The 261,757-nt window shown below is 43.0% G+C and overlaps 2 protein-coding genes across 12 annotated transcripts; both read left to right on the top strand.

Moving 5' to 3' along the window:
* The first annotated feature begins 35,594 nt into the window (after positions 1 to 35,594).
* LOC145359264 (transformer-2 protein homolog alpha-like) lies at positions 35,595 to 62,405 on the top strand. Of its 10 annotated transcripts, XM_080213789.1 has the most exons (10): positions 35,595 to 35,789; positions 40,117 to 40,244; positions 42,784 to 43,007; positions 43,337 to 43,488; positions 47,659 to 47,824; positions 49,293 to 49,481; positions 60,098 to 60,213; positions 60,318 to 60,386; positions 61,785 to 61,846; positions 61,937 to 62,405. In XM_080213789.1, exons 3-10 carry the CDS (start codon positions 42,984 to 42,986, stop codon positions 61,945 to 61,947), a joined length of 789 nt encoding a protein of 262 aa, XP_080069915.1. In that variant the 5' UTR covers positions 35,595 to 35,789; positions 40,117 to 40,244; positions 42,784 to 42,983; the 3' UTR covers positions 61,948 to 62,405. The 10 variants fall into 10 exon arrangements, with proteins under 10 accessions (XP_080069915.1, XP_080069914.1, XP_080069909.1 ...); XM_080213788.1 differs by lacking the exon at positions 40,117 to 40,244; XM_080213790.1 differs by lacking the exons at positions 35,595 to 35,789; positions 40,117 to 40,244 and adding an exon at positions 38,535 to 38,556.
* A 16,573-nt stretch (positions 62,406 to 78,978) lies between these two features.
* On the top strand, positions 78,979 to 253,502 carry igf2bp1 (insulin-like growth factor 2 mRNA binding protein 1). Of its 2 annotated transcripts, XM_080213461.1 has the most exons (15): positions 78,979 to 79,153; positions 80,349 to 80,409; positions 195,274 to 195,322; positions 196,906 to 196,957; positions 214,478 to 214,541; positions 218,421 to 218,687; positions 222,213 to 222,347; positions 231,750 to 231,872; positions 235,343 to 235,478; positions 236,831 to 236,953; positions 237,507 to 237,626; positions 240,378 to 240,452; positions 241,392 to 241,523; positions 244,882 to 244,995; positions 250,112 to 253,502. In XM_080213461.1, the coding sequence occupies exons 1-15, from the start codon at positions 78,979 to 78,981 to the stop codon at positions 250,202 to 250,204; spliced, it is 1,719 nt and encodes a 572-aa protein (XP_080069587.1). In that variant the 3' UTR covers positions 250,205 to 253,502. The 2 variants fall into 2 exon arrangements, with proteins under 2 accessions (XP_080069587.1, XP_080069588.1); XM_080213462.1 differs by lacking the exons at positions 78,979 to 79,153; positions 80,349 to 80,409 and adding an exon at positions 171,707 to 171,830.
* The last annotated feature ends 8,255 nt before the right edge of the window (positions 253,503 to 261,757 follow it).

Raw genomic sequence — 261,757 nt, 5'->3', positions numbered from 1 at the left:
TTTAAAAAATTCTCAGGATATGCATTTATTGCCCATCCCTAATTGCCCTTGAGAAGGTGGTGGTGAGTCCCTTTCTTGAACTGCTGCAGTGCATGTGGTGTAGGTATACCCACAGCGCTGTTAGAGAGGGAGTTCCTGGATTTTGACCCAGCTATAATGAAGGAGTAGCGTCATAGAGGTTTACAGCATGGAAACAGGTCCTTCAGCCTAACTTATCAATGCCGCCCTTTTTTTTAAACCCCTAATCTAGTCCCAATTGCCCGCATTTGACCCACATCCCTCTATATGGTGATATATTTCCAAGGTATTGTGGGGTGTGTGACCTGGAGATGAACTTGCAGGTGGTGGCATTCAGGTGTAGAGCTTTCAGACTAGATGGCAGATGCTAATAAAGAAACCTTGGCAAGTTGTTGCAGTGCATTTTATTGAGACTACTCACTGAATCTACAGTACACTATTCACAGAGGGAGTGAATAATTGGATGGTGAAGAGAGACTCGTAAAAGCTAAGAAAGTGAAAGAAGGTGAGTGTTTGCAAAGTGAGTAGATCTTTCTTGTTTTACTGATCACATTTACATTTTTTTAAATGTTTACAAATTTGCTAAGAAAAGTATGAACTTGTATCTGTGAAGCTGTTCTTGTGATTGACGTGTTTTAAGTTGGCGATCACATCACTGGTGTCTCTGGACCTGAAAGGAACCACACATTGGATGAGAGTAGGAACCAACAATATTGTCTGTAAAACAATTCCTCGATGCATCTTTTCCCATTTCAATTCCTCCACAATTCAACTGCAGAGGAAGCCACTGAGCACAAGGAACTAATAAAGAACTTTAAGATTATGAAAGATTTTGGTAGAGCAGACATATGATATGTGAATTAGGAGCAGGAGTAGCCCCTCGAGCCAGCTCCACCATTCAATAAGATCCTGGCCAATCTGAGACTTGTGGGTAAGAGTCTATCAATACAAGACAGTCACCAATAATTCAAATAGGGAACTCAGTGGAATTGTCTTTACCCAGAGATTGGTGAGAATGTGGAACTAACTGTCACAGGGAGCAGTTTAAGGTGAAACCAGAAATGAAGGAGATGGGAATAGACAACATTTCGGGAGGACGGGAAGGATGAAAGGACTGATGGCCTGTTTCTGTGCTGTATGTTACTTGTCATTCTATTTACAACCCATAAGTAAGCAACAATAACAAACTAGGATGAGTATCATCTGGTTGGCCTTGTGGAGCTTCTCACAGCTGTTTTCAGAGCAGTTTCAGCTCAGGCCCATTGAATGATGCTCACTTGGCTTCCACAAGGGTAATTCTCATCTCTTGGTCTGTAAGAGATGAGTTCAAGTCCCACACAAGTAATTGAGCACAATATCATAGCTGACAAGCAAGTTAACCCTTCATTAATCACCTGTTAGATCCTAGTGGGAACATTGAGTTCAATTCTGGGCATCACATAAGAGAGGGTGCGTGGGAAATTTACTAGAATGATACTATTAAATATAATATAATTTATTATTAAAAGGGAATTGGATATAACTAATTCAATAATTGAAGGGCTGTAGGGAAAGGGACTAATTAGATAATTCTTTCAAGAATTATGCACAGGCATAATGACCCGAATGGCCTCATTCTGTGCTTTTTTAACACTTATACGGGACATGAGTGTCACTGGCAAGGCCCACAGTTATTAGCCATTCTAAATTGCCATTGAGAAGACAGCGGTGAGCCACCTGCTCCAACTGCTGCAGTCCATGTGGTGTAGGTACACCCACAGTGCTGTTAGGGAGGGAGTTCCAGCATTTTAACCAAGTGACAGTGAAGGGATTGTGCTGTGTGATTCTATGACACTCCCAGTGCAGTAGTGAGTGAGACCTTAGACTGAGTTACTGCTCTGTGAAACACTCTGATCAGTCCGCGAGCTTGACCCCATCCTTCCGTTCACCACTTTGCTCTCATTCTCACATTTCTATCCTCAGCCTACTACCACGTTCCAGAGAAGCCTAACGCAAACTTGAGCAACAGTACCTCATCTTCCAATTCAGCACCTTAGACTCAATGCTGAGTTCAGACCATAAACTCTGCCCTCTATTTTGTATTCTTTTCCCATTGCGCCAGTCAGTATCTTGTTCTCATGTTTTTGTTTTCAGACAGTACTGACCTTTATTCAGCTATTCACACCCACTCTGAATCAGTACTTTATTTCTTTACCATTCTCTTTGTCTTTTTGACCCATGACATCTTTATCATTTAATCTCCCCACCCTCTAACCAATCTCTCGACTTCCTTATCGCTCCCCTCAGCCTCCCACTTTTCAACAATATTAAGCACATTAATTCCTAGCTCTCTACATTTCCAAACTTTAGCTTTGTTTATCTCTGTACAGATACTACCAGCTCTGCTGAGTGTTCCCAGGACTTTGTGTTTTTATTTCAGTACTGTGCAGGTGGCACAGTGGTTAGCACTGCTGCCTCACTACGCCAGGGTCCCGGGTTCGATTCCTGGCGTGGGTCACTCTGTGCAGAGTCTGCATGTTTTTGCTATTCCTCCAGGTGCTACAAAGGATATACCGGCATTGGAAAGGGGTGCAGAGGAGATTTACTAGGTTGATTCTGGAGTTGAGAGGGTTGGCTTACGAGGAGAGACTGAGTAGACTGGGGCTATACTCATTGCAATTCAGAAGAATGAGGGGAGATCTTATAGAAACGTTTAAGATTCTGAAGGGAATAGATAAGATAGAAGCAGGGAAGTTGTTTCCACTGGCGGGTGAAACTAGAACTAGGGGGCATAGCCTCAAAATAAGGGGAAGCAGATTTAGGATTGAGTTGAAGAGGAACTTCTTCACACAAAAGATTGTGAATCTGTGGAATTCCCTGCCCAGTGGAGCAGTTGAGACTACCTCAATAATGTTTTTAAGGCAAGGATAGATAAATTTTTGAACAGTAAAGGAATTAAGGGTTATGGTGAGCGGGCGGGTAAGTGGAGCTGAGTCCACAAAAAGATCAGTCATGATCTTATTGAATGACGGAGCAGGCTCGAGGGACCAGATGGCCTACTCCTGCACCTAGTTCTTGTGCTCCAGTTTCCTCCCACAGTCCGAAAGACATGCTGATTTGGTATATTGGCCATGCCAAATTCTCCCTCGGTGTACCCAAACAGGTGCTGGAGTGTGGTGAGTTGAACTTCATGTTAGAAAATGTCCATCAAATGGGACTCGCCCCAGCCCCCTCAGAGCAGATATTTGAGCAGCTTTTAGATAGTGATTCTAAGCCTGCCCAGCAACTCCTGGATAAGCTGGTCACTCTGGAGAAAATCAGCAGGATCCACAGAATAAACGGAAACGTAAAACAGAGTGGAAATCTCTGAATGGGAGAACTCAGTGAAAATAGAAGAAATATTTTTAGGCGTGATTTTATCATTGCCACATTAAACGGCGGTGTGATTGAGCAGAGAGAAGAATCAGTCTTATTCCCTTTATTTAACATCAGAATTCAGTTCTGTACAGTCAAAGCTGCCATTTCTCAGATGGGATCTTAAATCAAGATCCTGTTTCTAACTTCTGGTGTGTAAAATTTCCCTTAGTTCTCCCTGGAGTCCTGAGCTAATATCTATCCCTTAATCAACAGCATAAAAAGGGCTTATCTGGTCACTTTCACATTGCTGTTAGTAATGTTCCTTATGCTGTCTGTATGCGTTTCCTACATTGTAACAATAATTACTCTCCAAACCAGCTTTGAGACATCCCAAGTGCAAGAACATGACACAAGAATTAGCAGCAGGGGTGGGACATTTGGCCCATCGAGCATTTGGTAAGACCATGAGTGGTCTGACTGTGATCTCAACTTTACCTTCCTGTCTACCTGACTGAGAGAAAAGTGCTGCATAAATCCCAGTTCCTTCATTATAGTGGTAGTGCACAAAGGCAAATCAATAATGTTATATTGTTCAGATAATTGCAATAAAAAGATTTAGTCAAATACTCTATATAAAAAGTGTACTTTTAAAGGATTTAGATTTTACATTCTATTCATACATTATTATAATGTGTTTTGTGGCATCCCAAGTCTTGACAGGTGCTATATAAATGAAAGTTCTATCTTTCTATCTGTTGGCCCTAATCAGAATCTCCTCTTTTCTGGTTCCTGACCAGTAAGTGACACCTGACCCCTGGTGTTGAAATGTAGTGGTGCACTTATTCAGAAATTCAATACAACACTGCCTCCAACTCACCGAGAATGAGGTTTCTTCCCTGTTTTCTTTCCACATTGAAAGGAATTATTCGAATTTTGTTGGCTTTTTGATAATCTTAACTTTCTCCAGAATTTCCAGCCTCTGAATTTTAGATCATTTTCATAGGCGAACCTCAACTCCCTTACGCCCTTTAAGACTGTCTGCACTTTCCAGGGTTGCCAACTCTAGTTGGACACATTCCTGAGTTTTCATCATGTGTCTGTAATGCCTCTAACTGCCCCACCCTGGGAAAAACAGCCTACTTTCCCAGCTCCAATATTTTTATAACTAATGGGGCGGCGTGGTGGCACAGTGGTTAACACTGCTGCCTCACAGCGCCAGGGACCCGGGTTCGATTCCTGGCTTGGGTCACGGTCTGTGTGGAGTTTGCACATTCTCCCCGTGAAACCCATTCATGGGGAGAATGTGTGGGTTTAGGTTGATTGGCCAAGCTAAATTGCCCTGGGATCAGAGGGACTAGCTAGGGTAAATGCATGGGGTTATGGGGATAGGGCCTGGGTAGGATTGTGGTCATTTCAGATGGGCCGAACAGTCTCCTTTTGCACGGTAGGGATATTATGATTCTAATAAACAAAAGGATTTAAAGAAAATTAATAGAATGCATCTCTTTCTATGATTTGTCTCTAAACAGTTTGTCAGAGTAGAGTCCAGGTGATTAATAACAAGAACTGCTTAGACTTATGTAAACCTTTACATAATAAAACATCCTAATGTTATGGACCAATATTATCTTTAATTCCTGAAGACTCTAGAACAATACTGAAGGATTGGAAACCTCTAGCACAACCATTGTCATCTAGACATGATTTTGGTAACACCCTGCACAATACAAGCAAGTCGACCTTTCTGTTCCTTGGCTCTTACACATGTCAGTCTTGGTTCACTGGGTAGCACTCTTGTCTCAAGTTAGAAAGTTGTGAGTTCAAGTCCCGCTGCAGAGAATACATATTCCAGGATAACACTGCCAGTGCAGCACTGAGGTACTGCTGCACTCAGAGATATCACTTATTGGATCAACTGTTAGATCCAGATCTCCTCTGTACTCAGAGAGATAACATTTCCCATGACACTATCTAAAGATCAGAGCTGTTCTTTTTGGTGTCCTGGATAATATTCATCCCCCAACCAACACACAAAAAAAACAGAAAATGCTGGAAAATCTCAAAGAATCTGATAGCATCCGTGGAGACAGAACAAAGCTAATGTTTTGAGTGTGGAGAACTCTTCTTCAGAGCCAGACTCAAAACATTGGCTCTATTCTCTCTCCACAGAGGCTGTCAGACCCACTGAGATTTTCCAGCATTTTCTGTCTTTGTTTCAGATTCCAGCATCCACAGTATTTTGCTTTTACCATTTGTACAAATTATTATTGCTCTGCTACTTGTTGGAGATTGCTGTGTGTAAATTGACTGTCATTTTTCCTACCCTACAACAGTGACTCAGATGCATCTGAGATGATGGAGACTGCTATGTAAATGCAAGCCTTTCTTTTCAAAGATAAAAACGGAAAACAAGATGATTAGGTATTTACTCTTGTCTCTCTGAGTCGTTATTGCCAGACTGTTGAATTTATTCTCTGTCACTTCCTTCATTTTACAGGGTCCCAGAAAGAATAACTCACCTCTTCTTGTTTTAAGCTGTTACGTGACTGAGGCACCGAGCGCAGAGGGTGAACTGCATTCATAGCTACATTTAGCTCTCTCTTTGCACCCCTGTGAGTTATTCTGAAAAGCAAACAAACCCAAGAACAGCAAGTTAAATACAAGGATAATTAATAGATGCTGGTTTTGGGCAGGTATCCTCTGAAATCTCTGGCCAACTCCCAAAGGTAAGTGTTTAACCTGGGGATTTTAACTAGGCAAGCAACTGCTGGGCCATTGAGGTGTAAATCAACCCCAGTGTCTTCACTGACCACACGGGTCTAATTAGCAACTTCCACGTTAACCTTCAATGGCTCCATCTCAAGCTATTAACATTCTTGGTCTCAGCACCCCTTCTGATCACAAATCAAAGTCACACATCACTGAAGCTGCTGAAGAAGCTGGGTCTCTCCAATCTGTGTCAAAACTGCTCCCCCTTCAAAGAACCTCAACACTCCAAAACATTCAGTATTTGAATATCAGTTATATATGGGTGGCACAGTGATTAGCACCAGGGGCCTGGGTTCGATTCTGGGCTTGGGTCGCCGTCTGAGTGGAGTTTGCAAGTTCTCCCCATGTCTGTGTGGGTTTTCTCCAGATGCTCTGCTTTCCCCTCTCAGTCTGAAATACGTGCTGATTAGGTGCATTGACCTGAACAGGCTAGGGAGTGTGGCGACTAGGGGAATTTCACAGTAACTTAATTGCAGTGTTAATGTAAGCCTCACTTGTGGCTAAAAAATAATTTTTTCTATCTGGGGACCTCTTCCAGAACTTCTCTCCAAGATTCTGTCTGCACTGACACGGTTGGGATAATTCAAAATCCAATTACAAGTCAGCTGAAGTCCCATTGAAGATACTACTATTACCCTCACTAGGCAGCACGTTAGAGGCAAGGATTCAGAAGTATTTCCTACTCACTACACAGTGACCTCTTGCTGGAAAATGCATCTTCAAGAACACCTAAGAGGGGCAGCACTGTGCTCTGTTGTGATGTCACTGCCTACAGCAGCTCAAAATGTGTCAGTATTTGTTAGAAAAGTGAAGACTAATCTGCTTTGTATTTTCACACACACACCTTTTCTCTTTGGGGAGAAGTGGGGAATTATTGGCTGACTCATTATGACTTGTTTGAACCATATCATGGACAACTCTTTTTGTAGCCAACAAGTCTGAGAGTGGGACATGAACCCAGAGCTTCTGGCTCAGAGGCAGGCCTGCTAACCAGGAAACCTCTGGAAGCAAAGACTTAGAAGAGACCCAAAGAGGTCTTTAAACTACTGATGTTTTGAACAGGGTAGGTATCAGAGAGAATGTACGTACTTGTGGGAGAATCCAAAACCGTGGAGGCCATAAATACTGGATAGTTGCTGCAGCCTCAGTTCAGTTGACTAGGAATGTAATCTGGGATCATTGTCATCCACATGGGTGAAGGCCCAGGGAAAGGGCTGGAAGAGCCGCCCAGATATTGGACTGATAGATCCAAGTGTTGGATAGGTTTGGAGCATAAGATTCTTTGTGGGGAGAACAGGTTTTGACCCAGAATGGTTAGAATGTGCCACTCACTACCACAAGGTGAGGCAAAAACTTAAAGATTTTCAAAAGGAGACAAGATGAGAGAAAAGAGAATTGAAAGTCATCTTGAAAGGTAGATAGACTGGGAGGCAACTTGTTTGGAATACCAACACCAGGCCAGATAGCCTGTTCCTGTATATTCTATGTAATTCCATACATCTTCTTCATATCAGTTAAGCCTGCCAGTATATTACTTTATTTCAATGGTCTCACCGCAGGTCCCAGCAACAATTCCATGCCTGAAATGGTTACTCAGTCCTTACATGATCCTGCAGCCATTGTATTTTTGATTAACAGGAGGTGCAAAATCTCCCAGTTCTGCACAAACCATTGGTGCAAAGGGGAGACAGAGAGAGACACACATGGGCATTGCTAATGTCAATTAAATATTTTATTATGTTGAATGCACTTGTATAAAGTTTATGACTAAATTCTCAAGCTTTAAATTTACAAAGATAGAAAGCCTTTTCAGAATCACTTACCCGTAATCGCTGTTTGCTGCAATCAGTTGATCAACAAATTTCTTGCTCAATATCGCTGTAGCAATTTTACTGAAGTCACTGGCTATCATACCCTCTGAATATCGTTTCTCCAGAGGCTCATTCTGGATTGAAAGGCTGCAGTTCAAAAGGGAAACATTAACAATTTTGTTGTGGTTATCAATAGAATTTTATTTTCTTCCCAGCAATTTTCTCCTCTCTTGAGTTGTTAACTCTAAGTGGGGGCCTGGAATGCACTGCCAAATAGGGTGGTGGAGGTGGACACACTGGGATCATTTAAGACTTATCTGGATAATCACATGAGCAGACTGGGAATGGAGGGATACAAACGAATGGTCTAGTTGGACCAATGAGTGGCGCAGGCTTGGAGGGCTGAAGGGTCTGTTTCCTGTGCTGTACTGTTCTTTGTTCTTTGTTCTCTTTTCTGGGATACAGTCATCAGTCCCTCTGTACCTCATTACCAAAGCATTAATTGCTCATATGTGAGCCTTAACAGTGAGTATCTCCAGTCTATTTGACTGTGGTGGCATCACAACCGAGCCCAACTCTCTTCACTCAATGTCAAAAAGTGCAAATTTCCAAATGAAGCCTTTGTGATCAGGAGTAGGAACTGAGGCTAGATTTCACTCCCCTAACTGCTGTCACAGTTGATCACTGGTGCAGTCCTAAGAGAATGCTGCTTTGCCAGAGGTGCCATCTTTCAACAAACATTAATCCCTCCTAGTGGGTATAAAGATCTCTTGGCACTGTTTTGAGGAAGAACAGTGGAGTCCTCCCTAGTGTTCTGGTCTGTATTTATCTTTCAATCATTGTAACTGGTTACCTGGCCATTTGTCCCATTGCTGTCTCTGGAACCTTGCCTTTTTCATTCATTGGATACAGGCATCCCTAGCCTGACAACATTTGTTGCACATTTTGTCCTTGAAATGAGTGGGTTGCTAGGCAATTTCAGAGGACATTTAAGAGTTAGCCACGTTGCTGTGGATCTGGAGTCACAGCAGATTTCCTTCTCTAAAAGAACCAGGATGTTTCACAGTCATCTTTAGATTTTTAATTCCAGATATTTACTGAATTCAAATTTCATCTGCTGTGGTGGGATTGAATCCCGGGTTTCCACAGCCTTACCCTGGGGCTCTGGATTAAAGATCCAGTGACAATGCCTCTACACCACTGCCTTCTGTGTGTAGATTAGCTGCTGTATTTCTGACACAATTGTAACTGTAATAAGAAAGACTTGTATTTATACAGAGCTTTTCATGATCACCTGACGTCTCAAAGCCGATTCTGTATTTTTTTTGAAGTGTAGTCACTGTTCCAATATTGGTTTGCAAAACATTATTGGCTGCAAATTGCTTTGGGATGCTCTGAGTTCATGAAAGAGGCTATATAAATGCAAGTTCTTTCTTTCTCTGAAGGCCATTGCAATGCCCACAAGGATTGAACTGGGGTACCCGGTGGAACAGTGGTTAGCACTGCTACTTAACAGCCCCAGTGACCTGGATTCAATTCCTGGCTTGGGTCACTGTCTGTATAGATTTTAAATATTCTCCCCGTGTCTGCGTGCATTTCCTCCGGGTGCTCCAGTTTCCTCTCCTGCTCCAAAAGATGTGCTGGTTAGGTGCATTGGCCACGCTGAATTCTCCCTCAGTGTACCCGAATATGTGCTTGAGTGCGGTGACTAGGGGAATTTCACAATAACTTGCAGTGTGAGCCTACGTATGACTAATAAATTAAACTTTAAACCTCAGCAGCACACTAACTAACCAATTGGATCTGAACATATAAACCGCTCCTTTCTATTTGTGTGAAACCTTTTGCCCCTCCGTGGGAGCTCAGTGTCTTCTTTACCTGCTTTCATCTTCCATTGCCAAAATTGATCCCATAACGGAGAACAGAATTACGAGGAACTTTGGACTGAGCATCTTTCCCGCTTTCTGGAAAAAACAAAAGCAAGAGTTTCAGACAGACTCACAATACATTCCCTGTCATCTTGCCATTCACAGAATCCCTACAGTGAAAAAGGAGGCCATTCAGCCCATCGAATCTGCACCAACACTCCAACATAGCTTTCTACCCAGGCCTTATCCCCATATATTTACCCTGTTAATCCTCCTAATCCACACATCCTGGAACACTATGGGACAATTTTGCATGGCCAATCCACCTAAATTGCACATCTTTGGACTGTGGGAGGAAACTGCAGCTCCCAGAGGAAACCCATGCAGACATGGGGAGCACGTGCAAACTCCACACAGAGAGTTACCAAAGGCCAGAATTGAACCCAGGTCCTGGCACTGTAAGGCAGAGTGCTAAACACTGTGCAAACCCCACACTCATTCCCACTCCTTGTCACTCTCCATCAGACTGTGTAACTCTCCCCTACCCCAAGTCATGCTGCACAAATTAATACCCAAAGAATCTCCAACAACATTAAAAGGAATAAAATCTGAAATTATGACATTCCATTTCATTGGAGTCATGTTGTGTCAATTTGGAGCAACTCCAGTGAAACATTATTGATCTGTGTTTTACAACAAAGAGAAGACATATTTATAGTCAATATCAGCTGTTTATGTCTTTCTCACTCCTAATTATATTGCCATCCTCTGGTGCTGATTGTGGTTTATGTTACCACAGGCGCCAGTCACTCAATGGTGCCTTATCCATGTGATATTACAGGCTATTCAAGCATGTTGATCAGACACAATCACAATATTGTCAGCGCTCATAGGTCAGTGGAGAGCTAGTTACAGGAACCCTCTCTGACTTACCTTTCACACCCTAACCCAGATAGAGAGTCAAATTGTAACACAATCCCTAACTAACTTTGTACAGACCACATACTACTCTTTAAATCACATAATAAGGTGACTTTATATAATTTTATACAAGAAGCCATTTTGGATCTCCTATTTTTCGGTCTACCTTGTAAGTTTTTAAAGTTTAAAGCGCAAGTGGGTTTATATTGACACTGCAATGAAGTTACAGTGAAAATCCCCTAATCGCCACACTCTGGCGCCTGTTCGAGTACACTGGGGGAGAATTTAGCACAGCCAATGCAGCTTAACCTGTACAGTTTGGGACTGTGGAAGGAAACCAGAGCACCCGGAAAAAATCCATGCAGACACGGGGAGAATGTGCAAACTCTGCACAGACAGTGACCCAACCTGGGAATTGAACCCAGATCCCTGGTGCTGTGAGACAGCAGTGCTAACCACTGTGTCGCTATGCTGAAGTTTACAAATGATCAAATACAATTTGACAATTCCAATATTAGTGGATTTGCTGACACCTGGTCAATCCTGTCCAATAATGAAATGCTATAGTTAACATACATGAACAAAAGCCCAAAGGACCAATAACGTGAGAAATAAAATCTGGTACAATCGTTATTCCCCACTAGAGGACACTAGCGTACCTAGTTTAAATTACAACACAAAATTGCTGAAGAATGAAATATCATTAAAATATATTTAGTCCTTGACACCAACGCTGGATCCTTAAATGTTGGATTAATACATTCAGAATCTTAGATTTAATATCATCAAAATGTATACTCAGATACTAAATCGAAAACATTCTTATATGACAAGACTCTCCCTACGTCACTCCCCAACACTGATTTAATTTAAAACTATATCCACAACCTGACACAGCGCGAATCCAGAAGGTAACTGGTTCATTTTCTAGTCTATTTTCACACTAGTTACACAAGGTTGGCCACTTGTCTGATTTTAAATCATCCAACCACAGAAATCCTAAAGACCCCATTATTGCATCTCTTTGTTTTGAAGTGGCCCCATGTCTCTGTCTCCACCACCCTATTGTGTGATATACTGATCAGTCTTTGTGTGACTTGTTTTCAGATATCAATCTTTAAACGACCTAGAAAGACTACCGTGCAGAAAGAGGCCATTTAGCCCATCGAGTCTACACCAACAACAATCCCACTGAGGGCCTCTCCCTGTCACCCCACATATTTACCCCACTAATTCCTCTAACCTATGGGGCATTTTAGCATGGCCAAACAACCTAACCCACACATCTTTAGTGTGTGGGAGGAAACTGGAGCATCTTGAGGAAACCCGCAGAGACACAGGGGGAATGAGCAAACTCTGCACAGATAGTCACCCAAGCTGGGAATCGAATCCAGGTCCCTGGAGCTGTGAGGCAGCAGTGCTAACCACTGTGGTGCCCTATTACTTTTGCTATCACTATTATTATTACGACTTATTACCATTTTCAGATTGTCTCCTTTGTTCTATTCATACATTTTAAATTTAAGTTTAAACTGAGCTACCTGCGCTCTTACTGTCAACAGCAAAACAATTGCCTCCGGTGTTCCTGGACTACAGAAGGGACAAATCAGCTGGAGTTCACAATCCGTCAGAGTTTTGAATGGACCTACCTTGCATTAAGTTGATCTTTCTCTACACCCTAGCTATCACCGTAACACTACATTCTGCACTCTCTCCTTCTCTATAAACAGTATGCACTGTCTGCAATAATAAATCAAATCAAAAATCCTGATTGTACCCAGGTGCTGATTACCCATCACGATCTATATTGACCAAACTCGCTGACTACAGTAATTACGAAGAACGGTCACATGGGCAAGATATCTGACATCTGTGGAATGACCAATCAGCGTCTTGAACTACCATCTTCAGCACAGAAACAGGTCGTTAAGTCTGGTGTATATACTTCACATCTCACTCTGCCAATACATCCTCCCATTCCTTTCTCCCTTCACACATTCTTACAGCTTCCCCTTAAAGACATTGGTGTTATTCACCTGAACCACTCCATGTATCAGCGGGTTTCACATTCTCATCATTTTCTGGATAAAGAAATATCTCCTGGTTCTCCTATCTGATTGATTAGTGACTATCTTATAGTTATAGCCCCTAGTTTTGGCAGCATGCTGGCACAATGGTTAGCATCACCGCCTCACATCTCCAGGGACCTGAGTTCAATTCCCAACTCGGGTCACTGTCTATGCAGAGTCTGCACATTCTCCCCGTGTCTGCATGGGTTTCCTCTGGGTGCTCTGGTTTCCTTCCAAGGTCTGAAAGACGTGCTGGTTAGGTGCATTGGTCAGGCTAAATTCTCCCTCAGTGTACCTGAACAGTCACTGGAGTGTGGCGACTAAGGGATTTTCATAGTAACTTCATTGCAGTATTAATGTAAGCTTACTTGTGACCCTAATAAATAAATGTACATAAATATGTAGTTTTGAGTTTCCTACAAGTGAAACTATCTTCTACATTATTGCCCTATTGCATCCCTTTACAATATAAAAGATCCATAGGACCATTAAAACATAGGAACAGAATTTAGGCCACTCAGCCCATCATGTCTGTTCCGCCATTCAATCATGACTTTTTTACCTCTCATCCCCATTCTCCTGCCTTTTCCCCATAGCCCCTGATCCCCTTATCAATCAAGAACCTATCTCTTTCTTAAAGACACTTAATGACCTGGTCTCCACAACCTTCTGCAGCAAAGAGTTCCACAGATTCACCACTCTCTGGCTGAAGAAATTCCTCCTCATCTCTGTTTTAAAGGATCGTCCCTTTAGCCCGATGTCCTAGTTTTTCCTACTAGCGGAAACATCCTCTCCACGCCCACTCTGTCCAGGCCTCACAGTATCTTGTAAATCCCAATAAGATTCCCTCCTCATCCTTCTAAACTCCAACGAGTACAGACCCAGAGTCCTCAACTGTTCCAAGTAAATCACCCTTCGGATGGACTAAATTTAATCTCGGAATATAGACATAGAAGCAGAAAAATGGAACTCTGTTACCTTTGCTAATTCTTCACTTGACACTCACAATTCTTTGGAGTGAATCCTGCCCCTTCTCTGTGTTCAGTGATTAAAAACCAACTCCCTTTATATAGTCAGAGTGTGTAACTGACCCTGCCTTGCGAGGAAGTAATCCACCCTCTTAGAAACCAATTACAGATAAGCAACTGTGTAATTTAAGACACATTAGATTTAACATTCACCTAATGAGCACCATGAACTTGTAAACTTGTTTTATGTATTAGCAATTAACATCCAAATTTCTATATTAAATGTAACAATTAATGGTCCACGCAGCCTTGTGGTATTTACAGCAGTTGTCTTTGAATGTTATCTCTGTATTAGCTGTGTTTCAAATTAATTTTTATTTTGCCATATATATCAAAAGGACATGTTACATGGCCATAAAGTAATTTTAAGCCATTTGGTACAAAGATGGAAAATAAAATCTATAGAAATAGAAGATAATAAATAGCGATCACACTAATAGGTGGAGTCTACAGACCACTAACTAGTAGAGGAGAGGTGGAGGAAGAAATATGCAAGCAAATTAAGAAATTGAATAAAGGATATAGAATAATAACCACGGGGGATTTCAACTAGCTTTTAATTGAACCAAAGAGCTCGGTAAAGGGGATAAAAGAATGAATAAATACATCATGGATGAATTGAGGGTAAGGGAATGGGCAAGCATTAATACACAGACAGTAGTAGAGAGCAGAATAATAGAGAATAGAACGAGATTAGGAGAGAAGTGAAATAAGAAACAATTAGGAAGGCAAAGGGGAAATATGAAATTATGTTTTCAAGGTGCATATAAAAATAGGAAACTAAAATATTTTATAAGCACATAAACTAACATAGGAACTCTGGATAGGAAGAAAATAGGGTGGACTGATTCGTGGAAAGTAACATTTCCTGCCAAACAAATGCCATCTCCAACAAGAGAGAATCTAACAATCTCCCCTTCAGATTCAATGACATTGACATCATTGAATCCCCCATCGTCAGCATCTTGGAGGTTACCATTGACCAGAATCTGAAGTAGATCAGCCACGTAAATATTGTGGCTACAAGAGGCTGGGAATTCTGCAGAGAGTAACTCACCTCCTGATCCCTCAGAGTATTTCCACCATCTACAAGACACAAGTCAGGGGTGTGATGGAATATTCTTCACTTGCTTGGATTAGTAGCGCTCCAAAAACACTCAGGAAGCTCAGCACCACCCAGGATAAAGTAGCTTATTTGATTGGCACCCTATCCATTATCTTCAACAGCATTCCCTTCATCGTGGACACAGAGTGGCAGCTGTGTGTACTATCTACAAGATGCACTGCAGAAACTCACCAAGGTTCTTTGACAGCAATTTCCAAACCTGTGACCTCTACCACTTAGAAGTTCAAGGGCAGGAGATGCTTGGGAATATCACCACCTGCAAATTTCTTCCAAGTTATACATCATTCTGACTTGGAACCATACCACCGTTACTTCACTGTCACTGTATCAAAATCCTCAAACTCCTTTTCCAACAGCACTGCGGGTGTACTTCACCCAAACGGACTGCAGCGATTCAAGAAGGTGCCCCATCACCACCTTCGTAAAGGCAATTCAGGATGAGGAATAAATGCTGAACCAGCCAGCAATGTCCACATCCCATGAAAGAATTAAGAGATAGACAGAATAATATCATGAGTTATGAGAGAGAGATAGCAAAAATAAAAGTCTTGCTTCGCTAATTAGCAGGGTGATCAGGATGAAGAGGTGAGGAAGGGAATAGTGCATTTAAGATTAAAAAGCTGAAGTGTTAAATAAACTATTCTTAACTATAATTGAAGTAATTAATTATTATAAAGTATTAACCAAATCAAACTCAAAGAGGATAAAACCTTGGTCCAGATAGATTGCAATCGTGTGTTTTTAAAAACTCTAGGGAAGAGATAGTAGAGGCATTACTCCATATTTTAATAACTACTTAGAGATGATGTAGTGCCAGAGGACTGGCAGATAGCTAACGTGATCCCTATATGTGAGAATGGGGATAGAATATGCCCAGGGAATGATATATCAGTCAGCTTAACGTCAATGGTAGGAAGAATGATCAAATCCTTACTTAAGGGCAGAAGGTCTAGAAATTAAGATTACAATGAATCAGTACACATTTCAAAAGGGAAAACTTTGCTTGGTCAACTTTTGTCAATCTTTTGTGGAGTCACAGAGACAGTAAACAATGGTGTATTTTTAAATACATTTGTGGGTTGTGGGCATTACTGGCTAAGCCAAACATTTATTGCCCATCCCTAATATTCATTCAGAAGGTGGTGGTGACCAGCTGTCTTGAAGCGCTGCAGTCTGTATGGTGTAGATGCACCAACAGTGCCATTAGGGAGACACTTCCAGGATTTTGACCCAACAGCAGTGAAGGAATGGCAGTGATATAATCCCAGGTCAGGATAGTGAGTGGTTTCAAGGGGAAATTGCAGGTGGTGATGTTCCCATGCACTTATCCTTCTATATGGTTGAGGTCATGGGGTTTGGAAGGTACTGTTGAAATGGCCTTGGTGAGTTGCTGCAGTCCTTGTAGACGGTCCGGCCTGTCATCACAGTATGGTGGAGGGAGTGAATATTTAACCTGATTGATGGGCTGCTTTGTAATGGATAGTGTAAAGCTCCTTGAGTGTAGTTGGAGCTGTACCCAGCCATGCAAGTGGAGAGTATTCCATCACACTCCTGACTTGTGCTTTGTAGATGACGGCTAGGCATTGAGAAGTCAGGAGGTGAGTTATTTGCCGCTGGATTCCTAGCTTCTGACTGCTTTTGTAATAACATATTTATACAGTCAGTATGTACATGGCTGATCCAGTTCAGTTTCTGGTCAATGATAAGCCCCAGGGTGTGGATAATGGGGGATTCAGTGATGCTAATTTCATAGGGAGATGGTTAGGTTCTGTCTTGTTAGAGATTGTCATTGTCTGATACTGGTAAGGCATAAAAATTACTTTCCACTTATCAGCCCAGGCCTGAACGTTGTTTAAGTTTATTTATTAGTGTCACAAGTAGGCTTACATTAACACTGCAGTGAAGTTAGTGTGATAGTCTCCTAGTCATCTCTTCAGTACACTGAGGGAGGATTTAGCATGGCCAATACACTTAACCAGCATGTGGGAGGAAACCGGAGCACGCGGAGGAAACCCCCGCAGATACGGGGAGAAAGTGCAGACTCTGCACAGACAGTGGCCCAAGCCAGGAATTGAACCCAGGTCCCTACTGCTGTGTGACAGCAGTGCTAACCACTGTGCTGCCCAATGTCAAGGTCTTGCTGCATATAGACACAGAGGAGTCACAAATGGTGATGAACATTGTGTAGTTATCAGTAAAAATCCCCACTTTGACTTATGATGGCAGATAGTCATTGATGAAGCAGAAGACGTGACCCTGAGGAGCTCCTGCAGTGGTGTCCTGAGATAGAGATGAGTACCCAACAGCCAAAATCATCTTCCTTTCTGCCAGATTTGAGTCAAAGGTTCCACAAGGATCAGTGCCAGAGATGCTGCTGTTCACAATTTACATTTAAAAATTGAATTTAAAAGATCTAAAATTGCAGATTAAACCCACTTAGAGAAAATAGCCAACAGCCTAGAGACTGAAATGAATTACAAGATGTTAATAAACTGCAGAGTGGGAAAGTAGTTCGCTAATGAAGTTCAACACAAATAAATATGAGATAGTACAATTTACCAGGAAGAATAGAATAGAATATTACTTGGAAGGTCTGATTCCAGGTGGAGGAGAGGAACACTGGGATCTTGGAGTATAATTCACCAAAGACTGAAAGTTATGTGACAGCTGAGATAGGCAGTAATTTAAAAAAAAACAAGCATGAGACTTAATTTCTAGAGGGATAATATTGAAAAGTAGTGAAGGCATGGTTGCTAATGCTATTAGTGAGGTAAGACATCACTTAAAGTACTAAGTACAGTTATACTCTCCATAATTATAGAAAGGATCTTGAGACACTGGAGATATGCAGAGGAGATTTACAAGGATGATCCAAGAAATGCAAAGATATATGTATCAGGAGAGAATGAACAGGCTGGATCTTTGTGAAAGAAGTCTGAGGAATGATCTAATTGAGACATTTTGATACTTCTTTAAACTTTTAAACAGTCCTTTCAAATGATAAAAGTTTTGATAGAATAGATAGAGTGAGAATGTTTCCCCTTGTGGGAAAAGGGATAACTAGGGACTATCGATACAAAATCCAAGAGTCCAGTAGGGAACTCTAAAGAATCTTCTTTACTCAAAGAATTGTGAAATTATGAAATTCATTCCCACAGGAAATGTTTCAATCGATCAGTTTAAGGGAAAGCTGAACAAACATATGAGGGAGCAGGGATTAGATGTTGAAGATGGTAGGTTTGGATGAGGAAAGAAATGAAGAGGCTTGAGTAGGGCATAAACATCATGGATTTACTGGGCTGAATGGCCTGTTTTGGTTCCAGATATTCTCTTTAAAAGTGGAGATGTGTGCAGGGATCTCCCAGTTATTATTATCTGCATTTAGCTGATTTAATTTGATTTATTATTGTCACATGTATTGGGATACAGTGAAAAGTATTAAAAGCAAATTACTGCACATGCTGGAATCTGAACCAAAAGAGAAAATGCTGGAAAATCTCAGCAGGTCTGGCAGCATCTGATGGGAGAGAAAAGAGCTGATGCTTTGAGTCCAGACAACCCTTTGTCATTTGCCAGTGAAAAGTATTGTTTCTTGTGCACTAAACAGACAAAACATACCGTATATAGAGTATAAAGGGGATAAGGAGAGGGTGGAGAATTTAGTGTTATAGTTACAGATAGGATGAAGAAAAAGATCAGCTTAATATAAGGTAAGTCCATTCACAAGTGTGATGGCAACAGGGAAAAAGCTGTTCTTGAATTGGTTGGTACGTGTTCTCAGACTTTTGAATCTTTGTCCCAATGGAAGAGAGAATGTCTGGGGTGTGTGAGGCCCTTGATTATGCTGGATGCTTTCCCAAGGCAGCAGGAAGTGTAGACGGAGTCAACGGATGGGAGGCTGGTTTGCATGATGGTCTGGGCTACATTCACGATGCTTTGTAGTTTCTTGTGGTCTTGGTCAGAGCAGGAGCCGAACCAAGCTGTGATACATGCGGAAAAGATGCATTCTATGGTGCATCTGTAAAAATTGATGAGACTCGTAATGGACATACAAAATTTCCTTCGCCTTCTAAGAAAGTAGAGGCATTGCTGGGCTTTCTTAACATCGGCATGGAGTGATCACCACAGATTGTCGGTGATCTGGACACCTAGAAACATGAAGCTCTTGACCATTTCCACTTCATCACCATTGATATAGACAGGGGCGTGTCTTCCATTACGATCTTTTCCATTTTACTGACATCGAGGGAGGGATTATTGTCATCACACCATTTCACCAGATTCTCTCTCTCTTTCCTGTACTCATGTAGCCTGGTACTTCATCAGGATTTGGTCTGACTGGGATATAGTCCATGTGCATGTTGAATCTGAGGCTAAATCTTCATATTGTGAGCAAAATCCATTCCCAATGCTCACTGGTTTACATTTATTGCCTGTCCACTAACAGTATGATTTAAAACTCTAATTCCTATGCTTACCGTGCTTTTCCCTAACTCTATAACCTACACCAACCCTACAACCATTATTCCTGCATTCCCCCAAGTCTGATCACTTGCGCATTTATCACCATTGCATTAGCGACCTTACCTTCAGCTAAACCTTAGCTATCGATGTTTGTAGTATGTGCTCCTGTGAAATGTTTTACACTGTTGTAACTATTTGTTCTAATATCAGATAGTTTCACCTAGATTGTGAATTCAACCTATCGCCTTCCTGTTGTATATTTTTAAGTGTTATATGTAGAAGCATCAAACAAATTTGACGAATGTCAATTGCCTTTATATGACTTAAACAACATAATCACACTGTAATTACAACACTGGTTGCTCAGTAAGAATAGGCAGGAGCCTGTTCCTGGATGGTGAACCCACTAAATAAATTGTTCTGCATGACTTCCTGTAACTGACTGAGTGATGTTTCCCCGGCTGTAATAACAATGTCCTTGTGGACTGTGGTTTTATACCTCGTTCTGACGCTGCTCCCTTGACATGTCAGGTAATACCTCAAATTGGCATCCAGTTGGGTTCCGGGGTAATATCAATAGCACCATATATGCAAAATGCACATGGCAGGAGTGGGGGGGTTGTCCAGTTGCAGACCAACATTTTTCTAAGACTTGGGGCTACCACCTTAATGACATTTCCTGATCTTTGTGTAGATGTGCGCATGTCTGTATCTGCTTCTCTGCCCAGTTAATCTGTCTAAATGTTTTAAAATTCCAGCTTGAGCCCTGGCAATGATGTCTTTGGTCAGAATTCCTCTCCCTTCATCTGGATGTCTTCTTCAGTCCCTGTTCCTACCACACAGCTAGGTCCAGATCACAACCGAGTTACATTGTATTTACAAATAGAAATACGAGGAATGGCAGAATGTCTTCTAGCCCGTGAGGCCACTCCAGAAGCCGGATGAGTGCAGGAAGAGGACAAATTATTTTCTATGTTCGGACAGGGTAAGTGGCACCAATAGCCATCTGCAGAGTGGCACTCAGAAAAGCAGTGTGAATGAATGAGCTCAGAGTGATACTAGACAAGAGTTTGGGTTGCAAGTCTCAGCAGGAGATGGGATAAACGTGCACTGAATGCGTGGGAGTCACTTGATGCTGTGAATATTGTACCTTTGGAGGACAGGGTGAGTGGCAAACACTGGGAAGGGGTCAGGAGATGTCATGGGCATGCATGACTGTAGGAGGAAAAAATGCGAGTTATAGCCGTCAGCAATCAAAGATTGGAGAAGGTGGACATCCTGACCTCTTCTGCTGAAGAGGCTGGTGAATGTGCCAGAGAAGACAGGACAAGTCTGTGTGGGGGCATATGTGTTCCTGTTGCCCTAGTGTTCTCACTCCATGGGTGAGATTCTCTAGCCTCCCTTCAGTGATGGGGGGTGGTTTGCTGTTCATTGGCAACCGGATCTTCTGCTCCCATCACTGTCAGTAGAATTCCCATCGAAACCACACTATGATGCTGGGAAACCCGCAGCAGGGGATGCATTGCCGGCAGGACTAGAGAATCCCTTTGGCATGAGTGGCCGGAGAATTCCAACCCATGTTTCTAGCAGCCAATGAGTTCTCCATGCTGGTCCGCACGCACCATAATTAGATTTCATTTTACTTACTAACAGAAACGCAAAGGAAAATAAAAATGCTGTACAACATGACAGAAATATAAGACATGTCAAAATATCTTTACAGTTGTGTGCTTCAAACAAATAACAGACATTTCAAAATTGTCAATCGATTTTTTAATTTTAATTTTTACTCCATCCTTAAAGTTACAAAGCCAATGTTTCTGACTTAATCGGGCCCACATTGGCCCCAGCATGGTGATCTTGACTATAGCAATTCCCAAAGGTGTAACATCACACTGCTTCTTAAATCCAAAATCAAACCCAACAATGTTGCCTTTGATCAGAATTCTTCTCCTTTTGTCTCAATGGTTATCACTCTCCATTTTACCACAATTGGGGTACATTTTGCTTACAAATAGAAATGCAGGGAATATTAATAATGTCTTACACAGAACAGAAATACAAGACATATCAAAATAGCTTCCAATACTGTCCCAATCACCAATTATTACTATCTGCATTTGGCTCATTCATGCTGCAGCCATTAGCTTCATCATACCGGATGCACAAACCTCGAACCTGTTGGACAATTGAAAAGGCTGAGATTCCACCTCGCAGTCATACCCTCCTGTCCCTGTCCAAATCAAAATACCCTATCCTTGAAATTCATTTACAGAATGTGGGGATCATTGGCTGGGCCAGCATTTATTGCCCATCCCTAACTGGCCTCCATTTCAGAGGGCATTTAAGAGTAGACCACAATGCTTTGGATCTGGAGTCACATGTGGGCCAGACCAGATAAGGACAGCAGATTTCCTTCCTGAAAGGGCATTTGTGAACTAGATGGGTTTTTACAACAATCAACAATTGTTTTGTGGGTCATCATCTGACAATAAATCCCAGATTTTTATTCATTTCAGATTTCACAATTTGCCGGGGTAGGATTTGAACCCAATTTCCCAGAGCATTATCCTGGGTCTCTTGATCATTTTTCCTAAGGGGTGTGACTACCTCCTGTTACAAAGTGTCATTCCCTTTCCTGTTACATCACTGTCTGCAGCTCAGCCTCCAGTTCAATGACTGAACCAAATCTCCTCAAGCAACAGACACAACCTGAAGGTGAGTTTGTCCAAGAATTCCCACATTCCACAGTCACAACACATCATCATCATCATCATCATCATCAGACAAATGAGGGGGGGATCTCATAGAGATTTACAAAATTCTAACTGGACAAGACAGGGTAGACGCAGAGAGGATGTTTCTGATGCGGGGGGGAGAAGAGAATCAGTGGTCTCAGTCTGAGGATTTAGGGTAGACCATTTAAGACGGAGATGAGGAGACATTTCTTCACCCAAAGAGTGATGAGCCTGTGGAATTCATTACTGCAGGAAGTTGATGCCAAAACATTGAATGTGTTCAAAAGGCGGCTGGATGTAGCACTCAGGGCAAATGGGATCAAAGGTTCTGGGAGAAAGCAGGATTAGACTATTGAGTCGGACAATCAGCCATGATTGTGATGAATGGTGGAGCAGGCTCGAAGGGCCAAATGGCCTCCTCCTGCTCCGATCTTCTATGTTTCTATGTGCCCTGCCATTTTATTGTGTGTTAAAATTACAATTTATAGCTAATCCTACTGCAACTCCCAATAACCTTTACTACTGCTAATAATTTTTACTAAAACTAATAAAAGCTTACAAATACTAATGAATTCCATGAGTTTTGAAGATAAAGAATCACTAACCAATTATTTATCTGTTTTCTGACGTTGTTACTCTGAGTTCTGTCAACACAGCCGCTCCATTCTGGAGCCATAGATTGGATGGGATTGGGTCATCTCTAGGTCTTCTTTTTCCATAGCTTTAGGTGGTTACTGCCTCTTCATCCTCTTTTCATCAGCTCATAGACTGCATTCTGAGCCAGCGATAGACAAAGGCAGATACACCACCTCCTTCTACCCATCATCCACTAACTCCCACTACCCTTGACCTCATTACCTTAAGCATCCACGTGGCTACTACCCTCCCCCCCCCACCCCCCAACCAAGTCTATCTATCAGGGTCACTACGCCCACACTTACCCTTCCCATTATCAAGGCCACCTTCTCCATTAGCCTGAGAATTCCCACAACCTCCCCCGCCATAAGGCCCTTCACTTCCCATTTATGCTCCTAAAACTGCCACATGACCATGTCCCATTCCCATCGCTGACAATGGCCCATCTGCTTCCCAGTAACCTCCATTTAATCCCCAGGACCCCACTACCCAAACCTCGTCTGTACCCTTTTCCCCACACGTTTCCCCTTTTGGCCAGCTTCTTTGACCATTGCCCTCCTTCCCTCAGCCAGCCTCCGCGTGGTGAACTTCTTCCAACTAACCACAGAAGGCAGAGAGAGGTTACAATCATTGATTTACAAATCAAGCAAAGAGGGAACTACTCAAGAGATACCTCTGAAGCAGCACTCTCCTCTAGTACAGCTCTCACAGGGAGAGCATTCTAACACAGATCTTTCTCCACCAAGTCATAGTTACGCCCTGCTTATACAGTTAGCCAGTACGCAAAACATTGTTCAATTTCCAATCTTGTATTATTAAACCCTTCATCAAAAAGCTTGGCGAGAGATTGTCTGTTCTTCTGATACATAAATAGCTTTGCTGGTGAGTTTTGCTGCTCTTAGGTCCTTGAGTAGAGTATTTGACTAGCATGCGCTCTTTATGCTAATGCAGGGCTGTTAGCACTAGCGCTATCCCTCCTATTACTAAATTTATTAATTTACCCTTACACCCAATGCAGCTTACACCACTGCCACCTGATCTCAGTCATGACCTGGCATGGAGGAAAGGAGATGAAGCAGTAACTACTCAAGTCAAAGTCCATTATACCTCACCTGGTGTACACCACTGATACACGGTTAAGTATCTAAAGCCATCTGTTGCTCGTTCATGGATAATTAAACTGGGAAAGTGAGCTTAATTTTGGCAAATCAGCCTTTTAATGAGTGCGCATGAGAAAAAGATTCCTGACCTGTGACTTGCCTATAAATTTCTCAGAACTTAATCCCATTGTCAGGATTCTGATATATTTTATTTATTAATGTCACAAGTAAGGCTTACATTAACACTGCAATGAAGTTACTGTGAAAATCCCCTAGTCCCAACACTCTGGCACCTGTTCGGCCTGTGTTTCCTGTACAGCTGAGTTCCCCACCTGCCTTTCTCCCCATGTCAGGCGGCATTTTTAGAAAATGCAGCAGCCAGTTTGAGCACAGTGAACAGCACGGTGGTAATGATTAGACAGTCTGCTTTTGGGATAAACAAAAATACTGCGGATGCTGGAATCTGAAACAAAAACAGAAAAATGCTTGGAAAATCTCAGCAGGTCTGACAGCATCTGTGGGGAGAGAATAGGGCCAACGTTTCGAGTCTTCATCTGCTCTGATGCTGTTCATCTTTGCCTGCTGAGGTTTTCCAACATTTTCTGTCTTTGAATCTGCTTTCGGGATGTTGATTGAGGGAGATTTCAGCCAGAACACCCAGGAGAGCTCCCCTGCTCTTTGAAAGAGCCAAGCGATCTTTCACTTCTACCCAAGGAAGCAGATGGGGCCTGGTTAGTGATATATCTGAAATAGGGCACTTACAATGTACACAAAGACTCAGCGACAACAACCCAAGAGAAGGAGCTGAAGGTTGTGTCCTATACTGCAGCTTCAAAATCCAGTTGTGTTTGTAGGACGCCACCACTCATTCTTCTAACCTCCAGAAAACATAGGCTCAATTCATTCAGCTCCTCATCATAGGACAACTTCTCACCACAGAGACCAAACTAGCAAGGCACCAATGCAAGTATATTCTTCCTTATATATGTAGACCAAAATCATTTACAACATTCAAGGTACGGTCTGGCCAGAATCTGTACAATTGTATCAAGACATCATAGAATCCCAACAGTGCAAAAAGAGGCCATTCGGCCCATCGAGTCTGCACCGACAACGATCCCATTCAGGCCCTATCCCTGCAACTCACGTTTATCCCACTAATCCCTCTAACCTACGCATCCTAGGACGCTAAGGGGCAATTTAATATGGCCAATCAACCTAACCCACACATCTATGGATTGTGGGAGGAAACCGGAGCACCCGGAGGAAAGCCACACAGACATGGGGAGAATATGCAAACGCCATAGAGACAGTGACCCAAGCTGGGAATCGAATCCAGGTTCCTGCAGCTGTGAGGCAACAGTGCTAAACACCGTGCCACTGTGCTGCCCATACATTGCTCTTGCAATAAAGACCAAAATGCCATCTGCCTTACTAAAACCCACAGTCTCTCTGAACATCAACATTTACAAGCTTCAAGCCTTTGAAATGTTATTCTGCTTTTTTAATTCTTATGACCGAAATGAATAATCTCACACTTCCCCATATTCTATTTCATCTGCCCAGTCTTCAATATTTGTGTCTTCCTCATTGCTTCAGTAATGGGTAACCTAGGCCACAGTCAGCTGCATGAGTGGCTCTCCTTCATCTCAGTGGACCGCAAGATCGAAATCAGGCTTGTTCACTAAGCATAACCTGATGAATAAGATTAAATACATTTAATACACGCCAAATATTTTACAATTAATCATAAAACATGCGTAATCATTTATATATTAATCGAACTGTCATCAGCTTCAAATGGAAAGACAAAACAAACATTTATACTTTACTCTCCGAGGGAGCACACAGCCCTCAGTCAGTGGTGTGTGCAACCAGCATGTACCTCAGTTCACTTGCTCTTGCATTATATGTATCATTTCATTCATTCCACTGGGAAAAAAAAACAATGCAGACAGAAATCAGCAAAAAATGGCAACACGGCGTGTGGGCAATGATCAACAAAATGTCATGTGGGTCACACTCAGATGAGTCTCATGTGGACCCCAAGCTATAGGTTGCCTCCCACTGATCTAGCTTCATCAAATTTAGATTCTTTCTCTCTCTCTCTGCAATGTAATTAACACAAATTGTGAATAACTGAGGGTCCTGCCCTGATCCTTGTGGCATATCACTTACCACTGCCAACTGGAAAGTGCCTCTGTAACTTCTGCAATAGTTTACCCGGGGAACCTTATCAAACGCTTTACTGAAATCCATATACACCACATCAACTACTTTACCCTCATCCATCTCTTTGGTCACCTTCTCAAAGAACTCAGTAAGGTTTATGAGTCACGACCTACCCTTCACAAAACTATGTTGTCTATCCCTAATCAAATTATTCCTTTCTAGATGATTATACATTCTACCTCTTATAATCCTTTCCAAAACTTTGCCCACATCAGAAGTAAGGCTCACTGGTGTATATAATTACCAGGGTTGTCTCTAGTCCCCCTCTTGAACAGGGGGACAACATTTGTTATCCTCCACGGATAAGAAATGGATAAAAACAAGAATTTACAGATGATACAAAGTTGGGTGGGAGGGTGAGCTGTGAAGAGGAATCAGAGATGCTTCAGTGTGATTTGGACAAGCTGAGTGAGTGGGTATATGTATAGCTGATGCAGTATATTGTGGATAAATGTGAGGTTATCCACTTCAATAGCAAAAATAGGAAGGCAGATGGGCATAAATTGAAAGGGGTGGATACTCAGCAAGACCTTGGTGTCCTCACGCATCAGGCACTGAAAGTACATGCGTAGGTATAGCAGACAGTAAAGAAGGCAAATGGTATGTTGGCCTTCATAGCAAGAGGATTTGAGTATAGGGATAGGGATGTTTTACTGCAATTCTGTAGGATGTCAGGAAGGACACACCTAGAGTGTTGCATACAGTTTTGGTGTCTTTATCTGAGGAAGGATGTCCTCGCTATAGAGGGAGTGCAGCAAAGGTTTACCAGACTGATTCCTGAGATGGTAGGTCTGACATATGAGGAGAGACTAAGTTGGTTAGGATTATATTCACTGGAGTTTAGGGGAGTGAGAGGGGATCTCATAGAAACTTATAAAATTCGAACAGGATTAGACAGGGTAATGTTCCCGATGGTGGGAGAATGGTGAACATGGGGAGTCTGGAACTAGATGTCATAGTTTGAGAATAAAGGGTAAACCTTTCAGAACTGAGGTCAGGAGACATTTCTTCACCCAGAGAGTGGTGAATCTATGCAACTTACTACCAGAGTTGAAGTGAAAACCTTGTGTGATTTCAAGAAGGAATTAGATCTTGAGGCTAAAGGAATTAAGGGATATGGAGGGAAGGGGGGATCAGGATATTGAATTTGATGATCAGTTCTCCAACTGGGAGAACTACATAAATTCATAATTGACAATGGGAGTGGGAGTGGGGAATTTGCCAATGATGAATTGAAAAGCATATGTGAAAATAAGAACATTGTTCTCATGAATACAGCAGTGGAAACTCCCTTTAGTATTTGGGTTTGTGAGATAAATCATGCAATAATTGATGAGATGCTTCACAAAATCTTAGCTGACCAACTGACATGTAAACTGACATCTGTCCTGGCTTGGGCAGATCATGTGAAGAATTCACTTCAAATGGTTGGAGGCTACAGTCTCTTCGATATTTGGAAAAATCCAAAAATACTTTAGGTGATGTGTGATTATCCCCCAGTGTCTGAAGGGACTATTTTGTGTTTTTTTTCTAAGCACTTGAAAAGCATTTATTAAGGCTGAGATTTCAGAGAAAATTCAGGAAGCGTTATGACACTGCATAAGGCCATCAGAAATGAACTTTTACCTGAGACATTGTATATTACAAAACAGAAGGACAAGAGGAATGGAAAGGCCTGGGTAATGTAATAGGCAGTGATGAAGCAATTTTACAACATGGCAATCAAACTGTTAGGGTACATTCCTCAAGGCTAATTGGCACTGATTATACATTAACAGAAACTGAACAGGTAATAAAGTGAAGAGGTACTTCACATGAACATACGTTGGACAATTGAGAAGCAGATTGTGGCAGATAAAGGCTAACTGAATGTGAACAAAATGATACTGAAGTGCAGGATAAGGCTATTTATCCCAAAGGACAACTACCAAAAGTTGGCATTATCTATCTCTGTCTCAAAGGTATCTTTAAGACAGAGATAGATAGGTTCTTGATTAATAAGAGGATCAGGGGTTATGGGAAAAAGGTAGGAGAATGGGGATGAGAAAACTATCGGCCATGATTGAATAGTGGAGCAGACTCGATGGGCTGAGTGGCCTAATTAGAGTGGGAAAAGCCATTGGCAGATATAAACATTGGCTTAATGTGCAACATGAGGGACAGATAAAATATATGGATTGACAAAATGAGGTTTTTGGTTTGATTTGATTTATTATTGTCACATGTATTGGGTTATAGTGAAAAGTATTGTTTCTTACATGCTATACAGACAAAACATACCATTCATAGAGTACATAGGGAGCAGAAAAGAATAAAGTGCAGAATATGGTATTGCAGTCACAGATAACATGTAGAGAAAATTAGCTTAATATATGGTAAGTCCGTTCAAATGTCTGATGGCAGCAGGGAAGAAGCTGTTCTTGAGTCAGCTGGTACATGTCCTCAGACAGTGAGTTTTAAGAGGCGTCTGGACAAATGCATGAATAGGATGGAAATAGAGGGCTTTGGCCCCTGGAAGGGTAGGGGGTTTTAGTTCAGTTGGGCAGCATGGTCAGTGCAGACTTGGAGGGCCGAAGGGCCTGTTCCTGTGCTGTAATTTTCTTTGTTCTTTGTTTTGTATCTTTTTCCCGATGGAAGAAGGGGGAAGAGAGAATGTCTGGGCTGCGTGGGGTCCTTAATTATGCTGGTTGCTTTTCCGAGGCATCAGGAAGTGTAGATGGACTCAATGGAAGGAAAGCTGATTTGTGTGATCGACTGGGCTAAATAATTTCTTATGGTCTTGGTCAGAGCAGGAGCCATACCAAGCTGTGATACTGCTTTTGATGATGCATCTATACAAGTTAGTGAGAGTTGTAGTGGACATGCTAAATTTCCTTAGCCTCCTGAGAAAGTAGAGACATTGATGGACTTCCTTAGCTATAGCATCAGGGACCAGGACAGGTTATTGGTAATCTGGAGAAGTAGAAATTTGAAGCTCTTGATGATTTCCACTTCATCCCCATTGATGTAGACAGGGGCACGCCCTCCAGTATGCTTCCTGAAGTCAATGACCATCTCCTTTGTTTTACTGACATCCAGGGACAGAAAGATGCGGAAGGCCAGAAGACACAATGTGAGTTCTAAAAATAGATCAAGAAGTGATCATGGTCCAAGGGAAAGATCACAGGCTTGTGAAAGGGACCCAGATTGTAGGAGGAATAGATTGTGTAATAGTAGTCCAGAAAGAGATAGGACACCAAGTTGTCACAGTTTGACAAGAATAAGGACCGTAATACAGGCTAGGAATGCCACGAGAAATAGAAGTCTTTATGATCGAGAAGGTTTAGTGGCTGCTGATAAATAACTGAGAAGATAAGTTGATAAAGGAGGTTAAGCAAAAAGAGTTGGAGAGATTTTGGCGTATACACTGAAACAGCCAACCATATCTCTTGGATATGCATGGAAAAGGTACTTCCTGATAGCAAGTGTAAGGCAGAGTAGTGATTTTGATTAAGAACTTTGATCACATTTAATAGGGGACGCTGGGACACTGGGTGTGTGACAAGAGGTATGAGACCGAACAAAGTCAATGAATGATCTTTTATTTATTATTGTCTCATGTACTAGCATACAGTGAAAAGTATTATTTCTTGTACACTATAGAAAGCATACAGTACGTAGAGAAGGAGAGAGTGCAGAATGTAGTGTTACAGTCATAGCTAGGATTAACTTAAGAGGAAGGTCCATTCAAAAGTCTGGTGGCAGCAGAGAAGAAACTGTTCTTGAATCAATGGTATGTGACCTCGCAACTTTTGTTCCTTTTTCCTGATGGTAGAAGGCAGAAGAGAGTATGTCCAGGGTGCATGGGGTCCTTGATTATGCTGGCCGCTTTTCAGAGGCAGTGGGAAGTGTAGACAGAGTCAATGGATGGGATGCTGGTTTGCATGATAGACTGGGCTTTGTTCATAACCCTTTGTTGTTTCCTATGGTCTTGGACAGAGCGAGAGCCAGACCAAGCTGTGATATGATCGGAAAGAATGTTTTCTATGATCTTAGTAAAGAAAAGCTCAGTGTCTTGGTTTTGAGTTCATCAACGAACCTGGAGTCTTTTAAGGCAAGTGAGTTAGAGAGAGAACCCTGCAACTGGGAGAGGCACACACCAACACATATTGCCCTCTCCCTCCACAAAAGCCTATCCATAAAGCTAGCCAGGAGAGAAGGAAAATCCAGGCAGAAAGGCAATCTGCTCCTGACCCATTTTCTATGAATCCACAGAGCCAGCATTCACATTACCTAATGTGAATGCAAGGTCAGTATTATTTAAACCCAACTCCTTAGCTTGACTTTTTATTCATTCATTCGTGGGACTTGTGCATTGCTACCTGGCCAGCATTTATTGCCCATTCCTAGTTGTCCTTATTCAAGGGCAGTTGAGAGTCAACCACATTGCTGAGCCTCTGGAGTCACATGTAGACCAGACCAGGTAAGGACAGTAAATTTCCTTCTCTAAAGGACATTAGTGAACCAGATGGGTTTTTCCAACAATTGACAATGTTTTCATGGTAATGGGTAGATTTTTAATTGCAGATATTTTTTATTGAGTTTCCTTCTCTGTTCACCAGGACTTGGGATCCAGTCTGTCTCTTTAACTCTGCTTTCTGAGTAAAAAGGCAACAAAGCTTTTATTGGTTACTTCTACTGCTTGATAATGTTTAATGGTCATTCTTATTAGTTACTTTTTTTTAATCCATTATTTTGTTTTGACAGTTTTTTGAAATTCATTTTTAATGTTCATTTCTAATGTTGTGCCAAAACTTGTCTGGCCAAAATCTGCTCATCAACCCCTTGAGTGAGAAAAAAAATAATGTGTCCCCTCTCACCATCACCCCCCAGCTCTGCCCTGATGCAAAAGGTCAAACCTGCTTTAGTATCTTGTTCCACATAAAGGTTATTGACAAAATGAATGGTTAGTCATTATTCCATGAGTAAATCAATGTTTACTGATATCACTCATAAACGCTAGAATTGAGAACATTATACAAAATATAAACAAATTAATGTTGTTAAATGTGGCACTCAATGCATTTAAATATTTAAAGAACAATATTTCAAAAGAACTTGGCAATCTTGAGTTAAGCATTTAAAATAATTAACAGTTCACCCAGATGGCTCATTGGAAAAGTGAATTGCCCCATTTGATATTTACTCAATTTGATATTTACTCATTTCCAAGTTGATTTCTTGGTCTGTGCGATATTAACTAATCTCAGTTCAGGCTGCAGTTGCTACAATCAGAACGCACAGACTAGGAAGGACTCCATTGCCACTCTATTTTATTTAATTATTAAGGAGCTGCATGCAAACCATACTGGAGTCTGGAATATCTGCATGCTGGATGAAGACTAGACTGGAGTACAGTTGTCAGCTCTAACATTTAAGTTATGAAGAGAGGTTGGATTGGCTTGGATTGTTTTTGTTGGAGCAGGAAAGACTGAGGGGTGACCTGATCGAGGTGAACAAGTTTTGCCTCTTTGGAAATCTTTAGCCCAAAAATTGTAGATTTTAGATGTAGGAGAGAATGGGTAAGGAGCAGCTGTTTCCCTTAGTTGAAGGGTCAGCCTTCAACTAAGTGAGAGGTGGGAGGTTTAGGGGGATGTGAGGAAAAACTTTTTTACCCAGAAGGTGGTAATGGTCTGGAATGTGTGCCTCACAGCCTTTAAAATGTATCTGGATGAATACTTGGCACATCATAGCACTCAAGTTCTGGCCAATGGGATTAGATGGGAGTTCAGATTTTTCAAATGTGTTGGTGCGGACACAATGGGCTGAAGGACCTCTTCTGCGTTGTATGATTTTATGACTCTCCAGGATTGTTCTGGATTTGAAGATTAAATTTCAAGGCACAGCTGTGAGCAAGCCCAAGAGAAAATTCATAAGGACAATAAAGAAATATTTTTAAATATTCTTTGAACATTTTAATTAAGAAATCAGGAAATAATGGCTGTTTGAGCAACAGGTAAGATATTCAATTTGGTTGACATAGTGTCTTTCCAAATGGAGTTGGAAGAACAATGCTCCCGCAGGATGGGACAATGGTGGATTTGTGGGGGAGCTGGGTATTTCACAGCAAGAGATCATGTGATAAAACTTCCAGGAATACACCCAACCAGCATTGGCAACCCTAGGCTGGGTTCAGTTGTTCCAGCCTCCATGAAAGAAAAGCCTGGCCAAATTGCCTAGACTTACACTTACAGAATGGGAACTGGGTGACATACTAGAGGGTCGTTAAACCTCTTCAAACCCTGCAAACTAAATTCAGCAGGAGAGACAAATTGAACACAAATGAATTAATGCTGTGTGTTAAAACAACAGATAGAGCAATATCATATGAAGGTGTTAAACATCCAACTGCTTATGCAACCCAGAGTACAGAGACTTTATTAACCCTTTATTCCCTTTTCCCAAACTTTGAAATGATAATCCTTACTGGTAACAGTGTTTATATTTTATTCTGTGTGACTAAGACCCGACATGTCTGCGCAGTAGAATCAAAGTGCCACAGCGTTAGTTACACTCTGGGGAGAAGTGCAATCTTCAGGTAAATGCTCCCTGTTGTGGTCCAGATGCTATGGCACCAGTCATTGCAGTATGTAAAATGTAAGCAAATCTCTAAACTTGGTGAATCCCTACCATATGAACTCTATGAAAACTGATCCCAGCTATTATCTGAATGGACATAACAAGGAATAGCATTGAATTATCTGCCCACCCAATTCATGTCAAACTCTCAATCACTTGGCTTCCTAAAGTCCATTCCAGGTTTGGGATCTGCATTCCCATATCAAGCAGTGAAAATATGGTAGCCTTGACACCGAGGTGTCTTGTCCAGCATTCGAGGCAGAATTCTATCTCTCTACACTATGGGAGCTGTTTATCTTCCAATTATCACATTGCAAGTTATCTGATTTCAGCTCTGCTAGATTTATGCTGAATTCTGCCTTTGGTCCCTTTTACACCTTTAAGGTACCAACCCACTATTCTCATTGTACCTCTCAACTGCTATTACCAGGGTGCATTAAATAGCTTTCATAATATAGTTCAGTATGACGACGAAAGAAACGTACAGTATGAGTTATTTCCTGTTAGCAAGAAAAGTCGATGTAGGGATTTGACAGCAGTGATTTCTTTGGTACAAATTTTTTATTCAACAAATGCAATTTCCTGGTAACATTTCAGAGGGTCCCTGTGGGCCCAGAACTGATAGCAGTGCAGTTAATTTCATTTCAGAGCTTTTCTAATTTTTCCCAATTTTTACTTCCTAAAAGGACATGAGCAGCATACACATTGGGGCAGCACGGTGGCGTATTAGTTAGCACTGCTGCCTTATAGTACCAGAGACCAATCTCTTCTTAAAAATGTCCCCATCACATACACACATACAAACAAAGAACAAACTGATAGGGCCTCTGTGCAGAGATGGGTTTTAGAGGATACACATTATAAAATAAATGACAAGTTTGCAGTGTTTCCACATTGTCAATCTGGAATTCCTTCTTGTGAAGACAGGCCAATGGTCCTGCTGGACATCCAGAAGTTCTCACCAATAGAACTTCAGTGTAGAAGAGAATATAGGACTGGATCAATTCTTCTTGTCTCAGGTTTGCAGGTCCAAATGCGGACAAGTTACACTCAGATGAAGATTCCCTGGCAGCAGATTGAGAACTACATACAATTTCAGGCAAAATAAAGAGAGAGAGAGCCCAGAAGGTTAGCCTTCCTTTCTCAGCTTATTCCCTAACAAGACTGACTTCAAAACCAGCAAGTTCAAAACATAAATCTTGGCTCTGTCATATTATTTCCAGTAGGTCACTAACCTTTGCCTTTCAAAGTAACTGCAGTTCAAAGCAAAAAACAGATCTTTCTGAAGTACCACCCAGGTCAGGTGATTTATTGGAAGAAGAGAAGCTTGCTCCCAATCCAAGGTGAATTTATGACCTTTTTAAAAAACCCTAGGTCAGCTTCCAAATGTCCAGATAATTCAATGTCTTTCTATATTTAAAACAAACAATATAGTTCTGAAAAATCAAATTTTCCCAACACCATATCCCTTGATTCCCTTAGTATCCAAAAATCTATCAACCTCTATCTTGAATACTCAATGACTGAGCATCTACAATTTTTGGGCTAAAGATTTCCAGAGGCAAAACTTTTTGAATGAAGAAATGTCTCCTCATCTCAATCCTGAATGCTCCAACTCTTACTCTGTAACTGTGATCTTGGATCAAGAATATGTAGCCAGAGGAAAAGTGTTCTCAGCATCTGCCTTATCAAGTCCTTTAAGAACCTTATATATTACAGTGAGATCACTTCCCATTCTTCCACATGCCAAGGAATATACATTGGTGTACATTGAGTCTAGTCTACTCAATTCAAATCCATTCAATTTGGTCCAAAAAAAAGAGGCCCACTCTTCTTCATCTCATCTGAAGATGAAATATAATGTGAGAACGTGCAAAGTTTTCCACATTTGATGAAAGGAGCAGCACTCGGAAAGCTCATGATACCAAATAAAGCTGTTAGACTTTAACCTGGTGTTGGAAGGCTTCTTACAAATAGTAGAAAACTGAATATAATTTGAATCAAAAGAGCCTACGGATTGCTGCACTATCAAAGGATAAGGGAGTCCTTAGACATGAGTAAGTTAGCTTTCAGGAACAGCAAGTAATTAGGAGGGAAGATGGAGTATTGGTCTTTATTGCAAGGAATGTGGAGTAGAAAAGTAGGGACATCTTGCCACAATAATACACAGAATTGGCAATATCACAGCTAGAGTACTGTCTCTTTACTTAAAGAAAGATATGTTGGACGCAGGTCAGAGAAGATTCACTTGGTTGATTCCTGGGATGAAGGGGTGGCCTTATCAGGAATAGTTGAACATTTAGGAGAATGAGAGGTGGATCTTATTGAAACACTTAAGACTCTGAGGGGACTTGTCAAGATAGATCTAGGTGGGAGGCTGGAAGATGGAGTTAGGACACAACTAGATCGGCCATGATCTTCCAGAGCGGCAGTGCAGATTTGAGGAACCAAATAGTCTTATTCCTATTTATTATTTTCTTATTCAAAACGACTCAATCAGGAATGGCTTCACATCACATCCTAGTAGAATAGCCTTCTTCCTTTCTGTGTTTACCTAGCATTCTCCTTCTCATACATAAGGAGAAATCCTCTTATTACTCCAATAGACTTCCTCTGTCTCCAAACTCATTTGAAACCAACACCAGCTCCTACTCAGTGACATTCGAACATTCTGGGGTCCCTCCGTCTCTACCTAATTTGATGGCACATCAAGTCCCACCCCTTGCCAAAACGGGCGGGGTTATGTCTGAGATCTAAGTGCTTATTGGTCATTGGGCACATCAATCAGCGTTACTCGCACCATCACATCCGCTAGCAGGGTCGGTTGAGGCGCACTATATAAGGGAGCTCGGTTGTCAGGGCGCCATTTTGTCAGCTGTCGGTTGTTTGGTTTAGTTGAGGGCTGTGTGGTAAAAGTTTGCCTTTAATTCCGTTGGGTTGTTTAAAAAAGATTTTTTTTATTGGTTTATTTCCTCCTCCGTGTGTTGTGTGTGTGTTTATTTTGTTTACTTTTGTTAAAATGAGTGACACGGAAGACTTGACTGATGAGGAAAGGGTGAGTAGAAATGGTGCAATGAAGAGTCTGGCTTTGCAGCGCAGCCTCTGAGGGTGACATTCCAGGGTTTATATTTTATCTTGTGCATAAATAATTCCTCTTTACCCCAAACAGGACCCTGCTGAGCTGTAGGCTTATTGACATCTTATTGCCTCACTTGCGTGATCAAGGAGGTAGCTATGTAATTTTAAAAATTCCTACATGTTCCCTTCATTTTGTTTAAAAAAAACTTCAATTTTCTAAAAATTAAGCTTAAACTTATCTCTTCCTCCGCCCCCTCCTTCCCCTCGCTTCAATGTTTTGCATCCAGCCTCAAATGAAAGCGGACGGTAGGTTTATTATTGTCAGCCATTTTTATAAGATGTCTCAAATCGCATTTTTCAAGAATTCAACCTTTGGTCCATTTCCTTCGCGAGAAGTTTTTCCCCAATTTTTTTAACCAATTGCCAATCCAGGGGAGTAATCTATTTTGAAACCAGACTTTTGATTTGTAAAACACTGCTTTACAAGTCAATGGATTGCAGTGCAAGCAGGTCAAAGCAGGTTTCGTATCAGTAGATGCAAATAGAAATGTTTATACATGACAGATCAACTCAAAATTGTAATTGTTTTTATGTAGTGACACTTTTAGGTGATATGTTGCACAAAATAGATAAGACATGTTTGTAGCAGGGCAACAAAAAAAATGCTTTGAGATTAGATAGTTCCCTCTTAAGGGGTTGAACCTGGTCAGTGCCATTGCTGTTTTACTGATGGTCAGCTCGATAGATTGGTACTCGTTCAGACAAGAGGACTTGATTTTGATTTAGGTTGGCATTGAGTTAGTTAATCTCATTTAGGTATGGCATTGCCAAAATTGGCCTCAGTATTTGAGCAGGATTGTACTTGTTGGGTGAACCTCTAGATAAAGTAAGTGTTCACATAGCCAGAAGGTAAGATACTGGAGGATTGTTAGTGTATGAGGAACTGGACCCCAAGTGCCTCTTAAAAGAGAAAATACAGTAGGATCTTAAAGCTGCAAGCTCTGCCTTAGCTGACATTTTCACACACTTTGTTTATAATGCTGTTGTTTACTGTTTCCTTTTAGTTGTGTTACTGTTTAGTGACGTGTGCGATAGTGAATTTAAATTTCAATTCACATTAAAATTGTCCTGAAGCTAAATCCTTGTTTAATTGTTTGTAATTACAATTCAGTTGTGACAATTTGAGTAGGTTATCAACCTCCATGTGTTGTATTTTGCAGCTCCTACTTTAACAAAAGTAGTATATTTTCTGTTTTTTCTTGGAAGATGTACTGAGTCTGACATTGAAATGGAACCAAATCATAAGTCATAGGTCCAGGTTATTGAAAATTATTTTATTAACATCAGTCTTCACCCTCAATTGGACCTGACACGGTGGGTGCAATAAGGTAGCTAGAGGAGACATTTATTTTCACATGTGAGATGTCAGTAATGAGCTGTGTGTGGAATTGTGCAGTTAAGCATGTGTCCTAACATTTGTAGCATAATTAGTTGAAACTTTGCCCTGCTATTCTTTTAAAGAACATTAAATTGGAACTTTAAATATATTGAGTCACAATATTAATTCATAGAAATATTATAGCTCCTTTGCACATGTTAGTTCCACATACCACCATGTTCTGGACAGTTGATGATAGATGTTTTACCTGATAACCATGTTTGCCGCTTTAAAAAGAAAATAATGAAGATAAATCTACTGCTTTGAGCGATATTGAACTGTATAGACCTGAAATATCCTAAGACTAATACCCAGTTCTGATGAGGTAGGTTAGCTTAGCTGGGCAGTAATGGGGTAATTGCAATTTGTCTGTGAGCTTTTTGGGTTGAGAAAAAAGTCAACTTCCTGCTCCTGACTGCCACCCAGTAACTGCTGCTAGAAATTGCATGCTTCCACTTAATGTGAAACTAACAACTACTGAGATCCCTAACCGAGAAACTAATTGTATGATTAAATCTGAGATTGGCTAACATGACAACACTACACAGATGTTGTGTTAAGCTTGTTGTTCTCTTGGCCTCTGTTGCTTGGGTACTAACTGACCCATCTCGGACAACTAGAAAAGTTATATTTAAAAAGCTGTAGTTAAAACATTTACAATTAAACCATAAATTAGCAAAGGAAACTAGAGAAACTCCTGGCATTCTGATTATGAAACAAATTTGAAAATTAGTTCAATCATACACCTTTACATAATGTTCTTGTGTTTGAAGATATTCTGTAGGATTAACGCTATTTTTATTCTTCTTTGGCTTAAGTTCGCACTTCCAATACTTAAGGTTTAGTTCATACTTTCTTGTCTATGTGCTCAATCTTATGATAGTTATTTAAATGTAAGGAAGGTCACATCTGATTCCAGCCTGGGTTCCGATGAAAAGTCATGACGTGAAATGTTAATTAATTTCCCTTATCCACTGATACTGCCGTAGCATTTCCTGTTTCCATTCTTTTCTTCTCTCGTATGGCACCCATCCATACATATGCACTTTACAGAAAGGTTCAGTTGGTTGAAATTGAATGAAAGGTCTAGTTAGTTTATCTTTTTCCTAGTCTTTGGGTACAGAAGTTAATTATATCAGCAGTAATAAGCTTTGCACTGAGCACTTTCATGGTCTATTTGGCTTGGTACCACCCAGCCAGTGTTTACACCCACTGAGTCATGAAGTGAACTGTCGTATCTTAATTCATTTAAGTCTACAATAACTTTATTGCTTTTTAAGCATGCTGCATGGAAGTGCATGGTACAGTAAGTGTGCTTTGTACCATCTTCAATGTTTTGTACACAAATTTGTGACAAGGCATCTATGCTTTCTATGAAGGAATGACTAAGTGTCTGATAAAATTAAGGATATAACAGAGTAGGCATGTTTGACTCCTTGCATCTGAGTATGCCTAAATCCTAGATTATTTTGTATCTGCTATCCTTGTTCTTAGATGGTAGATGGAGATTAGAAATGGCTGTTGAAGGCAGTTTGGTGAATTGCTGCAATGCATCTTGTGTGCCAGTAATGGAAGGAATGAATGTTTGGGGTAGTGGATTGGGTGCTCATTGGCTTTACCCTTCATTTGTAAAGAAATTAAAATTTTGATATCCCTCATTAGAACCCATTTCATGGAGAAAGGCTTCTTGAGGTACTTTACTCAGTGATCTTTTTGAAAACTGATAAAACACTCCCCAGTTTTATGGCTTCAGTAACATGGTATTTAGATAATTTTCATAATTTAAATTGACATTAAATCCATATCATAGTTTTAGTTAGTTTTCCAGGAGTGCATTTTTACTTGATAATTGGAATTCTAGAGTCTGACATTAGCTTTAATTCAATCAGAGCTGCAGAATACATCTTAGTTGTATTTCAGGAAAGTGTTTAGCTTGCCATGTAGATTTTAGGCCTTTTTCTTGAATTTGATTTAAAATATAATAATTGCCATGATTGGTCAAAATGAATGAGCAAGATTAGCATGTTATGCACATCACTAAAATGTAATGGTCACATACAAAAATCCAGTAAAACTAATCAAAAAAGTTGATAAAATGTTAGCCTTTATAATCAAAACAGCTCAGACATCAAAGGGAGAAAATTTTGCTGATATTACAAAGCCCTGGGCAGACTGTCTGGGTACACCATACCTTGGGATATGTTGGCTTGTAAGGAGTTCTGTGCACATTCACCAGAATGTTACCAGGGCTCCAAGGGTTAAATTATATGGGGGGATTACACAAATTAGTCTTGTCGTCTCTCTGAAATATAGAAAGTTACAGAATCACTTGAAGTTTTTAGGATTTGAAAGGAATTAATAGGGTAGATAGAAACATTTTCTGCTTCTGGTGGGGGTGGGAAGAGAGTCTGGGATAAATGAATGTAGCCTTAAAATCAACGCCATGCTATCTGAGACAACTTGGGAAACACCTCTTTAGGCAAAGGGTGGCAGAAGTGAGGAATGTTTTCCCACAAAAAAACAGTAGATGCAAATTTGAGGTTGATGCATTTGCTAGCAAGGTATAGAGTCAAAGCAGTTGGATGCATTTTTAATTGGTAGAAAGACCTGATGTGATAAATGATCTGCTTCTGTCATTGTCTGTAATACCTTTTGATGTCTTGAATATTGGGTTGGAAATTAAAAACCTGGGACGGAGGTAGTGTAGAACAGAAATTATTACTCCAGTGCAGAGTCTTCCGTGAAACTATATTAGAAAAAAATTTAACCAGCTGAATTAATCAGTAACATGTTGAATAATCAGTTTGGTACAATTTCATATTCATGAATGTCTTCTATGTATATTAATTCTCTCGCATTGTTTTAGGTTTTACTTCTGGACTGTACCATTGAAACACATGAGAGAATATAAAAGTTTTCATTCCGAAGATAACCTATCAAATAGCATCATTACCAATCTTCAGAATCCCACATTGGTTATTCAGGTTTTCTAATGTGAGTGTGCTGGGATTGATACATTGACAAAAATATTCATCAGGACCACTGGATAGTGGCACAGTGGTTAGCACTGCTGCTTCACTGCATCATGGACCCGGGTTCAATTCCTGGCTTGAATCACTGTCTGTATGAAATCTGCACCACCTTTTCATGTCTTTTGTGGGTTTCCTTCAGGTGCTCCAGTTTCCTCCCAAAGTCCGAAAGATGTGCTGGTTAGATGCATTGGCCATACTAAATTCTCCCTCTGTACCCAAGCAGACGCCGGAGAGTGGTAACTAGGGGATTTTCACAGTAATCTCATTAGTGTTAATGAATGCCCACTTGTGATTAATAAATAAACTTTAACTCTTTAACCTTTACCCTAATTTCTTGCCAAGGGGCAGTCCAGAAGTTGTCACTTGGGAGTTAACCTGTCTTAAAGGTTTTATTATTTGAATTTTACTAAGATTTCCCATCAGCTGCCTTGCTAGCTACTGAAATCAGAGCAAACTCATGAACTAACAATTGATTATTCAATTTAAAATTATAGTTTGCAGTTGAACATAAACTGTATGCAAATATGTAGTAGATGGGCTTAATTAAAATAAACATGAGGGTACAAAGAAGAAATAAACAAGGTTGCAAAGACAATTCAATTCTGTCACAGTAAAGTACAATTACTTGCTTTCTGCTGATACAGTTGATCAGTGCCCAAGATTGATAGAAATTGGAGAAATGCATTTAGGATTATGCTGATTGATTAACTGGCAAGTTAACAGCATTAAGTAGCCTGTCCAGTGAATAGATTAACATTTCCATGTTGTGGTTAGTGATGTTTTCTGAAATGATATACCTCATTGAGCTAATGTGAATGAAATAGTAGCCTCAACTGGAAGATAGTGTTAACCTTTTGAGATGTTGAGTGATGAACTTTGTAGCTCTGTAGAGCTGCTGTCTTCTTTCTGGATCCTGTGCTTGTGGATAAATGAATCAGTGCTGGCAGCTTTACCTGGACTAGTTGGTTTAAATCTCATCTTGATTTTGGAAACCTGGATGTCTAAGTGAACTTTCATATATACTTGTATCTGGCTGACAAAGCATAAAACCTCACTTTCTGTAATCAGTGGTGGCAATGCAGCTTCTAATTTTACAGCTACCCTACCATGTATACAGGGTACAAAACTTGTACACCTGCTGCAAAGAACTGAAACTAAATTAACACTGAACTTTGGTATCAAAATGCTATCTTGCATACCCTTAACTTTTTCTAAGAAGTTTCCATCCTAGTGGCCAATCTGGGTGACTTTTTTGTTAGAATTTACTCTTTCTAGTGTCACTTATCTCAGACTTGTTGGCCTGCAAAACAAAACAGCATCTAGACACACCAGATTGTTAATTTGCTCCTAACTTCTCAGGCTTTTTAAATAATTGTTCAAAAAGGGCATCTTTATTCCCTCTTGAGTCACTATCCATGGGCTAGTGGGTTTGATAGCTTTTTTCTATCACTGGTAGGGAGAGTTGGCCACCTTTTCTAGCATTGTCTGACTATTGACTCAATTTTGAGGACTTATTTAAGGCAATTCTCCTGCATGGTTGACTTGGTGACACCTATAATCAGTTGAGAACTTCCGACGTATTCGTAGCGTTCAAGGATTGCTGTAGCAATATTAGGAATTGTGATTGTAATAAAGCCATGAACATCAGAAGGATGAGATGTGGAGATATAATTCTGATAGTACAGGAGATGAGGATTCTAATCTCTATGTAGTCCCTCACCTTGCCCCTTGTTTCCCCCCAACTTTATGCAATGGGAGAAAAAAGCTAATTCATTTAATTGTGTTTTTTTCTTTTGGTTTTCTTTTTATGTTCGTTAGGATCAGGGCAGGGATGATGGTGCAGGAAAATTAAACAGTTTTCTCATTGTAGTCGCAGAGATCTTTCATTTTACAACAGTAGCATTGTTGCAGAATGTATTTTGTTTTGCACTGACAATGAAATTGTAACGTACACAGGATTCACAGTCCAATTTGACTCGAGTGAAACAGTGCTATAGTTGTAGTGTAAATGTGGTCTTGGCCTCAGTAGGAATTATTTGAGACCGTTGAAACTAATTTCATGAAGAGCCCTTACAGCAAAAAGAGGGGAGGAGGCTGTTAGTACATCAACAGAATGCTGAATTTAAATCTATGCCAAGTGAAAGAATGGACTGATTGCCATCATCATTTTCCGATTCCTCGTACATTTGTTAGATAAAATCTATGTGGATTAAAATGGGTGATCAATAATCGTTTCTTGAATTTTTATTTGAAGCACTTATTAAAGGAGTAACTTAGTTCACTTTGCGCTTGATGTTTGTGAATTCCAACAAAAAGGAACTTGAATACTATCCCTGATCTATATTTTAAAAAAAGTTACCGTTGCTTATCCCTTACCCGATAGACACTTCAAAAACCAAAATTCCAAAATGGGTGGAGAGGCTTTAATGGGAAATTAAGATTTGCAAGTTTTAATCTGAACCCATATACCTCATCATGCTGAATATTCTTTTTCCATTAAGGTTAATATACATGAAGAAGGTGGAATAATGGAAGATAATCAAGATAATGACTATACACACAAGTATTGCAGATCAGTCAAATAAATTTGAAGCTGAAATGAGAGCGAAGAATGGTCAGATAGAAGAGCATGCATGGTGTAAGGCATTAAGTGGTTTGGAAGGTGAAGAATACTCGGTGTGAGAAAACTGAAAAATGAAGAATGAAGAAAAGAAAAAAAGTAAAAGCAAGTGAAGTAAATTTAAAAGAATTCTGGAGAAAGGATACCTAGGCCAAGTAATGTATATAGTCTATTTGTGTCTGTATGCTACAGTTGTAGTATAAATTGCATGCTAAAATTTATAATCAGATGGATTTATAGAAAAAAAATTGGAACAAATATTATTTTAGGGAAAATTTAACATTCTAGTTAGGTTAATTGGGGTTTGCTTTATTAGGGAGGTGGTTGAGGAGAAATTAAGTGCTGCATTTGAGAATAAGATGTTTGCCTGATTAGGCTGTGGTTGGAATTTTATCTGTTCTTCTGTTTGATAATGAAATATCCCGATGATCTAGAATGGGAGATCAACATCAAGATCACGGAGTCGGAGTACAGCTGAACCAGCCAAGTCCAGAAGTCGATCTGCATCTCATTCTGTGTCCAGGACATCAAATCTTTCAGGATCTCGGACATCGTTCTCCAGATCTAGATCAAGGTCTAGGTCACGGTGAGTGAAAATATTATAGAAGAATTTGGATATTAAGTTTGGATAAGGGGTACTTCCCCCTGAAAATTATCATGTGTGAAATTTACAGTTGTCTTGGAATTTGCATGTTATTTAATTCTGTCTGCCAGATATCCAGATGTAATGTTGAACCTTTAGTTTTTATTACTAACTGTAATATATTTGGATTTCCAACAGGCTTTTGATATGGTACAGCTTCATTGACTTCTGACTAAGTTCAGAATGTGGTTAGAGTACAAGTGGCAGAATAAATAGCAAGCTGACACAAAACCAATAAAACAGGAGTTAAACTAGTTGCTGAGATTGGCAAAAGGTAGACAGTGGTGTTCCACAAGAGTTAGTGCTATGACAACTGTTCACTATATTTACGTAAACTAATTAGCCTCCAGGATTAAAGTAAAATTTCAAAATTTGTGGGTGATACAAAATAATGGTGTAATTATTGCAGAGAACAATAATGAGATACAAGAAGACATTAACAAACTTGCAGAAGAGGCATGCAATTATCAAATGAAGTTCAATATCGATAAGTCCTACCCAATTATTTTCTCCCTTTCTCTCCCAGCAAAAGGTTATCTTATCCACAAAATAGTGTTTGTGGTCACAGATAGATAGGGTAGGAAATAGGAGGAGTAGGCCATGTGGCCCCTTGAGCCTGCTCAGCTCATCTGCCCTAGCTTCACAACCCCAAACATTCCCTGTATTTCTCAGTTTCTTTAGGGTACAACAATATTGATCTCCAACTTGAGTATGCTGAACAATTAAGCATCTTTGTAGATAACTTCTCCGAAAAGTTTGAAATGACTGACCTCTTACTGAGATTGTACCTCCAGTTCTAGCCTCCTTGCCAAGGGAAATAACTTACCAGCATCTATCCTATCAAGTCCTCTAAGAATTTTGTACATTTCAGTGTGATTCATCTGCACGTGCCACACAGCTAAGGCTAGAGTTCAAACTTGGTTCAAGTTGCCACATAGTATCAGAAATGTCCCCTGAACGTGTCCGTTCTCATTAAAGGAGGTTGTTTATTCTAAATCTTCAAAGCGATCATTCACATTTGTTCATTCTTGATGTCTTGTTTGTGGCAGATTTTGAAAGTGTACGAATTAGGAGCAGGGATAGGCTATTTAGCTCCTTGAGCCTGTTCCACCACACAAAAAATTAGACAGTCTGATTTTAACCTCAACTCAATGTTCCCACCCCTCATAACCTTTCACCCCTTGTTTATCAACAATCTCTAGCACTGCCTTAAAAATATTCAAGACTCTGCTTCCCCACCTTTTGAGGAAGAGTTCAAATGAACTACAACACTCCTGAGAAAAGAATTCTCGTAATTTGTCTTAAATGGATGATCCCTTTTTTAAGCAGGGACCATCTAATTCTAGATTCTACCACAAGAGAAAACATCCTTTCCGCATCCACCTGTCAACACATCTCAGGATCTTGTTTGTTTCAATCAAGTCCCCTTTTGCTTTTCCAAACTGTAGCAGATACAAACCTAGCCTGCCCAATCTTTCCTTGTACAATAATGGACGCGCCTCCTCTGAACTGCTTCCAAACAATTTACAGCTTTCTTTACAGCAGGTATGGTCTCTCCAATGTCTTGTATAACTGAAGCATAACCTCCTCTTGCAATAAATGATAACATTCTATTAGCTCTTCTAATTTCTTGCTGTACCTCCATGCTAACCTTTTTGTGATTCATGCATTAGGACACCCAGATTCATCTGCTCCTCATTGCTCTGCAATCACTTACCATTTAGATAATCTTTTTTATTCTTGCCAAAATGAACAATTTTGCATTTTTCCACATTGTCAGACCTTTGCCCACTCACACATGTTACCTGTATCCTTTTATAGTTTCCTGATGTGCTCTTCTCAACTTAATTTCCTATCTATTTTTGTGTAATCAGCAAAGTTAGCAACCATATCTTTGGTCCCTTCATCCAAGTCATGTAAATTGTAAAAGGTTGAGTTTACACAGCACTGATACCTGTGGCACACCACTTATTGCATTGTGCTAAACAGAAAATGATCCATTTATATCTAATGTTTCCTGTCAGCTAGGCATGCTTCTATCCATGTTAATATATAAGTCCCCCCCCTTTACTGTGCGCTTTTGTTTTCCACCATAACGTTTGATTTGGTCCCTTATCAAATGCATCTGGAAATCTAATTACAGTACATCCACCATTTTCCCTTTATCCACAGCGCATGCCACTTCAAAGAATTCCAATCCATTACTAAACATGTTTTTCCCCTCAAGACCATGCTTTAATCAACAATTAGTTTTCCTTCCCTCATCACTTCTTTCAAAGGTATTGACTCCATGTTCGTTTCCCTAGGTGCCTCCAATATCATCTTCAAATAATCATTGTTTACGTGTGACCCACAAGTCAGAATCCCATAGCAGAATATATTGACATGCCTGATGCTGCCCTTGATTGACATGCATGCTCCTTGGATAGTGTTCAGGAGTAGGAGCCCAATTTTCTGCTCTCAGCAGAGATGCAGAAGACAATTGTTGCAGCCCTACAAGTGACCCACCTAATGTCAGCTAACTTAAAGCAGAGCATCCAAACTGAATCTTGCTGGTGTTTCTGACTCAGTTGCTCAGTTAAAAGAAAATTGCTTGTGATGAGTTTTTTTAAAAAATTCAACCTGGCCAGATTCTGTAAATTATTCCTCTAAGCCTTTCATTTAGGGAATGGTTAAAATGAAATTGCTTTTGTTTGTCTCTAGCTATTTATATTGTATGGAATTTCAACCTTCCAAGTCAGTATCTCTTCAACCTTTAATGTGACTGTCACATAGACTGTGCTTGAAGTATTATGCCTGTGGGGAGTCATTGGTGTAGAGAGCTAATAATCCAGAGGCCCATGGTAATGTTCAAGGGACCAGAATACAAAGCCCACCACAGTAGATGATGAAATTTGAAATCAAAAAGTCTAATGATGACCATGAAACCATTCAATAACCCATCTGGTTCAATAGTATCATTTAATCTGCTATCCTTATGTGGTCTGGCCTACATGTGAGTCCAGACACAGTTATATGATTGATTCTTAACTGTCCTCAGAAATGGCGTGGCAAATCACTCAGATCAAGAGCAATTAGGAATGGGCAATAAATGGTGGCCCAATTAGCAACACTCCCATCCCGTGAATGTTTTTTTTAAAACTGCAACTCGCCACTGTTTCACAGCATGGTATAGAAGCAGACACAACCAGCCCACGTCAACATTGCATTTGAACCTCAGCTAACAACATAACCCTACGTTCCTTTCTAGTTTTCCTTGAAGTGTACGTGTACTATTTGTCTTGATTGCTGTTTGGTCGCAAGTTCCACATTTTACAGATTTAACAACTTTTTCAGACGCACCATAGAAAGCATTCTTTCTGGTTATATCACAGCTTTGTACGGCTCCTGCTTTGCCCAAGACCACAAGGAACTACAAAGTTTGTGAATGTAGCCTAATCCATCATGCAAACCAGCCTCCCATCCATTGACTCTGTCTACACTTCCCGTTGCCTCGGTAAAGCAGCCAGCATGGTTAAGGACCCCACTCGTCCTGACCATTCTCTCTTCCTCCACCTTCCATCGGGGGGAAAAAATGCAAAAGTCTGAGGTCACATGCCAACTGACTCAAGAACAGCTTCTTCCCTGCTGCCATCACATTTTTGAATGGGCATCCAATGCATTAAGTTGATCTTTCTCTACACCCTAGCTATGAGTGTACCCTACACACTAGCTACATTCTACACACTTGTTTACTTCTCTGTGAATGGTATGCTTTGCATCGTGCACAAGGAACAATACTTTTCACTACGTTAATATATGATACAATAATTAATCAAATTCTCTGTGATCAGTATATTCCTCGTTCAGTGCTACATAATTTCTGATTTATATGGAGAGCTATGGGGGGGGTAGAAATTTCATCCCTCTTGCTCTGATTTTGATGGCGAGAGTTATTAAGATCACAATTACTGGCTGCCTATGAAAATGTTTTAAGTTGTGCTACTGTCTTTATTTAAAGCAGTTAATAGTGCCACTGATGTAGGAAAAAATGGAAGTTATTGGTCTTTTTGAAACAATTAGTTTCCACTGTTCAGAACATTTATAATCATATTTAATTTTGGTTCTGTGTAGCAGGTCAGTTTCTCGACGCCGCTCAAAGTACTATTCACGATCCAGGTCACACTCTCGGTCATACAGACGAAGGCACAGGAGCCGATCTTACTCGCCTGTGTACAGGCGTCGGAGAAGCAACAGCCACTCTCCTATATCTCGAAGACGACGTCATATTGGAAACAGGGTCAGTGTACATTGTCACTCGTTTTTGCAGTTCGTTTGTGTAATAAGTTTAAATTGCAGGATATGTTTTTCTTTAGGAATTCACTGTTCCACTAAAACATAGATCTTTCATCCAATGCTCCTGCACCACTTGCCCATAGCAACACAATTCTATAGAATACAAAAACTAGTTGTGGTAAAATGTATTAAAGTAGGTCAGCAATTCAATATCTCATGTCAGCTGTGGTCCTGACTATCTTACCATGGGTCTCCATTAAAGCAGAAGAGGTAAAATTCATAAAATTGCCTATCAGACATTGAACATCTGAAACCAGTGAGTGATAGGAAGAAAATGTGATCTCGATAACACTTGTTCCTAATAGTTTTTGTTGGTACCTCCTACTTTGTTTCCTTCAAATCAAAGGTATTCATTGGCTAGTGCACATCTATGACCATTTATAAGGTCTATAGTCTGACTAGTCAGTGCCACTAAGATTGGCTGGAAGTAGCATTCCTTGACAGTTTGAATATCTGAGATACAAGACCTGGGATGGTTTGTGTGTATGTTTGTCTTTCTGGGGCTCTGTTAATATTGTTTTTATTTGGTTTTCTTCCTTTTTAAATGGTTCACTCAGCACACCACTCTAGCCACAGTGCTTAGGACATAAATTTCCCTTTGGGTCTCTTCTAATGCTATTTTGCATCTTTGATCCTGGCCTTACTTGGAATCCACATTTGCATTTATAGCAGGGCGTCTGCAGCCATCAGAAGCAACAGCTTGATCATTTTTTTCCTCTTCCTAAAATAGGATTGTTGGAACTAATTTTAATACCCTTATCTTAAGGTAGCAGATGAACACCAGTGTGCTGGTAGCAAATGCAATGTCTTCAGGAATGGGAAACATGGAAGAAAGCTGAGGTAGAGGGAATTTCCTGCATTTGCTCCAGTACTATCCCTGATTATACAGATGTGCTGACTGATATTCAACAAGGTTTAATCAGGCTCATTTCTATGTGACATGTTATCTGCTGGTTTTGATTAGTTTTATTACTGAAAACTAATCTTTTTATTGTAATATTAATTAAGTTGCAAAGTGAACTTCCTGAAACAAAGCTTAATTGGAAGGGCACTCGATTTAACAGAAAACAAACGCTGTCCGAGTGGAATAGTACAATATTATGTTAATTTTATTGCTGTGTATTCGGCCAGTACTACTGACTTTATTTTGGCTCAGACTTCTGATTGGCATCCGAAACCAACCTGGACGTTAATCTGCTAGATTGCAGGTGAAACCAAGAGCCAATGAGGCTTATTGCTCGCGAGTGACTTGTAGCTCAAAGTTTATGCTTGTAAAACTTGTTTGCAGATATTCAATTTGACAATAGCTAGACATGGAGGGAGGGGAGCATTGTATATTTTAAATGTTATTGTGCACATTCTAAAATGAAATCTGAAAGTTGTAATTCAATTATTGTTTTGGTTTCCTCTAGAGCAACCCAAACCCTAATAATTGTCTAGGAGTGTTTGGCCTGAGCTTGTACACCACTGAACGAGAGCTACGCGAAGTATTTTCACGATATGGACCACTTGCTGGAATCAATGTTGTCTATGACCAGCGGACAGGAAGATCAAGAGGATTTGCTTTTGTCTACTTTGAAAATGTTGAAGACTCTAAAGAAGTATGTTTAAACAGCAGTCTGGAATACCCATTGGGGGACAAGCTAAGTGTTCTTCTGTTACCACAGTTCACGTTCAGAAGTAACAAAAAAACCTTGCTTTGCTGCTGTTAATCCAGTCTGAGTTGCAATGGCTGTAATTTCTGTTCTAAGTGAAGCCACATCAAAAGGTTTAAAATGTTGCCTTTCCCTAACTTTCACTATGAATAGGGTAGTTAAATCTAGTACACAATTTGATAACCTTGCAAAAATCATAAATATAAAATCTATTGCTACAATTTATTCATAGCCTTGAGGTAAACCAACTTGTATACTTAATTGCTAGTAAAAACTTCCTTTTCCTGTTCTACTTTAAGATTCTGGTTTTCACAAACAAAACTTTTAGATCAGGATAGCCTAAAGTAGCTGGTCCTCCAGTACATGGAAGCTTTGCTGTGTAGGAGATTCTTTGGCAGCAAAACTGTTTTATTGAAAATCTTTACATATTATTCATTTTTTTATTCTTTCTGCAAGGCACTAATTGTTGCTTGAGGTACAGTTCCACAGTCAACTACAGTTCTTGATTATTTTGCCCAAGTAGTTTTCATGTGTTAAACCAAAACGGGTTAGCAGGTTACAGTGCACCACAGCCGAGCCTCATTCAACATTCCCAGTGGAATGTTACTGGCTTGCCATCGCTATTTGGAAAGGTGGGATCTGAAGTAATGATCCCTGTAATTTTTCTGAGCTCTGTTAGCATAGTGCAGTGCTTTTCATGTTGGTGCATAGCTGCACACACACCTTTAAAGATATGCAATCTATTTGTTGCACCGTGCAGTACGTTCAGGTTGCTGCAAGGCTGTGCACCCATACAGCTTAGAGGGAATATTAGGCTAATTTTAGTGGCTCTGTCTGTGTGACAAGACAGCAGGAGTTGAATCTTCATAAAAGCAAAATGCTGGGATCTGAAACAAAAACAAAAAATGCTGGAAAATCTGAGGAGGTCTGAGGAGAGAGCTATCGTTTTGAGTCAGGATGACCCTAACAAAGCGTCATCCAGATTTGAAATATAATCTATGGAGAATAGAGCTAATGTTTTAAATCCGGGTGACCTTTCGTCAGGGTCATCCTGACTCAAAACAATGGCTCTATTCTCTCTCCACAAATGCTGTCAGACCTCATGAGATTTTCCAGCATTTTCTATGTGTGATTGAATCTTCTTGACTTGGTACATCACCAATTAACGTCCTTGTACATCAGAACTTGAGTTGTACCATTTTTAAAAGTTCAATTATTGCCTTTTGCTAACTCATCTTTGACTAGCTTCTCTTCTCCACCATTTTAAATTAGTCATTTGTAGCCTCTTTAATATTTACTCTTTAATATTTCCAATTGCTCATGGGGCAGTAGGGATGGTGTGGTGGTACAGTGGTTAGCACTGCTGCCTCACAGCGCCAGGGACCCAGGTTCAATTCCTGGCTTGGATCACTGTCTCTTTGGAGTTTGCACATTCTCCCCATGTCTGTGTGGGTTTCCTCCAGGTGCTCCAGTTTCCTCCCAGAGTCTGAAAGATGTGATGGTTAGGTGCTGAAGTTTGTTGACCAGGGAATTTCACAGTAGCTTCATTGCAGTGTTAATGTAAGCCTTATTTGTGACTAATAAATGTTAACTTTAAAGGTTTCCTATTGCCAACCGGATATCCAATCATTAGCCTATTTTCCTAAGATTCTCTCAATCACCTGTAAGCCTGCTGATATCTAATATGAAACTGGCAGAGCTCTGAAAATGGATCCATGATTCAGTGAATAGTGCAAGGATATGCTAATAAAGGAAAATTAATTTTATCCATTTTTTAAAACAATTGAGTTTCTTTACTATAATGCAAAATCACATAGCAATGTCTAGTAATTCTTAAGACTGACTGTAGGAACTATGGAAATATTGTGGATCCTGCAACCTGTCGCATTGTAGTGTACAATGTTAGCAGAAAAAAGTGTCATAGTCTGCAGATCTTGTCAATTCTTTTGCCATGGTGCGCACAATACAAAAATAGTTTCATGAAATGATGGAAATCTAGTTGGTATTTAGCCACTGAACAAACTAATGGGATTGAGGAAACCCCACATTCAATCTAGCCCAGGGATGAGCTCCTAGCTTATTTCTTCCTCCCCCTCCTTGGCACAGGAACATTGGAAGTCCAGAAACCTTGAGGAACCTTAATTAGGTACATTTAAAATAGCAGTTATATTACTGGAATGATATTCGGAGGCCTTGACTAATTCCAGAGAATTAAAATTTGATTCCCACAGAGATAGTTTGGAAACTTTTATTTTGTTTTTACGATCTGGAAGTAAATTATCAGGATCAGTTAAAAGGTTTGTGAATCTGTTTAATTACTGTGACTACAGCCCCACTTCAGTGTAATTGACTTAAGTGTGCTCAAGTGTCAGGAGCAGTGACCACAGCACAGTTCCTGTGGAGGCAAAGTCCCATTTTTGCATTGAGGATGGCCACCATCGTATAGTGTAGCATTTCCACTGCACTAAATAAGATAAACTTTTAACAGATTTAACAACTCTTCTGGGCATCTGAATGTCTGTGGGCAATTTGCAGAATTTTACTCAACCGTAATTTGCAACTTTATGGCCCAGCATATTTCCCCAATCTACCAATACCACCATGCCAAGGGATCAACCCTGGTGGAATGAAGAGTACGGAAGAACAACATGAACTGAACTGGACTAACCATATAAATACTGTGGCTGCAAGAGCAGATTGGAGGCTACCATCTTGCAGTAAGTAACTCTCCTGACTTCCCAAAGCCTGTCTACCATCTACAAGATAACCAGTCAGGAGTGTGAATGGAATATTCTATTTGCTTGGATGAGTGCAGCTTCAACAACACCATCCAGAATAAAACCCACTTGATTGGCACACCATCCATAAGCATTCACACTCCACCACTGACAGTGCTATCAGTGTGTATCATCTACAAGGTGTACTGCAAGAACTCTCCGAGGCTCCTTGGGCAGCATCTACCATACCCACAACTGCTATCCCCTAGAAAGAGCAGGATAGCAGGTACCTGGAAGCACCACCACCTGGAGATTACCCATCAAGTCACTCCACCTCCTAACTTAGAAACAAATCATCATTCCTTCACCATCACAGAGTCAAAATCCTGGAACTTCATTCCTAACACCACTGTGGGGTTACCTACTCCATCAGGACAAGAAGACAGCTCACCATTTTTTTCAAGGGTAACTAAATGCTGGCTTAGCCAGCAATGAGCAAATTCCGTAAATAAAAAACATCCGAAGAAGATTTCTAAGAATTCAGCCTAGACTGTGGCTCAAATGGAATCTTCTTGCCATTTACAAGTCAACATTGTATGATGCAATTCATCTATTTATTCAGTGTGCTGTGAGGCGAGTTGATAATTAGGAATTCATTCAAAATCATAGGATGATCCAACATAGAATGAGACCCATTTGGCCCACTATTTCATAAAAACATTGAAGATAGGAGGAGGCCATTTGGCCCTTCAAGCCTGTTCTGCCATTCATTATGATCATGGCTGAAGTGCTATGTCATGAAAGAGCTATTCATCTCATCCCGCTCCTCTTTCCCCATGGCCTTATTCTTTTGTGTTCTAAGTATTGTTCAAATTCTTTCTTGAATTTTGCTATTAAGTCTGCCTTCTTCCACAACCCCTATCAGGCAGTGATTTCCAGATCATAGCAACTAGCTGTGTATAAAGGAAAAAAGTTTGCTGCTCTCGCCTCTGGTTCTTAACTCGTCCTTACATCTGTATTTTTTGTTAACAATCCTTCTGTTATTGACTGTTACTAGCAATTTCTCCTTTTTTACTGTTATCAAAACCCTTTGTGATTTTGAACAGCTGTTAAATCTCCCCTTTGCTCTAAGGAGAACAATGCCAGCTTCTCTAATTTTCCATATGAAGTCCTACATCCCTGTTCCCATTCTAGTAAATCACACTGCACTCACTTCAGAGTGACGTTCTTCCTAAAGCATGATGCTGAATTGAGCTCTGTACACTAGCTGAGGCCTAACCAGGGTTTATAGAGGTCTAGCATATGATTTGAGGAAAAAAAGGAGCAGGAATAGGTCACTTGGTTCTTTGAGTCTGCTCTGCCATTCAATGTAACCATACATGATTCTCTATCTCAATGCTATGCACCCACACACCTTGATGCCTTTAGAGTCTAGAAATGTATCTTTTTTTTCTCGTGTTTAGTGACTTGCCCTCCATAGCCTTCTGTGTAGAGAATTCCACAGGTTCATCACCCTCTAAGTGAAGTCCCTCCCCATCTGGCCTACTCTCTATCCTAACAGTCTGACCCCTTGTTTTGCCTCTCCCCCTCTCTCTCTCTTCCTCCCCGCCCCCCCCCACAACCAGAGGAAACATCATTGCTGCAGTTTATTTACTCCTTTCAGAATTTTGTACATCTGAGATCCTGTGATTTACTAAAGCCAATGAATGAGCTGTATGTTTTTTAACCTTCTCATCTTGTCCTGCACCTTCAAAGATTTTCTTTGTCGCTGTACCCCTTTAAAATTGAGCTGCTTATATTGCCTCTCCTCATTCAACCAAAATCTTATCAATTCACACTTCCTGTGCATTAAGTTTAATCTGCCATGTGTAAGCCCATTTTACCACTACTTTTGATGTATATTACTATCTTCCTTATAACTACATTTCCAAGTTTTGTATCATACCTTCAAATTATGTTCTGCAATCTCAAGTTTGCATATCAAGGAGCACTGGTCCTAAAACCAACACCTGGGGAACACCACTATAATTTCCCCCTCATCTGAAAAAAGTACTGTTCACCCTCTTTGTTTACTGTCCTTAGCCAATTTCATATCTATGCTAGCCATTATCTTTTTAATCCATTTTGCCAACAAGTCTGTGATATTTCAGTAAGCACTTTTTGAAATTTCACATACTCAGCACCAACTGCACTACCTTCATCAATCCTCCTATTCATCAAAAAAAACTCATTGGTGAAATTCCATTTCCTTTAGCAATATGTCTTTTGTTTATTAGCTTATTTTTCTAAATGCTATTTAATTTTGTTGTAACATTGTTTCTAAAATTTTTCCTACCCCTGAGGTACAATAGCAGTTGCTGGATTTATCCCCTCCCCCACCTTTTAAAACCAGTGTATCATTTGAAATCCTTTAGCTCTGTGACACCACCCCTCATGTCCAAGAGAATTTAGAAGGTTGTAGCCAGAACCTTGGGAATTTCCAGCCTTCCCTTAGTAACTTGGGGTGCATCCCAAGCAAATGAGGTGACCTTTCTACTTTGAGGACTGCTAACTATTTAAGCACTGTACATCCTCTTTATTTTTAAACTACCCAGTTTCTTTAGCAATGGTACTGCTATGTTGACAACATCTCTTTAGTAAGTTAAATGGAAAGTACTGAAATTACTCATTTAAGGCCCCTGCTGTCTGATCATCATCATCTTGGTCCTTAATCAACCCTAACATTCCTTTTAGTACCCCTTTATTATTTGTGTTTATACAAAACTTTACATTTCCTTTCGTATAAACCAATGGCCTATTGTGTTTTTTCTTTGTCTTTCTTGTTTCTTTCTTGGATCACTTTTTACCTTCTTTATTCAGCTTGTTTCCCTTGTGTCATTAACCATACAATTGTATTAAGCCATCTTCTGTCTCATTTTGACATCTCATGTCCTTAGTCCTTCAAAAAGCTTTGGCTGCTTTTACTTTCCATCTTTTGGGGATGTCTACTCTGTACCTAAACCATCTTCTCTTCGCAGAGCCTACAGTTTTGCCTGCAAAGTTTTGATTCTAATTCACCTGGCCAGATCATCTTCAACTCGTTGAATTGGTTTTTGTACCATTCTTTTTCCCCAAATGTAACTCCAACAAAATGTGTTCACTTGACCCATTTTAGAGAGACATCCAACACTGCTTGCTGAATTAACTGGCTAGAAATGTGTTGACCAGGAGAGTTCTTTTGTGCATGTTTCCTTAATTCCTGCTTTTAGTATTTATCCTGCTTTGGTTTATATTAGCACAATTGAGATCTCTATTCGCTACTCAGTAGTTTTAGTCTGTCTAATAATAACGTGCATATTTGCTGTTCTCCCTCAATTTGCTGACCAGTTGTCTAGTAGCTGCTCTACCCCTCAACTGTCATCTCTCTTGGACTGTAATACCTTCATGGATCAATAGACCATTGCAGAGGGCATTTAAGTCAGCCACATTGCTGTGGATCAGGAGTCACATGTAGGCCAGGTAACAGATTTCCTTCCCTAAAGGACATTTGTGAACCTGATGGGTTTTACAACAATCATAGCTCATTATAAGACTTGTAATTCTGGAGTTTTATTATATTTAAATTTGACTATCTGCCATGGTGGAATTCAAACCCAGGTCTTCAGAGCATTATCCTGGGTTTCTGGATTAATAATCCAGTGACAAGACCACTACCCTTATTGCCTCACCCTTCAGAGCCTTGTTGTCAAAAATAAGTTTCCAGTTCTCCTCCTTGGAACCTGATCTCTGAAATTGCCACGTGGGGAAATTATAACAGGCTAAATTTTTTAGCCCTGTTTGTAAATGCCCAGGACATGAGGCTATGGAGGATGTTCATCAGGATGTGGCCTGGGTTGGAGCATTTTCTGTGAAGAGAGGCTGGTTAGGCTGGGGTTGTTTTCCTTGAAACACGGAGGGGGAGGTGGTGGTGGGGGGGGAGAAGAGAGAGAGAACTTGATTGAGGTCCACAAAATTACAAGGGACATATAAGGCCCTTTAGTAGAGGGGTCAACCAGTGGTCATAGATTTAAGGTAAGAGGCAGGACATTGAGAGGATTTGAGGAAAAGCTTTCTCACCCAGAGGGTAGTGGAAATTTGGACATGGGAAGAATATGCAAACTCCACGCAGACAGTGACCCAAGTCGGGAATCAAACCTGGGTCCCTGGCACTTTGAAGTAGCAGTGCTAACCAGTGTGCTACCGTGCTTGCCTTGACATATGTACCATACTGTACTGGGTGAAAAAACTTTCCCTTAAATCTTCTCTAAATCTCCTGTCTCTTACCTTAAATTTATGGCCACTGGTTGACCCCTCTACTAAGAGACCCTGTATGTACCTTGTATGTACATATGTACTGTGCAGGTTCAGCCAGCAAGGGGGAAGACAAATGCAATGTTAGCATTCATGTCAAGGAGTCTAGAACACAACAGCAGGGATGTACTTCTAAGGTTGTATAAGGCTCTGGTCAGACCCCATTTGGAATATTGTGAGCAGTTTTGGGCCCCATATCTACGGAAAGATGTGCTGGCCTTGGAAAGGGTTCAGAGAAGTTTCATAAGAATGATCCCTGGACTGAAAAGTTTGTCATATGAGGAACAGTTAAGGACTCTGGGGCAGTATACGTTGGAGTTTACAAGGATAAAGTGGGATCTTACTGAAACTTATAGGATACTGAAAGGCCTGGATAGAGTGGATATGGAGAGAATGTTTCCACTAGTAGGAAAAACTAGAACCAGAGGGCACAACCTCAGGCTAAAGGGGTGATCCTTTAAAACAGATGAGGAGGAATTTCTTCAACCAGAGTGGTGAATCTGTGGAACTCCTTGCCACAGAAGGCTGTGGAGGCCAGGTCATTGAGTATCTTTAGGACAGACAAGTTCTTGATTTAATAAGGGGATCAAGGGTTATGGGAAAAGGCAGGAGAGTGGGGATTAGAAGAATATCAGCCATGATTGAATGGCGGCGCAGACTCGATGGTCTGAATGGCCTAATTTTGCTCCTTCGTCTTATGGTTTTATAGTGATGCAGCAGGTTGTGTGCCAATGTAACGTACCACAGTAGTAGAATGAGCGTACATCTTTCATGTCCGACCTGGATGAAGCATCAAATGCAGATTATTAAAACTTCAAAAATACTGCAGATGCTAGAAACCGAATTGAAAATGCTGGAAAAACTAAGTGAATCTGGAAGCATCTGTAGAAAGAAAACCAAGTTAGTGTTTTGCATTTATATGACTTTGGAGCTGAAGAGATGTAGAAATGTGATGGGTTTAGGAAAAGTAGTTCTGAAACAGCATAAAATCCATTCAATTTCTACCTCTCCAGCTCTGAAGAGTCATGTGGACTTGAAACGTTAACTTCGTTTCTCTCCCAGTAGATGCTGCCTGACCTGATGAGCGCTTCCAGCATTTTCTGTTTTTTTTGTTACAGGTTGTAGGCCTTTTCCCAGAGGAAGAAAAGTTTGAGAACCGATTCATAAACTGCGGGTGCTGGAATCTGAAACAAAAACAGAAAATGCTGGAAAATCTCAGGTTTGACAGCATCTGTGGGGAGAGAAGGGTCATCTAGGTTCAACGTTGGCCCTATTCTCTCTCAGCAGATGCTGTCAGACCTGCTGAGACTTTGCAGCATTTTCTGTTTTTATTCGAGAACGCTTTCGTTGGTTTGTCTTAACGGGGGCCCAAAAGGGGTAAATTGCAAAAGTTTAAAAGCTCCACCTTCGTGCAGAAGTAAATATTTAATCCTTGTTACATTCGGCATCTTAATAGGGTGTGAATATACTTGCGATTTAGTCAAGAATATCTTTGCAGCGGGACTGTAAGAATTTGAAAATGGTGCAATTGGCCCAAGCTATTAAATGATGGATCTGTCTGCTTGTAATGAGCTGGGAGCACGTGATGTGTCAGGCCTCGACCCGATTGGTTGGGGGGTTGCTCGGATTGTTGCAAAGTGGAGCTTCCTGATTGGATATCGTGGCTGAATGTTATTTGTCAATGGCGCGCGTTCAGCCTTTTTAACCATTCAACATTGCAGAGCCCTGGGCTGGGAGGGCATGGCTCGCCCTTTACAAAGGACAAACAGCAAAACTCTAACTGAGCATCACAACCCGATGAGATATCTGCACATGTTGTGTGCTGATTGTTTTACTACAAGGCGTTGGCCTGCTTGCTTTCCCCTCGTGTCGTCCTGCATTAAACTTCACATTTGGACGACAGTTTCTAAACCCCCTTCCAAAATACATTTTAAAGTCGTTTTTAAAAAAATAGATCACAGCTTCACAGCTGGAATTGACGGGCTGGGAGGGGGAAACGCGACAAAATGGAAACCATTAACTGTTGAATATTTTCCTGTACGCTACCTGATTTGTTGAGACGAACAGCTCGGTTTTTTGTATCTATGGTGAGAAAGATGAGAAGTAAATAAGTCAAGGATGAGGAGAGAAGCTGAAGCGGAAACCAAGAAGCAAGTAACAGGCCCTGTTGTGTTTTGCTAGGAAGAATTAATCACTGAAAAGCGAGTTTTGCTCTTTTCGTAAGGATTTGAACAGGAAGCGGAGTTTTTTTAAAAAAATAGTGTATTTAGCCAGTCTCCTTTTTTTATTGTCCCCATCAGGTGTTTTTAAGATTCAAGTATTTTGTAAAATGTCAGTCTTAATGGAAAAATAGTGAACCGCTAATGTCAGAAGATGGAAATGTTTAGTTGTTCACGTCCACGTAAACAAAAAGAAACGGTTCTGTGGTTTATTTTTGTAGTATCTGTAATTTTGGAACATTTTGTGTTGTAGTTGGCAACATTTTCAGCATTTCCGTATTTTTATAAAGTGAGTATGGACAGACTGCTAAACTGTTTCAATTGACTGGTGGAATTCCAGGCTCCCACATTTAATCAGGACAAGTAGATCTCTAGATTACTGCATGTTTTCTTACGGATGTGTGCTCAACATAAATTGTTTCATCCACATTAATGCATCCTTCCAATACAATAAATGGATTGTGAAATCCCAAATACTTGTCTGCTTTATTATAGTTTATTTAGTCTAATTTTGTTTTGGGGTAGGTAGGCCACTGTGATAACCTAACAAGATATACTAGGTGGAATTAGAAACTGCAGGCTCGAGTATCGATTTCTAATGGCGTAAAAACAAGAAACTAAAAAAGTTCTCCCTTTCCCCCTCCCCGTTTTTTATGGGAAAGAGCAATTCGGTTTAATTAAATGGTTTTCCAGCACACACCATAAATAAAGGACATTATTAAATTTTCAAAGTTTTGCAGCCATTTTGTAAGCTTATAATGCAGCCAGCGTTATGCTTTACAACTGCACTAAAGATAAAACTCTGAAGCCTTGTGCTTTTGGGTTGACTAATATAAAGAGCGCTGCAGCTCATATAGGGTTGACAGCATGCTGTATCCAAAAGGTTAACCTAACTTTTCTCTTTGCCTGTGTTTGTAATATCTTGTTCATGTTAACTGTCGATTAGTAGTTGGTAATTAGCTGCAGAATCGATTCCAGCCACAGTAGTGCCTGTTTCTCAGTTTGAAAAACTGAGCTACAGCTGTTCAATGGCAAGATAGTTTGCCTTTTAAATTTAAAAACTGGATAGTCTGAAATTGTTTTAATAAATTTAATTGAATTTTCTAAATGTAGAGTGTCCACACTAACAATATTGAATCAAATCCAGGAAAATTTGCAAGGTGACAATCAACCTTAATTCATAATTAGCTGAAAAGCCTGCAAATTTGACTTAATTGCCAAGACAAAAGTAGTTTTTGTTGCAATCACACTATGGAGAAAAATAGCAACAAAGTAATGCTTGGTTTATTTTCTACAGGCAAAGGAACGTGCTAATGGGATGGAACTTGATGGCCGACGCATTAGGGTAGATTATTCCATTACAAAACGACCCCACACTCCAACTCCAGGAATCTACATGGGCAGACCAACAACGTGAGCTCAAGTCTTTTTTTCATACAAAACCTTTTTTTTGCACAGTACTTCCTTTTTATAGTAACTGAATTGTGCACATGTGCCCATTTTTTGACATTTTACAGCAGTGTTGGTTCTTCTCATTACAATGACTCTTACAGTGACCGATACGATGACCGGGATTACAACTACAGGTAATGTTTGATTCAAACTAAATGCGGTCCATTTGTGGATATTATTGCTACTAGTTTTTACATTTCAGTGCTAACTGTCCACTATTGGCTCTAGCTGTGACCCTTCCATTGCTGTACCCTTGAATTCCCTTTACAAGTGTTTGCCTTGCTGATTTTCTTGCCACCTTCAAAAACATCCTAAAATCTGTTTGTTGTTAATGCCTTTGGTAACCTCCCTCAATCCTTCTCCTAATTCTATCCTACAATCTGACTACCCCTCCACCCCTCCCAAGTTGAAGATGGTTTATATGTGTCTGTTATTTCAAACAAATCTTTAATTGAAGGAAGGTGGGGTAACTAATTAGATTATTAGATTTTAGTATGATTTTATCAATCGTTGTCTATCTTTTGTCAATGCCTAAAATTAAATTCCAATGCTGTTTTGGTCAGTTTGCTTGCTGTTCAGTAAATCTCATCTTATCCCAAATCTGCTGTCCTATCCTACCCTGCACTGTTAGTCTTGCTCTCTTTAGCTTTCTTTTTAAAATATCAATTAAACTCAACTTTTTTTAACCAATTTTTGGTATTTATCCTACTGCCTCCTTCTGTTGCTTAAATTTTGGCTAATGTTCCTAAAAAGTACATGAGAACACTCACACTTTGGGTGCTGTAGACATGCAAGTTGTTGCTGATGTACACTGTTTCTTGATGTGCAATTTAAAGTTTTCATGTTTACATATACTTTTATGCCCAAAGCCATTTGTTCCTTTAGCCCTCAGTTCTCCTGGAACTCCAGTTGTCCAGCTTTGGGCACTTTGCTCTTTTGATGTTTTTTGAAACAATCTCTTGTTTACTCCTGCTATAATTTCCTTTACCTGTTCTAATTTTCCTTTTCCTTGGCTCAGCTATTTTTGTCTATTACATCCCTGTAAAATGCCCTGAGCAATATACTCCATTAAAGGCACACACCATGTAAGCTAAAGTTGTTGAAATTAATCAGTGACTTGCTCTTCCAAGAGCCTACAATGCAACATTATGGCATGTGTGTTAACTTTAACTTCATAGTTAGATGAAGCTCTGGCTACATGTCAGAGATATTCACTTGAACCTTCAAATTGGTTCACAACATTACTACTCAAAGATTAAATGCATTTTTACCTGCAATATAACCAATGCTGAGGGTATTTGTAAATGCAGAATAGGAGGTAAAAACTTTGAAGTTATAAAGCAGTCACATACACATATTGACCTTCATTTTAGTATAGTTTCTATTGTAACAATGTAGTAACTAATGAATATCAACTAAAATGGATGCCGGCAGTTTTTTCAGCTGCTTTTGATGTAAGCAATGAGGTTGTGTTGATGGCAATCAGTCTTCGATATATTCTGGTAAAAGTAAAATGTTTGTGTTCTTCCTAGAAAACGTTCACCTTCACCCTATTACAGAAGATATAGATCTCGATCTCGTTCTTACACCCCACGTAAGTATTGAGACCTGTAATTTCCCTCCTGTCGTGCAAAATGATTCTTAATCATATTTTGAAGTGACGTTTGTTATTCTCTCTCTGCAGGTCGTTACTGATGAAATCTACCAAGTAATTCGTACCCATTTAAAATGGATGGGAACCTTTTCAAACCTACAGGGATTTTATAAAAACTAAGATGAGAATTCTTGGGCATTGTAGTGCTTTTTTTAAAAAAATGTTTTTAATTATTTTAAGCAAAGCCCTATAATCAGAAGTAGTCTCTCATATTAAGAAATAATAGTTTTCTGGTGCCTCACTAAGTCATGTTCCTTTTATGGTGTAAGGGCACTTATCTTTTTAAAGGGAGACCTACAATCCAGTATTGTTGCATTAAATCTCAATGATTGCAGTCAACTAATTTCTGGTACATATGTACTCATTACTTTGGGATATTAAGCAAGGTGTCTTGACTTTTTGTGCACAATGTTTGATTATACATACTTTATAAAGAAAGGTTCAGTTGTAAAGTTACTTTGTGGGAAGTGATGACATGCAATAAATGTCTGACACAAAATGTATGGCCTGTTTCCTTATGCTGAATAGGCAGCATGTTAAAACTACCAGTAAGCAGTTTTTAAAGGAACCTATCATGTGACCTTTGTACATTGTGCCATTCAGTGTTTAAGTTTGTAGAATGGGAAGATGAGCCCTTATTGTACTCAAATATTTTGTGCAAATTTCAAAATGCTAATCCAGAAATTTGGGCTTAACCTCCAATTCCCCCCACTGCTCAATATTGCTTTTCCAGGAATAGCCAAGTTCTTCAGATTGGGAAATCCCAGAGTCAATTCTTTAATCTGCGTTGAATTAATAAAACAGGGTGAAAGCTTAAACCTCCCTTGTTATCACCAGGAAAAGGTTAGTGGGATAGCAGTGAGAGAAATTACCAGAGCTTTTCCTCCTCCTTGCTATCCAGCATCCTATGCTGATAATGCATATGTGGTATTGGATAGGGACAGATGAAGAATGATATCTGGAGTTAAATGGGATTGCTGGCACTCTTAAAAGCCTGCGTATAAAATCCATAGTTCCCTCCAGGTGCTCTGGTTTCTTCCCACAATCCAAAGATATGCAGGTTAAGTTGATTGGCCATGGAAAAGTTTTTTTATGCAGAATGGTGGGTGCCTGTAATGTGCTACCAGAGGAGATGGTGGAAGCAGACACACTAGCAACATTTAAGAGGCATAAGAACATAAGAAATAGGAGCAGGAGTAGGCCATCTCGCCCTTCGAGCCTGCCCCGCCATTCAATAAGATCATGGCTGATCTGTCGTGGCTCAGTTCCACATTCCCGCCCTCACCCCATAACCCTTAATTCCCTCGCTTATCAAAAACCCATCAACCCGCGTCTTAAAAATATTTAGCGAGGCAGCCTCCACCACCTCAACGGGCAGAGAATTCCAGAGATTCACCACCCTTTGAGTGAAGAAGTTCCTCCTCAACTCTGTTCTAAACCGCACCCCCCCCCTTTATCTTGAGGCTGTGCCCCCTAGTCCTACTGTCCTTTCTGAGCAGGAAGAGTCTGTCCACCTCTATCCTATCCATCCCATTCATCATCTTATATGTTTCAATGAGATCTCCCCTCATTCTTCTAAACTCTAATGAGTACAAGCCTAGTTTATTCAGCCTCTCCTCATAGCTCAACCCCCTCAACTCCGGTATCAGCCTAGTAAACCTCCTCTGCACTCCCTCCAAGGCCAAAATATCCTTGCGTAAGTGCGGCGACCAAAACTGCACACAGTACTCCAGCTGCGGCCTCACCAATGCCCTATACAGCTGCAGCAAGACTTCCCTACTTTTATATTCAATCCCCCTCGCTATGAAGGCCAGCATCCCATTCGCCTTCCTGACCACCTGCTGCACCTGCAGGCTGGGTTTTTGTGACTCATGCACAAGGACCCCGAGGTCCCTCTGCACTGTCGCCTGCTGCAGTTTTTCGCCACGTAAGTAATAGTCCTTCCTACCATTATTCCTACCAAAGTGGACCACCTCGCACTTGCCAACATTAAATTCCATTTGCCAGTTTCTGGCCCATTCGCCCAGCCTATCTAGATCCTTCTGTAGACTCTCCACACCCTCCGCACAATTTGCCGTTCCACCAATCTTGGTGTCATCAGCAAATTTCGACACCATACACTCGGTTCCCTCCTCCAGATCATCTATATAAATGGTAAATAGCTGAGGCCCCAGCACCGACCCCTGGGGCACTCCACTAGTCACCAACCGCCAATCCGAATAGCACCCATTATCCCCCACTCTCTGCCTCCTATTTGACAGCCAATCCTCTATCCACCCTAACACCCTACCCCCAACTCCATGCCCCCTTACCTTCTGCAATAACCTCTTGTGAAGTACCTTGTCAAACGCCTTCTGAAAATCCAGAAAGACCACATGCACCGGCTCTCCTCTATCCACCGCCCTAGACACACATCTGGATGGGTTTATAAGTAGGGAGGAAATAGAGGGATATGGATTGAGTAAGGGCAGAAGGGCTTTTTTGTTTAGTTTAGGGTTTGTTCCTGTGCTGTATTCTTGTTTGGAATTGCCCCTTAGTGTCAGAGGGACTAGCAGGATAAATACTTGGGGTTGGAGGGATAGGCCTAGGTGGGATTATTTAGTGCAGGTTTGATGGGCCAAATGGCAGCCTCCTGCTCTGTAAGGATTTTATGATAACCTGTCATTTTATAATTTGACTATCACAAATGGAGACTGGAGAATATTCTCCCGAAAACGAATACTCATAACATCTGTTTCCTTTCCTATGCACACTGCTCTCTAAAACACCAGAGATTAGATTAATTTCAAGGCAGATTGTTTTCTGAGTACAGTAAAGTTTAGCTTGCAACCAGTTCTCCAGAAGTCCACTTGTAAATAAGAGGGTGTTGGGAGGACAAGATTGCAACTTGGGGACAAACAAAATGTTTTGTTTATGAATACAGTGCAAAATCATTTACACGTTCATTTTTTGCTCTGCCATGCATATTTTTTCTCTACCAGAAATCTATTTTTCATCCTTCCCTATGGGGAAGTATACAAGTCTCTCTTCTAATCCTTTGTAAAATTAAGATTGAAATTGTTGTGTTTGTCATGCCAGTGACTCCATGGTGCTTCAATTACATAAAGTCTGTATTTAACAATACACAGCGGCATACAGCTCCTAATTGGAGCCTGGAGATAGGTGAAGTCCATGCTTCCCTTGTTGGGATCATCTGCCCACTGGTCAGTGAGTGGGTGGGCCAAAGAAGGGCCTGTGGAATCTTGATGACAAATTTATGCCTTCTGGGTGAAAATTGAGTGAGTGTCTTGCTATAGTTTAAAAGTTTGTATTTGGATAAAAAGATCAACCTCTAGAAAAATCACCATAGTCAAATATCCTTACACTTCACTGTGGACCCTTTTTTAAAGTTATGAAGAATTTTACCTTGTATAAGTGGCTTTAAGGAACTGCATCCAGATGTTGGAATTGTTCCTTAATCTTTCCATAAAATTATGATGAATTTCTTTAATTCAATTTAGAGCATTGTTCATTTGCCCTGGGTCATGTGGCATTACTATGAAGAATACTATACTATAGAACCCAGAAGAAGGCCATTTTGGCTCATTGGACATGCACTGATGACAATCCCACCCCAAGCCCTCTTTTTATTCATTTGTGGGATATGGGTGTTGCTGCTGGCCAGTGTTTATCGCCCATCCCTAGTTGCCCTTGAAGGTGATGGGTGAGCTGTTTTCTTGAATCGTTGCTGTCTATGTGCTGTGGATTGACCTACAATGCCACTGGGAAGAGAATTCCAAAATTTTGACCCAGTGACTGTGAAGGAACACAATATATTTTCAAGTCAGGACGGTGAGTGGCTTGGTGGGGAACTTGCAGGTGGTGGTGTTCCCATGTATTTGCTGTCCTTGTCTTTGTAGATGGAAGTGGTCGTGAGTTTGGAAGGTGCTGTCTCAGGACTGTGCACCTTGTAGATGTTTATAGATGTGGTGCCAACCAAGCAGGTTTTGCCCTGGATGGTGTTAAGCTTCTTGAGTGTTGTAGGAGTGCATCCATCCAGGCAAGTGGGGAATATTCCATCACACTCCTGACTTGTGCCTTGTGGATGGATAGGCTCTGGGGAGTCAGGAGGTGAGTTACTTGCCTCAGTATTCCTAGCCTTTGACCTGCTATTATAGCCATTGTTTATGTGCTGAGTCCAGGTGAGTTTCTGGTCACTGGTAATCCCAAGGATTTTGACAATGGGGGATTCAGTGATGGTTACACCATTGAAAGTTAGGAGGCAGTGATTAGTTTCTCTAATTGGTGATGGTCATTGCCTGGCATTTGTGTGGCACAAATGTCAGCCCAACGCTATCCCCATAACCCCACATATTTACCCTTGCTAATCCCCTTAACATTCTGGCAATTTGGCATGGCCAATCAACCTAACCTGCACATCTTTGGACAGTAGGAGGAAACTGAAGCACCTGGAGGAAACCCACACAGACATGGGGAGAACACGCAAACTCCATTATCACTCAAAGCTGCAATTAAACCTAGGTCTGTGGTGCTGAGACTGCAGGGTTAACCACTGCTACTGATAAATATAATCATTTACAGGATGTGGGCATTGCTGGCTAGGCCAGCATTTATTGCCCATCCATAAATTTCCTTGAGAAGGTGGAAGTGAGCTGCCGCCTTGGACTGCTGCAATTCCTGTGACTTTGGGGAGTTGGGAGGTGGCTTACTGCAAGATTCCCAGCCTCTGACCTGCTCTTGCAGCCACAGTTTTGAGGCTAGTACAGTTGAGTTTCTAGTTGATGGTAACACCCAGGACGTTGAGTGGCTGGTTCAGCAATGTAGTAACTCACCTACCAAATCAATAGCCCTAAAAAATGGATGGTGTTGACGTGTCAGGCCCATACCTGTTGCTGGCAGTGGAGAGCCCATGGAGGCGAGGCAGTGAGTAGCCAGACCGTTGCAATGAGCATGGACACCCAGGATGTGGGCTGGGGCAGTAGCAAATATTTAACTTTGATAGATTTCTGATCTTCAGTGACGTGCTCATAGTCTGTGATGTGGAGCACTATCTACAAAGCATTGATATGGTTAAAATGTTTGACCGTTTAAAATGGGAGAGGGTGAAATGGCAACATTTGCAAGGCTAATTTTCTGGGGAGAAGGCTTCAAATTCCACCACAGCTGCTGGGTATGGTGACTATAAAACTATCATAAATTGTCTTAAATACCCATCTGGTTTACTGATCTCCCTGTAAGGAAGAAAATCTGCCATCTTATTCTGGTCTGGCCTACATGGGACTTCAGATCCACTTCAGTGTGATTGACTCTTAACATCCTCTGAAATGGCCTAGCGAGCCATTCAGTTCAAGGCAATTACAAAGAACAAAGAAAATTACAGCACAGGAACAGGCCCTTTGGCCCTCCAAGCCTGCACCAACCGTGCTGCCTGACTCGACTCCAACCCCCTATCCTTCCAGGGATCATATCTCTCTCTACTCCCATCCTATTCATGTCTTAGGTGGGCAACAAAAGCTGGCCTTTCCAGCAATACCCACATCCTGTGAACAAGTATAAAATTTCTATCAAACAGCAATAGACAAGTGATGAGAGAGGCAAGGTGTAGTTTGTGGGGGTCGGGGGTGGAATTTTAAACACTCTAATCCAGAGCTAGGAAGCGTAGTGATGAAATGAAGAGGAGTCTGATCCTGTCTGGAGTTAATGTCTCTAAGTTTTACATTGAGATTTCTTATGCAGTGAAAGCCATATTAATGCAATGTTTGTTTAATGTTTCATGTAACAAAAGCTTTAGGTGAACATTTTTGACTGGAATGTAGCCAGCTGAGTGATCTGATTAAGCAGTTAATTACTGTCATTTTAACATTGTACATTTGTTAATGTATTTCAAAGGTTGTCAATTTTTCACCTCTGCTATCCACTTTGTGCAAATCCATTCTAATTAATTTGAGGCAACCCATGATTTACTTTAATTTCACATATTTGGACCATTTCTTTCTCTCTTTGTGAAGTTTACAATGTTCAAAAATAATATCTAAAAGAGAAAACACTGAAAATCTCAGTAGGTCTGGCAGCATCTGTAAGGAGAGGAAAGAGCTGATGTTTTGAGTCCAGATGACCCTTTGTCAAAAAAAAAATGGCAACTTTCATGACGAGATGTCCAAAAGCACCACATAAATAACGAAGGACTTTGAAATCAAGTCTCTGACTGCCACGTTTACTTATGGAACAATTTACACACTAGGTCCAAAAACCACAGGAGTTAATTACCTAATCTCTTTTAGTAATGTTAATTGAGATACAAATATTAGCCAAGAAATTGGAAGAAAACTGACCTGAAAGGTAAGACAAGGCTGCAGTTTAATATCACTGAGGATGCCTCTGACATTGTAACACAATAATGCACTGTCTTAATGATATGCTAATGTTCCTGGATTGAGGTTTTAAGAGTGCTAACAATCACTGCTTAAAACACTGTAAAATGCTCTTTATAAAAATAATAAAATGTGCTTTATAAATATAAATTACATAATAAAATAGTCAATCCAATTTTACTAATTTCACTGCAGATCAATACAATCTTTGTATCAATGTTCAATTTGAATATGATCACTGATCACGATCTGATATCGCTTGCCTTTAAACATTGGTAACAAACTCAAATTCTTAATGTTAGCTCTTTTGAAGTTCTAGGGAGTAAACTACTAGCTCTAAAGCATCTCAACCAGAAAATACCAAGTTTGACTCCTGCTTGGTCTTTAGGTTTTATTTTAATCTGCCAGGACCCAGTTATCTACAGTTGGTTTCAGAACTCTCTCAGGATAAGAGGAAGTCAGCCTGGCTTCCTGTTCTTGACTATCTCTAACTCCTGCAGCTGCCTCTTTCATGATCACAAACCAATGAATTTTAGCTGGAAAATGCATGTTTAAGTGAAAACTAGATCAAGCTGAGTTTGTGGTGTCTTCCACATTATAACTCCAGATTATATAGTGAGGAGAACAGTTAATTCTGGCTTTGTCAGAGCAGGAAATTGAAGTCAATAATCAAATATTTTGAAGGGGTAGAAGATGAGGGATTGTGGGCAGTTGGATTGTTTTAGGCACATTTGCAAAAGACCACATGATCTGAGCTTCTGATGTAAGCTTCTGTTGTATAAACCCACAAAAAATGGTTAGGTGGCAGATACTCATGGAAGGTAATGTTCTGTGAATTAATGCTTAGGAAGAGGAGACTAGAAAATGGTAGATGGAAGGATTGTGGGAAATCATAAGCTTTCCCTTATTTGCGCAGTGGAAGTAGTGTATGTATTGCCCCCTCCTCTAAAGCTCTTATTCCTGGCTGTGATTAACAATCCAGTTCTGCTTTAGTTTTTTTATGATGTGGATATGCCGGCGTTGGACTGGGGTAGAAACTAAGTAAAAAGTCTGACAACAACTGATGACGAAGGGACAAACCCCGAAAGCTTGTGAGTTTACTATCAGATAAATCGGTTGGACTTAAACCTGGTGTTGGCAGACTTTTTACTTAGTGCTTGTAGATATGGATAAAAAACACTATGGGTGAATCTCTATATACTTCACTATGACTGGTGTAAATACACCTATCTGCCAAGTATCATGAGCTGACTGATTCCTTCATAGCTCAGAAGTCAATTCATAGCAAAGATCAATCATTGAATATGTACCTTCCTGCTTCGCCATTCACACTTTCACTACCAACCAAGCCAATAATGAACAATGCAGTAATTCTGGCTCAAAAGACCACTTGTTAGGTGTTGAGGCTTCCACAAACTGGAGAACACCAAGAATACCAATGCCTTCAGGAGAAAATACTCATGGCGCTGAGAAACATAGCACAAAAAAAAGACTCCCATGTGAGGACACCGACTGGTCAATGGTCCTTTGTCTATCTAGGAATTGCAACCAATACATCCAAAGCTGAGCACTCGTGTATTCAAATCGATTTAATCACGAGAGGAGAAAAGACACCCTTGCTGAAGGTAGCTTTGGGAATGGGTGGGATGTTGTATATTGCAGTGCTGGTGTGGTGGTAACGGGTAAAATACGACCTAAATAAATGGCCTTTAAATGATTGGACAGTTAAAACTTTATTTCTTTGAAAATATTTTGTAAAATGATACAAAGTTGCAATTTGGGTGCAGCGTCTCGTCAATAGATGTTTGATGGTCACCCTCTGCCCGTCACCTTCTATCATTAATGTGGAAATACTAATGATTTTATGATGTGGACTAAGTCGAGTTGGGCGCTGAAATTCTCACACAAGAACCCTGAGGTGGAAAAACAAAATGCAGGAAAAGCTCAGCCGGTCTGACAGCATTCCTGGAGAGGGAATAAGAGACAACGATGACCCTTCGAAGGGTCGATTTCCCAGCATTTTTTGCTTTTGAGGCAAATATTTAAGTTCCATACTAAACATTTCCAACCAGGGCGCGTTTAACGTCTTCAGTGGAAGAGCAGAGCTCCTCAGTATCCTGTGACGTTCCATTCTCAATAGTGGACTAATCATCATCCTTTTACTGTAAGGATGTTGGAACTACTGGTGACCGCTTTTGGTATGACAGTGTGTCATTGTGTGAATTATTTGGAGGGCTTGAATGTCTTCCCAAGTTTGAGCTTCCTTGATCATCAGGTGTTATCTTGGATCATCTCAACTGATGTTTCTCCAAGGGCAAAGCTACGGACAGTCAAAGTGATCGGTGCGGTAGTGTAACCGGGCTTTATCGCAAGATGCATCAACTTATGTAAAATAAAACTGGGCAATTTCATTTGCGAAGGTATTCCCAGGGACGCACAAATACAATCATTGAATCATTTGAAAGGGACTACGCTCCGATGTGCTAAAGTTCGGCTCCAGTGACCAGTGCATGAGGAATACAAAGAATTGTAAACGATTACAGGACAGAAATAGGCCATTTGGCCCACAATAATCTATGCTGTTTCTTATAAAGCGCACCCTAATTCGTCTGACACAACCTCATTCTTTTCTCCCTCGTGTATTCATTTAGCATTCATTAAATCAAGAGATTTGTTCAATAAATTATTCTGGAAATACAAGCGTTTTGTCACTGATGTTATTTCGGTTTACCTTAAACTTTGGAACGGGTAATTATCCCTGCCATATACATGCTATGGTTATAAGAGCAGACCGGAGGCTGGAAACTCTGCAGCAAGTAACTTTTCTCCTGACTCCCCAACGCCTGTCTACCATCTACCAGGCACAGGTCAGGAGTGTGGTGGAGCACTGGATGATGCAGATCCAACATCAACTCTTGAAGCTCCTCACCATCCAAGACAAAGGCCTCTTGATTGGTACCCCTTCCATAAAAATTCACCCTGCCTTCACAAGAACACAAAGGCAGCAGTGTGTGCTGTCTACAGGATGCGCTGCAGGAACTCACCAAGGCTCCTTAGGCAGCGTCCTCCAAACCCACAGCCGCTACCATCCAGAAGGACGAGAACAGCTAATTCCAAAACAGAAAATGCTGGAAAATCTCAATAAGTTTGACAGCATCTGTGGATGGAACCAGTCTCGAAATGTTGGCGCTATTCTCTCTCTACACTTGCTGTCAGACTGGCTGGGATTTTTCAGCATTTTCTGTTTTTGTTTCAGACTCCAGTATCCACAGACTTTTTTGCCTTTATCTAAGGGTAGCAGACACATGGGAACAGCACCACCTACGAGTTCACCTGCAAGCCACGCATCAGCCTGACTTGGGAAATATCTCGCTGTTCCTTCACTGTCGCTGGGTCAAAACTGTAGACCTTCTCCCTAACAGCACTGTGGGTGCACCTACAACACATGGACTGTGGCAGTTCAAGAAGGCGGCTCGCCACCACCTTCTCAACGAAAATTAGGGATAGGGAATAAATGTTGGCTTGACCATGACTGAGGCTGACCATGGCGACACCCACGGACCATAAATGAATTTTTAAAACGCTGGGGTCAGTGTAAGCTCACTGTCGGGGATTGGGAGTTTGATTAGAGGCAGAACGTCAGCTAAAAGTTGTGTGGATGTAAGAACTACAATATTTATTTGTATAAAATAACGAAAGTCGCTTAAACGAGACACAAGTAAACCATTCAGCCCCTTCATCCAATTGGCTGAACCAAGTCTCAACTCATTTACCCAGAGGGATATGGGATACTGGATTACATTGTCCACAGTCCTGTCCACACCCCCAGGCTAATCATTAGCTAGTTTATTCAGTGTTCCCCTGGTTGGAGAAATCCAGTAAGCAGTCTCACAACTCCAGGTTTAATCCAACCAGTTTATTTGATAGTAAACTCACAAGCTTTCGGAGATGGTGTTCCTTCGTCAGGGCTGTGGAAGGTTCTTTGTGTAAGGAACCCTCCACACACCTGACGAAGGAACATCGTCTCCGAAAGCTTGTGAGTTTACTATCAAATAAACTGGTTGGACTTAAACTTGGTGTTGTGAGACTTCTTACTGTGTTTTCCCCAGTCCAACGCCGGCATCTCCACATCTGGAGGAATCCAGGCATCAGCCCTGAGTTGTCTGATCTTTGGAATTGCTCCATTAATTTCCCAGTTAGTGGAGAAAACGGAACAGTGGCCTGTGTTCTTGACCCTGCAACCACTCTCTGAACTGTGATTATCAACTGAGCATTAGACAAGATTGAACTCTCAATAGTAGAATACCCTTAGTATCTGTGGTTACTGACCAATGTAAAACCCCGTGAACAAAAGTAAGCACCTCTTCTTGACACAAAAACAGAAAATGTTGGAAAATCTCAGCAGGTCTGACAGCATCTGTGGAGAGAAAACAGAGCCAGCGTTTCGAGTCTGGATGTCCCTTCAGAGCAGAGTCGAAGGGTCATCCAGACTGGAAACGTTGGCTGTATTCTCTCTCCACAGGTGCTGCCAAACCTGCTGAGATTTTCCAGCATTCTCTATTTTTGTTTCAGATTCCAGCATCCGCGGTGTTTTATTTTCCTGACACCTGGGGATTGGTATCAAGGATAAGGGATCAAATTCCTACCGAGTTGAGAAAGAGAGTGCGGTGCTGAAAAAAAAGGTAGTTTGTTGCGCTAATTATTACATGGGTTTGCACGATTTCTATAATCGTTTACACTTTTTACACCCCAAAACTTAATTCCGATTAAAAGATCATGTTTTAAAGCGATATTTAACCTACCAATATTCACCCATTTTGGTTTAAAATGGATAAAAAGTAAATATTGCGCCATGTATTTGACTGAGTTTTGGATCCACGCGGAGTTTCTTTAATGGTCATTAATATTACACCTAAAATTTGCCTGGACTTGGGAGTTGTGAGAAATCTAATAAGAGTGTAAGTTTACTTTCGAAATTGGTTTGAACGGGACAGCGGGGTAAAAATTGGGGTTAACGAAATCGCGGCATTGCTCCGGAGTCTGAGTTCACTGAAGACTTGGCCTTGGTGTTAAGGTGAGAGTTGATACAGAAACAAAAGCGTCTGTCTATGGGACAGGAGGATACTATAGATTCCGAATAGAAAGACAGAGATTTACACTCTCGCACAATACCTTTCACAGTTTCAAGGCAAACCAAAAGACGAATGAAATGCTTTTGAAAAATGTAATCACTGTTAGAAAGGCGACAGCAAATTTGTACACAGCAAGCTCCCACAGAAATGCTGATTTAATGGCCAGATCTCCATTTGCATTAAGATAGTTACAGCTCCCGCCTTTAAAATGAAGCGAGAAGTTTCATAGAATCCCTACAGTGTAGAAGGACCATTCAGCCCATCGAGTCTGCACCGACCACAATCCCACCCAGCCCCTATCCCCATAACCCCATGCATTTACCCTAGCTAGCCCCCCGACACCAAAGGGCAATTTAGCACGGCCAAGCCACCTAACCCGCACATCTTTGGACTGTGGGAAGAAACCGAAGCACCCGGAGGAAACCCACGCAGACTCGGGGAGAATGTGCAAACTCCACACAGACAATGAACCAAGGATGGGAATCGAACCCGGCTCCCTGCTGCAGTGCTAACCAGTGTACCACCCGCATTTGTTGAGGTTTCCAGGCAACTTGTTTTTTGCTTAGTTCTCGTTACTTTATGATATTTTAGTTTTGAATTGAAAATAATCCCAACTAAGATAGACTCAATTTTCCATTCCCAATGCAAATAAACTCTTAAAAGACTGTTCAGAATGCAGTTTTGTTCGTTCTAAGGCGATTGATTAAGATTGATGTGATTTATCTGGAAGGAAAATATTTTTAAAATTCGAAGAGAGATAATTAATCCCCCCAAAAAATCTCAGGTAGAATTACTGCGGCAAGTTTACAAGGCGATCATAAACCGAGTGACCAAAGCAAGTTCTTAATATTTGGTACGCATTACCTGCGTGCAAAATTCCCCAAATATGTCTTTGCTAACGAATGACTCAGCATTCCCACTCAAAACAGCTAAAATAAATATCTCCTGTCGAATTCAGCCACTGTCTCCGTTCCAGCGAGATTACATTTACTAGCGGGTTACACGTTTAAAAAGAATCGCCAGAAGTAAGTTTATTTGGAGTCCCGTTGCGTTTGCCTCAGTTTAATATATATTTAGGAATGTGGGAATAGGAGCGGACATTCAGCCCGTCTATATGGATACAAGTCAGTCGCACCTTGCCTCTCAATAACAATCAAGTCATTCCCATGTGGCTTTTACAGATATTGATCCAGGGACATCAGTCAGTGTCCCCCAGTCTCCAAAGTCCCGCTCATGTTATTGTATTAAACAGTGTCTGCAGCTCATGGTTTTACAGCCGATTTCAGATGTTTTAGAAACACTTATCCGACGCCCTCCCCTATTGCCCCAGCTTTCAGTCTGAATTCTCATCTCCCCACCATCTCCAGGATGTGTGAAGTCGTTACAGTTGAGTCATTTCCCCAAAGCAATTCCACTGAAGATCTTTAGCAGCAGGGTGAAGAGTGTGGATCTCGAGACGTTCCGTCTCAGCAGGTCTGACAGCATCTGTGGGGAGAGAATAGAGCCGATGTTTCGAGTCTGGATGTCCCTTTGACCTGCTGAGGTTTTCCAGCATTTCCTATTTTTGTTTCAGATTCCAGCATCCAACTCGACTCCAGTCCACACTCTCCCTCCATTAGAACCAGGGAAGAAACACATGAACCCAAATTATTAACTTCACTCTATCATCGTGCTCCCCAAACACAAAATTCCTTCAATAATGGAACTGTTCCCCAGTGGGTCAAACAATCCAACACTCAAATTGCAGCATCCGTAAATCAATTGCTGATTTTAAAACACTGCAAACGTGTGGCCATACTTAGGAAACGGAGATGTTCGGGTTGTACACAAGAAGTAGCCCTCAGAGCACAGAGGCAGTTTCTTCCCTGCAGGCTAACTTACAACCAGTCAGAAAACGGGGGGAGGCTCTGTTCAAATGATGACCGGAGGTTCTCGGTCAGGGAAATGGTCCCCCCATCAGACACACACAACTTTCCCTTTCCAAATCCAGGACCGTAAGAAATAACTTGCATTTCCATAGCGCCTTTCAGGACGTCCCAAAGCGGTTCTGCGCCAATCAATAATTTGTTCAGGTATATTTCTGCTGTAATTCCCACATGAGGCGGAAATGCCGGCTTTGCTGCAGCGTTCCGAAAGCTAGTGGCTTTTGCTATCAAATAAACCTGTTGGACTTTAACCTGGTGTTGTGAGACTTCTTACTGTACTTCCCACACACAGGAATGGGGTGCTGGTGGGGTTAAAGGCAAAATGCCGCGGATGCTGGAATCTGAAACAAAAATAGAGAATGCTGGAAAATCTCAGTAGGTCTGACAGCATCTGTGGGGAGAGAATAGAGGAGACGTTTCGAGTCTGGATGTCCCTTTGACCTGCTGAGATTTTCCAGCTTTTTCTGTTTTTGTATTGATGGGATTCTGCTTTAAGATGTGAGTTCCCACACAAACCTTACATCGGCCCGAGAGCTCCCACCTATCCTCAATAATCTTTCACAAATGAGGCTAAATAATGAAAAACTCAGAAACATGCTGATTACACGAGGCAAGTCAAGCAAGATATGTGGAGCGGGAAACCATTGATGGATGGAAACTCAGTAATTCCGGTCACGGCGCTGTGTTTTTTTTTAAATAAATTCTAATTAAAGAAAGATTATGGAAATCGCGCTGGGTTGGTGGCGCTAAAGTGAGGGTCAGTCCTGGTCTTCGTTGGGCCAAATGGCCTACACCTGCTGTCAGTTCTTACGGTCGATTAGCTTTCCACCTTCACAGAAAAAGTGACCCTGAGCTATGTGGAAGTGGGATTTATTGGGATCATTAACTGCCTGAGCGGTGTGAGTTACACGAAGGGAACAGAGTCTCGCTGTCGGTTCAGGAGCTGAAGAATCAAGCGGGTATTTGGGGGTGGGGGAGACACTGACACATCCGGGGGTGGGGGAGACACTGACACATCCGGGGGTGGGGGGGACACTGACACATCCGGGGGTGGGGGGGACACTGACACATCCGGGGGGGAGGAGGACACTTTCTCATAGGCGCGAGGTGCAAGCAACGTCTGCGGAAATTGTGCAGACTCAGCGTTTCATTGTCAATCCTCCCAGATTATGTTGAAACCTGATGTCACATGAGTCATCAGTGACATAAATAGTCCAGAAATGAACTGGTGAAGCCCAGTGTATGAGGCTGTGCTGAAGAATGTAATAAGGAACTACTACTGACATCTAACACTGACAGCCGACCCTTGCCCCGTTGTGGTGTTTGAATAGGAGATTGTGTTGAGAGGTGAATATTCCCCCCGTTGTAATCTGCTGAGCTTTGCTGATTGGACTGGAGTTGACTGGTTTGCTCGCTTATGATTGGAAAAGACCATCTGAAAATTATGCCCGGGCTCCCGCAGCTCCCCAGAGGGGTTGGCCTGGCCGTCTGGGACAGGAGGAGGCAATTCAGTCCATCGAGCTCCTCCCTCCTCTCTCCAAACCTCTCTCAGCAAAAAAATTGCCCAGGGGTCAACACCAGTGCGAAGTGACATTTCCCAAAGCTTGAGACACGGGGAGGGTAATGAATTGTTGAAAACTTCGAATCAAAACGGAAAGCTGGAAAAGTTTGACAACACAAAGTGTTTCCAAATAGAAATTATTTCTGGGTGACATTCCCAGACAGGTCCTGGTCCTTTAAGTATATCCGATGTGGACAATGTTGTTGGCGGTTACATTAACTCCCAGTGGATGGCGAATCCCCTCCTCCGGGATTTGGCATGGGAACATCTGACTTTTTTTTGAGCAAGATACAAAGTTTCTAAATGATCGTTAAACGAACTTTCTTTAATTTTACTTCGGAGGCTTGAATTCTAACTTTCACTCTGACCTGCCAGTGAAGGCAAGCTTCAATATTCATTCCGTCCCAATTTGCGGGCGAGATAATTTCTATTATTTTTAAGGATCTCGATAAAAGTATTCAGCACCAAAACCAATCCAAATGTGTTATTTCGTCTGCGGAATATGCAAATGTGTTGAACCCAGAATGAGTCATTTATTAATATTTGATTAATAAATACGATAAGCATTCCATCCCACCGCGGTCACAGATGGTATTTTTTTTAGAAATTGCTCGGGTCCCTCCGTGCAAAGTCACTGAACAAGTGCTGCAAACACAAATTCTGACCTCTAGTGTCTTCCAGATCCATTGAGACACTTCTGTAACTGGGACACATTTGCAGTAAGCCTCACCTGTAGGAATGGCTGGCAGTGGCTGGGACTCAGGTAGCTGGGGCTATGACACCCACCCATCCAATTTGCAATGGAGACTATCACCTTCCCAGAACCAGTTTGTCTGCTGGAGATATTGGAATGAATTCCATCCCGTACATTTCACGGGACCTTGCGTGGATTGTGTGTATGTGTGTGTGTGTTTGGGAAGCCATTCGCTCAACTTCCAAACAGGTCAAGAATGATCTCCAAGGTGAATTACATCTTCTTTCTTCTCATGTTTGAAATATAAGACTGGGTGCCCCAGAACTTTCACCCCATTGCTGCCCCCCGCTTCCTTCCAGATAAAGTTCCAGATTGCATCGACACTTTGATAGTTTGAGCGAAGAATTCGTTTTAAAATGAGCGTTTGTGTGGAACATCACTTCCTGTCCAAGAACAGTCGGTAAATTATTCGATAGTAATTATACTATTTAATTTGAGAAGTGATCTCGCTGAATGGGCCAATGATAAGAGTCTTGGGCTGAAGGGGTGGCTGGGGACATGGGTACCGAAGCGAAATATAAAAGCGGATTTCAACCGAGAATCGGTGCAGTTAAAAGTCCGGCTCACAAAGTGTTAGTAAGATTTACGCCCCCACCCCTTTTTAACTCCAATCACCCCCTCCTGATTCCACCACCAGCGATAAGTTTGGCGCCAGATCGCCATTGCTCATTGAGAAGAAAAAAAAATCACCACCCAGGAGATTTTCATTCAAAAAAAACCCTCCCGAGTAAACATCCTCCCGTATCCGGCGAGAGCTCCGCGTTGTTGCAGCTGTGTGTGTGTAGCAAACACGTTCTTACTGAGCTGCCGTAAGGAGCAGGAGGGAGGGAGAGAGGGAGGGGGAAGGGGCAGGCCGGCTGCTGTTTCATAGTAAACAAAAGGGATTTTTGTGTGTGTGGGGGGTAGAAACTGACGCGATCTTACACGTGAGGGGCTGGCCGAGTGTAACCACGTGGACCTCTCCCAGGCAAATATTTCAGTCATTTTTTAAGGTCGATTTTATTTGGAGGCGGTGCCACCAGCAACGTCCTGTGACATTTTCAGTCTGACTCAACGGGGTTTGGGGGAGAAGACAGAGTTTTACAGCGCGCCATACCGTTTCATAACTCCCTGTTTCCGGCTAACACTTTCCTTTGGCCTTTTGTTTTTTTTCCTCCTTTTGCAACAACACGAGATCCGTCTTCATTCTTGTTACTGGTGTATCCCCCTCCCCACCCCGCCTCCCTCCCCCCATTTGGAACGATCATTATTTTTTAGGTGCTGTGTGTTTCCATTTTTCCTCCCTTCTTTTTTTTTAAAAAAAGACAAACCCTCCAAAAAAAAATCACAATGAACAAGCTTTACATCGGAAACCTGAGTGAAAGCGTGACTGTGCCAGAGTTAGAAACTATCTTCAATGATTGGAAGATTCCTTTTTCTGGGCAATTTCTACTAAAAACTGGTTATGCCTTTGTAGATTGTCCAGATGAAACCTGGGCAATGAAAGCCATCGATACCTTATCCGGTAAGCGATTTCAGCCGATATCCAGAACGCAGGGAAGAGTTGAAGCCTTCTTGAGAATGCCGATCACTCGATATTGTGTGTTGCTAAATGGCCTACCTAGCAATCTACTCCACTACAGGAGTGAAGCTCTGGAGAGTTGCAATGGCCCCTTTTGAATTTCTGACGAACACGTTGATGATGCGAGCTCCCTAAAGCGTGGGATTCTGATGCTGTAAATTCTAGATGTCTATTTTCTGGATAGATATTTAATATAAAGGTTGAAGGGGTTGGGGAAAGACGCGCCAATTCCTCCTTTACGTGAGAGGGGGGTTGTAGATTTCTGCTAAAGCAGCAGGTTCCTTTTCTTAGTCAGTTACACTCAACACATGCGGCGTTTGACCAAAAATGAAAAGACTAATCAGTCTCCCATTCCGCACTTTTGATGGCGGTTTAAGAAACACTGCTGGCTCTTTAGATCACATCCCCTGGATGTGCTGCGGGTTCTATTCCCCTCCCCTCCCCCTTTGCTTCAGGGTGTCTCATACACAGAATGGTTCGATGCTAGCTAGTCCTTCCCCTTCACTGATAGTAGGCCGTCATTTGCAAGCTCCGTAATAATACCACGTTTGCAGTTTTAATCCCGTATCTCGTCTCCTGACCCCCCCACTCCCCCTCCCCCTCCCCCCCCACCACCACCCCGGGGCGAGCGGTGTCGCCAGGCCGGGTAACACTTGCTCCCATTGCCCCTAAACGGGCTGCCCTACATTAATGCCGGTCGCTCCCAACCTCTCCGAGTGATTCCATGAATTTTACACTAAGCCTATGATGGGGGCATAAACTGAGCCGAGGTCGGCCATGCTGATTGTGAACATACCACGGGATTGGAAGCGTGCTAATGTCTAGTGCGAAATAAAACCCCCAATTCTAACCATAAAAAAACTTTCACATGTGATATATTGTGTGTGATATGTGTAGGATGTGCAATGCCACAGCTGTGCTATAAAGTTGGCCAGCAACTTACTAAGGAAATTAATCCTCAATTACGTGTGTAAAAACACAGATTTTACACACTCTCTTCACACACACACACACACACACACACTTAAATACAAAATGACAGAATGCGAATAATGGGTGGTTTATTTCAACCAATGTATTTGAATAGAGGAGGTGAAGCAGTTGGATTAAATTGAACGCAAATATAAATTATTTTCAGGAAAAGTGGAGCTACATGGGAAACACATCGAAGTAGAACACTCAGTACCCAAGAGGCAGAGGTAATCTCCATTTCAATACTTGCTTTTTGCTTTTAATATTTGTCTGGGGACATCTGGACAGTTGGATGAGTTGATTCGTTGATTAGTTTTTTTGGTTCCTGGTTGAATGGGCGTTTGTTTTAAAAAAAACACGATGACTTTTAAAGTTGTGAGGTTTCTCAGTGATGTCATTTTTTTGTCAACCGCGCTTGTGTTTTATTGGAAAATGAAAAATATTTGAAATTAATTCTTTGCTCGATATACGTGACGCTGTTGCAATGTTCATTTGAGATTAAATAAGGCAGCAATGTTAGGGGAGAACAGAGGCTGAGTTAAACTGCAATGTGTGCGTGGGGCAGATTTAAAGCGGCGGCTCGGAAAATAGGATCCGTGTTGAGAAACTGGAATTAGTGAATTTTTGGCTTTTGGAAGCCTCTTTCTGTATTCTTGCTCCTGATATTTCAAAAGTGGCGATTTGAGAATGGGGCGAGGGCGGATAGTTAGTGCCGCACCATTTTTTCCCCTCCCTGTTTAAACCGCTCAAATAGATCACGTTTCAAGCATTGAAACGTTTGCTTTGGGTTCAAACCTCACTTGACTCCAATGCCGATTGCGGGAACGACCCGAGCGATGAGAGGTTGCTGAGAGAGGAGTTGGGGGGGAGAAAAAAACTCCAAATGCAGTCAGCTTCCCGAGTTTCCTGTCCACCGCTCCCGTGGTCGCTTTAAATAGACAAGGGACGTTCTGCATTGAAACAAGAATCCTTCTTTGCATCAGTGCTGGGCGAAGACGGTAGCATCTTCCCACATTCCTCTGTGTGTAATCATTTAACGAATTGGGCTCCGTCTGATTTGTCTCCCAATTTTGCCTTTTCAAAACGCGATCTCCCCTTACATGAACGAAGTTTGATTGAGTTCATTCAGAAAGAAAGTTAAACCTTTTACCCAGAACCTAGTGTGATACAATGAACGCATGTGCCTTTGAGGAGCTTTTAGTTAGGCTATACCTGTTTAAAAGCATTTGCTTGATCCTGCTTTGAACCACTTGGTAAATTGATTCATTCAAGTATTGTTTAAACTGGCTTGTGCTAAAATGTCGAAAAAAATGTCAAAAAACGTCAGAAAACAAGTAAAGCCCTGCTTTAACGACGACAACTTTGTATCATTTTATCTGAATATCTATTTAAAATGATAGAGGGGAGGGGACAGTTTAGTTAAACTGAAACTATTGTTCTCCATGTTTAGGTTAGTGTTTTAACTAAGTAAACGTGTGCTTTGTAACTAACGTAAACTGGGATTGGTAAATATAATCTAGGAAGCTTTATAAACTAAACTCTTTACTTTCAAAAGGTTTAAAATGAAGTTTGAGTCAGCCACTTTGGAAAAAGTAGTTTAAACATTTAGCAAAATAAAATAATCATTTTGATTAGTGTTGGTAACTAGAACGTGATCACAACTTTAAAAACCTAATGAAGAAAGTTTATGTTTTGTTCTTTGTGAATTATTTTAGCATGGGAGGAATGATGAGCAAACAGGAGTTAACCTGTGTAAATTGCAGACACAACTTAATGTTTTTGCTGCCCAATTTAGTTCAGTTAAAATCCAATTATTTAGTAGTACTTAACTCCTCACATTCTTCCCAGTTTTAACTGAAATATTCTGGTGTGTTTTAAGGTACAGCATTGAAATAGTTTGCTTTTGAAATCTTTGACAACCTGCTTTCCTATAACACATGTAATTTTTATTTTTATTTTGAAAAAGAGAACTAGCAAAACTTCTGAAAGAATCCATGAAATTCTGAAGCTCTAAAATACAAAGTTTGTTGGTGTTTTAGTCCTTTTTAAATAGGGAAAAATGGGTATAAAATAGATCCATCTAGAAACCTCTGTGAAAGTCAGAATGAAATTAGGTTACTGTTCAATGAAATGAATGTGAGGAGTTAAGTACTACTAAATAATTGGATTTTAACTGAACTAAATTGGGCAGCAAAAACATTAAGTTGTGTCTGCAATTTACACAGGTTAACTCCTGTTTGCTCATCATTCCTCCCATGCTAAAATAATTCACAAAGAACAAAACATAAACTTTCTTCATTAGGTTTTTAAAGTTGTGATCATGTTCTAGTTAACAACACTAATCAAAATGAAATATTGTGTGTATGTCTACGTAAATGTTTGTTTCAATGATCTGTTTACTGAAATGAGAAATTGCTGATATCCTAAAGGCAGGTCAAAGGTACTTTTGTAAGATATTTCATAAAATTCCCTTTGTAGTGTTTGCTTTCAATCATTAGTAAAGCTGACAACATCTTGTATTTCAGAAGAATATTTTTATAACAAATCTTCTATTGATTCAAGTTTATTTTCTATTGTCATAAATGGTTTGAGTAATCAAGTGTTTTATAATCTAAGTGTGGGAACTGTTTATTATTTATACAAGAGAACATTTTTGCATTGATCAAACAAATCACTTTTAAAGTTCAGCAATTACTTTTTAGTTTGGAAATGGTAGAAAATCTTTTAATTTGCACTGAGTGAATTATTTCTCCATCATTTGACTGTAAATAGATATTTGCATTTCATTAGTTATTTTGTTCAGTTATTAAGATGCATGGTCAAAATGCTAATAATATCTTGTAACACAAGGCAAACAAACTCCTGATGACAGATATAAAAAGTTAAGTAATGTTTAGCACTCACTCATGACTAAACTTACACCCTTAATATACATAAGTATATTGATAATTATACTATCAGAACTTCATATTTAACTATATGAACATAATTAAAATAAATGTAACACATGCAACTGTGTTCTCTTAGTGAAAGTAAATTGAAAGTTGTAAAGATTAAAATGTTGGACATCTGTGTTAAAAGACTACATTTGTTGAAATTACAATACCCCCAGCCCCAGGAAATGTTACAAACACACAAAGGTTCTGTCTGCATTTGGAAAAGGAAGAGACTGGTTAACGTTGAGGGTGTTTCAAACAATCTGTTGATTTCCCTTTCCAGGTACTGACATTTTGGCCATGTCTCTCTTTAACTTAATTTTCTTATTTGTAGAATGGTAATTTTTTATGTCTCTAACTGTAATGAAAATAATTTTAGGGAAACCAATAACATTAAAAAAAATCAGCCATTCAGAAAAGAAGTTTAAACTTTCAGAAGAGTTAGTCTCCATAGGTTATATAAGTTATATTTTCTAAATATTTCACAAAGTCAAAAAAAAATCTTTATGGTAACAATATTACTTGAAGATATCCAGCACAATTTATCCTAATGTCAGATATGGAGAAAACATTCATTGATATTAGGAAAAAGTGGAAAGGACAGAAATATCTTATTAAGCAATGTATGATTGATATAGTTCATAGATCCTGAAATGCTTGTCATGGCTGGAATGCCTAAAGCAAGTTATTATGGAGGAATTTTTGTTCCAGTTGTGAAGTTCAGTGTTAAAAGAAACAAGGAAAATATATTTAAAGATTAAAAGATTCGATGAATTTGCTCAAAGAGAGAGAAATGTGTCTATACATTTACACAGGATTTGGTTGATGTTATCATTGATGTAGCTTAAGTATTTTGAATTATTTGAAAATTACCACAATTAACATCTACGGATAAAAGATATTTTTGAAAAATTCAGGATATTTAGACAATTGCAAAGCTGAAAATGGTGGAAAATAACCAAAGATAATGATTTCTTAGATTTTCAGAATTAGTTTGAAAAGAAATCTGTGTTTTTATCCCAAAGAGCAGAGACAAAAATTCCACTTCTGATTTATGCTGAGTTGGCTGATCTCTGCCATTTTAGCAGAAAGGGTGTGGTAGAAAGCTGCATTTTGGCTTTGGTATCCCCACGTTACTGAGGGGAAAGTTGATGAGGATTCTTACTCCTGATTACTAACTTGTAACTCCTCCTGGAAGGATTAATTTGTGGACAGTGGGTTGAATCAGGATTGGGTTTAGACGTGGTGTCCTCCATGTGTGATTTACACTGCCAACGTTTACAGTTAAATGGTTACTCGGATGAGGGTCCTAACATCACCAAATATCCATGGAATTGTATCCGAGCAAGGAAGGAAGGGAGAAACATTTCCAACAAAATTTTCCCTTCAAAAATAACAAAAGAACACCGTGTCAAAATCTCTCTTTAAGAAAATGTTGATTTCATTATTTTGCAACAAGTTGGACTTTGTATGTGACTAAAATCTTTTTTGCAAAATTTAGAAAATTTCTAGCATTCTTCTCCTGAGCTATGTGGAAATGTGCATTTTTTAGTATTGGGATGTTTTGTGGATTCCTTACAGACAAAGCACACAGTGGTAGGGGTTGTTTGTGGCAAAGAAGCTCTTGCCAAGATGTAGTAGTTTGCTGACTTTTATGAATGGAGAGGATCCCCCATTGGTGTTCTAAGCTGTGTGAATCAAACTTGTTTTTCTTTTGTTTAACAACGGGGAGGGAATGACTTTCCTGAATTTTCCTAACTTATAGGATAGGATACCATCCATCTTGAAAAAGAACGAAAGTTAGATGCTGTATTTAAAAAAAATCTTTCTGCTAAGTTGCCACACAAAATGGTGGCAGAAGCCTTTTCTCATTTCTGCATAGGTCATTATTGAGCAAAGCATGACCTTTGACCCAGACTGGAAGCACATACCCTATACTGCTAAATGGATTCCAGAGCTGTGTTCCTGAAATCCCCCTCCCTTTCACTTAAAACCTGCAGAAAATTAATAATGTTATACACGTCTTAAAGACTGAAACGGGGGGAGAAAAGAAGCTGTTTGAAACTGGACAGGTCTTTGAAGTTTTCTTTTTTCCATGTGCACACTTGTGTGTGTCTTTTACCACCCCACCCCCACCCTCATTGTAATTTGCAGTTTCCCTCCCTTGTGCACCCCCCTCACCCTGAGGCCTTTTAAGTTCAATAAGTAGAGCATTCCTAATCTATATGCTCATCACACAAGAAAAGGTCAAGAGGTGGTGTCAGGACTGTCATAAAGTCTAATTGAGCCTAGTGGATCAATCCGGTGGGGGTAGGGGAGGGAATAGAAAGGAAGAAATTTGATTTGGTTAAAATTCCTAGTCATGGTTGTTGTAGTAAGTGCAGAAGTTTTTATGAACAAAAATAAAACTACTAGAGGTGGATATGCCCTCTGTTCAATCCTTTAACTATTGTTAAGGGAGATGGGGGTTGTGTGCAGAAGGACATTTTGTGAAGCCAGTTGTATGTTCAGCTTCTTTAGTGGGGGGTGGAGTTAAGAGGAGGAAGGAGAGAAAGCGAGAGAGATTTAATATCAACTTTGAAAGTGCATTACTAATTGGGAGGTCTAGTCAGGTTCCTGGTTGTGAGACCACATAGCTAGCACAAACATTTAGTTATTTCAGCTCAGCCCCTTGAATGATCCGAGATGATTTCTTAGTTTTTCAATTCATTTCCAGTGGAATTTCTTCAAATTATTGACAGAATTTAGGAGACCTGTTCCAGGAATTGAGAGGCAGATCTGTTTCAGATTGTACCAGTCCTCTGAAATAATTTGAAAACAATTGCAGAGGAGAGAAAGAAAAGGGGAAATAGATTAGCCTGCCGTGAACTGCAAGGATTGTCCCTACAACCAAATGTAGAAGATCCATATAGAAGTTGATTGGTTGACTGGATAGTTTTTTCCTTGGCTTTGCTGTTGCAGATTTTTCAGATACATGTTTGTTCACCATTGGGAATGGTTTTAGTTAAGGGAGTTGTCTTCAGTAAGTCAGCAGTCACTAAGTCATCCAGGCAGTAGGGAAATTGTCAAGGTGGGGTAGCAGGGCACTGGGAAGTAAGATGTAGGAACTACCCTGAACTTTGTATAAGGTGCAAATTGCAAATTTGGAGTTCAGAACATTTGTCACTGTCTCAGTCCAACACAACACATCAACTGATATAATCGATAGAAATTTGTTAGGTGATCACTGGTTTAAAGTTCTCTTTTATTACATGAGATTCTGGAAATTCTTACCAGTGTTTTGGAGATCAACTTCCACAATTCCATCCATTTTTTTCAATGAAAGATGAATTTAATTAAAAAGCAAATATCTAGGACAATATTTTGATTTGATTTATTATTGTCACACGTATTAGTATACAGTGAAAAGTATTGTTTCTTGTGTGGCTTTATTGGATGAAATTCCTCATTCTCTTGCTTAAAGGAATGATATTTGAATTTGGAACTTCCTAATGCTGGTTTGCATTAAAGAGGATGTGTACCAAACCATAAGCTGTCATTAAACAAAAGTGTTTACAAGGAGGACTGATTGTGGGCATTGGTTTTCTGATGCTAGGGCTCAAGTGTTGCTGAGAAACAGGAAGTTTTGTCTTCCTTTTGATAGAGATAGCCAGATTGGGGCCACAAAGCAGATTCTATTTTCTCTTTTCTATCCAATTCATGTAGTATCTTCCCAGAGACAGATTAATACTGAGAATCGGTGAAAGGAGAGGAAAATGTCCGTTTCCTTAGGATTAAAACACAAATTACAAAGTGATACATGATGGTGTAATGATAAGATGGGAGCGATTTTTAAAGGGAAAAAAACACACAAAAGCACACCATTCATAGAGAAACAAGGAGAGGGTGTAGAATGTAGTGTTACAGTCATAGCTAGGGTGTCGAGAAAGATCAATTTAATATGAGGCAGGTTTTTGAGTGAGTTTGTACATGACCTCAAATTTTTGTATCTTTTTCCCAATGGAAGATGGTGGAAGAAGTATCTGGGATACTTATTAGCCCCAATTATTTAATTTATTTGTACTAATTTTCTACATAACTTCAACCAATATGTTTTGTATTGCAAGTGATCTCTGCAAATTGCTTATTCCACCAGCATCAGTGACAGTGACCAATCTGTACCTACGATTAACTCACTCTAGTGTTCATCAGCTAAAAATGTTCTCTCTAAGCAAAACCCATATTTGAAGGTATAGAATTTGTTATTGCACTGCTGGGAATTTATCACCATTGTTTTAGACACCGTGTAAAAACCCTCTTTGCTCATTACTGTGTTGTAACAAAATTCTAGTGATGATTGAATCATAAACAAACCCAGAATAAATTCCTTTTAAAAAAGGACTTGCATTTTGAAAAGTGTGTCTCATGACCACTGGACACCTGAAAGCACTTTACAGCCAATGAAGTACTTTTAAGGTGTAGTCAGTGTTGCAAAGTGGGACTCTACTGTAAGATTTTATTAACTAAAGCTGTGAAACACGGTGAAAACCATTTTTAAGAAAATTGATCATTGAAAAGAGGGTTAAATTTTAAGTAGCTAACGTTTTGTGTAAAAGACTCAAACGTTTAAAAATTTGTAAAATAATTACAAACAAAATCAAGATTCCGATGTGGAAAATGAACAAAATGTTTTGGGATGGTGTAGTAAAGATTTGGCTATAACTGAAGTAAAAGGAAAATGAATCAGATCAACAATTTTCTCTTTTTTGTTAAATAACAAATTAGTAGTCTTTATTTTAGACCAGGCTACAGAAAACTAATGCCACAATGAATTCCATTTATAGTATAAAATACGTCAGATACTCCCACTAATCTGCTTTTGGGAAGACTTTACAACACCATGTACTGGAATAGGAGATGAAAGTATCAGAGCTTCGAGAGTGCACCACTTACTTTGCTGTTACTACCCCGCCTAAACTGCACCCATAATCCAAACTATATGAACAAAACACATTTTTAAACAACTACCAAATATTATTTGCATTATAATTTTCTAGACCCTGATTTGAATCCAGCCCAGGCTTTATTGGATGAAATTCCTCATTCTCTTGTTTAAAGGAATGATATTTGAATTTGGAACTTCCTAATGCTGGGTTGCATTAAAGAGGATGTGTACCAAACCAAAAGCTGCCATTAAACAAAGGTGTTTACAAGGAGGACTGATTGTGGGCATTGGTTTTCTGATGCTAGGGCTCAAGTGTTGCTGAGAAAAAGGAAGTTTTGTCTTCCTTTTGATAGAGATGGCCAGATTGGGGCCACAAAGCAGATTCTATTTTCTCTTTTCTATCCAATTCATGTAGTATCTTCCCAGAGACAGATTAATACTGAGAATCGGTGAAAGGAGAGGAAAATGTCCGTTTCCTTAGGATTAAAACACAAATTACAAAGTGATACATGATGGTGTAATGATAACATGGGAGTGATTTTTAAAGGGAAAAAAACATTTGAGGGGTTAAAATGAAATCATACATCAGAACAACAAAAATGGAACAATTTAATCTGTAAAACCTGAGATTAGTTGCAACGTAACCTAAAATCAATTAGTTTTGTAATAAAGACAACATTGCTATACATAGACATGCTTTATTTAGCTACATTACAATACAGATATGTTTCGTTTTTGAGATGTGCTAGGTTCTTGGTTTTTTGCTGTTATTTGTTCCGGCATTGCTGTGTTTGACATAGCAACTCTGTGATTAGTTGTAATGTTATGTAATAGCCATCAATGTTATATCAATATCATGTAGGTTGTATCTAAAATGCAACTATTTTGTATCTAACAATGTTATCTTATAACTAATGATGTTGCTGCATCATATCTAGGAATGTTTCTATTTTGTTTCTAAAAGATTTGCAACTTTGTTTTATAAAGGTCTTGTTATTTTATACAATACAGTGCTACTGTTCCAAAATGTTATATCCAACAGTGATAACATTTTGTTTCTGTGTTGCAGAATTGTATCCAACAATATGGCAACATTGTATCTTAATGTTACTATTTTGTATCTGAAACTGTTGCTTTTTGTACCTAACAGTGTTGCTATATTGTATCTGATGGCATTGCCATGTTGTATCTATCAGTGCTGTCATATCCCATCTACTGATGTTGCTTTATTGCATCTAACAGTTTTGCTATATTGTATCTAATGGTGCAGCTAGATTTTAGCCACCAAAATTGTAAATTAGATCTTAATATTTTAGTAATTTTGTGTGCAATGTTACAGTTTTATGTAAAGCTTGTATGCTATATATTTCTTTGTCCCAGTATTAATTTGATAAGATTTTCTTTAGTGAATGTTGCAATTTTGTATCTAACAATGCAACTAACTTGTATGTAACAATGCTGCTACGTTTTAGCTAACAATGATACTATATTGTATCTAAGAACATTATTTGATTTTATTTCTGTGAAGCAAATTAGATGGTTTTAAATACATTTCAGACATAAAAATGCAAGTTGTCCCTTTATTTATCTAACAATGTTGCTATATTAACATTGTTTCTACATTTTATTCAACAATGTTGCTATATTGTATCTAAATGTTACAATTTTGCATATTCAGTGTTGCAATTTTGTACCCATCACTGTTGCTATGTCGTATCTAACACTGTTGCTATATTGTATCTAGGAGTGTTGCTAAAGCGTATCTCCCAGAGCTTTAATTTGATTTGTAATATTTTTGTAATTTTGGATGCAGCAGTTTTACAATTTTGTACTAAAAATGTGATAGTTGTGCATTTATTTGTTGCAGTAATGATTTGATAATATTTTCTATATTGAATATTGAAATTTTGTATCAACAATGTCTTATGTCTAATGATATGTAGTGAACAATGTTGTTATATTTTATCTAAATGTTGCTATATTGTATCTAACAATGTTAGTATATTTTATCAAATCATTTTTCTGTATTGTATCTAAACACAATTTTGTATTATTCAGTTTTAAGAAGTTTGTAGCCACCATTGTTGCTAGACTGTATCTAACAGTATGTTGCTAAATTGTATGTACCAGAACTGTAATTTTATTCTTGATAGTCTTCTAAATTTGAATATAATTGTAATACAATTTTACATCCAGAATATGACAGTTTTCATTTCTTTGCTGTATTTGATTTGCTATATTGAATGCTACAATTTGTATCTAACAACATTACTATATTTTGTCTAAGAGCGCTACTACAGTTGATAATGTTACTACATTTTACATAGTGTTTCTATGTTGTATCCAAATTTTACAATTTGCAAGTTTTTACATATCACTGCAATTTTTTCATGTCTAATGTTGCACATATCGCATTTAATGATGTTGCTATATATTACCTAACAGTATTGCTGTATCATTTGGTAATGTTGCTGTATTTAATCTAATGATGGTACTACAACCTATTCAAAAAAGTTTGTATCTTGTCTAATGGTGTTGTTATATTGTATCTAATCATTTTGCAATATTGCATCTAGAAGAGATGGGCTATAGTTTGTTGTTGTGGGGAATTAAACTGTGACTGCTGTTAGTTTTGATTTTTCTTTACATATTTGGTTAAAGATGTTTGCATGGCAGTTGGTGATAACACCGTGGTGAGAGACACCTGGCTGGACTGGATTTTAAAGCAAATTAGAACTCTGGCCGATCCAATTTAGAAACAATGTAACCAATCAAATTGAAAGATTATGAAATTAACAGGACATGGTTTGAAAAGGAAATATAAACTAAAATGGATAAACTCAATGTCAACTAAAATATGGAAAGAGAGGATGATCTCTAATGATTATTAAAACTAAGGAATATAACTCCCAATTTGCAGTAGTTAATTTTCAGTGCTGCAGAGGTTGACTGACAGTAATTAGCACATCTGTAAAGGATACTGAGACTGAAATACTTTATTTTCTGTGACATATTTAGTTCATATCTACCAGGCCAATACAATATATTCATGTCAGACAATGCATGTTACTGATGAAGCAGACAGATACTCTTTTCCTGAATAAAATGGCACTGCCATCCTACTTAAAACTGAACCTCTAAATATCCACCTTTAACTGTTGTGTGCCTTTCACTCAAAACTCTCATAGAATTTTCACTTCAAATAACAATATGCACTGGGTGACCCATTGTTAAAAGACTCACAACACCAGATTAAAATCCAACAGGTTTATTTGGTAGTAAACACCACTAGCTTTCGGGGTTTGACGCATTGTTACTCAGAGTAAGTCCTGTCCCATTGTAGCCAATAGTATTTTTATGCTGTATCTCCTGCCTATTTCTTATCTATGTGTGCCCCCCCCCCCCGCCCCCCCCAAGCTACATCATCCAAAGATACAGCAATAGTTTTGACATATATGTTGACAATACCCAACTCTACCTCACCCACCACCTCCGCCAACTCCACCACTGGTTCTAAATTCTCAGCCTGCTTATCCAACATCAAGCAATAGGTGTGCAGAAATTTCCTCCAGTTAAATATTGGGAAGAGTTTCTAACATTGTTTCTGTCTCTGCTTCAAACTCTGTTTCCAAGTTCTCTTCCCGATAATAGTCTGAAATTAAACCAGCCTGTTTGCAACCTTGGTCACATTTCATCCTGACAGGAGATTTCAACTTTATTTCCAGACCGTCACTAAAATTATCAATTTCCATTTCCATAATATTGCCCAACAATGTTCTGTCTCAGCTCAGCTGTTGCTAAAACCTTTGCCTTTTGAATAGTTCAATGCATTCCTCCTGGCTGATCTCCTGGATTCAACCCTTCATTAACTTGAAGTCATCTAAAACTCTGTCTTGCAACAAGTACGATTTCCCATCACTCCTGTACTTGCTGACCCACATTGGTATCTTGTCAAGCAATATCTTGATTTTTGCTTGTTTTCAAATCCCTTCCTGCTCTTGCTCTCATTCCTATCTCTGTAATTTGCTCCAATCCCACATCCTCCAAGATATCTGTGCTTCTCTGATTCTGGCCTTCCTGATCCACCACTGGATGTCTCTTTAGTTGCCTAGCTCCCCAGCTCTGTGTTGTCTTCCTGACACCTGCCTATTTTGCTTTCCTCCTTTGATACATTCTTTATCTTGCTTCTCTGACCAATCATTAGGCTATCTAACCTGATATATCCTCATATGGCTCAGTGTCATACTTTGTTTTATAATACTCCTGTGAATGTCTTTTGGAATGTTCCATTACCTTAAAAACGATATATAAATATATGTTCCATCTAACCCTTACCATTCTGCTTCAGTGTTCCTGTACTGCATCCAGGACTGTTGCTTACAGTCTCAAATCATGCTGCAAAATTGTATCAGCACTATTGTTACACTCTATTACAGTCCTGTTGTGATGTTGCTATATGGTATCGTAAGTAGAAAAGCAGACTGTAAGAGGTAGCTGGAGAGAGATGTATATCGGATAAGAGTGGGCAAAAATGTGGTGGATGAAATGTGATGTGGAAAATTGTGAATGTATTTACTTTGATTAGAAAATTAAAAAAGCAGTATATTTTCAAAATGGTGAGATACTGGGAATTGTTGGGCATCCAGAGAAATCTGGGTGTCCTTACCTTGGATTACAGAAAGTTAACATGCAGTTGCAGCAGGCAATTAGGAAAACAAATGATATATTAGCCTTTATTACATGAAGGTTGAAATATAAGAATAAACAATGTCTTAGAGAAATTATGATATTTTCTGGTACCATAATTGATGAACTTTTTTTAATCATACATTTTGCGTATTGCAACACCTGTAGATGATGGCAAATTCCCAATATATGACCACAATAGTCAAAAGTGTTACATTAGGAACATGATTTCATACATTTAGGCTTATTGTTCTCCATAGTTTAGCGTTGTACCTAGCAGTAGAAAGAGAAAATTATTTTTTAAAATATACAGCAGATTAGTAAGCGCATCTTTTGGTTAGGTACGCTTTCAGTGGAGGTAAGTGATTAGGTCTTCATTCAAACCAGATAAATCTCATTCTTGCTTCTAAAATGCCAACTCTGTGACCTGATGCCTATTTCCAACTTTTTTCTTTTATTTCAAGTTTTCATCTTTCAGAATTATTTCTTTCAATTAGATTTAAGTTGCAGTGTATTCAGCAGTTTAGTTATATTGTCAATAGAAATTTGTGCTTTGCCTTATATTTAATAGTTTCTGAGTTATCTAGTGGCGTTATAGTCTTCTGAACAAGGATTGTTTATTGAAAAAAATTGCTATTTTGTATCATAAATGTTTGATAAATTGATTCGAACAGCGTTGTTGTGAGTTATCTAGAAATCTATCCATTTTCTCTCCACCCATAGTGCTATTTTGTATCAGACAATACTTTACATTATCAGAAAGTATTCCAATATTGTATTGTAGCTAGCAGTATATTGTATCTAAAAGTGTTGCCATATCGTATCTAAAATAACTATAGTTATTTTGTACCTGTTAGTGTTTCTGTATGTCCCAATGTTATATCTGGATTGTATTGGTATTGCATTTTTGATGGTTTAATACTGTTTCTAGGAAGAATGAATTAGGAACCATGCTATGGGCTTTGACCATTGTAAGCATATAAACAGAATTTGGACATAATTTGAGATTATATGTTCATTAATTAAAACTTATAAAGTTATTTTTAGCAGTGTTTTATTGCATCTTGCAGGGCTATTTCTAGTATTGTTGCTATATTGTATCTAAAAATATTGTATGTGACAATAGGAAAGCAATGTGATTATATATGTAGCATGTGTAAAATTGTATCAAGCAGTATTGATAGAGTATGTCAAATTTCATGAATTAAGCACCATGATACAGGGTTTTGCCAACATTATGAAATTGGACGCAGAGTTCAGAATTGTATGTTCATTAAGTAAGAAATGGTTCTTTTATTTAGCATTCTTTTGTTGCATCTCATTGAGTTGTTGTATCTAACAATTTTGGGTTGTTGTATGTAACAATGTTTTATCTAACAGCGTTGATAGCTTAGGGGATATTTCATGTAATGTGGGAATTTGACTATATCTTGAAATTGGGTATTGAATTTAGAATTATGTCAATCCATTTCACAGTTTTATTGCAACATTTCTTAATTTAACTGTTGTGTTGTGTATATCTGTGTTACTATGTTGTAACTGAAGGTGTTGTCTCATTTCAGTATTGCTGTATTTTATTAACAATGTTGCTATATTTCATCTAGGACTGTTGCCATGTGGTTATTTCATATCTGTGTTGCTACATTATACTATGTTGCTTTATTTAAGTGTTCCTATACTAAGTAGTAAAGTTGTAACCTTGAATCTAGAAGGATTGCTACATCATGGCAAATTTTATTAAGGCTCTTGCAAACTTGCTGACTTAAATTGACTCCCAGCTAACAGTTACTCCATTTTAAAATCTTCATCCTGGCTTTCGAATCCCTCCTGTTTTTGTCCGTCCTATCTCTGTAATCTATTCCAGGCCCAACACCTTTCAGATCTCTTGAGCAACCCTGATTTTAAATGCTGCACAATTGAGGGTTTTGATCAGGGCCCAAGCTCTGGAATTCCTTCCCTAAAGTTCTCTGCCTCTCTACCTCATTTTCTTCCTCCACGATGTTCCTTAAAACCAACCTCTTTGACTAAGCTTGCAGTCAGGGGCCCGAATAACTAACTCCTTTTGCAGCGTGGTGTCAAATTTGTCTTGACAATGCATCTGTGAAGGGTATTGGGATGTTTTAGGCATTGTATAAATACAAATTGTGTTGCTGTGGGAATCCAACTAATGTAAGCACGCATCTTAAATTTGGGCATGGAGTTCAGGATTTTAAATTCATTGATTTTTCAAGTTTAAAATTCTTTAATCTTGTGATATTTTATTGGATTGTTTACCGTAACAGTAAATCATATTGATACATTGTTTGACAATGTCACTATATTGCAGCATTCCTACATCATATCCAGCATGTTGCCACATTGTATCTACTAGTTAAAATATACCTTTATTATAAAGAATTTACAGCATAGAAATAGGCAAATCAGCCTAACAGCTCACAGCAATATTTATACACCGCAAGAATCTTCCCATAGTTGTCCTCATCTGGTCAATACAGATTGTGGCTCTTTTCTCAAGAGAGGACTTAAGGAATTACCTGATAGAGGTCATAAGATCATGTATTTTAATAAGATGGACATAGAGGAGATGTTTTCCTTTGTAGGTGAGACCAGATTAGGCCCACATCTATAAGTTAGTTGCTGAGAATTCTGGAGAAACGTCTTCACCCAGAAAGTGTTGAAGTGAAGAACATCCAATGAGGAGCTACATTAGAACATGAGGGAGAAAGGAATGGAAGGGCATTTGATTGGGTTAAATGAAGATGACTAGAGGAGGTTCTTGTGAAGCATAAGCATTGTTGTGACCTGTTAAGTTCTTCTATGATTCTACAAAATCTTTTTTGCTCTCTACCAACTTCCCTATGTCATTTTTTAAATTGAGCTGTTCACAGTAGTTCAAACGTAGTCTAATCAAAGTTCTATGCAGGTAAAACGTTATTTCCTAGTTTTTAATTTTATCCCATTAGGAATGAGCTTCAGTGTTTTATTTTGTTTTTTAAGATGAACTTTTAATTCACATTACTATATTTAGCAAATTGTGTATCTATACCCCTCCATTCCATTTAGACACTTATTTTCCAAGAAGTATGGTCAATCAAATCTGCCTCACACAATTATCTAAATTAAAGTTGATTTGCCAGTTACACTCCCATTTCCCACATTTATTAATGCCTTCCAATAGTTTGTCACTGACTTCCTCTGCCCAAATTTGGTGTAATCTGTAAATTTTGCAATTATACCTCTGATTCTGGACTGTAGATTGTTTATGGGTGATTAACAGTGGTCCCAGTACTGATCTTTGCAGAATTCTGAGCATTGGTTTAATCTAAGAAATTAACTTTAATCCCTAATCTTAGTTTACCATTTTCTAGGCCATTTGCAATCCATTCTGCTACTTGTGTCCTGCATCCATATTGACCTTAATCATGAGCCAGCAATGCAGTAACTTATTAAAGGCTCTTAGCAAATCCAAATAAACACGGTCTACTGCATAACCCTTATCTATCCTTTCCGTTTCTTCTTCAAATAATTTAAGAAGATTGATTGAGCAAAACCTCTTTTGGAATGCAAGCTATTATATTTTCAGTTTCTAGATATTTGTCTATTATATCTACAAGTAATGATTTTATTAGCTTTCCTACCACTGTTAATTTAGCTGGTCTATAGTTAGTTATATAATGGTCTATGATAGTAATAACAGTAGTTATTCTTCAGTTTTTTTTAAGGCAAGAATCATATTAATTGCCCAGCAGCCCCCTATCACTATTCACCCATTAAACATATTTTTATGTCTGTGTAATATTGTCTTTGCTTTGTTTCCCTATATTTATTATGTAATCCATCCAGACTAGAGGTCTTATGCTCTAAGCTTTATGAACTAGCTTCCCTTTTATATTCATGCATTTATATATTTTTCTTTTGTTACTTATATGTTGTAGAATGCTTTACTACTCCCGTTTACAGTTCTTGTTAATTTAAGTTTCTCTTTGCTTTACAAATGTTTTTGTTGATTTATTTCCTAATCTTTAGATAGTTATTTCTTTCTGTCATCTGCTTTGCTGTCATAGTATTCCTTTTATTTAGTTTCAATTTCTTTTAATTATCTTCCTTCCTTATTTGTCTGTTCCTGCTTTTTGGTTGCTATATTTCTCCTTGACTCTATTTTAAATTCTCCCCATTGCCATTCTCTGTCTTCCTTTGTCAGTACATTTTTCCAGTCTATCTACACTGGTCCCATTCTCCTCTGGTTGGTCTTTGTCTTACTTATATCCTTATAAATAGTTGTCTTAATCCCTATTACAGTGTTCCTGCAGTCGCCTGCATGTTCCCCATTTTTCTGTTCTGGTTCACTTCCAATTGCTAGGTCCTCATGTTGCATGTCTTGCATACTGGCTAAGAAAACATTCAGGCACATATTGCAAATATTTCCATTTCCTGGATCCTTTTTGTTATGACTTATCAATTTGGAGGTAGTTAAAATCTCTTCTGTTATTCTATGACCTCAATGAATTTCATTTCTTTACTTGCATATTTCTTCCTCCACTATCTTCCTATTTGGTGGTTTATAGCATCCTCCTGTGATGATCGATCATTTTTATTTTAATCCATTTGGATTCTGCTTCAGTTAATAATGCCCCTTTTTCCTACTGTTATTGTGTTATCTCTCACTAGTGCAGCTACCCACGTGTCTTCTTTCTAGTCATTATGGTCTGCAGTATTTAGTTGCTAGCCTTTATGTAACCACGTTTTAGTTATTCTCACAATGCCAACTATTCTAGTATTTGTATTTTGTTGAATGTTGTGTACATTTCTTTGCAAGCAATTTCACTCATTTTTGTTTTTTTTTTATTGGGCTATTAACAGGACTTCTATACTTCAGTTTTATTTATTGTCCTTGTTCCTGACCTTATTCTGACCTTTATTTTCAACTCTTCTTAGTTTTTTTCTTTGGGATCTAGCAATGTACCTCTGAAGTGTCGCAATATTGTGGTGTCGTCTTGTACCTCAGAATACTGTTGTATTATTTCAAACTGTTGAACTATTTTGTGCCTCAGCCATGCTAAATTGACCTAATGTCAAGGAGATTAGCAGGGTAAATACGTGGGGTTACGGGGATAGGGCCCGAGTGCGATTGTGGTCAATACAGACTTGATGGGCTGAACGGACTCCTTCTGTACTGCAGGGATTCTATGATTCTATGATCTTAAGTGCTTGCTAAATTGAATTTGGCAGTATTGTTATGTTTTAACTAAAGCTGTATTCACATTCTATCTAACTATATCATTTTTAAGTATTAGGCAATGTTGATTTATAAAATCAGTCAATGTTCATAATCTGTTGTTAGTCATGTCTAATGACATGGATAGGTTAGGAAAATTTAGGAATTAAGTGTCTGTGTGGTGTTTCGGCCATTTTTAACACAGTGCAAAACTGGGTGTAGTTTTTAGGATTTCATGTTCATTAATTTAATGTTGTAAATTATTGTAACAATGTTTTATTGCAATATTTAGCATTGCTATGTTGTTTCTAACAATGTTTCAATATTCTATCTAACACTGTTGTTTGATTAGATCTAACGCTGTTGCTATGTCGTATCTATCGCTGTTGCTATGTCGTATCTAACGCTGTTGCTATGTCGTATCTAACGCTGTTGCTATGTTGTATCTAACGCTGTTGCTATGTCGTATCTAACGCTGTTGCTATGTCGTATCTAACGCTGTTGCTATGTCGTATCTAACGCTGTTGCTATGTCGTATCTAACGCTGTTGCTATGTCGTATCTAACGCTGTTGCTATGTCGTATCTAACGCTGTTGCTATGTCGTATCTAATGCTGTTGCTATGTCGTACCTAACGCTGTTGCTATGTCGTACCTAACGCTGTTGCTATGTCGTACCTAACGCTGTTCCAGCAGAATTGATACAGTTGAGAAAATTGTGATGTGGGGATTTTGTGTATTATTAGTATATATTCTTGATGGAATTTAACAATTTATTTTCAATTGTTTTAAGTTTTTAAGATGCTTCTTTCAAAGTGTGTTTAATTACATCTTGTTGCTAAATTGTCATTACACCTCTCCCCTCCTTTAAGATGTTCCTTAAAATCCACCTCTTCAATAAAGCTTCTGGTCACTAGTGTCACTGTTCAACTTTGCTTGATAATGTTTTGTGAAATCCCTTGTGGTGTTTACAAGTGGTGCTAGATACATGCAAGTTGCTATTTTATTGTATCTGGGAATGTTATATTGCATCAAACGATGTTGCAATATTGTATCTAACAGTGTTGCTGTATTGTATTTAATATTGTTGCTTTATTGCAACCAACAGCCTTGCTATAGTATATCTAACTGTTGTATATTGCATCAACAGTCTTGTTATTCTGTATTTATTGGTGTTGCTAAATGTTATGTAATGTAGGTGCTTTATTTCATCTGACAGAGTTGCTATATTCTATCTAATAATGCTGTTGTTTGTAGGATTGTTGATATATTGTATCTCAGAGTAGAAACTTGGAAACAGGATGAAGCTATTTAGTCTTTGAGTCTGTTCTTTGCCGTTCAATGAGATCGGCAACCTAACTCCATATCCTGCTATTGTCACATATCCCTTCATACTTTTGGCTAACAAAAATCTATCTTAACAATTTATTTAACATCAATTACCATCTGTGGAAGCAAGTTCCAAATATCTACCAACCTTTGTGTGCAGAATTGATTTGATTTGATTTAATTTTTATTGTCAAATTTATTGGTAAACAGTGAAAGGTATTGCTTCTTGTGTGCTATACAGACAAAGCATACCATTCATATTGTACATGGGGGATAAGGAAAGAAGAGGGTACAGAATATAGTGTTACAGCCATAGTTAGGATGTAGAGATAGATCAACTTAATATAAGATAGGTCCATTCAAAAGTCTGATGGCAGCAGGGAAGAAGCTTTTTTTTTGGAGATTTGAAATCCTTCCTAACATACACATTTTTGAGAAGTCTGGCTCTAATTTTTAGGCTATTCCTTCTTGTCCCAACCAACCAAAATAGTTCCTCTCTAACTAACCAATCTGTTCTCCTTAAATACCTTGAACACTTTATCACATTTCCTCTTAGTAGTGAATACAATCCTGATTTGTGTAATTTGGCCACATAACCTAACCCTTGGACTCCAGCTATTGTTCTGGTAAATCGGTGTAGATTTACCTTCCCTATAAGGGCCACTTTACCCTTCCTGAAGTACAACTGAAACATGACTATCTACCCCCTTTTATTCTTTGATTTGACTTATTATCGCGTGTATTAGTGTGCAGTGAAAAGTATTGCTTCTTGCGCACTACAGAGACAAAGCATACAGTTCACAGAGAAGGAAAGAAGAGAGTGCAGAATGTATTGTATTGTTACAGTTGTAGCTAGGGTATAGAGAAAGATCAGCTTAGTGCAAGATAGGTTCATTCAAAAGTCTGATGGCAGCAGAGAAGAAGCTGTTCTTGATTTGGTTGGTGCATGTCCTCAGAATTTTGTATCTTTTTCCTGACGGAAGAAGGTGGAACAGAGAATGTCCGTGGTGCACGGGGTCCTAATTGTGCTGGCTGGTTTGCTGAGGCAGTAGGAAGTGCAGACAGAATCAATGGATGGGAGGCTGGCTTGCATGATGGACTGGGCTTCGCTCATAACTCTTTCTAGTTTTTTTAATATGATTTATTATTGTCACATGTATTAACATACAGTGAAAAGTATTGTTTCTTGCACACTACACAGACAAAACATATTCATAGAGAAGGAAAGGAGAGAGTGCAGACTTCAGTATTACAGTCATAGCTAGGGTGTAGAGAAAGATCAACTTAATGCAAGGTAAGTCCATTCAAAAGTTTGACAGCAGTAGGGAAGAAGCTGTTCTTGAGTTGGTGGTACATGACCTCAGACTTTTGTATCTTTTTCTTGAAGGAAGAAGGTGGAAGAGAGAATGTCCGGGGTGCGTGGGGTCCTTAATTATGCTGGCCATTTTGCCGAGGCAGCTGGAAGTGTAGACAGGGTCAATGGATGGGAGGCTGGTTTGTGTGATGGATTGGTCTACATTCACAGTCCTTTGCAGTTTCTTGCAGTCTTGGGCAGAGCAGGAGCCATACCAAGCTGTGATACAACCAGAAAGAATGCTTTCTATGGTGCATCTGTAAAAGTTGATGAGAGTCGTAGCAGAAATGCCAACACACTCTTTTGGATTATGTTTGGAAGTTGTTTGTGATTTTTAATGATCTGGATCCCACATTTCTTTGAACCTCTTGCCTTCCACCATTTAGAAATAGATAATGTTATTCTTTTTAGGCTTACATAAGAACATAAGAAATAGGAGCAGGAGTAGGCCATCCAGCCCTTCGAGTCTGCCCCGCCATTCAATAAGATCATGGCTGATCTGTCTTGGCTCAGTTCCACATTCCCGCCCTCTCCCCATAACCCTTAATCCCCTCGCTTATCAAAAACCCATCAACCCACGTCTTAAAAATATTTAGCGAGGTAGCCTCCACCACTTCAATGGGCAGAGAATTCCAGAGATTCACCACCCTTTGAGTGAAGAAGTTCCTCCTCAACTCCGTTCTAAACCGCCCCCCCACCTTTATCTTGAGGCTGTGCCCCCTAGTCCTACTGTCCTTTCTGAGCGGGAAAAGTCTCTCCACCTCTATCCTATCCATCCCATTCACCATCTTATACGTCTCAATGAGATCTCCCCTCATTCTTCTAAACTCTAACGAGTACAAGCCTAGTTTATTCAGCCTCTCCTCATAGCTCAACCCCCTCAACTCCGGAATCAGCCTAGTAAACCTCCTCTGCACTCCCTCCAAGGCCAAAATATCCTTGCGTAAGTGTGGCGACCAAAACTGCACACAGTACTCCAGCTGCGGCCTCACCAATGCCCTATACAGCCGCAGCAAGACCTCCCTACTTTTATATTCAATCCCCCTCGCTATGAAGGCCAGCATCCCATTCGCCTTCCTGACCACCTGCTGCACCTGCAGGCTGGGTTTTCGCGACTCATGCACAAGGACCCCGAGGTCCCTCTGCACCGTCGCCTGCTGCAGTTTTTCACCACATAAGAAATAGTCCTTCCTACCATTCTTCCTACCAAAGTGGACCACCTCGCACTTGCCAACATTAAATTCCATTTGTTGCCAGTTCCTGGCCCATTCGCCCAGCCTATCTAGATCCTTCTGCAGAGTCTCCACACCCTCCGCGCAATTTGCCGTTCCCCCAATCTTGGTGTCATCAGCAAATTTTGACACCCTACACTCGGTTCCCTCCTCCAGATCATCTATATAAATGGTAAATAGCTGAGGCCCCAGCACCGACCCCTGGGGCACTCCACTAGTCACCAACCACCAATCCGAATAGCACCCATTAACCCCCACTCTCTGCCTCCTATTTGACAACCAATCCTCTATCCACGCTAACACCCTACCCCCAACTCCATGCCCCCTTACCTTCTGCAATAACCTCTTGTGAGGTACCTTGTCAAACGCCTTCTGAAAATCCAGAAAGACCACATCCACCGGCTCTCCTCTATCCACCGCCCTAGACACATCCTCATAGAACTCCAGTAAATTTGTCAGACACGACTTCCCCTTAATGAAACCGTGCTGCGTCTGCTCTATCAAGCAATTCCCCTCAAGATGCCTCGCTATTTCCTCCTTGATGACGGATTCTAACATTTTACCTACAACAGACATTAAACTAACCGGCCTATAATTCCCTGCCTTTTGCCTGGCACCCTTCTTAAACAACGGCGTAACATTAGCCGCTTTCCAATCTTCCGGCACTTCCCCGGAATCCAGCGACATCTGGAAAATAACCACCAAGGCATCCACTATCACCTCCGCCATTTCTTTCAGAACCCTCAGATGCATTCCATCCGGTCCTGGGGACTTGTCCACAATCAGTCCCTCCAGTCTGTCGAGCACCGCCTCTCTAGTAACAACAATGTCATTGAGACCCTCCAGTCCTACCACCTTTCCATCGCTAACACCCGGCAAATTTTCACGTCTTCCTCCATGAAGACCGAAACAGAAAAGTTATTCAAGACCTCAGCCATTTCCCCATCCCCTACCACTAAGTCCCCCCTCTCATCCTCTAAGGGTCCAACGTTCACCCTAGCCAGTCTCTTCCTTTTTATATATTTATAAAAACTCTTGCTATCCTTTTTTATATTAAGCACTAGCCCAGCTTCTTAGTTTCTCCTACCCTTCTTTATCAACTTCTTTGTCAACCTTTGTTGACATTTAAACCTCTCCCAATCCTCTTCTTGCCCACTACTCTTAGCTACTCTAAACGCCTCCGCTTTTAATTTAACACTTTCCTTCACCTCCTTCGTTATCCACGGCTTATTACCTCTCCTCCTACAGTCCTTTTTAACCATCGGAATAAATTTCTGCTGAGCACCAAGAAAGATCTCCTTAAAGATCCTCCACTGCTCCTCAGCAGACCTACCTTCCAACGCGCTCCCCCAGTCAACATTCGCCAATTCTTCTCTCATCCTACCGTACTCCCCTCTGTTCAAACAAAGGACACGTGTCCGGGAACCCACTTTCTCCTCCTCCATCTGCACCAGAAACTCCACCATATAATGATCACTCTCCCCAAGAGGATCCTTCACCACAAGTTCCCTAATTCTACCCGCCTCATTACATAACACCAGATCCAAGATAGCTCGTTCCCTCATCGGCTCCAACACACACTGTTCAAGGAAACTATCCCGGCAGCATTCCAAGAACTCCTCCTCGAGCCCACCGCGTCCAACATGGGTCGACCAATCAATATGTACATTGAAATCCCCCGTAATTATGGCCGTCCCATTCCTGCACGCCGCACTTATTTGCGCGTTAACAGCCCGCCCCACCTCCAGATCATTATTCGGGGGCCTATAGACGACACCCACCAGCGTCTTCCTCCCTTTGCTGTTCCTAATCTCCACCCACAACGATTCCACGTTCTGCTCTTTGGTTCCTATATCATCCCTTGCTACCACCCTGATGCTGTCCTTAATCAGCAGAGCTATGCCACCCCCCTTTTTCCTCCCGCCTATCCTTCCTAAACACTTGATAGCCCTGGACATTCAGCTCCCAGTCCCTGTCACCTTGCAGCCACGTCTCTGTAATGGCCACCAGATCATATCCATTTGTGCCGATCTGCACCACCAGCTCATCCACTTTATTCCGAATGCTTCGTGCATTCAGATAAAGCGCCTTCACCTGGACCCTATTTGCCAGAACACATTTTTCATGGTTTTGTCCATTCACTTAATCCATCAAAATCCCTCTGTGATGTTATCCATCTACACTGCTTACAATACTGCATATCGTTGTGATATCTGCAAATTTGGAAATGTGATTTTCTATCCCATCATCTAAGTGGTTAATAAATACAGCAAATACTGTATTCTTGAGAGACAGCTCTAGTCACATGTTCAATTAGAGAAATCACCAATGATCCTCACACACAGTGCTGCCATTCAGCCAATTTCCTAATCAGTTCAATAATTTGCCGTCAATTACAAAACTTCAACTTTGACTAACAGCCTCAAATGAGGATTTTTTAAAAAATTGCCAAGTCTTTATAAAGAACACCTGTCGATATTCCCTAGACCACTACATACCTCAGTCACTTCTTCACAAAGAATTTGATCAGATGAGCAGCTGTTTACAAATCTATGCTAGCTAAAAAATCAGCTGAATGGTGTTCATAGAATCCTACAGTGCAGAAGGAGGCCATTCAGCCCATTGAGTCTACACTGACCTCAATCCCACTCAGGCCCTATCCCCATAACCCCATGCACCTACCCTAGCTGGTCCCCCTGATACTAAGGGCTATTTAGCACAGCCAGTCCACCTAACCTGCACATCTTTGGACTGTGGGAGGAAACTGGAGCACCAGTGGGAAAGCTATGCAGACACGGGGAGAATGTGCAGACTCTGCATAGACAGTGACCCAAGTCGGGAATTGAACCCGGTCCCTGGCGCTGTGAGGCAGCAGTGCTAACCACTGTGTCACTGTGCTGCCTCTTCAGTCACACTATCCTTAATTATAGACTTTATAATTCCTCCTTAACAGACATTTGGCTAACTGGCCTGGTTTCCCTTGCTCACCCTTCTGCAGTAGCAGAGTGATGTGTGCACATTGAATTCAGAGGAACAAGTCAAAAATCCCCTATTTCTTTTAAATCCTGGGATGGAAACCATCTGATCCTGGAGATTTGTTTTGCCTTAGTGATTATTTTCTTCATTACTGTTGCTTTGCTTATATTAACTTGTGCAAATCCTTGAACTTGATGCAAAATTGGTTTCCCTGGGCTGTTCAGCATTCTACTGTTGCAAAGTAATTATTCAGCACGTTACTTATTTCCGTCAGTATTATCACCAGTTTCAGTTCTTTAAGTGGCTCACCCTTCTCCTGAGCACCCTTCATTGCTGATGGAATTGTAAATGTTTTTTGATCTGAGTTTGTTATCCCTTGTAGGTTTGCTTATCTACTTTGTAGATTTCATTATTTGTTTTGTCACCTTTGTTGTTCTTTGTATCTTTCTCAGTTGTTGGAATCTGTGCTTCTCCCCCGCCACCACTTTTCAATTTTTTTTGTTTTAGTTTTATTTTGTCCCGTAACATCTTTAGTTTTCCATGGTTGTGTTTTTTGGCTAGTAGCACTCTTGCCCTTTAGGGGTATAAACTAGTTCTGTGTCCCATGAAATTCTTTATTGAGTGACTCCCACTAATTTTCTCTAATTTTACCCATTAACTGATTGATTAGGTTAGTGTAGACAGGACTCATCCTGTCCCAGTGAAGTCAGCTGTCCCTAATTCTAAAATCTCAGCAGGTTCTTCATGATTAACTTAATCATATTATAATCTCTTCTAAGAAAAAGACTTGCATTTATATCGCACTTTTTGTGATACCCAGACACTTTGAAGTCCTTTATAGCCAATGTATTACTTTTTGAAGTCACTATTGCAGAATAGGAAGTGCAGCAGTCGATTTGCACATAGCTAGCTCCCACAACAGCAATCTGATAATGACCACGTATTTGGTTTTCCTGATGTTAATTAGAGATAAATGTTAAATGTATCATCAGGAAGAACTCATCTGCTGTTCAAAACATTGCCACAGGATCTTTTTTATTTACCAGAGGGGACAGACAACCTCTGCTTAATGCCTCATCCAAAAGTTAGAAACCAACAATGAAAGGGTGGCACAGTGGTTAGCGCTGCTTCCTCACAACACCAGGGGCATGGGTTCGATTCCAGTCGTGGGTCATTGTCTGTCTGAAATTTGCAAGCTCTCCCCATGACTGCGTGGGTTTCCTTCTGGTGCTCTGGTTTCCTCCCACGGTCCAAAGATGTGCGGGTTAGGTTGATTGGCGATGTGAAATTGCCCCCTAATGTCAGGAAAATTAGCAGGGTAAAATACGTGGGATAATGGGGATAGGGCCTGGTGGGATTGTTGTCGGTGCAGGTCCTATGGGCCAAATGGCCTCTTTCTGTACTGTAGGGATTCTATGATTCTGTGAATGCTGCTGTCCTTCACTACTACAATCCAATGGCAGCCTTGATCCTTGTGCTTCAGTTCTGGAGTGGGACTTCAGAGCAAAACCTGTAACTCAGAGGCATAACTGACCCAACATTTTTTGATAAAAGTTCATTAGCCATTAGACTGTCAACAAAATCTGGCTTATTATTCATTATTACATCTAATTTGACATTATCTCTTATCGGCTAGAGTTGCAATAAAGAAACTATTCCAGACACACTCAAGAAATTCATGACCTTCCTGATTTGTGCTAGTCTGTTTATCCCAATTCATATTGAAGTTAAAATCCCCATTCAAACCACTCTTGCTGCCTGCTTGTCTAACCCCTACATGTGTACAATCTTCCTCTTCATGACAGTTAACCGGAGCACCCATACACAACTTCTATCTCTGACTTAAACTGATTTCTACCTCTTTAAATTTACCCATAATGTTTCACCCCCTGCTTATCTCTCATTAATTCTCACCCTCTCGTATAGTCCCTGGTATCATCAACTTCCTGCTGTACAGTTTCCATATTTCTCCGATAATTCTTTTAAGCTGGTATGTTTTACTCCAATCCTGACTGCACTGCAGCTATGTCTCAGTAATGGCTAACATGTTATGTATCCTCCAAGTTAAATTTCCATCCACAATTCATTCAGTTTGTTCATTCTGCTCTGTGTGTTTTTACAAGGATGTTTGGGATACAGACCCCTAACTTTTGCTTTTGGTTTAATTCCCTTTAACCACATTTCATCAATCTTGTTTATTTACCACCGCACCAATTTGCATGTGGCCCAGATAATAACCCAGTTATTATAATGCCTGAGATATTCTTTAATTTAGCTCCAACTGGGCCTCTTGCTTACTCTTCCTATGTTATTATCCCAACCATGAATCACAACAACATGGTCCTTTCCCCTAACCTTTCAATATCCTTCAAGCTGTTCTGAGATGTCCCTTTATTCCAGCATCATAAAGGCATCATGCTAGACAGAACTCTTGATTCTGCTATCCCCCTCAATTATTGAATTACTGAATATCTGCTTTATTGTAGCCACCAGTGCGGTTTTATTGTAGCCACCAGTGCGGTTTTATTGTAGCCACCAGTGCGGTTTTATTGTAGCCACCAGTGCGGTTTTATTGTAGCCACCATTGTCTATGTATCATATTTAATGATGTTGCTACATTGTATCAAGGTGGATGTGGAAAGGTTGTTTCCTGTTGTCGGTGAGTTCAGAATGAGGGGGTTTTAAAATTAGAGGTTGCCATTTTGGGACTGGGATGAGGAGAATATTTTTCTGAGGATTGTGTGAATTTGGAACTTTCAGTTTTAGAAGGTAGTGGAAGCAGGGTTGATGAGTATTTTTAAGCTGGAGATAGATCGATTGTTGTCAGGCAAGGGGATAACAAAATAGTAAGCAAGAGGTCCTGTTTGGAGCTAAATTATAGAACAATATCTCGAATGTTGTAATCTCTGGGTTATTATCTGGGCCACATGCAAATTGGTGCGGTGGTAAATAAACAAGATTGATGAAAATGTGGTTAAAGGGAATTAAACTAGAAGCAAAGGTTAAGGTCTGTATCACAAACATCCTTGTATAAACATACATCAAGGGGTAGATGGGAATGTGGAATTCGAAACACAAACAGATCAGCCATGGTGGAGCAGGCTTGAGGGGCTGAATGGCCTACACCTGTTCCTTTTTCATATGTTCATATCTAATGGTGTAACTAAATTTAATCTAACAATGGTGCTGGAGAGTAATTTTGTGTTGTACCAGTGTTCTTATGCTGCAGATGGTAATGTTTTATGTAATATTCAGCTGTGTTCCTATATTGTATGTATTTGCTATATTGCAGAGACATTTTGCTTTCCGCATTTGGGTCTCAATGCTTGATAGGCTACAAACCAATGTTTGGAGTTATCTGGCCATGATTTCTGGTTCATTTGAAATTAATTGTGAGCACAAGTAGCTGAATTTGTGATATGAACTCATGCTGAAATACTGAAGAGGAACTTCCATTCCAGTAATTTCCACCAATACTACTTTTGTCTCACAATGATGATATATAATCACTATATCACCACCTGGCAATTCTGGCTCAGTGGGTTACCCCCATGCCTCCAAGTCGGAAAGTGCTGGGTTGAAGTCTTTAATCGGAGCACATAATCTAGGTTGACAATTCAGTGTAGTAATATAGGAAAAGCTACTCTGTCAGAGATCCCTCAGGTGAGAAACCAAAGTCCCGTTTGTCATCACTGGTAGATATAAAAAGATCCAATGACATTATTAGAGGAGCAGAGTTATCCTTCCTGGTGTCCTTGCTAATATTTATCCACCAACTAACATCACTGAAATTATCTGGCATTTATCAGATTGTTGTTTCGGAGTTCAGGTTGCATATAAACTGGATGCCCCAGAATGTCTTGTGGTTGTGAAACACACTATATAAATGCAATTTTTAAAAGTAATTACTGCTAATGAAATCATTATTACAATAAAGAGATTACTGGTTAATGACATCACTGAGGATATGAGAATAAATTGTAGATTGTACAGAATGTAGATAATGTGTAAATATCACAGTTCAAGCAGATGTCTCTGTCTACATTCTAAAATACATTTTTCTTTTTGATGTCTCAGACTGTTTGGCCAACAACACGTAACTCACTGCTCCATGGATTAATATCTCCGATTTAACACCCCCTCTCATAGTCCCTCCCGGAAGCCACAAGACACAATTGTGTCATTTCAAGACACAAGTGTCAGATAAAAACTAAATTAAAAATGACTAATTGGATTCAAGGGCTGAATGGCACCCTGGATGGTACTATTCTGGAAAATTCTGGAAATGCTCAGTTGATCAAGCAGCATGTGTGCAGAGAAAACATCATTAACCTGACAGTTTAATGATCTTTCATCAAAACGTGAAGAATCGAGAGATTAAGAGTGAACAAGGAGGGATATCTTTTTTTTGATGATGGGCATCGTTGGCTTGGCCAGCATTTATTACCTCTCTCGAATTGCCCTTGAGGAGGTGGTGAGCTGCTCTCCGCTGCAGTGTGTATGTTGCAGGCACTCATAGTGCTGTTGGGGAGGGAGTTCCAGGATTTTGACCCAATGACAGTATCAGAACAGCATTATAGTCAGGACGGTATGTGAGTTGGAGGGGAACTTGCAGGTATTCCCATGCATCTGAAACCTTTGTCCTCCTAGATGGCAGAGGTTATAATTTGGAAGATGCTGTAGAAGGAACCTTGATGAGTCTTGTAGATGCTGTCATGCCAGGAGTGAATGTTTATAGTGGTGAATGGGATACCAATTAAGCTTTTTGAGCTTTGTTGGAGCTGCACTTATCCAGGCAAATAGTGAATATTATATCACATTCCTGAGCGTAGGAGGTGGACAGCACTTGCGAAATCAGGAGGTGTTTTGCTCTCCAAAGGGTTCCCTGCCTTTGACCTGCTGTTGTAACCATGGTATTTATATGGCTGGCCCAGTTCCGTTTCTGGTCAATGGTGACCCACAGGATGTTGATAATGGGGAATTCAGTAATAATGATGCCATTGAATGTTGAGTGGATATAATTAGGTTCTCTCTTGTTGTAGATGGTCATTATCGGGTACCCGTGTATACACAAGGGAATTAAGGGTTATGGGGAGAAAGCGGGAAAGTGGAACTGATCCACTTCAGATCAGCCATGATCTTATTGAATGGCGGGGCAGGCTCGAAGGGCTAGATGGCCTACTCCTGCTCCTATTTCTTATGTGTGGCATGAATGTTATTTGCTTTAGGAGTTGATTGCTGTTTATTTATAAAACCCAGTATAAGTCCTGGATTAGTGGGTTCACACTCTTGCTTCTATGTTAGCAGGCTGCAAACTCAAACCGCACTGAAAACCTTGAGCGCAAAACCCACGTTAACAATACTGACGGAGTGTTACTGCTGGAGCCTCTATACTTTGGATGAGATCATAGAATCCCTACAGTGCTGAAGGAAGCTATTTGGCCCATCGAGTCTGCACCGATAACAATCCCAGCCCAGCCCTATTGCTGTAACCCAACTTATTTACCCCACTAATCCCCCTAATCTATCCAAGGACACTAAGGAGAAATTTAGCATGGCCAATACACCTAATCCGCACATCTTTGGACTGTGGGAGGAAAGCAGAGCACCTGGAGGAAACCCATGCAGACACGGGGAGAATGTGCAAACTCCACACAGACAGTGGCCCAAACCAGGAATTGAACCCTGTTCTCTGGAGCTGTGAGGAGCAATGTTAATCACTGTGCCACCCTGATTAATATATTTAAATCGAAGTCCCATCTGCTTGTTGAGGTGACATAAAAGATCTCATAACACTATTTAAAGGGGAGGCAGCATTTTATGGTATTCTGACCAATATTCACCCCTGGACTAACCCCATTTTTAATTTTTTTAACTTGTTAAAAAATTGTCCTTTTGAAGTGACATTTGCAAGGTGACTTCCTTCATTTAGCGCAAATAAAGGGAACAGTTTTGTGTCCTTTCAGTTCAAATTGAAGAACAGCTAACTGATTGTTCAGCGAGTGGCCAGAGTAAAATGACACACATTTTGTTACACAGTTATTGATGGTGCATATTTGCATAGTTTTAAATGAACATTAGATGGTCCCCAGCGGGAGTCACACATTGCTGTAATTACTTTTCTCCCTCTTGTATTCTGTTACTTTGCTTTGTTGGGAATACCTGGGAGTTTCTGATTATTTTCTGGAAATAAAACAATAAACACCACAACAATTAAAATATTTCTAATGCAAAGTGTGTTACTGAAGCAGTTTGATCCATGACTGGGCTTTATTTCATAAGCAGCTCCTGACGAAGGATCAACCAGAGTCGAAGTCTTGGCTCTATTCTGTCCCCACAGATACTGTCAGACCTGCTGAGATTTTCCAGCACTTTCTGTTTTTGTTTCAGATTCCAGCATCCACACTACTTTGCTTGTATCTTTATTTCATACATGTTGTACTTTGGGTTATCATGATGTGGAGATGTCGGTGTTGGACTGGGGTAAACACAGCTTGTGGCGTTTGCTACCAAATAAACCTGTTGGACTTTAACCTGGTGTTGTGAGACTTCTTATTGTATTTTGGGTTATCAGAGAAGAAAGGAAATTTGTTGTAATGTAGGAAATGTGGCAACCAATTTGCAAACAGCAAAAGATAATCTATTAGCTTCTTAGTGGTGTTGGTTTGTAAGATAACTATAGGGTAACTCTAGGCTGGCTAGCTTAACTTCTGTAGTAGGGAAAATGCTTGAATAGCAAAATATCTGGATGTACATTATCCCATTGGGGACACACAGCATGGGTCCATAAAAGGCGGGTCATGTTTGACTAATTTGGTGGAATTCTTTGGGGACAGTACGCGCGCAATAGGCAATGGGGAACCTGTGGATGTGGTGAATCTGGATTTCCAAAAGGCATTTGTCAAGGTGCCGCACCAAAGGCAGCTACATAAGATAAAGGTGCACCATGTTCTGGGTAATGTATTAGCATTGATAGAGGATTGGTTAACTAACAGAAAGCAAAGAGTGGGGATAAATGTGTGTTTTCCTGGTAGGTGATCAGTGACTAATGGTGTGCCTCAGGGATCAGTGTTGGGACCGCAATTGTTTACAATTTTTACATAGATAATTTGAAGTTGGGGACCAAGTGCAGTGTGTCAAAATTTACAGATGAAACTAAGATGAGTGGTAGAGCAAAGTGTACAGAGGATGTTGAAAATCTACAAAGAGATATAGATAATCTAAGTGAGTAGGCAATGATCTGACAGATGGAGTGCAATGTTGGTAAATTTGAGGTCATCAATTTTGGTAGGAATAACTGTAAAATGAACTATTATTTAATGGTAAAAAATTGCAGCGTGCTGCTGTGCAAGGTGACCTGGGTGTTCTTGTGCATGAATCACAAAAAGTTGGTTTGCAGGTACAGCAGGTAATTAAGAAGGCAAATGGAATTTTGTCCTTTATTGCTAGAGGGATGGAGTTTAAAAACAATGAGGTTATGTTGCAGCTGTATAAGGTTCTGGTGAGGCCACACCTGGAGTCCTTACTTGAGAAAGGATATACTGGCACTGGAGGCGTTGCAAGGAGATTCACTCGGTTGATTCCGGAGTTGAGAGGGTTGGTTAAGAGACACTGAGTAGACTGGGACTATACTCATTGGAATTCAGAAGAATGAGGAGAGATCGTATGGAAACCATTCGTAGACATGCAGGGTAGAATAGATGTAGGGTGATGCGGCGGCACAGGCTCGTTGGGCCGAAGGGCCTGTTTCCCGTGCTGGGTTGTTCTTTGTTCTTTGTTTTGAAACATATAAGCTTATGGAGGGAGTAGACAAGATAGGAGCGGGGAAGTTGTTTCCACTGCTGGGTGAAACCAGAACTAGGGGGTATAGCCTGAAAATAAGGGGAAGCAGATTTAGGACTGAGTTGAGGAGGAACTTCTTCACCCAAAGGGTTGTGAATCTGTGGAATTCCCTGCCCAGTGAAGCAGTTGAGGCTCCCTCATTGAATGTTTTTAAGGCAACGATAGATAAATTTTTGAACAGTGAAGGAATTAAGGGTTATGGTGAGCAGGTGGGTAAGTGGAGCTGAGTCCATGAAAAGATCAGCCATGATCATATTGAATGGCGGAGCAGGCTCGAGGGACCAGATAGTCTACTCTTGCTCCTAGTTCTTACGTTCTTATATTCTTATAAATATTGCAGGACATCAGGAGATCTCCCTGCTCCTCTTCAAAATAGTGCTGCTCAAATTGACCTGAGGGAACCTCAGTTTAACATTTCATCCAAAGAAAGGCTCCTCCAACAGTGTAGCACTTCCTCAACACTGCACTGCGTTTTTGTATTCATGACTCTGTAGTGGACCCACTGATACACAACTAGTGTTTTGTGAGGGCTGGGTGTAATCAAGGTGTCCTGAGCAGATGCCATTATGAATGGAACCTCTGTATTACCACCCTCCTCCCCAGCCCCTGACTCTGAAAGTCAAAGGTTACACTTGAGGCCCATTATGTCCTTCCCTTCGGTGAAATCCCAGAAACCTGGAACCCTGTCTTGCCTCTGAATCTCAGCAGTTAATCAGTTGGTGGAACTTACCGAGCGGTTGGAGACACCCTAGCTGGTTTTATTTAAATGCGGTGAATGAAATGAAATGCAGGACAGAAGTCTGCACTTACAGAGAAGTATTTCTCTACTGATACCTGGAAATGGAAGAGTAACTGGATTTGCAATTACTGGAGAAATGAGTTAATTGATAATTATCTGCAGTCCACAGAGGACCATAGGCATCTGGGGAAAATGCATGAAAATATGTCACATCCTTACACTGCGAGTGGTTTGGATCTGGAATGTACAATCTGAGAGTGTGTGGAGGCAGCTTCAACCTTGGATTTCTGAAAAGAATTGGACAAACAGCTGAAGAGAAAATATTTCCAGGGAAAGATCTGTGGAGTAGGGATTGGACTAATTGAATTGCTGTTGGAGAGAGTCAGCATGGATATGACAAACCAAATGGCCTGTTTGTGTGCAATAACCATTGTATGATTCTATGAGTTATTCTGTAGTCTGTGTTTACTCATTTATAAATCTGTGATTAAAAGGGTCTGTGACAAACATTTTTAAATATAGAAATGTAGAAATAGGCTATTCAGCTCCTCAAGCCGCTTCCATCATCCAATGAGATCATGGCTGACCTGTGACATGACTATTTTGTAAATATAAAGAACTAAATTTCTATAGAACCTTTCACAATCTCAGGCCACTAAAACCATGAGACAGCCAATGAAATACTTTTGAAGTGTAGTCACCAGTCACCTTTGTAATGTAAGAAATGTGAAAATCTCTGTGCTGGAGGTTGAGCTGCAGACAGTGCGACACATCAGGGAAGGCAGGAGAGTTGCCTGGATGCTTTGTGCCAAGATATGTTGACTTCCCTTCGAATAGGGTCTTCTGATTTGGAAGGTGGTCAAGGCTGGAGTATGTGACTGCGAGTGAGGCAGGTAAGGGGACCCAGATGGCAGGAGTGCCAGCCTCTGCAATTGTCCAGCAGGTTTGAGGATCTCTCAGCTTGTTTGAATGAGAGTGAGGGCTGTAGGATGGGTGAACTGACTGACCATGGACCGCTGTACAGGAAACCATTCAAATAGGGGGAGATAAAAGAAATGTAGTGGTAGTAGGACAAAGAGTTAAGGTCCTGTATCTGAATGCATGGAACGAAACAGATTCATAGTGCAAATAGAGTACAGTCTAATAACCATTACAGAGACACGTCTGCAGGAGGTAGAGATTTGGGTTTAAACTTCTAGGAAGGATTTAATGTTGGCAAGTGCGAGGTGGTCCACTTTGGTAGGAATAATGGTAGGGAGGACTATTTCTTACGTGGCGAAAAACTGCAGCAAGCGACGGTGCAGAGGGACCTCGGGGTCCTTGTGCATGAGTCGCAAAAACCCAGCCTGCAGGTGCAGCAGGTGGTCAGGAAGGCGAATGGGATGCTGGCCTTCATAGCGAGGGGGATTGAATATAAAAGTAGGGAGGTCTTGCTGCAGCTGTATAGGGCATTGGTGAGGCCGCAGCTGGAGTACTGTGTGCAGTTTTGGTTGCCGCACTTACGCAAGGATATTTTGGCCTTGGAGGGAGTGCAGAGGAGGTTTACTAGGCTGATACCGGAGTTGAGGGGGTTGAGCTATGAGGAGAGGCTGAATAAACTAGGCTTGTACTCGTTAGAGTTTCGAAGAATGAGGGGAGATCTCATTGAGACATATAAGATGATGAATGGGATGGATAGGATAGAGGTGGAGAGACTTTTCCTGCTCAGAAAGGACAGTAGGACTAGGGGGCACAGCCTCAAGATAAAGGGGGGGCGGTTTAGAACGGAGTTGAGGAGGAACTTCTTCACTCAAAGGGTGGTGAATCTCTGGAATTCTCTGCCCATTGAGGTGGTGGAGGCTGCCTCGCTAAATATTTTTAAGACGCGGGTTGATGGGTTTTTGATAAGAGAGGGGATTAAGGGTTATGGGGAGAGGGCGGGAAAGTGGAACTGAGCAGCGACAGATCAGCCATGATCTTATTGAATGGCGGGGCAGGCTCGAAGGGCTGGATGGCCTACTCCTGTTCCTATTTCTTATGTTCTTATAGGAAGTTATGAAAAGATGGAGGGGTATTTCTATTAATTAAAAATGACATTAGCACAGTAGAGAGGTGTGACCTAAGTTTAGGATATAGAAACAGTTTGGGTTGAGAATGAGTGAATTGTGGGAGTGTCGTAGAGACCCCCTAACAATAATTGCACAGAAGGATGGGGAACTTATCAAAAAGATATGGCAATTATCATGAGGGATTCTTAATCTGCACAGAGACTGGAAAAATCAGATGGGAAAAGTAGCAAAGGAGACAAATTCATAGAATATTTTCAGGATAATTTCTTGGATCAGCATGTTTTGGAGCCAACCAGGGAACAAGCTATTTTCAACCTGGTATTATGCAATCAGATAGGATTAATTAATGACCTCGGCGAAGTTCCTCTCGGTAGCAGTGAACATAAGAACATAAGAAATAGGAGCAGGAGTAGGCCATCTAGCCCTTCGAGCCTGCCCCGCCATTCAATAAGATCATGGCTGATCTGAAGTGGATCAGTTCCACTTTCCCGCTTTCTCCCCATAACCCTTAATTCCCTTATCTGTCAAAAACCTATCTACCTGTGACTTAAATATATTTAGCGAGGTAGCCTCAACCACTTCAACGGGCAGAGAATTCCAGAGATTCACCACCCTTTGAGTGAAGAAGTTCCTCCTCAACTCCGATCTAAATTGCCCTCCCTCTTATCTTGAGGCTGTGCCCTCTAGTCCTGCTATCCTTTCTAAGCGGGAAGAATCTCTCTACCTCTACCCTATCCATCCCCTTCATTATCTTATAAGTCTCTATAAGATCCCCCCCTCATCCTTCTAAACTCCAGTGAGTACAGACCCAGTCTATTTAGTCTCTCTTCATAGTCCAACCCCCTCATCTCCGGTATCAGCCTAGTGAACCTCCTCTGCACTCCCTCCAAGGTCAAAACATCCTTGCGCAAGTGCGGCGACCATAACTGCACACAGCACTCCAGCTGTGGCCTCACCAGTACCCTGTACAGTTGCAGCAAGACCTCCCTGCTTTTATATTCTATCCCCCTCGCTATAAAGGCCAGCATCCCATTCGCCTTCTTGATCACCTGCTGCACCTGCAGACTGGGTTTTTGTGACTCATGCCTAAGGACCCCAGGTCCCTCTGCACCGTAGCATGCTGCAGCTTTTCACCCTTTAAATAGTAATCCCTCCTACTATTTCTGCCAAACCTCACACTTGCCAACATTGTACTCCATCTGCCAGGTCCTCGCCCACTCGCTCAGCCTATCTAGATCCCTCCGCAGACTTTCCACACCCTCCGCGCAATTTGCTTTTCCACTCATCTTCACGTCATCAGCAAATTCCGTCACCCTACACTCTGCCCCCTCCTCCAGATCATCTATATAAATGGTAAATAGCTGAGGCCCCAGCACCGATCCCTGCGGCACTCCACTGGTCACCAACTGCCAATCAGTATAGCACCCATTGATACCAACTCTCTGCCTCCTATTAGACAACCAATCCTCTATCCACGCTAACACCTTACCCCCAACTCTGTGCCCTCTAACCTTCTGTAGCAACCTTTCATGAGGCACCTTATCAAACGCCTTTTGAAAATCTAGAAACACCACATCCACCGGTTCCCCTTTGTCTACAGCAGTGAGTATGATATGATTGAATTTTACATTCAATTTGAGGGTGGGAAGAGTGTGTCTAAGACTATATTTTAAATGTAAATCAGGGCAATTATGAGGGCATTAAAGCAAGGCTAGAGTACATGAGCTGGCAATTTAGCTTAAGGGAAAGGTCAAGAGAGAAGCAGTGGCAGATATTTAAGTGGATATTTCAGAATACACAGAATAGATACATACCAATAAGAAAGGAAAATTCTAAGGGGAGGATCCACTATCTATGGTTAGCTAAAAAAATTAAAGATAATATCAAACTTAAAGATAAAACATATAGTCATGCAAAGATAGATGGCAGGTCAGAAGATTAGGCAATGTAAAAAAAAACAAAGAATAACTAAAAGATTAATAAGGAGGAATCATTAGAGTATGAGAGAAAGATAGAAACATAAAGACAGATAGTTAAAATTTCTATAAATAGTTTTAAAATTAAAAGAAATAACAAAGTGAGCATTTGTCCTATAGAGAGTGAGTCTGGGGAGTTAATACTGGAAAGTAAGGAGATGGCAGATTAATTGAACAGGTATTTTACGCTGGTCTTCACTATAGAGATATAAGTAACCATCAGCTATGTTTCTCAGATGTTATCTCCTTGCAGCAGCAGTGACCTCCCTTGCATTGGCTGTGATCTGTGGATTAATTCTATACTGGAACTGTAAACAAATACATATGTCTTGAACTGGAAATGACGGGAGGAACTCAGGAGCTTACAATCACCAAGGAAGTGATACTGAGCTGAGAGTCGACAAGTCCCCAGGTCCTGATGGACTTCATCCTAGGGTCTTAAAAGAAGTGGGTAGTGAAATAGTTGATGTGTTAGATTCAACTTTCGTAAATTAGAAGGGGGTGGGGGTTCCATTAGATGGGAAAATAGCTAATGCAATTCTTTTATCCAAAAATGGAGGGAGACAGGAGGCTTAACATCTGTCATTAGGGATATGTTAGAAATTTTGTTAAAGATGTTATTACAAGACATTTAGAGAAATTCAAGGTAATCAGGCAGAGTCAATATGGCTTTGTGAAAGGAAACTCACATTTAACCAATTTATGGGGGTTCTTTGAAGAGGTAATAGGTGCTTATGGCTAAAGGGGAACCAGTGGATGTAATGTACCTAGATTTTCAGAAAGCATTTGATAAAATGCCACATCAAAGGTTATTGCAGAAAATCTCATGATGTAGGGGGTAACATATGCCATGGATAGAAAATTGGCCAACTAATTTGAACCAGAATCAGATAACAGAAATGTGTCATTTTCTGTTTGGCAGTATGTGACAAGTACTGTGTAATAAGGATCAGAGCTGGGGCCTCAAGTCTTTTATAATTTATATTGATGATTTGGATGAATTGTCCAATGATATGGTTGCTAAATGCAATGATGACACAAAGTTTGGTGGGAAAATAAGCAAAGAGGATCTAAAGAGACAGATTGGGCAAAGATCTGGAAAATGGAGAATAATGTGTGAAAATGTGAAATTGTCCATTTTCGCAAAGGGCAAATAAAAACGAAGCATAATTCTCTGAATGGGAGAGAGCTTACAAGAACTCTGAGCTGCAGAGGGATCTGGGTGTCCTACAACATAAATTGCAGAAGATTAGTATGCAAGTCAGGTGCAGCAAGTACTTACCAAAGCTAATTGAATGTTATTGTTTTTGCAGGGCGAATTGAATGCAAGAGTAGGTACACAGGATATTTGTGAGACTTTTTTTGGAGTATTGTGTACAGTGCTGGCCACCTCATTTAAGGAAAGATGTAATTGCAATGGAAGAAATTGAGAGAAAGTTTACTAGATTAATACTAGAATGGGTGAATTGCCTTATGAGGAAAGGCTGGGCAGGCTTGACTAGTATCCACTGGAATCGAGGAGATAAGAGGCGACTTAATTGAAACATATTAGATCCTGAGGGGATGTGACAGAGTGGATGTGGAAAGGATGTTTCCTCTTGTGGGAGAATCTGGAAATCATGGTCACTGTTTAAAATATGAGGATGTTTTTACTCTGAGTGGGTTGTGAGGTTTTGGAACTCTGTGCCTCTCGAAAGGTGATGGAAGGTGAGTGACTGAATATTTTTGAGGCAGAAACGGATAGATTTTTGGTATCAAGAGGGTGAAAGGTTATCGAGGGCTGGCAGGATTGTGGAGTTGAAGTTAAAATTAGATCAGGCTTGATCTTATTGAGCTGTGAAACAAGCTCAAGTGGCCGACTCCTGTTCCTAATTCATATGTTCATGTATGGCAGATGGTTTGTGTACATCAAAAACTCCAATCAACAGCGATGTGAAAATGACCAGTTTATCTGCTGTTGTAGTTTTGAAAGATAAATCTTGACCGGGAAAGCTGAGATAACTCCCCTGTACTTGAAAATGGCACCACACGATACTTTACATGCACCTGACAGCGTACACAGGGCTCAGGTTCAACATCTTAGCTGAAAGAAAGCATCTCCTGACAGTGCAGCACTCCCTCAGTGCTGATCCTCCGACAGTGCGGCACTCTCTCAGTGCTGACCCTCTGACAGTACAGCACTCCCTCAGTGCTGATCCTCTGACAGTGCAGCACTCCCTCAATACTAACCCTCTGATAGTGCAGCACTCCCTTAGTCTTGACCATCTGACAATGCGGCACTCCCTCAGTCCTGACCCTCTGTACTGACCCTCTGACAGTGTGGCACTCCCCCTGTACTGCACTGGAGTTTCAGGCTTAGTTTTTGTGGATAAGATTTGACTAGAATCTTCTGACTCAGAGGAAGAGTTCTGCCAACGGATTAAGAATAACATATTTACATAGATAAATACTTATATGACATATTTATACCTATACATATATATGATTAAGCTCTACAAAAACCTTATTTCATGTTTTTGAAGCTGTTGAAATATCATTTACAATTATTTCTGGTGATTTCTGGAGTAGAATTCACTGCAGCTGATGGAAGTATTATTTTCTTTGTCCTAATTCCTCCGCTCTGAACAAGCTCTCACTGGGATGTGCTTTCTCGGTACTCACAGTCTCAAGCTGAGCACTCATTCTTCATGTGTGAGATTGCACATTGACAGGCTAGTTGATAATGCTGGATCTCTCTGCTGAACGTGACTGTGCCCTCTCCGTGATATTATCACGCTTTTCCTGCGGGGATTGTGGTGGAGAGCAGAACTGGCCCTTTGCTAACCCTCACTTTGCCAGCCCCTGTCACTGCCCTGCTTTGGTTCAGACCAGAATGGTTCAGACCATTCACCGTGGACTGTCGATCAAATGTATGACCATCATGATGTATACGATCATATCTTGGCTCACACTGAAGCCACAGTTCCCCTGTGCTCTCAGACCTATTCATGCTCCCAGTCATAAAACCCTCATATTTAAAATTTTCATCAATGTGTTCAAACGTTCACTGCTCTGTTCTTCCTCTGTTCTCCATAATCTCTATCCCCACAGCTCTCCAAAAGCCAGGAACTCCTCCAATACAGGTCTGCTCCACGTCTGCAATCTTCTGCTCTGCCACTGGTGGATGTGTCTTGAGGTGCCTGAGTTTTAAAGCTCTGAAATTCTTCTGTAAATGCCTCTACTTTTCTCTCCTTTAAGTCACTCCTGAAAAGCCAACCTCTTTGGCCAAGCTTTTGGTCACCTGCTGTAATATCTCTTAGTGTCAGCTTGTCTCGATTGCACTTCTGTGAAATATCGTGAATCGTTTTCTGAACACAAACATACAATATAAATGCAAGTTGTGGAAGTTGTGTCCCAGTTCTGAGTTGGCACCTATGGGGGATGTCAAGGAAATTGACACAAAAAAAAGAGAAAAATGTACCACAGGAAGTACATATGTGATGATATTTTGATTTATTTTTGTCACATGTATACAGTGAGAAGTATTGTTTCTTGCGCGCCATACAGAAAAAGCATACCGTTCATACAGAATAAAACAAGAGTGCAGAATGTACTGTTACAGTCATAGCTAGGGTGTAGAGAAAGATCAATTTAATGCAAGGTAGGTCCATTCAAAAGTCTGATAGCAGCAGCAGCAGGGAAGAAGCTGTCCTTGAGTCGGTTGGTATGTGATCTCAGACTTTCGTATCTTTTTCCCGAAGGAAGAAGGTGGAAGAGAGAGTGTCCGGGGTGCGTGGGATCCTTATGTTGACTGCTTTGCCGAGGCAGCGGGAAGAGTAAACAGAGTCAACGGATGGGAGGCTGTTTTGCGTGATGGACTGGGCTACATTCCCAACCTTTTGCAGTTCCTTGCAGTCTTGGGCAGAGCAGGATCCCATACCAAGCTCTGATATAACCAGAAAAAATGTTTTCTATGGTGCATCTGTTAAAGTTGTTGAGAGTCATAGTTGACATGCCAAATTTCCTTAGTCTTCTAAGAAAGCAGAGGCGTTGTTGGGCTTTCTTAACTATAGTGTCAGCATGGAGGGATCAGGACAGGTTGTTGAAGATCTGGACACCCAAAAACCTGAAGCTCTCGACCCTTTCTACTTCATCCCTTTTGATGTAGACGGGGGCATGTTCTCCTTTATGCTTCCTAATGTCGATGACAATCTCCTTCATTTTGTAGAAATTGAGAGAGAGATTATTGTTACTGTGATATTTTTATATATTTTATGTTTCTGTAGACTGTTTTAAGAGGCATTGTTTTGTTACAAAAGTTGGTTTGTCTGGTAAATTTTCAGCAGATGCTAAGAATGCAGACTAGTTACTAATTTTAATTTGGAATATGTTATTTTGTAGCGTTAATGGACCGTTTGTTTATTTAAACTCTCTTGAGCTTTTAGACTATGTATGCAAAGTTGTGAGTTTTTGATTAGGTTGATTGACTGGGACAGAGTCATGTAATTAATGGGAGGAGCTAAACTTGCAGGAAAATCCAGTTTCATTTTAATAAACAAGCAGTTGCTGCCTGGACTGGTTAGGAGAAACAAATGTCTCTCTGTCTCTGTCTTCAGAAGTTTTCTAAAAGCTCCAAGCCTGGTAACCTAAGCCAAAGCAATAATGCCTGTGTTTTGCTAACTAATTATAAAGAAGGGTTTAAGTTTATAAGAGAAATATTACTTGACTGGAAATCATAGTGATAGGTTAGCAGTTAAGAATCATACCTTGTTGTATTTGAGTGTTGTTCAATTGTTAAAAGTTAAGCTAATTAATTTGTTATAATTAAACTGTTGTTAAATAAAGTTTGTTTTAATAAAAGCTTCCCAACTTGTCAATAAAATCATATCTTATCCTCACACTAATAACAAAATGGAAAATTGCTGGGGTTGAGTCTGTCTTCATGATATAGCTTGGGGCTTCTGATTGGTGCCCTTGATTTAATTTATTATTGTCACATGTATTAGCATACAGTGAAAAGTATTGTTTCTGGCTTGTTATACAGACAAAGCATACCGTTCATAGAGAAAGCAAGAAGCGAGTGCAGAATGTAGTGTTACAGTCATAGTTAGGGTGTAGAGAAAGATCAACTTAATATGAGATAGGTCCATTCAAAAGTCTGAGGGCAGGAGGGAAGAAACTGTTCTTGGGTCGGTTGGTACGCGACCTCAGACTTTTGTACTTTTTTCCCGACAGAAGATGGTGGATGAGGATATACATAAGAATCCAAGTGTGGCAGCTGTAACAATCATAGGATTGCTCATGATGGGATGATGCCAGCACAGGGGAAATTCAAATGGGCTCCAGAACATGGAATTCCACTCTATCGAATCATTTCCCATTCACTCTGGTACACAGAATTCCAGAGACCTACAAATCACTTCAATGTGTCACTCTGACAGAAGTAATTTTTCCATGTGTGAGCCTCAACATTAATGTTTGCAGGAATTGGAACAATGTATAGGAACTTGTGCACTTGAACCTAATGTTATCCTCATACACACACAATTCTAACAGTGGCAAGCTTGGGTGCCAATCAAGGGGAATCCTGCCCTGTTTACTTTTCTGCATCAACCCTGAACAATTATGAATGTTCTAATACAGCAGACTGGGATTAGTTAACTCTGCGCTGACTTGCGGATCTATCACATATCATCAGTACATTTATTATCAGGTCATTGGCTGTCTGGCTTTGTAATGACGATGATGTGGAGATGCTGGTGTTGGACTGGGGTGGGCACAGTAAGAAGTCTGACAACACCAAATTAAAGTCCAACAGGTTTATTTGGCACTAGCTTTCAGAGTCTCACGTTCCTTCATCAGGTGAGTGGGAGTTCTGTTCACAAACAGGGCATATACGGACACTAACTCAATTTACAAGATGATGGTTAGAATGCAAGTCTTTACAGTTAATCAATTCTTAAAGGTACAGGCAGTGTGAGTGGAGAGAGGGTTAAGCACAGGTTAAAGAGATGTGTATTGTCTCCAGCCAGGACAGTTAGTGAGATTTTGCAAGCCCAGTCAAGTTGTGGGAGTTACAGGTAGTGTGACATGAACCCAAGATCCCAGTTGAGGCCGTCCTCATGTGTGCGGAACTTGGCTATCAGTTTCTGCTCAGCGATTCTGCGTTATTGTGTGTCATGGAGGCTACCTTGGAGAACGTTTACCCAAAGATCAGAGACTGAATGCCCGTGACTGCAGAGGTGATCCCTGTCTGGTGATTGTCGAGCGTTGTTCAATCATTGATTGTTGTAGCATCTGCTTGATCTCCCCAATGTACCATGCCTCGGACATCCTTTCCTGCAGCATATCAGGTAGACAACTTTGGCAAGAGTACGTACCGTGTACCTGGTACATACACTATGTACTAGATACATCGATGACATTTTCTTCATTTGGACTCATGGTGAACAATCACTGAAACAACTATATGATGACATCAACAAGTTCCATCCCACCGTCAGACTCACCATGGACTATTCCCCAGAATCGGTTGCATTCTTGGACACATGGATTCTTGGATCTCCATCAAGGACGGTCACCTCAGCACCTCACTGTACCACAATCCCACAGACAATCTCACAATGCTCCACTTCTCCAGCTTCCATCCTAAACACATTAAAGAAGCCATCCTCTACAGACAAGTCCTCCGTATACACAGGATCTCAGATGAGGCAGATTGCAACAAACACCGACAGACGCTGAAAGATGCCCTTATAAGAACAGGATATAATGTTTGACTCATCGATCGACAGTTCCGACATTCCACAGCAAAAAACCACACCGACCTTCTCAGAAGATAAACACGGGACACGGTGGACAGAGTACCCTTCATCGTCCAGTACTTCCCTGGAGCAGAGAAGCTACGACATCTTCTCCGGCGTCTTCAACATATCATTGATGAAGATGGACATCTCACCAGGGCCATCCCCACAGCCCCACTTCTTGCCTTCAGACAACCACGCAACCTCAAACAGACCATTGTTCACAGCAAACTACCCAGCCTTCAGGAGAACAGTGACCACAATACCACAACCCTGCCACAGCAACCTCTGCAAGACATGCCGGATCATCGACACGATGCCATCATCTCATGTGAGAATACCGTCCACCAGGTACATACTCTTGCGACTCGGCTAATATTGTCTACCTGATACGCTGCAGGAAAGGTGTCCCAAGGCATGGTACATTGGTGAGACCATGCAGATGCTACAACAACAAATGAACACCACTCGACAATCACCAAATAGGAGTGTTATCTTCCAGTTGGGGAACACTTCAGCGGTCACTGGCATTCAGCCTCTGATCTTCGGGTAAACATTCTCCAAGGCGGCCTTCATGACACAAGACAACGCAGAATCGCTGAGCAGAAACTGATAGCCAAGTTCCGCATGCATGAGGACGGCCTCAACTGGGATCTTGGGTTCATGTCACACTATCTGTAACCCCCACGATTTGCCTGAGCTTGCAAAATCTCACTAACTATCCTGGCTGGAGACAATACACATCTCTTTAACCTGTGCTTGGCCCTCTCTCCACTCACATTGCCTGTACCTTTCAGACTTGGTTACCTGGAAAGACTCGCATTCTAACCATTATTTTGTAAATTGAGTTTGTGTTTGTATATGCCCTGTTTGTGAACACAAGTCACAATGATGAAGGAGCCTGAGACTCCGAAAACTAGTGCCAAATAAACCTGTTGGACTTTAACAGTTGTGAGACTTCTTTTTGTAATGACGAGACAGAGGTGAGGAGTCCCTTAATTCAGGATCGTAGAATGCACAGTTTACATGTTGTGCTGCAAATGAGATCAGGACACACATCAATCTCCATTCACGTCCGAGAATAACATGGCGCGGAAATGTTGTTCGAATTTGACACGTTTGTTTGTATTAGATTTGATCTAATTCTCAGTAATTGTAAAGTACGAGGAACAGTCGTGTCACTCAATGACAAAGCTCAGAGCATTACCAGACACTCAGTGAAGCAACAAGGGACTCTGTCACCTGTGGAATTGTGTGCGGAATCTAACATTACCTTCAGGGCAGGAAGGGGAAATTGCTGCAAAGACAGTCTCGGAATTAACTGTCCGTGTTCTCATTCAGAAAAAGTTTTAATTTAGAAGTAGCTTGTGTTTATATACTGTTATTCTTATGTTTTGTAAGTGATAACGGTGTTGTGCTTATATTGTGTTTGTGTTAGACTGGCGTGGGGATTGACAAGTGCTGAAGTTGTATCATTTTTAATAAAGCAACTAGCATCTCGAGTAGCATTTAATGTAAACAAAAAACCTAGAAGATAAATAGCAAAATCAATAATTCAATGGCTAGAATTTATAACACGACTGATTGAATTTCATGTCTTCCTGAGGGGAGTATGGTCAGAATTGTTCCAATCTCAATTCGGAAAAAGATCTTGCACTCTTCACAAATCCAGAACAACAGCCACAATCCCACCACAATAATTTTCATTACATTAAGGGTGCTATATAAATGTCTGAAAGTGCTTTATAGTTAACAAAATACTTTGTAGACAGAATCCCCTTTGTTATGTAGGGAAATTACAGCTCGCAGTTATTGTAAGACGAGGACACAAGAACAGCAATGAGATAAATGGCCGGGTAGTCTGTTCCAGTGTCACCAGTTGAAGGATATATATACTGTTCTAGATACCCGCAAAACCTATCTGTTATTTGAAATGTTGTTGGGAATCCGTTTCTGCCCATTTTAAGGGGAGACCTGGAGCGTTCATCTGCATCATGCCTGCAGTACTGCACTGGAGTGTCAGCTATGATTACAGGCTCGGCTCTGTGGAGTGGGACTAGATGATCTTCTGAATGAGAGGTGTGAGCTGCCCATTGCACCATAGCTGACATCTTGAACCAAAGTAATCCTTTGTGATTCAGTATTGGAGTTCGAAGGGTTCTGCAATTCCTGAGCTTCGGAATATGTAGCATATGGCTCTTTAACATTTCATTTGTGGCTCCTAACCTTTCCTAGCTAGATTGCATTAGCATGAAAAAAGCCTACAAAAATTAAGAAGCAAAGTAAGAGCTGTGTTTCTATTGTGAGGAAATGAAGCTAAAACATCAACCTGTTTGAGTTGAATAGCTAAGGCACGGCTATAGATAATACCTTTAGTTCAAGGAAGCGGGTTTTACATTTGTGATTATTAATGCTTCTAATATTTGAGATGACAAATTATTCTGAATGTGCTATTAGAACCTTTTTAATAATGAAAATCAAGAGCTGGAAAAAATGGTCTTAATTCTACACATCTTGAGCATAAGCTTATTTTAAACTTTACTGAAAAAATTATAGTCAAGGAAAATGTCAACAAATGTCACATTCAGAGTTAGGCAAATTCTGCAATTGCTTCTAATTTGAATTTGTTTGAATTTTGATTCTTTTGAACGGAATTTCAATACATGTATTTTATTTGTTACATTAGCAAATTATTCATTTGACCAGAGGGACCTAGCAATTTCCCAAGCTCTTGATTTAAAAAAGCTTTTTTTTTGTTTTGTAATCTCAAGTAATTCCTCTTTTAGTCAATTTTTAAAAAAAATCTCTTCAGATAAAAAGGGTTACTGACTTCTACTTTATCTATATTCATGACCATTCTAGGATGGTTGGTTTGATTTGATTTATTATTGTCACATGTATTAACATACAGTGAAAAGTACCATTTCTTGCACGCTATACAAGCAAAACATACTGTTCACAGAGAAGGAAACGAGAGAGTGCAGAATGTAGTATTACAGTCATAGCTAGGGTGTAGTGAAAGATCAACTTAATGCAAGGAAAGTCAACTCAAAAGTCTGACAGCAGCAGGGAAGAAGCTGTTCTTGAGTTGGTCGGTACGTGATCTCAGACTTTTGTATCTTTTTCCCGAAGGAAGAAGGTGGAAGAGAGAATGTCCGGGGTGCGTGGGGTCATCGATTATACTGGCTGCTTTGCTGAGGCAGCAGGAATGTAGACAGAGTCAATGGATGGGAGGCTGGTTTGTGTGATGGATTGGGCTACATTCATGACCGTTTGTAATTCTTTGCAGAGCAGAAGCCATGCCAAACTGTGAAACAACCAGAAAGAATGCTGTGGTGTGAAAGTTGGTGAGAGTCGTAGCTGACATGTCAATTTTCCTTAGTCTTCTTAAAAAGTAGAGGCATTGGTAGGGCTTTCTTAACTATAGTGTCGGCATGGGGGGACTGGGAATGGTTGTTGGTGATCTGGACACCTAAAACTTGATGCTCTCGACCCTTTCTACTTCTTTCTCTTTTGATTTGCTTAGACGGGCTGAGTGGCACCCCCCCCCCCCCTTCTGTGGTGTAAGATTCTACAATCCTTCAGGGAGACAGCATACATTTGCAATCAGAAAGCATTGAACTGCGCATTCTGATTCTGATTTACAGATTAAAGACACGATAAATTCCTGCAAGTGCTGGTCACTATAGTTTGAAATAATCCAAAGTTTTGCACCTAATCTGTCCAAGATTAAATAGCAGCATGATTACTGCAGTTTGTAACTTACTGGAGGAGTCCCCCGTTCACTGAATGAGTCACTGCAAAGACCAATGAACAAAACTAACCAACGCATTTTTGGCCTCGATTATAATAAGGATATAGAGACACTGGAGGAAGCTTTAAACAACACACACAATGATGACAACAGAAATGAGACGTTACGGCTACCAGGAAATTAGGTGAATTGGTCATGCTAAATTGCCACCAATTGTCAAGGGGATGAGCAGAATAAATATGTGGGCTTTTGGGAGAGGAGCTGGGTGGGATTGTTGTCTGTGCAGGATTGAGGGGCTGAATGGCCTCCTCTTGCACTGCAGAGATTTTATGAAAGATAGTTGCTGTTCTTCTCTAGAAAAAAGTGTTCCGAGAAAGGAGATGATGTTTTCCATTTAACAGGTGCCCAAAACCAGGAATCAGGAATATAAATTTGACAAAAGCAAATCACTGTGGATGCTGGAATTTGAAACAAAAGCAGAAAATGCTGGAAAATCTCAGCAGGTCTGACAGTATCTGTGGAAAGAGAATAGAGCCAGAACAATATGGAACATTCCATCACATAGATTAGATGAGGAAGATGGTATAGATACCTTTCTGGGAAACTACTTAAGTATATTAAGGAGACAGGAATAGAAGGGAGAGTGAGATGGAATGGATTGGGGAGTGGAGAGGAGCTGGCATGGAGCAGATGGGCAGAATGGCCTGCTTCTGTCCTGCAAACTCAATGTAGTAACGGGAAAGAGATCTCAGGAAGAAATTCATCCCAGAGACGCTTTCAGTTGGTGCAGATCAGATTTTCCAAATGAATCTTTGATCCACCAGCCTCAGGATGAGTGAATAATGAATCCCAGGTCACTGCGGGAGGCTGGTGTGTAACTCTCAGACACGATGCCATCTCAAATACTGGCAAACACTCTGTACAGGCAGGTTCTGAAGCTGAGACCTGCAAACCATAGGCACCATCCAAAGCACCAAAAAACACACAAGGCATCTGACAGAGAAGCTCCTCAGCCCAGCCACCTGAATCTCCACAGATTTAATTGTTTGTGAGGCATTCACTAAGTCAGCAGGTTTTGTGAAACAGGAACAGTTAATAAGTACATTGCTGTTTCTCAGGCACTTTGTAAAATCTCTTTTTCTCCCAAACTTCTCGATTACACAGCAGTGATCTGCTGAAGCGCTAGACTGGCAGTGGAGGGTGTGTGGAGCCAGGGCAGAGAGGGGTGGGCAAGGGTCTGTGGGAGGGGTGATGGGGGGGGGGAGGGTGGGGATTGGCGTGTGTTGAATTAAAGCCTTGCTATGATATCACTTAACGTCTCACATCGATTGGCCAGTGCAAGAACAGTTTGCAGACCTTATATCCACTGACTCACGTATGGTTACTCACACCTCTGATATCACTGGTGTGCCAATCAGTGATCCTGTATTGGTTTGTGTAAGCACAGTGATATCATTGGCCCAGCCATGCACCGCTGTGTACCAGCCTTTCCCCCCCACCCTCCCTCCCACTCCCTGCCCCTCAGGGCACTGTCCTGTTTGTCGCTGTCCCTCTCCCTCTATCACTCTGAACCCTCCCCAGCCCTGTCCAAGACCTAACCACTGCTGGTCCGGCCTTCAGTCACATCAGTCTCCATCTGGCTGTCCCTGGACTCTGCACCTTTCTCCCTCTTAACATCTCTGTGTTGCAAACGAGAAAGGAGTATCTTTCTCAGCAGCGCTCTGGGTTTAACATTGCCTAGACGAGAAACACATCCATTAGTTAAAACGCAGATTTCTGACATTTGACCCTCTGTTTTAACTGACACAGCACCTCTTCCCCTGCAGCATTCTCTCAAAACATGTGGCGCTGACCTAGATTTCTGTGCTCAAGTCCTGAAGTGAACGTGAAGCTGAAACTTTACAATTCAGAAGCAAGCGAGCCACCATTGAGCCTCAGCAGATGAGGACAGCGCTGGGCGGTGTAGGAAGGGAAGGGATTACTGAGAGAGAGTCCCAGGGTGTGGTAGGTGGCTGCCTCGCTGGACAGAGCTCTGTGTTTCTCTGGGTGTATTTGGAAAGGAGATTGTATTCCATCTAAACTGAATTATCCGCAGCAAACTAAGAGCTGGGTAAGAAGCACATTTCAGAAATATCCATTGTAATACCCACAGCTCCAGACAGCAGTCGCAGTGGCCCCTACATCTGTCGAAATCCGAGAGCGAGCTTGTGGGACAGATGGTGGGAACTGACACTGTGAACCAAGCTCAGCAAAATCTACCCCCACCCCATCCCCCAACTCGCCTCTAACCTTCTCCACCTGCCATTAAATCAGACAGGGCAGCAGAAACTGATGTCGCATTTTGCTAAAAACTCCAACGAGTTTTTCCATCGTGTTCCCCCCATTGCTTTTTTAACAATGGTTTTTGAACCCCCAATTGTTATATAAACGGAATGGCGAAAAGTTCAGTTCTGAGATGAGGTGGCAGTGTGGGCAAAGATTTACAGTCTAATGTGTACTAAAGTTTATTAGTCACAAATAAAGCTTACATTAACACTGCAATGAAGTTACTGTGAAATTCCCCTATTCGCAACACTCCAGCACCTGTTCTGGTCAATGCACCTAACCAGCACACCTTTCAGAACGTGGGAAGAAACCAGAGCATCCAGAAGAAACCCATGCAGACACAAGGAGAACATGCAAACTCCACACAGACAGCGACCCAAGCTGGGACTTGAACCTGGGTCCCTGGTGCTACGAAGCAGCAGTGCTAACCATTATACTACCTCTGGGTGTTCTGAGTATAGAGTGCACAATAACTTCTCTTGTAGCTTTTAGTCTTCAAGATTCCCTCTCCCCTTTTGAGTCCTTATCTTCCAGTTTCTAGATGTTTCAGCTGTGACCACCTTCTTTATCCTGGTTCGTATCCAGTTAACTCCTCCCGCTCCCCAATCATCTTCAGACGCATGGGTGAGGATAATCAAGGAGTCCACACATCCTGGACATTCTCTCTCCCAACTTCTCCCAGCGGGGAAAAGATATGAAAGTCTGAGGTCACGTACCAACTGAATCAAGAACAGCTTCTTCCCTGCTGCCATCAGACTTTTGAATGGACCTACCTCACACTAAGTTGATCTTTCTCTAAACCCCAGCTATGACTGTAACACTACATTCTGTACTCTCTTTCCTTTTCTATCAGTGGTATGCTTTGTCCGTATAGTGCGCAAGAAACAATACTTTTCACTGTATCAAAATACAGGTGACAATAATAAATCAAATCAAAATGAGCTTTTTTGTTTGGCCAGTCAGGAGTAGTTCAGTTGGCTATTGCTAACCTGAATACTCTTTGTATTTCCCACCATAACCGAAGACTTTTACAGTTCCTGGTTTCCTTTCACAAAGAAACAAACAGCAACCTGGCAGTCCTGAAGTTGTGAACTGTTGCTGGGCACTGATTGGGCTCCAGTAATCTGTCCATCTTCCTTGTTTTGAGGCCAACCAGTGAGCATCAATGGGCTATTCCATCATGGGAAGCATCACAGTGAAGCCTGCTCTTTCCTCACCCAATATCTGAAGTCATATCCAGTCTGAATTGCTGAAAAATGAATGGGAGCCCAGAACCAACATCATTTAGTTAGATTTATTCATTATTGAAGTGTGGGCATTGCTGGCTGGCCAGGATTTATTGCCCATCTCCAGTTACCCTTGGTGGTGAACCGTCTTCTTGAACCACTGCAGTCCATGTGGTATAGGTACACCCATAGTGCTGTTAGGGAGGAAGTTCCAGGACCTGGATCTAGAAAAGATCAAGGAACGGCGAGATACGTATGATTCAATATTGTTTGCTGGTGTGAAGGATGATGTATTCACAATCAAACAAACCCCTAGTATGATGGTGCCTGATAACATTCCTACATTGTAACCGTGACTATGGGGTGGCACGTTGGCACAGTGGCACAGCTGCTTCACAGCACCAGGGAACTGGGTTTAATTCCCAGCTTGGATCACTGTCTGTGTGGAGTTTGCACGTTCTCCCTATGTCTGCGTTTCATAAGAACATAAGAATATAAGAAATAGGAGCAGGAGTAGGCCATCTAGCCCTTCGAGCCTGCCCCGCCATTCAGTAAGATCATGGCTGATCTGAAGTGGATCAGTTCCACTTTCCTGCTTTCTCCCCATAACCCTTAATTCCCCTGTCTATCAGAAACCTATCTACCTGTGACTTAAATATATTCAACGAGGTAGCCTCCACCACTTCAATGGACAGAGAATTCCAGAGATTCACCACTCTTTGAGTGAAGAAGTTCCTCCTCAACTCTGATCTAAACTGCACCCCCCCCCCGCTCTTATCTTGAGGCTGTGTCCTCTAGTCCTGCTATCCTTTCTGAGCAGGAAGAATCTCTCTACCTCTACCCTATCCATCCCCTTCATTACCTTTATACGTCTCTATTAGATCCCCCCTCATCCTTCTAAACTCCAACAAGTACAGACCTAGTCTATTTAGTCTCTCTTTGTAGTCTAACCCCTTCATCTCTGGTATCAGCCTAGTGAACCTCCTCTGCACTCCCTCCAAGGCCAATATACCCTTCCGCAAGTGCGGCGACCAAAACTGCACACAGTACTCCAGCTGCGGCCTCACCAGTGCCCTGTACAGCTGCAGCAAGACCTCCCTACTTTTATATTCTATTCCCCTCGCTATAAAGGCCAGCATCCCATTCACCTTCTTGATCGCCTGCTGCACCTGCAGACTGGGTTTCCTCCCACAGTCTGAAAGACATGCTGGTTAGATACATTGAACATAAGAACATAAGAAATAGGAGCAGGAGTAGGCCATCTAGCCCTTCGAGCCTGCTCCGCCATTCAATAAGATCATGGCTGATCTGTCGTGGCTCAGTTCCACCTTCCCGCCCTCTCCCCATAACCCTTAATCCCCTCTCTTATCAAAAACCCATCACCCGCGTCTTAAAAATATTTAGCAAGGCAGCCTCCACCACTTCAACAGGCAGAGAATTCCAGAGATTCACCACCCTTTGAGTGAAGAAGTTCCTCCTTAACTCCGTTCTAAACCACCCCCCTTTTATCTTGAGGCTGTGCCCCCTAGTCCTACTGTCTTTTTTGAGCGGGAAGAGTCTCTCCACCTCTATCCTATCCATCCCATTCATCATCTTATACGTCTCAATGAGATCTCCCCTCATTCTTCGAAACTCTAACGAGTACAAGCCTAGTTTATTCAGCCTCTCCTCATAGCTCAACCCCCTCAACTCTGGTATCAGCCTAGTAAACCTCCTCTGCACTCCCTCCAAGGCCAAAATATCTTTGCGCAGGTGCGGCGCCCAAAACTGCACACAGTACTCCAGCTGCGGCCTCACCAATGCCCTATACAGCTGCAGCAAGACCTCCCTACTTTTATATTCAATCCCCCTCGCTATGAAGGCCAGCATCCCATTCGCCTTCCTGACCACCTGCTGCACCTGCAAGCTGGGTTTTTGCGACTCATGCACAAGGACCCCGAAGTCCCTCTGCACCGTCGCCTGCTGCAGTTTTTTGCCACGTAAGTAATAGTCCTTCCTACCATTCTTCCTACCAAAGTGGACCACCTCACACTTGCCAACACTAAATTCCATTTGCCATTTCCTGGCCCATTCGCCCAGCCTATCTAGATCCTTCTGCAGACTCTCCACACCCTCCGCACAATTTGCCGTTCCCCCAATCTTGGTGTCATCAGCAAATTTCGACACCCTACACTCGGTTCCCTCCTCCAGATCATCTATATAAATGGTAAAAAGCTGAGGCCCCAGCACCGACCCCTGGGGCACTCCACTAGTCACCATCCGCCATTCCGAATAGCACCCGTTGACCCCCACTCTCTGCCTCCTATTTGACAACCAATCCTCTATTCACGCTAACACCCTACCCCCAACTCCATGTCCCTCGACCTTCTGCAATAACCTCTTGTGAGGTACTTTGTCAAATGCCTTCTGAAAATCCAGAAAGGCCACATCCACCGGCTCTCCTCTATCCACCGTCCTAGACACATCCTCATAGAACTCCAATAAATTTGTCAGACACGACTTCCCTTTAATGAAACCGTGCTGCGTCCGCCCTATCAAGCAATTGCCTTCAAGATGCCTCGCAATTTCCTCCTTAATGACGGATTCTAACATTTTACCTACCACAGACGTTAAACTAACCAGCCTATAATTCCCCGCCTTTTGCCTGCCACCCTTCTTAAACAACGGCGTAACATCAGCCGTTTTCCAGTCTTCCGGCACTTCCCCGGAATCCAGCGACGTCTGGAAAATAACCACCAAGGCATCCACTATCACCTCCGCCATTTCTTTCAGAACCCTCGGATGCATTCCATCCGGTCCTGGGGACTTGTCCACAATCAGCCCCTCCAGTCTGTCGAGCACCGCCTCTCTAGTAACAGTAATGTCATTAAGACCCTCCAGTCCTACCACCTTTCCACCGCTAACACCCGGCAAATTATTCACGTCCTCCTCCGTGAAGACAGAAACAAAAAAGTTATTCAATACCTTAGCCATATCCCCATCCCCTACCACTAGGTCCCCTTTCTCATCCTCTAAAGGACCAACGTTCACCCTAGCCAGCCTCTTCCTTTTTATATATTTATAAAAACTCTTGCTATCCTTTTTTATATTAAGCGCTAGCCCAGCTTCATAGTTTCTCCTACCCTTCTTTATCAAATTCTTTCTCAATCTTTGTTGACATTTAAACCTCTCCCAATCCTCTTCTTGCCCACTACTCTTAGCTACTCTAAATTCCTCCGCTTTTAATTTAACACTTTCCTTCACCTCCTTCGTTATCCACGGCTTATTACCTCTCCTCCTACTGTCCTTTTTGACCATCGGAATAAATTTCCGCTGAGCACCAAGAAAGATCTCCTTAAAGATCCTCCACTGCTCCTCAGCAGACCCTCCCTCCAACGCGCTCCCCCAGTCCACATTCGCCAATTCTTCTCTCATCCTACCGTACTCCCCTCTATTCAAACAATGTATGTGTGTCCGGGAACCCACTTTCTCCTCCTCCATCTGCATCAGAAACTCCACCATACAATGATCACTCTCCCCAAGAGAATCCTTCACCGCAAGGTCCCTAATTCTACCCGCCTCATTACATAGCACGAGATCCAAGATAGCTCGCTCCCTCGTCAGCTCCAACACACACTGTTCCAGGAAACTATCTCGGCAGCATTCCAAGAACTCCTCCTCGAGCCCACCGCGTCCAACATGGGTCGACCAATCAATATGCAGATTGAAATCCCCCATAACTACGGCCGTCCCATTCCTGCACGCCGCACTTATTTGCCACACTAAATTCTCCCTCAGTGTGCCGGAGTGTAGCAACCGGGGAATTTTCACAGTAACTTCATTGCAGTGTTAATGTAAGCTACTTGTGACACTAATAAATAAACTTTAAAAAAAACTTACATTTTAAAAACCGTTATTTGTCTGTAAAATGCTTTGCTCTGAAGCTGTGAAAGGTACAAATAAGAATGCAAGTTTTTTCACTTTTCTCTCATTTATAAAACTAATTTGAACTGGAGGGCTCTGAAGAATGGAAAGAACTTACATTTCTATAGCACCTTCCAAATCCTCAATGAATTTCAAAGTGCCCTACAGCCACTGAAGAATTTTTCAAAGTGTAGTTACCATGGTAATATTAACAGCCAATTTGTGCACAGCAAGATCCAATGGACAGCGATGTGCTACATGTCTGAATTAGTTATTTGAGGGATAAATATTGGCCAGGACACCGGGGGAGGGGGGAGAGCAGCATTCTTAATCTTCAACTTGTGCTTTTACTGCATTGTTTAGAGACAGGAAAGGATTGGCAGAGACACAATATGGTCCCCATGAGTGATGTCCAATAAGACAGACAGTTCATTATTTCCATTGTTTAATACTGGGGGGAGATTTCTTCAGGATGATTTTTCTTTTGAAATGCTACTTCCTGCTGCTGGAATAATCACTTAAAGACCAGAAACCCCATCTGTCCAAGTCCTAATGTGGTGGCATCCTTGTTACCTCCAGTATGGCAGTGCCAGTGTACCCAGCGCCTGCCCCAGTGTACCCAGCACCTGCCACAGTGTACCCAGTGCCTGTTCCAAGTGTACCCAGCGCCTGTTCCAAGTGTACCCAGTGCCTGCGCCAGTGTACCCAGCGCCTGCCCCAGTGCACCCAGCGCCTGCCCCAGTGTACCCAGCGCCTGCCCCAGTGCACCCAGCGCCTGCCCCAGTGTACCCAGCACCTGCCACAGTGTACCCAGCCCCTGTTCCAAGTGTACCCAGCCCCTGTTCCAAGTGTACCCAGTGCCTGTCCGGCGTACCCAGCGCCTGTCCCGGCGTACCCAGCGCCTGCCCCGGCGTACACAGTGCCTGTCGCCAGCGTACCCAGCGCCTGCCCCAAGTGTACCCAGCGTCTGCACCAGCGTACCCTGGGCATGGAGTTGGGGGTAGGGTGTTAGCGTGGATAGAGGATTGGTTGTCAAATAGGAGGCAGAGAGTGGGGGTCAATGGGTGCTATTCGGATTGGCGGTTGGTGACTAGTGGAGTGCCCCAGGGGTCGGTGCTGGGGCCTCAGCTATTTACCATTTATATAGATGATCTGGAGGAGGGAACCGAGTGTAGGGTGTCGAAATTTGCTGATGACACCAAGATTGGGGGAACGGCAAATTGTGCGGAGGGTGTGGAGAGTCTGCAGAAGGATCTAGATAGGCTGGGCGAATGGGCCAGGAAATGGCAAATGGAATTTAATGTTGGCAAGTGCGAGGTTGTCCACTTTGGCAGGAATAATGGTAGGAAGGACTATTACTTACGTGGCGAAAAACTGCAGCAGGCGACGGTGCAGAGGGACTTCGGGGTCCTTGTGCATGAGTCACAAAAACCCAGCCTGCAGGTGCAGCAGGTGGTCAGGAAGGCGAATGGGATGCTGGCCTTCATAGCGAGGGGGATTGAATATAAAAGTAGGGAGGTCTTGCTGCGGCTGTATAGGGCATTGGTGAGGCCGCAGCTGGAGTACTGTGTGCAGTTTTGGTCACCGTACTTACGCAAGGATATTTTAGCCTTGGAGGGAGTGCAGAGGAGTTTTACTAGGCTGATACCGGAGTTGAGGGGGTTGAGCTATGAGGAGAGGCTGAATAAACTAGGCTTGTACTCGTTAGAGTTTAGAAGAATGAGGGGAGATCTCATTGAGACATATAAGATGATGAATGGGATGGATAGGATAGAGGTGGAGAGGCTCTTCCCGCTCAGAAAGGACAGTAGGACTAGAGGGCACAGCCTCAAGATAAAGGGGGAGCGGTTTAGAATGGAGTTGAGGAGGAACTTCTTCACTCAAAGGGTGGTGAATCTCTGGAATTCTCTGCCCGTTGAAGTGGTGGAGGCTGCCTCGCTAAATATTTTTAAGACGCGGGTTGATGGGTTTTTGATAAGTGAGGGGATTAAGGGTTATGGGGAGAGGGCGGGAATGTGGAACTGAGCAGCGACAGATCAGCCATGATCTTATTGAATGGCGGGGCAGGCTCGAAGGGCTGGATGGCCTACTCCTGCTCCTATTTCTTATATTCTTATGTACCCAGCGCCTGTCGCCAGTGTACCCAGCACCTGTCCCAGTGTCAACTTTTGGGACTTGCAGTTTTCCCACTTAATTGCTCCAAAAATATTTAAATTATCCATCCAGATATCCATGAACCACATGCCGGGTGCTGAACTGACTTGATGAAGGAGCTGATTATTGTCTTTTCTTGGTGATATTTGCTCTTTAAAAGCAGCACCAGAGAGATGAAGATTAGTGTTCGGCGGGGAGAAGTCAAATCAATTTGAATGTACTGTGTTTTGTAGTCACCCGTTACCCTGGTTACTGGCACAATTGGAGCTTGGAGTGGGCCCAGCACCTGCCTAAATCCAACTTCCGATTCTGGTTATGAACCTGTCAAATGTCTGTGTTTTACTCAGGCTCCACCCTCACCCCCCCTACTCCGAATCTCGGGTAAGGTCTGCTCAGAGGTAGCAAAATGACAACAGTTTTGAGATCATGGACAGCCCTGGCCCCCAGAGCCATGTCTGTTCCCATTCAGACAGGCGTCTCTAGAGAAAACAGCAGAGTTTGTTCATGCACTGTACACACACAACATCATACATGTCACTCTGCCTTGTGCATTCTTGTCGTTTGTGACCCTGTACCATGTGGGGTTTGTTAATACGTGGTATACACACACACACACACACACACACACACACGTAGCATCATGCATGTCACAGCTGAAGCACTGTGTGTAACTCTGGTGGCCACACTATCAGTAAATTGTGATTGTATTATGAAGAGTGCAAAGGAGATTCCATCGGGACGTTGCCTGGTTTGGAGCGTCTCAACTATGGAGAGAGATTGGCTTAGGCTGGGGTCCTTAGAGCAGGCTGAGGGGGACCTGATGAGGTGCAGAGAATTATGAGGGACATAGATAGGGTAGATAGGAAAACACTTATCCCCTTAGCAGAGGGGTCAATAATCAGGGGCATAGATTTGAGGTCAAGGACCGAAAACTTAGAGGGGATTTGAAGAAAAGTTGTTTTCCCCCAGAGGGGGGTGGGAACCGGGAACTTGCTGCCTGAAGGGTGGCAGAGGGGCAGGAACCCTCGACATCAGACAACAGTAAGATGTCTCACAACACCAGGTTAAAGTCCAACAGGTTTATTTGGTAGCAAAGAGTCTCGCTCCTTCATTAGGCTTCACTCGCCTGATGAGGGAGCCGCGCTGCGAAAGCTCGTGCTACCAAATAAACCTGTTGGACTTTAACCTGATGTTGTGAGACTTCTTACTGCGTTTACCCCAGTCCAATGGCGGCATCTCCACAACATCGAAGAAACATTTGATTTGATAAGGTGCCACACAAGAGATTGATCCAGAAGGTTAGATCCCAAGGAACTGGGGGTAGAGGAGTGGCTTGGATTGAGAATTGGCTGACTGATAGAAAGCAGGGGGTTGGGATAGATGGGGCCTTTTCCAGTTGGTGATCTGTAACTAGTGACATCCCACAGGGTTCAGCTTTTGGACCACAGCTATTTACCACCTATATCAATGATGCACAACCAGAGACAGAGTGAAACATGATGTGCTGACAATACAAAGATAGATGGGAAAGCAGGCTGTGATGCAGAGATGAACAGTTTACAAATGGATATTGACAGGCTAGGGGAATGGGCCAGAACCTGGAAGATGGAGTTTCTTGTGGATAAATGTGAGGTTATCCATTTTGGCCAGAAAAATAAAGGAGTATTTGAGTGAAATGAACTCAAAGGGAATAGAATGGTGACATGTACTTGATTGGATTGTTCAACAAAATGCAGATACGGACACAAAGGTCTCCGTCTGACTCTGGGACCGTAAATTTGTTCCCATGTTTGATACTAGCCTTTCAATACCAGTTTAAAAAAATTACATGGGATGTGAAGGAATGGTGAAATCTTTTTCAGTCAGGCAGGTGTGAGACTTGTAGTGATTTTCCAATGTATCTGCTGCCTATATCCTTCTTGGAGGTAGATAGAGGTTGTGGGTTTGGAAGTTGCCGTTAACGGAGATATGCTGAGTTGCTGCAGTGCATCTTGTAGACGGTACACGCTGAGCTTCAGTGGTGGAGGGAGTGAATGTTTAAGGTGTTGGGTGGATTAAATGAGCTCCTTTGTCCCTATTGCCACCAATACCAGTTTACACCACCCAATGCTGGTACTAAATCTGCCAATGCTAACCCGTGCCTGTCGTCTACAGTACTGAGGATGTATCCTTCATCCTCATGTTTAAAGATTTTTGGTTTGCAAGGAGAGAATCTAACCTTGTTCCAGCTCACACAGACTCAGGAGGAAAATGTCAGTCACTGCTACACTGGAATCCTAGTGACAGTGCAGCTTTACACCAGGAACCTGGGGGACTTTTTGCTGAAATGACTGAAGCTGGCGTTTGCTGATGGACATTACCTGAACCTATTGATTCAGTGCTTTCCTTATCCTCGCTCTCCCTGAGTATTTTCTGTAACATTGATGAGATTGAAGGCAAGGCTAACCACAATTTCAAAAAAATAGCTGAGCTGAAGTAACATAGATTGAAGACTGCGAGAGGCTATTGTGGCCGGGACAGACTCCAACAGGCACACTATTCACGGGGGTAGAATAGATGGGTGTCAGTCAGCACAATATAATCTCACTGAGCATTCATGGGCTGTAGGAGTGAACCCTGAGCTCTTTTATTGTCTCGCTCCCAAGATAGCGATATATTCAATGCAATCACCCCCCACACATCCAGTGTCTTTCGTTACACCCTTCTCCTGATCAAATGGTTACATTAGTTGGGGGAGGGAGCAGATAGAGAAAGCTATAGGAGCAGCAACAAAACTGCAGAAGGAGATTGACAATATTTGCAAGTGGGCAGAAATTTGGCTGATAAAGTTGGATACAGATAATGTGTAGGGGGGTGTTGGAAGAGATGGTAGAGGGAAAAGCTGAAAGAGGTCTGGAAGCGATACCAACGACAACTTTAAATATCTTGCATTAAAAGCAACTTATTGTGGATGCTGGAATCTGAAACAAAAACATAAAATGTTGGAAAAGTTCAGCAGGTAATAGACTCTGTCTACACTTCCTGCTGCCTCGGCAAAGCAGCCAGCATAATTAAGGACCCCACGCACCCCGGACATTCTCTCTTCCACCTTCAGGAAAAAGATACAAAAGTCTGAGGTCACGCACCAACCGACTCAAGAACAGCTTCTTCCCTGCTGCCACCAGACATATGAATGGACCTACCTCGCATTAAGTTGATCTTTCTCTACACCCTAGTTATGACTGTAACACTACATTCTGCACTCTCTCCTTTCCTTCTTTATGAATGGTATGCTTTGCCTGCACGGTGCGCAAGAAACAATACTTTTCACTGTATGTTAATACATGTGACAATAACAAATCAAATCAAAATCAGCGGGTCTGACAGCATCTGTGGAGAGTTCAGAGTTGTTAGCTCTATTCTTTCTCCATGGATGCTGTCAGATTTGCTGAGATTTTGCAACATTTTTGTGTTTTGTTTAAATGTTTTGGGTTTTATTAATTTAAGAGGCGCTGCATAAATGTGTATTATTGTTATTGATGCTGCAGTTTTTACTTACCTCCACTCTCGCTAATGGTTCCCCACCGCATCTTGCATCCTTTGTAAACCTCATCAAAAGATTCTGTGCCCTTATCTCAAGTTTTGCCAAGTCCTGTATACCCAGCGACCCTGACTGAGATAGACTTCCCATCTAACAGCCCTAGATATTTTAAATTTCTCTCTCCTGTGTTTAGATCAGTGGTTCCCAACCATTTATATGGCAGGTGCATCACTATACTATCAAAGAATTTTAAAGCACACCGACTACATACTTTGTCTTCTCCTTATACTGGGGATTTTGTTTTTATCTTCATCCATGTCCGTTCTCCTGTTTTTTATTTTAACCTCACCCTGTCCCTCTCGATTCTTCCAGGATTTTTTGCGCCCTTTCGTGTTTTCGCTTTCAGTGTGGAGCATGGGATCTTTGTCTTCAGCTCCGAGTCCCATTGGTCATGTGCATGGACCTAACCAATATAAAAAATCTAAACTGCACACGTGCGAGTCTGTCCCTGCTCGTGCGTGAACATAAGAACGTAAGAACATAAGAAATAGGAGCAGGAGTAGGCCATCTAGCCCTTCGAGCCTGCCCCGCCATTCAATAAGATCATGGCTGATCTGTCGCTGCTCAGTTCCACTTTCCCGCCCTCTCCCCATAACCCTTAATCCCCTCGCTTATCAAAAACCTATGTACCCGCATCTTAAATATATTTAGCGAGGCAGCCTCCACCACTTCAACGGGCAGAGAATTCCAGAGATTCACCACCCTTTGAGTGAAGAAGTTCCTCCTCAACTCCGTTCTAAACCGCCCCCCCTTTATCTTGAGGCTGTGCCCCCTAGTCCTGCTATCCTTTCTAAGCGGGAAGAACTTCTCTACCTCTACCCTATCCATCCCCTTCATTATCTTATACATCTCTATAAGATCCCCCCCTCATCCTTCTAAACTCCAACGAGTACAAACCCAGTCTATTCAGCCTCTCTTCATAGTCTAACCCCCTCATCTCCGGTATCAGCCTAGTAAACCTCCTCTGCACTCCCTCCAAGGCCAATATATCCTTGCGCAAGCGCGGCGACCAAAACTGCACACAGTACTCCAGCTGCGGCCTCACCAGTGCCCTGTACAGTTGCAGCAAGACCTCCCTACTTTTATATTCTATCCCCCTCGCTATAAAGGCCAGCATCCCATTTGCCTTCCTGTAGGAAGGCCCAAGATTCATCAGGTCTTGGGAGAAGCCAGCTGCAGAGCTGAGGACGAAGGCTAGTTTTAGTTCAATTACATTAATTTAGAATTATCGCGAAACTTTGTTGATGGGATGTCTTCACGGCACAGCAGTGTGTCGTGGCACACTGGCTGGGAACCATTGGTTTCAATCCCTCCCATGGCTTCACCCCACTCGATTTCCACACTCCTGCATTTTAGATTCCGTGGCTGGTAGGGTTGCCAACACTCCGGGATTGGCCTTAAGTCCAGGAATTGAAGATGAATCTTCTGTGAGCAACCATGGAGGGAAATCACTGGGGACAAGAAAAAAGATTGGGGATTTTTTTTGGTATTTTTCTTTGAACGTTTCTCTTTGCCGGATATAAAAACATTGAAAATGGGTTTTTTTTCTAAAGAAAAAGCATCTTTTCTCACTTACCAATGTCTCCCCCCTCTAGTTTTGTATCCATTTTACCAGCTCACCTCGGATCCCATCTGACTTTGTCAGGCTGCTTTGAGGAAACTTATCAAAGGCTTCACTAACGTCCGTGTTCACAACATCCACTGCCCTGCCCTGGTCACTATTTTTTTGTCACTTGCTTTTATTTAATCAGAGGCTGTTTGGCAATCAAGCACCATCCAGCTGAGTAACAAATCTATTTGCTATCCAGTGACGTAGGAAGGCTGTATGTCACAAGGGTGGATGTATTAGCTGACTAATGCCTGTATGAGGGCAAGTCATATGATTAAGTCTCTAGAAATGCACTTTACACACAGTTGGCAACCCTACTGACCCACAGAAACAATCTCTCAGCATCTATACCCTATTAAGCCCCTTCAGAATTTTTGTGGGTTTTAATGAGATGGCTTCTTATTCTTCAAAACGCCAGAGAATATAGATCCAGTTTCCTCAGCTTCTCATCATAGTACAATCTCTTCACCCCTGGGACCAACCTTTGATGTGTCGCCTCCAATGCAAATATATCTTTCCTAAACGTGGAGATGAAAACTGTACTCCAGATCCGGTCTCACCAAAACCTGGTATAAATGTAGCAAGAGTTCATTATTCCTGACTCCAACCCTCTTGCAATAAACCGGCTGGAATTCTCTGGCTGCTCACGCTCTGTACCACTGCAAGTCAGGATGGAGAATTTGACACACAGCTAGATCTCCGTTCACTGCGGCGGAACTGGAGAATCCTGCTGGTGTGAACGGCCGGAGAATTCCAGCCACCATTTGCCTTCCGAATTGCTTGCTGCTTTTTTACTTTCCTGGTACGAGCGCACTGCCCTCAAAGCTCTTTGAACATCAACACCTCCAAGTTTCACACCTTTTAAAAAAATACTCGGCATTTCTATTCTTACAATTAAACTGAATAACTTCACACTTCCCTACATTAAACTCCATCTGCCATCTTGTTGCCCACTCACTTAACCTGTCAATATCTCTTTGTAGCCTCTCTGTCCTCCTTTCCTTTTCACCTAACTTGGTGTCAAGAAACTTTGGCACGTCGCTCTATGTCTTTTCATCTAAGCTTGTCAGTAGGACTGATCTTTGTGGCACTCCTATCAACTTGAAAAAGCTGTTTTTGCCCACTCTCTATTAACTAATCCTCCGTCCATATTACCCCCAACTCCATAACCCCTTGCCCATATTAAGCTTCTGTATGGCACCTTATCAAATGCCTTTTGATATGAAGGTGTGGAAAAAATTCTTCCTGAATTCAGCCCCAATTGTCCTAATTTTAATAAGATTCCCCCTTGCACCGGATTCCTTGACCAGAGGAAACTGTTTCTGTTTATCCATTCCATCAAACCCCTTTTAACGTTTTAAACACCTACATGAGATTGTCACAGGGAGCTTACTGTGTGTTGATTGGCTGTGTTGCTTACATTCAAAACAGCAGCAAGTGCACTTCAAGGAAATTGTTTGGAAGGAACGAACTTTGGATGTCCTGAAATTATATTAAAGAGTGAATCGGGAGCTAGAGATCATACATTTAGGATCATTCCCAAAGGAATGAAAGGAAGAACCAAGGAGTATTTTTTCACTCCATTATCAGGACATGATGGAACACCAGGAATGGTGGTGGATGCAGAATCATTGTAGTCTTTAAGAGGGACATGAATAAATACTTTTTGGAAAGGCACAGTTGCTGCAGACAGAGTAAAACTGACTTTGTTGAAGTGTTAAGTGTGTGACAGCTGTTTAGAAGTAAATTGTATAATTTTGTACAGGGACAGCTCAAACCTCAGTTGAATTGCTGGAATAATTTGTCATCCAGTTAAAAACTTGATTTTAGTGGTTATTTTCCCTGACTTGCAAATCAGCTCAAAGTTCAAGTGCATTCAACTTGTGAGCCAGTTGAGTACTTTATAAAAGGTAGTCACTGTTGCAATGTAGGAAACACAGCAGCCAATTTCTGCACAGCAAGATGCCACAGACGCTGATTGAAGAATAGATATTGGCTCGGAAAGCAGGAAGAGCCTCCTTCTTTGATATAGTGCCACGGGATTTTTGTTTAAAGTTCACCTGAGAGAAGGAATGGGGCCTCAGGTGTCCTCTTTGATCTGAAAAGCAGTAATCCAGGCAGTGCTGCACTCCCTCGCTCGTGTACTGGAGACTCAGCACAAGTCTCCAGAGTGGGACTTGAACCAACAACTCTGACCCACGGAGTGATGCCTGACACTGACTCAAACATTCATCTGACCAAAGTTCAGCTCATGTCCCATTCATGGTTTTGCAAAAGTTTATTTTGGCTGCGAATAAAAATGAGAATTTACTGCTTCTTACAAACCACTGGGGTGTTAACGTTTCCTGTTGTGTGACCTGTAAATTTTGAACTTTTTGCCACTTGTCGTTGAAACTGCAGTAAAATTGATCGTAGCCCACTTTAATAACAGTAGCTTCCCCTACATTATGTCTGTGCGGAGTCTGCACATTCTCCCCGTGTCTGCGTGGGTTTCCTCCGGGTGCTCTGGTTTTCTCCCACAGTGCAAAGAAGTGTGGATTAGGTACATTGGCCATGCCTTAGTGTCCCGGGATGCATAGTTAGAGGGATTAGTGGGATAAATATGTGGGGTTACGGGGATGGGGCCTGGGTGGGATTGTTATGGGTGCAGACCTGATGGGCTGAATGGCCTCCTTCTGCATTGTAGGGAGTCTATGATGATTCTGTGATGGTAAAATGTATTTACTGTTTGTTTAATCAATGGTAAACTGGTGGCACTGTGAAGACCCCCCATGAATGAAACATCCTGAATTTTGTCAGAATGTTTAAAATTCATTTAACAGCAGCAGTATGTCTTTATTTTGGATACTATGACGGCTCGCTGAGTCTGTGTTACTGAGCAGTACAGACCAGGCTGTGGGATAATTTGTGCAGCCTCTGCTCAGATTCTCATCGCTCGAGTTGGCAGCTTCTGGGGTAAAATCCCATTCCAGAAATCAGACAGAAAATCCAACCTGACACTCCAGCGCAGGACTGAGGGAGTGCCATACGGTTGCAGGTGATTTCTTTCGAATCAGAGATTTAACCGAGCCCCCATCCCCCTGTCAAATTGAGATAAAAGATCCTGTGGCACTACGTTGAAGTGGGGGGTGGGGGGGGGGGGGGGGCGAGTATTCTGTTTGTTGGGGCCACATTTATTCCTCGCTCAACATCACAAAAACAGCTGATCTGGTTATTTCACATCATGGGATCTTGCTGTGCCCAATTAGCTGCCAAGTTTCGTACATTATAGCAGTGGCTACATCTCATTGGCTGTAAAACACTTGGCATGTCTGATGGACATACAATTATTTTCTCTTTCTTCTCTGTATTTACGCCCAGTCTAACAGTACTTCGATTTTAATGAGAAATTCTTGTGCTCAAATCCCCAGATTCTTGCCTCACCATCTCTGTAATTTCCACTAGCCCTACAACCTCAGAGATCTCTGCGCTCCTCCAATTCTGGCCTCTCGGGCACCCCTAGTTTTAATGGCTTCAGTATTGGTGGCCGTGCTTTCAGCTGCTTCATCTTTAAGCTCTGGAATTCCCTCCCTAAGGGGCTCCACCTCTCTACCCGGCATTCCTTCTTTAAGGCCCTCCTTAAAACCTACAGCTTCCAGCTGTCGGTCACCTATCTCCTGTGTATGGTGCCAAATTTTATTTGATATTGCACTTGCAAAGCATCTTGCGACATTTTATTATGTTAGAAGTGCTGTAAAGATGGAAGTTGTTGTTCTTGTTTCATGATGTGATGGATTGTTTGCATTTTCCTTTTATAGAGTGGACTTAGACACAAGCTATGTAACGATGTGTGTTGTGTAGCTAAAGCGAGGCTCACGCAGGGTTGCCTTCTCCACACAGCTCCATGCTGACATATGGATCAGACGGGCAAATGATAATTACAGGCTGTACTGAGAAATTGTTAGAGGGATCCAAACACTGGGCAATTTCTTCACCATATCTGCTTATTCAGAAGGACACTTGGGGTTGGAAACCTTCTGCAATCTTTGTAGGAGGCTGTGAGAGAAGCTGTTTAAAAATCAGAACACAGATAAAGTGGGAGCAATCCTTTTTTAATGAATAGGACAGGTAACATTGCTGGAGCGGAAACATAGCAGCAGGATTTGATTTGATTTATTATTGTCAGATGTATTAGTATAAGGTGAAAAGTATTGTTTCTTGCGCACTATACAAAGCACACCGTTCATAGAGAAGGAAAGGAGAGGGTGCAGAGTGTAGTATTGCAGTCACAGCGAGGGTGTAGAGAAAGATCAACTCAGTGCGAGGTAGGTCCATTCAAACAGCAGGGAAGAAGCTGTTTTTGAGTTGGCTGGTGCGTGACCTCAGACTTTTGTACCGCTTTCCTGATGGAAGAAGATGGAAGAGAGAATATCCGGGGTGTACGGGATCCTTAATTATGCTGGCTGCTTTTCAAAGGCAGTAGGAAATGCAGACAGTGTTAATGGATGGGAGGCTGGTTTGACTGATGGACTGGGCTTCGTTCATGACTCTTTGTAGTCTTTTGTGGTCTTAGTCAGAGCAGGAGCCAGACCAAGCTGTGATACATCCAGAAAGAATGCTTTCTATGGTGCATCTGTAAAAGTTGGTGAGAGTTGTAGTGGACATGCCAAATTTCCTTAGCTTCCTGAGAAAGTAGAAGCAATGGTGGGTTTTCCTAACTATAGTGTCGACATGGAGGAACAAGGACAGGTTGTTGGTGATCTGGACACCTAGAAACCTAAAGATCTCAACCATTTCTACTTCATCCCCATTGACGTAGACAGGGGCATGGCCTCCACTATGCTTCCTGAAGTGATGACTATCTGCTTGGATCCAGGCAATCTGAGAGGCCGGAATTGATTTGTGCCGTGACTAACCTTTCGAAGCATTTCATAATGATGGGTGTCAGAGCCACCGGCTGATAGTCATTAAGGCTGCCTGGCTTTCCTTTGGTACTGGGATGTTGGTCATCTTCTTGAAGCAGATAGGGACCTCAGACTGTTGAAGGTGTCTCTGAATATCCCCTTCAGCTGGTCAGTGCAGGATCTGAGTGCTCGGCCGGGTACCCCATCCGGGCCAGACGCATTCCGTGGGTTGACTTTTGGGAAAGCTATTCTGACATCTGCAATGGTGATCTCGGACACAGGATTATCCAAGGCTTCCAGGGTGGTGGGCGAGCTCTTGCTAAACTCTTACTCAAGTGTACAATGCATTGAGCTCAACGGGGAGGGATGGTGCCAGTTTTACATGCCTTCATCTTGTATCCTATAAAGTCTTGCAGACCTTGCCATAGTTGGTAGGAGTCTTTGTGGCTGGCCTGGGAGTCTAGCCTGGTCTGGTATTGTCTCCTGGCATCTTTGATGGATCTCTCTAGGTCATATCTGGCTTTCTTGTATAGGAGAGGGTCGCCTGACCTGAATGCCTCAGTCCCTTAGGAAGCAGACCATGACTCCCCTAGCCTTGCCTGAGGCCACTGTACGGTCCATTCAGAAGAGGCCATTCAGTCTCTTGAGCAAGTTTGATTCAAGTAGATTATGGTCTTGGTTCTGTAACAGTAAGTATCCCTGTTTCGTAGAAACTTTACCAATCTCAGCCGTGAAATTTTCAATCGACCCTCTGTTGCTATTTCTGGAGAAGAGAGTTTGCAAGTGCTCTTTATTCTTGTAACATTTCAGCAACAGAAATCAACAAGCAAAGGGATGCTGGATGTTGGTTTTTGTTTGTTGTCCGTCATATTAGCTCCTGAAAACTCTACACCTCAGGAAATCATCGAATTAAGGAATCCATCCAGTGCAGAAGGAGGCCATTCAGCCCATCAAGCTTGCGCCAAATACAATCCCACCCAGGCCCCATCCCACATATTTACCCTGCTAAACCCCCAGCACAATTTAGTATGGACAATCAATCTAACCTACACATATTTGGGGCTGTGGGAGGAAACAGGAGCACCCAAAGGAAACGCATGCAAATACAGGGAGAACCTGCAAAGTCCACATGGACAGTGACCCAAGGGCGGAATTGAACCTGGGTCCCTGGCGCTGTGAAGCAGCAATTCTAACCACCTCCCATTTGTGGAACATGTCGGATAACACAGGTTTTCCTGTACTTGCCACACACATGGTGCAACAAAGATGCACCAGATTTATTACTGGGTTTAGAGCATTTTCCTTTGGTGAGAGATTGAATAGATTGGGTTTTTGAGAGTCTGGAAGATTGAGAAGAGATCTCATCCACATCCATAAAGTTCTCATGGCTAAAGAGTCTAAAACACAGGGTCACCGTCTAAGGGTGAAGCATCATCCACTTAGGACTGTGGTGAGGAGAAATGTCCTCAGTCAACATGTTGTTAATCTTTGGAACTGTCTGTGGCAGACAGCAGTCCATACTCAGTAGCGAATATCTTCAAGAGTGAGACTGATAGATTTTTGGGCTGTAAGGGATTCCGGGGAGATGGGGATAGAGATGGAAAGTGAAGCAGAAATTCAGCCTGATGTAATCAAATGGTGGAAGTCTTGATCCTGCAGCCATTCCTTATGTTTTTCAAGGAGCAGTTTGATGCAGCACTTGGGGCAAAGTGGATCAAAGATTACGGAGATCAGGTTACTGAGATTGGATGATCAGCCGTGATCATACTGAATGATGAACAGAGTGAGCCCTGTCTTTATATTTTAAGCATTTTTTTGGTGATTCATTCATACAAATCTGATTCTCACCACGTTATTAATTTTATTTTGCCTGAAAAGACGAAGGTTTTTGCTATTTCCAGGATTGGTTTAATTTATTTTGTTTTCTATTGGCTGACCCATCTTTGATTTGTCATTTTATTGAGTCCTTGTTGGTTCCTTATTGGATGACGCTGCGTCCTTCCATCTTTTGATTGGTTTGGCATTGACCTGTGATTTGTTCTTTTCTCTCATTTCACGATTATTTGGTGCTCCAATCATAAGGAAATGTGGAGTTAATTTGCATCTATGTAGGCCATGCCACCCAATGTACGCTGGGCAGAATGCGCCAGCCCAAAAATTCGTAATTATATTGATAACACAAATAGATTGGGTGTAACCTCCAGGCGTCTGCGTAACATATCGGACAACCCCCACAGTGTGTCAAAGTCAAGGGAGGGGTCTAAATTAAAACACCCCGTGTGAACTTGAATCATTTATCTAGAATGTTCAGCTACGCTGCACAGAAACACAAACACAGCCGTTCAGATGCACGCGTGTGAGGCACATGCAGGAGACAAATGGAAATGTTAAAAACAGAATAATTAATTTAACACACTTTAGCAGTCAATTGCCTGTGTATAATAATGGTAATTTTCACTTAAGTGCTGTGGAGCCTCGCGCTGCTGTTCTACAAGCCACATACAATCAAGGCAGCTGCAGTGGGATGGGCTTTAAGAGGGTGGTTTGTATGGACTTGCTATTAATATAGGAGCCACAAAGAAAATTGCCTGCTTCATCAAATGCTGCAGTGTTACAATAAGGGCTGTGGATAGATATAACACAGTGTTGCAGTGAAGGTGTGGGGTGTATCAGAGTGTTACTGTGAGGGGTGTGGGGTATATCAGAGTGTTACAGTGAGGGGTGTGGGGTATATCAGAGTATTACAGTGAGGGGTGTGGGATATATCAGGGTGTTGCAGTGAAGGGTGTGGGGTATATCAGGGTGTTACAGTGAGGGGTGTGGGATATATCAGAGTGTTGCAGTGAAGGGTGTGGGGTATATCAGAGTGTTACAGTGAGGGGTGTGGGGTATATCAGGGTGTTACAGTGAAGGGTGTGGGGTATATCAGGGTGTTACAGTGAGGGGTGTGGGATATATCAGAGTGTTACAGTGAGGAGTGTGGGGTATATCAGGGTGTTGCAGTGAGGAGTGTGGGATATATCAGAGTGTTACAGTGAGGGGTGTGGGGTATATCAGAGTGTTACAGTGAGGAGTGTGGGGTATATCAGAGTGTTACAGTGAGGGGTGTGGGGTATATCAGGGTGTTACAGTGAGGGGTGTGGGGTATATCAGAGTGTTACAGTGAGGGGTGTGGGATATATCACAGTGTTACAGTGAGGAGTGTGGGGTATATCGGGGTGTTGCAGTGAGGAGTGTGGGGGTAAATCAGTTATAGTGATGCCATTCACTAAATCTATGGTCAAACTCCCTGTTGTTAAGCAGTGGCTTGTTGGCCAGTTCCCATGTTGTAATTTCAATGCAGGTTGGGGAACAGAGTTGAAGAAGATTTAATTCCACCTTAAGTCCAGCAGAGCGAAGTGAGTCACTGAACTATACCACCCTCCTGAGTCAGTTTGTGTTTCCGGATGTAATTGGGGAATGCTGGCAGGGAGAACACTTAACAAAGTGAAAGGACAGCAGCACAGAATGTTTCTGTGTACAAACTCTTTACTCTCTAGTTGTCAGTATTTCCCAACCCCACCCCCTCCTCGCTTTCTGAAGATTGAGTGGCCCACAAGTTATTGCGTGCTTTCCAAAAGACTCTCATTTGCATCTGACCTGTATTTGAACCTGGCCCAGTTTCCTGGGTGGGAGGGTGTACGTTCATGGAAGACAGTAAGGAATATTCCTGCCACTGAGCTAAGACCCCAGAATCAGCCCCCCAGAATCAGCCCCCCAGAATGTGCCCTTTATGAGTTGAAAGGGTCTTAGACCTTCCTCAACACATTGCTTTGAGATCTTTCGTGGCCACATCTGACCCAAACAATACAGCAGCCCCCAAAAACTGGAGGGTGCTCGCCATGATTTTTCTGCTCCTGCCTCTGGAGTGGGACTTGAACCCCCAACCCCTGGGCTTCGAGTTGGGAATACGACCGACTGAGCCACAGCTCAACTCCATTACTATGGACAGTGACAATGAAGAAATAAAAGAGAAAGTAAGAACACTGGCACTAGTTCAGTGGATTCTGCAATAACTCCATGAAAAGAATTCCAACAGATCAAATCACTTCCTATCCACCCCCACTTTACGGAATTCCAATCGCTTAAATCACTTCCCATTGAACAACTTTTATAAAATTCCAGGCTAATCTCTCACCGGGTTGTATGGAGTTGTTGCAGCTTTTCAGATGTGATGTTAAATTGAGGTCACATCTGACCCTTCAAGGTGGATGTAAAAGATCAGATAAACTATTGCAAAGAGCGGGGGAATTCTGCTCAATGTTCGTATCTCAATAAAGCAGACAATCTGATTATTATATCCATTGTTGGTTGGAGCTTGCTGTGCACAAATTAAATGGGCTACAAAATTTCCTGCATGACTACTTAAAAAAAAATTATCTTTGCTTGTAAGCAGCTTTGAGATGTTCATAAAATTATGGAATCCCTACAGTGCAGAAGGAGGCCATTTGGCTCATTGAGTCAGTATTGACAACAATCCCAAACAGGCCCTATCCCCATAACCCCACATATCTATTGTGCTAATCCCTCTGACACTAAGAGGCGATTTAGCATGGCCAATCAACCTAACCCGCATATCTTTGAAGTGTGGGAGGAAACCAGAGCACCCGGGGGAAACCCATGCAGACACGGGGAGAATGTGCAAACGCTGCATAGACAGTCACCCGAGGCCGGAATTGAACCGGGGTCCCTGAGGCAGCAGTGCTAACCACTGTGCTGCCATGTTCTTAGGCCACGCAGGGTGCTTGATAAATACAAGTTTATTCATTCACTGGGAGCCACTTAGTTTCAAATTCCATTTTTCATTAGCTGAGGTTGTGATCTTTTACCAAGCATGGGAAAGGTCCATGAACATAGAAACCTTAGTGAGATTTAACCCTATGAGCGTACCTCTCCCTATCTCTCTAATTTCCTCCAACGTGCCAAGCTCTCCACGCTCTTCCAATTTTAGCCCTCTGCATATCCCTAATTTTCATCAGTCTGACATTGGTGGTCTTGCCTTCATCAGATCCTGAGCTCTGGAATTTCCTCCCTAAATGTCCCTAAATCCTGGAAGATGCTCCTTAAAGCCCACCTCTCTCAGAGCAAAGGTTGGTGCTGATGTATTTCTTTCTGCTTGATGTCAGATTTTGTTTGTTAACTCTCTTGGGAAGCATCTTGGGACGGTTTTACTCAACTAAAGGTGCTACAGAAATGTAAGTTGCCCCTTTTGCTGATGACGCGCCGTCGTTGCGGCACCTAGAATTCGCGCCTTTTTATTGTCATTGAGCAACATCTGCTGTGAGGCCGGCTTTGTTCCTGCTACTGAACTGCAGGGTCCCAGCCGCACAAAAAGAGGGGCCTCAGGATCATTGTGTACAGCCTGGCACCCTGTGAATAGGGTTAGAAAGAGAGACAGAGAGGCTGTGCCTCAACGTCACTCGACAGCTCCCCTCCCCACCTCCCCCCACCCCCATCCTCCCCCACCCACCATCCACCCCTATCCTATTGCTCCATCCATCCCCCTCCCCTACTCACCCCCTCGCCATCCATCTCCCCTCCCCCAACCTCCCTTACCCATCCCCGCCCCCCCCCCAATAGCTGGTGAACAACACCACAGCTGCTGACACATCAGGCTCATTAACACACAGACTACAATCAGATTTATGCAAATAGACCTGTCCATTCTTACTGTGAATCTCGAAGAGAAAGGCCAGAGTCGTGCAGTGAAATCAGGAAGCGAGTCTTTCACACAACGGCGTTGGAGGGAATCTGGAACACCCCCCCCCCCAACAATGCCCAAACCCTCACCGCCAAAAAAAAACTGTGCATTGTGTCAATTCGAGCTCTCAAAAACTGAGGTTCTTTTCTAGCTATGGAAAGAATGAGACGGATGTGAGATGCGGATGAGGAGGACTTGAATCGCACTGATGGGCTGAATGGCCTCCCATTTCTATCATACCTAAGATAGGGTTTGTCAGGCTGTAAGAGTGAAGCAAAGAGAGAGGTTGTGCAGAGCGGACGAACAGGCAGGTGTGTGTCCGTATTCATACAGCGAGTGAATGTTGTAATTTATTTGGGTCCCTGCTCTGTATGAGCAGCAGAAGTAAAAATCCTGTGACATTAAAAGACTTCTGGATGAGTACATGGGATTTAATGGGATTGGGAGTTATAGATAGTTCTATGGCCTGGTAGGTATGGATATGATCGGCGCAACTTGTTTGTGTTGTAGTGTTCTATGTTCTATTGTAAGGCCATTAACCGGGCGAGGGATCAGATACAAGCTGGATTGTCCGATATGCTAACACATTAATGGAAATTTCTCTGCAAGCCATTGGACGCATATCATAGAAACCCTACAATGCAGAAAGAGGCCACCCGGCCCATCGTGTCTGTACCGACCACAATCCCACCCAGGCCCTACCCCCACATATTTCCCCACTAATCCCTCTAACCTACACATCTCAGCACATCTAAGGGGCCATCTCAGAATGGCCAATCAGCCTAACCCACACATCTTTGGACTGTGGGAGGAAACTAGAGCATCCAGAGGAAACCCACGCAGACACAGGGAGAATGTGCAAACTCCACACAGACAGTGACCCGAGCCGGGAATCGAACCCAGGCCCCTGGCGCTGTGAAGCAGCAGTGCTGACCACTGTGCTACCGTGCCGTCCATAGAGACAGCCTGAATTTAGAGATTAAAATCCAGTTCAGCTTTTGGGTTGATTTTCTTTGTGCAAGTTCACAGCTCCCAGATTTCCTCTTGTCCGCCCTACGTCCTGTTGCATGATGGCCGTCATAGAAAGATCAGGCAGTCAGGGCCAGTCTTGGTGTGGGGACTGGCAGCTCAGTGTGGGCCCGGACATGACAAACAAGCTAATTCCCTGGATTCTGTGGTGACCTTCCACGGGGAAGAACAGTCTGTGGAATTGTCATCTTCATCCTACTGAATCTCAGCATACAGCCTCAACAACAACAACCTGCATTTGTGCAGTGCCTTTTAATGTACAAGAGCACCTCAAGGCGTTTCACCGAGGCAGTGATGGACAAATATTAACACTGACCCAACAAAGGAGATATTGGGCTAGTTTGGTCAGAGATTTTAGGAAACATCTTGCTGAGGGGGAGGGGTTAGTAATAAGGGTGGGTGTTATAAAGACATGGGAGGTTTGTATGGCTGAAGGAGCTTCTAGACATCTCAAAAGGTGTAGGGCTGGAATAAGTTGCAGAGATACTGAGGCTGAGACTGGAGGAGGTTACAGAGATAGTGAGGCTGAGACTGGAGGAGGTTACAGAGATAGTGAGGGTGAGACTGCAGGAGGTTATAAAGATAGTGAGGGTGAGACTGGAGGAGGTTACAGAGATAGTGAGGGTGAGACTGCAGGAGGTTACAGAGATAGTGAGGGTGAGACTGGAGGAGGTTACAGAGATAGTGAGGGTGAGACTGCAGGAGGTTATAGAGATAGTGAGGGTGAGACTGGAGGAGGTTACAGAGATACCGAGGGTGAGACTGGAGGAGGTTATTGAGATAGTGAGGGTGAGACTGGAGGAGGTTACAGAGATAGTGAGGGTGAGACTGGAGGAGGTTACAGAGATAGTGAGGGTGAGACTGGAGGAGGTTACAGAGATAGTGAGGGTGAGACTGGAGGAGGTTACAGAGATAGTGAGGGTGAGACTGGAGGAGGTTACAGAGATAGTGAGGGTGAGACTGGAGGAGGTTACAGAGATACCGAGGGTGAGACTGGAGGAGGTTATTGAGATAGTGAGGGTGAGACTGGAGGAGGTTACAGAGATAGTGAGGGTGAGACTGGAGGAGGTTAGAGAGATAGTGAGGGTGAGACTGGAGGAGGTTAGAGAGATAGTGAGGGTGAGACTGGAGGAGGTTACAGAGATAGTGAGGGTGAGACTGGAGGAGGTTACAGAGATAGTGAGGGTGAGACTGGAGGAGGTTACAGAGATAGTGAGGGTGAGACTGGAGGAGGTTACAGAGATAGTGAGTGAGACTGGAGGAGGTTACAGAGATCTCAAGAGCAGAGGCCATTACATGGGTGGGAGGAGTTGGAGGAGGCTGAAGAGATAGCTTCTGACCTTACCTAGGCCCAGCCATCGGGTGTCCCTGAGGCAAAAGCGAGGGAATCCCATCAATGCAGTGAGGAATACCAGTCAGTTTGGGAGGAGAAAGGTGCACAGCATTCTGGGGGGAGCCCTGTCTGCTAGTCTGACGGTATCATTAGGAGATCCGGTGAGATACCTTAATGCATTGATGTGTTTGGAGTGAGATGCAGATAAACCCCTCAATCACTACCCTTAAGACCCTCCTGAAAACCCACCACTTTAAATATTCCTTCATGTAGCTCACTGTCAGATTTTGTCTGATAACAATCCTGTGGAGAGCTGTGGGACATCTTCCTATATTAAAGGCGCTATATCAACGGACATCGATGAGGGAGAAGTGACTCCACGCTGCTCAGAATGCCATTGCTTTGCAGCATTCTGAGATCATGAAAGGTGCTATATAAATGCAAGTTCTTCTCAAGGATGAGAAGTTGTAATTGTCAGAAAGATTGAACAAAAGCAAAATACTGCAGATGCTGGAATCTCTCGAGTCTTGGCTCTATTCTCTCTCCACAGATGCTGTCAGACCTGCTGAGATTTTCCAGAATTTTCTGTTTTTGAGAAAGATTGAATCGCCTGGGACATACTTTTCTCACCAAAGGAAATGGGATAACCTGAAAATTATAGAAGGGTTTGACAGGGCAAACATAGAGATGTTTTCCTTTGTGGGAGTCCAAAACTAATATAGTCATGAGAAAATAAAACTGGAAATTAGGGAGAAACTTCTTTGCCCAGAAAGTGGTGAGATTGTGAAGATTCCTACCAGAGGGAATAGTTGAGGTGAAGAGTATGGATACATCTGAAGGTGAAACTGGATAAACACATGAGGAAGAAAGAATAGGAGGCTTTGTGAGGGGATTGGATGAGCTGCTGGGTGGGTGTTTGGGAGTTTTTGGAACAAGGAGTGATTTGAACTGTGTGAATGTGTTCTAACCTTGCCGGATTCCCCACTTGGGATGAGCAGATCTTGTGTGATAAACGCTCCTGAGGGACATTTCACTGTGTCAAGGTGCTACACAAATGCAGACGCTTGTCACTGGCGGAACAAGACCCACACTCTTTGCCAGCGATGTGGGGCTAGAGCATTTCACCTGCGGTAAGTGTGACCACCCTGAGAAAGAGGAAATATAGATGGAGTGCGAAGGCTAAAAGGAGAAACACAACTGGTACAGGCTGCATGAGGCACCTGGAGGTGGTGTACTGTTGAATCAGGAATAGATTCTGCGAAGGGACCACCCCAAAGCCCAGGCGTTCCACAATGGCTTCCTCCAGCAATGCATAAAGTACCAGTGTACCTACACAACAAATAAAACTATGGTTCGGAATGAAAAGGAGATGAAATGGCTTTCACAGCTAATGTCATCGAGTTATGGCTACAGCTTTTCCCAAAGAGAATGGTCACAGAAGCTACGGACACTGTCCGGATCAAACAAACCTCCCCCTCCGGCCATGAGTTCGTGTGGAAAAGTCCTCTCTGTAATTCAGCCCCTGGCTTCACAGGCCCCCCAGACTGCCTCCTGATTTATTGAGAAGCGAGTCATCAGCAACGAGTTAAATCGATTTATTTTCCCGCGCTGACAATCGCCTATTGTCCTCTCTGCTTGGTAACATTGGTTAATTTAAACATCAATCCAGGGATCTTGATTCTTTTTCAGCAAAACATCCAAAACAATTCTACCAGCTTTCACCCCGGCTAGTAACTAATAATTAACCCAGGCTGTGGTACAGTCCAGAAGGCCTGGGATAAAGATCAGAGTCCAATCCTTTCCTTAGCATTTCTTTCATTTTGGAATGTAGGTTTGCTTCAAAGGTTTTATTCCTGATTTTATTCCTTCCTCCCTCCCTTCTTTCTCTGCCTCTCCCTCCCTACCCACTAAAGGCAGTGCTGACTTCTGATGCCGTTACACAATGTACTGGTTACATATCACCATGTCAAAATGTTAAAACCTCACCCTAATGTTCCAATTCCTCCTTTATCTCTGTAATCTTAGCCAGCTCCACAAACCTCTCCGATCTGATAGACCAGTTGGTGAAGTGGGCTGATGGGTGGCGGATGAGGTTCAATGTTGAGAAGTGAGAAGAACATAGGAGAGACAATATAAAATAAAGGGTAAGATTTTTGAGGGGGTGCAGGAGCCTCAGTATACCTGTGCCTTGATCATTGAAGTTGGCAGGATGGGTGGGCAAAGCAGTTAATAAAGTGTATAGTATTCTGGGCTTTATTAAAGTAAAGTTTATTTATCACAAGTAGGCTTACATTAACATTGTAATGTAGTTACTGTGAAAATCCCTTAGTTTCCACACTCCAGTGCCTGTTTATGCACACTGAGGGAGAATTTAGCACAGCCAATTCATTTAAACAGCACATCTTTGGACTGTGGAAGGAGCACCCAGAGGAAACCCACACAGACACAGGGAGAATGCACAAACTCCACACAGACAGTGACCCAAGCCGGGAATCGAACTCGGGTCTCTGGCGCTGTGAGGCAGCAGTGCTAATCAATGTGCCACCGTGCCACCCCAGTAACAGGGCCATTTATAAGGGCATCAAGTACAAGAGCAAGGAAGTTACGCTGAACAAGATACTAGTTAGACCTAAACTGGAATATTGTGTAGAGTTCTGGGTGCCACACTATAGGAAGGGTGTGAATGCATTGGTGAGAATGTGGAAGAGGTTTACAAGAATGGTCCCGGGGTTGAGAAACTTCAGTTGTGGGGATGGATTGGAGAGGGTGGGATTATCCTCCTTGGAGGCTAAGAGGAGATTTAATAGAGATGCTCAAAATCATGAGGAGGTTGGACAGAGTAGATCAGGAGAAACTGTTCCGGCTCGTAAAAGGATAAAGAACAGGAGGGCACAGATTTAAAGTGATTCACAAAAGATGTAAATGTGATGTGAGAAAAAACTTTTTTCACCCAGCGAGTGGTTTGGGTCGGGAATGCACTGCCTGGGAGTGTGGTGGAGGCAGGTTCGATCGAGGCATTCAAGAGGGCATTAAATTATTCAAATAGAAACAATGTGCAGGAGGACGCAGGGAAAGGCAGGGGGATAACACTACGTCATGATTGGAGAACCTGTCTGGGGAGTCAGTGCAGCCGCGATGGGCTGAATGGCCTCTTTTATGCTTTTCCAATTCCGTAAAGCACCACCTTCCCTATTGGCAGACCCTCAGCTCAACTCTCACTCTCACAAAAGAGATTAGTGTGGGGTGGATGAGATTACCTCCTCTTTTCTCTATTACAGGGTAGCTGGGGATGTGGGGGCACAGATTTGGGGTGATTGACTAAAGACTTAAAGCAGGGATGGGGAGAATTGTTTTTAATACGATACGATCCAGAAAGAATGGTAAGTGCAGATTCAAGAGGAATTGGGAATACACTTGAAAAAGTGAAACTTTTGGGGCTATGGGGAAGGAGCAGAGAAATGGGACTAAATGCTGGCTAAAATGCAGGAACATCTGTCATACTTTCTGTGTTGCAGCCTATCTGTGATATCACTTTGTAAACATGAGAAAGTAAAGTTTCTGCTTTGGGTTTAACTGGAGAATTGTGTCTGAAAATGTGCTGGTCAGATTAAACTCAATTTCATTCACATCATTTGTGCAGTGACCAAAATAAAAGCATAATTGGGCAGAGCAGAATAACACAATTCTTTTATTTCCTTTCTATTAACAAGTATTTGGTGAGGTTTTATTAGTACGGATGTAAGGCTGGGTTTATCCCCAAAAGTAAGACTTTTAAATAAATGTGGCCAGCCATCTGTTTAAATTCACTGCATGTGTGCCAGTCCCCTGGTCCATGTGCTGTGCGTTTGTTAGTTTCCTGTTCTGTGCTGCCATGCACTGCACCCGCTTTTAAAATTGTTTTGCGGGATGTGGTAAGGCCAGCACTTGTTATCCATTCCCGATTGCACTTGAGAAAGTGGCCTGAGCCGCCACCTTGAACTGCTGCAGTCCATCTGGTGTAGGTACACCCACAGTGCTGTTAGGGAATGAGTTTCAGGATTTTGGTCCAGCAACAGTGAAGACACACGTGTCACTCTGCTGTTCCATGTTGACTGCACATGTGTTACTTCTCTGTTTTGTGTTTGCATGGTGGCACAGTTGCCTTACAGCGCCAGAACTTGTGTTTGATTCCAGGCTTAGGTCACTGTCTGTGTGGAGTCTGCATGTTCTCCCTGTGTCTGCATGGGTTTCCTTTGGGTGCTCTGGTTTCCTCCAAAGATGTGCAGGTTAGGTGGATTTGCCATGGTACATGCGTGGGATGGGCGGGTGGTCATAGGTAAGATGCCCTTTTTGAAGAGTTGGTGCAGGCTGATGGGCTGAATGGCCTTCTCTACACTCTGGGGATTCTATAAACTGCACGTGAGTCACCTCCTGTTGACATGTGCTGCCTCAGTGTTCTTTCTCCTCACTGTTTTCACCACAGACTGTATTTTATCTGTGAGTCAGCCTTGGCTGGACGCCATTGGAAAATGAAGTTAAACTTTAACTATCACTGGGATATCCTGTACAAAGAATTTTAATAATAATAAATAAACTCCCACTCAGCATTAGGCCCTTTGGAAGTGTTAGTCACGGGATTTCTATTTCTCTTCTGAGTTTTCTGTCAATTCTCCTGAAGTTATTGAGCGGGTACGAGGGTTCAGGTTCAAGGCTAACTTCACTCGAGTGAGCAGTAGTTATTTCTGATCATCTAAATGCACTGCAGTCTTCCACCTCGAATAACAGGCTGCTGGAAGTGGGGTTCGGCTGCTGGAAGTGGGGTCCGGCTGCTGGAAGTGGGGTCCGGCTGCTGGAAGTGGGGGGATGGGATGAAGTTCCTCCAGGATCTGATCATAATGCTCTCGGCTGACAATCCAATGCAGTACTGAGGGGGAGCAGAGTTATTGGAGGTGTCAATCTTTTGGATGAACCATTAAACCTGCCCTCAATACATTTCTCCAAGCCTTGAGGTCTTGACATTTCATCTTAAGTTGCTCCTAGCTTCCTATTTTCAATTTCAGAGTCACAGAGGTTTACAGCTTGGAAACTGGCCCTTCAACCCAACTTGTCCATGTCGCCCTTTCTTTTTAAACCCTTAAGCCCGTTCCAGTTGCCCGCATTTGGCCCATATCCCTCTATACCCATCTTACCCACATAACTGTCTAAATGCTTTTTAAAATATAAAATGGTACCTGTCTCTACTACTACCTCTGGCAGCTTGTTCCAGACACTCACCACCCTCTGCGCAAAAAAATCACCCCACTGGACCCTTTTGTATCTCACTTTAAACCTATGCCCTCTAAACCTAAGTCCCCTTCCTTTTAGAAAAGACATTGGCTATCTAGCTGATCTATGCCCCACGTTATTTTATAGACTCCATAAGATCACCCCTCAGCCTTCCACCTCCAGAGAAAATAGTCCCAGTCTAACCAGCCTCTCCTTATAACTCAAACCATCAAGTCCCAGTAGCATCCTAGTAAATCTCTTCTGCATTCTTTCTAGTTTAATAATATCCTTTCTATAATAGAGTGATCAGAACAGCACACAGTATTCCAAGTGTGGCCTTACCAATGTCTTGTACAACTTCAACAAGACATTCCAACTCCTGTATTCAGTGTTCTGGCCAATGAAACCAACCATGATGAATGGCTTCTTCACCACTCTGTCCACTTGTGACTCACTTTCAAGGAGCTATGAACATGTACCCCTAGATCTCTTTGTTCTATAACGCCCCCCAACACCCTATCATCAACTGAGTAAATCCTGCCCTGGTTCATTCGACCCAAATGCATCACCTCACATTTATCTAAATTAAACTCAATCTGCCATTCGTCAGCCCACTTGCCCAGTTGATCAAGATCCTAAGTTGTCTCATTTCATCATCCCCTTTCTCCCACTTGATCTCCATCTCGCTAATCTTCATTCAATCACTGCTTTGGAAAGTTTCCACCTCTTCCAATGTGTCCAATCCTTCTTGTTTTGTTTTCTTTTCATTCTTTTCTTGATGATATTCACGAACGATCTTTTCTCTCCCACCCTCCTCGTTGTTCTTGCATTCTGACCCTCACAATCCTTCTCCAGAATACACTTCACAACTATCTAGTCTTTAGAAGTCAAAGTCCACATTTCAGCCTCATACAATAAGATAATAAAATCGCGGCCTTGTCTTGTGATCTCTCCTTATTCCGACACTGGGCAATTCGTTATGTTTGGAGAATGCATTCTTTGAAATGGCTATCCTAACTCTGATTTATTTCAGGCAATGACCATTTGACCATTTATCTTGACCCAAATTTCTCACCATTATTTCCTCCCATTTTTGTGACTTTTTTACGTTTTCACTCTGTCAGCTTTCACGAGTTCATTTATTCCATCCATTCGTATCTTCTGATTTGATTTATTATTGTCACATGTATTGGTACACAGTGAACAGTATTGTTTCTTGTGTGCTATACAGACAAAGCATACCGTTCATAGAGAAGGAAAGGAGAGGGTGCAGAATGTAGTGTTACAATCTTAACTAGGGTGTAGAGAAAGATCAACTTAATGCAAGGTAAATCCATTCAAAAGTCTGACAGCAGCAGGGAAGAAGCTGTTCTTGAGTCGGCTATACGTGACCTCAGACGTTTGTATTTTTTTCCCGATGGAAGAGAGAGTGTTGGGCGTGTGTGGGGTCCTTGATTATGCTGACAGCTTTTCTGAGGCAGTGGAAGTGTAGACAGTGTCAATGGATGGGAGGCTGGTTTGAGTGATGGACTGGGCTTCATTCACGACCATTTGGAGTTTATTGTGGTTTTGGACAGAGCAGGAGCCGTACCGAGCTGTGATACAACCAGAAAGAATGTTTTCTATGGTGCATCTGTAGAGGTTGATGAGAGTTGTAGCAGACATGCCAAATTTCTTTAGTTTCTGAGAAAGTAAGGCATTGGTGGGTTTTCTTAATTATAGTGTCCGCATGGAGGGACCAGGACAGGTTGTAGGTGATTCTGGACACCTAAAAACTTGAAGCTCTTGACCATTTCTACTTCATCCCCATTGATGTAGACAGGGGCAGGTTCTCCACTACGCTTCCTGAAGTTGATGACTATCTCCTTCGTTTTGTTGACATTGAGGGAGAGATTATTGTTGTCGCGCCAGTTCAGCAGATTCTCTATTCTTTTCTGTACTCTGTCTCGTCATTGTTTGAGATCCGACCCACTACAGTGGTGTCATCAGCAATCTTGAAAATTGAGTTGATGGGGAATTTGGCCATATAGTCAGAGGTGTATAAGGAGTATAGTAAGGGGCTGAGGACACAGCGTTGTAGAGCACTGGTGTTGAGGATGATCGTGGAGGGGGTGCCTGTCCTTACTGACTAAATAGGATCCAGTCACAGAGGGAGGAGCTGAGCCCCAGACCATGGAGGTTAGAGGTGTTTTGTTGGAATAATGGTTTTGAAGGCCAAGCTGTAGTTTATGAATGGGACTCTGACATTTGTTATCTAGGTGTTCCAGGGTTGAGTGTAGGGCCAGGGAGATGGCGTCTGCTGTGGACCTGTTGCAGCGATAGGTGAACTGTAGTGGACCCAGACAGCCCGGGGGGCAGGAATTGATTTGTTCCATGACTAACGAAGCACTTCATAATGATGCACGTCAGAGCCACTGGGCAATAGTCATTAAGGCTCGCTGCCTGGCTTTTTTTTGGTACCGGATTGGTGGTCATCTTTTGAAGCAGATAGGGACCTCAGGCTGTTCAATAGAGAGGTTAAAGATGTTCGCGAATACCTTCCCCAGCAGGACCTGACTTCTGACCCCACTAACCCATCCAGGCCAGTTGCTTTCTGTGGGTTGACTTTTGAGAAAATTGCTCTGACATCGGCAATGGTGACCTCGGATGCAGGTTCATCCGAGGCTTCTGGGATGGAGGGCGTGCTCTGGCTGACCTCTTGCTCAAAGCGGGCATAGAATTCATTGAGCTCATCAGAAAGAGGTGCTGTGGGGCCGGTGATTTTACCTGCCTCCACTTTGTAGCCTGTTATTGTCTTGCAAACCTTGCCATAGTCGGCAGGAGTCTGTGTGATTAGCCTGGGATTTTGGTCCGTTGGGGTTCTTGGTTCTGGTGTGCTAGTCACCAGGACTGCTCACTTACAAATCTCACTTCTTCACCTAATGACCATTTACAGTAACACCTTTCTGTTCTGAGTCTTTTATCGTGTCTTTCACATCGATGTTAAAAGACAATAATTGTCTCACTCCACACCAGGTTATAGCCCATTCCATTTTCACCAAACACTGGCTGTCCTGATTGTAAAAAGTCTGACAACACCAGGTTTTAGTCCAACCGATTTATTTGATAGTAAACTCACAAGCTTTCGAGGGGACTGCCCCTTCGTCAGTTGAATGGAGAGTTCCATTCACCTGACCTGTTGTCAGACTTTTTACTGTGTTTACCCCAGTCCAACGCCGGCACATCCACATCATGTCCTGATTGTCACAGTCTGTTCCAGGGACAAAGCCACAATTGTTTTTTTTATCTCTTCAGTTCACTCTGACTTGCCTCCAACACAGTAAGAAGTCTCACAACACCAGGTTAAAGTCCAACCAGTTGATTTGATAGTAATCCCACAAGCTTTCGGAAACGGTGTTCCTCCGTCAGGTGTGTGGAAGGTTCCGATCAGAGAAAGGCGTATAAAAACACACACAGTTTACAGAATACTGATTAGAATGCAAGTCTTTACAGCTAACCTGCTATTCAAGTTTTAAAGATGCAGACAGTGTGAATGCTATCTCCACTCACACTGTCTGCATCTTTAAAACTTGAATAGCAGGTTAGCTGTAAAGACTTGCATTCTAATCAGTATTCTGTAAACTGTGTGTGTTTTTATACGCCTTTCTCTGATCAGAACCTTCCACACACCCGACGGAGGAACACCGTTTCCGAAAGCTTGTGGGATTACTATCAAATAAACTTGTTGGACTTCAACCTGGTGTTGTGAGACTTCTTACTGTGTTTACCCCAGTCCAACGCCGGCATCTCCACATCTTACCTCCAGTCCTTCCAGTTTGCCCAGTTTCAGAATCTACAAAGCAGGTGTAAACCTTTGCTGTTATTTTCTGCTGCTTTCTCCAAACACTCTCATCACTGCTATCAGCTTCCTGGTTGCACAGCCCTTCCTAAAAAAGTAAGAAAAGCATCATGCAGATAGATTTCACCATTGGAAAGCAGTATCTCCAGATATTCACCACAGAAAGTATCCTTCCCGGATGTATCACAGCTTGGCATGATGTCTCCTGCTCTGACCAAGATCGCAAGAAACTACAAAGGGTTGTGAATATAGTCCAGTCCATCACGCAGTCCATCCTCCCCATTGACTCTAACACTTCCTGCTGCCTCGGAAAAGCAGCCAGTATAATTAAGGACCCCAGACATTCTCTCTTCCAACTTCTTCCATTGGGACAAAGATATAAAAGCCTGAAAATGCATACCAACCAACTCAAGAACAGCTTCTTCCCTGCTACAATCAGAATTTTGAATGGATGTATCATAGAAATTCATAGAATCCCTACAGTGCAGAAGGAGGCCATTCGGCCCATTGAGTCTGCACTAACTACAATCCCACCCAGGCCCCATTCCCATAACCCCAAATATTTATCCTGCTAATCCTCCTGACACTAGGGTCAATTTAGCATGGCCAATCAACCTAAACCGTACATCTTTGGACTATGGGAGGAAACCAGAGCATGGACGTGAGGATGGCCTCAACCGGGATCTTGGGTTCATGTCACACTATCTGTTACCCCCATGACTTGTCTGAGCTTGCAACATCTCACTTACTGTCCTGTCTGGAGACAATACACATCTCCTTAACCTATGCTTAATGGTATCTCCACTCACATTGTCTGTACCTTTAAGACTTGAATAGCAGGTTAGTTGTAAAGATTTGCATTCTAATCAGTAATCTGTAAACTGTGTGTGCTGTTATATGCTCTGTCTGAGGCCAGAACTCTCCATTCACCTGACAAAGGGGCTAACCCCGAAAGCTTGTGCGTTTACTATCAAATAAATCAGTTGGACTTTAACCTGGTGTTGTGAGGCTTCTTACTGTGTTTACCCCAGTCCAATGCCGGCATCTCCACATCATGAAACAAGAGCACCCAGGGAGGAAACCCATGCCGACACAGGGAGAATGTGCAAACTCCACACAGTCACCCAAGGCTAGAACTGAACCCGGCTTCCTGGCACTGTGAGGCAGCAGTGCTAACCACTGTGCTATTGTGCTGCTCAATCATATATTAACATATTTTAAGCTGATACTTTTCTTCAACCTGTAACTGTACCCTGTCCTTTCCTTCTCCCCTATGTACTTTATGAACAGTATGTTTTGTCTGTTTAGCGCAGAAGAAGCGATACTTTTCACTGTAACCCAATACATGTGATGATAATAAATCAAATCAAGCAATTTTGACATTGCTTAGTTGTTGTAAAGTAACTGCACAGAGAGATGAAATGACATAATCACAGCTTATTCTGTAAGTTGTGAATTGTGATGGAAATGCACATTGTCTGTTTTTATAGTATTTGTTGTTCTGGGTGTGATTTCACATCGGGATTATTTTATGAATGATGATTTGAAACAATGGGTTGCCATGACTGAGGTTAGACTGAGAGCACAGTGATTGGCCGGATTGGATTTGTTCTGCTTTTTGTGGCCAAACCAAACCTGAACAATGTTCCACTTTGTGGAAGTGCAGTCAGTCTTGGAGCTGCACTGGGAGTCGCTCGGCTGAGGACTGGTTTTCACCCGTACAGCCGAGATATTATTGGTGTTCGTTGCCCGTGCTGTATTAAGTGTCCTAAACGTATCGGAGCTGTAAATGAAAGATGGATTTATTGAATTGATTTGCTTTATTATTGTCACATGTATTGGGATACAGTGAAAAGTATTGTTCAGCATGAGCTATACAGTTAAAATTTACCGTTCATAGAGTACAGAGTGGAGAAGGAAAGGAGAGAGTGCAGAATGTAGGGTGAGATTCTCTGGTCTCCCAGCCGCGTGTATCCTGCCAGCGGGCAGTGGCGTGTAGTGTGTTGGTGGAGGGATTCTCTGGTCCGGCTGCTCTCACTGGGAATTCCAATTGCTATCACCCTATGCTGGCGGGAAACCCGCGGGAGGCCACGCTGCTGGTGTGGAAGTCCGGAGAATTCCAGCAATAGGATTGCAGTTACTGATAGGGTCAACAGAAAGATAAGTTTGATAGTGATTTAGACTCAATGCGTGTACCCAGAAAGTTGGGAAAATGTGGAACTTGCTACCACCTTTGGTCTGGTTGAGGTAGATTTGAGAGGAAGCTGGATAAATATACAAGGGAGAAAGGAATAGAAAGACGGGGGCGATTCTCCCAGCCTGCTGCATTGCTATAGCAGCCCAATGGCCAGGAGCCATCAGCGGAGACCATTTAGCAACCCTCCTACCCCCTCCCGCCCCAGCTGGGCACCATGGCCTCTGCGCATCTCTGGGGCCAGGATTAACAGGCCCGTGACTGAAGTCTCCGGGTCCACTTGCCTCTCAAATACCCTCCCCCCTACTCACTGGCCAGGAGTGGTTCACTCCAGCAGGGTTTACACCAGCTCCCCAGTAATGGAAGCTCATGTTCGTCGATCATCACCGATGAGGACCGCGACACCATTAGTCATTTTGAGGCTGGTTGCGGTGTGTCCGAAGATGACTGATCAGGGCCAATTCGGGCTCGGAATGTCCTGGCACATATTGGACAGACTAGTGTAGACACTGTAGTTGTTGTGTTGGTGGCTCTGGACTTGCGCAGCTCACGCTTAAGCTGTGTTTCAGCAATACACCTTGCTTCGTAAGCTTGCCTGAATGAAATTATTGTTACTAGAGAGGCAGTGCTCGACAGACTGGAGGGACTGATTGTGGACAAGTCCCCAGGACCGGATGGAATGCATCCAAGGGTTCTGAAGGAAATGGCGGAGGTGATAGTGGGTGCCTTGGTGGTTATTTTCCAAACCTCGCTGGATTCCAGGAAAGTGCGGGAAGATTGGAAAACTGCTAATGTTACGCCGTTGTTTAAGAAGGGTGGCAGGCAAAAGGCAGGGAATTATAGGCCGGTTAGTTTAACGTCTGTTGTAGGAAAAATGTTAGAATCCGTGATCAAGGAGAAAATAACGAGGCATCTTGAGGGGAATTGTTTGGTAGAGCAGACGCAGCACGGTTTCGTTAAGGGGAAGTCGTGTCTGACGAATTTATTGGAGTTCTATGAGGATGTGTCTAGGGCGGTGGATACAGGAGAGCCGGTGGATGTGGTCTTTCTTGATTTTCAGAAGGCGTTTGACAAGGTGCTTCACAAGAGGTTATTGCAGAAGGTCAGGGGGCATGGAGTTGGGGGTAGGGTGTTAGCGTGGATAGAGGATTGGCTGTCAAATAGGAGGCAGAGGTGGGGGTCAATGGGTGCTATTCGGATTGGCGGATGGTGACTAGTGGAGTGCCCCAGGGGTCGGTGCTGGGGCCTCAGCTATTTACCATTTATATAGATGATCTGGAGGAGGGAACCGAGTGTAGGGTGTCGAAATTTGCTGATGACACCAAGATTGGTGGAACGGCAAATTGTGCGGAGGGTGTGGAGAGTCTGCAGAAGGATCTAGATAGGCTGGGCGAATGGGCCAGGAAATGGCAAATGGAATTTAATGTTGGCAAGTGTGAGGTGGTCCACTTTGGTAGGAATAATGGTAGGAAGGACTATTACTTATGTGGCGAAAAACTGCAGCAGGCGACGGTGCAGAGGGACCTCGGGGTCCTTGTGCATGAGTCGCAAAAACCCAGCCTGCAGGTGCAGCAGGTGGTCAGGAAGGCGAATGGGATGCTGGCCTTCATAGCGAGGGGGATTGAATATAAAAGTAGGGAGGTCTTGCTGCAGCTGTATAGGGCATTGGTGAGGCCGCAGCTGGAGTACTGTGTGCAGTTTTGGTCGCCGCACTTACGCAAGGATATTTTGGCCTTGGAGGGAGTGCAGAGGAGGTTTACTAGGCTGATTCCGGAGTTGAGGGGGTTGAACTATGAGGAGAGGCTGAATAAACTAGGCTTGTACTCGTTAGAGTTTAGAAGAATGAGGGGAGATCTCATTGAGATGTATAAGATGTTGAATGGGATGGATAGGATAGAGGTGGAGAGGCTCTTCCTGCTCAGAAAGGACAGTAGGACTAGGGGGCACAGCCTCAAGATAAAGGAGGGGCGGTTTAGAACGGAGTTGAGGAGGAACTTCTTCACTCAAAGGGTGGTGAATCTCTGGAATTCTCTGCCCGTTGAAGTGGTGGAGGCTGCCTCGCTAAATATTTTTAAGACGCGGGTTGATGGGTTTTTGATAAGAGAGGGGATTAAGGGTTCTGGGGAGAGGGCGGGAAAGTGGAACTGAGCCACAACAGATCAGCCATGATCTTATTGAATGGTGGGGCAGGCTTGAGGGGCTAGATGGCCTACTCCTGCTCCTATTTCTTATGTTCTTATGACAGCCTTTGTGGATGAGGCAGCGCCAGGTAGGGTGGTTTTGTGCCAGCATTTCCCAGGTGGTCATGTCAATGTCCAGCGACCTCAGGGAGGCCTTGAGTGTGTCTTTGAAACATTTCTTCTGCCCTCCATGCGAGCGTCTTCCAGCAGAGAGTTCCCCAAAAAAGAGATGCTTGGGTATGCGCTTGTCTGACATATGAAGAGAGAGTGAATAGACTGGGTCTGTACTTGTTGGAGTTTAGAAGGCTGAGGGGGGGATCTTATAGAGACTTACAAGATAATGAAGGGGATGGATAGGGTAGAGGTAGAGAGATTCTTCCCGCTTAGAAAGGATAGCGGAACTAGAGGGCACAGCCTCAAAATAAGAGGGGGGGGCAGTTTAGATCGGAGTTGAGGAGGAACTTCTTCACTCAAAGGGTGGTGAATCTCTGGAATTCTCTGCCTGTTGAAGTGGTGGAGGCTGCCTTGTTGAATATATTTAAGTCACGGGTAGATAGGTTTCTGATAGACGGGAATTAAGGGTTATGGGGAGAAAGTGGGAAAGTGGAACTGATTCACTTCAGATCAGCCATGATCTTATTGAATGGCGGGGCAGGCTCGAAGGGCTAGATGGCCGACTCCTGCTCCTATTTCTTATGTTCTTACGTTCTTATATGGATGACATGACCTGCCCACCGGGTCTGCGCTCTCATCAGCAGTGTGTGGACTGATGGTAGACTTGCTCTAGAGAGAATTTCAGTAACTGGTACTTTGTCTTGCCATCTGATGCGTAATATTCTGCAAAGACAAATCATGTGGAAATGATTGAACTGTCTTGCATGCTTTCGATACAGTGTCCATGTTTCACAGGCATACAGAAGGGTAGTGAGTACCACGGCGCTGTAGACCTTCAGTTTTGTTGCTGGGCTGATTCCTCAACGTTCCCATACAGTGGAGCGCAGTCTACCAAAAGCAGAACTTGCCTTTGCTATTCTGCAGTTAACTTGTGTATCAATAGTCACTGCTTGAGAGAGGGTGCTGCCTGTAGTTTCTGCCCTTTGATTGTGATTATGGGTTGTGTGTACGGTGCATGAGGAGCAGGCTGATGCATGACTTCGGTCTTTTTAATGTTGATGGTGAGTCCAAAGTTGTCACAAGCCGTGGAAGATTTGTCCGTACTGAATTGCATCTCTGGCTCTGAGCCAGCATACAGGGCACAGTCATCGGCAAAGAGGAAATCTCTCAGCACTGTCTCCTGGTAACAGCTTGAAGTCTCCTCAGGTTGAAGAGCTTCTCATCCACTCTGTACTTGAGGCTGATTCCAGCAACACTGTCCTGGAAGGCATCAATCAGCATGGCAGTGAACATCATGCTGAACAGTGTGGGTGCGAGCACACAGCTCTGTTTGACACCACCATGTTTGACCTCCCCACTAACGGGAGCTATAGGGAGGTCATTGAGGCACCCGCACCCCTCCCGTCCCTGCAGGGTGTGGTATCACCAGCCTGACCCGCTGGCACTGCCCAAGAGGAAAAGTGGCAATGCTTAAGGGGCACCTTGGCACTGCCCACTGGGCATCAGGGAGTGCCAAGGGGGCAGGGTCGGGGGGGGCGGGAAATCAGTTCAGGGGTGGAGGGGGTTCCGTTGCCACCCTGCATTCGGGATCGGTGGCAGAGGAAGGGAAAGGTTTGATCGGGGCTGCCGGGAAGCGGAAGGGGTATTGCAGGGAGATTGGGGATGACCAGAGAGGCCAGTGATTGGGGTGGGGAGATGGTTGGAGAGTGGGGAGGAGATTGGAGAGGCAGCGATGTAGGGCCGCGGGGCTGGCCAGCCATCGGGAGACCAATAGTTCTGACACCTGTTCTTACGCAATTTCAGCACTTTGAATGTTTTTGGGAGAATCGCTCCGATAGGGTGAGATGGAGTGGGATAGGAGGCAGTACAAATGGACTTTTTGGGCTGAATGGCCAGTTTCTGTGCTGTGCAATTTAATTTAAGGCCGAACTAAGTCCTACAAAAAGGCCACAAAATCTAACAGGGTCAAAAGAGAAAACCTTTTCCCGTTTGGATCAGTCGCTGTAGATCCCTGAGCTTCCCAGAGCAGATTATATTGACTGACTGAAGTTGTATTGTTGGAACTGTAACAGTCAATTTACCTCTCACTGACCAGACCTTGCATTAAGTTGATCTTTCTCTACACCCTGGCTATAACTGTAACACTACATTCTGCACTGGCTCCTTGCCTTCTCTATGAACGGTATGCTTTGTATAGCGCGCAAGAAATAATACTTTTCACTGTATGTTAATACATGTGGCAACAATAAATCAAATCAAATAGTGAACTCCCACAAACAACAATGTGGTGGTGAGACTATTTTTAGTGATGTTGGTTGAAGGTTAAATATTAACCGGGACTCCGGGGAGAATTCTGCTGCTCTGCCCCCGGTGCTGGGGACCATCTGAGAGGGCAGACAGTCTCAGATTAACATCCCATTTGTAAGATGGACCTCCGACAGTGCCACAATCCCTCAGTACTTGCACTGCGAATGATGGCGCGGATTGTGGACTCAAAGCTTTGAGGTGAGATTTAAATCCTGACCCTTCAATACTGAGGCGCAGGGAGAGCGCCACTGACCCGAAGCTGACATCCTTCGGGGATGGTTGTGATGAATATTTACAGCACTTCCTGTGAGTACCGGGGTCTTAAGAGCATTCATTTCCTGTGAACCACCTCCTTTCTGAGTGTGTTGCACGCAGGCTCCTGAGCAAATAGGATGAGGAAATTAAGATCTTAAACTCCAGTGGGTGGCAGGAAACTGCAGAGCAAAGATTTTTCCAGCTCACTGTTTCTCCCAAAACGTGCCTACTTCCGGTGTGACCTTTGACCCTGGGCCTGTAATGATGGGCCCCAGTGCTTGCCTGTGCTGCACAGTAGCCACGTTGCTTCCTCGTATCTACTGGGCCTTTCATGGAAGCATTCGTGTCTTAAGCCCCCTCCCCCATTCCCTCGACACACGCACAATAAAACACTCACACACACTCTCATTCACAAGGCCACTTATTTCATCAAGGCCTTCCTTCACAGGGGGGAATAAAGAGGCTAAAACATAACAATGCCAGGCCCAAGCTGCAGTTTAAAAGGCAGAAAGAACTTACATTTATATAGCACCTTTCTGAATGTCCCAAAGTGCTTAACAACCAGTGGATTATTTTTGAAGTGTCGTCACTCTCGTAATCCAGCAAACACCAATGTGATAACCACGTGATAATCTGTTTTATATTCTTGGTTGAAAGATAAATCCCTGACTGTTGGGGTGAAATCCCCTGCTCTTTGAAATAGTAAGAAATCTCACAGCGCCAGGTTAAAGTCTTAACAGGTTTATTTGGTAGCACAAGCTGCGAGCTTTCGGAGTGCTGCCCCTTCATCAGGTAAGTGGGAGTTTTGTTCACAAACAGGGCATATAATGACACAAACTCAATTTACAAAATAATTTCTCCAAGACACATGACAACGCAGAGTTGCTGAGTGGAGACTGATAGCCAAGTTCCGCACACATGAGGATGGCCTCAGCTGGGATCTTGGATTCACGTCACACTATCTGTAACCCCCACAATTTGCCTGGACTTGCAAAATCTCACTAACTGTCCTGGCTGGAGACAATACACATCTCGTTAACCTGTGCTTAATCCTCTCTCCACTCACACTGTCTGTACCCTTAAGACTTGATTACCTGTAAAGACTCGCATTCCAACCATTATTTTGTAAATTGAGATTGTGTCTTTATATGCCCTGTTTGTGAACAGAACTCCCACTTACCCGATGAAGAGGCAGTGCTCCAAAAGCTAGTGGCGTTTGCTCCCAAATAAACCTGTTGGACTTTAACCTGGTGTTGTGAGACTTCTTACTGTGTTTACCCCAGTCCAACGCCGCCATCCCCACATCTTTGAAATAGTACCATGAAATTCTTTGTGTTCACTTGAGAGGGTAGATGGGACCCCGATTTGGCACCTCACCTAAAAGGCAATGCAGCACTGTCTCTGCACTGTACCGGAATGTCAGACTGCATTTTACCTTCATGTTCCTGGTGTTAAATTCAAACCCTTAGCCTTTGAACAAAGACATTAAAAGTGTTAGCCATTGGTCTACTCTCTTAATACCTCCACACCCACTTATATGGGTAGTAATCCCATTCTGGGTGGAACCCCACGACCCCCCTCCCCCATCCACCTGGCCCACTCTTCCTGTTTGGAGGCGTTACACTTCCACAGGTAGTGACAATTCTCACTCACCCAACTATGCAAGCTGAGGATGATCGATGTGCCATTTGGCTACGGCAGCAGCGCCTAAGCCTGATTTCCCCACCCCCCCATCACTTCCTGACCCTCCCCCATCCTGAGATGTACATAATAAGCAGGATAATAATAATTCTTCAACTGTGAGGAGCTGGTTGAATTTTCTGGTGGGCAGTGATTGGCCTGCTCTGCCGTTATGTCCTGGGGGCGGGGAAGGTCAAAGGTCCAGGCGCCATATGTAAATGGCGGATATTTGTTTAAAGTTAAGTTTAAAGTTTATTTAAGAGTGTCACAAGTAGGTTTACATTAACACTGCAATGAAGTTACTGTGAGAATGATTTGCTCATTGTGGGCGAGGTGCGTTCAGGTTCTGAATGAAGCCTAAAAGAAACAAGCCCCCTGCACTGTGCTTCAGCGAGATCTCCCAGCGGATTCTCCTTAAAGCCACACAGGAAATGTGGTGGATGCTGTTTCTGAGGCACAGCCGTGCTAAGTTACCCCTTAGCGCACCAACACACTAAGGCCGGAATTTTACCGGCATGCCAGCCCCGATTCCGGGGGTGGGCTCGGCTCGGAGAACGGCGTCTCCGTTGGCCTCGGGCGGGATCGTGCGAAACTTGGGCAGACGTGCTGGTAAAATTCTGCCCTAAGTCACGGACGGCACAGTGGTTAGCGCTGCTGCCTCACAGCACCACAGACCCGGGCTCGATTCCTGCCTTAGGTCACTGTCTGTGCGGAGTCTGCATGTTCCCCCCGTGTCTGCATGGGTTTCCTCTGGGTTCTCCGCTTTCCTTTCAGAGTCCGAAAGACTTGCTGGTTAGGGTGCATTGGCCATGCTAAATTCTCCCTCCGTGTACCTGAATAGGCACTGGAGTGTGGCGACTGGGGGATTTTCACAGTAACTTCATTGCAGTGTTAGAGTAAGCTGACTTGTGACTAATAAATGATAAAAAAAGTTAAAGTTTATTAGTCAGAAGTAAGGTTTACATTAACACTGCAATGAAGTTACTGTGAAATTTCTCTAGCTGCCGCAGTCTGGCGCCTGTTCAAGTTAATGCACCCAACTAGCACGTGTTACAGAATGTGGGAGGAACTCATTGTTAGGGGGATTAGTGGGGTAAATGTGAAGGTTACAGGGATAGGGAAGAGATTGGTCTGGGTAGGATGTTCTGTCAGAGAGTCAGTGCAGACCAGATGGGCCAAATGGCCTCCTCATGCTGTTGGGATTCTATGAATGGTTGTCCTGTGGGATGGCCTCCCTACGTATACAGGGCAGGAAGGTAGCTTCTATCCTTCAAGTTGAGCTCAGTCTGCGGATCGCAAACCCAGGCCACCCCTCGCAGGGTGGCATCATCCTGGATTTGGATTGCTGGGACAATGGGACTGTACAAGTAAACGGCTGCATCCCAACAGGACCAGGACTAATCTCCTTGTGGGGATATTTATTAGTGCTGTTTGGAGAGGATTTAAACTGGAGTGACAGGGATATTGGAACCTGCCTGGGGAGACACGAGAGAGACAAACAAAGATAGAAATGAGAGACAGAAAAGTAGAAAGCAAAACTGTAAGACAGAAGAATCAAGTGTTGGCAGCAAATAGGGCCATAGTACAAAAAGCTATGTGTGAAAATGTTAAAAATACAAGTCTAAAGACAGTGTATCTGAATGTACGGAGCATTCCCAATGAGGTACACAAATTAACAGTGCAAATTGGAGACATTCTCTCTTCCACCTTCTTCCTTCGGGAAAAAGATACAAAAGTCTGAGGTCACGTACCAACATAAGAACAGCTTCTTCCCTGCTGCTGTCAGACTTTTGAATGGACCTACCTCGCATTAAGTTGATCTTTCTCCATACCCTAGCTATGACTCTAACACTACATTCTATCCTCTCTCCTTTCCTTCTCTGTGAACGGTGTGCTTTGTCTGTATAGCGTGCAAGAAACAACACTCTTCACTGTATGTTAATACATGTGACAATAATAAATCAAATCAAATCAAAAAAATTACAGAGACATGGCTACAGGTGACCAAGGCTGGGATCGGAATATCCAAGGGTGTTCCATCTTTAGGAAGGGTAGGCAAAGAGGGAAAGGAGGTGGGATGGAGTTGATTAAGAATGAAACCAGTGCAATAGTGAGAGGGGATATTGAATCTGAAAATGTAAATCAGTCTGGGTGGAGATAAGAAGCAATAAGAAGTGGAAAGCGTCAGTGGGAGTTGTTTATGGGCCTCCAAACAGTAACTGTAAGGTAGGCAATAAACAGGAACTTAGAGATGCATGTAATAAGAGTGCTGTACTAATTGTGGATAACTTTAACCTACATATGGATTAGATAAACTGAATTAGTAATAATCCCTGTGGTGCACAAATCCCAGGAGTGTGTGGGAGATTTTTTTTACACCAGTATGTCAAAGCAATGCTATCCCAGATTTGATATCATGCAATGAGGAGTGGTTAACTAATAATCCTGTGCTGGGACCTTTAGGGAACAGTGACCATAACATGATAGAATTCTTCATTAGGATGGAAAGTGAAAAAGTCCAATCTGAAACAAGGGTCATAATCGAAACAACATGAGGCAGAAGTTGGCTACGATAGATTGGAGAAAAGGCACGATGGTAGCTAGCCCAGGATTAATATTCAAGGAACAAATGTATGCATTACCGCAGTTATACATTCCTTAAAACAAAAAACTGCGGATGTTGGAATCTGAAACAAAAACAGAAAATGCTGGAAAACCTCAGCAGGTCTGACAGTATCTGTGGGGAGAGAAAAGGGCCAATGTTTCGAGTCTGGATGACCCTTTGTCAGAGCCTTGATTGAGCTCTGAAGAAGGATCATCCAGACTCGAAACGTTGGCTCTATTCTCTCCCCACAGATGCTGTCAGACCTGCTGAGATTTTCCAGCATTTTACTGTTTTTGCTACACATTCCATTCTGGTGCAAAAATGCAACAAGGAAAACAGCCCAACCATGGCTAACAAAGAAATTAAGGATAGTATTAGATCCAAAGAGGAGTCAAATGAAGTTGCTAGAAAAAGTAGCAAGGCTGAGGATTGAGAGTAGTTTAGAATTCAGCAAAGGAGGACCAAGAGATTGATTAAGAGGGAATAAAAATAGCTGAGAAGAGGGATGGAGTTTAAAAACAGCGAGATCCTGTTGCAGCTGTATAAGGTGCTGGTGAGGCCACACCTGGAGTACTGTGTACAGTTTTGGTCTCCTTACTTGAGAAAGGATATACTGGCACTTGGGGGGGTTGGGGGGGTGCAAAGGAGATTCACTAGGTCGATTCCGGAGTTGAGAGGTTTGGCTTATGAGGAGAGACTGAGTAGACTGGGGATATACTCATTGGAATTCAGAAGAATGAGGGGAGGTCTTATAGAAACATATAAGATTATGAAGGGAATAGATAAGATAGAAGCAGTGAAGTTGTTTCCACTGCCGGGTGAAATTAGAACAAGGGGGCACAGCCTCAAAATAAGGGAAAGCAGATTTAGGACTGAGTTGAGGAGGAACTTCTTCGCACAAAGGGTTGTGAATCTGTGGAATTCCCTGCCCAGTAAAGCAGTTGAGGCTACCTCATTGAATGTTTTTAAGGCAAGGCTAGATAAATTTTTGAACAGTAAAGGAATTAAGGGTTATGGTGAGTGGGCGGGGAAGTGGAGCTGAGTCCACAAAAGATCAGTTATGATCATATTGAATGGCGGAGCAGGCTTGAGGGGCCAGAAGGCCTACTCCCGCTCCTAGTTCTTACGTTCTTATGTTAAATCCTGAAAATCTCCATCCCGGGGAGGTGGCCATGGGAATAGTGATTGTGTTGTTTGTCATCTTCCAAAATTGTGTTGATTATGGAACAGTTTCAGCATCCTGGAGCATGGCAAATATAACACTGATTTTTGAAAAGGGGGGTGGGGGTTGTAATACATCTTCAGAGGCAGAGATCCCTTCACCAAAATCCCTTTATTTACAAACTCTAACAGCAATACAGAGTGCTAGCAGTCAACAGTCTATCTTTGGGGGCTCAGAGGCACTGAGTAGGGGATGTTCACAGTAACTTCATTGCAGTGTTCATGTGACCCTATAGAAATCATAGAATCTCTACAGTGCAGAAGGAGGCCATTCAGCCCATTGAGTCTGCACTGATGACAATCCCACCCTATTCCCATAACCTCACATATTTACCCCGCTGGTCCCCCTAACTCGAAGGGCTTATTCATCTTGGCCAATCAACCTAATCCACATATCTTTGGCGTGTGGGAGGAAACCCACGCAGACACAGGAAGAATGTGCAAACTCCACACAGGCAGTCACCCGAAGCTGGAATTGAACCCGGGTCCCTGGCGCCATGAGGCAGCAGTGCTAGTCACCATGACACTAACAAATAAACTGTTCTGAACTTTGTGGTCGCTGCTCCGAGTATCTTTGTCTGTGTCTCGGTGTTGAAGGATGCAAAAGTGGCAAATTGGAATTGGGGGTACAGATCGGCTTGACGCCATCGAACAGCCAAATGACCAACACTACATTCTGCACTCGCTCCTTTCCTTCTCTATGAACAGTATGCTTTGTCTGTACAGTGTGCAAGAAACAATACTTTTCACTGTATACTAATACAATAATAAATCGAATCAAATCCTGTTCCTGTGCTTTGTTACAACCCAATAAAGCGAGTTCCCACAATCCCAGCTGGTTCTACACACTTACTATCAGAGTTTCTATATTACTCAGTAAAGGCTGGTCCCTCTGCTGCTAAAAGGAGTGTTGTATTTGGGAGTTTTGGGAATTGTTACTGGACTAGTGCTGCTGGTTTTGTTCTACGTGTGTTGTGTAGGCCAGCTGCAGCCTGAAAGAAGTTTTCTCACTTGATTTACATTTAAAATGTCCCAGCAAGGACACTTCAGCGAAAGCATGATTAAACGAGGGCTCTGCCTGCGAGGCAAGGAAATTGATGACATCTGTGTGCTTATTCCTGAGGGTTGATTGCAGTCCAATCACAGGGTGGAGCAGGGGGGAGGGGTGGGGGTGAGGTGGGGGAGGGGAGGAATGGGAAGGGGTGTTGGGGGTGGGTGGCAGAGTTGTGGGGGGGAAGGGGGAGAGGTGTGGGAGGGAGGGGGGAGGTGGGGCAGTGGGTATTCCTGAAACAAACAGCCGGAGCTCTCTAAACAACAGGAACATTCCTCAGGACAGATTAAAGTGTTGCCCCATTGAGGACTTGTGAAAGAATCTTAGTGAGTCAACGGCGTGTGTTAGTAAAGAATTCATTCATTCGGATTTACAGCAAACAAGCACATCACAGCCAGATTGAAAGGTCTGTGCTTTTTCCAGCTCACTGTGGCTAGGTGGAGGACAATTTACATCACCCCCCACCCCCTCCCACCCATCACCAAATCTATAGCCAGGCTTCCTTGGAACAGGGAGAGGCCACTTTTGCCGGCTCCACCATTCAATCCCTCAGTTCCATTTCTCTGGCTTCAATCCAAATGACCCAATATCTGGACCCCACAAAGGGCCATTAATCTCGGTTTGGACAGTTTCACTGTCCTGCAGACCCACAGCCTTTTGGCTGCACCAAACTCCACGTATTTACTACACTTTGTGTGAGAAATTACTCCCTGATTTTACCCCTGACTGATGAAAGGCCATTGACCTGAGAGTGGAGTTTAAACAAAAGTTAACTCGGTTTCTGTCTCCACAGATGCTGCCAGATCCATTCAGTATTTCCAGCGTTTTCTATCTCGGATCTCCAGCACCTGAAATGTGCTTTTAGCCTTTGCCTGCAGCATTTTTGCTTTTGGATCGCAACAGATTAGTCTGTTACAACTTCACAAATCCGTCAATAGTTGTAAAGCTCTTTGGAAAGCGCTGAGGTCCTGACCTGTGTTATGTAAATGTATCTTCTTTCCTATGGTGTTCTGGTAATCTCCTAACTCACCCCCACTCCAATCAGTGTTGGTGAACTCAGCAAGGCTCTCGTGCCTTGGCAGTTCCAACCACTGTGCCCCATCAGATTGAATATCTTATTACCAAAAGAGAAAACACTGGAAAATCTAGAATATGCAAACACAAGGAATAAGAAGATTTTAGGCCATTCCTCCCTTCAAGCCCACTCTGCCACTCAGTAACATCCTGGAAGATCTTCTGCCTCAAGATTTGATTTGATTTATTATTGTCACATGTATTAATATAGTGAAAAGTCTTGTTTCTTGCGCGCTATACAGACAAAGCATACCGTTTATAGAGAAGGAAAGGAGAGAGTGCAGAATGTAGTGTTACAGTCACAGCTAGGGCGTAGAGAAAGATCAACTTAATGCAAGGTAGGTCCGTTCAGAAGTCTGACAGCAGCAGGGAAGAAGTTGTTCTTGAGTCGGTTGGTACGTGACCTCAGACTTTTGTACCTTTTCCCCGAAGGAAGAAGGCGGAAGAGAGAATGTCCGGGATGCGTGGGGTCCTGCCAAGGCAGCAGGAAGTGTAGTTTCCCTGCACTATTCCTGGATATTTTTACATCTTTCATTCCCTCACCCTGCAGTATAAATAGCTCCCACTTTCTATGTCTTTTAGCTTTGACAAAGGGTCACCTGAACTCGAAACGTCAGCTCTTTTCTCTCCTTTCAGATGCTGCCAGACCTGTTGAGATTTTCCAGCATTTTCTCTTTTGGCTTCAGATTCCAGCACCTGCAGTGTTTTGCCTTTATTGACTATCCCATTAAATCTCTTTGAGAGCCCCACTCACCAACAAGAGGTTAATCTGGCACATTTTCGTAAAACAATGGATTGATTTGAATTTGTGACACTGGAGCTTTGGGGCTTTGTTGAGGTGTGCGCACACACACACACACACACACACTCTCATTGTTATTACCTTCCCAGGGCTTGGTACAGCTCAGTGGGAGGGCGTGGGGGGTGTGGGGGGGAGGTGGCTGGATGTAATGCCACTCACGATATGCAAGATTCAGGAATGTGAAAATGCCCCTGCGGCTCTTTGGCTGAAACCACCAGAGTTGGGTGTGGCTTTAATTTTCATAACTGCTGTATTGTCCAATAGAATTCAATGGGTAGTGAGGCTACGTAATGTGACAATTTTAGTCAAAACTGTCTTACACACAGAATAATTAAACACATCTCAAATATAAATCCCTTAATAATCCCAGTACCCAAGAAAGTCAACTATACACAATGATCAAAAAAACACTTTCCGCTCATCATTTTACCAACAAATGCTGAAAAAGACTAAAGTTCAGGTATATGAGCATTAAGATCACAAGTCCAACAACCTTGTACATTACTGATTTACTAATTTTATATGGGTACGCACATTGCTTTAATCAACAAGAATGTGCAAACGCATGGAATAGGAAAAGGGGTTGGCCATTCAAGCCCACTCTGCCACTCAGTGAGATCCTGGAAGATCTTCTATCTCAACACCATTTCCCCGCACTATTCCTGGATGTTTTTACTGTGTAGAAATCTCAGTGTTGAACATACCCTATAAGTGAGTCTCCACAGCCGGAACATTCGAAAGATTCACCACCCACTGACTCCTCTCTGTCCAAATCGATCTGCCACTTATTCTGAGACTTTTCCTGGTTCTTCAAGGCTACAGACCAAGTGCTGGAAAGTGGACTGAAGCTGGATAGCTCTATCTTGGCCACACAGGTATGATGGGCTGAATGGCCTCCATCTGTACCATAAAATTCTATAATTCCATGACAGATCAGAAATGCAATTCGTCACTGTTGGATTTCCCCTCGATGGCCCCCGCAGCCTTTGGGAACCACCGTTACTGAGGATCCCAATCACTATCTGAGATTCTGGGTCAGACTGAAGTATGATGAGAAAAGCTAAATCCTTTGTCCATTCTTGTTTCTCATCTGCAAGTTTCTCCTTGGCAGCATCCATTCTAATCTCTTTTTAATCTCTTAACGTCCAATTTTATTTGGTAATGTATCTGCGAGAGGTTTAAAGTTTATTAGTGTTACAAGTAGGCTGACATTAACATTGGAATGAAGTTACTGTGAAAATCCCAAGTCACCACACTCTGGTGCCTGTTCGGTACGCTGAGGGAGAGTTTAGCATGGCCAATCACGTCTTTCAGATTGTGGGAAGAAAACGGAGCACCTGGAGGAAACCCACGCAAACATGGGGAGAATGTGCAGACTCTGCACAGACAGTGACCTGAGCCAGGAATTGAACCCAGATCGCTGGCGCTGTGAGGCAGCAGTACTAACCACTGTGCTATCATGCCACAGTGAAGTGCCTAGGGATGCTCTATTTTCAAGGTGCTATGTAAATATAAGTTGCTGTTGACTTATATTCATATATCCCCTAGCTGTCATACAGAACAGAGGCCATTCGGCCCACCATATCAATGCTGACCACCAAATAATTTAGTTTATTTGTTAGTGTCACAAGTAGGCTTACACTGCAATGAAATTACTGTGAAAATCCCCTAGTTACCACGTTCTGGTGCCTGTTCAGGTACAGAGGGAGAATTGGCCAATCTACTTAATCAGCACGTCTTTTGGATTGAGGAGGGAAACTGGAGCACCCGGAGGAAACGCACGCAGACACAGGAAGAACATGCAAACCCTGTGCAGACGGTGACCCAAGCCGGGAATCGAACCCGTGTCCCTGACGCTGTGAGGCAGCAGTGCTAATCACTGTGCCACTGTGCCTCCCAATCTGTACCAATCTAATACCAAATACCAATCTACACTAATCCCATTCACCAGAATTTGGACGGTACCCTACTGTGCTTTGGCCATTTAAGTTCTCATCCAGATGCTTCTTAAATGTTATGAGAACACCTGCCTCCTCCACCACTCTCTCAGGCAGTGTGTTCCATACTTCCATCACCCACTGGGTGAAAAATTGTAACACTGATCCTCTCTAATCTGCGTACTCCTCACCTTAACCCTATATCCACTGGTCTTAGACACATCTGCCATGGCAAAAAGATTCTTACAACTGCCATCTGTGCTTCTCATTATTTTGTACACCTATCAGATCCCCCCTCAGCCTCCCTTCTCCAGGACAACAAACCCAGCCTAGCCAGTCTCTCCTCATAGCTGAAACTTTCCATCCTAGAAAACATCTTAGTGAATCTCTCCTGCACCCTCCCCGATCCATCCACGTCCTTCCAATAATGTGCCACTGTGCCGCCCTTATATCCTACCCTTATCAGAGCTCCCAAAATGCATCACCTCACCATTATTAGGATTAAATTCCATCTGCCGTTGCTGTGCCCAATTTATCAGCTGAACAATATCAGTCTGTAGCCTAAAACTATCCTCCTCACTATCAACAACACCACCGATTTTTAGGATGTGGAGGTGCTGGCGTTGGATTGGAGTGGACAAGAGGAAAGTTCACATGACACTAGGTTATATTCCAACAGGTTTATTTGAAATCAACTTACAAAGGAGCAGCACTCTGAAAGCTTGTTATTTCAAATAAACCTGTTGGACTATAACCTGTAACCTCTCACCTTGACCAATTTTCATGTAATCTGCAAATTTACTAATTATAACATAATTAGCGCTCCAAAAGCTAGTGGTGTTTACTACCAAATAAACCTGTTGGACTTTAACCTGGTGTTGTGAGACTTCTTACTGTGTTTACCCAAGTCCAATACCGGCATCTCCACATCTTGTCAGCTTGGATCGGAAATGTCTCAACTTGTTGAGACTCCGAATTGGACTTGATTGGAATAAGAGCAAAAAAAGAAGTCCAACAGGTTTATTTGGAATCAAGAGCCTTCCGAGCGCTGCTCCTTCATCAAGTGAGTGGAGTAACCTGGTGTTTGCGAAACTTCATACTGTGCCCACCCCAGTCCAACACCAGCATCACTACCTTTAGCAATGTTGGTTGAGGGATAAATACTGGTTGGGACGTTCTCTCTTGCTCTCCTAGTGCCACAACATTATTCACATGCCCTAAGGGGGCAAATGGGGCTTTGGCTTACAGGTGGCGCAGTGGTTAGCACTGCTGCCTCACAGTGCCAGGGACACAGGTTCAATTCCCAGCTTGGGTCACTGTCTGTGCAGAGTCTGCAGTTTCTCCCTGTGTCCGTGTAGGTTTCCTCCGGATGCTCCAGTTTCCTCCCAGTTTGAAAGATGTGTGGTTAGGTGAATTGGCCATGTTAAATTCTCCCTCTGTGTACCTGAACAGGGTTTCACAACACCAGATTAAAGTCCAACCAGTTTATTTGATAGTAAACCCACAAGCTTTCGGGGTTTGCCCCCTTGTCAGGTGAGTGGAGAGTTCTGATCTCCTGACGAAGGGGCAAACCTCGAAAGCTTGTGGGTTTACTATCAAATAAACTGGTTGGACTTTAACCTGGTGTTCTGAGACTGTTTACCCCAGTCCAACGCTGGCATCTCCACACCCGAACAGGGGGCAGAGTGTGGCGACTAGGGAATTTTCACAGTAACTTCATTGCAATGATAATGTAAGCCTACTTATGACACTAATAAATAAACTTTAAACTGTTGACAGTGCAGAGCTCCCTCACAGTGCAATTCTGCTGAAATCTCTGGAGTGGGTTTGAAATGATCTTTCCAATTTAGAGGTGAGAATATTTCCCAGTGAGTCATGACTGATATCACAATGACCTTACTGGAATAATGAAGTGAAGAACTGTAACAACAAATGTAGATCGAATGCAGAGGATGAGGAAGAAATTCATCATTATGGAATAATAGATCAATACAGCATGGGAAGAAGCCATTCAGCCCATCGTGTTGTTGCTAGCTCTTTTAAAAAATCTAGTCAATTATTAGCCCCACGCTCTTGCCTTTTCCTCCTAACCCTGCAAATGTTTCCCCTTGCAAGTTTTTATCTGATTCCATTCAGATTGTTGGTGCATTTTTAAACAATTTTGCGTTGAAACGATATTCCAGGAGAGAAGCCGGCTGCCCTCCATGTTGTGTACCCAGTGTAGGAACCCTTGTTTTCCCTGAGGAGAGGACAGAATGGCCAGGATCTATCACATGAATATCTATATGCTCTTGTGAGACCCTCCCTTACTAAAGACATTCCTCGCATTCCTGATTTCTTAATTGTTGCTTCTGGCAGTGCTGAATGCTTTCATTGGGCTGGAGTGACAGGCGGGGAAACAAAGGCTGAGGCATTCACAGCTGGCTTGATTCATTGGGCTGGAGGAGATTAAGGAAAGCTCATATATATGCAAATCTGGAGTTCACAAACTCCTGATACAAGCAAATCTTTAAGTGCTTTTACATTGTTCGGCTTGATTTGGTGGGGAACCATGTCTGTGAGGCAGCTTCCTGAGCAAATCGATGTTCCCAACATGGGAAGGACCTCAGCTGTGGCTCAGGAGGAAGCGCTGATGCATGGGATGTAGAAGATTGAGAGTTCAAGTCATGTGCCAAAGAGCTAACCATAAAAACCAAGATAACAGCAAACCTTTGACCACACGCCCATCAGCCCATGGTCCACACCTAATGTCCTCAGGCCCCCTGCTGGATCTTGTTGGATGGTTGCCTGAGCACATTCTCAAAGTCATTTCACAGGAACTTTCAAACATAGCTTGGCTGGTGAGAAGGACCCTCCCTGTCAGATCCTTGCTGCACATTCTCTGAGTCTCAGGGCCTTGATTGGTTGGCTATGATAAATTACCCCTTAGCGTCAGGGTAAAAATGTTACGGGAATAGAACCTGGAAGGGATTATTGTTAGTGCAGGCACGATGGGCCAAATGGCCTCCTTCTGCACGATAGATTCTATGCTGGGTATCTCTGGATCAGTATTCCAGATCTCTGGATTTAGTCCAGGAATATGGCAACCGTTGGCAGTTGGATTAGGTGGGAGATTGTTGGAAGCAGCACTGTCGATTGTGAGCAACTCTCATGATGCTCGGTTAACAGATACAGCTGTGTCGGGCAAACATCAGACAGCAGTGATTCACTCTCTGTGCTTTGCCTTGCTGATTAGAGGCTGGATCTATATCTTGGGCCAGTATCTCCCACACACAATGCAGCCACCAATCCAACATTAACATTCCAGTGTCATCTTCATTAGAAACAAACGATCCCACAAGAAAATTGATGTATGAAATACCAGTTCCCTCAAAGGTGGTCACACTTGCAGATCTCCAATCCATTAGTTTGTGCTTGACCAAGTGGGTTGACACCAGAAGGTCTTCAGAAATATTTTGAGTTGAGTATGGGCCTGAGAAATCCAATGTATGTCTTTGCTCATTACGGGTGCGGTCATATTACAGATAGGTCCTGAATACTGTTATCATAATTCTTTTACGCAGTGAGTAGTTGAGATCTGGAATAACTCCCAGAGACTGAGCTAGAGGTAAACATGGCAGATTTCAAAGGGGAATTGCTCATTGACCTGAAGAGGAAGGATTTTCAGGATTAAGGGACTCGATGAGTTGCTCTCACAGTCCATCATTCTACCTGGTCACTGAGCTTACAGCAAACAGGGCAATGAATGGGGCAAACAAAAACAAAATCCTACAGAATAATCTAAATATGGAATTCAGGGGAAACATCTTTGCCCAGAGAGTGGTGAGAATGTGGAATTTGCTATCAATTTGGAGTGATCGAGGTGAGTAGCAAAGATGCCTTTATAGAGGAGAGGGAAAAACGAGAAGGAACTGCTGATAAAGTGTAAGGGAGAAGCATCGACAATGAACCCAATGGCCTGTTTTTATGCTGTATATTCCATGCAATATTAAAAATATAGTGTTAATAAAATCCAGTTTGTAGCATACATTTGTGAACTAGTATTAGATGTAACTCCATTCCTAGATTTTTTGTTCAGTCACAGGAAATGTATGTTGCTGCATTTATTTTCTATCCCTAATTTCCCATGAGAAGGTGCTGGTGGGCTGCCTTCTTAAACCAACAGGACTCCCACAGTGCTTTTGGGAGGGAATTCCAGGATTTTGATCCAGCGATGGTAAGGGAACAGTAATAGGTTTCAAAGTCAGGATGCTGTCAGCTTTGGAGGCCTTTCCGTGTACTTGCTGCCCTTCCTGATGGTAGAGTTGGGATTAAGTGCTGGCGAAGGAGCCTTGTTGCGTAGTTGCAATGCATCTTGTAGGTGGTACACAGTATGTACTGGTGGGGGTGGAAGTGAATATTTAAGGGGGTGGGTGGGCTTGAGTTTTCTGGGTGTTGTTGCAGATGAATCTGTCCAAGGAAGCGACTTGTAGATGGTGGTAGGGCTTTGTGGAGACCAGGAGTTAGCTTATTTCACTGGAATTGTAAATCATTGCCATCTCAGATATTAAGTGCGGTGATTATAGAAAATGTTGGGTTTTTTTTACAAAATTAAGTGAATTTAAATCGCTACAAAACTAAGAGTAATAACAATACATTGGGCGTTGGCTGTTTTTCATTTACTAACAACATAATAGAATCTCTACAGTGCAGAAGGAGGCCATTCAGCCCATTGGGTCTATCCCAATAGCTCCATGTATCTAGCCTGCTAATCCCCCTGACACTAAGGGGCAATTTAGCACGGCCAATCCACCTAACCTGCACATCTTTGGACTGTGGGAGGAAACTGGAGCACCCGGAGGAAACCCATGCAGACACGGGGAGAACGTGCAGACTCCACACAGACAGTGACCTGAGCCGGGAACCGAACCCAGGCAGCATTGCTAACCACTGTGCCACCCAGTGGTCTTAAAACCTGATATCCAGTGTATTAAAGTTAAAGTTTATTTATTAGTGTCACAAATAGGATAACATTAACACTGCAATGAAATTACTGCGAAAATCCCCGCGTCGCCACCCTCCAGCTCCTGTTCGGGTACACTGAGATAGTATTTAGCATGGCCAATGCCTAGACCTCTAGTGTTGGGGCTGTCTCTGTGCGAAACCCCTGTCTCACTCTCTGAGCCCCCTGTGCTTCCTTGTACTTGGGCTCCCAGTCTGCCAATTTCTCAATTTTATAATCCTCATCTTTGTTTTCAAATCCCTCCATGGCATCGTCTCTCCCTTTCTCTGTAGCCTCCTCTGGCCCTACAACCCTCTGTGAGAACTGCACTCCTGCAGTTCCAGAATCTTGTACATCCTCATTCCCAATTGGCCCAATGTTGATCACTGTGTCCCTAAACTCCTGATTCCACTCGTAAACCTCTCCACTTCTCTCACTCTGTCTTCACCTTTCTCTACAACCTACCTTTTGGATCACACTTTTGGTTATCCACCCTGATATCTCTTTATGGGGCTGAGTGTCAGATTTTGTTTGATAATTCTAATGTGAAGTACTCGATAAGGTTTGATTATTATTCTGTTAATGCAAGTTATTATTATTGTATCAAACCTCTCCTTAAGTTACCAGATACCCTTTGGTGATAGATTTGGTTTGCTTTCTTGATGGGAATGATGCACGTTCCCTGTTGGAACACACCGTACATTGTCTGTTCACCAGGATTGCAAATACTTGAACTTCCCGTACAGTGTGAATAAATGTAGGAGGACTTTATTTATAAAGCGCCTTGACGTTCTTGGGTCTTTGCTGAGCATTTAACGCCAATGAAGTACTTTTTAAAGTGTAATGGCTGTGGTAAAACTGGAAACAATTTGTGCACAGCAAGATTCCATAAACAACAATGAGAAGACAATCTTTTTAGGTATTGGCGGAGGGATAAAGAATCCTGGGGAGAGTTCCCCCGTTTCTTTTTGAAATAGATTTGTGCTAGCACGCCACAGGGTCCAGTGTAGCAGTAGTAGTCTGCACTGATGACTCAGTGATGTGGTATTAAGTCCTACAAAGCACAGAGGTCTTGGGTTCGATGCCCAGCCAGTACTGATGAGTTGATTGAGTTTTCATATAGCTTTCACTGCCTCCTTTGACAGGATCAGGGAGGTGCTGTGTTAGTAAGAGTTTAAAAAAAGATCAATAAATAAAACAATGTGACTCACCACCTCCTCCACTTAGTTAAACACTTGGCGACAAGCCCATAGTAAATGGGAGAGCTCAGAATGGAAGAGCTCAAGATTAGAATAATATCTATGCACACAGGACTGCAATAAGGAGATTTTACTCTGTATCAGCCTGAAGACTTAAGATTTGGATTTGGCTATCTGTGTATATTCCTATCACTTGGAATAGAATCATAGAATCCCTATAGAGCAGAAAGAGGCCATTCAGCCCATCAAGTCTGCACTAACTCTCCGAAAGAGCATCTTACCCAGGACCACCCCCCACCATAAGCCCATAACTCTGCACCATGGCTAATCCACCTAACCTACGCATGTGTGGAACGCTAAGGGACAATTTAACATGGCCAATCCACCTAACCTGCACATATTTGCACTGTGGGAGGAAACCCACACGGACGTGGGGAGTATGTGCCCAAGGCTGAAATTGAACCTGAGTCCCTGGTGCTGTGAGGTAGCAGTGCTAACCACTGTGCTGGGGTAGGTAAGGTATTATCCCTGGCTCAGTCGCAACCCACTATTGCCTGTGATTCAGGAGATTGTACGTTCACTCTTGAGATTTGAGCTCAAAATCTAGGCTGATGATTAAACGCGGTACTCGGGGAGAGCCGCACTCTTGGAGATGCAACGTTAAACTGAGGCCATATCTTCCCACTGCAGGTGGAAACAAAAGATCCTTTGATGCTATCTTGGAGAAAATAGGGAGTTTTTCTTGGTGTTCTGACTAATAGTTATCCCTCAATCAACAATTAAACATTATCTGACCATCATCACATTGCTACTTGTGGTGGTTTTACTGTTTGGAAATTGCCTGCTTACCGAGAGTATTGCACTGGCTGCAAAGCACTTTGAGATGTCCAGTTGTGATGGGCAGGACTGAACTACAAGTTATTCCTTTATAGTCTACATTCCTGGCCTCTAGAGTAATTTGGGATACTGTTACTAGGTTAAGTTAAAGAAAGACTTGCATTTACCTCTATTTATCATAGAATCATACAGTGTAGAAGAGGCCCTTCAGCCCATCGAGTCTGCACTGACACGCGATCTAATGTTAATTTGATTTCTTATTTTCATATGTTCAGGATACAGTGAAAGCTATTGTTTCTTGCATGCTATAGAGACAAAAACATACCATTCATAGAGTACATAGAAAAGGAGGTGCAGAATATAGTGTTGCCGTTACAGGTAGGGTGAAGAGAAAGATTGAAATATACGATAGAACCATTCAAAAGTCTGATGGCAGCAGGGAAGAAGCTGTTCTTGAGCTGGTTGGTATGTGACTTTTGTATCATTTTCCCATTGGAAGAAGATGGAAGGGAGTGTCCCTGGGGTATGTGAGTGAGGTCCTTGATTATGCTGACTGCTTTTCCAAGGCAGCGGGAATTGTAGACGGAGTCAATGTAGGGGAGGCTGGTTTGCGTAATGGACTGGGCGATGTTCATAACTGCTTTAGTTTCTTACAGTCCTGGTCAGAACAGGAGTTATACCAAGCTGTGATACATCCTGATAAGGTGCTTTTTATGGTGCCCATTATAGGACCTACTAAAGCTTCAGGACATCCCAACGCACTTTACTGCCATGTGATGTTGAAGACTAATCATTGTTGTAACATTGGAAGTCAGGTTAGGAGATGAACAGTTAAACTGAACTGTTAGTTCGACCACTGGTTTTATTTAGCCTATTGCTGTCACTATGCTGTATTCAGGGAGGCATTCTGGCGTCTCCTGAGCCACAGGCAGCTCTTTTGTGGCTGAAATGCAGGTTCTTTGAATACTTTCTTCGGCTGTCCTGCCCACACACTCTCCCAACAAGAGAGGTGCAGAACAAGAAAGGATGGAATCAGCCACAACCAAGCAGCCCGCCTTCCCTCCATTCTGAACCGGCTAACGTGTGTACACTTTGAACTCATGGTGATTTACCAACCACTTTATAGCTGGGTATGAAAACAGAGCCATCTTCAGCCACGTTACAATTTGCGTCTGACATCTAGGAAGTTCATTGACTATTCAGAAATAGTCTCAATGCCAAACCTCTTTGAAACTTGACTTCAAGTTTAATATTTACCCAAATGAAATTATCACACTAATCTCCACACTTTTATCTCAAATGCTGGCGATTTCGTAGAATCTCTACAGAACGGAAGGAGGCCACTCGGCCCATTGAGTCTGCACTGACCCCCAATCCCACCCAGGCTCTATTCCCGTAACCCCACGTACTTATCCTGCTAATCCCCTGATACTAAGGGGCAATCTAGCACGGCCAATCAACCCAACCCATGCATCTTTGGAGTGTGGGAGGAAACCAGAGCACCCGGAGGAAACCCATGCAGACATGGGGAGAATGTGCAGACTCCACAGAGACAGTGATCAGAGGGCGGAATTGAACCCGGGTCACTGGCGCTGTGAGGCAGCAGTGCTAACCATTGTGCAAAATCACCAAATTATTGTTCTGAAGTTGGTTCTTGGATTAGAGGAATTAACAAACATCATTTCCCATACAAGTGGCTCCCTTCTCTGGATTTGAATCTGATCAAAATCTTTAACATCGTGAGAATCTGACAGAGTGAACATGGTGAGCACGTTTCCACTCGTGGGACAAACGAAGGCTAGAGGCTGTCAGTGTAAGATAGTCACTAATAAATTCAATAAGGAGAAACCATTTTTACTCAGAAAGTGCTTAGAATGCATTAGTGGATGGAGTAACTGTGATGGATGATGTTTGAACTGTGATGTTAACTTGGTGTTGTGAGACTGCTTACTGTGATGTATAGCATTGATGAATTGAAGGGGAAGTTATATAAGTTCAGGGTGGCACGGTGGCACAGTGGTCAGCACTGCTGTCTCAAAGCACCGGGGACTCAGGTTCAATTCCCAGCTTGGGTCAATGTCTGTGCAGAATTTGCACATTCTCTCTGTGTCTGCATGGGTTTTCTTCGGGCGCTCTGGTTTCCTCCCACAGTCCAAAAAATGTGCCAGTTAGTGCATTGGCCATGCTAAATTCTTCCTCCGTGTACCTGAACAGAGTGTGGCAACGAGGGAATTTTCACAGTAACTTCATTGCAGAGTTAATATAAGTCTACTTGTGACACTAATAAACAAACTTAATAAAGAAGAAAGAACTGGAAGGCTGAGGAGAAAGAGGGATGAGAGATGGCTGGATGGAACTAAAACGTCAATATAAAGTGGTTGGGCTGAACGGCCTGTGGCTGTAGACTTGATGTAATGATGTGCATGGTTACTCAACATCAGTGTTTAGTGTGAGTTTGATAAGAGATTCTGTCCAAGGCACTTCATTGAGGTGTAATTAAACAAAAGGATATTGGGCAAAGTCAGAGTTGAAAGAAAATGCATGCAAAGTGGCAAAGATTAGTGGGAAACTAAAGGATTGGGAAATCTTTAAAGGTCAACAGAAAGCCACGAGAAAAGTTATAAAGGAAAGTAAGATGGATTATGAGAGTAAACTAGCTCAGAATATAAAAATAGATAGAAAAAGTCTCTGCAAATATATAAAATGAAAAAGAGTGGCAAAAGTAAACATTGGTCCCTTAAAGGATGAGAAAGGGGATGTAATAACTGGAAATGAGGAAATGGCTGAGGCATTTTGTGTCAGTCTCCACAGTGGAAGTCACAAATAACTTGCCAAAAATTGATGACAAGAAGGCTACGGCAGGTGAAGACCTAGAAACTATCATTATCCTGAGAGAGATAGTGTTGGGCAAATTAATGGGGCTAAAGATAGACAAGTCTCCTGGCCCTGACGGAATGCATCCCAGGGTACTAAAAGAGATGGCAGGGGAAATAGCAAATGCACTAGTGATAATTTACTAAAATTTGCTGGACTCTGGAGTGGTTCCCACAGATTGGAAAACAGCAAATGTGATGCCACTGTTTAAAAAAGGAGGTAGACGAAAAATGGGTAACTATAGGCCGGTTTGCTTAACTTCTGTAGTAGGGAAAATCCTTGAATCTAACATCAAGGGAGAAGTAGTGAGACACCTGGATATAAATTGTCCCACTGGAAAGATGCAGCATTGGGTTCATGAAGGGCAGGTTATGTTTGACTAATTTGGTGGAATCCTTTGAGAACATTACATGTGCAGCGGACAGTGGGGAACCTGTGGATGTGGTGTATCTGGATTTCCAGAAGGCATTTGACAAGGTGCCGCACCAAAGGCTGCTGTATAAGATAAAGATGCACGGTGTTACAGGTAACTAGCATGGATAGAGGATTAGCTAACTAACAGAAAGCAAAGAGTGGGGGTAAATGAGTGTTTTTCTGGTTGGCGATCAGTGACTAGTGCTGTACCTCAGGGATCAGTGTTGGGACTGCAATTGTTTATAATTTGCATAGATGATTTGGAGTTGGGAACCAAGTGTGTCAAAATTTGCAGATGACACTAAGATGAATGACAGGGCAACGTGTGCAGAGGAAGCTGAAAGTCTGCAAAGGGATTTAGATAGTCTGAGTGGGCAAGGGTCTGGCAGATGGAACACAATGTGAGGTCATCCATTTTGGTAGGAATAACAGCAAAATGGACTATTATTTAAATGGTAAACAAATTGTAGCATGCTGCTGTGCAGAGGGACCTGGGTGTCCTTGTGCATGAATCACAAAAAGTTGGTTTGCAGGTGCAGCAGGCAATTAAGAAGGCAAATGGAATTTTGTCCTTCATTGCTAGAGAGATGGAGTTTAAAAACAGCGAGGTTATGTTGCAGCTGTATAAGGTGCTGCTGAGGCCACGCCTGGAGTACTGTGTACAATTTTGGTCTTCGTACTTGAGAAAGGATATACTGGCGCTAGGATTCACTAAGGTGATTCTGGAATTGAGAGGGCTGGCTTATGAAGAGAGACTGAATAGACTGGGACTATACTCATTGCAATTCAGAAGAATGAGGGGAGATCTGAAAGAAACATATAAAATTATGAAGGGAATAGATAAGAAGCAGAGAAGTTGTTTCCGCTGGCAGGCAAAACTAGAACTAGGGGGCATAGCCTCAAAATAAGGAGGAGCAGATTTAGGACTGAGTTGAGGAGGAACTTCTTCACACAAAGGGTTGTGAATCTGTGGAATTCCCTGCCCAGTTGAGGCTCCCTCACTGAATGTTTTTAAGACAAGGACAGATAAATTTTTGAATAGTAAAGGAATTAAGGGTTATGGTGAGCGGGCGGGGAAGTGGAGCCATGATCTTATTGATTGACGGAGCAGGCTTGAGGGGCCAGATGGCACTCATAAGAACATAAGAAATAGGAGCAGGAGTAGGCCATCCAGCCCTTCGAGCCTGCCCCGCCATTCAATAAGATCATGGCTGATCTGTCGCGGCTCAGTTCCACTTTCCCGCCCTCTCCCCATAACCCTTAATCCCCTCTCCTATCAAAAACCCATCAACCCGTGTCTTAAAAATATTTAGCGAGGCAGCCTCCACCACTTCAACGGGCAGAGAATTCCAGAGATTCACCGCCCTTTGAGTGAAGAAGTTCCTCCTCAACTCCGTTCTAAACTGCCCCCTTTTTATCTTGAGGCTGTGCCCCCTAGTCCTACTGTCTTTTTTGAGCGGGAAGAGTCTTTCCACCTCTATCCTATCCATCCCATTCATCATCTTATACGTCTCAATGAGATCTCCCCTCATTCTTCTAAACTCTAACGAGTACAAGCCCAGTTTATTCAGCCTCTCCTCATAGCTCAACCCCCTCAACTCCGGTATCAGCCTAGTAAACCTCCTCTGCACTCCCTCCAAGGCCAAAATATCTTTGCGCAGGTCCTAGTTCTCTCTGCTGCTCCTAGTTCTTATGTTCTTATATATGCTCAGGGGAGTGTGTCCTGTACTTGGAGGGCTGAAAATGGGATCTGTACAGTGGATGGGAAGGCTTGATGTGGATATGCCGGCGTTGGACTGGGGTAAACACAGCAAAAAGTCTGACAACACTTTTTGGTGTTGTCAACACCTGGTGTTGTCAGACTTTTTACTGATGGGAAGGCAACCAGAATGTCAACTGGTGAAAGGTTTTGCGAAAGTGAGCAAATCAATTGCTGGGAGATTTTGGTGAGTGGAGAACAAAAGGCTGAATAATTGGAGCAAATCCAAGATCAGCAAGTTGAGATATATCAAACTGATAGGGATGGCAAGCCCTTTGCCAATTTATAATAAACATACCCGTACGTCAGTGAGATATAAACTAACAGTGACTGTGTGAATGTATACCAAATGCTTCAGTACTCAGTTAACAATAAAGATACTCGATTCATAGCATAGAATCCCTACAGTGCAGAAGGACGCCATTCAGCCCATCAAATCTGCACACACCACAATCCCACTCAGACCCTATCCCCGTAACCCCACATATTTACCTCACTAATCCCTCTAACCTACACATAGGGACAATTTAGCATGGCCAATCAACCTAACTTGCACATTTTTGGACTGTGGGGGGAAACTAGAGCACCCGGAGGAAACCCACGCAGACATGGGGAGAATGTGTAAACTCCCCACAGACAGTGACCCAAGCCAGGAATTGAACCCAGATCCCTGGAGCTGTGAGGCAGCAGTGCTAACCACTGTGCCGTATCCTGCATAGCTAGTCATACAATACCAGTGAATAGCTGAAAATGCACTGGTTTCACAAGCCAATTTAACTTGATGTTCCATCAAAACATCCACTTGATTTTTTGTCGATATACAGCTGGACCCAAGATGAGAATTTCACAAAAATAAAAGAATCCAACCAGAAAACTCATGATTGTGACAATGACTTTTTGAAACAAGCCATCAACCTTGTCCATTGACCAATCTATCTTGTTTCTTCAACAGAAGTCGCAAGATCCAGATCCGGAACATTCCACCACATATGCAGTGGGAGGTAAGAAACAAAATCATATTTATTCCTATTTTCATTCCATTTGCAATTTCTTTTCCTTTAGATTTCCTATTCCCTTTGCTTTTCTATATTTCCAATTCCTCAAACCTGTCTCCCATCAAACACTCCCAGGACAGGTACAGCACAGGGTTAGATACAGAGTAAAGCTCCCTCTACACCGTCCCCATCAAACACTCCCAGGACAGGTACAGCACGGAATTAGATACAGAACAAATCACCCTCTACACTGTCCCCATCAAACACTCCCAGGACAGGTATAGCATGGAATTAGATACAGAGTAAAGTTCCCTCTACACTGTCCCCATCAAATACAGTAAGAAGTCTCACAACACCAGGTTAAAAGTCCAACAGGTTTATTTGGAATCACGAGCTTTCGGAGCGCTGCTCCTTCATCAAGTGAGTGATGGAACTGATGAAGGAGCAGCACCCTGAAAGCTCGTGATTCCAAATAACCCTGTTGGACTTTAACCTGGTGTTGTCAGACTTCTCCCCGTCCTCATAATGTTTGTCCACTTCGATCAAGTTATCCCTCAGCCTTTATTGTTCCAAGGAAAGTAACTCCAGCTTATCCAATTTCTCCTCGGAGATACACTTTTCCAGCCCTGCCACCATTCTTGTAAACCTAAGGAAAGAGAAAAAGTCAAACACACAAACACAAGCTGTCTTTTCCTTTTCTCCAGTTCCCTGTTGCAGAATGTTCTAATTTTGTTTCAGCTTTCTAACATTTACACTTTTCCAATTGTGGGGGATAGACCACTCAAACCCCCAGGAGTCAGCTCACAGCACCTGAATCCTGAAAGGTAATGAACTGTTTGGAATTGAGCTGAAAAGATTATGTGAGGTTTACTCTGTTGAATGGAATATGCTGTAACCCTGAGCTCAAACAGAAAGTGTATCCTGCAGCTGGACTGTGTGTAGATGCAGCACCTGGCCCTCTCTCCCTGCTGACTCTGGAGAACCGTCTCACTCTCATCGATAGATTTACAAACAGTATCCCCTTTATAAGCGACAGACAAAACCACAATCCTCTTATTACCCACTGGGCACAGTTCATCACTGGAATTCTTAATGTACTACCCAGTTTCTCACATGTGTACACACACATTTCATAGGCATGTTCAGAAATGGTCCAGTAAGCACAGATGCATAAGTACTGTGACGCTCTGTCACCTGGAGTAACACACACACACACACACACACACACACACACACACTCACTCACTCACTCACTCACTCACACACACACACACACACACACACACACACACACACACACACACACACACACACATATATACACCTGTGGATGCACAAATATATGCACCCATCAACTTCTGCTGCTTTTAAACTAATAAAGATAAAGGGCTTTGGAGAGATAGCGTGGGAGGGGTGTTAAATTCATTTTGGATTGGATTAGCAATGAGCTAGCACAGGCCTGATGGACCAAATGGACCCCCTACTGCTTGGAAATGTTGATGATTCTAACAAGTTGTGCGTTGGTGCAGTTGGATGTCGTCTTCTTGTCTCGATACTGCTCTTGCTAACTGTCTGTGTCTGTTGAATAGGTATTGGATGGACTGCTAGCCCAACATGGAGCCGTGGAAAATTGTGAGCAAGGTAAGCGACTGTTTCACTCAGTGTTCAACAACCGGTGGATCTCCTCCATTTGCTCCAGTTCCTGCCTCACTGATCTCTAGCTCAGTGTCGCTTCATGGCGATTAGCATAGCGGGTAATCAGATCATCAGAGGCTTAACTCATTTCTGTCCCTTTCTCGCTCAGTAAGATATCTCTGCTCAGACGCACAATCCCCATTTCATCCAATTGGAATTTGTGAGAGGATTTGCTGGCCCAGAGAGCGGCAGAGTTAAAATCTTCAAATAAAAGGAAAATACTGTGGATGCTGCAAATCTGAAATAAAAACAGAGAGAGGTTTAGTATCTGTGGATTTAACATTTCGAATCTGTAAGAAATGTGATGGATTTTATACTATTTAAGAGGAGGTGGAGGAAAGTAGGAGGTCAGGGATAGGTGGGAGCTGGAGGAGATTTTGACAGAGATGTCATGGGAACAAGACAAATGGAGTGTAAAATCTCCCAGTTTCTCCATTGCCTTCCAAAATGGTGTTTCTGACATGTCTGCTTTTCTCCAGAACCGAGGGTTCCCTCCATCTGTGGCCGACCCATTTCCCAAGCCTCTGCCCTCACCCCTTCCCCTCCCCCCAGAACCACGACAGTGCCCCCTTTTTAAATTCAAGGATCTTCCTCCACCATTTGTGCCAGCTCCAGCATGGTGCCTTCACAAAACTCATCTTCCCCTCACCCCCATGTCAGCTTCCCACAGGGACTACCCCCTGGTTCACTTCTCCGTCACCCCCAACTCCTCACCCTCTTCCCAAGGCACCTTCCCTCGCCATTGCAGAAGGTGCAACTCCTGCCCCTCTACCTGCTCCCTCCTCACTGTCCGAACACTTCTTTTAGCTAAAGAAATGTTTTACCTGCAGCTCAGGATGACAAGAAGGATTAATACAAATACCTGACGTTCCCCCCCCACAACTTTACTTAAACATCCGCAACAGGTTCAACATGAACAATAATTAATAAGTCCATCACTATCAGTAAGTCAAATGGTCTGGAGGTGATCGCTCTCAAAACCAGTGACAGTGAACCTGTGCCATTTTCCTGGTGCTAACCTCCAGCAATTTTGTCTTTGCACAAACGTCACCCATGGTGGGTTTAAGCAGCATTGACGTGTATGAATTAGAGTTTGTCTCAGCGTCTGATCAGCTGATGAGGTGCTGCTCTCCTCATCGTTGTCCGTTGGTGACAGGGTTGCAGACAGGTTCAGGTCAGAATTTGTACGTTTGAACCTTGATTCTCATCAGGTTCCAATTCTGGTTTCCCAGATTGGTTTTCCCAGTCAACAGATGGTCCGCCTGTCTCCTCCGGATAACATCATCTCTGGTTTGGATAGTATAAGGGACGGGTGCAGTCTCTGCAAGGATTGTGGCAGGAACCTGTTTCTCTCCTTTTGGCATAATTCCTCACCAAAACTCTTTGTCTTTAATGGAAAACTCTCTGCTTTGCTTTGCTGCCATTCCATTTGTCCTTGTTGTTGCTACTGTACGATCTCTTTGGTTTTTGGAGGTTTCATTGCTGATTGTAGTTGTCTCTTCACCAAATATAAGCCCTGATTGAATGACAGAGCAGACTCAATAGGCCAAGTGGTGTAATTCTGCTCCTATATCTTATGGTCTTATTAGTTTTGCAGAAGAGGTCTTGGTCATGAAGTGTGAGAACCTTGTTCCCTGGTTGCTCTCAATGTGTGTTTCATGGTTTGCATGAAATGTTCTGCTGGTCCCTTGGTAGCAGGGTGATATGATACGGACTCAGCTAATGTTTTAGGGACCTGGATTCAAATCCCTCCCCAGCAGGTGGTGCACTTTGAATTCAATAAAAAATATCGGGAATTAAGAATCAATTGCGAACCATTGTCGATTGTCGGAAAAACCCATCTGGTTCACTAACATGCTTTAGAGAAGGAAACCTGTTGTCCTTACCCAGTCTGGTCTACATGTGATTCCAGAGCCACGGCAATGTGGTTGTCCTTCAACTGCCCTCTAAGGAGCATCTAGGGGTGGGCAATAAATGCTGGCCAGCCAGTGATGCCCATGTCCCACAAATGGATTAAAAAAAAACTTGATGTTGAATACCATTCTCTTGTAAGATAAATTGAGATCCATTGTCATTTACCAGTTCGGGGAATCCAGACTCATAAAATCCCTGCAATGCAGAAAGAGGCCATTTGGCCCATCAAGTCTGCACCAATCACAACCCCACCCAGACTGACTAACTACTTCTCCTATCTTCTTGATAGTCTTCTTCGATGAAGTAGATTTCATCACAGCAACTTCTGGTTGGTTGGTTTGAACATCGACCGTTACCAAGAACATACGTGCTTCAGAAGATCCTGCAGAGTCCCCATGCACCCAATGCCAAGTCTCTTCAGGCCATTCCCCTGGATGCTGAAGAGTGGCAGGTTTCTTACCCTCGCACAGGAAGAACATGTTCTGGCTTTCTCTTCAAATTCTGCATCTAGTCCAGGCCACAGGATGAACTTGCTCTCTCAGTGTTGGCGGAATGATTACTCTGAGGCTCTGTACAAGACATACTGACAGCTCCAATCTCCTGGAATAGTGCAGCTTCAAATTCAGTGTTCATTCTGAGGTCTTCCCTTGTAATACCACACGCATCATTTCCGTGAGTACAAGATCGCTCCGAGTGTGTTTTCTCACTTGTCTAAAAGTGACCAGTGTATTGTCTACTTGTTAAAGTTGAAGATATCCCGTCTTGAGTGGTCTGATGAACTACCTGACTGTGGTAATCTTGAAAGTCCATTGCATTGCCATGTAGACTTGACTGTGGGTGCTTAATGGTATAGGAATGTGCAATCAAAAGCAATGCCTAATTTTGGATTCTACTTGCTGTTAGTGACAGAATTAGTGTGTGGTTCCAAAAATAGTAGTTAATGGACGATGGTCTGTCAACAAAGTAAATTCTCTCCCGTACAGGGACTGATGGAATTTTCTTTGCTCTAAAGATGATCCCTAAGTCTTCTCATTCAATCTGGAATAGCCACGTTGAGGTTTAAGAAGCAAAAGCAATAGGTTTTCTCCACCTGATGAGGGAGAGCACTGCCCCTACGCCATACAGGACTGCATCACAAGCTCATTCTTCGAATAAAGTAGGGTCAAACAGTGTGAGAGCTTCAGGCTTAATTAACGTTTTTTTGCCTTGCGTGAAGACGTTATTGCATTCATCCGGCCACTTCCACATCCTGTTCTAGCACAAGAGGTTATGAAATGGTTTCAGATTTGTTGCCAAGACTGGGACAAATCTTCCAAAATAATTCAACAATCCCAGAAAATAATATAACTGATTAATGTTCTGAGGTGTGGGCACCTCTGTAATGGTCTTAACCTTGGAAGGAGATTTGTGAATACCGGTGCCATCAGTCACGTCCCCAATACTCTAAGAATAATTAGAGGAACTCACTCTTGTCCTTGTGGGCTTTCAGACCAAAGCCTTCCAATGTCTGGAGAGTTCATCCAAGTTTCGAAGATGTTCCTTTTCATTTCCTCCAGTGTCATCCAGATAACACTGGACTCCACTCAGTCCACTCAGGATCTGAATCATTTCTCTTTGAAACAATGAGGGAGCTGATGTGATAGAAAATGGCAATCTTTGGTACTGGAACAAACCCTGTGTGTGTCACAATTGTCAGAAATTCCTGTGATTTCTTGTCCATATTCATCTGTAAATAAGCCTGTCTTGTTAGAATGGAACTGGTGACAACTTTGTATTAAATGCAATGTGACCAATGAGAACAAGATGTAAGGGTCAGCTGACCCAGTAAACCATGAAACCGATTACAGAGTAATGTAATAGTCAGCTGACCAGCTGATTCACTATAAATAGGAACCTGTGTAGAATTGTGGGGAGCTTGGAGTGGCCCAGGGCGAGGCCTCAAGTTTGGAGTAATGATCTTTCTTTATTAAACCCTTTCTTTGAGTTGTAAGTTGGAGTAAGCTTTATTGTGTTTTAGTATCTGCATTTTTGAAGAGTTCCTTCTGACGAAACATGACTTAGGTCAATCTTGCTGAAATGTTGGCCTCCTGCCAATTCCATAAACAAGTCTGCAATGTTGGATCACGGATACAGTTCCACACACAACACTGGATTAATGAGGACTTTGAAGTCTCCGCAAATTCTTACAGATCCAAGTTTCTTGATGACTGGTACTATTGGCATGGCCCAATCACAGATACTGACAGGTTCCAAGACTCCCACCTTCACCGCTCATTCTAAATCAGCTTCCGCCTTCAGCATAAAAGCACATGGTGCAGGCCTTGCCTTCGAGCATTTTGTCTGGCTTCCTTCTTTTATTTTCAGTTGAACTGTTATCTCTTTCATTCTCCCTAATTCACCATCAGACTGTCTTTCTTTAAAATGTTTGTGAGTCTGATTCACCGTTGGTCATCATGTTGACTGGGCCCAGTTCATTCGAATCTCCTTCAGCCGTATACGACCCATCAACGTTGGTCAGTCAGAGATATACAGCATGGAAACAGGCCCTTCGGCCCAACTCGTCCATGCTGACCAGGTTTCCTAAACTGAACTAGTCCCATATCCCTCTAAACCTTTCCCATTCATGTACCTGTCCAAATGTCTTTTAAATATTGTACCTGCCCCCACCAATTCTTTTGGCAGCTCATTCCATACACGCACCACTGCTTGTGTGAAAAAGTTGCCCCTCAGGTCTCTTTTAAATCTCACCTTAATCTTATACCCTCCAATTTTGGATGTAGAGACACGTCTGCTGTTTGCTCATTTAGTTGCCCTGCTATTTCAATGTAGCCCTTCTGTGGAACCACCTCACCTGTGTACATCTCCAGCACTATTCTTGCTGGCTTCAAGGGAATGTTTTGAAGCTTCTCCTTGTAAACAGTCTCTGGCAGCAGCGACACTGTTACCCCAGTGTCCATCCTTACTGACTGCCCATCCAGCAATGGAGTGAGTGGCCCAGTATCAGTTTGTAACGCCAGCAATGGTTAGCACATTCGGTGAGAATTCTTTCTCAGACTGTGAGTCTCCTGGCCCTTTGGTACATTCCTCTTCTGTTTAAATGCTGTTTTAGTTTGTTCTTGTTTCTCATTTTTACTTGGAGCTTGCTTTTTCTTCCAGCAAGTACACTCAATACAGTGAAAAGTATTGTTTCTTAAAGTACAGAGGGACTTGGGTCTTCTATCCCAGAAAGCCAGCAGACAGGTCCAAAAAGTAGTGAAGGAGGCAAACGACACTTTGGTCTTTATTGCAAAGGGATTAGAATTTAAAATTAGCGAGGTTTTGTTGCAATTGTACAGAGTGTTAGTGAGGCCTCACTGGACAAAAGCAAATTACTGCGGATGCTGGAATCTCCCACTTTCTACGTCTTTTAGCATTGACAACGGGTCATCTGAACTCAAAACGTCAGCTCATTTCTCTCCTTACAGATGCTGCCAGACCTGCTGAGATCTTCCAGTGTTTTCTCTTTTGGTTATCCTTTTCTCCCGCACTCTATATGACATGTCTTTACCCCACTGTTCAGCTGCCCTGGCATTGTGCACTGGTGACATGTATGAATTTCAAGTCATTCTGTGTTTTTGAGTACAAAATTCAACTTGCTCAACTTCCTTTGCAACCGGTCCCAGAGGAACAGCAATTTCCATGGCCTTTTTCAGAGAAAGGTTACACTTTGTTCGCAAACATTTCTGTACTGCTTCCCTTCACAAACTACAGATGAACCTGTCCCTAATAGTGTCATTCAGTACATCTCCAACTCTCAATGTTCTTCTAGTCTTTTAAGCACAACCACAAATTGCACAATTGGCTCCCCGTCTTCTTGGTTTCTCTTGTGGAATCTAAAGCACTTTGCAATCACCAAAGGGTTTTGGTGAAAAAAGTGCTTGTAAAATATTAACAGTCTGTGCGTATGTATTAGTGCCTGGCTTCTCAGCTTGCACAGAGGGGATTAAATGTTTTCCTCCCCCATCACGCTCTGGAAAATGGGTGCCCTAATATCTTCAGCTGTTCTGTTTGCCTGTACGAAATAGTCAAAACGTTAAGAATGGGAGCTCCATCACACATTTTCATCAAAGGGTCTCACGACACAGAAAATATTCTCCATTTTTCCACTAATGAAGGTTTCCCGTTTGCGCTTCACACCACGTTTCCAGCAGTCACTTTGATTTCTCTCTCACATAAGGCAACAAGCTGAGCTCCCACCTCTTGTTTAATATAATCAGCTCTATAACTGCAGCGTATCATTACTCACGTCCACCTACCCCATTGGTTCTGGAGCACTGGCAAAAAGCTCCTTTTCAAACTTTTCTTTTCCTGACTTTTTCCCTGGAAAATTCATCTTCCTGGATGGTCAGTGTCACCGTCCTCGTTGCCAGTTTTTGTTATTTATTGGAGAATGACGCTAGGGAGTACTGAGGGTTTAAAACAACCGAGCTTTATTTACCGATGTTTGCCCTCTTACATAGCGGCTTCTTCTCTGCTTGTTTCCCATGCTAGGTACTTAGAATGAAATTTCCAGTGAATATATGAATACAACAGAGCTCAGTAAGCCAATTAATACAATCCAAGAATTAACACAAATGCGTAACGGGAGTGAGTGCCATATCTACCCACTTATAAGATGTACAAAAATACACCTCCTCAAACATTCACGTCCCTGTGATACGACATAGGTTAAGATTAGCATCTGTTGAAGTTAAATCCTTCCTCCTCACTGCTGCCTAAAAAAAGATAAGTTTTTTATACTTCCTCATTTCAACCGGTATTAAATGAGCATCTGCTTCCCTGACGCTGATGTGTCTAATTAATAGCCCTCCTAAACTCAGTTCGTCCTCCCTATAGTTGTATGGTTACAATGGCACAGAAGGAAGTAATTCTACCATTAAATCCATGTGGCTTTGTGGTTTAAAACTCCCTCTTTTTGTATCCTACTAAATTTGTTTTTTGATTTGATTTGATTTATTATTGTCATGTAGTGGGATGCAGTGAAAAGTATTGTTTCTTGAAGTACAGACGGACTTGGGTGTTATAGTAATTGAATCACAAAAAGCCAGCAGACAGCTCCAAAAACTAGTGAAGGAGGCAAACGGCACTTTATTGCAAAGGGATTAGAGTTTAAAAATAACGAGGTTTTGTTGCAATTGTACAGAGTGTTGGTGAGGCCTCACTTAGAATACTGTGTACAGTATTACAGTGTAAGGACCCATTACCTAAAAGAGGATATAGTAACACTGGAAGCTGTCCAAAGGAGATTCACCAGGTTAATTCCTGGGATGACAGGGTCGTTCTATCAAGAAACGTTAATTAGTCTGGGTTTGTATTCCTTGGAATTTAGAAGAGTGAGGGGTGAACTTACTCAAACATGTAAAATCCTGAGGGGGCTTGACAGGCGGTGAGATGTTTTCTCGAGTGGGAGATTCTCCAACAAGAGGACATTGCTACAAGATAAAGGGTCAGTCGTTGAAAACTGAGGCGCGGAGAAATATCTTCTCACAAAGGATGGTGAACCTCTGGAATTCTCTGTCCCAAAGGGTGTGGGGGCTGGATCATTAGAAGTATTTAAAGCGGAGGTGGATAAATATTTGTTAGATCAAGGAATAGAGGGGCATTGGGAAATGCACAGAGAAGGAGTTGAGGCCGACAAAGATCAATCATGATTGTATTGAATGGTGCGACAGGCTTAAAGGGCCGAATGGCCAACTTCTGCTTCTATTTCTCGTGTTCTTGTGTGAAGAGTCAACTGCATTACTGTAGATCTGGAGTCATGCAGACCTGACCAGCTATGGACACCAGATTTCCTTCCCTAAAAGGCATTAGTGAACCAGATGGGTTTTTTTTACGACAATTGCTGATTGTTAGCTTCCAATTCCAGATTTTATTAATTGAATTTAAATTCCACCAGCTGGGATTTGAATCCATGTCCCCGGAACATTAGCCCGGGCCTCTGGATTACAAAGAAACATAGGAGCATAGGAACAGGAGTATAAAAGAAGCTCAGCTGCCATTTTAAAGTTGAGAAGGTGACTGTGAGCGCTGCGGAGAGCCCAGCGCTTCTCCCAAAGCTTTGTCCGATAAACTGCATGTTGAGTCTTTAAATCTGAATCTGAGTGGTGATTTTCCCACAACAACAGGGCTGAGAGGTTATCAGGGGATAGGCAGGGATGTGTGTTGAGATTACAGTTAGATCAGCCAGGATCTTACTGAATAGCAGAGCAGGCTTGAGGAGGTGAATGGACTAATCCTGCTCCTATATCATTCGGCCCATGAACCTGCCCCACTGTTCAATTAGATCATGGCTGATATTTACCCAACACCACCTTCCTGTGCTCTCCTAGTATCCCTTGTTGTCATTAGACTCCAGAAATCTACTGATTGCTGTTTTGAACATGTTTGCTAATTGAGTTTCTTCAACCCTCTGGCTGGAGAATTCCAAAGATTCACCACCTTCTGTGAAGAAATTCCTCCTCAACTCAGTCGTAAATGGCCTGCCCTTATCCTGAGACTGCATCCCTAACTCTACACTCACCAGACAAACATGTGAACTAGGAGCAGGATTAGTCCATTCACCTCCTCAAGCCTGCTCTGCTATTCAGTAAGAACCTGGCTGATCTAACTGTAATCTCAGCACACATCCCTGCCTATCCCCTGATAACCTCTCAGCCCTGTTATTGTGGGAAAATCACCACTCGGAGTCAGATTTAAAGATTCAACACGCAGATTATCGGACAAAGCTTTGGGAGAAGCACTGGGCTCTCCGCAACGCTCGCAGTCACCTTCTCAACTTTAAAATGGCAGCTGAGCTTCTGTTGTACATTTTCAAATAGTGGACAAGTACGGACATTAGCAGTTAACACATCGTTATACATTTATGCCCTTCTTTCAACGATTGATCTTGTCAACAAAGCTCATTAGAACCATAGAACATTACAGCACAGAAACAGGCCTTTTGGCCCTTTTTGGCTGTGCCAAACTATTTTTCTGCCTAGTCCCACTGACCTGCACCTGGACCATATCCCTCCACACCCCTCTCATCCATGTACCTGTCCAAGTTTTTCTTAAATGTTAAAAGTGAGCCCACATTTACCATTTCATCTGGCATCTCATCCCACACTCCCACCACTCTCTGTGTGAAGACCCCCCATCAATGTTCCCTTTAAACATTTCCCCCTGCACCCTTATCCCATGTCCTCTGGTTTTTTTCTCCCCTAGCCTCAGTGGAAAAACCCTGCTTGCATTCACTCTATCTATCATCATAATTTTATACACCTCTAACAAATCTCCCCTCATTCTTCTACGCTCCAGGGAATAAAGTCCTAACCTATTCAACCTTTCTCTGTAACTCAGTTTCTGAAGTCCCGGCAACATCCCTGTAAACTTTCTCCGCACTCTTTCAACCTTATTAATATCCTTCCTGTAATTAGGTGACCAAAACTGCACACAATACTCTAAATTCAGCCTCACCAATGTCTTATACAACCGCACCCTAACATTCCAACTCTTATACTCAATACTTTGATTTATAAAGGCCAATGTACCAAAAAGCACTCTTCACGACCTTATCTTCCTGTGATGCCACTTTTAGGGAATTATGTATCTGTATTCCCAGATCCCTCTGTTCTACTGCACTCTTCAGTGTCCTATCATTTACCTTGTATGTTCTACCTTGGTTTGTCCTTCCAAAGTGCAATATCTCACACTTGTCTGCATTAAACTCCATCTGCCATTTTTCAGCCCATTTTTCTAGCTGGTCCAAATCCCTCAGCAAGCTTTGAAAACCTTCCTCACTGTCCACTACACCTCCAATCTTTGTATCATCAGCAAATTTGCTGATCCAATTTACTACATTATCATCCAGATCATTGATCTAGATGACAATCAACAATGGACCCAGCACTGATCCCTGTGGCACCCCACTAGTCACAGGCCTCCACTCAGAGAAGCAATCCTGCACTACCACTCTCTGGCTTCTTCCATTGAGCCAGTGTCTAATCCAATTTACTACCTCTCCATGTATACCTAGTGACTGAACCTTCCTAACTAACCCCCCATGCGGGACCTTGTCAGAGGCCTTACTGAAGTCCATGTAGACAACAACCACTGCCTTCCCTTCGTCCACTTTCCTGGTGACCTCCTCAAAAACTCTAATAGATTGGTTCAACATGACCTATCACGCACAAAGCCATGTTGACTCTCCCTAATAAGTCCCTGTCCATCCAAGTATTTGTAGATCCTATCATTTTGTACTCCTTCGACTTTACCTACTACTGACGTTAAGCTTACCGGCCTATAATTTCCCGGATTACTTTTTGAGCCTTTTTTAAACAACGGAACAACATGAGCTATCCCCCAATCATCCGGCACCTCACCTGTGGATACCGACATTTTAAATATATCTGCCAGGGTCCCTGTAATTTCAGCACTCGTCTCCTTCAAAGCCCGAGGGAATACCCTGTCCGGTCCTGGGGATTTATCTACTCTGATTTGCCTCAAGACAGCAAACACCTCCTCCCGTTTAATCTGCATATGTTCCCTGACCTCCCTACTTGTTTGCCTTATTTCCATAGACTCCATGCTAGTTTTCTTAGTAAATATGGATGCAAAAAACCCATTTAATATCTCCCCCATTTCTTTTGGTTCCATACAAAGCTGACCACTCCAATCTTCAAGAGCACCAATTTTATCCCTTACTATCCTTTTGCTCTTAATATATCTGTAGAAGCTCTTAGGATTATCCTTTACCTTGATTGCCAAAGCAACCTCATGTCTTCTTTTAGCCCTCCTGATTTCCATCTTAAGCAGTTTCTTGCACTTTTTATACTCCTCAAGCTTCTTATTTGTTCCCTGTTGCCATGTCATACATCTCTCTCTTCTTTATCAGAGTTGCAGTATCCCTCGAGAACCAAGATTCCTTCTTCTTATTCATTTTGCCTTAATCCTGACAGGAACATACAAACTCTTCACTCTCAAAATTTCTCCTTTGAAGGCCTTCCACTTACCAATCACATCCTTCACAGCCAGGGAACAGCCTGTCCCAATCCACGCTTTTCAGATCCTTTCTCATTTCTTCAAATTTGGCCTTTTTCCAGTTTCGAACCTCAACCCGAGGATCAGATCTATCTGTATCGATGATCGAGTTGTAACTAATGGCGTTATGATCACTGGAACCAAAGTGTTCCCCTACACACACTTCCATCACTTGCCCGAACTCATTTCCTAATAGGAGATCTAATATTGCATCCTCTCTAGTTGGTACCTCTATATAATGATGTAGAAAATTTTCCTAAACACATTATACAAACTCCACCCCATCTAGACCTTTAACAATGTGGGAGTCCCAATCTATATGTGGAAAATTAAAATCCCCAACTATCACAGCTTTATGTTTCTGGCAGTTGTCCGCTCTCTGGAGATTTGCTCCTCCAATTCTCGCTGACTATTGAGGGGATTGAGCTATGAGGAGAGGCTGAATAAACTGGGCTTGTACTCGTTAGAGTTTAGAAGAATGAGGGGAGATCTCATTGAGACGTATAAGATGATGAATGGGATGGATAGGATAGAGGTGGAGAGACTCTTCCCGCTCAAAAAAGACAGTAGGACTAGGGGGCACAGCCTCAAGATAAAGGGGAGGCGGTTTAGAACGGAGTTGAGGAGGAACTTCTTCACTCAAAGGGTGGTGAATCTCTGGAATTCTCTGCCCGTTGAAGTGGTGGAGGCTGCCTCGCTAAATATTTTTAAGAAGCGGGTTGATGGGTTCTTGATAAGAGAGGGGATTAAGGGTTATGGGGAGAGGGCGGGAAAGTGGAACTGAGCCACGACAGATCAGCCATGATCTTATTGAATGGCGGGGCAGGCTCGAAGGGCTAGATGGCCTACTCCTGCTCCTATTTCTTATGTTCTTATGTTCTTATGTTCTATTGAGTAATCTATAATATAACCTCATTAATGTGGTCATACCTCCCTTGTTTCTCAGCTCCACCATACGGCCTCGTTAGTTGAGCCCTCTAATCTGTCCTGCCTGAGCACTGTTGTAACATTTTCTCTGACTAGCAATGCCACCCTCCCCCCTTCATCCCTCTCCCTCTATCACGTCGGACACATTGGAACCCTGGAACATTGAGCTGCCAGTCCTGCCCCTCCTGTAGCATTGTTTTAATTCTGTCTTATCTCACGCTAAGGTGATATTCTGGGCCTCAAGGTCTGATTTATTTCCTGTAGTAATTAAACACTAACAGGCTTTAACTCATTGTGCCTAAGTCAGCACATTTTAATGTCTTTTCACAGAGTCCATTTTGTGCCAGGTAACCATCTTGTGTCTTTTAATTTCGGGTTTACTCCCCACGCCGTGTTAATCAAGAATCTACCTAGCTCTGCCTTGAGAATATTCAAAGACTCTGCTTCCACTGCCTAGGGAATAATCGTGTCTAGATCTACCCTGTCACGTCCTGTAAGAATTTTGTACGTTTCACTGAGATTGGGTGCGATTTTGCCAGCCATTCACACCGTGCGCCTGCTGGAGCGAGGCTGGAGAATTTGGCAGCCAGCCTAATCTCTGTTCCCTGCAGCGGGATGCGAAAATCCCGCCAGCGTGACAAGTGATAAGATTCTGGCCATCATCTGTTATTCTTTGAAAATCTAGGGAATACAAGCCCAGTTTCCTCAATCTCTCCTCGCAAGAAATCCCATTGTCTGAGGGATTAGTTTGGTGAATTCCTATTGCACTCCCACAATGCCAGGTACATCCTTTCTTAGATAAGGAGACCAAAATCTACACCAGATGTGGTCTCACCAAGGCTGTATACCATTGCAGGAAGATACCTTTACTTCTGTACTCAAATCCCCTTGTGATGGCAACATATCATTTGCCTTTCTGATTGTTTGCTGTATCTGCATGTTAACTTTCTGTGACTCATGAATAAGGGCACCCAGGTCCCTTTGGACAGCAACACTTCCCAACCTCTCACTATTTAAGAAACCCCTGTTCATTTTACCGAAGTGGATAATTTCACACTTATTCACGTTATATTCTATCCGCCGTGTTTCTGCCCACTCAATTAGCCTGTTCAAATCCTCCTGAGACCGCCTTCATCTTCCTCACAACTCACATTCACACCCAGTTTTAAATGTCGTTCCCACATCCATGTATAGATTGTGAAAAGCTTTATCCGTGGCGATGATCTTTGATGTACCCCAGTAGTAATAATCTGCAATCCTAAAAATGGCCCATTTATTCCTACTCTCTATTTTCCAATTAACCAATTCTCAATCTATCGCAGTATATTATCCCCAATCCCATGTGCTGTTATTTTATTTACTCACCTCCCGTGTGGGGGTGCTTTTAAAGCTTTCTAAAAATCCAAATCCAAAAGCTTTCTAAAAATCCAAATACACCACATCCACTTGTTATCCTTTAATTTTACTATAAATAAGATCCTCAAAAAACTCCAACAGGTTTATCAAACCTTTCACCAATCCATACTGACTCTGCCCAATTACATCATTATTTTCTGTGTCCAATTAATACAGACTTTATGATAGATTCAAACATTTTCTCTACTGAGGTCAAATTGAAGGCTCTGTGCTTCTGTTTTTGTTTGTCTAGTGACATTAGCACATACTCAACACAGTGACACAGTGGTTAGCACTGCTGCCTCACAGCACCAGGGTCCCTAGTTCAATTCCAGCCTCGGGTGGAGTTTGCACATTCTCCCCGTATCCGCGCGGTTTTCCTCCGGGTGCTCCAGTTTCGTCCCACAATCCAAAGATGTGCAGATTAGGTTTATTGGCTGTGCTAAATTGCCCCTTAGTGTCAGGGGGATTAGCAGGGGAAGTACATGGAGTTATGGGGATAGGGCCTGGGTGGGATTGTTGTCAGTGCAGACTCGATGGGCTGAATGGCCTACTTTTGCACAGTAGGGATTCTATCTCCATACGTCCACCCCCATGGCCATGCGTGAGGGTACATGATGGGTGGGGTGTGATTTTTATCTAATTGACAGAGCGAGAATCCAGTGAAATTGGGTGGAATGTTGGTAGACCCCCTGCCCACCTCCCATGGCAGTCGGTGGTGGCTGGATCCTGCCCCAAGTACCGATGGAGTATAACAGCAGTGCTGATTAGTCGGTGATTCTGTCGTTTTAATCACAGCCGGGGTGCAAGTGTCAAAGACAGAGCAGCTGGTGGAGTTCAGCTGCCGAGAGTGAAACCTGACTGTAATCCAGGAATGAGTATCAAAACCGATTTGCTGGCATTGACCCAGACTGACTGTGGCCCATCGAACATCTCACCAGTCCAAACCACAAACCACTGAACCCAGCAGCACTACAGCTGTGACTGGCTGCTCTCCAGAGGGTCAGAGATTGAGTTGAATGAAGTGGGGGGGGGGGGGGGAGAAAAAAACCTCACCTTTGATAAGAAACTGAAGCAGGCTTGCAAAAACTCGCGGCACAAACACTGGGGCTTTCAGGGTAAAACGTGATTCAGGATAACCGGAGGCATTAAAAGAAAGGAAGACTTACATTTATATAGCACCTCTCACAGCCCCAGCGCAGCCTTTTCTGAAGAGTCGTGACTGTTGCGATGTTGGAAACTAGGCGACAAATTTGTGCACAGCAAGATCCCACAAGCTTGCGATAAACACCCAGATAATTAGCCTTTTGTAACGTTGGCCAGAATCTTCTGCCCTCACAGGAGGCAAGGAAAGAGGTGGGGGTGGGGGGAGCTGAGAACTTGGCAGGTTGCCATTGGGACCGATACCCAACATCTTCCTGCCTCCCATTGGAAGTAAGATCTTGGCAGGAAGGCCCAGGTTTAATCTTCCCTCCCCACTGACACCTGAGGTCCTTAGATGGCCAGTTAAAGACAACTTAAGGGCCTCCGCCCACCTGTGCTGCAATTTTGCCAACTCCAGGCTGGTCTGCTGGCACATCCGCCCACCAGGTAAAACAGAGGGGGTGGGGTGAAGAAATCCCTTGGCTGACCCTAATCTGCACATGATGCAGGGGATGCTACTGACAGCCATCACCTTGTCCTTGGTGCCCCCTCTCTGTCCATTAGACCCTCTCCCCAACAGCAGGTGTGTTTTCCATGGTCACTGCATGATTCAGGGACTCGGGGTTGGGGGGTGGGGGGTGCGGGCCTGCCAGGTTTTGGTTGCCATTCTCTTGATGGGCAGGAAGTCATCTTCCAGGGTCCTCAGTTTGGAGGAAGTCTCACTGCTGTCCACCGAAGTGCCTGATGGGCAGAGGATGGGGTGAACTTTCTCCTCTGAGTCAGCGCGGGGGTCTTGCTGCTTTTTCAGGCAGTGAGTGAGACAGACAGCCACTGAGAATGGAAGATTGGAGCCACGGAGAGAGGGATCGGGAACTCACCGAGAAAACACCCTGTCCCACATCAAAATAGTGGGATGTTTTACATTTACCTGAGAGAGCAGAGAGTCATAGAGATATACAACACACACATAGCCCCTGCGGCCCAACTCATCCATGTCAACCAGGTTTTCTAAACTTAGGGGCTCACAGCATCAGGGAGCTGGGTTCAGTTCCGGGCTTTGGGGTCACTGCCTGTGTGGAGTCGGCACATTCTCCTTGTGTCTGCGTGGGTTTCCTCTGGGAGCTCCGGTTTCCTCCTACAGTCCAAAGATGTGCTGGTTAGGTTGATTGGCTTTGATAAATTGACCCTAGAGTCAGGGGGATTCGTGGGGTAAATGTGTGGGGTTAGAGGAATAGGGCTTGTGTGAGATTGTGATCGGTGTAGACTCGATGGGCCAAGTTGCACTGTAGGGATTCTACGATTCAATAAAACTAACCCCTTTTGCCAGCGTTGGGCCCATATCCCTCTAAATCGTGTAGTCCAATGTGTTTTAAAGGTTGTAATTGTACCCGCCTCTGCCACCTCCTCTGGCAGCTCATTCCATCTACAGCACCTTACCCTGACCTGAAACAGTGCAGCACTCCCCCAGCACTGCACTCACTGAGGTTTTGTGTGCAGATCTCTGGTGTAGTGACTCAGGGGTATGAGTGTTATCCACCAAGCCACAACTGACGCATAAATATCAGACCCGCCAGCACGAACTGGGTTCGAAACCGGAGGATTCACTTTACACAAGATATCAGCACTGAAAGCTAGTTGGCAGATTGAGTGGTGAGTGAGAGAGACACTTCAAAAGGGAGCACATTAATTCCTCTGTTTGATATCACTGTGTACAGACGGTAGGTGAAACTCAGAATTGTATGTCACAATCCCTGTGATCTGCGGGAACCTGTTTGGAATCACCCGAGGCGTGCTGGAGAGAAACGTCCCTGATTTAATTCCACTGAACTTGATCCAGGGTCTATTTTTGAATCTGTTTCTCTCCCCAGGGATTTTCTGGCTGTGACTCATTGACAGTTGTGATGTTTTATTGTGTCCTGAGCAGTACAACAACTTGTATTTCTATAGTACCCGTAATGTAATAAAACATCCCAGGGTACGCTGGAAAAGACAGTTAGGCAGCAGGCCACATAGGGCCAGATGATGGTGGATGTCCTCACGGGTGGGTTTTAAGGAGCAGTTTAACGGGGGAAAGCGAGGTGGAGAGGGAGTTACAGAGTTTAGGAACGCAGGCAGCTGAAGGTGTGGCTGTCTGTGGTTGAAACGATTAAAATCAGGGATACACATGAATCAGCTGAGCACACGTATGTCAGAGGCGACATTACAGAGGTGGGGAGGGGGTGGGGAGGGGGGGGGGAGGTGAGGCCAGGGATGGATTTGAAAACAAGGAGAGAGGTTTGCTAAACCAGCTAGCCTTTCCCTGCTCCTTCATTTATATATCTGCTTCACCTTTGAAGAAATTGACAAGTACAGACTGACACTGGGAGCGAGCTGGGATGGGGTGCAAGTAACTTAGGGAGGAACATAGAAAATAAGAGCAGGAGGAGGCCATTTGGCCCTTCGAGCCTGCTCCGCCATTCATTACAATTATGGCTGATCATCCAACTCAATAGCCTAATCCTTTCTCCCCTTTGATCCCATTCGCCCCGAGTGATATATCCAGCCACCTCTTGAATACATTCAATGTTTTGGCATCAACTACTTCCTGTGGTAATGAATTCCACAGACTCATCACTCTTTGGGTGAAGAAATGTCTCCTCACCTCTGTCCTAAATAGTCTACCATTTAGAAGGTTGCGTAAGAGTGAGTGAGTTCACCAGAGAGGAAGGTGTAAGTGCCTGATAGAAAGAGGAAATGAGGGAGTGTGGGAGTAAACTGACGAACTATTCCGAGCTCTGATGTGGATTAATCCTGGGCTGTGTCTCCTGAAGCTGAACTTTATGCTTTTTCATATACTGTTAAAAAATCATCTTTGACTATAATGTCCATAAACCCATTGGTGTGAGTGCATCTCCTGGTTTCACAGCGTACAGGGACACATGCTTAAGCCCCTCGTTTGGATGAGTCCCGTCAGGGGAGGTTTGTGCTTCTTGAGAAATTTACCTGGAGCTGGCTGCATTGTGACTGATCTTTGTATTTCTCCACCTCCAGTTAACACAGAAACGGAATCAGCAGTGGTAAATGTCACATATGGAACCAAGGACCAAGCCAGACAGTAAGTACCAGAGAATGATTTAGTGCGGAAAGGGACCATTTGGCCATCTTAACCGTGCTGGATTTTTAGAAAGAGCTATCCAATTAATCCCACTCCTCTCTCTCTTTCCCCACAACCCTGCGATATCTTTTCATTTTGGTATTTATCCAATTGCCTTTGGAAAGTGGCAACTGAATCTACTTCACCAGACTTTCAGGGAGTGAATTCCTGAGCGTACCAACAGCGCATTAAACAAATTCTTCTTATATCCTCACCCCACCTGGTTCTTTCGCCAATTATTCTTAAATTAAATTTAATTAAAATTTAAATGACTCTAAACTCTTTGCTTACCAATTTGTTCAACCACTGGAAAGAGTTTCTCCTCATTTATTGTAATCAATATTTGGAGGCCCTTTATCAAAATCCCTTTATTTACAATTCCAACAGCAGTACACAGAGTGCTCGCAGCCAGCAGTCTACCCTCGGGAGTGCCAGAGGAACTGACAGTCCCGGTTAAATACAAGGAAAAGACTCCCTGATTGGCCCATCAATTGGCTCCTTAAACGGGGAGTTCACATTCCAATAGGCCAACCTCAATGGCCTGATTGAAGTCATTACATTTATTCTATCAAAAACTCCCATGATTTTGAATGTTTCTATTAAATCTTAACCCTTAACCTTTCCTGCTCTAAAGAAATCAATCCCAGCTTCCCTAAGTCTCTCCATGTAACTGGATGCCCTCATCCTCGGTATCACTCTGGCAAATTCCCTCTGCATCCTGTACCAGCGTTTTGACATCCTTGAAACTCAACATTTTGGGATGGGATTGAGAGCGTTCGATAACTGCTCTTCACAATTGTCCAGTTTAGCAAATCTCTAATGGGTGGAATCCAAAACCAGCTGGGGGTTGACCCCACCACAGCCTGATCAGCTAACGAAATCTATCACCACTGTAATTAGCTGTCACTTGGCTTCCAAATGATCCCTCGAACAACGGGCTTCACATCTGCACAGAAATTCCGGAGTAATTTATTACGATGATAGAGGGTTACCAATCCTGTGTGGAACATTCCTGGAGGTGTCATCATGTGACCTCCTGCCTCTGACCATCCCACCACCTGCCATTGGTTGCCATCCACACACATTCTCGCATTGCCCCGCCTCCCTGCACCCAATTTGGAAACAAAGCAGGAACGTTATTATCCGATTGGGCTGTCAGTAAACCGGTCTTTTTCTCCCAACGCTCCTGAGTAACATTTTTGCGTCTAAACAATGTCTGGAGATAGCTCTTTGATTCCTGGAGACCCCACAGTAATCCTGGAAGCTTTGGCAGCCGCTAAGCAGAAGGCAACCTCGACTTAAGCAAACAATGGCACTGTAGGTATTGGTCCAGAACTTTCTGGAAGAGTAAAAATCAGTTGAACGCTCTGGCTGTTATTAATACGTTAAAAAAGCTGAACAATAATGTGTGGCAGTGAATGTGTTTAATACGAATTACGAATTGCCACAAATTGTTGGAATGTGTGCACCTCTCACCAATAATCTCACAAAAATGGGAGTACCCCTCAATCTCCCTGTGAATTTCCAGAAATTGTTACATTTGCACTATTATACGGAATTGACACAAAGTTAGGGCTGGTATTTAATGGCACGAGGAAGCTTTTAATGTCAATTCAATATTTGTGAAATACCACTCAACCTCTCTGGCCTGGAAAGGGAGTAACTAACAATGGAACCTCATTTTTACAAGTAGTAAATCGTGTCTAGAGTTTTTTTGTTCTTTCTTTCTGTTTTATTTTCTCTCAGTTTCCAATCCAATCTTTCTTTCTCTGTATCGAATTTGACTTTAATTCCATTCCGATTTCCTTTCCTCTCTTTCTTTCTTGATCTTTAAATCCCATTTTTAAGGAACTAGACCATTGGTCCCATCCTTCGCTTGAAGCCTCCGTGTGATTCTCTGCTCTCACTTTCAACAATTTGCAACATAAAATCTTTTTCAAGCTGGAAGATGATGAAATCAGTTTAATGAATGGGATGTGGAATGAGATGCCCCTCACTCCAGGAAAGTCTAAGCGTTGATTTCTGAAGTTGGTGAACCAAATGATTTGTGCTTCTAAGCAAAGCGGGCCGGTGGAGCGAGCCTCCATGAACTGCCCCACCTGGTGGCGTTTGGAGGCAAATGTTGGTGGATTTGCCTTCAGAGAGATACCTGCCGATCAGATCGCAGGAGAACGGTATACAATGGAGATATCCGTTGGGATCCTGTGGAAGTCCTGACTCGCCAAAATTCATGGGAATTTCCCAGAAAGTTTCACCTTCTGAAGGGCGAGCTGCCCAGCTTCCTGGCACTCCCTTATGAATGTCACTTTGATTCTTGAGATAGATTCAGAGACTTGGCTCAGTTCTAATGTCCTTATTTGAATATTTTCTCAGGAAATATTGGATAGATCAAAACCCAATTTAACATTTGCTTAATTGTATAGCAAATTCCCCATGCACTCACACTGATCCCCCCCCTCCACCCCACCCCACCCAACCACATCCCCAATCCTGACTTTCCCCTGATCTAACCAACCACTTGGGCTACCCCAACTGACCCCAGCCACATCCCCTACCCCTGACTATCCCCCAGTCCTTCCAGATTAACCCCCCCCGACCACTCGTCCATCCCAGATAACCCAACTTTCCCCGCTACCTAATCATCCCCCCCCGACTAAAACCCCAGTACCCACCTCACCCCCATTCTCATTCAGCCACTCAGTATCATTCGAACTGGTCACACGGCAGCTTGTGATACGAGAGGGTGTGTTTTGCGCGAGGATCCCCTGTGTGGATTTCTGGACTGAATGAATTCTTCAGAACGGCTGTTTTGGAAGTCAAACCCTTACGAGATAAGTGAGCAATGTTCTGACTGATTAGTGTTGGGACGCAGAGGGACTGACACTGAGATGACAACTTGGGCCTAAGAGAAATTTCTATCCATACTGCCTCCGCCACATCCTCCCGATCCAATGGGATGAGCTTTGGACAAACACTAAGGTCCTCTTGAAGCCAGCTCCACGGACATTCAGGCAAAAACAACCGGATACTGTACCTGGATTTCCAAAAACTCCACCAGCTCCTTCTCTCATCTCTCAAACAGCCGACATTCCAGGGAAGACAGACACTCGGGGAAGTTCACTTTGAAGTGAAGCCTCATCAACATTAATGACTGGGAGGAACTCGTTACCAATCATTCGAAATGGCGACAGCTTGTCCATCTAGCTGCCTCGTGCTTTGAGTTCCAACAACTTTATTACGAGGCAGAGGGATGGCGAAGGAAAGATAAGGAAACAGATCCTGCCGTCTGGATCCCATTATCCTGTGGGACATCCTATGTCATGTGTTCAAAGACCTGAGGGTTGAGAATCAGGCTGTTCAGTCGCATGAAGAACCCCCTCCACCTCACCCCATCCCCCCTGGCAGAAATCCTCAAATCGAGGCACAGCTGAGGGAAGACTGAAGTGGACGTGGGGCTCCTTTCTCTGGGAAAGAGGTGTCTGAGAGCCTGACCGAATAAAAGTCTGAAAATTATGAGGAGGTGTTTCCACTTGGTGAGAGGTGAAACTTTGAAGATATCAGATAGTCACTGATAAATCTAATGATAAATACTAGAGAAACACAGGCAGTGATTAGACATCACCACTACATGGAGTAGTTACAGGAATAACGTCGATATATTTAAGGGGAAGCTGGATAAACACAGGAACGAGAGAGGAATAGAAGGGTTTGTCACTGAGGCAAGACAAGGTGAGAGGAGGTTTGTGCGTGCGCTAACACTAACCCACAGGGTTGGGCCAAATCTTTCCACCATCAATCCTTTATAACTCCACCTTTTATTTCCCCACCTTTTTCCCTCAGAGCAATAACCAAGCTGAATGGCTACCAGCTGGAGAATTACAGCCTGACCGTCACCTACATCCCTGATGAGCAGGCAGTGCAGCAAGGCCAGGAGATGAGCCGCAGAGGTTACAGTGGGAGAGGACCTCCCCAACAAGGCTCAGTGGCACCGACAAAGCAGCAGTTCGACATTCCCCTGCGCATCCTGGTCCCAACCCAGTTTGTGGGAGCCATTATTGGGAAAGAAGGAGCCACCATTCGGAATATCACTAAACAAACACAATCCAAGTAAGAGATTCCTACTTTACGCTCTCTGCTGCAATGACCACAATCCATCTGGTCTCCTCTGCCACTGTCTGCCTGACACTCAGTTAATAAACTAATCCCACATCCTAGCCCAATGCTAATCTTGTCATAGGAACAGAAGGGGGCCCATTGAATTTGCTCTGCCATTCAAACACAGCTTATATGATTCTCATTGCCATTCTCCTGCCTTCTCCCTGTAGCCCCTGATCCCCTTACCAATCAAGAGCCTGTCTATCTCTGTCTTAAGGACGCTCAATGACCCGGCCTCCACAGCCCTCTGTGGCAATGAGTTCCACAGACTCACCACCCTCTGAGTCCATTTAGCCTGTTCCACCAGTTGATGCTTTGATGGTTGATCTCTGTCCTAACTCTATCTACCTGCCAGGTAGAATGTCATGTGATTGATATTTGCCCAGCATGGTCATCTTGGTGTGATGGTGTAGAACAAACTGGAAACAGACATCATGGGCCCCTGGATAACTCAATAACTATTCCCCTCCCCATGTCTGAATACACTCCGAGGTTTACTCCCCGTGCTGCATTGATGGTTGTTACAATTGGCTTTGTTCCTCGGATACAGAGAGAAGCATTTGCCATGCTTTGTGTTGCTATCCAATTAACTCCCATTGGAAGGTTTCTTACTCAGGAATTGGGGAATACTTTATTTATCTCATTTATAAATAACTTATTTGTCTTTTTGATTGGGATGTGTTTCCTGGGCCTCAATTTCCCAGAGTGCAGCTCACAATGTTGTTGGCTGCCTTAGAGTGACCAATCTCACACTGGGACCCTCAAAGAGGCAAAGCCCTATTAATGTGTGCAAAAAGATATAAAATCTGCTTCAGGAGTGGGTAAGATTCACCTGTTTGTTTTCCCCCAAGTTGGTGTGTTTCAGGTGGAAAATGTATAAATGATTCCTGTCAACCATATGTGCACCTTAGCCCATGTGGCACCTTTGTGGGCTATGGAACATCTGGAAATGGGGGTCTCATGGCCATTTTCCAACCCTGTTGTCCAAACAGCAGCCAAGGGCTGGTCTGAGTGGTTCTCATTGGCAATGAGACGGCTGCGATGGCCTATGGTCACACAGAGATGGTCACTGGTGTCCGTAGAACTGCACCTGGTGATCACGGGACTGTTGTAATTCCCGCAGCTCCAACATTACGAAATCCTCTTCATTAGTGACTAAGTAATTGTAAGAAAGCTGCCTTGTAGAGGTTGTACAATATTGTGTAAAATCTCACGCTCCCTCTGGTTCTGTGTCAATGTTCTGGATTTACAGTTTGAGATTTGTGATGGTTAATGAACTGTGCGGAGCGTGGGACTGGAGTGGGGAAGGTTAATTCTTGTACATTTTCACAAATTTAACTGAGAAATGGAACAGATGAAAACCTCACAGTAAAGTTCAGAGCGTAACTTGACAAAACAAATGGGGAAAAGGCAGTGGAGATTGGAGCTGAGTGCAGATTAACCTGACTGGGTAGGCTCAAGCCATGTTTCCTTCACTAACTCATCAGAGACTCGAGGCCAGTGTATTAATGTCCCATAAACAATGATCCATCTAACCCAATAAACCAATATCCTTGATCAGAATGATATGAACATGGAGGGAGTGACCGAATTTAAGAGCAGGGGAGAACTTAAGAAAACGGGGAATTCTGTTACTCAGGATTATAGGAATTACTTCCTGTCCTCACTGATAAGAGTCAAGTGTAACAAGGATCAGGGATTGAAAGTGGTGAGTTCACAATGCGGGGGCAGGAGTTGGAGGAAAACCAAAGGACGTAGGAGAATAGCGGAGGAAGAGTGAGATAAAGAAAGTGGAGGGAGGGAGACTGGAAGAAAGAGGGGAGAGTGTAACTGGGGAAATGAAAGAAAAGGAAATGAGAGAGTGATAACAATGAAGATGCAAAAAGGATTGGGAGAGAGAGAGAGAACAAGCGTGAGAGAGAATGCGGGGTAAGGTGAAGATGTGGGATGAAGTGAGAACGCAGTGTGAAGAGAGGATGTGGGGCTCAGAGAGAACACGGGTAAAATGAGAATGCAGGGTGTAGAGGGAATGCGGGGCACATAGAGAACGTGGAGAGAAGACAGGATACAGAGTGAAGAGAGATGTGGGGAGAAGAGAGAATGATGTGGATGTGCCGGCGTTAGACTGGGGTAAACACAGTAAAAAGTCTGACAACACCAGGTTGGACTAAAACCTGGAGAAGAGAGAACACAGGGCACAGAGAGAACAGGGGATGAAGAAAGAATGCCGGGTGAAGAGAGAGAATGCAGGGCGAAGAGAGGACGCGGGGCGAAGAGAGAGAACGCGAGGTGTGGGAGCGCGGAGTGAAACGGGAACGTGGGGTGTGGGAGCGCGGGGTGTGGGAGCGCGGGGTGTGGGAGCGCGGGGTGTGGGAGCGCGGGGTGTGGGAGCGCGGGGAGTGGGAGCGCGGGGAGTGGGAACGCGGGGTGAAGCGGGAATGCGGGGCGTGGGAACGCGGGGAGTGGGAACGCGGGGAGTGGGAACGCGGGGTGTGGGAACGTGGGGTGAAGCGGGAATGCGGGGCGTGGGAACGCGGGGTGTGGGAACGCGGGGAGTGGGAACGCGGGGTGTGGGAACGCGGGGTGTGGGAACGTGGGGTGAAGCGGGAATGCGGGGCGTGGGAACGCGGGGTGTGGGAACGCGGGGAGTGGGAACGCGGGGTGTGGGAACGCGGGGTGTGGGAACACGGGGTGTGGGAACGCGGGGTGTGGGAACACGGGGTGTGGGAACGCGGGGAGTAGGAACGCGGGGTGAAGCGGGAATGTGGGGTGTGGGAACGCGAGGTGTGGGAACGCGGGGTGTGGGAACACGGGGTGTGGGAACGCGGGGTGTGGGAACGCGGGGTGTGGGAACGCGGGGTGTGGGAACGCGGGGTGAAGCGGGAATGTGGGGTGTGGGAACGCGAGGTGTGGGAACGCGGGGTGTGGGAACGCGGGGAGTGGGAACGCGGGGAGTGGGAACGCAGGGTGAAGTGGGAATGTGGGGTGTGGGAACGCGAGGTGTGGGAACGCGGGGTGTGGGAACGCGGGGTGAAGCGGGAATGTGGGGTGTGGGAACGCGAGGTGTGGGAACGCGGGGTGTGGGAACGCGGGGAGTGGGAACGCGGGGTGTGGGAACGCAGGGTGAAGCGGGAATGTGGGGTGTGGGAACGCGGGGTGAAGCAGGAACGCGGGGTGTGGGAACGCGGGGTGAAGCGGGAACGCGGGGTGTGGGAACGCGGGGTGAAGCGGGAACGCGGGGTGTGGGAACGCGGGGTGTGGGAACGCGGGGTGTGGGAACGCGGGGTGTGGGAACGCGGGGTGTGGGAACGCAGGGTGAAGCGGGAATGTGGGGAGTGGGAACGCGGGGTGTGGGAACGCGGGGTGAAGCGGGAACGCGGGGTGAAGCGGGAACGCGGGGTGAAGCGGGAACGCGGGGTGTGGGAACGTGGGGTGAAGCGGGAATGGGTGATGACGGTGAACGGTTTGTTTCTACAGGATTGACGTCCATCGGAAGGAGAATGCAGGTGCAGCGGAGAAACCGATCAGCATTCACTCCACGGCAGACGGCTGTTCCGCTGCCTGCAGAATGATCCTGGATATAATGCACCAGGAAGCACAGGCAACCAAAACGTAGGGAACTCCAGGGAGATCGGCCGGCAAAACAGGGAACACCTCACTGTAACGCCCGGATATACCTCGCACCCCTCACTGGAATACCTGGATATACCCCACACCCCTCACTGTAACGCCCGGATATACCCCACACCCCTCACCGTAACGCCCAGATATACCCCACACCCCTCACTGTAACACCCAGATATACCCCACACCCCTCACTGTAACACCCAGATATATCCCACACCCCTCACCGTAACACCCACATATACCCCACACCCCTCACTGTAACACCCACATATACCCCACACCCCTCACTGTAACACCCACATATACCCCACACCCCTCACTGTAACACCCACATATACCCCACACCCCTCACTGTAACACCCACATATACCCCACACCCCTCACTGTAACACCCACATATACCCCACACCCCTCACTGTAACACCCAGATATACCCCACACCCCTCACTGTAACACCCAGATATACCCCACACCCCTCACTGTAACACCCACATATACCCCACACCCCTCACTGTAACACCCAGATATACCCCACACCCCTCACTGTAACACCCACATATACCCCACACCCCTCACTGTAACACCCAGATATACCCCACACCCCTCACTGTAACACCCACATATACCCCACACCCCTCACTGTAACACCCACATATACCCCGCACCCCTCACTGTAACGCCCAGATATACCCCACACCCCTCACCGTAACACCCAGATATACCCCACACCCCTCACTGTAACACTCTGATATATCCCACACCCCCTCACTGTAACACTCTGATATATCCCACACCCCTCACTGTAACGCCCGGATATACCCCACACCCCTCACTGTAACACTCTGATATACCCCACACCCCTCACTGTAACACCCGGATATACCCCTCACCCCTCACTGTAACACCCAGATATACCCCACACCCCTCACTGTAACACTCTGATATATCCCACACCCCTCACTGTAACACTCTGATATACCCCACACCCCTCACTGTAACACTCTGATATATCCCACACCCCTCACTGTAACACTCTGATATACCCCACACCCCTCACTGTAACACTCTGATATACCCCACACCCCTCACCGTAACACTCTGATATACCCCACACCCCTCACCGTAACACTCTGATATATCCCACACCCCTCACCGTAACACCCAGATATACCCCACACCCCTCACCGTAACACTCTGATATACCCCACACCCCTCACTGTAACACCCAGATATACCCCACACCCCTCACCATAACACTCTGATATACCCCACACCCCTCACCGTAACACCCAGATACACCCCTCACCTTAACACCCAGATATACCCCACACCCCTCACCATAACATTCTGATATACCCCACACCCCTCACCTTAACACCCAGATATACCCCACACCCCTCACCGTAACACTCTGATATACCCCACACCCCTCACCGTAACACTCTGATATACCCCACACCCCTCACCGTAACACTCTGATATACCCCACACCCCTCACCATAACATTCTGATATACCCCACACCCCTCACCATAACACTCTGATATACCCCACACCCCTCACCGTAACACCCAGATACACCCCTCACCGTAACACCCAGATATACCCCACACCCCTCACCATAACATTCTGATATACCCCACACCCCTCACTGTAACACTCTGATATACCCCACACCCCTCACCGTAACACTCTGATATACTCCACACCCCTCACCGTAACACCCAGATATATCCCACACCCCTCAATGTAACGCCCAGATATACCCCACACCCCTCACCGTAACACCCAGATATACCCCGCACCGCTCACTGTAACACCCAGATATACCCCACACCCCTCACTGTAACACTCTGATATATCCCACACCCCTCACTGTAACACTCTGATATACCCCACACCCCTCACTGTAACACCCAGATATATCCCACACCCCTCACTGTAACACTCTGATATACCCCACACCCCTCACTGTAACACTCTGATATATCCCACACCCGTCACTGTAACACTCTGATATATCCCACACCCGTCACTGTAACACTCTGATATACCCCACACCCCTCACTGTAACACTCTGATATATCCCACACCCGTCACTGTAACACTCTGATATATCCCACACCCCTCACTGTAACACTCTGATATACCCCACACCCCTCACTAACACTCTGATATACCCCACACCCCTCACTGTAACACTCTGATATACCCCACACCCCTCACTGTAACACTCTGATATACCCCACACCCCTCACTGTAACACTCTGATATACCCCACACCCCTCACTGTAACACTCTGATATACCCCACACCCCTCACCGTAACACTCTGATATACCCCACACCCCTCACCATAACACTCTGATATACCCCACACCCCTCACCGTAACACCCAGATACACCCCACACCGTAACACCCAGATATACCCCACACCCCTCACCATAACATTCTGATATATCCCACACCCCTCACCTTAACACCCAGATATACCCCACACCCCTCACCGTAACACTCTGATATACCCCACACCCCTCACCGTAACACTCTGATATACCCCACACCCCTCACCATAACACTCTGATATACCCCACACCCCTCACCGTAACACCCAGATATACCCCACACCCCTCACCATAACATTCTGATATATCCCACACCCCTCACCGTAACACTCTGATATACCCCACACCCCTCACCGTAACACCCAGATACACCCCACACCGTAACACCCAGATATACCCCACACCCCTCACCATAACATTCTGATATACCCCACACCCCTCACCTTAACACCCAGATATACCCCACACCCCTCACCGTAACACTCTGATATACCCCACACCCCTCACCATAACATTCTGATATACCCCACACCCCTCACCATAACACTCTGATATACCCCACACCCCTCACCGTAACACCCAGATACACCCCTCACCGTAACACCCAGATATACCCCACACCCCTCACCATAACATTCTGATATATCCCACACCCCTCACCGTAACACTCTGATATACTCCACACCCCTCACCGTAACACCCAGATATTTCCCACATCCCTCACTGTAACGCCCAGATATACCCCACACCCCTCACCGTAACACCCAGATATACCCCGCACCGCTCACTGTAACACCCAGATATACCCCACACCCCTCACTGTAACACTCTGATATACCCCACACCTCTCACTGTAACACTCTGATATACCCCACACCCCTCACCGTAACACTCTGATATACCCCACACCCCTCACCGTAACACTCTGATATACCCCACACCCCTCACCGTAACACTCTGATATACCCCACACCCCTCACCGTAACACCCAGATATACCCCACACCCCTCACCATAACATTCTGATATATCCCACACCCCTCACCGTAACACTCTGATATACCCCACACCCCTCACCGTAACACCCAGATACACCCCACACCGTAACACCCAGATATACCCCACACCCCTCACCATAACATTCTGATATACCCCACACCCCTCACCTTAACACCCAGATATACCCCACACCCCTCACCGTAACACTCTGATATACCCCACACCCCTCACCATAACATTCTGATATACCCCACACCCCTCACCATAACACTCTGATATACCCCACACCCCTCACCGTAACACCCAGATACACCCCTCACCGTAACACCCAGATATACCCCACACCCCTCACCATAACATTCTGATATATCCCACACCCCTCACCGTAACACTCTGATATACTCCACACCCCTCACCGTAACACCCAGATATTTCCCACATCCCTCACTGTAACACCCAGATATACCCCACACCCCTCACCGTAACACCCAGATATACCCCACACCCCTCACTGTAACACCCAGATATACCCCACACCCCTCACTGTCACACTCTGATATACCCCACACCCCTCACCGTAACACTCTGATATACCCCACACCTCTCACTGTAACACCCAGATATACCCCACACCCCTCACTGTAACACCCAGATATACAAAGAACAAAAACAGCCCGGGAAACAGGCCCTTTGGCCCAACAAGCCCGCGCCGCCATTTTAACATTACCAGTCCCCCCTCCACCCATGACCCTTATCTATTGTTTTATGGCAATCCACATTGAGGGAAACTAATTTAGGGACAATTTATTACTTCCAATCAGCCTAATAGCACATCTTTGGGGTGTGGGAGGAAACCGGAGCACCCGGAGAAAACCCACGCAAGCACAGGGAGAATGCGCAAACTCCCACAGACACCGGCCCAAATCCCTGTGTCTGCACAGCAAACAGTGATAGTCACTGAGCTGTCGTGTTGCCCAGTATCTGGTCCAGTTTAAGCACACACTAACGACATGAAGCACTAGGCCAATCTTGAACATTCAAGAGCAGCCCAAGTACGACCCATCGCGTGTATGCCCCTCATTGGACAACAAGGTGGACCGACTTAAAACCTGTGAATTAAAAGAGAAAAAACATTATTATCATACCATATCCATTTACATTACCAGGGATGCCCCAATGCTAATGAACCTTATTTAAAACAATCTCCTATATCCTCCCATCTCCAACCCACTCATGTGCCTGTCTAAGTTACTCTTAAACAACTCTAGCGTGGTTGCCTCCACCACCTTACTTGGCAGAGCATTCCATACCCCCACTACCCTCTGTGTGGAAAACCTCCCTCTAATATCTGTGTTATACCTCTCCCCCCTCACCTTAAGCCCATGGCCCCTCGAACTGTGTGTCTCTAACATAGGAAATAGCTTACCTCTGTTTACTCTATCTATACCCTTCATAATCTTATATACCTCTATTAGATCCCCCCTCAGTCGCCGTCTTTCAAGGGAAAACAGCCCCAATTTGCTCAATCTTTCCTCATATCCCAGTCCTTCCATACCAGGGCAACATCCTGGTAAACCTCCTCTGCACTCTCTCCAGAGTCTCCACGTCCTTCCGGTAGTAAGGCGACCAGAACTGGACGCAGTACTCCAAATGCGGCCTAACCAACGTTCTGTACAACTGCAACATTAGACTCCAGCTCTTATATTCTATACCCCTTCCTATAAAGGCTAACATACCATAGGCTTTCTTCACCACACTCTCCACTTGTACTGCCACCTTCAAAGACTTGTGCACTTGCACCCCCAGGTCTTGCTGCGTTTCTGTACTCTTTATAGGCTTACCCTTTATCATATAACTCCCCCCTACATTATTCCGGCCAAAATGCATCACTTCACATTTATCCAGATTAAACTCCATTTGCCATATATCTGCCCAATATCCCAGCCTATCAATATCCCAATGTATTGCCAGACACTGTTCCTCACTGCCCGCCAATCCAGCCATCTTAGTGTCATCTACAAATTTGCTGATCACACCACTTACTCCCTCTTCCAAGTCATTTATATACACTACAAAGAGAAGAGTCCCAGTACTGAGCCCTGCGGCACACCACTAGTGACAGACCTCCAGCTAGAAAATTACCCCTCCACTACTACTCTCTGTCTCCTCTTACCAAGCCAGTTCTCAACCCATCTAGATACCTGGCCTTGTATCCCATGAGCCTTAATCTTTGCAACCAACCTACCATGAGGGACCCCGCACCCCTCACTGTAATACCTGGATATACCCCACACCCCTCACTGTAACACTGATATACCCCACACCCCTCACGGTAACACTCTGATATACCCCACACTCCTCACTGTAACATCCTGATATACCCCACACTCCTCACTGCAGCCCCTGATATACTCCCCACCCCTCACTATAACACTCTGATATACCCCCCACCCCTCACTATAACACTCTGATATACCCCACACCCCTCACTGTAACACTCTGATATACCCCACACCCCTCACTGTAACACTCTGATATACCCCACACCCCTCACTGTAACACTGATATACCCCACACCTCTCACTGTAACACTCTGATATATCCCACACCCCTCACTGTAACACTGATATACCCCACACCCCTCACTGTAACACTCTGATATATCCCACACCCCTCACTGTAACACTGATATACCCCACACCCCTCACTGTAACACTCTGATATATCCCACACCCCTCACTGTAACACTGATATCCCCCACACCCCTCACTGTAACACTCTGATATATCCCACACCCCTCACTGTAACACTGATATACCCCACACCCCTCACTGTAACACTCTGATATACCCCACACCCCTCACTGTAACACTCTGATATACCCCACACCCCTCACTGTAACACTGATATACCCCACACCTCTCACTGTAACACTCTGATATATCCCACACCCCTCACTGTAAAACTGATATACCCCACACCCCTCACTGTAACACTCTGATATACCCCACACCCCTCACTGTAACACTGATATACCCCACACCTCTCACTGTAACACTCTGATATATCCCACACCCCTCACTGTAAAACTGATATACCCCACACCCCTCACTGTAACACTCTGATATATCCCACACCCCTCACTGTAAAACTGATATACCCCACACCCCTCACTGTAACACTCTGATATATCCCACACCCCTCACTGTAACACTGATATACCCCACACCCCTCACTGTAACACTCTGATATATCCCACACCTCTCACTGTAACACTCTGATATACCCCACACCCCTCACTGTAACACTCTGATATATCCCACACCCCTCACTGTAACACTGATATACCCCACACCCCTCACTGTAACACTCTGATATATCCCACACCTCTCACTGTAACACTCTGATATATCCCACACCCCTCACTGTAACACTCTGATATATCCCACACCCCTCACTGTAACACTGATATACCCCACACCCCTCACTGTAACACTCTGATATATCCCACACCCCTCACTGTAACACTGATATCCCCCACACCCCTCACTGTAACACTCTGATATATCCCTCACCTCTCACTGTAACACTCTGATATACCCCACACCCCTCACTGTAACACTCTGATATATCCCACACCCCTCACTGTAACACTGATATCCCCCACACCCCTCACTGTAACACTCTGATATATCCCACACCCCTCACTGTAACACTCTGATATACCCCACACCCCTCACTGTAACACTCTGATATATCCCACACCCCTCACTGTAACACTCTGATATATCCCACACTCCTCACTGCAACACTCTGATATATCCCACACCCCTCACTGTAACACTCTGATATACCCCACACCCCTCACTGTAACACTCTGATATCCCCCACACCCCTCACTGTAACACTCTGATATATCCCACACCCCTCACTGTAACACTCTGATAATTCCCACACCCCTCACTGTAACACTCTGATATATCCCACACCCCTCACTGTAACACTCTGATATACCCCACACCCCTCACTGTAACACTCTGATATACCCCACACCCCTCACTGTAACACTCTGATATACCCCACACCCCTCACTGTAACACTCTGATATACCCCACACCCCTCACTGTAACACTCTGATATACCCCACACCCCTCACTGTAACACTCTGATATATCCCACACCCCTCACTGTAACACTCTGATATACCCCACACCCCTCACTGTAACACTCTGATATCCCCCACACCCCTCACTGTAACACTCTGATATACCCCACACCCCTCACTGTAACACTCTGATATATCCCACACCCCTCACTGTAACACTCTGATATACCCCACACCCCTCACTGTAACACTGATATACCCCACACCCCTCACTGTAACACTGATATACCCCACACCCCTCACTGTAACACTGATATACCCCACACCCCTCACTGTAACACTCTGATATATCCCACACCCCTCACTGTAACACTCTGATATACCCCACACCCCTCACTGTAACACTCTGATATACCCCACACCCCTCACTGTAACACTCTGATATACCCCACACCCCTCACTGTAACACTCTGATATACCCCACACCCCTCACTGTAACACTCTGATATATCCCACACCCCTCACTGTAACACTCTGATATACCCCACACCCCTCACTGTAACACTCTGATATATCCCACACCCCTCACTGTAACACTCTGATATACCCCACACCCCTCACTGTAACACTCTGATATACCCCACACCCCTCACTGTAACACTCTGATATATCCCACACCCCTCACTGTAACACTCTGATATACCCCACACCCCTCACTGTAACACTCTGATATACCCCACACCCCTCACTGTAACACTCTGATATACCCCACACCCCTCACTGTAACACTCTGATATACCCCACACCCCTCACTGTAACACTCTGATATATCCCACACCCCTCACTGTAACACTCTGATATACCCCACACCCCTCACTGTAACACTCTGATATCCCCCACACCCCTCACTGTAACACTCTGATATACCCCACACCCCTCACTGTAACACTCTGATATATCCCACACCCCTCACTGTAACACTCTGATATACCCCACACCCCTCACTGTAACACTGATATACCCCACACCCCTCACTGTAACACTGATATACCCCACACCCCTCACTGTAACACTGATATACCCCACACCCCTCACTGTAACACTCTGATATATCCCACACCCCTCACTGTAACACTCTGATATACCCCACACCCCTCACTGTAACACTCTGATATACCCCACACCCCTCACTGTAACACTCTGATATACCCCACACCCCTCACTGTAACACTCTGATATACCCCACACCCCTCACTGTAACACTCTGATATATCCCACACCCCTCACTGTAACACTCTGATATACCCCACACCCCTCACTGTAACACTCTGATATATCCCACACCCCTCACTGTAACACTCTGATATACCCCACACCCCTCACTGTAACACTCTGATATACCCCACACCCCTCACTGTAACACTCTGATATATCCCACACCCCTCACTGTAACACTCTGATATACCCCACACCCCTCACTGTAACACTCTGATATATCCCACACCCCTCACTGTAACACTCTGATATATCCCACACCCCTCACTGTAACACTCTGATATATCCCACACCCCTCACTGTAACACTCTGATATATCCCACACCCCTCACTGTAACACTCTGATATATCCCACACCCCTCACAGTAACACTCTGATATATCCCACACCCCTCACTGTAACACTCTGATATACCCCACACCCCTCACTGTAACACTCTGATATATCCCACACCCCTCACTGTAACACTCTGATATATCCCACACCCCTCACTGTAACACTCTGATATATCCCACACCCCTCACTGTAACACTCTGATATACCCCACACCCCTCACTGTAACACTCTGATATATCCCACACCCCCTCACCGTAACACTCTCTTGTTATCTATATTTGTTACCTGAATTGTTCTGTTTTAATTTAACCAAATCCTCATTTCCACAGAGCTGAAGAGGTTCCGCTGAAGATTCTGGCGCACAATAACTTTGTTGGCCGGTTGATTGGCAAGGAAGGTCGGAATCTGAAGAAGGTGGAACAGGATACGGAAACGAAAATTACAATCTCTCCGTAAGTCCAGAGCCCCACCTCGTCTTTAAACCTCCCGGGGAGCTGTGCAGTCCCAGGAACATTCAGCTGCTGCCCTCCGTGAAATAAAGAACATCCCTCCTTCTTCCTGCTTTCTCCTCCTTTCCTCTCAACACTTCCCCGTCCTGGGTCCTGTTCCACAGTTAGGCGTCAGCCTCGGTGTCAGTGTTGCACCATTCTCATCCCCCAGGCAGAGTTCCAGTCACGTTCCAGCGATTTCAGTATAAAATCCAGTGGATTACTCTTATTTTTGGGATGCGTTCTTAGCTCTGGGCCCTTTTGTCTTTCATGGGGACATAAGAGAATTCGCACAGCGCTCAGATGATGAACAGCAGAGAAGATTTTCCTGGTGTCCTCCGCAACCCTTCATCCACCATCACTGAAAACAGATTATGTGCATATTCAGAATGCAAAGATATGTAGATTATGTGGACTGGCCATGGTAAGTATGCGGGGTAAGGGGAGAGAGCCAGGGTGGGGGTGCTCTGTCAGAGAGTCAGTGTAGACTGGGTGGGCTGCATGGCCTCTTTCTGGACTGTAGGGATTCGATGGTTCTGCTGTTGTTTGTGGGAGCTTGCTGTGTAGAAATTAGTGCCGAGTTTCCTCTCTCACGATGGAGTGTTACCCCTTCTGTATTTCATTGGTTTGGAAACACTTTGGGATATTCCGGATTAGAGAAATTCAAGTTTTTTTTATATAGTTACTCAGTCAGCAAGGGGGCAGAAATTGTCTTTTTTTTCTGAGATTTTAAATTCTGATTATTCTGAGCCTATTCCCTGGACCGGAAGGTGCCTGAATCACAATCACTTCAATTGGACAATGTCCAGTCTCCAGAAAAACCTCCAAAACCTGACGTTAGGCCCCTTGAACACGGCAGTGGAAACTGAATTATCTAGAATTGAGAGTGCAGAAACTGGCCTTTCAACACAGCTGGTCCGTGCTGGTCTCTCTGAGCCTCCTTCCACCCCTCTTCATCTCACCCTACCCGCATAACCTTCCGTTCCTTTCTCCCTCGTGTTTATCCAACTTCCCCTGAAATGTGGTTGTAACATTATCTGGTTCTACTGAGCCACCATCAAAAAAATGGTTAGGTTTTTATTTATACTGAGCTACAATGTAGACATGATGTGGAGATGCCAGCGTTGGACTGGGGTAAACACAGTAAAAAGTCTGACAACACCAGGTTTTAGTCCAACCGATTTCCAAATCAGTTGGACTAAAACCTGGTGTTGTCAGACTTTTTACTGTGTTCTCCAGACAGTACAGTAAGTGAGGTTTTGCAAACCCAGGCAAGTCATGGGGGTTACAGATAGTGCAACATGAACCCAAGATCCCTGTTGAAAGCGTCCTCATGTATGCAGAACACAAGTTCCGCTTTCTGTAACCCCCATGACTTGCCTGGGTTTGCTAAACCTCACTTACTGTGCTGTCTGGAGACAATACACATCTCTTTAACCTGGGCTTAATGCTCCTTCCACTCACATTGTTGGCTTCTTTAAGACTTGAATAGCAGGTTAGTTGTAAAGACTCGCATTCTAATCAGTAATCTGTAAACTGTCTGTACTGTTATATGCTCTGTCTGAGGCCAGAACTGTCCATTCACCTGACAAAGGGGCTAACCCCGAAAGCTTGTGAGTTTACTATCAAGTAAATTGGTTGGACTTAAACCTGGTGTTGTCAGACTTCTTACTATAATGTAGAGCTAGGGGGATTGATGGCTGGCCCCCCCCCAGCTGCACAGAGACACGGCAGGCCGCTGCCACCCTCTGCTTGTCCTCCCCCTCCACCCCCTTGTTCATTGCTGACGAGATGAGTGATTGCTCTGCACAGGACAGAGGCTCACCCCAATGATTCCTGAGGCCCAACCTTATTCATCCATGGGATGTGGACATCACAGGCTGGGCCAGCATGTAACGCCCTCCCTAATCCCACTTTGAACAGAGTAACCATTTCAGAGGGCAGTTAAGACTCAGTCACATCGCTGTGGCTCTGGGGTCACATTGAGGCCCAAACAGGTAAGGACAGCAGCTTTCCTTCCCTCGTGGACATTAGTGAACCAAACGGGTTGCTATGACAATCGATAATGATTAGACTTTTCATTCCAGATTTTTGAAAATGGAATTTGAATTTCGCCAATCCGCTGTGATGGGATTAAAGCCCTGGTCCCTACAGCATTACGCTGGATCACTGGTCCAGTGACATACCAGCCTGCCATCACCTCCCTTCAATTGCTGTAATCACCCCCTGCACCACTTAGTGCCAGCTTAACAGAGCGGACATTAGCTGCTGAATTCTGTCCTTCCCATTACACAGTAAAAAGTCTCACAACACCAGGTTAAAGGTTTATTTGGTAGCACAAGCCGCTAGCTTTCGGAGCGCTCCCTCTTCACCAAGGTGACTCACCTGATGAAGGGACAGCGCTCCAAAAGCTCGTGCTACCAAATAAACCTGTTGGACTTTAACCTGATGTTGTGAGACTTCTTACTATGTTTACCCCAGTCTAACACCAGCATCTCCACATCAGGGCTTCCCATAACAGCCAGTGTCCTTCAATAACAATTGCCAGCAGAAGCTTACTAGCTGATTTTAGCACATTCTCTGTCTCAGGGATACTGAGGCCAATTGACTGAGGCCAGTTTACTCAGTACAACACAGCACAGCTGCCAACAGATGTATTCACTGAACTGCAGCAGCCCTGCCTTCCTACAGGGGGCACCACCAGGCTGGTTCTACAAGGTTCCCTCTTAGCCTTGGGTCCAGCAGCAGCGCCACCAACAGGCTCCTGCCATTACTGCAGCAGCAATCAGAATAAACCCAAAGTATTAATATATCCTGTAAGCAAGGAAATATTAATTCACTCTTAGTTGAAGCACTTTGGGGTCTCCCAAGAGCTTTGAGGTGGTTGGGAAAATACAAGTCCCTTTCAGAAGCACGTTAAGGAACCACGGCTGATGGACTTAGTTATGTGGAGAGGTTGGAGGAGCTGGAGCAGGAAGGTTATGGGGAAGTTTGATAAGTGTAATGAAAATCATTGAAGATTTCGATAGAGTAAATAGGGAGAAACTCTTTCTAGAGACAGAACGAGAGGATGTGGATTTACAATGACTGGCAAAAGAATGATGGAGGGGTTTGAGGTGAAAATGATGAGATTGGTTTGATGCAGTGAGTTGCGGTATCTGTGCTGCGTTGGCCAAAAGGGTGATGGAAAATAATTCAATAATAACTTTCAAAAAGGGAATTGAAAAAGTATTTGAAGGCGAAAGGTCTTATGGGGAAAGAGCCGGGGAAGTGGGATGAATTGGATATTCAAAACCGGCAGAGTTACAATAAATTGAATGGTCGTATTCTGTGCTAATCGGAGTCAGAGATACACACAAAGCGAGAAGCTTTTCTTTCAACGAGGTTTGCAAAGAAATACTGTACCTTTAAGAGTTTTCACCTTGCTGTGACAGCTTGCAGGACCTGACACTCTATAATCCTGAAAGGACCATCACTGTGAAAGGTTCCATTGAAGCTTGCTGCAAAGCTGAGGAAGATATCATGAAGAAAGTGAGAGAAGCTTATGAGAATGACATTGCTGCTATGAATGTAAGTTTGGATCCTGAAGAGTTCTGTTTTCTCTTTTATTGATGCGTATGTCCTGTTTTGCTTTTCACGTTATTGGGTTTGTAAACCCTAGTTTCATTTTGTACTTTCTCTGCCTCTGTTTCTGTTTTTCTCCTGCCTATCCTCTTTCTCCACGTTTCTTTTCACACCTTTTTTCCTTCTCATTTCATCCTCTCTTATCCTCTGTCTTTGTTTCTCTCTCCCCCTGTTCTGTCAGAATTTATTTCTCTCTCCCTCTCTGTTACTGTCTCCTTGTTCTTTTGTCCCTTTCTCTCTTTTCTCCCTTTCTACCCTATTTTCTATCTTTCCCCTCTGTCTCTGTCCATTTTCCTGTTTCTCCCTCTTCTTGGCATTTTCTTCCTCTCCCTCTCCCTTGTTACTGCTTTTTTTTTGCTCTTTTTAATAAAACCAAGCCATTTGTTTGAAAAGTGGCCACAAACAAATGAAACCTTTGTAATTGACCTTGTTAAATCCTGAGTGAAATTCCTGCTCCCAATAACTGAACAAAATCCAAAGCCTTGGGAAATCCAAAACACAGCAGTGCTGCACTGAGAATTTCCCACAGCTTCCACACCAGTTCTCACCACCTTTAGTTAAGGCCATATTTTGGAGTGGTTCAGTGGACAGACAGCCTGACACACTGCCCCATTACAGCCTAGTAAAAGCTTCACAACATTTCACAGGTGGGTGACTGAAATATATTTTAATTCAATAACATTTATTGTTGCCCCAACACAGCAGAAACAGGGTCAGCAGTGGAGGGACAGTTGGAGATTCACATATTGGAATTTCTTCAGTCAAAAGTTACCTCGGTTAAAATCAACAGTTATCCACATATAAATGCAGATAGAACAGTCCTGTATCTCTATAAAGATCCCTGCCCAGATGTAACACTCTTCTATATAAATATATCTGCCCAGGTGTAACACTCTTGTATATAAATATATCTGCCCAGGTGTAACAGTCCTGTATCTCTGTAAATGTATCTGCCCAGGTGTAACAGTCCTGTATCTCTGTAAATGCATCTGCCCAAGTGTAACAGTCCTCTATCTCTGTAAGTGTATCTGCCAGATGTAACAATCCTGTATATAAATATATCTGCCCAGGTGTAACAGTCCTGTGTCTCTGTAAATGTACCTGCCCAGGTGTAACACTCTTTATATGAATGTATCTGCGTAGGTGTAACAGTCCTGTACATAAATGTACCTGTCCAGGTGTAACACTCTTTATATGAATGTATCTGCCCAGGTGTAACAGCCCTGTATCTCTATAAACATACCTGGCCAGGTGTCACCATTCTCTATACTAAATCATTGAAATTGTTCTTTTTCCAGCTCCAGGCAAATTTGATTCCTGGCCTGAACCTGAATGCTCTGGGATTGTTCCCACCTTCCTCGTCCACCGTTCCCCCTCACCCTGTAGGGGTGGCACCAGCAACACCTTACGGTCCCTACATGGTGAGTCAGTCAATGGGATTTTTCATATTTGCCCACTTTGGGGCAAGGTTAGGAGTGAGACCTTCGATCGATACGAAATCGGGTGGATATTGAAACACACCACAAAGAGAATTGGACGTCTAATTTAAAAGGAAATGCTTGCAATACTGCAGGGGAAAAAGCAGGTGGAACTTGCACAGAGCCAGCACAGACACCGAGGCTGAATGGCCTCCTGTGCTCAATCATTCCATTTTAAGCTGGAGTCATTTTTAAGACGGGAGCATGACAATATTGTAAAAGTAACAATCTTCTCAATTTTAATTCCTTTTAACTGAAATGGAAGTTAATATCTGGAGAAATCTGTAACATGTGACTGTGTCAATATCATCCCACGTCAGAATGAGCCCCCTGTCACTGCCTCCCTGTGTTAGATAGCGGAGCTGGTCATCAGGAGCTGTGTCCTTGGCCTGGTTGGGATTTTCTTGTTCAGTTTTCGCCCGTGGGGAATTATTTAAGGGCACGAATGATGTTGCTGAGCACTGGCCATGGATGATGATGAGTTTGATTTCTGCAGCAAACCTCAGACCCTGAGACGGTCCACGTCTTCATTCCTGCCCAAGCTGTGGGAGCCATTATCGGAAAGAAAGGGCAACATATCAAGCAGCTCTCTCGATGTGCAGAGGCTTCTATCAAGGTGAGAGCGTTTGTTTTTCTCAATTTGCTCTAAGATAATAATGAGTCTTATCTTAAAGGCTTTTTTTAAATATATAACACAGTGTCTTGTCTGGCCACTGGGTCTCAATTAGATGGCACGGACAGAGTTACATGTGGGTCAGATTTACAGTTCCAACTCTCCAAGAATGAATCTCCCGGCCAGTATTGTTAGCAACAAGCTCTGAAACAGTCATTTCAAATTCTTTAACCACTTCCATTTATTAATTATAAAAATATTAAAGAAAAGGGGAGACTGGGTCAGCTGCCTGTAGATCATGTGTTAAAACCCCCAGGAGGACAGCCAGCCAGGCTTGGGAGCTGTACCCACATTGCTGATGCTCAGGGATGTTAGAATCATGCTTCCCTCACCCTGGGTTTGAGGCTGCTTGGTTCCCCCCGAACTTTCCTGTCTGAGGGAGCCGCAGTTTGAAGATGCCCCTTTGATCCCCGACCTGCCTCAGCAATGTCCACTTCACTGAGGCTTCTGAGCTGCCAGCTTCATCCTTCTGATTGGATCAGCAGTGTTAATTAGGAGGTGCCTCCGGTAAAATTACTGAGCTGCTGTCTGCAAGTGTGGCCTGGGGACCACCAGCTCATCGCCACACTGGGACCCCCAGACCCACGGCCAGATCCTGCCCACTGTTTCCAGAGAAGATATCACTCTCTTACTGAGTAAATACAGCTCACCAGTGCTAACCTGATAGGTCCCTAGTTCATCACAGGCCTATCCTGAGTCAAGGTGCAGTCAGGGAACAGATATTAGCCTGACTGTGTCACCACCCCACCCCACCCCTCCTTCCACCTGACCCCACCCTTCCTCCCACCCCATCCCCCCATCTCACCCCTCCCCACCCTTCCTCCCACCCCATCCCATCTCACCCCTCCCCATCCCATTCTCCCCACCCCATTCTCCCCACCCCATTCTCCCAACCCCACTCCATCTCACCCCTCCCCAACCCATTCTCCCAACCCCACTCCACCGCACCTCTCCCCACTCCAACCCACCCCACCCTTCCCCACCCCACATCTCCTCACCCCACCCCACCCCTCCCCACCCCACGTCTCCCCACCCCACCCCATTCCACCAGACCTCTCCCCATTCCACCTGACCTCTCCCCATTCTACCCTGCTTTGAGCTTCAACTGAATGAAAAAAGCTGGGATTCCAGTTCCCAATTATGCTTCAGGAAATGTCCCGGAGAAAACTCCCACATGGATATTTCCCTGTAATACTGAGCCCTTTAGTGAAAAAATTGCAAGCCCTCATCTGTACTCCAGGAGCACTCATTGCCAACAAGAAAGAGAGAGAGAAAGAGACACAGAGGATTATTGTGCAACAGCGCTGGTTGGAGCTGTTTCCTGTGGTCAAAAAGCTTCAGTTGGATGAGGAAGGCATTAGCCAAGCCATGGTTAAGGACTTGATTATTCCAATGATCTCCTGGCTGGCCTCCCTTCTTCATTCCAAAACGTTGCTATCCAAAACCTAACTCGCATAAAGTCCCATTCACCCATCACTCCCTGTGTCAGTAATCTGCATGGGCAAGACCTTGGTTTTAAAAATTCTATCCTGTTCGGATCCCTCTGTGGCCTCACCACTCCCAATCTCTGTAACCTCCTCCAGCGCCACAACATGCCGAGATCTCTCTGTTTCGCAAGTTCTGGCTTCTTGCATGTCCCTGCTCCACCATTGGTGGCTGTGTTTTCAGCTGTCTAATCCCATGTTCTAGAATATTCTCCACCTGTAATCCATGAATGCGGATTACAGGGTCGACGGCAGGGTTCTGAGAAATGTGCAGGAACAGGGAGATCTTGGGATTCATATCCATAGATCTCTAAAGGTTGCCACTCAAGTGGATAGAGCCGTGAAGAAGGCTTATAGTGTGTTAGCGTTTATTAACGGGGGGTTTCAGTTTAAGAGCTATAGGGTTATGCTGCAACTATACCGGACCTTGGTGAGACCACATTTGGAATATTGTGTTCAGTTCTGGTCACTTCACTATAAGAAGGATGTGGAAACATTGGAGAGAGTGCAGAGGAGATTTACCAGGACGCTGCCTGGTTTGGAGGGTAGGTCTTATGAGGAAAGGTTGAGGGAGTGGGGCTTTTCTCTTTAGAGCGGAGGAGGATGAGAGGCGACTTAATAGAGGTTTATAAGATAAGAGGGATAGATAGAGTGGACGTGCAGAGACTATTTCCTCAGGTGGATGTAGGTGTTACTAGGGGGCATAACTATAAAGTTCATGCTGGGAGATATAGGAGGGATGTCCGAGGTAGATTCTTTACTCAGAGAGTGGCTGGGGTGTGGAATGGACTGCCTGCTGTGATAGTGGAGTCGAACACTTTAGGAACTTTCAAGTGGTTATTGGATAGGCACATGGAGCACACCAGAATGATAGGGAGTGGGATAGCTTGACCTTGGGTTTGGACATAGCTCGGCACAACATCGAGGGCTGAAGGGCCTGTACTGTGCTATGTTTCTATAAATCTCTCCACCTCCCTCTCTTCCTTTGAGATCATCCTTAAAAGTTACATCTTTGGCCAAATCTTTGGTCACTTGTTCTAATATCTCCTTATGTACAACTGGTGTCACATTTTGGCTGGTAACATTCCTGTGAATGCCTCGCAACATTTAGGCTCTGTTAAAGGTGCTGTCTCAATACAAGTTGTTATTATTGCCACAGAATTCTCCAAGCATCACGTTGTGTGTAACATCTGAACATCTTTCCCCACAGATTGCTCCAGCAGAGAGTCCAGATACCAAACAGCGCATGGTAATCATTACAGGACTACCAGAGGCACAATTTAAGGTAAAAAGGGCAACTTAACAATAGAGAGAAAGAGAGAGAGAGAGAGAGAGATTATTTCTCCAGAAACATCAACTTAATTTGTGGCTGCTGCCAATATCCCAACACTGCTGAAAATATTAATATCATTTCACCATCTTACACTGCACTTAGATTCTGTAATTATAGCTAGTCCCACCCTGCACAGCCAGTAAAGATTAGGAGACATTTATAATTTTGACACTGTGGTTTTTCAGGACACTGAAAACTCAGTTAGAAACAAAGATAGAGGAAGATTCTAGAATAGCTCTTAAAGGGAGAATATTTTAAATGTAACATTTTTAACAGCGTATTGGGGTAAACCAAGGCAGTAAAGTGAGTGGGATAGTTCTCTCATAGGGTCAGCACAGCTTTGATGGGCTGAATGGCTTCCTCCAGTTATGATTCTAAAGCAAAGATCATGGGGTTTGGGATTAACATATTCCCTTTTTACCCCCCTTTCTGTCCAGTCCCGTCCACTGGGAATATATCTCTGTCTCTCTCCATTCCTCACTCTTTACCTCCCTTTCTCCTTTTCCTTCTCCTCTCTCCCAGTTGCTTTCTCTTTTCTCTCTCTCTCTTCTCTTTCCCACTCTCTTTCATCCTTTTAGTCCCTTTTTCCATTCCCCCTCCATCTCTGCTTTTTGGCCCCCTCTCCCTCTCCCCCTCACACTTTCTTTCCCCCTCTCCTTTTCCCTGTTCCTCTTTCCTCCATCTCTGCTGCCACTCCCTCCCTCCCCAATCTCTGTTGCTGTAATAATTCCAGAAGGAAGTTGCACCAGGATAGCAGTGTGTTTAAATTGGGATTAAATTGTGAGTTACTGGAATATTCCACTGGCTTCAGTCAACAGCAGGAGAGCTGGGGGAAAGACACAGAAAGCATCCTTTGAATGACATTTCTTCTCTTCACTTTCTCCCCCAAAGGTCCAGGGCCGAATCCACGGGAAACTCAAAGAGGAAAATTTCTTTGGACCCAAGGAAGAAGTCAAACTTGAGACGCACATTAAAGTAGCTGCTTCGGCAGCTGGCAGAGTGATAGGCAAAGGAGGGAAAACTGTAAGTGCCGGTAATTACTGGTTCGTAGGTTTGGGAGTTCTGGTTATTAACAGAGGGAATAATGTCAGGGCTTGTAGAAACTCAGCCTCCTGTGCAGCACGACCCTTAGAATGGGTCAGTTCATTGTCAACTCAAGAGGAACATGGAAACATGAAAAGTTAGAACAGGAGTGGGCCATTCAGTCCTTTGAACCTGCTCCACCATTCAATTCGCAGATGAACACCTGCCTGAGTTTCACCTCCTTTCCTTCACTGTCACCTTACCCCTGCATTCCCTTTGCATCTAAAAATCTATCGATCTCTGTCCTAAATGTACTCAATGACTGAGCAACTACAGGGAAAACTACAAAGATTCACAACCTGCTGGGTGAAGACATTATTCCTCTCAGTTCTGAATAGCTGACTCCTTATTCTGGGTTTAGGTTCCCCAGCCAAGAGAAATATCCTCTGATCTTCCATCCTGCCGTGCTTCTGAAGCGTTCAATATGTTTCATTGAGATCACCGCTTGTTCTTCAAGTAAAGGCCCATATAGAACACAGGTACAAAGGTCACTCAAATTAGCACTTCCACTACACCAGTTACACATAATTGCAATAAAACCCATCACAACAAACCTGGAGCCATCCAAAGACAAAAGCAGATGGACACTAGGCAGGAGGTGGAGTTAGTTCAGAGGATTGATGTGGGAGGACCTGGCATTCAGAAAGAGTCTGCCATGTCCTCAAGGTATCCTAGAACATTGCACCACTGATGAGATGCATTGGAAATGTGGCCAGTCTGTGTATAGCACTATTCGACAAGCAACCGATAAGAAAAATGGTGTCACTGTTGAATGTTCACCAGGGAACTGCACTTCTTCATAATCATACAACAGAAACCTTTCACATCCACCAAAATAGACAGAGGGAGCCTGCATTTAACATCCACCTGCATAAGTAACAGAGACTGCATTTAACATCTCATCTGATTAAGCAGTTAAGATCTGTGTTTCACATCCATCTGAATAAGTAATCAAGGCCTGCGTTTAACATCCCATCTGAATAGGCTATCAGGGCCTGCGTTAAACATCTCAAATGATTAAGCAGACAGGGTGTGTTTCCCATCCATCTGAATGAGCAGTCAGGGCCTGCCTTTGCCAGCTATACAGTAAAAAGTCTGACAACACCAGGTTTTAGTCCAACCTATTTATTTGATAATTTGACAGCTATGACAGTTATGCTGGTTAGAAGTCAACCAGCTCAGCTCCAGGACATCCCTGCAGGAGATCCTCACAGTGTCCCAGACCCAACCATCTTCAGCTGCTTCATCAGTGACCTTCCAATCGTGATGGTAGTGGGGATGTTTGTTGATGAAGGGTAATGTTAAAAAAATCTGAGAAAGTTCACGACTCATTCTTGGGATGAGGGGCTTATCTTCTGAAAATTGAACAAGTTTGGCTGATACCCACTGGAGTTTGGAGGAATGAGAGGTGATTTTATTGAAAACATAGTAACATCCTGAGGGGATTTGATAGCGGATGAATGTTTCTACCTGTGGGACAATTTAAAACAAGGGAGCGCAGTCTTTGAAGATATAAGAACATAAGAACATAAGAAATAGGATTATTTTTCTCTCAAGAGTATTGTTAATCTGTGGAATTCTCTTCCCCAGAAAGAGCCTGGGCCATTGAACTTATTCAAGGCTGAGTGAGATACAGACACAAGAAAGTGGAGCTGAGACCACAACCAGAACAGGCAATTGGCCTCCCTTGTTTCTAAGTCCTATGATCCTAGGATCACGTTTTAGAAAAGGTTTTACTCTTCATTCTGCTGCCCATGTTCTAACTGGCAGCAAATCCCACCACTCCTGTGCTCACTGACCCACATTGGATCCACATTGGATATAGATGATCTGGAGGAGGGAACCGAGTGCAGGGTGTCGAAATTTGCTGATGACACCAAGATTGGGGGAAAGGCAAATTGTGCGGAGGGTGTGGAGAGTCTGCAGAAGGATCTAGATAGGCTGGGCAAATGGGCCAGGAAATGGCAAATGGAATTTAATGTTGGCAAGTGTGAGGTGGTCCACTTTGGTAGGAAGAATGGTAGGAAGGACTATTACTTACGTGGCGAAAAACTGCAGCAGGCGACGGTGCAGAGGGACCTCGGGGTCCTTGTGCATGAGTCGCAAAAACCCAGCTTGCAGGTGCAGCAGGTGGTCAGGAAGGCGAATGGGATGCTGGCCTTCATAGCGAGGGGGATTGAATATAAAAGTAGGGAGGTCTTGCTGCAGCTGTATAGGGCATTGGTGAGGCCGCAGCTGGAGTACTGTGTGCAGTTTTGGGCGCCGCACCTGCGCAAGGATATTTTGGCCCTGGAGGGAGTGCAGAGGAGGTTTACTAGGCTGATACCGGAGTTGAGGGGGTTGAGCTATGAGGAGAGGCTGAATAAACTAGGCTTGTACTCGCTAGAGTTTAGAAGAATGAGGGGAGATCTCATTGAGACGTATAAGATGATGAATGGGATGGATAGGATAGAGGTGGAGAGACTCTTCCCGCTCAAAAAAGACAGTAGGACTAGGGGGCACAGCCTCAAGATAAAGGGGAGGCGGTTTAGAACGGAGTTGAGGAGGAACTTCTTCACTCAAAGGGTGGTGAATCTCTGGAATTCTCTGCCCGTTGAAGTGGTGGAGGCTGCCTCGCTAAATATTTTTAAGAAGCGGGTTGATGGGTTTTTGACAAGAGAGGGGATTAAGGGTTATGGGGAGAGGGCGGGAAAGTGGAACTGAGCCACAACAGATCAGCCATGATCTTATTGAATGGCGGGGCAGGCTCGAAGGGCTAGATGGCCTACTCCTGCTCCTATTTCTTATGTTCTTATGTTCTTATGATCCAGTTAGTTAAGCAACACCTTGGTTTTTAAAACCCTCATCCTTCTTTTCCGAATGCTTTTGTAGCCTTGCCCCAGTCTCTGTAACTTCCTCCTGCTCTACAGCCTTCAAAGATGTTTGCCTTCCTCTAATTCTTGTCTCTTGAGCAAGCCCGATTTTAATTGTGTGGCCATGCCTTCAGCTCCAAGCTCTAGAATCCCCTCCCTAAGCCACTGCCCCTCCACCTCACTTCAACATTCAACTGTCCTTATATATCCTTCTCTTGCTCAGTGTTAAATTTTGGTTTCAGAGATGCCTTGGGATGTTTTATTACTTTAACGGTGCTACATAAATACAGGATGTTGTTAATCAATCCTGTTGCTGCTCTTGGTCTTCAGTATATATGTTTAAGTTGGTGCAGTAATAGTTAGCTAGTCATTCTTACTCTGATTGTTGGGAACTCAGTATTGTACTCTTGTTTCTAACTCTCCATCTCTGTGGTTTCTCACTGTAGGTGAATGAGCTGCAGAATCTGTCCAGTGCGGAGGTAGTGGTGCCTCGGGACCAGGTCCCAGATGAGAATGACCAAGTTGTGGTCAAGATCATTGGTCATTTTTACGCCAGCCAGGTAAGCACACATTCAGCTGCCTCCAGTGAGCCACTGGGTTATTCGAATCATAGAATAGTTACGGCTCAGAAGTGGACCATGCAGCCTATTGAGTCCATGCTGCTATCTAGGAGAGCAACTTACCCAGTCCCACTCTCCGTCGTTTCCCTCATAGTTAATTATCCAATTCTCTGTTGAAGGTCTCAGTTGAATCTACCTCCCCCACATTTTCAGGTAGACCATTCCAGATCCTAACCGCATCTCCGGTTTGACCTCACGTCGCCATTGCTTCATTTGTCAATCACCTTAAACCGGTCACCTCTGGTTTTCCACCCTTCAGCCAATGGGAACAGTTTCTCCCTATTTACTCTGTCCAGATACTTCACTATCTTGAAAATCTCAGTGAAATTTCCTCTTAATTGTCTCTTCTCTAAGGAGAACAGACTTAAATTCTCTAAAACCCATCTGGTTCACTAATATCCATTAGGGAAGGAAATCTGCCGTTGTTACTTGGTGTGGCCTACATGTGATTCCAGAGCCACAGTAATGAGGCCAACTCTCACCTACCCCCCAAGGGCAACTAGGGATGGGCAGTAAATGCTGGCCAGCCAGCGATAGCCCATGCCCCATGAATGAATAAAAAACAAAGTCTGTTCATAGAATCAAAGTTCCTTATCCCTGGGACCATTCTTGTGAACCTTTTCTGTAAACTCTCTCTAATGCCTACCATCCTTCTTAAAGCGTGGGCCCCAGGACTGAACACAATGGGCTGAATTTTACTGTTCTGTCCGCCACGAGAATCGTAGCAGGCGGGTCACCAAGCACGCAAAGGTCCATCGACCTCGGGCAAGATCTTGCGGTGAGGAGGTCGGAAAATCCCACCCCATATTCCTGTTGTGGCCGAACCAGGATTTTATAAAGGTTCAATCCAAATTCCTTTTGGCGGGACATTACTTCTCCCTACTTACCCCCATTGCTCTTCTGTTATGCCATGACGCAGAGCACAATCAGGCAGCAATGGTCATGAGCTGTAAAGGATCCTGCTGGGTGGCACCGTGGTTAGCACGGCTGCTTCATAGCGCCAGGGGCTGGGTTCAGTTCCCGGCTTGGGTCACTGTCTGTGTGGCGTCTGCACATTCTCCCCATGTCTGCATGGGTATAGAACATAGAACACTACAGCACAAACAGGCCTTTCGGCCCACAAGTTGCGCCAATCACATCTATACCTACCAAGCCATAAACTATCTGTAACTTCCAATGCCATTAAATCCCATATACTCATCCAGAAGTCTTTTAAAAGACCCCAACGAGTTTGCCTCTACTGCCACCGATGGCAGCCTATTCCACTCACTCACCACCCTCTGAGTGAAAAACTTACCCCTAACATCTCCTCTGTACCTACTCCCCAGCACCTTAAACCTGTGTCCTCTCGTAGCGACCAGTTCAGCCCTGGGAAATAGCCTCTGAGAATCCACCCTATCTATTTCTGTCAACATTTTATAAACCTCTATCAGGTCGCCTCTCAACCTTCCTCTCTCCAGGGAGAAGAGTCCCAGCTCCCTCAACCTATCTTCATAAGGCATGCCTCCCAATCCAGGCAACATCCTTGTAAATCTCATGTGCACCCTCTCAATAGCTTCCACATCCTTCCTATAGTGAGGCGACCAGAACTGCGCACAGTACTCCAAGTGGGGTCTGACAAGGGTCTTATAAAGTTGCAGCATTACCTCCCGACTCCTAAACTCAATCCCTCAATTAACGAAGGCCAGTACACCATACACCTTCTTGACCATACCCTCCACCTGCGAGGCTGATTTAAGAGTCCTATGGACCCGGACCCCAAGATCCTTCTGCTCTTCAACCCAGCTAAGACTCCTACCCTTGATATTGTACTCCTGCATCCTGTTGGTCCTGCCAAAATGGACCACTACACATTTATCCGCGTTGAAGTCCATCGTCTGGGTGCTCCAGTTTCCTCCCACATTCTGAAAGATGTGCTGGTTAGGTGTATTGACCCGAACAGGTGCCGGAGTGCGGTGACTCCACAGTAACTTCATTGCAGTGTTAATGTAAGCCTTACTTGTGACTAATAAATAAACTTTACTTTAAAGAAAGTTGATTGGTTGCACTCTCCGCTCTATGCTCAGAGAACGAATATCTCCCAGATAAAATAGGAGAAAATAACAAGTCAGAGAAATAATAAAACAACATTTAAAAATACTAGAAATATGGAATTTGGAGAAATCTTTCGGAGGGTTTTCTCTCAGCCCCATTCTCACAGCTGGATTCTCAGTTAGACTCTGGTTATTTTCCTGGTCAGTTCATTCAGGGGTTATTGGTCACGGGAAGTAACACAAAACACAGCAATAGCAAGTTTAGTCATGAATTTCTCTTCATTGGAAGGAATTTCTATCCCAAGAATTTTAACGCGTTTCATCAATGGAAGGGCATTTTTGGGCTTTGAGTAAAATAGAATCATTCTCTCTTATTGGACAGAAAGGAATCCATTTGACTTCCAGGCTCTTTGTAAGACCAAGCCAGTTTCATTCCTGGCATATTACAAAAGCTGAAAACCTGAAGCGAAAACAGAAACTGCTGGAAATACTCAGTAGGTCAGGCAGTATCTGTGGAGAGAAAAGCAGAGTTAACGTTTGAGATCAGTGACCCCACAATGGGTGCAGCACGTTTGAATTAGGATCCCGAAGCTAGTGGTTTCATTAACTTCCGAGCAGTCAGAAAGATAAAAACAATCTCAAGTTTGTGCAATGTTAATGATGGAAAGTGAGATGAAGGGTAGTACCTCAACAGTCTCTCCTCCAGAGAACCAATTGGGTGGTCCATCACATTCTTGAAGGCCAACAGGACGGATTAGCACAACCACAACTTGGAAGAGGGGTTTTATGCTCAATGCAGTGGGAGTGTTGGGGGAGAGGGTGGAGGACCTTTGCTGGAGGAATAAAGAAAAGAAGATAGAGTCGCCACAATCTGTAAAGGGCATGTTCATCCAACCCTGACTTACTCACTATCAATGTGGCAGCATTAATAATATTAAAATGTTATTATTGTAAACATTTAAAGGAATTACAGCATGATGGCACAGTGGTTAGCACTGCTGCCTCACAGCACCAGGGATCTGGGTTTGATTCCCAGCTTGGGTCACTGTCTGTGTGGAGTCTGCACATTCTCCCCGTGTCTGCATGGGCTTCCTCCGGGTGTTCCGGTTTCCTCCCACATTCTGAAAGACGTGCTGGTTAGCTGCATTGATCTGAACTGGTGCCGCAGTGTGGTGACTAGGGAAATTTTACAATAACTACATTGCCTACTTGTGACTAGGAAATAAACTTTTTTTTGATAATTGTCACATTATTCAATTAAGATTTATGACAAGAGTTAAAGTCTACACTGTTTTGCAAGACATTTTGTGTTGTCAGATCTTAGTCTGCTTTAGACGTGTCGTGACAATACGAAAGTTGGTCAGTAAATTCTAAGCGTGTGGCATGTAAGTGTGTGCAGTTGACAAAATGACTTCACTTCAGTTGAACCCCATTTTATCTTGGCTCCAGTATAGACATATCCTCGAATTTTAAAGAATTCCTTTCTCAAGGTTACAAAGCCAATGCAAATTGGACAGGGCAAGTCCTTCCACTTTGGTAGGAAGAATGGTAGGAAGGACTATTTCTTACGTGGTGAAAAACTGCAGCAGGCGACGGTGCAGAGGGACCTCGGGGTCCTTGTGCATGAGTCGCAAAAACCCAGCCTGCAGGTGCAGCAGGTGGTCAGGAAGACAAATGGGATGCTGGCCTTCATAGCGAGGGGGATTGAATATAAAAGTAGGGAGGTTTTGCTGCAGCTGTATAGGGCATTGATGAGGCCACAGCTGGAGTACTGTGTGCAGTTTTGGTCACCACACTTACGCAAGGATATTTTGGCCTTGGAGGGTGTGCAGAGAAGGTTTACTAGGCTGATACCGGAGTTGAGGGGGTTGAGCTATGAGGAGAGGCTGAATAAACTAGGCTTGTACTCGTTAGAGTTTAGAAGAATGAGGGGAGATCTCATTGAGACATATAAGATGATGAATGGGATGGATAGGATAGAGGTGGAGAGACTCTTCCCACTCAGAAAGGACAGTAGGACTAGGGGGCACTGCCTCAAGATAAAGGGGGGGGTGGTTTAGAACGGAGTTGAGGAGGAACTTCTTCACTCAAAGGGTGGTGAATCTCTGGAATTCTCTGCCCGTTGAAGTGGTGGAGGCTGCCTCGCTAAATATTTTTAAGACGCAGATTGATGGGTTTTTGATAAGAGAGGGGATTAAGGGTTATGGGGAGAGGGCAGGAATGTGGAACTGAGCCACGACAGATCAGCCATGATCTTATTGAATGGTGGGGCAGGCTCGAAGGGCCAGATGGCCTACTCCTGCTCCTATTTCTTATGTTCTTATGTTCTTAAGCCATCCCCTTGCTCCAAAAACCAATTCAAATTGAATCCAATTCATCGTCCCTGCAAAAGAGATCCATGCTGATAACAGCAGGCATTATACCTGATCTTTTATTTAATGTTTATTTATTAGTCACAAGTTAACATTAACACTGCAATGAAGTTACTGTGAATTGATTTTGAGCTTGATCTTAGCCAAAAGGCCAATTGTCTAGTGAGGAAACCATAGTTTCTGCCTTAAATAAATGCAAACCTTTAACATTGATATTAATGTAAATAAATAAACGATGCCTGCTTTTTAGTCAGTGTAACTGACTGTCTGGTTTAAATGTCTCCCGAGTGGTGAGACCCGTATTCATACCAAATTTCAGGACTCAATATTTCATGAGTTGATTAGTGTATTAACTGGGCTATTAGATGTGAAAGCACTGCACTTAACAGGAACACATAGTTCTTTAACACTCTGTCTAGCACTGAAAACCTGACAAATTAAGGCTGGAATGTTATCACCTTTCACGCCAGTGGGATTTTCCCATCCCAATGCTGTGAACGGAGAGTTGGCTGGCTGCCAAATTCTCTGACCTGGCTGTAAGGGGAATGTGGCGTGAAGGGTTAGTAAGATTTCGTCCTAAGAGTTTGTGTTTGCTAATTCCTCTCAACTTGTGTCTGAAACATGAAGCTGATGTGTCCCTTTGCCCCACAGCTAGCACAGAGAAAGATCAGGGAAATATTGGCTCAAGTCAAACATCAGCAGCAGAAGGTACAAAGCAACCAGTCCCAGCCTCGGAGGAAGTGAAACTACCAAAATGCCCAGATACGTCCCAACAATGAAGACAGATGCAAGGCCAAAGAGTGGCTGTGTTCAGATCAACATTTTGTTCACCTTTAAAACTGTGGAAGGCTAAGTAAACTTTCTGGATAAAATTTACATTAACAGGCACAATGTGGTGTAATTTAAGACTTTTTCTACTTGAACTGTATCAAAGAACACTTTGGATAGCAGGACCTCAGTTCCTTGTGGGCATCAGGCTAAATGTGTTTGCTAGGCATCATCGAGGAGATTGGAGAAGCTACCACTCAGATAGGTCCCATTTAGATCTATACTGCCAATCCTGTTATGGGATGATTCCTACCAATTTTGGCTTCTTTCTAATGACGATACCATTGCCTATTATTAATAGTAGAATTACTACATTAGCGACTTCTGCTGTTAGCAATGTTTTGAGAAGGATTCTCCAGCTTGGTCCCTTCAACGTCTAGTGGATTCCATTTCCCAGCCCTCCTAAAAACCATTGTCCTCTCACTCTTGTTCCCTGGCTTCAGGGAGAGGTAGGAAACTGACCAGGTTAGGGACAATGTGACAAGGTGAATATGGGTGGATATAGACACCATGGAAAATGACAAAATTGGATTCCAGCATCGTATCCTGTTACTCATCGAGAACATTCAAAAGACGAGGCTGGTTATGGAATGTGGGAGGACAGGAGAAACTATCCAGTGACAAATTGGCTAAGTAGGCAAATGATCTCTAAGCCACATGATGACCTTCAGATCTATCTGCTTGGATATAGTTGTAGACTTTGAGATTTGAGCTTTGCCACTGATTGCAAGTCAGTTTTGTTCTTTACTGTAGTAAGTAATTGAAGAAAATCTAATGAATCTCCACCCTACTAAAATCCAAAGAACCCCAGAGCATTTGTTCATTTTCTGCTAAAAGAAAGATTTGAAAAAGGAAGTGATGGGTAATATAGCAGACATTAAAACATAAATAAAAGGCTAAATGACTTAGTGTAGAATGATGTAGCCTTACGTCACATATGTTGTGATGAATAAATCTGTATCAGACACCCCTAAATAAAAATGTAGTCCTACTTCAGGTTTATAGACTTTAGGAGGAGGTTAGAAATATTCTCACAACAGATGTGAAGTTTCCATTAAGGCCAAATCTTTATTGTGTGATGTGTAATACATGGGATAAGGAGAAGGCAAATGAAAAATATGTAGCAGCAGCATAATGGAAAGGTGCATGAGACGTACACAAAGATGTGCACAGAGCTTTATCATTGGGGCAAACATCTGTTAGGAACCAATTAGAAGGATTTCTAGCATTGCACTTTGGTATTTTAGTTTAATTTATCCAGATGTGAGGCAGCTAGATTCATTGAGTTATCTTTACGGTTGGTATCTGTGTTTGAGTCCAGGAATGCTATGTAAGCTAGTGAATAGTTTAAGGACATCAAATCAGTGTATATTGCCAGCCACATCCTGTAAATGGAGAATTGAGACCCTGTTATATTTCAGTTGGAGTAGAGTTGAGCTTTCATTGAGCATAACTCTGGAGTCTTGTTTTACAAGAAAACTCAATAAAGTCCTTAGAGTGATATCCTGGTTTTATAACCATCTTAAATGTTTGACCTTAATGGAACCTTCTTAAAATGTTGGAAAATGCTTTAAGATGTAATATTTATGACTGCTTCCTGTGGGGTAATTATTGTTCAATAATCTCTAAAAGGGGTTTTGGAACCAGGTACAATGCGCCACAATGTACACTGCATTCTTTCTCTTTTACCATCCTATTGAGAGAATGCTATAAGTCAGTTGAGTGTGGCTCATTGGCTGAGTACTTTGTGGGAATGGACAGAAGCATTGGAATTTTGGGATGGGACACAGAGAATGATCAACCTTCATTTTAGCTAAACTGTTATTGATTTGTCTACTTTTATTATTTGATACTAAGCCTTCCACAGTGTTAAAATTTTAGAAAATTGTGTATTCTTGCCAAATATTAAATGAACTGTGATGATTGATTAAGGGAATGCCAACCATGTGTGGTATTAACTTAAAATTTATTCTGCTTTCTTGAACTACGAACTTATGAGCAAATTCCTTCCGAGTGGCCAAGATTTCAGCGTGGTGCTTTCCACATAATGCTCGTGCCACCTCTTGTGCCAGAGAGAGTTACAGTTGGAACCTCGTGTGGTGGACACAAATCTGTGTTTTGATTTTATCTCTTGTTTTTTTTTTCCAACCCTGGTATTCGTAGTAAAGCAAAGAAAGTGGAAAGAAAATAAGAGTTCCCACCTTTGAGGAAGATGATATTCACTGAAAGAGATTAAAATAAGTGAATATTTGAAAGAGAAAAAAAAACATGCAGCTTTGATATCTGGTCCTGTCTCTTTACCAGGAGAGATTTGTGTTTTTTTTAATTAATTGAGTTATGAAAAATAAAATTGTGAGAGAGAGAAAACGTAACACTGCTAAGGAACACCGAAGGAAGTATATTCAGCAGTGGTGGCCCAGGGCATCACTGTGCGCTTTTACTAGACTACCTCAGGCGTTTAGTACCTCAACATTTGTTCCTTTTTTGCTTGCTGGTATTTTATATACTTATAAAGCTGATAGTCTTGAATATTTTATTTTTTTAATAAAAGAAAGTAAAATTTGCTGAGTTACGTACAACAGCCAGGAAATGTGTGGTGTGGGCTGTTAGTTTTGCCCCTGCTTCTAGTCGGTGGAAGTGTTTAAATACTAAAAAAAGTTAAAAATTACAGCAACTGCCTCAGATCTGAGGTACAGAGGTGCCACATTGGGAACAATTTGCATTTTTACATATTTAAAAGCAGTTGTCATGATGCAGTTAAATGCCACATTTCTATTTTTGGAGATTGAAAATCACATTTAATGATTTTTCAGTTAGTGCTTTGTAAAAGGCTTGGATTTTCTATACTAACCCAGATTCATTAGACTTTTTCACTGGTATTATCTTAGCTACTTTTAATATATTTAATTAATATACGTATTAAATGGTAAATACCTTAGCTCTGCATGCACCTTGTTCATTATTACTCACTATGTCCATGTTTATAATGGAAGCAAGCCATGTGTCACAATAAAACTACTCCCTCCAGCCTTTGGACAACATGTATGACTTTAAAATAGGACTGATTCACCTCTGCATGCTTTTGATTAGTCATCTGTCAAACTGTACTTCAATTCACCCGACTTTACTCTTTATCCCGACTCTCTTTTCCCGCTTTGCCCTTGTGCATGGCTGTGATTCCTTGCGCACGAAACCTGTATTTCAATGCGACACAATGTCAGAGGGTGGGTTACGTAGACTTCTGTTGTTAATATATTTACCTTTGACTCCCTGCTCCCCACACCCACCAGCCCCCCCCACCCCCCCACTGCAGATTTTCATTACTCGTGTAAAGGTATTTATTACAAACACAAGCGTTTTAAAGTTTGTTCACTCTCTGATTATACTTTGAGCTTCTGGTTAAGAGGTTAATCTTGACAACAAAAAAATAATTTCTTATTATTTCTTTGGGAAATTATTTCTTCCTTTCTGATTTTCCCATCATTTTTCCACACCTGCGGAAACCCAAAAGAAGGAATTAGACAGAAAGGCGCCAAGTAATAAATCCTACCTCCCAATAACCGAGTTGGAGAATTTCGTACCAATTGGACAAAGGCCTATTTAAGGCAACAGATGGCGATGGTTGTGATATGGAATAAAAGCAGCACAACGAACCAGTCAAGATATTCACTGTCACGAGAAATATTCATTTGAGGAGTGAGTAGTAGGCTGCAGAACCATAAGATCTGGAGTTGCAGCTTTTGATGAGGGAGAAGTGTTAAACAGTGAAATTAGCCTCGCTGGAAGGCTGGACAATAAATGCTGGCCTGGACATCCCATAAACACATTTTTAAAAACGGCTGGGACATATTCTAAATTCTATAGCGTCTCCTTCCATTGACTTTAGTAACAAGGATTGAATTCCCTACTCCCACCCCAGCTCCCTGCCTACAGAAAAAGACAATGACCTCGATATATATATATATATACATATAATACACACACAACCTTGTACACACACGCATGCAATCTGCAGTGTCTTTAAAATAAAAATGCTTTTAATTTTATTTCCTTGCACGATTAGTCTGGGGAAAATCCAAGTTTTTTGCATATGCTTCCTGCTTTTAATAACTACTTCATGTGGGAACAAAGATTAGATTCTGAAAGTGGCTACATGTTTGTGCAAAGCCTGTTCAACCATTGCTGTATTTTTTCAAGTTAAGGCATTGGCCTCTATACCTCCCTTACTTTCATTTGCTTAAATCGTGAAACAGCCTATTCAGACTTCGGCCTATTTTTATTTGTTTTTTTTTGATCCTACAGCAAGCATCATCTCACCGACACCTGTTTGAGCCTTTTTATATCTTAAAGCTACAGTGTTGGCAATCTACACTTGCAGTGGATTGCTTATTACTTACTGACAGTCCTGCCATAGACACAGTCTGCCTGGATACTTGGATCTGATTGCTTCCTCCCTCAGTGCTCCATGTTATCCAATTTGCTGTACAGGTTAGAACATTTTCCTTGGGGATATTTATATTTGAAGATCTATAATAGTAGGGAGCTTCTACGGAGTTCAGGGAATTAATGATCTTGAGGGTCAGCAAAGTGCCAGTTAAAAATATTCTAGTTGGTCAATTTACTTTCGGGTCAGGTGCATATTACAAATCTCTAATCCTGAAATACAGACCAAAAAATCTAGAAATACATCCAGCAAGAAAAAATGTTGTCTAATGTCAAGGAAGTAGGCAGATTTCTTAAAGAACAATGACTTGATGTTAGGGCCTTTCCTAATTTTCCTTTTTGATTCTGATGAAGGATCTCTATCCAAGTTATTAATCTATCTTTTGCCTTTGTGCTCTTTCCTATTGTGCTTCAAGCATCTGTGACAGATAGTAATTCCGATTGAGGGAACTAGATTCATCCCGATGTCATAAAGTGGGATTATTTTGGAATTAATTGCTTGCAGTGAAGTTTGGTGCCAAAGAATGGCCCCTCACATTGATTCAAGCTTGGAATCTTATTGGTTAATATGAGGTTAGCTGTTGGGTTGGTGCTTGTACACCTTGAAGTTGCAAATCCACTGGAGAGCCTGAGACTCCAAATCGATGTTTGACTTTTCAGATTTCATACTGTGAATGTTTATAGTTCAGTGCTGGAACCAAATAAAGAATAAAGAACAACACAGCACAGGAAACAGGCCCTTTGGCCCTACTAGCCCACACTGCCCATTTTAACATTCAGTGAGTGCCTCATTCCAATCCTTCTACCTACCACTTTTGTCCACGCCTCTTGGACTCCACAATAAAGGGGTGCTAATTTAGAGAATTATATGTGCCCTAGATTAAGGGAGGTCTAATTTAGGGACAATTTGTTAACACCAGCAGCCTAAAAGCACATTTTTGGGGTGTGGGAGGACATGAGCCTGTATTGCCGATCAAACTTGCGGTGTGGCTGCATGGTGTGAAACTGACCCATTCAGATACCTAAACTGGCCCGCTTGGCTTAAAACCTGTCCATTGTCCAAACTGTTGTCAATGGATTTGAGTGTTGGAGCCTCTGAGTCAACATTGTCTGGTTCAGAAGGCACCAATTTTGGTTCCTGCCTATAATGTAAGGTTTTCTTTTTTTGTCTACCTATGCAAGAATTGCTACAGCCTTAACCTGCTGCTCCACCCAGCTCCCCTCAAATAAATCTTTCCACTTCTCTCCATTTTCTAACTCTTTAAATCACTGGACTGCCAGCCTCATCTCATGAGTGCAAAGCTTTCTCACAAATTTAGCACCAGAACAGCCAATGGTGAGCTGTTAGTAAGAAGCCAATGTAAATGTGAGATGGGAGGTGGTAATGGAGGGTGCAGAAAGAGATAGAAATTAAAAACACATCAATTCAAGTAAAGTGTTCATTCTGTTCCAGATATTGTCACTTGAGTATTTTAAACAGGAAGACGACTCGATCGCTGTAAACAGGCAAGAGTTTCTATGGCAGGACAGTATTTAAGATTTTTAATACTTCAATTCGAACTTAAAGAGAAGGAAGAGTTTACACGGAGCATTTTTAAAAATAGTTACTGTCAGGCTGTATGGAGGGCAGTTAAAAGTCGATTATCCAATTTAAAGCCTGGCCTTTGAGTGGACACCAGAGTTTAACTCATAATTGCAAAGGTTCGTAATTGTCCAAAAAAGACTCGGGCTATTGGAAAACAAGAATATATCAACAAATTACTAGCTTGGTTTTGTTTAAAAGGCAATGTCCAAATTATGTGGTTGAGGTGAGTTAAACCACGGGCTGGAGATCCTGGATTCCAGTGTTTAGAATTTCTTACCCTGTTAATGGTTGATGGCTGCTTTATGAGAATGAAACATTGGGGCATTGTTAGACTGAGGGACACATCAAGCCCTCTTCTCCTAATATTTTTGAAGCGCTATTATCCACCGTTTGCTCCGATGCCCCTAAGCATCTTGTTATGATTCTGTTCTGTTACTCCTGTGACAAGGTTGAAGCAGGCTGCTGTATGGGGATATTAACAAGATCCTCAGAGGGTTCTTGGACACGTTTGTTGAATATCAGATTGGCTCCAATTATTATGGGAAACTTCTTGGTTTCAGGTAGCTCGATGTTGTCCAATTTTCCCACTTTCCCTCGTCAAGGCGATGACTCATGCTAGGATATAATTCTCCAGGTTCTGGTCATCTTGAATACCGCGCTTAGCTGACCAATGCAGTTGAACTTTGAAGACCATTTGAGTGCGAAAATCATTGTGAGCAAATACAAAGCTCCCCCTTACTTGATACCTGCTCTAAACTCTCCAGCAACTATCTTAGGGATGGATTACAGGTCAGAGGGGTTGGAGACTAATTCTAAAGGTTTTTCCCATCCTCACCTGCCTCTGGCAATCCCAGCACAGAGCAGATTACAGTCTGTTTCATTCCGATTCTGAAAAATTGATCCCTGGGACCTTTTTTAGACTGAGGCTTCAGTACAATGAAGCCACTCCTGTTAAAGTGAATCACACCAGCCCTCACTGAAAGCAACATGGAATCTGTTGTTGTTCGTCCATCGTCATCGATGAGGACCTCGACACCATTAGTCATTTTGAGGCTGGTTGCAGTGTGTCCGAAGATGCCTGAATGTCCTGGCACATATTGGACAGACTTGTGTAGACACTGTAGTTGTTGCGCTGGTAGCTCTGGACTTGCGCAGCTCGCTCTTAAGTTGTGCTTCAGCAATACACCTTTCTTCGTGAATCTACAGTACAGAAGGAGGCCATTCGGCCCATTGCGTTTGCACCAACCACAATCCCACCCAGGCCCCCATCTCCATAACCCTAGCATTTACCCTAGCAAGTTCCCCTGACACTAAGTGGCAATTTATCATGGCCAATCCACCTAACCCGCACATCTTTGAACTGTGGGAAGAAACCGGAGCACATGGAGGGAACCTGCGCTGATATGGGGAGAACATGCAAACTCCACACAGACAGTGATCCAAGCAGAGAATTGAACCCGGGTCCTTGGCGCTGTGAGACAGCAGTGCTAACCACTGTGCCACCGTGCTGCCTCATTATGGATTATGCATCATGAAAACCAAGGAATGTAGTTAACACAGAATAATTAAGTGCGTGCGCATAGCTACACAAAGACATTTTGCATCTTTTACCCATCCAAAACAAGAATTCCCAAGGTCCCAGCAACTGCCGGGGAACCGAGAAGCTGATTGTGGGAAAATGGGCTGGTCATCAGGGGGGAGAAAAAGCCCATTTTACTGTCATCATCACACTATCGAATCAGTCAATAAGCAGATGGTCTGACAACCAGGAGATCCTATCAGCAGCCGGACATTTCACACTTAAAACACAAACTTTGATAAATGATAACTAAATATTCCATCTCTCCCCTCCCAAAGACAGTTGGACATTGCCTTTTTCTCTATAATTTTTGAACCATGCTGAGGTGCTTGGAATAAGTTCATGTGTCCAGGACAGTAACTACCTCAAAAGGTTTTTTTTAAACAAGAAAAGAGAATTTTCTGAATTATGAGTTGCCCTCTTGTTACCTCTGCTCCGATGCAAAACTCCTCCTTAACAGTGCAAACCTTGGATTGGTGTGTATTGTATGTGCGGGCATACTTCATTAATACCTGCACTGCATTCAAATTGGGGGGAGGGAGGGAGGGAGTTGGGTTGGGGGAGGGTGGGAGAAATGGGAAGGGGGATAAGACCTGTATAACCATTTAATTTTTTTTCATCTACCTCTTAGCAATTAGGACGAAAAAAATGGTAGTGGCATCTCCACATTCTGTAGTTTAGGCTAAAATCCTTTTTGTTTTCTTCCCAAAGATTTTTACTATAGGAATTGTTGAGTGAATTGGTGTTTTATTCATTTCATTTCTCTTTTCCCTTACTTATGCTTGTTCTTCACTAGATACAAATTTAAAAAAAAAATCAGGAAACAAACAAGACTATATAGTTTTTATTTCCCCCAAACGGTCTCACCGGGGAAAGCTTTTTTTTAACCTGCAGCCATTCCCCTTTAGAATGCCCAGTGATTACAGCCCAGTCCCAAAAAAAACACAACTCACATTTCTATAGCGCCTTTAACATAGTAAAAATATCCCAAGGTGCTTCACTTTGCTTTGGCGACATTGGAGTGGGAAGGCAAGTTAATTGTGTGACTATCAGAGGATAACTCTTGAGCAATCGAGTAGATTTATCCCACTCCTGATGATGATGATAAACCAGATTCCACCCTAAGTGGGGTTGTAATTGCCACCCTCAGTGCAGTGTAGTACTTGCATGGTACCTGCATTGTTTTTTTTGTGTCAAACAAAATCTAATGGGAATATTTTGCCGTTTTTATTTTGCTTGCAGACCTTACTTGGGTACAAGTTGCTATGGTTACAGTCGTCATTCGCTGCCAGCACTTTGCAATTTAAGGAAGGTGTCACAAAAACATAAATGCTTCCCCTGTAAGGGACTCATTCCCCTGCAGTGTCACACCCCTGTCCAGAGAATCTACCCCAGGGCTGCCTCTCAACCCCACTTCTCTTTACCAAGCTAAACTTTACCTATTACTCCAGAGCTAATGTGATGAGATTTTTATCCGTAAATAAAATCACTGGTGTCTTTGCCATGGGAGTGTAATGGGGATCGGTTTTTTTTATGTGCTATTGGCATAATAGGACAGTGGTTTCATTCAGGGTTGTTACTGCACAGTTTTTTTTCCAAAAAAAAGGCCACTGGCTTTGTGCATTAACTGCAAAAAGGCTATTTTAAAAATGGGAACATATCAATGTTCTATCCTAAAGTTGTGCACAAATGCCTTGTATTTTTGGGAATGGGATTTTTAAAATAATTATTTTCTTCTATATCACACGCAACCTCCACATTGAGGAGGGTCAAGAGTACATGTTCTGGAGGACCATGCAATTGTCTGACATTGTTTGGCTAATGTTTTTCAATTGGTAAATGTATATCATGTGCAGTCTGTGGGCAGTTTGTTCACCCATGCCAGCCCTGTGCATCAGCAGCAAGGAACTGCCTAACCTTTTTCCCTATAACCTTTTCCCTATTTCTGAACTGAGTGAGACACATATCCCATTTTATTAAGTGGTGGGCAGCTACAACATTGTGGGATGAAAAATAATACTACCCATCTCTTCTGGAAGAAACTCTGGGCATTTTTTCATTTAAAAGTGTGTTCGGTAGAAATGATCATTTCAAATGTTAAATATGAACGATTTGCTCTAGTTTTCCACATGTATTATAAACCGTCTGGAAACAAAACACTCTTTTGCATTTAGAGGTTTTTTTTTTACACACTGTTTGCAAAATGAAGCAGGGACAGAAATACTTGCACCTCAATATAAAAAAGTTCTGCTGCAAAATGCATTGAACTTAAGTAGTGGGGATAAAAGAGGGTTTTGGGGTGGGAAGGATTCACAAAACATTGCCCCATCTCTGGGTTTCAGCTAGCCACGTATAATTTTTATGCATTAGTTTGAACATTGGGATTTCCCAGCCCTGCGGAATGTATTGCATACAGTGTTGGGAATGTACTCTCTTGCCATATCCTTTCGAGAGCCTTCCTTACTCTGAATGCTTGCAGGCAGTCACCTCTTTCATGCCTCCGGTGCGACTAACTTGCTTTCCAAATATTGACCTGGGATTGTAATTTTTTTCTTGGAAACTTCTTATTTTCCAGTGTGAACATTGGAACTAATTTGCATGAAAATCTTCAACATTCTCTTTGTTAAAGTCGGTCTCAAATGACGCAAGCTCATCAACTTGGTTATGACATTTTTTTAGTAAATAGAATACTTATTTGTCCCTCGTAAAATAAAAGTTAAAAATGGGGGAGTAAGTCAGGCTTTTAAATTTCATGGACAGTCTTTGATTTCCAGAGTTGCCCCCTTTTCATTTACCTTGTAACAAGTTGATCCAAACTCCTGATTGTTCTAACTTTGATTACATTGTCAACTTTAGAAATGTGGCACCTCCAACAAGGTTGAGCTTACTAACAAACGTGGGGGAGACATGAACTCTGCAGTTGGGGAACAGAGCACTGACAGGGTAAAACATGTTACAAGATGCAGCGGTGAGGTGAACGATGCCCAAGGTTCTATTATTGTAACTACTTCAACCCAATGGTTACTTAGTTTCAAATGACCTCCACCAGATTCCAGATTAGTTCCAGCACACACAGCGGGATAGTTTATAAATCATTCAACTGAAAAATCGAGGAATCTGGGCTGAAGAATTGGAACAATGGGAATGGAGGAGTTGAGAGGAAGAGACAGTGAGAGAGAGAGAAAGATAGGAGAGAAATTAAAAAGGGGAGTTGGGGGAAGAAATAAACTGAAATTTAAAATTCCATGCCAACCATGTACTGCCTTTCAAAATGACATTATCTATTTCTTTGAATGTTGTTTTTGATAATTTTTCAGTGACTGCCATTTAAAGCTTGTGTTTTGCCATGCGATGTGCTGAAGTTTGTGTGTAGAATCCTGTTCTTTTGAGACCATTTAAAAAAAAACCTTTCCTCTTTCCGTTCTGTTCAAAGCTTCTTTATTATTGAGGCCAGTCAATGTGTTAAGTTTGCTAAAGAGACTGAAAGAAGCTGTCATTTCAGCAACTTGGCTCAATTTCATCCAATTCCTTTTTTTTTGTCACCAAACAGCTATACTCAAATGTTTCATTACAAAATAAATTTATTTCCTGTACTGGTATATATTGTGTACGTTTAATTTTATGCGTTTCAAAAATATATTTTCTTCTGCACTTTGCGTTCATTAGATACAGTTTGGCCTGAAGCAAACTCCACAAGGTCTGCTCTTTATGACATCTGTCTGCAATCTGGCTGTAACTTTGGCAATGAAAATCTCACGGCAGCTGTTGAGCAAAATAATGAGTGTTGCCCGAGTTAACCATGCTCCTCACAACCCTAAACCTCTGTCAGTTCATCCTGCTCGGTTCATTTTAACAATCTCCA

Source organism: Carcharhinus amblyrhynchos, chromosome 27 (assembly GCF_965287045.1).
Source record: "Carcharhinus amblyrhynchos chromosome 27, sCarAmb.v2.hapA, whole genome shotgun sequence".
NCBI classification, from domain to species: domain Eukaryota; kingdom Metazoa; phylum Chordata; class Chondrichthyes; order Carcharhiniformes; family Carcharhinidae; genus Carcharhinus; species Carcharhinus amblyrhynchos.
Note: the sequence above shows the minus strand (reverse complement) of the source record. Positions and strands in the feature narration are given on the sequence as shown.

Excerpts from the sequence above, each read along its gene's own strand:
- igf2bp1 (XM_080213461.1), top strand. The coding sequence starts at position 78,979 with ATGAACAAGCTTTACATCGGAAACCTGAGTGAAAGCGTGACTGTGCCA. Across the intron at positions 222,348-231,749 it reads GAAGCACAGGCAACCAAAAC|AGCTGAAGAGGTTCCGCTGA; the intron begins GTAGGGAACTCC and ends TCATTTCCACAG. Across the intron at positions 236,954-237,506 it reads CACCTTACGGTCCCTACATG|CAAACCTCAGACCCTGAGAC; the intron begins GTGAGTCAGTCA and ends TGATTTCTGCAG.
- LOC145359264 (XM_080213781.1), top strand. The coding sequence starts at position 35,754 with ATGAGTGACACGGAAGACTTGACTGATGAGGAAAGG. Across the intron at positions 35,790-43,336 it reads ACTTGACTGATGAGGAAAGG|AATGGGAGATCAACATCAAG; the intron begins GTGAGTAGAAAT and ends CCGATGATCTAG. Across the intron at positions 60,387-61,784 it reads GACCGGGATTACAACTACAG|AAAACGTTCACCTTCACCCT; the intron begins GTAATGTTTGAT and ends TGTTCTTCCTAG.